Source organism: Zalophus californianus, chromosome 8, assembly GCF_009762305.2.
Source record: "Zalophus californianus isolate mZalCal1 chromosome 8, mZalCal1.pri.v2, whole genome shotgun sequence".
Taxonomy (NCBI): domain Eukaryota; kingdom Metazoa; phylum Chordata; class Mammalia; order Carnivora; family Otariidae; genus Zalophus; species Zalophus californianus.
This window is the reverse complement of record NC_045602.1, coordinates 21,303,795-21,586,860: the sequence shown is the minus strand read 5'-3', so window position 1 is coordinate 21,586,860 and position 283,066 is coordinate 21,303,795. Positions and strand designations below refer to the sequence as shown.

General features: G+C 42.4%; 7 protein-coding genes and 1 pseudogene across 9 annotated transcripts; 5 read left to right on the top strand and 3 right to left on the bottom strand.

Moving 5' to 3' along the window:
• Positions 1-27,527: 27,527 nt before the first annotated feature.
• ADGRF3 (adhesion G protein-coupled receptor F3) lies at positions 27,528-36,034 on the top strand. The gene is given in 15 exon segments (XM_035729010.1): positions 27,528-27,611; positions 28,583-28,643; positions 29,071-29,214; positions 29,682-29,855; positions 30,345-30,560; positions 30,563-30,589; positions 31,158-31,367; positions 31,867-32,010; positions 32,184-32,380; positions 32,786-32,965; positions 33,915-34,659; positions 34,662-34,996; positions 34,998-35,297; positions 35,769-35,810; positions 35,897-36,034. Coding segments are annotated over 15 exon segments (2,997 nt in total).
• A 7,446-nt stretch (positions 36,035-43,480) lies between these two features.
• On the top strand, positions 43,481-44,174 carry LOC113938561 (annotated as a pseudogene).
• Positions 44,175-55,713: 11,539 nt separating this feature from the next.
• Positions 55,714-92,413, bottom strand: HADHB (hydroxyacyl-CoA dehydrogenase trifunctional multienzyme complex subunit beta). Its single transcript, XM_035728735.1, is given in 21 exon segments — positions 55,714-56,264; positions 58,200-58,368; positions 58,776-58,824; positions 58,827-58,848; positions 59,164-59,251; positions 60,318-60,365; positions 60,443-60,522; positions 62,761-62,801; positions 62,804-62,881; positions 63,552-63,584; positions 63,587-63,673; positions 63,676-63,730; positions 64,062-64,101; positions 64,103-64,247; positions 65,777-65,864; positions 69,822-69,921; positions 75,104-75,148; positions 77,740-77,839; positions 85,177-85,221; positions 85,325-85,396; positions 92,273-92,413. Coding segments are annotated over 20 exon segments (1,413 nt in total). The 5' UTR covers positions 85,389-85,396; positions 92,273-92,413; the 3' UTR covers positions 55,714-56,228.
• Positions 92,414-92,506: 93 nt separating this feature from the next.
• Positions 92,507-143,394, top strand: HADHA (hydroxyacyl-CoA dehydrogenase trifunctional multienzyme complex subunit alpha). 2 transcript variants are annotated; one of them, XM_027624189.2, is made up of 20 exons: positions 92,507-92,732; positions 102,149-102,190; positions 102,286-102,356; positions 104,512-104,645; positions 106,626-106,764; positions 107,706-107,825; positions 112,293-112,395; positions 123,901-124,023; positions 124,499-124,617; positions 126,491-126,547; positions 128,165-128,274; positions 132,088-132,222; positions 134,196-134,367; positions 136,916-137,002; positions 139,760-139,900; positions 140,326-140,394; positions 141,153-141,348; positions 142,029-142,143; positions 142,692-142,837; positions 142,913-143,394. In XM_027624189.2, exons 1-20 carry the CDS (start codon positions 92,666-92,668, stop codon positions 143,056-143,058), a joined length of 2,292 nt encoding a protein of 763 aa, XP_027479990.1. In that variant the 5' UTR covers positions 92,507-92,665; the 3' UTR covers positions 143,059-143,394. The 2 variants fall into 2 exon arrangements, with proteins under 2 accessions (XP_027479990.1, XP_027479991.1); XM_027624190.2 differs by having other exon boundaries at positions 92,677-92,789.
• Positions 143,395-145,310: 1,916 nt separating this feature from the next.
• Positions 145,311-159,272, bottom strand: GAREM2 (GRB2 associated regulator of MAPK1 subtype 2). Of its 2 annotated transcripts, XM_027622284.1 has the most exons (6): positions 159,082-159,272; positions 156,047-156,187; positions 150,172-150,302; positions 148,467-149,495; positions 147,384-147,553; positions 145,311-146,869 (listed from the first exon to the last, which is right to left on the bottom strand). In XM_027622284.1, the coding sequence occupies exons 1-6, from the start codon at positions 159,191-159,193 to the stop codon at positions 145,858-145,860; spliced, it is 2,595 nt and encodes an 864-aa protein (XP_027478085.1). In that variant the 5' UTR covers positions 159,194-159,272; the 3' UTR covers positions 145,311-145,857. The 2 variants fall into 2 exon arrangements, with proteins under 2 accessions (XP_027478085.1, XP_027478086.1); XM_027622285.1 differs by lacking the exon at positions 156,047-156,187.
• LOC118357287 (basic proline-rich protein-like) lies at positions 159,192-160,684 on the top strand. The gene is made up of 3 exons (XM_035729009.1): positions 159,192-159,897; positions 160,045-160,246; positions 160,474-160,684. The coding sequence occupies exons 1-3, from the start codon at positions 159,192-159,194 to the stop codon at positions 160,682-160,684; spliced, it is 1,119 nt and encodes a 372-aa protein (XP_035584902.1).
• A 23,701-nt stretch (positions 160,685-184,385) lies between these two features.
• On the bottom strand, positions 184,386-271,181 carry RAB10 (RAB10, member RAS oncogene family). The gene is made up of 6 exons (XM_027621579.2): positions 270,445-271,181; positions 213,393-213,453; positions 197,850-197,988; positions 191,976-192,065; positions 191,364-191,465; positions 184,386-186,909 (listed from the first exon to the last, which is right to left on the bottom strand). The coding sequence occupies exons 1-6, from the start codon at positions 270,569-270,571 to the stop codon at positions 186,826-186,828; spliced, it is 603 nt and encodes a 200-aa protein (XP_027477380.1). The 5' UTR covers positions 270,572-271,181; the 3' UTR covers positions 184,386-186,825.
• A 3,183-nt stretch (positions 271,182-274,364) lies between these two features.
• Positions 274,365-275,068, top strand: LOC113937717 (ATP synthase F(0) complex subunit C3, mitochondrial-like). The gene has a single exon (XM_035728899.1). It carries the CDS (start codon positions 274,486-274,488, stop codon positions 274,909-274,911), a length of 426 nt encoding a protein of 141 aa, XP_035584792.1. The 5' UTR covers positions 274,365-274,485; the 3' UTR covers positions 274,912-275,068.
• Positions 275,069-283,066: the final 7,998 nt, after the last annotated feature.

Sequence of the window (283,066 nt, the reverse complement as noted above, 5' to 3'; positions counted from 1 at the left end):
TAATATAACCTGGATAAAAAGGTGTTTTCATTCCTGGCATTCCCGTTTTGTTTAGTCTTAAGAGGATGTCAAGTAAATGGAGATATCTAAAAAATTGAAAGTTAAGGACTAATCTAGTTAAAAACTCCAATATAAGTTATTAAAACCATAAAAATGGTCAAGGTTTTCCAAGGAAGCTTATAAAATGATGATGGCTTGGTTTGCGTTTTAAAATAATAGTGATGCCTTATACTAATAATTAGTATACTAATATACTATACTAATACTAATACTTATGCCTAATACTCATACTATCACTCTCAAAGGAATTTGGCATCTCACTAGGTCATCTTACCAAGCCTGAGCCATGGGCCAAGTAGTTGTGCTAATTGTACAGAACAGAACAAGAGAAGGATTATATATCTTGCCCAAAAGTCAGCCAGTTTGTGGTAAAACTGGAATAAGAGCACATGTCATCAAACTTTTAAATAATTTTTAAACAATTCTTCCACTACACCTTGCTTCTATAAGTTACGATGGCAAGATGTTTATTTTTTTTAAGATTTTTTTATTTATTTGACAAAGAAGAGAGTACAAGCAGGGGGAGCAGCAGAGGGAGAGGGAGAAGCAGGCTCCCCACTGAGCAAGAAGCCCTTTGCAGGACTCAATCCCAGGACCTCAGGATCATGACCTAAGCAGAAGGCAGACACTTAACCAACTGAGCCACCTGGGTGCCCCGGTAAGATGTTTAAAAAAGGAAAATTCACAAGTCAGTTTTTAATCAAGGCTAGAGGTGGTGGGGGCTGACTAGGAAAGAACTGAACAGCCTCATTAAGTTGCTTATTTTTTCTTAAAGATGGAATTCCCTGGCTAGAATAAACCTTCTCTTAGGTTAGGGTTTCTCTGCCTGGGCTTTGCTGTATTTTATATTTTTTCAAACATAATCCTACTAGGTAAGAATGTGTAGAAACTCTATTTGGGTGGGTCATCAATCAAATTCTTTATCACAGAAAAGATCTTTGCATGGGGTGCCTGGGTGGCTAAGTTGGTTAAGCGACTGCCTTCGGCTCAGGTCATGATCCTGGAGTCCTGGGATCGAGTCCCACATCGGGCTCCCTGCTCAGCAGTGAGTCTTCTTCTCCCTCGGACCCTCCCCCCTCTCATGCTCTCTCTCTCTATCTCATTCTCTCTCTCAAATAAATAAATAAAATCTTTAAAAAAAAAAAAAAGGTCCTTGCAATATACTGAGATTCAGCATAAGCTAATGCTACTTTGTACCTCCTACTTTCCATGTCAGTGGAGGAGGGTAGTGTCTCTGGTATTCTGGGACTTGTCACCCCACCAGCCTCCCAATGGTTTTCTGGCCATTTTTGTTCCCTTAACCTTTGAACACAAACTCAGTCATGTCCGTAGTCATTCAAAACCCAGAGAATCAGTGTAAAGGTTCAGAGGGAAACGGGAGCCTACTGTGATATGAAGTAAGAGTCAAATGACAGGTCTAGTAATTTATTTAGACTCTCTGCATACATACCATTCTTGTTTTGGAGATGAGTTATTATTTCTCTTTTATAGCCATTATTCATAAGCATGACTGTTACACATAAAAGGAGAATTATTTTTAAAAACTGATCTCAGGGGCACCTGGGTGGGTCAGTCATTAGGCGTCTGCCTTCAGCTCAGGTCATGATCCCAGGGTCCTGGATTCAAGCCCTGCATCGGGATCCCTGCTCAGCGGGAAGCCTGCTTCTCCCTCTCCCACTCCCCCTGCTTGTGTTCCCTCTCTCGCTGTGTCTCTCTCTGTCAAATAAATAAATAAAATCTTTTTAAAAAACTTTATAAAAAATTTTATAAAAAAAAACTGATCTCAGACAGGGGTACCTAGCTGGCTCAGTCAATGGAGCATGCAACTCTTGATCTCAGGGTTGCGAGTTCAAGGCCCACATTGGGTGTAGAGATTACTTAAAAATAAAATCTAAAAAAAAAAAAAACCTTGGGCAAATTTTTTTTTTTAAGATTTTATTTATTTGTCAGCGTGAGAGCACAAGCAGGGAGAGTGGCAGGCAGAGGGAGAAGCAGGCTCCCCACTGAGCAAGGAGCCCAATGCAGGACTTGATCCCAAGACCCTGAGATCATGACCTGAGCTAAAGGCAGACACTTAACCAACTGAGCCACGCAGGCATCCCTCAGGCAAAATTTTATACTGGGCTTATTTTGAGCATTCTTGAAGTTCTGGTAGTGACCCAGGATCTGTATTTCCTGAGCAGAGAATTGATACCTCTCCAACACAAACATCCCTCTCCCCATTATTACTGCACTAGAATTGAAGCAGAACTCTAGGTGAACCAAATACAAATCATTCAGATGGGTAGCCATAGTGGCATCACCCCATCTCCTTATTCCTTATGCCTTTCTCCATATTCCTTTTTACCTCATCTAATGTCATGTCTGCAGATATAACCGAATGTAACCACTATTCTTTTTATTATTTCAATTTGAACATGGAGCCATACAAGACACCCCATTTTTTAAAGATTTTATTTTTATTTATTTGAGAGAGAGAGAAAGAGACAGAGCACGAGTGGAGGGGGAGGGGCCGAGAGAGAGAGAGAAGCAGACTCCCCGCTGAGAGGGAGCCCAATGCGGGGCTCAATCCCAGGACCCTGGGATCATTATCTGATCTGAAGGCAGACGTTTAACCGACTGAGCCACCCAGGTGCTCCTAGACACCCCATTTTTTTATTAACATATAATGTATTATTTGTTTCAGGGGTACAGGTCTGTGATTCATCAGTCTTACACAATTCACAGCGCTCACCATAGCACATACCCTCCCCAATGTCCATCACCCAGCCACCCCATTCCTCCCACCCCCCTGCACTCCAGCAACCCTCAGTTTGTTTCCTAAGATTAAGAGTCTCTTATGTTTGTGTCCCTCTCTGATTTCATCTTGTTTCATTTGTCCCTCCCTTCCCCTGTGATCCTCTATCTTGTTTCTCAAATTCCTCATATCAGTGAGATCATATGATAATTATCTTTCTCTGATTGACTTATTTCGCTTGGCATAATACCCTCTAGTTCCATCCAGCAAATGGCAAGATTTTGGGTTTTTCTGATGGCTGCATAATATTCCATTGTGTATATATACCACATCTTTGTCCATTCATCTGTTGATGGACATCTAGGCTTTTTCCACAGTTTGGCTATTGTGGACACTGCTGCTATAAACATTGGGGTGCACAATGCCCCTTTGGATCACTACATTCATATATTTGGGGTAAATACCCAGTAGTGCAATTGCTGGGTTGTAGAGGAGCTCTATTTTCAACTTTTTGAGGAACCTCCATACTGTTTTCCAGAGTGGCTGCACCAGCTTGCATTCCCACCAACAGTGTAAGAGGGTTCCCCTTTCCCCACATCCTCGCCAACATCTGTCGTTTCCTGAATGGTTAATTTTAGTCATTCTGACTGGTGTGAGGTGGTATCTCATTGAGGTTTTGATTTGTATTTCCCTGATGCTGAGTGATGTTGAGCACTTTTCCATGTGTCTGTTGGCCATTTGGATGTCTTCTTTGCAGAAATGTGTTTATGTCTTCTGCTCATTTCTTGATTGGATTAGTTGTTCTTTGGGTGTTGAGTTTGATAAGTTCTTTATAGATTTTGGATACTAGCCCTTTATCTGAGATGTCATTTGCAAATATCTTCTCCCATTCTGTCGGTTGTCTTTTGGTTGTCTTTTGGTTTTGTTGACTGTGTCCTTCGCTGTGCAAAAGCTTTTTATCTTGATGAAGTCCCAATAGTTCAGTTTTGCCCTTGCTTCCCTTGCCTTTGGCGATGTTTCTAGGAAGAAGTTGCTGCGGCTGAGGTCACAGAGGTTGTTGCCTGTGTTCTCCTCAAGGATTTTGACAGATTCCTGTCTCACCTTTAGGTCTTTCATCCATTTGAGTCTATTTTTGTGTGTGGTGTAAGGAAATGGTTCAATTTCATTATTCTGCATGTGGCTGTCCAATTTTCCCAACACCATTTGTTGAAGAGACTATCTTTTTTCCATTGGACATTCTTTCCTGCTTTGTCAAAGATAAGTTGACCATAGAGTTGAGGGTCCATTTCTGGGTTCTCTATTCTGTTCCATTGATCTATGTAGACACCCCATTTTTGAGTAAGGATTATTTTTGTCTTCATAAAACTTTGAGATCACTGGAGTTGAGATCAACAGTTATTTAGTTTTCGGTGGAAGAGAAAGGTACAAGCAGAAAAACCTAAGAAGAGCAAGAGAGTAGGAAATATTGCTGTGCTTCATTTTCCTGTAGGAATCCCCAAAAACCTGGGGCAAGGGTTCAGGCAATAGTTGCCAACATAGATGTCTACTACATAAGGCTTTGAGATCTTCCTTGATATACCCAAGGCTGCGCTGCCTACTGGACCAGAACTCTAGCAGAAACTGGCTCTACTTTCAGGAAACGAGACATACAAATATGAAACAATGTGTAGAAGTAGCTTCATTATCTCTTCATGTATCCTTGTTGAACTCTAGCCATGTGCCAAATACAGATACCATTATAGACCTTGGAGATACAAAATTGAATAAAACATGGACCCCAGGCAAGGAGTACATTATTACTTCATTCTGTGAATGACCAGTATTATCCAATGTCCTGGCTCTTCAAAGTTTCTCTCTTTCTTCCTTCCTCCCCTTACCAGCCCCCTTTTAAAAAGTTCACTGTTAAAAGTGTGAGATATTTCATCTTGGAAAGAGAATTGACTCAAGGATAAGAAATGAAGAGTTGGAATCAAAACAAAACTCTCTGAAGACTTTAAGATCTGACAGATACTAAATTAATATTTAGATAAATAATCTAGAAGATGAGATACAGAAATAGTTCTTCAAGTATACTAATGATACTTAGCCTTTCATTATGAAATGTCATACCAGTTGGCATGAGCTGCAAGAAAATAAAAGTTTTGGCAGATGTAAAAGTTATTTATTGCCACATAACAGATCATACAAAACTTAGTAGCTTAAAATAATATAATAATAGTGCTCATAATTCTGTAGGTCAGCAATTTGGGCTGGGTTTAGCTGGGCAGTCCTGCTAGTCTTGCTGGTCTTATTACTATTCCAAGACAGCATAAATGGAAACTACAAAGCCTTTCAAGACCTCGGCTCAGAAGTCACACAGTGTCACTTCTCTCTCATTGTCATGGACAAAGCAAATCAGCAGGCCAGCCCAGATTCATGGGAAGGAAAATAGGTTCACCTCTTAATGGATGGAATGGCAAAGTCACCTGGCAATGGAGCCTGCATGGAAGGATGGGAAGACATTATTATAACCAACTTTGCAAACACTCTACTGCCTCATATTAGCTACAACAGCTAAAAAAACAGGACAGGAAGTAAGCTTCATCTGAAAAAGATTTGGAAACCGCTGACCACTTGATTTCCCACTGTTTCTCTGTGCTTCCACAGCATCCTGTGCATACCTCTTTCTTCATACTTACCTGTTATGAAACTATCTATTTTCTTATCTGTCTTACTGGACTTGAAGTGCCTTGAGGGTAAGGACCACATCTGTAAAGCCCCAACCTGGCATAATGACTAGCACTCAGTAAGTCCTCAGTAAGTTCTTTTTTTCTTGGTAGTTTTATGGTTTTATTAACATAAATATGACAGGCACAAAAGCTATCTATTCATTTTCTTTGCTGCACAGCCTGGCATTGGGATTGATGACTCTGATGGCCAGTCGGGCTGCTCTTTCCACAATGGCTTTACGGTTCTTGGAGGAGACATTGTGAGCAATTCTGCACAGTATGATTTGTTGCACATCAGCAGCACTTCAAGCTCCTTGACCTTGTGGACTAAGAACTTCTGGAAGCCACTGGGCAGCATGTGCTTTGTTTTGGTGTTGCTCCCATACCAATGCTGGCATCAAGATCTGGCCCTCGAATCTTCTGTGCACCCTATTGTCAATGCCTCTGGGTTTCCACCAGTTGCACTTAATTTTTTTTAAGATTTTATTTATTTATTTGAGAGAGAGAGACAGAGATAGCAAGAGAACATGAGGAGGGAGGAGAGGGAGAAGCAGGCTCCCCAAGAGCAGGGAGCCCGACCCGGGGCTCAATCCCTGGACCTGAGCTGAAGGCAGGCTCTTAACCGACAGACTCTTAACCCCTGGTTGCACTTAATTTTGACATATTGGTCTGACTGGTGCCAGATGAACTTCTTGATCCTCCTTTTAACAATCTTGGGCTTCACTAGAAGTCTGAGGGCAGCCATGATGCTGAGTAGAAGACAGCTGCCACCTCTATAGGCAGTGAGTGGCAAGGAAGGGGGGGGCCTTAGTAAGTTTTCACTGAATTAAATTGGACTGTGAGGGAATAGAGAAATGTATGTTGCTGGCAGCAGCAGGTGCTATAATACTCTTCATATTCATTGCCCTAGTAATCCCACATTGGAAGAACATACTTCCGGGAAATAATCTGAAGGAAAAGAATCTTTATTGCTGGGGGTGGGGTGGGAGGGATGGGGTGGCTGGGTGATAGACATTGGGCAGGGTGTGTGCTACGGTGAGCGCTGTGAATTGTGCAAGACTGTTGAATCACAGTTCTGTACTTCTGAAACAAATAACGCAACATATTTTAAGAAAAAAGAAAAAGAAGAAGATAACAGAAGAGGAAGAAAAGGGGAGTATGTCAGAGGGGGAGACGAACCATGAGAGATGATGGACTCTGAAAAACAAACTGAGGGTTCTAGAGGGGAGGGGGGTAGGGGGATGGGTTAGCCTGGTGATGGGTATTGAGGAGGGCACGTTCTGCATGGAGCACTGGGTGTTATGAACAAACAATGAATCATGGAACACTGCACCAAAAACTAATGATGTAATATATGGTGATTAACATAACAATAAAAAAATTAAAAAAAAAAAGAAGATAGCAGGAGGGGAAGAATGAAGGGGGGTAAATCAGAGGGGGAGACGAGCCATGAGAGATGATGGACTCTGAAAAACAAACTGAGGGTTCTAGAGGGGAGACTCGTGGGGGGATGGGTTAGCCTGGTGATGGGTATTAAAGAGGGCACGTTCTGCATGGAGCACTGGGTGTTATGCACAAACAATGAATCATGGAACACTACATCAAAAACTAATGATATAATGTATGGTGATTAACATAACAATAAAAAAATTTTTAAAAAAAGATTTTCACATGAATAGGGGTCAGTAGTAAATCTTATATAAAGGCCATTTGGGGAGGAAGAAGGGCCAGCAGAAGCAGGAAGTCTTCCGGAAACCATTCATACCCCTTCAGAAATACATGCCTTTGGTTTTCTCCTTTCATCCCATTAACTCGTCAGGCTTCACTGATGGGATCCGGCTTTGATTATATCTGCATGGCTATTTTGTACATATCTGGACACCCCAGATAATGATAATAAAGAAGTTCACTCCAACTTGCCCAGTCCAGAAAAAAAAAAAAGATTAAAAAAATTATCTTTATTGCCAAGATTTAGAAAGAGCCATATTTACCATTGCAGAGGGAAAATGCAGACAATCAAAATGCCCAGCAAATTAAGGACCCAAACTATAAACTATGGTAAGTCAATGTGATAAAATATATAATCATTAAAAAGATAAGTGAGTGGGTGCAAAAAAAAAAAAAAAATAGAGGGAACTCCAGAAAATAACAAGTGTTGGCAAGGATGAGGAGAAATTGGAATTCCTGTGTGTTGTTGCTGGTGGAATTGCAAAATGATGCAGCACATATGGGAAAATCTTTGACAGTTCCCCAAAAAGTTAAACAGAGTTACCATATGACCCAGCAATACCACTCCTTGGTAAATACCCCAAAACCTGTACATAAATGTTCAGAGGAGCATTATTCATCATAGCCAAAAAATCAAAGCAAACTAAATGTCTATCAGCTGATGAATGGATAAACAAAACAAATGTGTATCCAAACAATGGGATATTATTCACCCATTAAAAGGAATGAGGGACTGATACATGCTACACATGGATGAACCTTTAAACATTATGCTAAGTGAAAGAGGCCAGGCACAAAAGACAATATGCTATATGGTTCCATTTGTATGAAATGTCCAGAATATATAAATCCATAGAGACAGAAAGTGGATTAGAAAGTGGATTAGTGATTGCCAGGGGATGAGGGTGAGGAGGATTGAGAGTAACTACTAAAGGGTATGGGTTTCTTTTAGGGTCATGAAAATGTTCTGAATTAGCTAGTGGTGATGGTTGCACACCCTTATGAATATACTAAAAACTATTGAAATGTACCCTTTAAAATTTTATGGTAAGTGAATTTTATCTCAATTTTAAAAAGTAAAATAACATTATATTCAAAAGAAAAGCACAAAAGAACACATACATATTTCCTACAACCAAAAGTGTATTGATGACCAGGGAAAGACAGAACAATATCATGAACTCAGTGTTTATAATTCATAGGCTTTTTATTATTTTAGGTAAGGTTGCTTCAAATTTGGTACTTTTTAAGACATATTTGCCAGAATATTATGCAGAACATATCTGCAAAGCTAAAACTGTAGAACTATAAAGTTCTGCAGTATAGTATAAAACTGTAAAGTTCTAACATTTTATAAAGTATGAAGGGACACATGTTAATAGGGTGCTTGTTTAAGATAACCTGTCTCTTATCAATGGAGAGATCTGTTGTAAGGATTTGATGTAAGGATCAGCAAATTTCTCATACTGGATTTCTCTTTCTGGTTAGGCAAAATAAGGATAAGAAAGGCCAAAAGGGACCATTTGAGAAGCAAGCCATTGAGGTAGCCACCAGCCAGTCCCCCTCTTAAATCAGTAGGTAGGTAATCAACAGAAAGAGAAATAACAGTTTCTCTAGAGAAATTTGAAATAAAGAATGAAGATATTAAAATGGATTCAAAAAGAGCCCAAATTCCTATAAAGGAATAAGGCTTGCAAATAAGGGAAATAGGTAAAAAGCCAAGGGGAGAATTAAGTAGGATAAAGCACTTTTAATCAGTAATTTTAAAAATCCCATCTTTGTACAGGCACAGCCTTAAAGCTTTATGAAGTGCTAGAAGTAAAGACTGTATTTTAGAAATGAAAGCCTAGATGTATATTAGAAGAAATAAGTCTCTCATAAAGAAGGTGTCTGTAGCTGGAGTCCTTGGCAGCCATGGCCGCCGTACCCCCAGCCCTGGAGAGGAATTGCTCTCAAAGGTACTGGGAAGACTGAGGAGGAGCTGGAAGAGGATGATAGGATCTAGATAAATCACCATAGGAGAGACCGTGGAGTCTGACAGAGATGTGCCCAGAGAGGGTTGGATCCACAGCCAAAGCTATTTTGGATCTCTCCTTCCCTGAGGCTCAAAAACTGTACACGGGGGCGCCTGGGTGGCTCAGTCATTAAGCGTCTGCCTTTGGCTCAGGTCATGATCCCAGGGGCCTGGGATCGAGCCCCACATCAGGCTCCCTGCTCAGAGGGAAGCCTGCTTCTCTCTCTCCCACTCCCCCTGCTGTGTTCTCTCGCTGTCTCTCTCTGTCAAATAAATAAAATCTTAAAAAAAAAAAACAAAAAACTGTGCAGGTTTTTCCAGGGCAGCCTTCCTTTATGACCCTGGCTCTTCCTGTGGTCTTCGAGACTGAAAAGCTGCAAATGCAGATCCTTCTAGGGCCCAACACAGGGCTGTCAGGGGGAATACCGGGGGCTCTACCTTCTTGTCCCGGACAGATCTAGATTATTACTGCGATAGCTGAGCTGTCTTGGTGGGAAAAATTTGAAATTCAGTACTAGTTGAATTGCTGATTCTTAGGACTACCTTTTTTTCCCAGATAATGTTATATATTAGTTTCAGGTGTACAACATACTGATTCAACAGTTATATGGATTATTTGGATTACTTTTATTTTTATTTAAAATGTTGACACGTTGATTCTATCTAAACCTGGTGAGGGGAACTCTCCTATTTTATCTCAGAGTCCCAACCTCATCTGTGCCCTTCATGCTGTTCTGACTTACATCTCTGTCCTGACTCTGATACCAGACTGCAGCAATGCAGACCATTACTCCAGCTCTGGCCATGCCACCCCTGCCACTAAACTGCTCCTAAACCAGAACATCCCCTCACTCTCCCACTGTGGGTTAGTTGCTGATGCCAATGGGAGGGATGTATCCTGACCATTAACAACTATTGGGGTTTTATTTTAGAATGGAGCCACGGGGAGGGACATGCCTGTCATGAAACCGAGCAAATGCATCAGAGTAACATGTGGCTGTAGCGCAGGGAAGCAACAGTGAACTGCTATGTGTTAGAGAGGAGGAGGGCCCACTGCAGCATCAACCACGAGATAGGACCAGTGGGGGGAGAGTAGGAGCTCATTTCCTCTGTGAATTTTGGCTGTTAGACCTCTGTGTGTATGTTTTTAAAAAATTTAAAATAATAGGGCGCCTGGGTGGCTCAGTTGGTTAAGCCACTGCCTTCGGCTCAGGTCATGATCCTGGAGTCCCGGGATCGAGTCCCGCATCGGGCTCCCTGTTCAGCAGGGAGTCTGCTTCTCCCTCTGACCCTCCCCCCACTCATGTGCTTTCTCTCTCTCATTCTTTCTCTCAAATAAATAAATAAAATCTTTAAAAAAAAATAAAATAAAAAATAAAAAATAAAAAATTTAAAATAATAGAAAAAAATCAGTGCTTTTTGTCTTTAAATATTAAAGAGTGTGGGGTGCCTGGCTGGCTCATTAAGAAGAGAATGGGACTCTTGATCTTGGGGTTATGAGTTTGAGCCCCACATCGGGCACAGAGATTACTTACATACATACATACATATATACATATTAAAGTGTGATAACTGGAAGAAAAAAAGGGGAGGGCATCTGTGTGTTTAGACTGTAAAAACATACTATATATTGGATCCACAAACTTATCTTTTAGCAGAGATAATCCAAGATGGAGGAGGAGTAGGAGACCTTAGTTTTGTTTGGTCCCAGGAATTCAGCTACATAGCTATCAAATCATTCTGAATACCTGCAAACTCAAGCAGAGGTCTAAGAAAAGAATAGCTGCAACTCTACAATAGAAAAGCGATCACTTTCTCCAAGAATAACAAGACAGAAAAACTCACCTCAAAAATGAGAACAAGAGGCAGTACTGACTGCCAGGGACCTAATCAGTATGGACATAAGTGAGATGTCGGAATTAGAATTCAGAATAATGATTATAAAGATGCTAGCTAGGCTTGAAAAAAAGCATAGAAGACACTAGAGAATCCCTTTCTGGAGAAATAAAAGAACTAAAATCTAACCAAGTTGAAATCAAAAAGGCTATTAATGAGATGCAATAAAAAAATGGAGGCTCTAAGTGCTAGGATAAATGAGGCAGAAGAGAGAATTAGTGATACAAAAGACAAAAAGATGGAGAATAAAAAGCTGAGAAAAAGAGAGATAAGTAACTACTGGATCATGAGGGGAGAATTCGAGAGATAAGTGATACCGTAAAGCAAAGCAATATAAGAGTAATTGGGATCCCAGAAAAAGAGGAAAGGTGGGGCAGAAGGATATTGGAGCAAATTATAGTGGAAAACTTCCCTAATCTGGGGAAGGAAGAAAGCATTCAAGTCCAGGAGGCACAGAGAAGCCCCCCTCAAAATCAACACCCTGAAATATAATAGTGAAACTTGCAAATCTCAGACAAAAAGAGAAAAACCTGAAAGCAGCTCGAGACAAGAGGTCTGTAACCTACAAGGGTAGAAACATTAGATTGACAGCAGACCTATCCACAGAGACCTGGCCAGCCAGAAAGGACTGGCATGATATATTCAGGGTGCTAAATGAAAAAAATATGCAGCCAAGAATACTTTATCAAGCAAGGATGTCACTTAAAATAGGAGAGATAAAGCTTCCAGGACAAGCAGAAACAAAGAATTTGTGATCACTAAACCAGCCCTGCAAGAAATATTAAAGGAGATCCTTTAAGTGAAGAGAGAGCCCAAAAGTAACATAGACCAGAAAGGAACAGAGAAATATACAGAAACGGTAACTTTACAGGCAATACATTGGCACTAAATACATATCTTTCAGTAGTTACTCTGAACGTAAATGGGCTAAATGCCCTAATCAAAAGACACAGGGTATCAGATTGGATAAAAAAGCAAGACCCGTCGATACGCTGTCTGCGAGAGACTCATTTTAGACCCAAAGACACCTCCAGATTTAAAGCGAGGGGATGGAAAACCATCTATTATGCTAATGGACGTCAAAAGAAAGCTGGGGTAACAATCCTTACATCAGACAATTTAGATTTTTAAACCAAAGACTGTAATAAAAGATGAGGAAGGACACTATATCATAATTAAAAGGTCTATCCAACAAAAAGATCTAACACTTGTAAATATTTATGCCCCTAACATGGGAACAGCCAATTATGTAAGCCAATTAATAACAAAATCAAAGAAACACATTGATAATAATGCAATAATAGTAGGAGACTTTAACACTCCACTCACTGCAATAGACAGATCATCTAAGCAGAAGATCAACAAGGAAATAGGGCTTTGAATGACACACTGGACCAGATGGACTTCACAGATATATTCAGGACATTCCACCCCAAAGCAACAGAATGCACCAGGAGCACGTGGAACATTCTCCAGACTAGATCACATCCTGGGTCACAAATCAAGTCTCAACTTGTACCAAAAGATTGGGATCATTCTCTGTATATTTTCAGACCACAGTGTTTTGAAACTGGAACTCAGTCACAAGAAGAAACTTGGAAAGAACTCAAATATTTGGAGGCTAAAGAGCATCCTACTAAAGAATGAATGGGTCAACCAGGAAATTAAAGAAGAGTAAAAAAAAATCATGGAAACAAATGAAAATGAAAACACAACTGTTCAAAACCTTTGGGATGCAGCAAAGGCAGTCCTAAGAGGGAAGTAGATATCAGTACAAGCCTTTCTCAAGAAACAAGAAAAGTCTCAAATACACAACCTAACCATACACCTAAAGAAGCTGGAGAAAGAACAGCAAATAAGGCCTAAACCAAGCAGGAGAAGAGAAATAATGAAGATTAGAGCAGAAATCAATGAAATAGAAACCAAAAGAACAGTAGAACAGACTAATGTAACTAGGATCTGGTTCTTTGAAAGAATTAATAAGATTGATAACCCCCTGGCCTAATTTACCAAAAAGAAAAGAGAAACGACCCAAATAAAGAAAATCATGAATGAAAGAGGAGAGATCACAACCACATCAAAGATAAACAAACAATTACAAGAACATATTATGAGTAACTAGATCCCAACAAATTAGGCAATCTGGAAGAAATGGATGCATTCCTAGAGATGTATAAACTACCAAAACTGAGCCAGGAAGAAATAGAAAACCTGAACGGGCCATAACCAGCAAGGAAATTTAAGCAGTAATCAAAAATCTCCCAAGAAACAAGAGTCCAGGGCTGGATGGCTTCCCAGGGGAATTCTTCCAAACATTTTTTTTTAAGATTTTATTTATTTATTTGAGAGAGAGAGAGAATGAGAGAGAGAGAAAGAGCACAAGACGGGGGAGGGTCAGAGGGAGAAGCAGACTCCCTGCTAAGCAGGTAGCCTGATGCGGGACTTGATCCTGGGTTTCCCAGGATCATGACCTGAGCTGAAGGCAGTCGCTTAACCAACTGAGCCACCAGGCACTCTCTTCCAAAACATTTAGAGAAGAATTAGTACCTATTCTTCTGAAGCTGTTTCCAAAAAATCAAGATGGAAGGAAAACTTCTCAACTCTTTCTATGAGGCCAGCATTACCTTGATCCCAAAACCAAAGGCCCCACCAAAAAGGAGAATTACAGACCAAGATCCCTGATGAACATGGATGCAAAAATTCTCACCAAAATACTAGCCAATAGGATCCAACAGTACATTAAAAGGATTATTCACCATGACCAAGGGAGATTTATTCCTTGGCTGCAAGTTTGGTTCAGCATCCACAAATCAATCAATGTGATACACTACATTAATAAAAGAAAGGACAAGAACCATATGATCTTCTCAATAGATGCAGAAAAAGCATTTGACAAAATACAGCATCCTTTCTTGATTAAAACTCTTCACAGTGGGGCGCCTGGGTGGCTCAGATGGTTAAACATCTGCCTTCGGCTCAGGTCATGATCCCAGGGTCCTGGGATCAAGTCCCGCATCGGGCTCCCTGCTCCTTGGGAGCCTGCTTCTCCCTCTGCTTCTCTCTCTCTCTCTCTCTCTCCCCCTCTGTCTCTCATGAATAAATAAATAAAATCTTTAAAAAAAAACTCTTCACAGTGTAGGGATAGAGAGAATATACCTCAATATCATAAAAGCTATATACAAAAATGCCACTGCGAATATCATTCTCAATGGGGAAAAACTGAGAGTATTCCACCTAAGGTCAGGATGTCCACTATCATCACTGTTGTTCAACATAGTACTAGAAGTCCTAGCCTCAGCAATCAGACAACAAAAAGAAATAAAAGGCATCCAAATCAATAAAGAAGTCAAACTCTCACTCTTTGCAGATGACATGATACTGTATGCGGAAAACCCAAAAGACTCCACCCCAAAATTGCTAGAACTCATACTGGAATTCAGCAAAGTGGCAGGATACAAAATCAGTGCACAGAAATCAGTTGCATTTCTATACACTAACAATGAGACAGAAGAAAGAGAAATTAAGAAGTCGATCCCATTTACAATTGCACACAAAACCATAAGATACTTAGGAATAAACCTAATCAAAGAGGCAAAGGATCTGTACTCAGAAAACTATAGGACATTTGTGAAAGAAATTGAAGAAGACACAAAGAAAAGGAAAAACGTTCCATGCTCATGGATTGGAAGAACAAATATTGTAAAAATGTCTGTGCTACTTAGAGCAAATCTACACATTCAGTGCAATCCCTATCAAAATACCATCAACTATTTTCACAGGGCTGGAACAAATAATCCTAAAAGTTGTTTGGAACCAGAAAAGACCCCGAACAGCCAAAGGAATGTTGAAAAAGAAAACCAAAGCTGGTGACATCACAATCCCGGACTTCAAGCTCTATTACAAAGCTGTCATCATCAAGACAGTATGGTACTGGCACAAAAACAGACACATCGATCAGTGGGACAGAATAGGGAACCCAGAAATGGACCCTCAACTCTATAGTCAACTCATCTTCGACAAAGCAGGAAAGAATGTCCAATGGGAAAAAGACAGTCTCTTCAACCAATGGAGTTGGGAAAATTGGACAGCCACATGCAGAAGAATGAAACTGGACCATTTTCTTACACCACACACAAAAATAGACTCAAAATGGATGAAAGACCTAAATGTGAGACAGGAGTCCATCAAAATCCTAGAGGAGAACACAGGCAGCAACCTCTGTGACCTCGGCTGCAGCAACTTCTTGCTAGACACATGTCCAAAGGCAAGGGAAACAAAGGCAAAAATGAACTATTGGGACTTCATCAAGATAAAAAGCTTTTGTACAGCAAAGGAAATAGTCGACAAAACCAAAAGACAGCTGACAGAATGGGAGAAGATATTGCAAATGACATCTCAGATAAAGGGCTAGTATCCAAAACCTATAAAGAACTTATTAAACTCAACACCCAAAGAACAAATAATCCAATCAAGAAATGGGCAGAAGACATGAACAGACATTTCTGTAAAGAAGACATCCAAATGGCCAACAGACACATGAAAAAGTGCTCAACGTCACTCGGCATCAGGGAAATACAAATCAAAAAACCACAACGAGATACCACCTCACACCTGTCAGAATGGCTAAAATTAACCACTCAGGAAACGACAGATGTTGTTGAGGATGCAGAGAAAGGGGAACCCTCTTACACTGTTGGTGGGAATGCAAGCTGATGCAGCCACTCTGGAAAACAGTATGGAGGTTCCTCAAAAAGTTGAAAATAGAGCTCCCTGTGACCCAGCAATTGCACTACTAGGGATTTATCCCAAAAATACGAATGTAGTGATCCAAAGGGGTACCTGTACCCCAATGTTTATAGCAGCAATAGCCAAACTATGGAAAGAGCCTAGATGTCCATTAACAGATGAATGGATAAAGATGTGGTGTATATATACAATGAAATATTACTCAGCCATCAAAAAAATGAAATCTTGGGGGTGCCTGGGTGGCTCAGATGGTTGAGTGTCTGCCTTTGGCTCAGGTCATGATCCCAAGGGCCTGGGATCGAGCCCCACATCGGGCTTCCTGCTCTGCAGGGGGTCTGCTTCTCCCCCTCCCTCTGCTTCTCCCCCTGCTCATGCTCTCTCTCTCTATATATATATATCTCTGTGTCTCGAATGAATAAATTAAAAAAAAATGAAATCTTGCCATTTGCAGCAACATGGATGGTACTAGAGGGTATTGTGCTAAGGGAAATAAGTCAATCAGAGAAAGACAATTATCATATGATCTCACTCATATGTGGAATTTAAGAAACAAGGCAGAGGATCATAGGGGAAGAGAGGAAAAAATAAAACAAGATGAAATCAGAGAGGGAGACAAACCATAAGTGACTCTTAATCATAGGAAACAAACTGAGGGTGCTGGAGGGGGGTGGGAGATTGGGGTAACTGGGTGATGGACATTAAGGAGGGAACATAATGTAATGAGCACTGAGTATTATTTAAGACTGATGAATCACTGACCTCTACCTCTGATACTAATAATACATTATATGTTAATTAATTGAATTTAAATAAAAAATAATTTTTTAAAAAGAAAGAAAAAATAAAACAATAGCCAAAAGAAGTTCTCTAAACAAAAGGAAAATGATAAAAGAGAGAGCCTTGAATCATCAAGAAAGAAAAAAGAACATGGCAAGCAAAAATATGGGTAAATACAATAGGCGTTTGTCTGAGTTTTCTCCCATCCAAGTACTGACCAGGCCCGACCCTGCTTAGCTTCCGAGATCAGACGAGATTGGGCCACGTTCAGGGTGGTATGGCCGTCGACTACCTGAGTTTTCTAAATTATATTTGCTGGTTTTAAAAAAGTATAACACTGGTGTGGTTTTAAATGTATGCAGAAGAAATATTTAAGACAACTATATTATAAAAGGGGGAGGGAAATGAGATACAAAAGAAGTTAAGAGTTCTACACTTTGCTCAGAATGGTAAAATATGTATACCAGTAGAAATCTCAATCGAGGGACATTCTACAAAATACCAGTCTACAGGAGCCTAAGGAAACATGATGGCTCAAGGTATTGTGATTTCTGGATGAGATCCTGAAATAGAAAAAAGACATTAGATTTTTAAAAACTGAGGAATCTGAATAAAGTACAGACTTCAGTTTAAAATAATGTATATTAGTTCATTAATTGTGGCAGATTTACCATACTAACGTTTATAATAGGGGTATGAATATATGAAAACTCTCTCCTATCTTTGCAATTTCTCTGTAAATGTATAACTATTCCAAAATTAAAAGTTTCCTTTAAAGAATTGCTACACCATAAAAAAAACCTTATCTTTTAGCAGAAAAAGCATAAGGATGAATCAAATAATCTTTTTTTTTTTTTTTAAGGAGCCCAGCATGAAGCCCAGTTAGGAGCCTGAACTCATGACCCCTAGACCAAGACCCTGAGATCAAGACCTGAGCTGAGATCAAGAGTCAGACGCTTAACCAACTCAGCCACCCAGGCGCCCCCAAATATTCTCTTAACAGTCAAACCCAGGAAGGTTTCCTCGTCTCTCTTCATCATCATCATCATCACCATCATCCATTTTAACTCTAACATCTAGAAAGTAATATCCTTGTGATCTGTGCAGCACCACGAATTAACAGATGTTAATCTGGTGCCACGCGTGTTTCAGGACTTTTCTTTCTTTCTGTTTCAGCTGAAGCTCCAGATCTTTACAATCTCCTTCCCTTTTATCCCCAGAGGTAACCACTATCTTGAGGTTGTTTATCATTCCTATTCATATTCTATACTTTCATTACATATGTTCACATCCAGATTCAATACAGCATTCTTCTGGCCCTACCTGTGTGTATGTGTGTGTACTTAGTGGTATCCCACTGTTCCTAACCATTTACAACATTTTTTAGACTTAACATTGTATTGAGGTTGATCCACATCCACACACATAGATCTAGTTCATTCATTTTCATTTCTGCTTGGTTATCAAGTATGGTGGGGGCGCCTGGGTGGCTCAGTCAGTTAAGCATCTGGCTTTGGCTCAGGTCATGATCCCGGGGTCCCTGGGACGGAGTCCGCATTGGGCTCCCTGCTCAGCACGGAGTCTGCTTCTCCCTCTCCCTCTCCCCCTTCCTCATGCTTGTGCGTGCGCTCTCTTTCTCTCTCTCAAGTAATCTTTTAAAAAAATAAATAAAAAATAGAGTATGGTGGTACATTGTAAAATTATAATTTGTTTATTCATTCTACCATTTGTGTATGGTAGGTTATTTCCACTTCTTGGGCCATTCTTTAATAAACTTCCTTTCTAAAATTTGTTTAAAATTCACAGTCTCAAGAGAAAACAATCTGAGAACTACATTAAGTAAAAAACAACTTATCTGTTTATCTGTGTGTGAGAGAGCAACATGAAAGTTGTGGTCATTTCATTTTTAAAAACAAGAACAGGAAACATAATACTTTTAAAGTAAATAACTCAAAAGCAAAGTATACAGTTCGGTTCGTTTCATGACCAGAAAAAGAGCCATAAGTACTTTCAGTTTCTAAATTACACATTGTCTTTAATTATTTTAATTTTTTTCAACAAGCCTGCATTGCTCTAACAAACCAAAATCAAAGTTGCTTTTTTAAATAAATTGTTTATTTTCTTGCCTTTATATTTTTAATATAAGTATACCATTGTTGCACTAACACAGTGGAATTGTAATTGAATGCAAACTCCTATTTGGTGGGATTTATTCTTTAGGTGTGAGATAAAGGTTCAAACTAATTCTGCCCCATATTGGAGACAGCATGGTACTCACCCTCATTTTTATTTGACCTGAGTATTGTGTGATCAGTTCACTTCCTATTGGCAACTGTGACCCATCAGATGGCCTCTACCCATCTCATTACATCAGTTAGACTTGAGGAGGTTGGATTTTATCCTGTAAAGGATGTTTTAGTTTAAAGATTTTATTTATTTAACAGAGAGAGCACAAGCAAGGGGGAGTGGCAGAGGGAGAGGGAGAAGCAGACTCCCTGCTCAGCAGGGAGCCCGACATGGGGCTCAAACCCAGGACTCTGGGATCATGACCTAAGCCAACGGCAGATAGATGCTTAACTGACTGAGCCACCCAGGTGCCCCCATAAAAGATGTTTTGAAGCGTTCTAAGAATACTTAGCTCTTCAGGGCACCTGGGGGGCTCAGTCATTAAGCGAATGCCTTCGGCTCAGGTCATGATCCCAGGGTCCTGGGATCAAGCCCCGCTTCGGGCTCCTTGCTCAGGGGGAAGCCTGCTTCTCCCTCTCCCACTCCCCCTGCTTGTGTTCTCTCTTTCGTTGTGTCTCTCTCTGTCAAATAAATAAATAAAATGTTTTTTAAAAAAAGAATACTTAGCTCTTCTATAATGCATTTAGAGAAGGATTTAGAAACACATATAATAATGGTGACTATAAGAGTGCCATCCATCTGCTACAAAGAAAACAATGTTTTTAAGGGAATGGATGTGATTGCCATTCTGTAATTCATTTAGAGAATTTTTTTAAAACAAATGTAATAAAGGGGCGCCTGGGTGGCTCAGTCGGTTAAGCATCTGACTCTTGATTTTGTCTCAGGTCACGATCTCAGGTTTGTGAGATTGAGCCCCACATGGGGCTCCACACTAAACATGGAACCTGCTTAAGACTCTCTCTCTCCCTCTGCCCCTACCGCCCTCTAAAAAAAAAAAAAAAAAAAGTAATATAGTTATAAGAGCTATGTGCATGCTCCTTTGAGAAGAGTGTGTTATTTAAGGAAATCTGCGTCATACGCCTTCTGTAAAGCACTTAAAAATGTGTTTAAAACACATGCAATAGAGAGATGTATAAGTGTGCTATATGCCTGCTACCTTGATAAAGTATTATTCTAGAGTAATTTGAATAACTTGAGAGAGAAAGAGCTCAGGAAGACGACCCCATTGAGTCTTAGGAACTCCTGGGATCATCTCCCAGTTGTGCATGCCTGACTCCGACCCTAAATAGCATACCATACACTTAGAACTACTGTGAGACAGACCATCACCAGGGCCCGTACTGGCCACTGGGGGGCATATATGCAGCAGATCTGAATAGCACTGCAAAGGCATTTGGAAAGGGAACTGATGTTAAAAATACAATGCACAGTAGGTTGGTCAAATCTCATGACCTGAACCAAACTGGGTCAATCCCTACTAACACAAAAATATCAACATTTTCCATAGGATTTAAACAACATAATATCAAATGTCCAGATACGATCCAAAATTACTTGGCATATAAAAAAATAGGAAATCTCAACTCACATGGGAAGAAAACAATCAACAGACAGCAATGCTGAAACGACACAGACGTTGGAATTATCAAAAAAAAAAAGATATTAAAGCAATTATAATAAAAGTGTCATAAGTATGAATATTCTTGAAATGAATGAGAAGATGAAGTCTCAGTGAAGAAACAGAAAATAGAAATATCCAAATGGTAATAACAGGAATCAAAAATTTTTTAAATTGCTTCATGGATTCTATTTGTTTCATATTGCTTCTATAACAAATTACTACAAATATAGTGATTTGAAACAAAACAAATGTCATATCCTACAGTCATGAGGATCAGACATCTGAAGTGAATCTTAACAGGGTTAAAATCAAGATGTCAGCAGGACTGCATTTTTTTTTGGAGGCTCCAGAGAAGAATCCATTTCCTTGCCTCTTCCAGCTTCTAGAGGCTGCCTTCATTCTTTGGCTCATGGTCCCTTTCTCCACCTTCAAAGCACATCATCCCAACCTCTGCTTCTGTTACAGATCTTCTTTTTTGTCCTTCACAGTCCTGTCTTCCTTTTATAATGATGCTTGTGATTACATTGGGCCCACCTAGGATAATCTTCCTATCTCAAGATTCTTAACTTAATCACATCTGTTACAACAGAGAGAGAAAAAGAAATTGAAAAACTGAACAAAGCTACAGGGGTCTATGAAAAAAATAATACAGGGGGAAAAAAGTCTAATATTTGTCATTAGAGTCCAAGAAAGAGAGGAGAAAGAATGTGGTGCAGAAAAAATATTTGAAGAAATAATGGCTGAAATGCTCAAATTTGATGGGCTACCTAAAGCTACATATGCAAAAAGTTCAGTGAATCCAAAACAGGATAAGCCTTAAAAAAAACAAAACAAAACAAAACAAAACAAAAAAACAGCCTAGCCACGTCATAAGTTTCAAGACAAAGGAAAAAAACTTGAAAGCAGCCATAGAAATGATACATTACTTACAAGGGAAGAGTAACTATGGATTTTGCATTAGAAACCATGAGGGCCAGAAGAAAATGGAACAAAATTTTAAAGTACAGTTGATCCTTGAACAATTTGAGAGTTAAGGGTGCTAAGCCCAGCACAGTCAAAAATCTGTGTATATCTTTTGACTCCCTAAAAACTTAACTGCTAATGGCTTACTGTTGGCCAGAAGCCTTACTGATAACATAAGAAGTTAATATATATTTTGTGTGTTCTATATATTATATACTGCATTCTTATAATAAAGTAACTTAGAGAAAACAAAATGTTAAGAAAATCATAAGGAAGAGGGTGGAGGGGGATGCGCAAAAAAGGTGAAGGAGAGTGGAAGGTACAGGCTTCCAGGGACGGAATGAAGAGGTCACAGGAATGAAAGGTACAGCATAGGGAATACAGGCAATGGTATTGTATAGCATGGTGTGGTGCCAGATGGTGGCTGCACTTGCAGTGAGCATGGCATAAGGTATAGAGCTGTTGAACCACTCTGTTGTACACCTGAAACTAACATAACATCATGTGTCAACTACTCCAAAGAAAGAAGAAAGAAAATCAGAAAGAAGAGAAAATGCATTTATAGCCCTGTACTGCATTTATCGAAACAGATCGCATGTAAGTGGACCCACGCAGTTCAAACCCATGTTGTTCAAGGGTCAGCTGTGCCACACGATCATGTAATTCAACTCCTTCATTGTAGTGATGTGAAAAGCGAGGTCTCTAGAAAGATGAAGTGACTATCTTGAATCACATGGTTCTTTAATCCTGTAACTTAATATGATAACCACTTTTCCACCATCACAGCTTCCTTGGCTTTTCTGAGCATGTGTCCATACACATTCCTCTAGCTGCAAATAACAGAAACCTGCTCTAACTAGCTCAAGCAAGGAGGGGTCCCCTAAAAGAAGTTGGGGTCCCTGATGGAACTCAAGATCAGGAGTGCAAAGGAGCATCAAGAACAAACTAAAGTTGAAACAATGGACTCTCTTCTTGTTCTTTCTGTTTCTGTCCACACCTTAGCCTCCCTCTTCCTTTGAGTGCAGACCATTTCCCCAGTCCACAAGACCAAAACCAGTAGCTGCTGAGATTTACTTGTTGCGGGTCCAAGCTCAGGCCCTCACTAGGTCCCGGCTCTCAGAATATCTCGGAAGAGAGAAATGTTCCAACGTGGCATTAGATGTGTCCCCACTGACTGTAGTCAGGGAGCCGCAGCATGACTGTATAAAGTGACTACTTCCATGGTAAACCTGGGATGATGGGTGGAGGGTAATTCTAGGAAGTGAGTCAGAAAGTGGAATGGATGTGGTTAACAATAGGCTTCCAGAACAAGTACCTACTATTTTTTGCTCTTTGCACACATTCCCCTAAGGCTTGTAGCAAGGTATTGAAACAGATTGTCTAGGTTTACCGATTTTATAAAATCTACTCATTTGTATATTTTGTCATTAGTTAAATGAAGTTTTCCAGTTTTCTCTTTCACTAGAATACTGAAATAAATCTTGTTATAATCTTGCATGGTGTTGGCATGGAACGTTTCCTCTTTTCTTTTCATGTTTCCACCAAGGGAAGGGAAATTCTCCTCCCCAGAAGGATATATAGTCTTTGTTCCCTCTTCCTCTCCCCCAAGCAAAAAGTGATTTCACTGCTTGGTAAGACATGCAGAATAAGCTCTGCATGCTCCCTCTTTGGGAATGGCCAGTCCTCCAGACTCATTCTGAGCAACCCTGTCCCCACAAGGGAGACCCGGAGATGCCTGGCTATGTCAGGGACTAGCTAGGTAAATTCAGTTGAGAGAGGATGGATTGGGAAGTGCATCTGGCTGAGACCCAAACCATCTTCTCTCAGTCAGTTCTTCCAGTAAGGAAGCTGCTCTTGATCCCCAGCTGTCTGATTCCCGTGTCTGCTTCTGCATTAGTTGCCCTTTTTCAAACCTTACCACACAGTTGTCTGCTCATAGAAAAAAGAATTGTTCTTCTTTCGTCGAGTTATATTACCGTCTTGCAGCCTTTTGTGATTTGTATAAGACAGTTCATATTTTTCCTTGTAGATACCAGCTTTGTTCCCAATGGTCACATTTGCTGAATTAAGGACATCTAGATAAGTAAGGTATCCATGAGCTGACTGAAAGAACTGCCTGATTCTTATGCACATGCTCTCTATACTCCCCCCTGTTTTTATATTATATTCGTTTCCTCTCCTCCTTAGGAAAAGAAGCCTTTATGAAGAACTATCTTCTTTGTAGGATCAAATGCTATCTCATACTATCTTTAGTGCATTTTTGTGACTAGAAGTTCCTATGATTCTATATTTAAATTGATCAGTCTTAATTCCCTTTGTCTAAATTCCTTAGATTCAAAGTCAGAAGACCTGGCTTTAAAACTTTGGTTCTGCCATCCACTAGCTGTGTGATCTCCTGGCTCCTTTTCCTCTTCTATAAAGTGAGAGAGCTGGAGTAGATGGAGTAGATAATATTGAGGTAGAGAAACTGAAAAGGCTCCAATTCTGCTGTTTTCCTGCGAGGACCTATTTACTCACATTCTGTATTTCACCTGGCATCTGAGTAAAATCCAGAGAAGCTACATTCCCAATCCAAGGGGAAAGCAAGAGAGTTAACCATTCTCCAAGTTTCATCCTCGGCCCCCAAACACGTGACAATAGCTAAGAAGAGCCGGATCCCAAACATGTTCTAGGACATTCGCTTCAAACAAACCTCAGCTGATGCTGACATCAATGCTCCCTACCTTCAACAGTTTATGAAATAACGCCTATAATTCACCAGTCACTCACCTTTGGTCGGACCCTACCCTGGATTCCTGAAGGAACACATACCCAGAACCCCTTTCCAATGTAAACCCCTAACACCCAGCAACAAGGCTAACTCTCCTTTCCTTTCCGAGTCTCCCGGACACTAGGTCTGCTTTTCTCTGTCACTCACGCTATTCAGTGAACTCTGTTTTCACTTCCTTCTCGCTCTCGTTTGACTTCTATCTTGTGCAAAGCCAAGGAGCCTCTTGGCTGGGCCTGTGGGCCCCCCCCCCACCCCGGATCCTCGGACCCAGCCTGGCTGCTTCAGTATCTCAGTTAAGGTCCCTTCCCAATCTAACAACCTATCATTTAATATTTCCAATAATGTCGTGCCATGTCAGGTGGAAAGAGAAAAGAAGTTAGGATTCATATGGGATAAAGGTCTAAGCTACATTTATTCTTTAGTAATCTATTAGTAGTTTACATAGTAACGGAGGTAAAACCTCCTAAAATAACCTGTTTGGATACAGATAAGAGAAACCCAGATTACAAACCTTTGTTATCAAAGACCCTGCTGAATGGCCTGGAGGGCTCAAAGCACAAAGGAATGGAAAGGAAATTTCTTTTGCCCAGGGTGCAACCTAGGAGCCCAGAGAAACGGCCAGCAGGGGTAGAAACTTACTGGTTTCCAAATATCATTAGGTATATAGGACAGAGACCAATAGCCTTACGGTTGACCTTCCACTTGGGAGTAGGTAGGTGGTAGCAATTAAGTACCTGTTTGCCTGAACCCCACCCTAACCCAGAGACCTGATTCAGCCTCCGGGTGCTTCCTGGCAACCGGGGACACCTGGGCAAACCTGAAGGACTCTGAGCCTTGTTGGTCTACAAGGAAGGAGTTGAGACTATAAGATTATTTTTTTAGAGATCTATTTATCCATTTGAGAGAGAGAGAGTGGGTGCACGCAAACAGGGGGGTGGGAAGGGACAGAAGGAGAGGGAGAGAATCTCAAGCGGACTCCCCACTGAGCTGGGACCTCCCCCCTCCCCAGATCACGACTAAGATGAAATCAAGAGTAGGTCACTTGAGCCCCTGAGCCCCCCGGGCACAGCAAGATCTGGTATTTTTGTTAGGACTTTTTTTCCATTATGGAATATAAAATTGAAAAGCAGAACATAGAAAAACATGCCAAATCCTACCATTTAGTTACAACCACTGTTAATGTCTTGTTGTGCTTCTTTTTTCTTTTTCTTTCTTTTTTTTTTTTTTTTAAGTAGGCCCCGCACTGTTCGTGGAGCCCCACGCTGGCCCAAACTCACAACCCTGAGACCAAGAGCTGAGCTGAGATCAAGCATCAGATGCTTAACCAACTGAGCCACCCAGGCGCCCCTTGGTGTGTGTCATTTATCCACTGACCCATTTAGAACAAGTATCACTTAAGGCCCCCGGTGCACGGTGTGAAGCCCTGAGGAATCCTGAGGTAAAGTCAACGGACACTTCCTAGAGCCTGTAGCATTTCCTTCTGATCTTTTCTCGGTGTTTTTTTTGTACTGGCAAAAATGTTTGAAACTTCTCTCAAATTACAGAAACAGTTCCACCTCTCTCTTCTGTCGTCCCTGCTCCTTGACAGACCCTGTCGAGCATCGTCCAGGACAACCTTATGCTTGGACTGATGCACTCTGGTGACTGTGGCAGATGCTGGTGGTGGCCCATATCCCCCTGGACCCTCTGAGACCGTCTGCAGCTGCGGTGGGCAAGTCCCACAATGCTTATGGCCACCCCCTTCACGTTCTCAAACCTGATTCTTTACCATTCTCAAATCGATTATTAACAAAGTCTTTGTTCCCATGCATGTCACTGCTCTGTGTGTCAGCTGTACCTCGGCAGCCGTCCTAGCAAGGGGACAGTCGAAGAGGTGGTGGAAGTAGAACTGTACTGCGGCTAGATTTTACCATAGGTATTGCGTGTGCGTGTGCGTGTGCGTGCTCATGTGCATGTGCACACGTGCATGCTTACGCACCTGCGTGTGTGCATCTGTAAATCCATTCTTCCTTTTCTTAATTAGGAAAATACATGCCTATGTTTAGAAAAAATATATATCAAACAGACGCATCTGCACCCTTAACCCCCTTCCCCAGAAGCAACAGTTGCCAACGTTCTTGATGTGTTTTTCCAGAAGTATTCTAGGTATAAAAAGCACAGATATTGAATATAGATCCCCTTTTTTATGTAAAAGGCAGCATAATACACACTTTACACCTCACCATATATATTGGGATTCACCCCCAAATAGAGTTACCTCACTTTTTTTCCACAACAATGTTCAGTTGTTTGGAAATACCCCTTTTGAATGGACATTTTGGTTGTTTAACTCATTTGCTGTTACAAACAACTCTGCCTTGAACATCCGTATGCACACATTTTTGTATACATGTGTCACTACACTTTTGTCAACACTGAATATAATCAATGTCTTTTGATAATTAGTAGGTGACAGAGTATTTTCTTATTTCATTTTTTAAATTTTTTCTTTTTTTGTTTTATTTTTGTCTGTTTTTTCTTTTTTCCAGTTTTATTTTTTCAAAGTGGATTTTTTATATGTTTATCAAACTATTAATAATTCTTTTTCAGTAAACTGACTCTATTTTTTGCCCATTTTCCATCTTACTAATGTAAGATAAAAAACTCTTTTGTTAAGGTTGGCCCCTTATTCAATCATCGTGCTACCAAACATGTTGTCTTTTGCCTTTTTACCCTAATGTGCTTTTCATCCCCAATTTAAAACTTTTTAGACAGCCTAATTTATTTTCTTTCTGGCTTTCTGGGTTTCGTGTCTTGTCTGGAAAAACCATCCTCACTTCAAAACTATTTTGTGAAGTTACTTAGTAATTTCTCCCAGCATTTTTCCAGGTTCTTAGTTAAATTTAAGAGTCTGGAAATTATTTTAGGCTAGAAATCCGCCCTAATGTTTGTCCTTTCTACGTTGGCTCTGAGATCAATGATCCAGCTTCCCAGAAGTTTCAGAACAATCCAGATTTCCCAGATCCCTGGCTTATTGGCATATTGCTGGTTGTGACCTAGGACCCCCAAGCCCTCTCCTGTGCACCGAGTTCTTGGTTTAGAACCCAGGGGGAACCTGAGCAGACCATTGTCACTGGGGCACATGGGTTCCAGGTGGCCCCACTGGGACCTGGATGCCCATGTGACTCGGTCACAAACTGCAGCACTTCCTCTGTAAATTCGGCTGGCTCCCGTCCCCTCTTCCCTCCCAACCCAGCTGTGCTGAGCCTTGCCAACTCTTCTCTGAGGAAATTTGCATCAGGCAGCAGCTGGAGGATTCTTGAGGACTGCTTCACTGAGCCATGGTCTGTTCCGCTGCCTCCGTGGTACTCCTGGCCATGACTCTCCCCCTGGTGAGGTCACCAGTTGCTCAAGCATCTCAACCTGTGAGTAAGCCTGGGGCAAGTACCCAGGGAAGGTCTACAGAGCTGACATAGGGGCTTATCAGCGTGAGAGGCAGCAAGGTGTGGATGAAGGGACAGGTGGAGGCGCAAGGGCTGGAGGGAGAGGAAGTCATGTAAAAAAGAGAGGCCAGTTTGTTATAAAATCTCTGATAGGTCAGTCTTATTTTCCAGGGTGTGGGATAGCTTTTCTTTCTTTGAGTCACTGTGAACTCCAGTGATGCCAGCTACATTTTGGATAAAGATTCTCCCAGTCAAGCTTATAATTTAAAAATGGAAAGAAAAGAAAAATTTTCCAGCATAGAGGACAGGAGAGAATCTGAAGAAAGACAGCAAAGTCAAGGTTAGCACTTTTTTATCTCTGTTTTCCCCCAAGAAGACATCTCTGTATCCGTACCCATATCTATTATCTGTATCTGTTTTGAGATAGTACCCACATTCACATACAATTTTGAAAGAAGGAGGAGTTGGTGAGGAAATAATTTACAGGAACCAGAGTCTAAGGGAAGATGCTGCCTTAGGCTCACCCTTGTGGCAGTTCCTATGAAAAGAACAGAATTCCCCAAGCCTCTGGGCCCCAGCCGGCTCGGTCTGGCCCTCCCCACTGGTGTTCCAGACACAGCCATTTCAATTAGCCTAGAGGCCCAGGGACAGGTAAATTCAGGAAGGAATTAAGCAAAGCATGTTGACTCTCCAGGGTGTGCCTGGTTCCCGGGTTCGGGTGGGATTTGCAGGCCTTGGCAGAGTCCTTGGGGCTGCATCCCGGGTGCCTCCTACCGGAAGCCTGCTTTCCTCTCCTGATGTGCCTGCTTGCTTCTGGCTAGGCAAAAAGAAGAGCTTCAAAGAGATGGAGTCATGCCAAATTACTCAGGCTAGCCCGAGCCCCCTGGGGAAGAAGGTGCCTCTGGAAGAAACCTGGGGTCAGCATCCTCTCAGAGGTCTCTCCTCTGTTCCAGGCACAGAGTCAGGCTGGAGGGGAATCGGGGCAGCAATTGGACCAAAGGAGTGGAGAAGGGGGTGAGTGGATGGAGTGGACGGGAGGAAGAAGGAGGGAGGAGTGGGAGGGCAAGGGGGGAGGTCAGGGAGCAGGGAATGAGGCTGAAGAGGACGCATGGAAGACTGGATCCATGGCTGGTCACAGTCCAGGTCCACAGTCCACCTGGTCAGGTCCAGAGGCCAGTTCTCTAGCTGTGAGGCCTTGAGAAAATCATTCATCTTGGAGAGCCTCATCTATAAAATGAGGGGAGGGTGACATGGAGCTGTATGTGAATGCAACGTTGCGAATGAGGGGTTATGGCCCTCTCGAGTCTTGTCAGCTCCTAGCTGGGCTGTGGGAGGTGGGATCTGCCCAGGGTCCAGTGACCAGCCAGGTGTGGGAGGCAGAAGGAGACCAGCCCGTGGCCTTGCCACCTCTCCTCTACAGCTACCCCCTCTGCTCCTGTAGAATCCGTCCTGGCCTCGGTCTATGTACAGCTGGACTTGCCAAATCAAACCTGGCCACTGGCACTCTCCAGGACCCTGACTCACCCCCTTGCCTCGGCTTCTTCTTTCCCAAGAACTCTCACTGGCCTCAGCCTCAACAGGTAGGGTGGATTCTACGGAGCCCTCCCTCTCAATGGCCCTTCCACCGCTTGTGGGGGACAGGGGGCTGAGAGAGAAGGGGGCACGGGCTTCCCAGCCAGCTCGCCTAGACCGCTGCCAGCCCCTCCCATTTCCTGGAGGGTCTCCATGGCCTAGCTCCTTCCTCGCCTCCCCACCAGACAGACCCTTCCCTTCCTGTTCCATGTCCCCAACTTCTAAACTTCGGCAGAAGCCCAAGACGCAGACGGTCGTGGGCTGGGACTTCTCCGCCCGCCCCCGGGGCCCCACCCCTGATGACTTTGCCCAGCCAGACCTCTGCTGCTTTGAACCCTGAGTGAGGAGGCAGTCCCTGATGGCTGAGGCTCTGGTGACTTTGGGATGGCTCCAGACAGCCAGCCCTAGAGCTGCTCAGGCATCAGAGGACTGGCTCTCTCATACGGCCTGCCCACATCTTGTCCCCGCCCTCTGCCGCAGAGTGTAACCTCCACGGCGATGGGCAGACCTATTGTGCTTGCCTGTCTGGGTGCCAGTGGAACACCAGCATCTGCTCCCGTCACCCTCACTGCGAGCCCGCCCACAGCCACAGGGCCTGTGGCTGTCTGGTCCTCGGCCCCGCTGAAGCCGGCTCCTGCCAGTTGCTGCCACCTGGTAAGGAGATTTGGGAACTTGGAAACCAGTGGGACCCTGGGAAAGAAAGCCTGTGTTTTCTCCTCTCTGAGTCCTGTGTTTCGGCCAGCTGGCCCAAGCCCAGGAGCTCCGCTGGTGGGAGAATCGCCAGTTATCCTGGTGGGTCACAGCCTCGAGCTTGGGACTGAGTAGTGAGGCTAATGAACAACAGGGCTCCTGAGACATATGGACAAGGACAGAAAGGGCTAGAGTGACTGCTGTTGACCCTAGAGGGCCAGGAAGGGGCTCCAGCAGCCCCAGGTCCCCTGTGGGAGGGGAAATCGTGGGCCCCAAGACTTCCCTGTTTGGTTCCCAATGACAGGGTCCTCGGCTGGACTACAGCAGCCACTCTCATCCAGGGACAAAACAAAACAGTACTGGGGGCAGTGGGGAGGGAGTGACGAGGAACGGGCTTCCAAAGATGGGGAAGGAGTTGGCTTAACCGCAGAGGGCCACAATTCCTGCTCCAAGGGGCGCCTGCCTTCTGCCTCCCCGCAGTCCCCGGAAGGCTGAGCCCGACCTCCTGGGTGCGGACGCCTGGCGCCACTCTGAATCTGACCTTCATCAAGAGCCGTGAGACCACCAACCCGAAATGGTTCCTGCGGCCCGTGGGCAGTCCCACACCCATCCTCCTGCAGCCAGGGACACATGTGTCCCTGGCCTCTAGCCCAGGCCAGGCTGTCCTCAGCTCCCCAACGTCTCCCATGGATGGGCAGGTAGCCAGCCTGCCCTTCCTTTCATCTCTCTCCTCCGCCGCCTTGCCCCTCTCTTTGTCCTTCCCTTCCCCTGCTTCCCTCACCTTCCTCCTCCTCTCTCTCTTCTCCTTCCTGCTTTTCTCTCCCCTTCCTGTCCTTTTGCATCTTTCCATGTATTCATTCTGGGGAAACAAAGGCTAAGGAGCCCACTGATGTGAACAATTTTAACAGGAGAATGCTGAAGGTGGCGTGTCAATTTCAGCAGAGAACAGACATTGTGTTTTGCTTCAAGATATTGCAGTGGCATCAGGTGGTTCGGGAAGGGCATCCCCTTGCAGGAAAAAGGTTCACCTTGGAATCCATGGCTCCGGGCTACTAAAAAAAAAAAAAAAAAAAAAATGTCAGGAGCCTCTTCTCCAGGCCTCTTCCTCCTAGAAATCCTTTCGGGGGCAGGGACCTTTGTTGCTGGGCTTAAGGAGAGGCCGGACCAGGAAGGCAGACCTCAGGTGTGGCTTTAGAAGCAGCAGAGCTTCTGTGGCACAGGTGGGGGCCGGAGGAGCTGGGAGGTGCAGCAGGTGTGTATCTGCAGGTGAGTACACGGGCTGCTTTGAGGCTCAGGGATTCAGATGGGAGCTGTCCCAGGTGGTGAAGGTGCCCCTGCAGGCAACAGATGTGGCTCGGCTTCCAGACCAGTTCTCCATTTCCTGTGCCACCTGCCCTGGCTTCCAGCTGACCTGCTGCATCCCCAGCACGCACCTGGCCTACACAGCTTCCTGGAGTCCCAGGGAGGGCAGCAAAGGTACAGAGGGGCTGTCGGGGCCAGGGGACAGGCAGCAGCTGGTCTCCAGGCAGCTGGCTCTCCAGCTCGCAGGAAGCAGAGGCTGCAGTTCAACCTGGGAGTTCTGGGTCCAAGTCCAACCCTGTTTTTACCCCACAAGCATCCTAATTGTATTGATACAGCAAAAACCACATAAATGTAGATATCTGTTTGCAAAATGTTTTCACACAATCTTAATAAAAATGCAATATACTCTGTGAAGTTCGTTTGGTGATAGTCCCCATTCTACAAATGAGGAACCTGGCTTCAAGTCCTGGGGCTAGTTAGAGACCCCCAGGTGCCCCTCACCAAAATCCAAGCCCTGCCTTCATAGTTTGATGCTCTCGTACCACTCAGGTCTTCCGCACTGCATCATCTGCTTCTGAAGTTGCTAGAAAGACTGAAAGGACATCTCTGGGCCTGCTGGCTTCCAGGTCTGTTCCAAGCCCAGTAACTGTTCCCTCTCTCATGTTATCTTCAGCCTCCTTAGTCAACAAGCCAGGGTCCCGGTGCTTTGTGCTGGCCGTTCAGCAATGCCCTGTCGCTGACACCACATACACTTGTGAGCTGCAGAGCCCAGGACTGACCCCTCTCAGGGTCCCCATCTCTGTCACCATCATCCAGGGTATGTGGGACTTGGGGTCCAGCCGGTTGACCTCTCACTGCTTGCCCTGCGTGCTCCTTAACGTTTCCCTGCACTGGGCCCCACAGCCCGTCTCCAGAGCCTGAACAGGTTTTTGCCCCAGAAAGGCTGGGGCTAGACTGTGTTTGCTGAGCCTCCCTGATATCATTCTTCAGATGGAGACACCACCTGCCCTGAGGACTTCTCAGCTGTTGCCTGGAATGTCACCAAGGCTGGCCACGTGGCACAGGCCCCATGTCTGGTGAACAAGACAGGCATAGTAAAGCCGACCTGTGGGCCTGATGGGATTTGGGAGCCCATTCACAGCAGCTGCACAGACACAGAGCTCCTGGCCTTGCATCACAGAGCCCGGGTAAAGCTTCAGGCCCTGCTGCCCACATGCCTCACCCTCCATGACCTACCCTTTTCTCACTCGGGACCTAGCTTTAGAAGCCTTTCCCCCTGAGGCCCGGCCTGAAGGTCATTCAACCTTCTCTGAACTGGAGCCCAGCAGAGCCAGGGAGTGAGGCAGGGGCCAGAGAGTGCCCAGCATTCTCATTGTGGGGAGCGTGCTATTCTCCAAACTTAATCCCACCAAATGTCTGTTCCACTAACATGGGTGTCAGTTCCTTCCATGCGGCTCACTCGATCTTTGCTTCCTGTTCCCTTGGGACTGGTACGGGGATGGGGAGGAAAGAGCTGGATGGGGGAGGAATGGCCCCTCCCTCGTGAGGACTTGCCCACCCGACTCCCCAATTCCTGCTGTCTTGTGTCTCAGCTGCTACGGGCAGGCCAGGGCTGGCCTGCTGGGGAGGTGCCACAGATCCTGGCACAGCTGTCAGAGCACGTGATGGCGGTGAGCTCGCCCTCTGACTTATTGGCACTGCTGGGCACCATATCATTCCTGGCCAAGGTGGTGGTGGATGCTAGAATACAGCTCACCTGCAGGGCCCTGGAGGTGAGCTCTCTGAGCCATGGCAGGGGCCAGCTGGGTAGTAGGGGCTTGAAGCTCTTTACCTCTGGGCACTTCTGTCCCCCTGACATCATCATGGACTGTCCGCCAGCAGACCTTTGTAGAGTCTGAGTGTCTGCTTCCCTGGTCCGTCTCTCCTCTTGGACACCAGTCTCAAGGCCATGAAATGTGGAGAAGGTCTGATGCTGATAACACACGGGAGGTCAGGAAAGGCAGGAAGGAGTGTGAAGATATGAGTTCAGAGGCATTCATGCACATGCAGATGCGTGCATATGATGTGAAGCCCCCCCCACCCCCTGAAACACACACACACACACACACACACACACACACACACACACACACACACACGATACCTACATGGAGATACTCAAACACTCTTGGCTTGGCTGGACTCACCTAAACCAGCTCTCGATATGGGCAACAGTTAGTGACCAATAAGAGGCATCCAAAAGAATAACCAGGGGCAATGACACAACACACTTCCTATCTGGGAATGTATATCACATGTGGGTGGATGGACGTGCATGTGGCCTTCTACTTCAGAACATCATGCCCTCTACCACTGGGTACCATTCTTAGCTTTACAGACCTGTAGGGGTCAAGGAATTGGAAAGGGGCCCCTTAGGGCCTGGGTGGCCCGAGGAATGGAGGGGAGAGAAAGACTGTCAGATGGAGAGGCTGGATTGCATCAGGAGACCACATACTTGAAGCCACCCCAGTGGTGAGCTGAACAGCTCCCCATTCTTCCCATATAGAAACTCTTCCTTCACAGGTCTGTCTTCCTCTTCCCCTTTCTCTCCACCTTTGGGTCTTCTGCTGGACTAGGAAAGGTGGGTTTGGAGCCTAGAGTTCCCTGTGCCCCTGGCCCTGCTATGGGCTGTAGCAGCCAGGGCTCATCTCTCTGTTGGGATCTCTCTGTTGGGCATCACAGGCTCTCCTGAAAACCACAGACAAGGTCCTAGACATGGACACCGGCTCTCTGTGGGCCCCACCCCAGGCCCAGAAGCCCTCAGCAGGCTCAGATCTCCTGCTGGCTGTGGAGACCCTAGCACACAGCCTATGCCCACAGGATCACCCCTTCTCCTTCAGCTTACATAACGTGCAGCTGCAGACCCAGCTCCTTGGTCCTGCGTTTCCTGCTGACTACAGAGCCTCCTTCTCCACTCAGCCCCCATTGCAGGCATGCATTCCTAGGTGCTCACTGGCCCCACTGGGCCATAATGGAACGAACTTCAATGTTACTAGCATGCTACTGCGGAAACTGGACCATCTTCTGCCCTCAAACTATGGCCAAGGGTTGGGGGACTCCTTCTATGCCACTCCTGGGCTGGTCCTCTCTATCTCCATCATGGCAGGTGGCCAGGCCTTCAACCAGGGAGAAGTCATCATGGACTTCAGGGACACAGCTAGCACTCCCCACTGTGTCTTCTGGGACCACAATCTCTTCCAGGGCAAGGGGGGTTGGTCAGATGAAGGGTGCCAGGTGCAGACCGCTCACACCAGCCCCACTACTCAGTGTATCGGTCGGCACCTCACTGCCTTCTCCATCCTCATGTCCCGAAATACTCTTCCAGAAAACCCCACCCTGGAGCTGCTGAGTCAGGTGGGCTTGGGGGCCTCCATCCTGGCCCTGCTTGTGTGCCTGGGCATGTACAGGCTGGCGTGGAGAGTCGTGTACCGAACAAAGTTGCCTACTTATGCCACATGGCCCTGCTCAACATGGTGATCTGCCTTTTGGCTGCGGACACCTGCTTCCTGGGAGCCCTACTGCTTCCTCTGGGATCCCAAAGCCCACTCTGCCTGGCTGCTGCCTTCCTCTGTCACTTCCTCTACCTGCCCACCTTTTCCTGGATGCTGGCTCAGGCCCTGATGTTGGCGCACCAGCCGCTGTTCGTCTTCCATCAGCTGTCCAAGTGCCGAGTACTCTCCCTGATGGTGGTCCTTGGCTATATATGCCCAATGGGGTTTGCAGGTGCTGCCCTGGGCCTCTACCTACCCCGAGGGCAATACCTGGGGGGAGGGGGCATGCTGGTTGAATGGGAAGGGAGGGGCATTCTACACCTTCGTGGGGCGAGTGCTGGCTATTGTGGGCATGAATGGGCTGGTACTAGCCATGGCTGTGCTGAAGCTCCTGAGACCTTCACTGTCAGAGGGGCCCCAGGTGGAGAAGCACCATGCCCTTCTGGGGGTGACCAAAGACCTGCTCATTCTCACCCCCATCTTTGGCCTCACCTGGGGGCTGGGCCAGGCCACTCTGCTGGAGGAAGTCTCCATAGTTCCTCACTACATCTTCACGATTCTCAACACCACCCAGGTGGGTGACAGTGTGGTGGCTGAGCTTTTTGCCCTTTTAGATGGTTTAAGTCACTGCCAGTCCCCTCTCAAGGAGGTATCATGGTGGAGCAGAAGAAACAGTCTCAGGAATTTTAGAAGACTTAGGTTTGGATCCCATTTCCTCCACTGACTAGCTGGAGAACTTTGGACAAACCTCTGTGAGCTTTGGTTTTCTTATCTGTAAAATAGTATCTGGTTTTGCCAGAGAAGTCAGGGAATTGTCAGTACTCAAAACTTTGATATCCATCCTTTGTAACCAAAGCAGTAAGAGAAGTACCTGAAATGGATTCTATGCACCAAATGATGCGAATATGCAGAAAACTCTAGATGGGAAGCCTCGGGACATGAATTAGACAGGAAGACAGAAGCTAAAAGAAAAGGAGAGGGAAAAGAGTTTACTTCCGTGGATTCCTTCCTCCTTGACGAACTTATCCCCATATCCCTCTTTTAGGGTGTCTTCATCTTACTGTTTGGTTGCCTCACAGACAAGAAGGTGAGTCTGCCCACCTAACCCATCTGACTTGCGGTGCCCAGGCCAGGACTCGGGCTGGCATAACCAGGGCATTACATCTCCTGCAGATGCGAGAGGATTTACTCAAACGCTTCTGCCGCACCCAACACTCCAACTCCACCATCTCCCTGGTGAGTTGCCGGCTTCAAATCCTCAGTTCTCCCGCTGAGAGCAGGTTAGAAGCAGCTGTTCCACGGCCTTCCTAAGAGGCACCAGCTAGAAGCCGAGAGGAGGTTGGGATTGTGTCTTAGAACGAGCATGTTTCAGGTTCAAACTCCCCAACAATGGAGACAGGAGCCCCGTCAGAGCAGTCGGGAGTCAGCTTCCTGGGCTCCTGATTCCAACCCGGGCTCCTGGGGACTCTCTGTCCCTGGTTTCTCCATTTGAAAGTCTGCCTCCAGTTACTGTATGAAGGGAGTAGGCAGGATCGGTAAGCATGGGAGTCAGCGTAGCCGAGAGCAGAGTTCCTAGGACTACTGTGGCCCCGGCAGGAGGGCAGGTGAGGACGTGAAGATGGGTACAACCTCATCAAAGGAGACTTGATGATAATAATAATAATCACCCTGCAGCTGGGCCTTTCTGCCCCTTCCTAGGCTACATATGAAACCTACATCCCAGAACACAGCAATGGAAGAAGTGAAGATGCCAGGTGGGAAACAAGCCTTCCTGGGAGCGGTGTGAGCGGCACGGAGTCTTCACTCCAAGTGTAGCAAAGGGCTTCCTGGCGCAGAAGGCTCCTCTTCTTATAACTGTCCCAGCCCAAGGGTTGGAAAACAGACTTTTCCAGCATAGACATTTCTGGATGGGATGGGGAAGGTGGAGGCCTCAGAGAGCAGATGGCATAGCATCTTCTATTGCTTTCACAGAAAGCTGGAGGGACTTTTACTACCACCAACCCTTGATTCGGTTCACTCAGAAAATTCCTTTTTTTGCACTGTCAAATATTTAATTATCCTGAAAAACCTTTGCTTGGAAGGAATTGCTGTTGGTGGGCTTGGTATCCAGAGGGGAGGGCAGCCTTGCAAGTTCTCCTTCACCAGTCCAGAGCTTCAGGGCGAGCCCTTTTATGGGGAAGGCAGAAGCTTTGAGTGAACCACATACGAGCTCATGTTGCTCCTCCTCTAAGGGAGTCGAGGGAATGTGCCTGAATCCACGAGGATGGGTCCTGGCCCAATGCTCTGAGCCCTTCTGCCCTCCCAGAGCTCAGCCATTGGTAAAGACAGGCTAATGTTTCCACTAGTCACGTTCCTTTCTCTTGCAGGTCACCTGTCCCCACTAAACTATTCAAGCAAAAATAGCATGAAAAACTAGCCAAAACTACCTAAGGAATAAGTCTGCCTCTGCTGTAAACATAATCAACAGATATTAAAGCTCAAAATGATTGCAATTACTCATTTTGCAAGTCTCAACCAGTTTTTGACTAATCTATAGTTCATGTTACAGATATATTCGATAAAAATTGTTTTATCTTTAATTATTCAATGATTTCCTTTCTGATTATTTCTTCTCTATAGCTAGGAAGAGAAAGGATGGCTTAATAACAGGAACTCTGATCTTCCCAAACATTAAAGGTGAAGGGCAGATTTTGGTTCTTTTCTCTTCAAAGTTTAGGAAAAGGTGAAGCTAATAGGTCCATTTTTTAACTTTCACAACAATATCAATATAAATGTAAGTTTCGTAGACGTATGCATGTATACACCAAGTCACTGATCTGAGCACCTTTGTAAGAATGCATTAACAACTTTAAAGTACAGAGTAAGTTACCACAGACTGCCAAGGATTAAAGCGACAACATGACAAACACTGACATTTAAAAGTGACAGGCTCAGGGTGCCTGGGTGGTTCAGTCGGTTGACCCTTGGTTTTCGGCTCAGGTCATAGTCTTGGTGTTCTGGGATCCCCGGTGCCAGGCTCCACACGCAGCGTGGAGTCTCCCTGGGAATCTTTCCCTCTCCTTCACCCTCCCTCTCTGCTCCTTCCCACCCCTGGCATGCACACGCTCTCTCTCTCTCTCTCTCAAATAATAAATAAAATATGTTTTTAAATTATATTTTAAAAAAGTGACAGGCTCAAGGTAAGACTAGATATGGAGAAGAAATATTTAAGAAAAGTCTTGAGAGGACACAAGGATGTCTAGCTGAATTAACTCAAGGAATCCACAAGATGATGACAGGGTTCTGAAAATTTTTCAACTGGAGAAATGAAAAGAATCCTCATGAATGAGTCTTTGTTTGTTAAAAAATTCATGGCTATTTTTATAAAATGCAAAGGGAACATTTTCTGTTGAAATGCAAATGGATATGCTGTTGAAAACGTTTTTCTTACAAACATGGATCCGTATGAATATTTTCATTGTATATAAACCGGTGCAAATATTTCTCTAAATGAATTCCATCATTTTTTTCAAAGAGAAGATACCAACTCAGCAGGGCGACTGCAACATTTCTATGCCCCAGACCTGCCTCAGCCCCTAAGGGAGGCGGGAGGCAGGGAGCCACTGAAACAGCCAGGCCTCTGCCTGCAGGTTTCCCTGGCAACAGAGTCCTGTCTCAATCGCCCTTGCACTTCATTAATACTTACAGTCTTAATTTTTTTTCAATTATAAAATTATTTTTGAATATTTCAACTAATATACATTCACTTTAAAAGCAGCAGAGACTTTCTGAGCGTGCTTCTGTTGAAATCTATGTCTTCATTCTCTTTCTCAAATGATGGCACATACTGCATGCTCTGCGCCTAAAAACACACTTTAGAATCGATCAGTGAAATGACATGAAGCCTTTGTTCATTTGACCCTCACATAAAAAAGGACTGAAAAGAAGGTTCTGGAGGTAAACATCAGAAAGTGAGGCTTAGCAGCAATTCCATTTCTAAAAAGATGACTTAAAGAAGTAAGTAGAGGGTTCCCTGGGCGGCTCATTCGGTTGAGCGTCCGACTCTTGGTTTTGGCTGACGTCATGATTGAGGTCTGCGTTGGGCTCCGCACTCAGTGTGGAGTCTGCTTGAGATTCTCTCCCTTTCCCTCTGCCCCTGCCCCCCCGACCTGTGTGTGAGCTTTCTCAAATAAAATAAAATCTAAAAAAAAAAAAAAAGACAAGTGAGCAGACAAATGTACAAAAGATGTGTATTCTAGGTGTTTATATCCTTAAAAAAGAGGCACTTAGTAAAACAAATTAGGACATTATCTAACAAAGGAATGCTATATGGTCATTACAAATAATGATGTATAGGGGTGCCTGGGTGGCTCAGTCTGATAAGCATCTGCCTTTGGCTCAGGTCATGGTACCCGGGGTCCTGGGATCGAGCCCCATGTTGGGCTCCCCGCTCAGTGGGGAGTCTGCTTCTCCCTCCCCCCCCTCCCTGCTTGTGCTCTCTCTCTCTCTCACACTTGCTCTCTCTCAAGTAAATAAAATCTAAAACAAAATGATGATGTATAGCTAAACCTACTGATACAGGAAAATGTTTACGCTATACAGCTAAGTAAGACAAAAGGGTTCCAGAACAGCATTATACTAGCCAATTCTGGTCCATACCAAAACTGGGTCCATTTGTGTCCATACAAATATGTGTGCACTGAGAAGGAGAGACACCAAAATATTAACAGTGGGTATCTCTACTGGATTTTTCATTTTTTCTTACTCTATAAATATTATTTGAATTATTTTTTTACAATGAGCATGAATTTTTATGTTAGAAAAAAGTGATTTTGAAAAAGTTCTTCTGAACATTTTGCATATTTAAAAATAGAAACTTGACAAGCAAAGTAACACACAGCATCCCCTGGAATTTAGATTTGTATGGAAGGGTGGACTACATTAGGGGTTCCTGAGAAAGCTTTGAACCACCTCTTTGGAGTTCTGTTTTGGGAATCAATTCTGTCTGATCACTGACAGTCCCTTGAGTGTGGAGGGGGAAAGGGGCTCCTAGTTGAGGGCAGCCAGAAACATTGCCAACATATCCAAATGCTTTGTCTCTTTCACAATAATGCATTCCTTTTCAGAACAGAATTTTTACTCAGTATGTTTGTCATTCCACCCCCCCCACATTCTCCCATTTCCTCTCCATCAGTGATCCCTCTTCATTGAAAAAGATCAGAGTCCCAGATAAACCACAGCGGACATAGACAGAGGACCTCCAAGTCACCCATTAAATCTCAGAGGAAGACCGGGAGACCTGCTGCTGCTTTTCGCTCCTCAAGAGAGACTGGAATTGAAGAGGCCTGGAGAAAATAAACATACACGAGAAGGGATGCGGGAGAAGCTAGGCTGAGAATTAGGATTCTCCTTTCTGGAAAGATGGATGTAAAGGGGGCAAGAATTTTTGTTTTGCTGGTTGCTGTAGCTTCAGATCTAAAATATGCTTGACACGTAGCAGGCACTCAGTATTTACTGAACGAATGAACTATACAGACCACAGGAAGAACGTGGACTTTTACTCAGAATCAGAGCCCCCGAGACAAACAGTTGGAGGGGGGCGCGGAGTGCGGAAGCACACTTCTGAAGTTTGAATGAAAGATGAAGGCACATAAAGGCCCCACTCCAAAATGGTTATTTAGTGGAGTAGAGGGCATAATTAAAGTATTATATGAAAAGAGAGGTACTTAAGTTGGGATCTTTAAGAATAGCATAACGAGTTTGAGATATCTGAGAACAAACGGCGATGTCTACTTTAGATGGAGGCACCTATAACCACAACAGCCAAGGGTGGTCTTTTGTAGCAGTGATGCTACTGAAAACAGCTCAGCTTTCTCTGACATGCAGAGAATGTTTAGAAATAGCATATAACCTCCATAAAGTTGGGTGAACCCATGACTCAACTGCAGAACTAGAACTTTAGCAACACCACTGAAGCCCTCTCCAACCCAATCCCACTGCCTCCTGCCCAGGGGTGACCTCTGCTTTGAACGTTTTTGATATAGCATTTAAAAACATTTTTGTATGGTGAAACACATGAAATTTACCATTTTAACCATTTTAAGTGTACAGGTCAGTAGTGATAAGTACATACACAATATTGTTCAACCAATCTCCAGAATTCATCTTTCAAAACTGAAACTCTGTACCTATTAACTCCCCACTCCCCTTACTCCAATCCCTGATAACCGTCATTCTACTTTCTGTCTCCATGAATGTGACGATTTTGTATACCTTATACAATTAGAACTATACAGTATTCCTCCTTTTGTGACTGGTTTATTTCACTTAGCATACTGTCCTCAAGGTTCATCCATGTTGTAGGGTGTGACAGGATTTGTAAGGCTGCACAGTATCCTACTGTGTGTATACACACATTCAGTCGCCAGTGGTCATTTGGGGTGCTTTTCCTATTGGCTATTATGAATAATGCTGCTATGAATGTGGGTGTACAAATCTGAGACACTGCTTTCAATTCTTTTGGGTGTATACCTAGACATAGAGTTGCTGGATCATGTAGTAATTCCATTTTTAACTTTTTGAGGAACAGTCATACTGGTTTCCACAGCGGCTGCACCATTTTATATTCCCACCAGCAGTGTACAAGGGCTCCGGTTTCTCCACCATGTGCTATTTTCTGTTTTGTTTTTGTTTTTGTTTTGATGGTGGACATCCTAATGGATGTGAGGTGGTAGAGCAATGTAGTTTTGATTTGCATTTCCCTAACGACTAGTGATGTTGAACATCTTTTCACATGCTTATTGGTCATCTGTAAAACTTTTTTAGAGAAATGCCTATTTAAATTCTTTGCCTATTTTTAAACTGGGTTGCTTCTTGCTTGTTGAGTTGTAAGAGTTCTTTAAATGTTCTGGATATTAACAGATATATGATTTGCAGGTATTTTCTCCCATTGGTTGCCCTTTCACTATGTCCTCTGATGCACAGAAGTTTTTTATTTTGATGAAGTCCAATCTATTTTGTTGTTGTCACCAGTGCTTTTGGTGTTCTAACCAAGAAAGAATTGCCAAATCCACTGTCATGTAGCTTTTACCATTTTCTTCTAAGAGGTTTATCATTTTAGCTCTTGTGTTTAGGTCTTTGATCCACTGTGAGTTAATTTTTTTGACTTTTTTTTTAAATTTGGTTATTGTTATGTTAATCACCATATGTTACATCATTAGTTTTGGATGTAGTGTTCCACGATTCATTGTTTGTGCATAACACCCAGTGATCCACGCAGAACGTGCCCTCTTTAATACCCATCACCAGGCTAACCCATCCCCCCAACCCCCTCCCCTCTAGAAACCTCAGTTTGTTTTTCAGAGTCCATCGTCTCTGATGGTTGGTCTCCCCCTCCGATGTCCCCCCTTCATTCTTCCCCTCCTGCTATCTTCCTCTTTTTTTTTTCTTAACATATATTGCATTATTTGTTTCAGAGGTACAGAACTGTGATTCAACGGTCTTGCACAATTCACAGCACTCGCCATAGCACATACCCTCCCCAATGTCTTTCACCCAGCCACCCCATCCCTCCCACCCCCCACCACTCTAGCAACCCTCAGTTTGTTTCCTGAGATTAAGAATTCCTCATATCAGTGAGGTCATATGATACATGTCTTTCTCTAATTGACTTATTTCACTCAGCATAACACCCTCCAGTTCCAGCCACGTCGTTGCAAATGGCAAGATCTCATTCCTTTTGATGGCTGCATAATATTCCATTGTGTATATATACCACATTTTCTTTATCCATTCATCTGTCGATGGACATCTTGGCTCTTTCCACAGTTTGGTTATTGTAGACATGGCTGCTATAAACATTGGGGAGCACGTACCCCTTCGGATCCCTACATTTGTATCTTTGTGGTAAATACCCAGTAGTGCAATTGCTGGATCGTATAGTAGCTCTATTTTCAACTGTTTGAGGAACCTCCATACTGTTTTCCACAGTGGTTGCACCAACTTGCATTCCCACCAACAGTGTAGGAGGGTTCCTCTTTCTCCGCATCCCCGCCAAAATCTGCTGTTTCCTGACTTGTTAATTTTAGCCATTCTGACTGGTGTGAGGTGGTATCTCATTGAGGTTTTGATTTGGATTTCCCTGATGCCGAGCGTTGTTGAGCCCTTTTCATGTGTCTGTTGGCCATTTGGATGTCTTCTTTGGAAAAATGTCTGTTCATGTCTTCTGCCCATTTCTTGATTGGATTATTTGTTCTTTGGGTGTTGAGTTTGATAAGTTCTTTATAGATTTTGGATACTAGCCCTTTATCTGATATGTCATTTGCAAATATTTTCTCCCATTCTGTCAGTTGTCTTCACTGTGAGTTAATTTTTATATATAGTGTAAGATAAGGGTCCAACTACATTCTTTTACCTGTGGCCCTTCCATTTTCCCAACACCATTTGCTGACAAGACTGTCCTTTCTCAATTAAATGGTCTTAGCACTCTTGCCAAAAATCATGGGACCACATAGTGAAGATTTATTTCTGGGCTTTAAAACAAACTATTATCTCCAAGAGGTTCTCCTTGGGTCAGTGATGGGGCTGAGCCCCACTGACCCCTCCAGCCACACTTCCACTGACTATCTCTACTGGGTTCTGTATCTGTTCACTGAAGAAGCTGAACGGGCAAGAGGAATCTCTTCTCTTGGGTGCGTAGGTCCCTGTGAGCAAAGGCTTTGAGTCCTCACGCCACAGCTGACAGCTGACAGGGACCGAGACCAGAGTATTCCTTCAGAAATGAGTTGCACAACTGAGAAGTCACTTGCTGATGCTAATGCTCTTGTTGAAAGATGAAGAGATCATGACGATGCAACAGAAACTCTGACTGACCACACCACAGCTCCCAATGAGTAGAAGCAACAAAGCAGTATCAGGAAGGAATTCAACTTAACGACGTGGCAGGACATTGGCCACAGTCCACATTAGTTATGGGAATCCAGCAAGAAAACAGACAAATCAGAGAAGTGCAACAAGAGAACAAAGAATTGTATATATCCCTGGAAGAACATCAGTCTGCCTTGGAACTTATAATGAGCAAGTATCAGGAGAGAACGTTTAGACAATGGATAGCTAATCAGATGAAGTTAGAAGAGCAGACATAGTATCACAACATCTCCAAAGAATTCGTCCTTAATGCTTCTAAACATGGACTGGAGATGAGGCACTTGGAAACAAATCAGAATGAATTATAAGCACATGTTGGACAGAGACCTGAAATGGCAGCAGGAATGAGGAAAGCCATTGAAATTGATGAGCGACAGGGTTGCAAGGAACAGGAACGAATATTTCAACTTGAACAAGAAAACAAAGGCTTGAGAGAGATCCTTTAACTCGAGAACCATCTTTGAACCTTAGGAAAGATGAGGTGTCTGAAAGGTTATCTTTGTCAGCATTAGTGACCAATAGTGACCTGAGTCTGAAGGGCAGCTGAGGAGCCTATAAGTCTGTGAGCTTCTTACAAGCCTCCAAATGGTCACTGGGACTGGCTTCCTAAAGAGAATGAGTTAACAGAAAAATCGGTCTCAAGCTACCCTTTGCTTTATCTTTTTGTCTATAGTACATACAGTGCACTGCCAATGACATTCCTGAAATAGCAACAAAAAACTGCAATTACTGGTCATAGACTTTATTCCAAAATGTAATTGAAAAACAGAAACTTTGCTAATTGGTGAACAAACTAAGTTTTCAGAGTAAAAAAATAAAAATAAAAAAAAAGTTTTCGGAGTGACTGCTGATCCTGTCAAAAGCTTCCAGGAGTGCTGTTAGCATTCTGGATGATATTTGGATAAACATGAATATTCCCAATAAATGTTCGGGAATTCACAGAATTATCCAAATGTTATCATTTTATTTTATATCCAAATTTTGAAATACACATTTTGCCATGGTTTTGTGAACAGCAGACTTTCATACTAAATTTTATACTCTCCATGTTTGGTGACAGTTTAATAGCTTATGGGATGCCTGCGTGGCTCAGTTGGCTAAACGTCCACCTGCAGCTCAAGTCATGATCCCAGGGTCCTGGGATGGAGCCCCGCATCAGGCTCCCTGCTCAGTGGGAAGCCAGATTCTCCTTCTTCTTCTGCCTGCTGCTCCCCCTGCTTGTACACTGTCAAATAAATACATAAAATATTTAATAAATAAATAGCTTCTGTACTAGGAGACTTCAACTTTAAAGACTGCTCATCTAACTGCCCATTCATGTAAATTTTTGTCAAAGATAATTTGGTCTGTAAGGCTGTAGGAATGTTTCATATGCACCATAAACAAGAGGTAATTTAATTTTAGTGGGTTTATCATAATTAAAATACTCAGCTAATAATTGTCCCTAAGTTGCCAAAGAAATTAAGTATCATTTCAAGAATGAAAGAAAGAACACTTAATTTCTAGGAAAGATCTTTAAGAGACATATTAGAATGTTAAAATACTCCTTTGAAAGATTAAGTTTTGATTCTAAATCAGTAATGAAGATGAGATCTTTCTCTTCTCTGGTTGATCTTTAAGGATATTATGTAGCTCATTTAGCTAACAAAGTTGAAATGTTTGATATGGCAAGCTAGGTATGGTAATTTGGGAATTGGTAATTTTAATTTGGGAATTCCTCTGCCTCATAAAACCCCCCTTTTTTTTTTTAATTATTGGGGGTGGGAATGCCTGGGTGGCTCAGCCGGTGGTGCATATGACTCTTGATCTTAGGGTCGTGAGTTTGAGCCCCACATTGGGGGTGGGGTTTACTTAAAAATAATCTTTAAAAATATGTATCTGGGGCACCTGGGTGGCTCAGTCAGTTAAGCGACTGCCTTCAGCTCAGGTCATGATCCCAGGGTCCTGGGATTGAGCCCCACATAGGGCTCTCTGCTCAGCAGGGGAGTCTGCTTCTCCCCCTCCCCTGCTCATGCTCTCTCTCTTGTTCACTCTCTCTCCTTCAAATAAATAAATAAAATCTTTAAAAATAAATAGATAATAAAAATATGTATTAAAAAAGTATTCCTAAGAGATAAAGTAAATTAAATTTTCAAAAACATTTTTTCCCTCCCTCCCTCCCTTCCTTCCTTCTTTCCTTCCTTCCTTCCTTCCTTTTTTCCTCATAATGTATTATTTGTTTCAGGGGTACACATCTGTGATTCATCAGTCTTATAAAATACCCAGTGATCATTACAACACATACCCTCCCCAATGTCCGTCACCCAGTTATCCCATCCCCCCACCTACCTCCCCTCCAGCAACCCTCAGTTTGTTTCCTAAAGTTAAGAGTCTCATGGTTTGTCTCCCTCTCTGATTTCGTCTTGTTTCATTTCTTCCTGTCTTCCCCTATGATCCTCTGCCTTGTTTCTTGAATTCCACATATCAGTGAGCTCATATAATTGTCATTCTGATTCACTTATTTCACTTAGCATAATACCCTCCAATTCCATCCACATCATTGCAAATGGCAAGATTTATTTTTTTAATGGCTGAGTAATATTCCATTGTAAATACACCACATCTTCTTTATCCATTCATCTGTCAATGGACATCTAGGCTCTTTCCATAGTTTGGCTATTGTGGACACTGCTGCTATAAACACTGAGGTGCAGGTGCCCCTTTGGATCCCTACATTTGTATCTTTGGAGTAAATTCCTAGTAGTGCAATTGCTGGGTCATAGGGTAACTCTATTTTCAACTTTTTGAGGACCCTCCATACTGTTTTCCAGAGTGGCTGCACCAGCTTGCATTCCCACCAACAGTGTAAGAGGGTTCCCCTTTCTCTGCATCCTCACCAATATCTGTCGTTTCCTGAGTGGTTAATTTTAGCCATTCCTGACAGGTGTGACATGGCATCTTGTTGTGGTTTTGATTTGTATTTCCCTGATGCTGAGTGACGTTGAGCACTTTTCCATGTGTCTGTTGGCCATTTGGATGTCTTCTTTGCAGAAATGTCTGCTCATGTTTTCTGCCCATTTCTTGATTGGATTATTTGTTCTTTGGGTGTTGAGTTTAATAAGTTCTTTATAGATTTTGGATACTGGCCCTTTATCTGAGATGTCATTTGCAATATCTTCTCCAATTCTGCCAACTGTCTTTAGTTTTGTCGACTATTTCCTTTGCTGTACAAAAGGTTTTTATCTTGATGAGGTCCCAATAGTTCATTTTTGCCTTTGTTTCCCTTGCCTTTGGACACGTGTCTAGCAAGAAGTTGCTGCAGCCGAGGTCACAGAGGTTGCTGCCTGTGTTCTCCTCTAGGATTTTGATGGATTTCTGTCTCACATTTAGGTCTTTCATCCATTTTGAGTCTATTTTTGTGTGTGGTGTAAGAAAATGGTCCAGTTTCATTCTTCTGCATGTGGCTGTCCAATTTTCCCAACACCATTGGTTGAAGAGACTGTCTTTTTCCCACTGGACATTCTTTCCTGCTTTGTCCGAGTGAGTTGACCATAGAGTTGAGGGTCCATTTCTGGGTTCCCTATTCTGTCCCACTGATCGATGTGTCTGTTTTTGTGCCAGTACCATACTGTCTTGATGATGACAGCTTTGTAATAGAGCTTGAAGTCCGGGATTGTGATGCCACCAGCTTTGGTTTCCTTTTTCAACATTCCTTTGGCTGTTCGGGGTCTTTTCTGGTTCCAAACAACTTTTAGGATTATTTGTTCCAGCTCTGTGAAAATAGTTGATGGTATTTTGATAGGGATTGCACTGAATGTGTAGATTGCTCTAAGTAGCATTGACATTTTCACAATATTTTTTCTTCCAATCTCCATGAGCATGGAACGTTTTTCCTTTTCTTTGTGTCTTCTTCAATTTCTTTCACGAGTGTTCTATAGTTTTTTGAGTACAGATCCTTTGCCTCTTTGATTAGGTTTATTCCTAAGTATCTTATGGTTTCGGGTGCAATTGTAAATAGGATCGACTTCTTAATTTCTCTTTCTTCTGTCTCATTGTTAGTGTATAGAAATGCAACTGATTTCTGTGCACTGATTTTGTATCCTGCCACTTTGCTGAATTCCAGTATGAGTTCTAGCAATTTTGGGGTGGAGTCTTTCGGGTTTTCCGCATAGAGTATCATGTCATCTGCAAAGAGTGAGAGTTTGACTTCTTTATTGATTTGGATGCCTTTTATTTCTTTTTGTTGTCTGATTGCTGAGGCTAGGACTTCTAGTACTATGTTGAACATCCGTGGTGAGAGTGGACATCCCTGCTGTGTTCCTGACCTTAGGGAGAAAGCTATCAGCTTTTCCCCATTGAGAATATTTACTGTGGGCTTTTCATATAAGGCTTTTATGATACTGAGGTATGTTCCCTCTATCCCTACACTGTGAAGAGTTTTAATCAAAAAAGATGCTGTACTTTGTCACATGCTTTTTCTGCATCTATTAAGAGGATCATACGGTTCTTGTCCTTTCTTTTATTAATGTGATATAGCATGTTGATTGATTTGTGGATATTGAACTACCCTTGCAGCCAAGGAATAAATCACACTTGGTCATAAAGGAATAATCCTTTTAATGTACTGTTGGATCCTACTGGGTAGTATTTTGGTGAGTATTTGGTGAGCTAGTATTTGGTGAGAATTTTTGCATACATGTTCATCAGGGATATTGGTCTGTAATTCTTCTTTTTGGTGGGGTCTTTGTCTGGTTTGGGGATCAAGGTAATGCTGGCCTCATAGAAAGAGTTGAGATTTTCTTGATTTTTCTGGGCCATGATCCTGGAGTCCAAGGATTAAGTCTTGCATCGGGCTACCTGCTCAGCAGGGAGTCTGCTTCCCCCTCTGGCCCTCCCCCGTCTCATGCTCTCTCTCTCTCATTCTCTCTCTCAAACAAATAAAATCTTAAAAAAAAAAAAAAGTTTGAAAGAATTCCCCTGGGAAGCCAACCAGCCCTGGACTCTTGTTTCTTGGGAGATTTTTTATTACTGCTTCAATTTTCTTGCTGGTTGTGGTCTGTTCAGGTTTTCTATTTCTTCCCGGCTGTTTTGGTAGTTTATACGTCTCTAGGAATGCATCCATTTCTTCCAGATTGCCTAATTTTTTGGCATATAGTTAATCATAATATGTTCTTTAAAAAAGAAAAGATTTTATTTATTTATTTCACAGAGAGAGACACAGCAAGAGAGGGAACACAAGCAGGGGGAGTGGGAGAGGGAGAAGCAGGCTTCCCACAGAGCTGGGAGCCCGATGCGGGGCTGGATCCCAGGACCCTGGGATCATGACCTGAGCTGAAGGTAGACGCTTAAAGACTGAGCCACCCAGGTGCCCCTCATAATATGTTCTTATAATTGTATTTCTCTGGTGTTGGTTGTGATCTCTCCTCTTTCATTCATGATTTTATTTATTTGGGTTTATGAATCTTATTAATCCTTTCAAAGAACCAGATCCTAGTTACATTAGTCTGTTCTACTGTTCTTTTGGTTTCTATTTCATTGATTTCTGCTCTCATCTTCATTATTCCTCTTCTCCTGCTTGGTTTAGGCCTTATTTGCTGTTCTTTCTCCAGCTTCTTTAGGTGTACAGTTAGAGTGTGTATTTGAGACCTTTCTTGTTTCTTGAGAAAGGCTCGTACTGATATCTACTGCCCTCTTAGGACTGCCTTTGCTGCATCCCAAAGGTTTTGAACAGTTGTGTTTTCATTTTCATTTGTTTCCAGGAATTTTTTTTTTACTCTTCTTTAATTTCCTGGTTGACCCATTCATTCTTTAGTAGGATGCTCTTAGCCTCCAAATATTTGAGTTCTTTCCAAGTTTCTTCTTGTGATTGAGTTCCAGTTTCAAAACATTGTGGTCTGAAAACATACAGGGAATGATCCCAATCTTTTGGTACTGGTTGAGACTTGATTTGTGACCCAGGATGTGATCAACTCTGGAGAATATTCCACGTGCACTCGAGAAGAATGTGCATTCTGTTGCTTTGGGATGGAATGTCCTGAATATATCTATGAAGTCTATCTGGTCCAGTGTGTCATTCAAAGCCCTTATTTCCTTATTGGTCTTCTGCTTAGATGATCTGTCCATTGCAGTGAGGGGGGTGTTAAAGTGCCCTACTATTATTGTATTATTATTGATGTGTTTCTTTGATTTTATAATTGGCTTACATAATTGGCTGCTCCCATGTTAGGGGCATAAATATTTACAAGTGTTAGATCTTCTTGTTGGATAGACCCTTTAATTATGATATAGTGTCCCTCCTCATCTTTTATTATAGTCTTTGGTTTAAAATCTAAATTGTCTGATGAAAAGATTGCTACCCCGTCTTTCTTTTGACGTCCCTTAGTATGATAAATGGTTTTCCACCCCCTCACTTTAAATCTGGAGGTGTCTTTGGGTCTAAAATGTGTCTCTCGCAGACAGCATATTGACGGGTCTTGCTTTTTTATCCAATCTGATACCCTGTGTCTTTTGATTGGAGCATTTAGCCCATTTACATTCAGAGTGACTACTGAAATATATGAATTTAGTGCCATTGTATTGCCTGTAAAGTCACTGTTTCTGTATATTTTTCTGTTCCTTTCTGGTCTATATTACTTTTGGGCTCTCTCTTCACTTAAAGGATCCCCTTTAATATTTCTTGCAGGACTGGTTTAGTGATCACAAATTCTTTGTTTCTGTTTGTCCTGGAAGCTTTTTATCTCTCCTACTTTGAGTGACATCCTTGCTGGATAAAAAGTATTCTTACTGCATATTTTTCTCATTTAGCACCCTGAATATATCATGCCAGTCCTTTCTGGCCAGCCAGGTCTCTGTGGATAGGTCTGCTGTCAATCTAATGTTTCTACCCTTGTAGGTTACAGACCTCTTGTCCCGAGCTGCTTTCAGGTTTTTCTCTTTTTGTCTGAGATTTTCAAGGCTCACTATTATATGTCAGGGTGTTGACCTATTTTTACTGATTTTGAGGGGGGTTCTCTGTGCCTCCTGGACTTTGATGTCTGTTTCCTTTCCCAGATTAGGAAAGTTCTCCACTATAATTTGCTCCAATATACCTTCTGCCCTCTCTCTCATTCCCCTTCTTCTGGAATCCCAATTATTCTAATATTGTTTTGCTTTATGGTATCACTTATCTCTCAAATTCTCCTCTCGTGATCCAGTAGTTGTTTATCTCTCTTTCTCAGCTTCTTTATTCTCCATCTTTTGTCTTCTATATCACTAACTCTCTCTTCTGCCTTATTTTATCCTAGCAGTTAGAGCCTCCATTTTTTATTGCACTTCATTAGTAGCCTTTTTGATTTCAACTAGGTTAGATCTTAGTTCTTTTATTTCTCCAGAAAGGGATTCTCTAGTGTCTTCTATGCTTTTTTCAAGCCCAGCTAGTATCTTTATAATTGTTATTCTCAACTCTAGTTCCAACATCTTACTAATGTCCATATTGATTAAGTCCCTGGCAGTCAGTACTGCTTCTTGTTCTCTTTTTTGAGGTGAGTTTTTCCATCTTGTCATTCTGTCCAGAGAAGAATAGATGAACGAGAGAACAAAATATTAAAACGGCAATGACTCCAGAGAAGTATACACTAAAGAAATCAGAAGAGGCCTGAAACTGGGAGTGGGGGGCAGAAAATAATCAGAAAGGTGAGCAGAATAAAGCAATACACTAGATTCTGTGTCTCTAGAAAACTAGATCCCAAAATTGTAAAGAAAGAAAAACTTATATATGTACAAAGACAGAATTAAATACAATGAAAGGATAGAATGTAAATGTAAAAATGGAAATCAAAAGACAAGAGAAAAAGAAAAGAGAAAGAAAACAACAGCAACAACAAAAGGAAGGGATATAAACAGGTGAACAGAACAGAGCAATACACTATCTCCTGAGTGTATTTTGGTCAGTTTGTTAGAGGAACCTATATCTGAAAATTGTAAAGAAAGAAAATATTATATATACCATTGAAAGGATATAATGTAACTATAAAGATGAAAATTTTAAAAAGACTTTAACAAAACAAAAAAAACGCAAAAATAAACAAACAAACAAAAAGAGAGAATATGATCAGGCAGGTGAATAGAACAGAGCCATACACTACATTTTGGGTGTATTTGGTCTTCAGAAGAAACTGCATCCCAAAATTTTAAGGAAAGAAAAACACATATATATGCAAAAATAAGATTAAATACAATGAAAGGATGGAATGTTTCTGTAAAAATGAAAATTGAAACAGATTTTTTTAAATCTATTTCAGCTGGTTGAAAAAGGAGAGAAGAAAAAATTTAAAAGAAAATTTTAAAAATTTAAGTTGAAAGACTAAAGAATAATGGGGGGAAAGCCATGGATTCTATGTGCAGTATTCCCCTAGCGCTGGAGTTCTCCTGTTCTCCTTGATCGGTAAACTTGGTCTTGGCTGGCTGTTCTTGCTGATCTTCTGGGGGAGGGGCCTGTTGCCGTGGTTCCCAAATGTCTTTGCCGGAGGCGGAATTGCCCCGCCCTTGCCTGTCCAGGCTAAGCAATCTGCTCAGGTTTGCTCTCGGGAGCTTTTGTTCCCTGCAAGCTTTCCATACAGGGTTGGAGGAGGACAGTGAAAATGGCGGCCTCCCACTCTCTGCCCGGAGGAGCCAGAACTCGGGGCCCCGCTCCTCAGTGCACCCCCAGAGAAAAGCAGTCAGTCACTCCCGTGTCCCCGGTCTCCAGCCGCACTCCGTGCTCACCCGGCCTGTGACCGAGCGTTTCTATGTCTGGCACCCGACTCGGTGTGGAGTCTCCAAACCCAGCAGATCCCTGCAGTGTGCTCCCGCGCCACTCCTCCCGGGGGAGGAAGGGAGTCTCCCCGGATCTGCCGCTTGTTGGGTCCCTGCTGGAGGAGCAGTGGCCCGACTGGGCCGCGGATCACAGTTTATGGCCACCCCGAGCTGAGAGCCCGCGCCTCGGCTCCGTCTCTGCAGCCGGCTTCCCCCCTCTGATACCTGGGAGCTCTGCCGCACTCAGGCTCCCCCGGTCTTTCTGTGACCCCGAGGGTCCTGAGACCACACTGTCCCGCGAGGGTTTCGCCCCCCGCTTAGCCACTGGAGCGACGTCCCTCAGCGGAGCCGACTTCTAAAATGTCCGATTTTGTGCTCCGCGGCTCTAGCACTTGCCAGAAGCGGCCAACAGAGGCCACCTCCCCCGCCGTCTATCTTCCCGAATATCGCCTCGGATTCACTTCTCCGCACGTCCTACCTTCCAGTAAGTGGTTGCTTCTCTATTCAGAGAGTTGTTGCTACTCTCTTGTTCGGTCTCCTGTTGAGTTCGTAGGTGTTCAGAATGGTTCGATCCCTATCCAGCTGAATTCCTGAGACCAGACGAAATCCAGGTCTCCTCCGCCGCCGCCATCTTGGACTCCTCCCTACCCTGTGAGATTTTCCTTACAACCTCTCAAATGGGAGAGTGTGGGGGGGAGGAAATCTACTGATTTATAAGTATTCGTTTTATTTTTTACAATATAACCGATATGTGAATTTTTAACAGCCACCAGAAATAGAAATGTACCTTAACATCAACTAAAATCTAAATTTTTCTTATTTTGTAATTTTAGGATAAAAGGACAAAAGAAAAAGGGAAAAACGAACCCTACTATCTCCAGATCTTACCAGCTTTCCACTAATGTCCCTTTTCTGTTTCAGAGTCTAATCCAGGACACCGTATTACATTTAGTTGTCATAGCTCCTTAGCTTCCTCTGGTCTGAGTTTCTCATGACCTTATTTTTTTCATGACCTTGAGTTTTGAACACGGTCAAGTAGTTACTAGAACGTCCCTGGATTTGTGTTTGTCTTACGTTTTCTCATGATTCAACTGGCTTATGGGCATTTGGAAAGAATACCACTGAAGTGAAGTGCCCCTGTGGTTACATCGTGCCAGGCGGTTCTGTGTTATCCATCCATACCACAGCACTGATGAGGTTAACCTGGGTCACTGGGTTAAACTAGTGTTTGCCAGGTTTGTCCACTGGAATGTCGCCTTGTTTTTTCCCTTTTCATAGTATATTTGCTGGAGTTGAGACACTAAGTCCAGCCCACACTCAAGTGAGGAGGGACATGCTCCACTTCCTGGGTCATGGAGTCTACATATATTATTTGGAATTCTTCTGTATGAAAGATTTTCCTTTTCTCTTCCCTTAACTGTTTTAGGAATATTTTTATCTCATATGTAGGCATCCTACAAATATACTTAGTTTTGCTTGTTTCTGAACCTTTCCTGTCAATGAACATTTGTTATTACAATATTTTGCTATTAAAGAGCAATGGTAGGGGCGCCTGGGTGGCACAGTCAGCTAAGCGGCCAATTCTTGGTCTTGGCTCAGGTCGTGATCTCAGGGTCATGAGATCAAGCCCTGTATCTGGCTCACACTCAGCGCAGAGTCCGCTTGAGTTTCTCTCTCTCCCTAAAATAGATAAATCAATCTTAAAAAAAAAAAAAAGCCACGGTGCAACGAACACTCTTGTACATGTCTCCCGGTACTTGTGTGCTTGGTCATAGACCGTGTCATTTTCAAATGTACCAGATAATGCCAGACTGTTTTCCAAAGTGGTTGCATCAATCTGTATTCTCGCCAGCAATGTATAATAGTTCCTATTGGTCCACATCCTTAGCGACACATGGTATTGAGTCTCGTTCATTTCTCCAGGTGGGTATAAAATATTCTCATTATGATCCTAATTTTTCTTTACTAATCAGCCTCTTTTCATGTTTATTCTCCATTTCTCCATTTTCTAAAAAGTGCTTAATACCTTTTGCCCCCTTTTTTTACTGAGTTATCTTCCTATTGATGTATAAATTCTTTATATATATCCTGGATCCTTTGAAAGATACATCTACATCATATAGAAAGACACAGATATATCTTTATGAGACAGATACATATCTCCTTTGTAAGATGTATCTTTATTTTTGCCTTTTATGGCTTGTCTTTCAACTCTACCAAAAGTTCTTATTTCAACATAAACAAATCTATAGATCAGTTCCTTTATGATTAGAACTTTAAATATCTTAAGAAACCTCCCTCTCTCCCCAACCTGTCATAGTGGTATTTTTCTTAAAGTATTTTTTCTAAAAATTTTATTTTTTTCTAAAATTTTAAGAAAGTTTTTTACCTTTCATATTTATCTAGGGTTGAATTTTGTGATATCTATGTAAATATATTGGTTTTGAGTATTAAAAACTCCCATTATGGGTGCCTGGGTGGCTCAGTTGGTTGGGAGACTGCCTTCGGCTCGGGTCATGATCCTGGAGTCCCAGGATCGAGTCCCGCGTCGGGCTCCCTGCTCAGCGGGGAGTCTGCTTCTCCCTCTGACCCTCTTCCCTCTTGTGCTCTCATTCTCTCTCTCTCAAATAAATAAATAAAATCTTAAAAAAAAAAACTCCCATTATGTTGAAATTACCAATGAAATCATGGGGAAATGATGCTGGGAGTCTCAAATACCTGTTAAGTGGTTAGTACTACTTCCTCCTTTGCCCAATCTGTCCTGATTGCCAGTGACCTTCACAGATGTGAGCAACATCCACAGAAATAATCACAACTGAGAGACCTGAGCTTCTTCAAAGCACTAGCATATATTTAGTGCATAATAAAAAGTTTTTATTATGTTGATCAAAATTTTAAAATTTCTCAGGGTGCCTGGGTGGCTCAGTCGTTAAGTGTCTGCCTTTCCCAGGGTCCTGGGATCGAGCCCCGCATCAGGCTCCCTGCTCAGTGGAGAGCCTGCTTCTCTCTCCCCCACTCCCCCTGCCTGTGTTCCCTCTCTAGCTGTGTCTCTCTCTGCCAAATAAATAAAAATAGAATCTTTAAAAAAATTTTTTTAACTTCTTTACACTTCACTTAAATCCCGGCAAAGAGACATCTACAAACAGTGAAATAAATTTTATTTCCATGGGGCAATGGGGGAAAAAGGTGTTATTCTAAAGTAGGACCCTCTTTATATTCCTAGCAGCCTCACGGTTGACTAAGATGGTGAGAAGTTACAAATGAGTAAAGGCAAATCTGCCCCCAAGCCAGGAGAACCACCCTTTACCTCCAGTAAAAAAAACCAAGGCAAACCGTTCGATACTTTCTCATTTATTAAGGTTCATAGGGCACTTATACATCTAAACATTTATTGTAAGTTGCCAAGAACATTTAAACTCTGAATTATCTTTCCATAATTAAGTTTCTTTAGGCACATTGGTTTGTATTTTATAGAAAACACTTGTCTTTAGGTCACAAACAGGAAAGAGTGTAATTTGCAAATGTTATAAAGATGACTCCAAATCTCAGCAAACCTCTTTCCCAAGTTGCAACTCTTAGTATTTAATGAAAACAGAGACCAAAAACAATTGCTTAAACATTATCACTGTGATTCTGGTGACTAAGAAATCCCTGAAAGAGCAGTAAGCCACGATTTCTGGAAAGCTCAGAGCACTAGCAAGGTTTCATTGCGAAGTATTTGACAGAAGGCCACGGGTCGTGTTTTCCTAAGAGGAGCTAGGAACTAAGGATGTCATTTAGTAATGCATTGGAATGGCATTGCCTAGTGCGAGTGTTGCACAGAAACTCCAGGTCACCTCTTCATCATCTATTATTTTGGATATGCTTCCACAATCATAGCATGGCCCTGTAAGGGGGGGAGGGAAATGAGTTCAATTAGAGCAATGGAAGGTGAAGAATCCAGCCAGTCCCCAGGCAAAAGAGAGCAATGGGAAAAGAAGAGGCTATGGAGTTTGATCCTGGCTCCACCTTTCAAACACTGCGCGATCTTATACGTGTCTGGGGGAGTGCTACTCCTGGCATCTAGTGGAGAGAGATCACGCTAAACATCCTACAACACAGGGCACCTGGCTGGCTCAGTCGGTTGAGTGTCTGACCCTTGATTTCGGCTCAGGTCATGATCTCAAGGTGGTGAGATGGAGCCCCATGTCGGGCTCCACACTTGGTGGGGTGTCTGCTTCTCACTCTCTCCCTCTGCCCCTCTCCCGGCTTGAGCTGGCTCTCTAAAAATCAATCAGTAAATTTAAAAACAAACACAAAAAACAACAAAAAATACCATCCTACAACACAGACTACAACCCCCTCACCACAAAGAATTATCTGGCCCAAAATGTTAATAGAGCCAAAGCTGAGAAACCCTAGTCTAGATCCAAAATGCCGGATTCCTTCTTTAATCTCCTAGTCGTGTTTGTAATCAGGCATTTGGCTCTTGATGAAACAATGCCAAGTTCAATCTACTTTCTAAGGTACGTTTCTTCTAAAAGAAAGGTACTGGGTGGTATTCTTCACAAAAGCATCCAGGGTTGTGTTATACTCTGTGTGCTAGATGAACTATCAGGGAACACACACTCAAAACCACAGGACACTAACCCTCATGGACCACTCGCTCTGCACAGTACTGTGCACTGGTTATCTCCCTCAGTTAAGCCTGGCACAGAAAGACAGGAGGGAGGGCTCCAGTCCTATGGTTTTCTGTGGCTGAAGTTACAGACTGAAAAATGCTTTTCATCATGAAGTCCAAAATGTTCCAACCTACAAATAACTGATCTCTTTATTTCTTCAAAGTTTCTGAGGCAAGCCAAAAATAAAGGTTTTTAAGTGTTAAGATGTTTAAACTTTTACATATCTTATTCATCTTGACTAGCAACAGAAAGTTTCTGTAATCTGGAAGAAAACCAGATCTGTTTCCATCAGGGTTAGGAAAAAAAAAACAAAACCATTATAATTAGCCCTCCTTCTGGATTTTATTCCCAGAGTGAAACGGCTGTAGCCGGTAGTAAGCTGTGCCTGTAGTGCAAGTAAGGCCAACAAAAGAAATCCAGAGAATACAAATTTCCCCCAATAAACAGCATTAAGTTATCCAGAAGTAAATAAATTCTCCCAATTACCGTATAGTTCAGTTTTCAAAAAAGATCATTTACTTCTTGGAGAGATTTACAGATAAGGTCTCATGGTGACTAGATAAATGAGTAAATTTTATTAGTAAAGAGGAAAATATATCAAAATGTTAATAATGATAGTGTCTGCTGAGGGGATTATAGGTGACTCTTAATTCTTTTCTATATACTTTTTGTACTTTCTATGATGATGTATTCCTTTTAAAAATAAAAATAAAGGGGCACCTGGGTGGCTTAGTCGGTTAAGCATCCAACTCGTGATTTTGGCTCAGGGCATGATCTCACGGTCATGAGATCGAGCCCCATGTCAGGCTCGGCTCCACACTGGGCGCAGAGTCTGCTTCCAATTCTCTCTCCCTCTGCTCCTCCACACCCCCTCCCGCTCTCTCTCTCTCAAATAAATAACATCTTAAATAATATAAAACATTATCTTAGGAATAGAAGTAGCTTGGGTTTAAAAACCATCTTCTTTCCAAAATATTATCAGAATTAAAGTTGTACTCTCTTCCCCTCAAAATAGGCTGCTTTTTTCCTAGTTGTCTGTCATCAGAAATATTGCTCTAAGGATGTTGCAAAGTTAACTAAATGAAACATGCTTGGATGAGCTTGTTTTGTTTCCAAGAAAATGACCTTCCAGAAGCATCTATGAAGCAGCTACGCCATACCTGCCCGCCGGCGGCACAGGCAGCCACTAAGCCGTACTGGCCTCCCTCCTTCCGCAATCTGTTGGCAGCCGCCATGACCAACCGGCAGCCAGTAGCTCCAAACGGGTGTCCCAGGGACAGCGATCCACCCCAGTTGTTGAACTTCTCCAGGGGAGGTGACCCAACCTGGCTCCCACAAAACAGACACAAATATAATTGTGAGTTAACTTCAGAATCAGGCCAGGCTCTTACCAACAGGAAGGTAACAGAGACTGAGAACATGACTAACTTAAGACCCATCACATATTATTTTACTATAAGGGAAGAAATTCTAGGTCAATTCTGAAAGCCATGGACCATCTATTTTTCATCTAACACCGGAACTGGAAGAAACAAAAGACAACCTAGAATTTTATTTTCATTTTTTCTAAAGATTTCCAAGAACTATTTTTCTCAACTAAGAAATAAACATATTTAATGAAATAGAAAATTCTTCATAAGAAGGAGCAGCTTTCCCCTTCATGTTTTTATTAGCAGCCAACTAAACTCCAAATAGGGTAGTGCTTTGGAAATTCAAACATACTTTTAATCACTTACCTTGGTTTTTCTACCATGTAGTTTTGTGCAAACCAATCAGAATCCATGCTTTAAAATTAGCCAAAATCTGACCCTACAAGGGTAAAGGACCTTGTTATTAATGTCCCTTGCCATTAAAGCTGAGCAAACTTTAAATTGGTTTTTAGTAAAATTTTCCTAAGGCAACATTTTGCTACTTTTCAAGGGCCTCTAAGAGATTGCCTCAAAAGGTATGTTTCAAACCATACCCCTGGATTCCTTCCCCTTATGCCTCTTCCAACAGTGTAGGTCAGTACTTCAAATATAAAGCTCTCCTCGTGTTTTGTCACATCATGAGCCACACCTGGATCTCCCACACAGACTACATTTTTTATGGTTACAATCCTTTGATATGTATTAAGTGACTTACTGAGAATGCTTCATGAAATTCAAAAGCATCAATATCATTCATTGTTAATCCTGCCTTTTCCAGAACTTTTGGAGTAGCATATGTTGGTCTAAAAAGAAAAAATAAGTAATATGTTAAGGATTTAATTTTTAACCTAAGAACTCCTTATTCCCCAAGCTGAGTTTTACGTAAGGTATAATGTCCTCCACTCATTCACTGGTTCTACTGGACAAATATTAAGTGTGGGGGATATAACAGTGAATTTAAACAGACATAGCCTCTGCCCTTACAAAGTCTATGTTCTAGAGTCAGAGATACAGTTAATAAACTATGAAAGAGAAGGATAAACAATGTGAAGAACCAGAAAAACACACAGTGCAAAGGGCGGAGGCCAGGGAGGGGAGAGCCACAAGGGAGGGGGATACAATCTAAGTATTAGGAGGCTCTTATAAAAGGCTATTACGAAGACTGTAGCAACAGGAAGCAATGCTTATGAAATCTTAATGAAAAAAAGAATACAAGACTATATATATATAAGTAGAAATGTGTAAGAAAAAATAAAAAAGAATCCAAAACTGTAAAATGATATACCAACATAAAGGATTATTTTTAAGAATCCAACACACACACACCAAAAAAAGAATCCAACACACGAAACAATTATGAACTCAGAACTCAATGTACTTTATTTTCTTTTAATTACTTTATTTTATTTAAATTTTGTTAGTTAACATAGAGTGCAATATTGGTTTCTGGAGTAGAATTCACTGTTTCATCACTTACATACAACCCCTGGTGCTCATCACAAGTGCCCTCACTAATCCCCATCGCCTATCTAGCCCATCCCCTACCCACCTCCCTCCCAGCAACCCTCAGTTTGTTCTCTACCAGAACTTAAGGGGCGCCTGGGTGGCTCAGTCGTTAAGCGTCTGCCTTTGGCTCAGGTCATAGTCCCAGGGTCCTGGGATCGAGCCCTGCATCGGGCTCCCTGCTCAGCGGGAAGCCTGCTTCTCCCTCTCCCACTCCCCCTGCTTGTGTTCCCTTTCTCACTGTCTCTCTGCCAAATAAATAAAATCTTAAAAAAAAAAAAAACTTAATGTACTTTAAAATCTATATAATAAATGTGGGTAATCAAATACTTTGATTATAGCCCAAGGATATACAGTGCTACCTACCCAAGTAAAAGTTGATCTTTTGGATCCTGAGACACATAGACAAAATCCCTAGGTGAAAAACAGAGGGGTTAGCTCCAGTAATAAAATAGAGAAACTGAGGCAATATATTTGAACATGTACCTTACCTCAAATATGCCTTCGGCTTATAACCCATGGCCAGAGCTTTTTCTTCTGCCATAATCAGCATTGCAGATGCACCATCAGTCTGAAATGTTAAGAACAATAATGTTAAATTCTTCCGCTTTTCTGGAAGTCTCTGTACAACCATCTTCTATGTAGTGTTCCTGAATTTCCCAACTAATTACACTTATACAGAGACTTTATGTAACAAATGTTTTTTCATTTTATCCATCATTATTCACAATTCAAACACACACTGACCCATCTTTCAAGGAAGAGGGTAGAAGAACCTGTTCAAAAGAACCACAATTATCAAAATGGACAAAGAGAATAGGTTACTTTAGAAATATGTATTCATAATACACTTAAGCCAAAAGATTTTTTGCTTTTGGCACAGAATATAAGAACCTTTATGAATTAAAACAATCTCTCATTTACTTACTTATTTTTACATTTTTATGGACTGTTCCTGAGCTGCCTCCTGCCTGTGGAAGGAAAACACAGGCTTCGAGGTGATATGGAAGAAGAAACAGATAGGCAGCTGAGAACATCAGAACCATGGTCTTTCCCTTCTTGGACACACCCCATATGGTTTTTCCCAACTGACAATCAAGAAGTTCAGAGATAAAGAGCTACCACTGAAAAAAAGCCCTTTACCATGACTTCAAAAGAAACAGCTCAAAAAAAAAAAAAAAATCCAAAATTCACTACTTGAGAGTTTGTAACATCAAAACAATTTCTACCACATTCTATATTTTTATAACTTAGTAACCCTGAAGAGACTAAGGAGCTACCACCAACAGAGGGGCCATTACAATAAATGGTTTATGGACATTACATTAATATAATGCGCCACTGTGCAAAGCTGCCGTGAATGTGGTGCATTAACACATTTCCCAAAACCCATGTATCTGTGATGTGCTGCCTCTGATGATTGGTTTCTGACTTTCAGTGAATAAACCTGCACCTTTAGCACACCCCAGAAATAATCAAGGGCATTCAGATCCCGCAAGAGTAGAGCTCACCTCATATGGCCCTATCATGCAGTTTGGTTTTGGAAATGATTATCTAACCAGCCCTTCGCCACTCAGGCTTAATGGGGTGGTTCACCATCCTGCTGGAACCACTCCAGGCACCCTTCCCCTAGCCCAAGAGTGGGCATTAAGGAGTCATTTAACAAAGTCAAATATGTCAACATATGCCCATGTTTCCAGACTTCGTGTCCAGGTAGGGAAGATATACTGTAAAAGAAACACTGGGCAGCTGGACTATATCTAAAGACTGTACCCCAAGGTGGTAGAAGAGAAACCACATCCTATGAGCAGAAACAGAATCCATAGGGATGTATAATCAAGGAGGAGCCAAAAAACCAAGGATATGAAGCTATATGCTGATAAGCAAAACAACAACGATGACAAAAAATGAGGGTAGATCTATGTATTCCGTATGTTTATAGGAAAATGCTTATAGAAACTGCTTACAGGAAAACAACTTGGGAGCCAGTAGAAGCATCATTTTCTTTTTTTTTTTTAAAGATTTGATTGAGAGAGTGAGCACACACGTGTGCAAGCACAGGGGGGAGGGGGCAGGAGAGGAAGAGAGAGAATCTCAGGCAGACTCTGTGATAAGCACAGAGCCTCACGCAGGACTCGATCCCATGACCAAGATCAGGACCGGAGCTGAAAACCAAGAGTCGGGTGCTTAACCAACCGTGCCACCGAGGTGCCTGAAAGCATCATTTTCTAACAATCAGAGCTAGAAGAGGTATCTTGTCCCTCTCTCTGCCTACTTCGCACGTCTTATACAATTCCTCAAATTCATATCCTATGTTCTAGCCAAGCTTTTCCCAAAAGAAACCCTTGCTCTCATACCTCCTTGCCATTCCCTTTGCCTAGAATGCATTTAATGAATTCTGGAATTGGCTTGTACCCTCCCTTCAAGATTTGCTGCTCAAACGCCACCTCCTCTGAGGGGCCTCTCGGACCCCTCCTTTGTGTGTGTCTTCTCTGTCAGTCTGCTCACAGCCACCACTGCACCTTCTCACATGCGTTAGGATCACCGGCCTTTCTAACCCTACCGCCTGGCTAACCAGAGTCTTCTGACTGGTTTAATGCTGAATGGTGGCTGGATCAGGTGACTCCAAGGGCCTAAAAACTAGGATTCTAGTTTTGTTTAATGATTCCATTTTAATATTTTTATAATGATTAACTGTATTTTTATGCCTCTATTCATGACACATGCAAAAAGAGCAACTTTAGGTTTCTCTATTGAGAGGCCAGAACTATGAAAGGCACAACTGAACACATATAGCACACACACTTACCAGGAAAGAAGAATTTGCAGCTGTCACCGTGCCATAGGGCTGATGAATGCAGGTCTTAGCTTGGCCATCTGCTCCAGAGAGGAAGGACGAATGCCATTATCCTTGGTAACTGTATCTTTTCCTATAAAAACATGAGTTTTAACTCTAAGGGAACTATGAGTTTTATATATCTTCGCTAGAGAAGTATGTTCTTAAAATTGTGACAAGTGAAAATGTAAACCACACTTATTTACTAAAAAGAAAGTCTGTTACAATCACGATACTATCAAATTAAAACTATATATATATTTTTTTTAGATTTTATTCTTTTTAAGGAATGTCTACGCACAACAAGGGACTCGAACCTACAGCCCCTAGATTAAGAGTCACATGCTCTACCGACTGAGCCAGGCAGGCGCCCCTACACTATACTCTTAAGACATCTGGGAAATAATCTAAATGGTCTAAAAAAGGACACCCTACTTCCTTAAGATATTCATTCACATTTGGCTATTTTATACAGAAATCATATGAATGAAGAGTTTTTAAAACAGGCATATACATAAGAACTAAAATACAGCAGGGAGACCTAAAAGCAGACTCTTAGAAAAACTTCTCTTTCTGAAATGTTGACCTACTGTTACAACATAAATTGAAACTTGAGTCCATGTTTGGGAGTGACTATTCTGGAAACAGAACCAACGTACTTATTGAAAGTCATTTGGGGCTTTTGGAGTTTTAGAAGCAACTCAGAACTCCCTAACAAGTGGCATGAAGCATTCTCCTTTACAAAGTTGAGCAAACCATTTTACCTGGTACTTTGAAGGGTACAACATCAGAAGGAGTCCTTCATCCTGTGCCTTCTTGGCCAGGCTATGTGAACGCAGCGCATACTCATCCTGGTCCAATCGAGAAACAGCGAAGGCAGCGGCAGCCGGTCTGCAGAGTGGCCCATGGTCTCACTGGTGGAGAACTCAGCCACTGCAGGGAGCTGGGGAAAGGAGCCATATAGGATTAGGTATGCTGTCAACAGGTGTTATACCACACCTCAGGTTATCTGGAAAGTCAATCAACACCAAGATGGGAGAAAGCTTTTTGTGAGCAGGGCATCTTCAAGGAGGGCTCACAAATTCAAACTTTCTAACCACAATCTTTCTTTTTTTTCATCTTGAGTAGAAAACCTGCCTTTCCCTTAATTAACAGAATCTACAACTGCTAGAGCATAAACTGACCCGGTGCTGTCTTACCTAATTCTAAATCTTTGCAGTGGGGTGCTTTGGAAAAACACAGGTCTTTAATATAATTAGAGTTCACAATCTTACCTCAGGTGATAGGAAATTCAATCTGAATTCGAGATTAAGACAATCGCTGACCCAGAGTCTTGGCCTTATTGAGCTCAAGCATCATTTTCCTCATTTTCCTTGAATGACGAATAGGGACATCAGACATTAACTCTACACCACCTGCCACGACCACATCATATTGCCCAGAAGCGATCAAGCCAATACCTACAGGGCACAGGTGACACATATATGAACATCTTTCACAGAAATTAACAGACCACTGATAATTTAAACTTCTTCATTAAAAAACTGTATCACAGTTACCAGCATTATGTAACATCTGTAATTAAGCTTTTCATCTTTTCTTTTTTAAAAGATTTTAGTTATTTTAGAGAGAGAGTGAGCGAGCGCAAGCAGGGGAGGAGAAGAGGAGGCAGGAGAGAGAGAGAGAATCTCCAGCAGACTCCCTGCTGAGCACAGAGCCTGTCATGGGGCTCGATCCCACAACCCGAAGATCATGACCTGAGCCAAAACAAGAGTCAGAAGCTTAACCGACTGAGCTACCCAGGAGCCCTGCTTCTCATCTTTTCAAAAGGATTAAGATAATTTTTTTCAATGAGCAAAACTATATTCAATGCACTAGAGAAACACAAGTTTCATTCAGGCCATACGGACACGAGCTTCTGGAAATACCCATTGGAACAACTCTCAAACATATATTCTATACTAGAACATTCTCAAGATTTTATAAACTCCCAGCTTCAGTTTTCAGAAAAAACTTTTCTCCTACAATGGGAATTTCTGCTATAAGCTTGAGAAAGTCTGCCTTTTGAAGATGGAAGGCAGCCCCCCCTTCATCTTTACGGCCATTGGCAAGTACTCTGTTGCTCTATCTAGAAGTTGTCACATGCTTCATAGAATAGTGAATGCCCCCAATCACTGCTTTTTGGCATCATTCTCTGCCACTCATGAGGTAGGCTGCCCAAGCTGGCCTTCATGTTAAGAGAGCACACGATCATGACCTCTTTAAAGTTTCCTGAATTTTCACAATAAGGACCGATGCTACAAAATGTCCCACAATTTGCTAAGGTCTCTTAGGGACATTTGTAACTAATTATAAAAATGCCACGGGTGTGGGGAGAAAGTAGAAGAGCGAGCAGTATTACAGCAGTGATTTATCACTAGGGCCACAATCTTCACGGGGCAGTATCACATTAGCATCACCTAACTTTAAAACCTAGGAGGTTATAAATTATTCATGCCTCCAATTCAGAAGTACCCTCCTAGAGACAAACTTCTAGCTGATAATCCCTGCCATGGCCAGCCACATTACTGATGGAGAAACTATATGAATGGCTGTGTCCCTCAGGTATGCAGAGAAAGAAAAAGGTTGAGAACTACTGACAAAAAATCAAAAATGGTAAATGTGACCTTATTTTTTAAAAGAGACACAAATTTAGAGATCTTTGCCAATCATTTATTTCTGTTAAGAGTACTTTTTTGTGGGGCACCTGGGTGGCGCAGTCACTTAGGTGTCCGACTCTTGGGTTTCAGCTCAGGTCGTGATCTCCGGGTCTTGAGATCAGGCCTGGCGTCAGGCTCCGTGCTCAGCATGCAGTCTGCTTGAGACTCACTCTCCCTCTCACTCTGCCCCTACCCACCACGTGCTCTCTCTCTCTCTAAAATCAATCAATCAATCTTAAAAAACAATCAAGGAGAATTAACATGTACCTTCTGTTGCTAAGTAAACATACCTGTGGTCATGGCTTGGTTGGCAGAGATGCAGGCCATGGTGACAGTGTGAGCAGGAGTCCTGTCAGAGAAGCCAGCTCCGAGGGCAGCCTTCAGGAAATACATGAATGAAATGGTCACTTGTAAAGGAAGTACTACCTGGAAATGATGCTTTGAGCACCACTTCTCTCTGTGGTGAATCAGGAAACCGTTTGAAGTTAATATTCTAGAGTAATATTTAGAATAAAATTAAGCCCATCACAGAAATGGCTTACTCATTTTTCATCTAGCCATTAACTGACAAACACTCTGCAAAATTCTTGATAGCCAGTGTCTAGTGTGGTAAATGGGCTACAACACCCTTCTATGTCACCTAATTTCTTAGCCAAGCTTTGCTCCAAGCCTTCAAGAATATCAACATATAATTTGATTTTAATTTTTCAAATAAAGTAAATCGGTTAAATACAGTTGACAGAGGAATGATGAAACATATCGTGGAGTAGGATCCTCATGATCTCTGTTCCTAGTCGAAAGGCTTAGTGGCAAAGCACAGGCCGTCAAACCAGAAAGTGATTTCTAAAGAACTGACCACTCATAAGCAGAATTCCCACTCAGATCCCTCCCTGCCCTCTGCTCATTCCTCTCACTGCCAGCTGGTCTCTCTTCGCGACCGTCTCATACTTTACTCCGCACACGGTAGAGCCAACACAAACGCAAACTGGAAATCTTGCCAATACACAGGAGTTCAAGTTGATGAAGAAACTGTGCACAACTGCCTATGCCCCAAGCGAGCCTCTGACAAATAAGAGTGAGTTCAGGTGAACAACTGGAAAAAGAGAAAACTGTCCAGGATGATGACCTAACAGGTGCTTCAGAAAAGAATAATTTGATGGGTCTTGACAGACACTGAGGGGCTCCATTAACCTTGCAAAATGGCCTCCAGCACGATGGCACAGTAAGAGTCGTACATGAAATGAAGACATCGATTACTTCATTGTACTATTAATTGGGGAAATTATGCTGCTAAAAAAAAATCAATGTCTGATTCCCTTTTTGCATATAAGGAAATAATGCATAGATACGATAATAAAATATTTTTATAATATTAAAGTTACACTTTAAAAATAATGCTCTCACTGTTCCCCCCCGCCAACCACCACCGCCACTATTTACCATGAGATTCGGGTTCCCATTAGAGGAATTCTTTTTTAGTGGCCCTTTTCTGAAACTATTTATCCTCAGAATACAAGATCTCCTGTAACTTGATAAAATAAACATGTTTCTAAAGTCTAGATTAAGGAGGCTCCGTATTTCTTTTTTTTAAAAAAAGATTTTATTTATTTGAGAGAGAGACAGAGAGAGCACACGCAGGGGGAGGGGCAGAGGGAGAGGGAGAAGCAGGCTTCCCATTGAGCAGGGAGCCCGATGCGGGGCCTGATCCCAGGACCCTGAGATCATGACCTGAGCCGAAGGCAGACGCTTAACCAACTGAGGCACCCAGGCGCCCTAGGCTCCATGTTTCTTCACTGATTTTTACTATTATACTTACACACCCTATATACCATCATCTGTAGAAAGACAAGTGTGTCATAGGAGTGTATATACAACATAACCTTATTCTGGTCTTTCTAGGTAGGCTCGATACTAAGTGCTCCACCTACTTTGCCGGAAACTACACTCTGGCAATGGCACGTCAGCCTCTCAATGTAGACCATATTCAAAAGGAACAAAGCAGGAAATCTCCAGGGGGCAGAGGAGGAGAACACACCAGTGGGGCAAGTGGAAAGGGCACTGAGGTCGTTATGGCCTAATCCTCACAAGGTCCTTTCTAGCGTGTGTTACACCCTTGGCCCCAGCTGGCTCTCAGGACTGAAAGAGCCTTAAATAGAAGTGGTTTCTGGTGAACCTTGTCCACATGCTTCTATTTAAAGCTTGAACAGCTCTCAAGGTAAGCCTAGGCTCTGGATAGTACACTAAGGAAAAAGGAGGAAGATGCCTCTTCGTTAAGTAGGAGAGCAGACAAATAAACAGGTCTTTTAGTAAAGTCAGGTTCATGGGAACTTGGCATCAGAACCTTTAGGATTTCCTTGAACATTATTAATACAGACAACAGGTCCTTAAAAAGTTCTCTGGCAGGGGTGCCTGGGTGGCTCAGTCATTAAGCACCTGCCTTCGGCTCGGGTCATGATCCCAGGGTCCTGGGATCGAGCCCTGCATCGGGCTCCCTGCTCAGCGGGAAGCCTGCTTCTCTCTCTCCCACTCCCCCTGCTTGTGTTCCCTCTCTCTCTCTCTCTCTCTCTCTGTCCAATAAATAAATAAAATCTTAAAAAAAAAAATTTCTCTAGCTGGTGGTCACATTAGCTTTTAGGTTACAACTGTAGAGAGACCTCTTCATAACATACCCCCCAACACCACCTTTCCCTGCAGCCACTATAAAAATTACCCAGACTGCAATGCAACTGCTATTAGTATAGGGCAGGGAGAGGAAAGATACCACTGGTCAGTTAATAGCTGAGATGCGCGTACAGATAGAACATTTTCAGACAAAATTTAGGGAAAAACATTATGGCTTTAAGTATTAGAATAGAAATACTGAGAAAATTGAAACACTCGGTATTTTTTTTTTTAAGATTTATTTATTTACTTGTTTCAGAGAGTGAGCGAGCACAAGCAGGGGGAGCAGCAGAGGGAGAAGCAGGCTTCCCGCTGAGCAGGGAGCCCGATGCAGGGCTCGATCCCAGGACCCTGGAGCAGGACCTGAGCCGAAGACAGATTCTTAACAGACTGAGCCACCCAGGCGCCCCTCGGTATTTACTTTTTACTTTTTAAGTGCTCTTATAAAAGCCTTTTTTTTTTCAAAATATAAAAGTTGAAAATGTATTGTGAACAGCTTGGTGCAGTCATAAAATTGTCATATTTGACACAGTTAGAAATGTGAAAGCCCAAGAAAAACCAAAAAAATCAGGACGGGGAGAAAAAAAACCCTTTCTGTTCTTAATTCTTTCCTGCCTCCCTAACATTATACAGTTGATTCTGTGGGCTTAAGGAATGCCAGGCCTTCAGAAATGTTAACATTTACTGCCAGGTAAAAATGTGAGGCAGAACCACCACTTTCAGTTCTGCTCATTTTCCCTCCTCCTAACTGACAGTGATAGAAATCGTTGCCCCTACAACTATACTAAACACAGTAATATGGCAGGCACAAAACTAGAAATAAAGAAAATGCTTAGCACACTGAAATGTGCATTGGAGTCAACTTTATCCAAATAATCACTTTCAAATTGAAACAAAGCCCAGAAGATGTGTTTGGACTGTTCACTATGAAATGCCTGTATGATTCGTCACAGAAATTTCAAGGTCTGTTATTATCTTGGTTGCCACCAATAAACAGTACCGGGAGCTATGCCAACTAGGGTAAAAGTAAACTCCTGTGAAATCGTTTAAAAAAAACACCCGATGTTTCATCTAGTCAATGGGAATAAATGACTAAGCAAGGCTACCTCCGACAAAAACCATGTTACGAAATAAGTTCTTTGCACAATGCTGAAATTTTAAGTTAATTAGTAGCCACGATAACATTACTAAAAGTCACATTAGCCATACTTTGTCATAATCTCTATTATCCTAAGAAACAGAACAAACGAACATATATCCCAAAGCAGCTCAAATAATCGACTTGATTTATAGTATAGGATAAAATTTATTGATTTGTAAGTTATTGATTTGTAACTTTCTTAAATATTAAATAACATTCGTTATTCAAATTGTAAAATCACATTTGAAGTCAAATATAGCTTTAATGAGGGGTGCCTGGGTGGCTCAGTCAGTTAAGCATCTGCCTTCGGCTCAGGTCATGATCTCAGGATCCTGGGATCGAGCCCCACGTCAGGCACCCTGCTCAGCACCCCCTCCGTCTGCCCCTCTCCCTCCCCCCGCCAATCAATCAATAAATATTTAAAATATATATATAGCTTTAATGAATTTTACTAATTTTATAAAGCAATTCTTGAAATTCAAGTTGATTCTCTTATCAATCTCTTTGAACAACATAAAGTTTGTTTTACTCACCTCTCTAGCCACATTGCTAGTTTTCACTTCCTGTATAACTGTGCCAAAGATGATATAATCAACAACATCCTTTGGGACATTGGTCCGATGCAGCAAACCCCTGAGAGCATAAGTCCAAAGCAAAAATACATTTCACACACCAAGATAGTGCCATAGGTCATCAGATAAAACACTGTACTTCTTTTAAAAGGTTAACTTTGAATTTAAAAGAGCAGAGACTGTATCTTTTCCTTAATTCAACAAGCATGTGGCACCTTATCAAAGAAGAAATGAATGAATAAGTGATTTAAAAAGTCAACATTTAGGGGCACCATGGTGGCTCAGTCGGTTGCAAGTCCACTCTTGATTCTGGCTCAGGTCATGACCTCAGGGTCGTGAAATCGAGCATCGGGCTCTACGATCACCATGGAGTCCGCTTGGGATTCTTTCTCTCCCTCTGCTTCTGCCCCTACCCCTGCTCACGCACATGGGCACTCTCGTTCTCAAAATAAATAAATAAAATCTTTTAAAAAATAAATAAATAAGTAAAAAGTCGACATGTGATGTTTAACTAGTAATGAGAAGTTAAATAGGAAGAATCAAAAATAATTTGGAAAAAGATACATAAACATAGTAATGTTAGCAGGAACCTAAGTTTCAATCAAAAGAGAAAAGAGAGATATAAAATCAAAGAGTTGAAGTAAAATACCAGGTATATTAAATTTAAATTTGGAATATCAATATAAACACAGGATTTACGCGTGCGTGCATGTGTGTGTATACACACTTGTCTAGCTCTGCCCACCAATAGAAACTAAAAGCAATAACACTCCAGTCTCCAGTAAGAATAGAATGAGCACATCTTGAACTCAGACTTCGTGGTTTTTTTGGTGCTAAATGGTGGTTTTATTAAAGTACTGGGACAGTGCCCGTGGGCAGAAAGTAGTGGCTGCACTGGAGTAGTGCGGGGTGGCTGATTATTTACTTGGGAGTTGGGGAGGTAAGGAAAAAGGGAGGTTTCAAAAGAATTTTCATATGCTAAAGAGGACCTAACAAGATATCAGAGGCCTTGCCATTGTCAAAAGTTGTTTTCCCCTCTAGCAAGGCATTAACATTAAGCTAGTTGGGAGACTCCTGGAAGAAGGTCACACATGTCCCACCCAGGACTGGGGGGGAGCGGGGGTAGGGGGTTTGCAGGGTGTCAGCTTAATGCTTTGTCTTCAGCTAGCCTTCTGCTCCCTCATCATTTCCCCCCTGAACAATTTTGACTCTTAAATCTTTAAGGTTGTTGAAAGTGTGACGTTTCATCTTCTGTAACTTCTTCCTCCTGAATAGGGGCATAGAGATGTCCCTACCTATGGGTCAATACTGGTCAGTTGGGGAACATATAGGGGAGTTATGGAAGGGGAGGCAGCTGAATGCAACGTGGGCAACATACATGAACCTCCTTGAGTAGAAGGGATCATCTGTCAGCTGAAGTTAAGGCAGTGAAGGAGTCTAGACACTAGGGAGGGAGACACCGGGAAAGACAAAAAAGGTTAATAATGAGAAAAAGAAGCCTGATAAAAACGCCCACTGATAGTTGACCATAATTTTCCTCCAGTCCAGGAGTTTAAGGCAATCACTAAAGGAAAGGGAGATCATTTAAAACACCAATTTGAGTATTCATTTTAGTTAGAAACCCAGAAATATTTGTGGTAATCCGGAATGTATACACAGCATTCTGTTTTTATGATAGCACAAGTTCTAACTTGTGCAACAGTGAAAACATCTAATGCTATTCTATTTTGTAAAATTGCTTCACGCATTTGTATTACTTTAGTATTTAATAGAGAAATGCTATTTTCAGTTCAGACTTGGTTTCTAAATGCTATTTCCCATTAAAGGAATCACCTATTTATTTAGATTTTATTTTTAAGTAATCTCTCCACCCAACATGGGTCTCGAACTAACAACCTCAAGATCAGGAGTCACATTTTCTACCAACTGAGCCAGCCAGGCAACCCAGGAAACAGTTTAAAAAAAAAAAAAAAAAAAAAAAAAATGACTGAGGCCAGATCTAAGGCAAGGCAAGTACGAAGTGAACCTCACTGATGTTTTTTGTGTCCCAAAAATAAGACAGCACTCAAAAACTAATGGGATAGATATCAAAAACAGGAACATACACATTTGTCAAAACTCATCAAACTACACACTTAAATCTGTGCATTTTATTATATGCAAATTATACCTCAGAAAATAATAATATGCTAAAAAACAAAAAGGACATAACAACTTGGGGGTGCCTGGTTGGCTCAGTTGGTAGATAATGCGACTCTTGATATCAGGGTCCTGAGTTCAAACCCCACACTGGGTGTAGAGCTTACTTAAAAAAAAGAAACAACTTGAAGTAGCTCCAACAGATAAAATGTGTGAGCTTCAAAAACAATAATGACTAAGCTTAGCTATAATAAAATAAGTAAAATGGGGCACTTGATTGGTTCTGTTGGTGGAGCATGCAACTCTTGATCTCGGGGTTGTGAGTTTGAGACCCATGCTCGTAGAGATACTTAAAAATAAAATCTTAAAAAACAAACAAACAAACAACACAAAAATTCACGTCTTCATCACTAAGAAAGAAAAGAAAAAAGAAAAGGCTGCTCTTTATAGAAAAATACCAGCCAGGGGTACCTGGTTGGCTCAGTTGGTTGAGCGTCTGCCTTTGGCTCAGGTCATGATCTCAGGGTCCTGGGACTGAGACCCATGTCAGGTTCTCTGCTCAGCAGGGAGTCTGCTTCCCCCTTTCCTCTGTCCCTCCCCCTGCCCGCTCACTCTCTTTCTCAAATAAATAAATAAAATCTTTAAAAAAAATACTAGCCAATAAATATAGGAGGAGTTAACAGAATTAGAAAAATCACAAAGTTGTAACTTCTAATGTAATAACTGACCCAGGCAAAAACATCAGTGAATGCTAAAACCACTTGGTAAAAGATTGTTGGGGAACATGGTGCTACCATATCACTTTACAGATTACTTATTAATTGCAAAAAAAAAAATGTACCTTTATAACCAAAAGACTGGCAGTCTGACCACCATGACTGAGTGGTTAGATTTAGCACCATGTATCATGTGCCTCCTGACATGACAGAACACCATGTGCTTTACCCATAAAGCATTCTTACCAAAATATGTTTAACCTGAATCTAATCAACTCTCTAGAACTAATTTCCAGTTTACAGGAAATTCAAAAGGGAAGTTAAATTATCACCAAGAAGAAATATCCAGAATACGGGACATTCTTATGGGACAGGTGGCCTGGAGTTTTCAAAAAGTCATTGTCAGGTGGGCTGGGGAAGAGGTGGGGGGGGGAGCTGAAAGAAAACATTCTAAATCAAAGAGACTAAAGAGTCGTATCCATTTGTAATGTGAACCTCGACTGGGTCGTGATGGGGGGAAAAAAACTACTGAAAGAAAAGACATTCTTGGAACAATTAGGGGGGATCTGGCTATGAACTGAACATCAGAAGTAATGGAATCATCATTACTGTTTTAGCCACAGTAATGACATCCCAGATAGCAGAGAAGATCCTTATTCTTTTCTTTTTTTTTTTTTTGAAGATTTATTTATTTATTTGACAGACAGAGACACAGCAAGAGAGGGAACACAAGCAGGGGGAGTGGGAGAGGGAGAAGCAGGCTTCCCGCGGAGCAGGGAGCCCGATGCGGGGCTCGATCCCAGGACCCTGGGACCATGACCTGAGCTGAAGGCAGACACTTAACGACTGAGCCCCCAGGCGCCCCAAGAAGATCCTTATTCTTAGGAAATAAACACTGAAGTATTTCAGGCTGAAGTTTCAAGATGTCTGCAACTTACTGTCAAATGCTTCAAACCACACAGATACAACAAATATGGCAAAACGGTTAACAATGATTAAATCTCAGTAGTAGGTATTTAGGTTTTCACTGTATTATTCTTTCAATTTTATTGTACATTTGACAAGTTTTTAAAACAAAAAGTTGTGGAAAAACTTGCAAAGCACCAGTCTGGGATCATAATCAGAAATACGAAAACAACCTGGCTTTAGGGAAAAGATAATTTTTATTTATTTTTTTGAATAGGCTCCACACCCAATATGGGGCTTGGACTCACAACCCTGAGATCAAAAGTTGCATGTTCCACCAACTGAGCCAGCCAGGAGCCCTGATACTTTTTATTTTTGATATGCTATACTTGAAGTGTCTAAGAAAAGAGGTCAAATGCAGAGACTTGGGGAGTCCTCCACATAAAAAATTAAATATTAAGTAGATGAGATTTTTTTTAAGGAAAAGCATGCATACAAAGAAATGCAATGCTGTAATAATTAAAATTTGCCAAATAATTTTGAGAAAGAGGAAGAGATTCAGTTTTTTAAAAAGTAGAGAAGAGTCATTCAGAAAAGGGAAGGAAAATCATAAAGACATAATATGAAGAAATCAAAGGAAGATAGGGTCAAGTACAGCTGAAAGGTCAATGCTAGAAAGGTCAACCCATGCCAGGGAAAAGATTCGTGCATTTAGTGACCACAAAGCCGTTTCGAAGAGAAGTTTCCAAAGTACGGTTACCAAAGAAATGTAGGAATGGAAGTAATTATTATGAGATTAAGGAGATGGTTAGAAGAAAAGAGAAGCAATTGCTGCTTTCCTAAAGTCTGGCAGGAAGAGAAGAAAAAAAACCAGATGAGCAGAAAGGTCAACTGAAAGGTTTTTTTCAAACTAAAAAAGACCTGTGGCTGGCTGAAGAGACAGAGGCAAGGCATCAATAAAAAATGAAGGAGATAATGCTTTACATGCTATTCTCACCGCAGAAACAGCCACATATTATGACTCTCCTCAAATTACTCATCCATCTCAATCTCATGTAACCACATCTAATTTTATATTCTTACTTGCTTTACACATGAATCTTCGGGTCTCATTCTAGGCTTCTTTCTAGATAAATATTAACAGTCTAAAACAATCATCAGCTATATATATTATATTTACTCTGATCAGTCATACTGGCTACCTAGTACAGCATTCCTTAAAGAACACTGTCATGCCAAGAGACTGTCAAGCCCGCAAAATAAACATTTCTGACACCTACCAGCTGCTTGCTTGTACTGCACCTATGGCCGAAAGGAAACATAAATAAATCTTGAAAAGGCCAGTAAGTATTTGTTTCTTACCACACAAAAGCTAACATATCCTAGATATGGAAATTCTATTAAACATGTTGTTTCACATGTAAAAAGTAGAGAAAGTGCTTTTAATGAACTAAGAACTAAAATAAAACCGCATTTACTTACGAAAGTGCTGCTCTAGCCAAATCATGTGGCATCAGGTCCTTATACCTGGGGAAAGAAAATAAACAACTTGAACTAAAAGCCTAGAAGTTTAATAAAAACTGTTTTCATTCTATTTGAAATCCGTAGAGATAACATCTAACACATGCTGCCACAAAATGCACTTCATTTTGCTATCAAAGGCAGTCCATCATTTCAAATGAATCAACGGTGTGACTACTATTTGTCATCCTTAACAATCTGGCAGGCCTTAACTCCTACTGAGCTAAGAATCTAAGAAAGATGTGGCCCAGTATCTTACTGTTCAGCACGACATTATGTTACATACTCTTTAAAAATAAACTCCACCTTTTAAGTTCTCTTTAATTTTTAAAATATATTATTTATTTTGTAATGCCCAAAGGGACATGCAGGATATATTAGACGTTTTAGGAAACTTTCTGAAGTAATTTGAGATTTACAACAGAATTGGAAAGATAGAACCAGACCTCCTGAATACCCTCTGCCTGGCTTCCCCTAATGCTAATATCTTATGGCACTATGATGCACTAGTCCACACTAAGAAATCAGCACTGGCACAATTCTATTCACTAAGCTGCTAACTTTATCTGGGTCTCACCAGTTTTTCTATGAATTCCCTCTTAATGGTCTGTTCCAAGACCAAATCCATGCATTTAGTGGCCAGGCCTCTGTTTCCTCCAATCTGTGACAGTTTCTTAGCCTTTTCTTGTCTTTTGTAACCTTAACAATTGAAGACTAGGGTCATGGGTTTGGGGGAAGAATACCACAGAGGTGAAGTGCCCTTCTCATTGCTTCATATCAGAATGCACATGACAGCAGCATGACATTACTAGTGATGTTACACTGATCGCTTGGTTAAAGCAGAGTCTGCCAGTTTTCTCCACTATCGTCCCCTTTCTGTACTCAACTTGAGTAGTCACCAGTCCTGCCCTCACTCAAGGGGAGGATAATTAAGCTCCACTTCTTAGTGGAAGGAATAACAAAGGATTTGTGGACATATGTTAAAAGCATCACAGTAATTAGTAAATATTTGGGGGGAGAGAGTTTTGAGGCTACACAAATATCTTGTTTCTCAACATTTCTCAACCACTAATTTTAGCATTCATTCATAGACCTTGCTTGCAGCAATTACTACCGTGGTGTTCTAATGGTGATTTATTTTCCTCGTTTCTTCTACATTTATTAGCTGAAATTCTTTGGTAAAGATGATGTGTCCGTTCTCTCTCTCGTATCTATTCAATCATTTATTTATATCAGATTGGACTCATACAAGTATTTCTTCTTTGGGTTATGATGTAACACTCTGTAACCACCGCTTACAGCATTACTTCTATAAGAAAATGCTCTCTAGATTCTATACCAGATGTTTTAAAAGAACATTTGTGTATGTGTGTGTACATGTATATGCATGTATCTTCCACAATGGCACTATACACACTGCTCTGCACCATGCTCTTTACTCTTAACAATCTTCAAGATCTTTCTATATTAGTACATAATGACAGGGCTCACTATTTTTAGCAGATGCCTAACATTCCCCAGTGCATTTTTAAGTTCGTGACTGCTTGTTCAAAATGCAAACATCAAAACAACCTGAACAGAATAGAACTACTGTTTCATTTAGTTTGAACCTAGTTACCAAAGTCTATTATCAGCTTTTGGACAGACTGGGCCTCACTTGGGGACAGAAAAGGAGAAGAAAAGTCTATGGAGAACAGCATTTCGGTTCTGGAAAATTTTTGTATGCATCTAGGATCATCTGGTTCCATTTACTTGGGGTTGTGTCATGCTGGGATTTGGACCAGCCTATCAACAGCAATTCTGATAATTTCCAGGAAGCCAGAGCAATGAATTAAAGGCCCTTGTAAATACCTGTGGGCCCACTGACTCAGTATTCAAACTTCTGAAGAAGCACAGAAACAATGTACGTATCTCCAGACAAGGAAAGCATATCTCTGCTGGAACCAAGGTATCTAGACACACACTAGATTTTCAAAATAGGGCTGGTTCAATCTGAAACTACACTAGGCTTGTTCATGAGAAAAGATGAAAAACAAATTTTGCCATATTATTTTACCACTGGCTTGACTTATTCTATATTAATTTCATAAAAATGTCATCCGTACATTAGTCCACTAACAATAGTATTACCTACTAGGTTACATTTACAAAGACCACCTTTCTTTTTTTTGAGACAGAGAGAGAGAGAGAGAATGCACGCACACCCAAGCAGGGAGAAGGGTCAGAGAGAGGGAGAAGCAGACTCTCTGCCGAGCAGGGAGCCCAATGCGGGGCTTGATCCCAGGACCCTGAGATCATGACCTGAGCCAAAGGCAGATGCTTAACCACCTGAGCCACCCAAGCGCCCCTACAAAGACCACTTTTGAAAGTATCTTAAAAGAAGAAGCAAATAAAGTACATGGGGGTGATGGATGTGTTAATTAATCCAATTGCAGTAATTATTTCACAATGAATACTTGTATTAAATCATCACGGTTATAAAAACTAAAAAATCATGTTGTACAACCTAAATATATACAATTTTTATTTGCCAATCATACCTGAATAAAGCTGGGGGAAAAAAAGAAAAAAAGAAGAGCCAATCATTTCATACTTACGAAGTGCCTGACTGCAAAAACGGAATGCGAACACCATCCACCACCACGATATTCCTTATGTTGGGTTTCGCTAAGGTTTTCTTTGATTTGTTCTGGGCAGCTTTAAGATAAAGTTCAAAGAACTGTTAATTCAAATATATGAAGTCAGATGACTTTTTACATTTTTAAAGACAGACATTCTAAGCAGAATTACCTCATTCAAGGCCAAGAAGCATTTGCCATTTACCAAACCACTTCAATTAAAAAACAAACAAAAATGCTAAGAAATGGACTAGGATTTACAAGTTTCCAAACAATATTTAAGGTAAATACAGAGATTATACCCTAATGATGAGGGTGTTCATGCTATTAAGAAAACGGTTTCTTTTCATCAAATGTTTGACAATCTATCACATTGAAAACAATATGATACACATCTGTCCTTAATATTAGAAGTCAAAGGGCACCTGGCTGGCTCGGTCAGCAGAGCATGCGAATCTTGATCTCTGGGTTATAACTTCGAACCCCAGGTTGGGTGTAGAGAATACTTAAAAAAATAAAAATCTGGGGCACCTGGGTGGTTCAGTCGATTAAGCTTCTGCCTTCGGCTCAGGTCATGATCCCAGGAGCCCCACATCCTGCTCCCTCCTCAGTGGGGAGCCTGCTTCTCCCTCTCCCTCTGCTGCTCCCCCTGCTTGTGCATGTGCGCTTGCTCGCGCACACGCGCACGCACTCTCTCTCTCTCTCTCTCTCTCTCTCTCGAGCACGCGCGCTCTCTCACTCTGTCAAATAGATAAACAAAATCTTTAAAAAATAAATCTTAAAAAAAGAAAAAGAAATCCCAATAGCTGGTATTTACTCTTCACACAGCTTAGTATTCTCGCCTTATTACGTAGAAACAAAGGCCATCTGGTTGGTGACTCTTGCTATTCTGCAAAAACCTAGAATGCTTCCTGATTCTGTTTGGCTCAATTTGTCTACTTTCTAACATGAAAAGAGCAACCTTTGTGCCAGTATAGGACTGGCACAAAAATAGACTCAGCTCAATGGAACAGAATAGAGAGCTCAGAAATAAACCCACATTTATATGGTCAATTAATCTATGACAACAGAGGCAAGAATATACAACGGGGAAAAATCTTCTCTTCAACAAATGGTGCTGGGAAAACTGGACAGTTAAATGTAAAAGAATGAAACAGGACCACTTTCTTCCAGCATACACAAAAATAAACTCAAAATGGGCTGTAAGATCTAAATGTGAGACCTGAAACCATAAAGCTCCTAGAAGATAGCAAAGGCAGTCATTTCTCTAACATTAGCTACACCAGGATCTTTCTAGATATGCCTCCCGAGGCAAGGGAAACAAAAGCAAAAATAAACTAATGGGGCTACATCAAAATAAAAAGCTTTTACACAGCAAAGGAAACCATCAACAAAACAAAAAAGGCAGGGGCTTGGTTTTAGCTCAGGTCATGATCCTGGGGTCGTGAGATTGAGCCCAAAGTTGGGCTCCTCCCGTTCAGTGTGGAGTCGGCTTCAGATTGTCTTTCCCTCTCCCTTTGCCCCTTCCCTCTACTTACACTCTCTCTCAAAAAAAAAAAAAAAAAAAAAAAAAAAGCAAAATATATAAAGAACTTATACAACTCAACACCAAAAAACCCCCAAATAATTTGATTAAAAATGGGCAGAGAACCTGAACATTTTTCCAAAGAAGACATACAAATGGCCAATAGACACATGAAGAGATGCCTAACACCACTGATCAACAGGCAAATGCAAATCAAAACTACAATGTGATTTCACCTTATACCAATAAGAATGGCTAAAATCGAAAAGATAAGAAATAATAAGTATTGAAAAGGATGTGGAGAAAAAGGAGCCTTTATGCACTGTTGGGGGAAATGCAAATTGGTGCAGCCACTGTGGAGGACAGTATGGAGGTTCCTCAAAAAATTAAAAAACAGAAAATACCATAACAATCTAGTAATTCCACTACTGGATATTTACCCAAAGAATATGAAAATACTAATTCAAATAGATAACATGCACCCCTATGCTCATTGTAGCAGTGTTTACAATAGCCAAGATATGGAAGCAACCCAAGTGCCCACCCATAGATGAATGAATAGAGATGTGTGTATTCACACACACACACACACACACACACACAATGGAGTATTAAAAAAATGAGATCTTGGCATCTGCAACATGAACCTAGAGGGTATAATACTAAGTGAAATAAGTCAGAGAAAGACAAATACCATGTGATTTCACTCATATGTGGAATTTAAGAAACAAAACAAATGAACAACGAAAAAAAAAGAGACAAGAAAACCCAGACTCTTAAAGAGAACAAACTAGTGGTTGCCAAGGGGATATGGGGCGGGGTGAAACAGGTGAAAGGGATTAAGAGTACACTTATCTTGATGAGCACTCAGTAATGTACAGAACTGTTGAATCATTACATTGTACATCTGAAACTAATAACACTGTGTGTTAATTATACTTCAATAAAAAAAGAACAAACTTTCTCAATTTTTTAATTTAAAAAACATGAATATATGCTTGTGGCAAAAAAAAAATACTAAAACATGGAGAGTAAAAACTAAAGTTCTCTCTTGATGTCCTCCCCTGCCATATTATTTCCTTTGGGTTAGATACTGTTAATTTGGTGTATATACTTTCAAACTTTTTTCTTTTAATGCAGGTACATGCACAACTTGTGTATACTTTTCTGACCTTACCACACCTACTAGTATCATAAAGAACTATTTATGATAAATATCCCCAATTGACTTGAAGAAAGTAACAGTCAAAGGTAGGTGTCATAGATGAATGGATAAAGAAGATGTGGTATATATACACAATGGAATATTATGCAGCCATCAAAAGGAATGAGATCTTGCCATTTGCAACGACGTGGATGGAACTGGAGGGTGTTATGCTGAGTGAAATAAGTCAATCAGACAAAGACATGTATCATATGACCTCACTGATATGAGGAATTCTTAATCTCAGGAACAAACTGAGGGTTGCTGGAGTGGTCGGGGGTGGGAGGGATGGGGTGGCTGGGTGATAGACACTGGGGAAGATATGTGCTACAGTGAGCGCTGTGAATTGTGTAAGACTGTTGAATCACAGATCTGAAACAAATAACGCAACATTTTAAGAAAAAAGAAAAAGAAGAAGATAGCAGGAGAGGAAGAATGAAGGGGAGTAAGTCAGAGGGGGAGACGAACCAGGAGAGATGATGGACTCTGAAAAACAAACTGAGGTTTCTAGAGGGGAGGAGGGTGGGGGGATGGGTTAGCCTGGTGATGGGTATTAAAGACGGCACGTTCTGCATGGAGCACTGGGTGTTATGAACAAACAATGAATCATGGAACACTACACCAAAACAAATTATGTAATATATGATTAACATAACAATAAAAAATTTAAAAAGATGTGGTATATATACACAATGGAATATTATGCAGCCATCAAAAGGAATGAGATCTTGCCATTTGCAACGACGTGGATGGAACTGGAGGGTGTTATGCTGAGTGAAATGTCAATCAGAGAAAGACATGTATCATATGACCTCACTGATATGAGGAATTCTTAATCTCAGGAAACAAACTTAGGGTTGCTGGAGTGGGAGGGATGGGGTGGCTGGGTGATAGACATTGGGTAGGGTATGTGCTATGGTGAGTGCTGTGAACTGTGCAAGACTGTTGAATCACAGATCTGTACCTCTGAAACAAATAATGCAATATATGTTAAGAAAAAAAAAGAAGAAGACAACAGGAGGGGAAGAATGAAGGGGGGAAATCAGAGGGGGAGACGAACCAGGAGACTATGGACTCTGAAAAACAAACTGAGGGTTCTAGAGGGGAGGGGGGTGGGAGGATGGGTTAGCCTGGGGATGGGTATTAAAGAGGGCACGTTCTGCATGGAGCACTGGGTGTTATGCACAAACAATGAATCATGGAACACTACATCACAAACTAATGATGTAATATATGGTGATTAACATAACAATAAAAAAAAAAAAAAAAAGACAGGAGTCATGACAAAATGGGATACAAAGATTTCCCTGGCAGCTGTAATGGAGATGTTCTGGTGAAGAACATAAAGGCTCAGGAGGATAAGCAAGGAGGCTGTGGCAAACCCAAGCATGTGGTGCTAAAAGCCAGGATAAAGGTAGCATCAATGTGTGAATGGAAAGGAGCGGACCAATACAAGGGATTTTATAAAGGAAGACGCGGTACCCTGGTGACCAACCAGATATGGAAAGGAAGAAAAACAAGATTATAAAGGCAGCTTTAGAGATTAAGAAAACCTAACCATTCTACACAGAGTAAGAACTAGTCTGGGAAGAAAGAGGACTTCACTTACAAACATGCTAACTTTGAAGTGACGGAGAGATACCCAGGTAGGTATGTCCATTGGACAGGTAAAGCTCTGAAGAGAAGGGAGGTACAGACAAGGGAGCGAGGAGATAGTTGCAGTTTAGAATGAAGAAGAAAAACAGAGATTTTATAGTGCCCGCTCACCCACTGCCCCCGCTAAAGGCAGCGGCCCTGCTCAGAGTCCCTGCCAAAGGGGCAGCCACAGACACCACGTCCCTAAGCCCACAGCCAAAGCTCATCAGATTCTAGGTACATACTGGACCACAAAAGTCAACCCATAGCATGGCCAACCAGTAACCCATGTCATCTACCTATACGTGATACGCTCTGCCAGTGGGATTCTCTGTCTTAGGAATCTACACAAAGCAGCATCAAGAAAAACGCTAATGAGCTGAAGCTGAAAGGATGCCATGAGGAAAAACCAGGGTACTGGTAAACTAAGGTTACTTGTAAGCCAGTTATGGGGCAGCAAAAAGCTTGAGTGCACAAAGCGGCCAGCAGAAAGAGTGAAGGACATAGAGAGAGAAGCAGCAAAGCCAGGAAAGCGACATACTATCTGCCCACGAGAAAGACAAGAGTAGCCGGCCCCTAGGGCTGCTTGGTTCCTAACGCCTCCCCAGCTGTGGTACACTCCAGCCCTCTCATCCTCCACATGAGTGGGTTCACTGCTCACAATTCAAGACACTTGGCTTTAATTCCAGAGGCAGAGAGAATATGCAGGCCAGGAGGTAAACCTGAGGGGAGAGAACAGTGCATGACAGCAAAAGAAGGAGGGTATCAAGGAGCACAAGGTGGTGAAATGCTTCAATCCTCACAGAGAATGAGGATGCAAAGAGGCCACGGAATTAAAAGATTCTGCAGATTACTCGTGACTGACCTTGGAGGGAATAAAGCAGTAAGGGGAAGTCAGATAACATGCCATCATGTCATTCCACTGACCTCATTTCCCTTTTATACACTTACAGATAAAATTCAAATTCCTGACTCTTCTAATGAATTCCCTGCTTACTAGGCTCCACCTTAACCATCCCAAAGAATTTCCCCCTTCTCAACATGTAATAAGATGAGCAAGCCCCCAGCCCCTCACACTGCTCATCTGCTCATTTCAACGTCGCTGCCTTTTTCATGTACCCTCCCATCTGAGGGGCCTCTTCTGCCAACCTAATTCTTACTCATCCTGCAAGGCCTAGTTCACATCCCAGCTCCTAGTAAAGGCTTCTCTGATAACTCTGGTTACCTGTAGCTCCCGCCTCTGAACTTCTGTGGCAACCTCTGGGGCAAAAATTGGCTATTCTAAACAATTTAGCATATTATAAAGTAATTAAATTAATGCTACAAGCCACATTTAAAAATAATATTTGTTAAACAATTTAGCATATCATAAAGTAATTAAACTAATGCTACAAGCCACATTTAAAAATAATATTCATTATTCATTATGTACTGATCAGTCACCCAAAGGACTCTCATTCTGTTTCTTGTGCACACTGGCTCCTACCCACATCAGAATTTTCTCCAAGGCTCCTTTTTATGTATTCCACAGCATATGGGCACCCAATAGCAATGTATTGTAAGAATCTGAGTTGGGAGTTAAAATATCTGGGTTCTAGTCCCTGCTCTGCCAAAACTTTATTATTTGCTGGACTAGATGACCTCCTCCCAACTCCAAAACCTAGGATTCTATGGCTGATACACATTCTGTATTTTACACATACAATTAAGAGTCAAAGCAGATAAAATATGTGTCATGTATTCTCCCAGTGGGGGTATATGTGTTTGTGTGTGTACATAGATATATAATTAATAGAGATATAACCACTGAATCAGTCAAAATTTCCATCAGACACTTAAGTCCATCTAAAGACTGAAACATCAATAAATTCTGTATTCCTCTAAATCCTTTATCCTAAGAGTTCTGTCAAGCAGGGACATTCACATGAGCTTCAAGAGAAATATGTTACAAAATTACTGCAACCTAAAACCTGTTCAGCATAAGCCTGCTCCCTCTCCACCAATCAGTTGGTCACGTTCTTATCACATGCTTTCTTGTACATGATCTTCAGCAGTGCCAACACAATTCACTGTTAGACACCAGGGATGTAAAAAGGCTCCAGTCTCACAAGGGCTTGCAATATAGTTGAGACAGAAACAGAAAAACAGTTAAAGAATGGTATAAAGGAAAATGCTCTAAGTGCCAGATAAATGCTTTCCCTCTGTTGGTATTCAGTTTGACCTCCCAGTTGTCAAGAATCAGGTCCATTTGTGTGACTGCAAAGCAAAAGCATGCAGGCAAACATTTGAATCAGGGAAAAGGTAAATGAGACAAAAAGGAATTATTCTTCATGAAGCTAAGACAAATCCATTTTCTAGCTAGAATTTAGAGGCTAGAAGAAATATAATTGTTACATGACAACATGAAACTAAGCTAGGTGGAATTAGGCAATAGACCTCTGACAATCTATGTAAAATATAAAAATATCATCTTACACTCATATTGGGTTTAGTTTTCAAAGTACTTTGAGATATCTTCATAACTTGAGGCTAACAAGCCTTAGAATTATTATTCTTTTTTAGACAAGAAATTAAAGCACAGGGAAGTAAAGTGACCAAGTGAGCCGAAGGCAGAGGCTTAACTGACAGAGCCACCCAGGTGTTCCCAACAACATTCTTTTATTTACTAGTTCCCCAGTCACCCATGTTTCAGGAATGGGTCCTCTTGTATATGTTCATTAACAGAGAAGGCTATCAGTGATTACAAATTTAAAAATCTGACTTTGCCTCAAGAATGTCTGTACGGTCATCTCCTGGCCTGACAGACGAGTAAACTGACCAGCAGGGTTCATGGACCCGCCATGACTCCAGCAGCAGCCTCCTGTCAACCCTACAACCATGCAACATCATGACTGGTTACGCCCCATATTGTTTTAATTTGAAGGCAATAATGATGTTCCTGTTGCTCATAAAAAAGGAAGACTTTGCAAATTAGTCTTGGTTTTTATTCAGAATTCACAGATCTAGAATCCAACATTTAAACCAGAAATGTTTATTTTATAAATTACTGTACCTGGGGCAGCTCGTAGCTGGGAGGAACAGCTCAGAGGTCTTAGAGCTAGAAGATAAAATAAATTGTTTACAAAAAGCAGTACAACTCAATGCCTGTGTAAGATGCTTATAAATCTAAATTTCATCTTAAAAAAAGAAATTAAACTTACATTGGAGGGCCCATTTTGATGTATTGGGAAGATTTTTAAACGTGTAAGTCAAGATGGAAGTCATTCTGAAATCTGAAAAGAGAACAAAAATATATCCTGGTTTATTTGAACAATTTGTGGCTTAATAGTCTATGATCTCTGATAATCTTATCCATGGTAACTATAAAGTACTGTAAAATTTAATGTATTACCAACTATCCTTCCTCTAATAATATTCTCAGAGCTACACTGACATGGCTTTCATAGCATGCAAATGACAATTTTAAGCATTATCATTACACTCTTTATAAAAGATGAGAAAACTGAAGCATACAGGGATTGAGTGACTTGCCCAAAGAGCCACAGCTAATAAGAGGCAGAGAGTTGGGATCTGAAGCCAGGCAGTCTAGCTCCAGAGTTTATGTCCTTCTCTAGGGCCAAAGGAGTCGAGAGGTTGCTGGACATGACCATGAAGCCACCAATGTTAATTTGCTGACTTTGAAAGCTGTATTGTGATTAGTGCCTTGTGCATGTTCATATGTGGGTGAACTACAGTAGAGCATTCAGGGGTGGTGTAGTGTCCTGTTAGCAACTTACTTCCAAATGCTCTAAGAAAAAAATGTTTGTGTATTGCACTTGCTATTTTTTTTTTTTTTAAGATTTTATTTAAGAGAGAGAAAGGGTGTGAGCTGAAGGGAGAGGGAGTGGGAGAGAAAATCTGAAACAGACTCTGCACTGAGCACAGAGCCTGATGGGGGGCTCAATCTCACAATCCCAAGATCATGACCTGAGCTGAAACCAAGAGTTGGTTGCTTAACTGATTGAGCCACCCAGGCCCCCCTCACTTGCTACTTTCTAAAAAGTTTGCTACTCTTTCAAAATAATTTAAAAAATATTCAAACCCTACATATTAAAAAAGATTTAAAATATATTAGCTGCTCCCCTAAATTCTTAAAAAATTCCTACAGATCAGTAAGAAAAAAAATGGGCAAAGGACATGAACACACCATTCATAGAAATGGAAATAACATATGGCTCTTAGATATATGAAAAGAAGTTCAATCGCATTCCTAAAAGAAATGTAAATAGAAACCACACACAGAGATACAATATTTGACCCCTGACACTGGCAAAGACTGGAAGGTTTGACATATTCTGTGTGCTAGGAGTATGCACAAAGATACTGCTGCTGAGAGGCCAACCTGGGGCAATCCCTATGGAGGGCAATTTGCCAATTAACTGTCAAAACTGTAACTGCATTGATCCAGCAATTCCACTTCTACTTCCAGGATGTTACTAACGCACATGGGACATGCATGTCACCACTGTTTGTAAAATACCAGAAGAACCAAAAATAGGGAATTGATTAAGTAAACCACACTACAACCACCCAAAGAAGTATTATGCAGCTATGAAAGATAGGAAATGGTTATATACCAATATGGGACCACTGTTAACCTGTATTAAGTGAAAAAAGCTAGGTGTAAAATTGTGTACAGCTACTACTGTTCATGTCAAAAAGAAGAAAAATGATATATATATTTCCTTGTATCTATATAAAATATCCCTGAGGTAGAAATAAGACATTAAAAAGAAAGGAAACTGAGTAACTAGAGGACGGGGTGTAAGGAAGACTGGTCATTGTCCATCTTTTATAGTTTCTCAATATTGAGATACGTTTTTAACTTTAAAAAAAAAAAAGGTAAGAATAAGCTGGTGAAATTTGCCTATGAAGGCGGTGGTAGCCAGCCTCCAAGATGGCTCCCAATAATCTCCACCTTTATTTATTTATATTTATACCCTTGTATAGTCACCCCCAACAATGTGCCACAGTTAGTCTGTGTAAACAAAAGAATAGGGGTGCCTGGGTGGCTCAGCTGGTTAAGCGTCTGCCTTCGGCTCAGGTCATGGTCTCAGGGTCCTGTGATCAAGCCCCACACTGGGCTGTCTGCTCAGCGGGAGTCTGCTTTTCCCTCTCACTCTCCCTCTGTGCATGCTCTCTCTTCTCACTCAAATAAATAAAATCTTAAAAAAAAAAAAAAGAATATATCAGAAGTGATGGTATGTCACTTCTGAGATTAAGGTATAAGGAATAATACTGCAGCTTTGCTCTTGTTCTTTCTCTCCAATCACGCACTCATTCTGGGGGAAGCCAGCTGGCACATCTTGAACAGCCCTATGAAGTGACTCACATGGTGAGGAACTACCACCTCATGCTAACAGTCACCTGAACTTGGAAGTGGATCCTCAAGCACAGGCAAGGTCTCAGATGATGACTGCCCTGGCCAACATTCTGACTGCAACCTTATGAGAAATAAAGTCAGAACAACCCAGCTAAGTCACCCCCAGAAGCTGAATGATATAATACATTTTTGTTTTGATCTGCTAAATTTTGGGGTAATTTGTTACACAAATATAACAGATAATATAAAAGCCTTAAAAAGATAGATAATATAAGGGGCGCCTGGGTGGCTCAGTGGGTTGGGCGTCTGCTTTCGGTTCAGTTCGTGATCTCAGGGTCATGGGATCAAGCTCCACCTCAGCTCTCTGCTCAGCAGGGAGTTGCTTCTCCCTCTCACTCTCTCCCAAAAAAATGAATGGAATCTTAAAAAAAAAATAGGTAATATAAAAGCCTTGTTTAACTTCTCTTGGGTCTTTACAGACTGAAAAGAGGATGCCCTATGACTTCAAAAAAAAAAAAAAATCACATTTTTCCAAATATGTGGTTTGAAAAGAGATGAAGGAATCCAAACTCTAGGCTCACCAGCCTAGGGATATTCAAAAGACTCTAGCCAGGGAGACACAAACAGGCCCATGAGATAAGCACCCCTGTTTGCAGAAGCTACACATGATGCCACACCAGTCTTAGATACAAATTCCCTTAAGTAAGGGAGCCTGGGTGGCATAGTCTGTTAAGCATCTGACTCTTGGTTTTGGCTCCAGTCATGATCTCAGGGTCCTGAGACAGGATGGACTCCACACTCAGGGTGGAGTCTGCTTAGGACTCTCTCTCTGCCCCTTCCACTGTCCCTCTCTCTAAAATAAATAAATCTTAAAAAAAAAAATTCTCTCCCTCTGTTTCAAAAAAAAAGATAACATTTCAAATAAGTGGGGAAAAAGATGAATTATTCACTGAATTTGTTGGGGAAATGGCTAATCATCTGGAAAAAACTTTAGGGTCCATAACTCATACAGGTACAAATCAATTCAGATGTGATTAATCTATTTATATATATATAGATTCAGAGAGAATATTTGTAACACATAAAACAAAGGGTTAATATCCATAACCCATAAAGAACTATTACAAATTAGAGAAAAAAGAGAATCTATAATGGAATCTGTGGTTTTCCACCCAAATATCCATTTGACTCCATTATGCAATTACCATATGTAGTTTACAGGGACTGAATCCAGCCCAACTCCAGGGTTTTAAACCAATCAGAATAATTTCATTCTCTTGCCAAGATCATTGGTTCAGGTAACCAAGGCCCTAAAACAATGGTGAATGATACTGACTTGATTTAGGATAATAATTTAGTCAGTCTTACATTCCAGTCAGTATTCTGCCTGGAATTCTGGAACATAAATCTTTCCTTCTGAGGCTTGGCACAGCTACCACAGTTTGCAAACATGAAAAAAAAAGCTAGCCTAAGAACAGAGCTGATCGATCCCAAAAGAGGACAGAGCCGAGAATTTCCGAAAAGGAAACCAGAGCCCTAATTGAATCATATCCAAAACCCATCCTCCCTTTGTGCTTTCCAGTTGTTAGACAATAAACCCCTTGAATAAGACAATTTGAGTTGAATTTTGTTATCTGCAGCTGAAAGGTTCCTTACTGATACATGACTAAAGGAAAAAAGCAAAAGAGTAATTCACAGAAATAAAAATGTCAAACAAAATTTTAAATGTTCAACCTAACAATAAAAACATTTTTAAATTAAACATGGTATCATTGTGGGGTTGTAAAATTGGCAAAAAATTAACACTGTTAACACATAATTCTAGTAAGAATGGATTTAGGCACTTCCATATACAGTTGATAAAAGCATAAACTGCTAAGGTTTTGGAAGGCAATTTTTAATTATCTAACAAAATTTAAATTGTGAATTTCTAAGCCCAATAATTCCTATAATTGTTCTTTAACCTATAGAAATACTCAAGATGTACGTGTAGCATACATAGATCTCTGGCCTATAGAAATATTCAAGATGTTCACTGTAGCACACTGGACACTGGAACTAATCTAAATGCCCATCGGTAGGAAATAAATATTGTACAAACATACCATGGAACACTGCAGCAGTTTGGAAAGAAAAATAAAAAACATGATATACATGTATATACTAACACAGAAAGATGTCCACAATATATATTAAATGAAAAAAGAAACTGCAGAACAATATGTACAATAAGACACCATTTTTATGACAGAAAGAAAAACAAAGTCCATAAAGCTAAGAGTCTATATATGGAAGGAATAAAGAGCTTTCATTTTATATTCTTCTATCTTCTCAAAAAAATTTTGTAGATTTTATTTATTTGACAGAGAGAGACACAGCGAGAGCGGGAACACAAGCAAGCCTCCCACTGAGCAAGGAGCCCAACGCGGGGCTCAATCCCAGGACTCTGGGATTATAACCTGAGCCGAAGGCAGACGCTTAACTGCTGAGCCACCCAGGAGCCCCGAACATTTTATTTTTCATGCACAGTATAACTCTAGTTTCATTTAAAATCTACATATATTAATATTTAAATATATAAGAATATACAAGTGCATAAAAAATGTCCAGAAAAATACAGTTTTGGTTTATGTTGTTTTTTTAAGCAAAATGTTAATAGTAGTTATCTCTGGGTGGTGGAACTACAGGTGTATTTATTTTCTCTGTAGTTTCTGAAAATTAATATTATTAGTTCAATAATTGATTAAAAATACGTTTCAAAAGAAAGACTAAGCAAACTACCCTATGGGAGGGTTGACCTTTATTGTTATTTGCTCTAAGCTTTAGGAAATAGACCTTTTTGACTCAAGGATTTAAGAAGCATGGAAACTGGAGCAGAGTAGGCTGGAGTTGGCTGTGGAACTATGGAAAGATGCATAAAGTTGCGGGCACCTGGGAGTAAGGGAAAGGAAGAAGGGGCTGGGCAAGTAATGAAAGCAAAAGGGAGGGGCACCTGGGTGGCTCAGTTAAGCGTCTGCCTTAGGTTCAGGTCATGATCCCAGGAGCTCCCCATGGAGACTGCTTTCTCCCTCTCCCTCTGCCCCCATGCTCACGTTCTCTCTCTCTCATAAATAAAGTCTGCTTCTCCCTCTGACCCTCCCCCCTCTCATGCTCTCTCTCTCTTTCTCTCTCTCAAATAGATGGAATCTTTAAAAAAAAAACAAAACAAAATGGAGTGGCTTAACAGCTCACTGTTAGCACTATCATTAAGACACAGTATGATGAAAGGGCACAGAGTCTAAAACCAGACTGTCTAAATCCAAATCCTGGCTCCACCCTAGTTTTATGACCTTAAGCAAGTTAATCTTTTTGCCTAAGATGTAGATAATTCATCTGTAAAATGTAGATAATCCCAGTACCTACCTCATAAAATTGCTGTGAGGAATAACTAAATTAATACACACAAAGCACTTAGAACAGTGCCTGATATATAGCAAGGATCATACATGTTTGCTGTATCAATATTACTGGGTAGTGGTATAAATGTACCTAGTTCCCCTCTCTGTAAGCCACAGTAAGAAGCATAACATTTCTGCCCTGATGGAGCTTATGATTTCATTGAGAGTACAAGGAACAAAAAAGTGAGCCAAAAGAGGATGGCCTTTAGCTAACAAGAGTTTTTTTCACTTTTAGGGGCGCCTGGGTGGCTCAGTCGTTAAGCAGCTGCCTTTGGCTAAGGTCCTGATCCCAGGGTCCTGGGATGGAGCCTCCCATGGGGCTCCCTGCTCCACGGGCAGCCTGCTTCTCCCTCTCCCACTCCCCCCGCTTGTTTCTTCTCTCACTGTGTCTCTCTCTGCCAAATAAATTTTTTTTAAAAAAGAGTTTTTACACTTTTAAAGAGTTGTAGAAAACAAAACAAAAAATATATGAGATCAATATGGGTTTTTACTGTGGCCCTTAACAAAAAAATTTACTACCCCTTATCTAAATAATAAGCACTTAACAGAATTATATGCATAAGAGAGCCTGAAGGCAGAAGACAAGCTTTTAACTGTAAAAACCTTATGAGTTGGGAGGGCCTCTGGAGATCAAGAATCCTTTTTGCAAATTAACGTTATTTCGTTTGGAATCAATCGCATTATTCAAGGACTTGAACCCATCTTTCCAACACAAAACCAGCTATTATGCAATGCAGAGCTCGTGATTACAAGTTAATAGACGTAGGCTCTAGTCCTATTTCCACCACCTGTGGCCACAGATAAGCCCACTCACGCTGATTCATGGGCTTCACCTATAAAGTGAAAGGGATGAACGACCAGATGATCGGCAGATCCCTTCCAGATTAAAAAATCCTCGGGAACATTAAGTCTCCAAGTATCTCGACTCCTCCCACACGCCAGGCCCGAAAGGGTCACGTGACCGAGTCCCAGCCCGGTAGCAGGAATGGGGTCATCCCAACTTCCCACACAAGCAAAACGGGTGAAACAAAAATACACGGGGCAATACAGCCTAGCGCTTTATGCCGACACACACACAAGCAAACAGTTCGTTAACTTGAGGTGATAAATTAAAAGACACGGTGAGACTGCTGCTCAGAGCTACACACATAAGGTTTGTCCATGTTACCACTCTAAGTGCATTGGTCCTGGAGACCCTGTCCGACGGGGCCTCTTCCCGCTCCCTGGAACTCCACTCCCCGGGGGGAAGGGAGGTGGCCGCGGGCACTGGCGCAGGAGATCGGAAAGGAACTGCGGCTGTCGCTGCGGGGAAAGGCCAGACGGAAAGCCAAACGCACGCTCCATCTCACCTTAGCTCTGTTCTCTCGAACTCCCGCGGCGGACACGGAAGGTTTGGACTCAAGCGCCGGGACTAGACGTGACAAGGAGCGGGTCCTGCGCCAAAGGACCCCTTTCACTCCCGCCCCCGAACTCCGCAGGCTGCCCACGGGCCGCCTGCCTGGAAAACCAGGCACTTCGCCTCCTCCTCTATGGGCCTCCTTTCGTTCAACGGAGAAAGCGACCTCTTGGCCCCGTTATCCGGAAGCGAACGGCAGGGCAAGGAGGCAGCGGCAACTCGGCACCGGGAGTTTTAGTCAGGCAATACGTCGGGCGCCTAACTGGGGGCAAGGCTGAGGCAGAAAAGTCCTCCGCTTGGCAGCCCTCATCGGAGCGCTTTGCACTTTCGTCCTTTTCAGCTCAAGATGGTGGCTTCCCGGGCGATAGGGAGTCTCAGTCGCGCCACTGCCTCCAGGATGCTCCGCTGCCCAGGTGAGGCCTGGCTGGGAGCGCCCCGCAGCCCCAGGCAGAACTTTTGCGAAGCCTGAGGTAACCCCGGAGCCGCGTCTCCCTTTCCCTGTCGCTTCCCCGCCCCGCTGGAAAACTCAGCCCTTAATGGGGGAAAGGATGCGCCCCTTGGACCCAGTCTCCTGTGTCCTTGCGCAGACCGACACTTCCTCTCTCACTGCTCCGGAGTCCTGCAGCGATTTTAGGCTCCTTAACCCTTAACCTTTCTGAGGCCTGTTCACCGGGTCTAGCACCTTCCGCAAGTCTTCTCGTCGCACTTCTGGCATCACGTTTCTCTTACTTTCTTCTGTGATGGCTTCGGTCCTGTCCCTACTAGATCAGGAGTTCAGAAGGACTGGGACACTCCAGTCTTTCCCATCTTTGTGGCTCCACAGCACCTTACTCGTAACAAGAGCTGTCTTGAAAGCTTCTTAGGTGGAATGAACCAGCCTTGCGAATTACTGCTGCTCCCAGTTCCTTTCCCTCAAAACCATTTTTGTAACCTGTTAACCACATTTCAATAAGGAGCTCGACTGTTGCAGTTCCAGTGATCCCAGTGTGAATGTATAGTATGTTAAATTTCAAGGGGAAGTTCTGCAACCTGCTAGAAGAATTTTTTTTTTTTTAAATACACAAATACCGCTTGTCTTGTCTGTGGACACACTGGGGGCAGGGTGATAGAAAAAAAGACAAGCAAATACCTGTACCTTAAGGGATAAAATGTTAAATAATTTTAAAAACTAATTTTGTTTCTGACGGTACCCGGTTAAGTTTGCATTAGCTGTTAAGTGGGTGATTATGCATTTTCCTCCCATCTCAAACCTGTAAGGTGAAATGTCACGTTTTATTGCATGTTACACTTAATACCGGCTGCTAATTAGAATTTTAATTTGTAATATGTCTTTCTCCTGAAAGAGAGAGCTGGTAGCTGGAGTCTGCTTTAAGGGATTAATTTTGGATTTAGACTTTTTCTGAATCTCGACCAATGTCTTTAGTTTCCACGGGACTGCGGTGTGTGTGTATACCAATCATAATATTACAAAAAATTGAAATGTAAAGACTGGGGAAGGGTTAAGAAAAAAATCACCCGTTCACTTACTAGTCACATATAGTAACTGTTAGCAGTTGGTCAATTCACCTTATGGTTTTGTTTTCTGTTTTCCACATTTATGGTTTAAGGCTTTATAAAAATCAAATATATATATTTGAACTTTCCTATGCATTGGTTTTAAGGTACTTCTTACGGATTAGCAGCTGGTTTAACGCTGAGCTGGTAGTCAGGTCATGTGGTTTGTGGTCACTAGCTGTGTAACTTTGGACAAATACCTTAGTCTAACCTTTATTTTCCTCATCTGTAAAATGAATGAGACTTTGGATTTTTCTTAGATACAAGAAATAGCCTGAAAGAGCAATTCAAAGCATTAAATTTGGGGTCTGACTTTGGGGCTTGAATCTGGCTCCACTTTTTACTCTTCAGTGACCTTGGACAATTAATTTCTTCTGTTTTCTCCTTTGTGAAATAGCTTTGTGAACTTCAAAGCAGTTATCCTAAGTTTAAAGCAATTTGTTATGGACTAAATGCTCAGTACATGCTGCTATTAACTCTTTCCAGCCCTGAAGAACTGATTCTATATATCTGAGAATTTTTAAAATAATTTTTACATTTTATATGTGTAATAACAAGCTTAGCTTTTCTATATTTTTCATATAGAAATATATATACATGTAAATGTATATATATTGCACCGTTTTCACCAATAAGAAAATATGGTTTATAGTTATTGTCCCTTGGAATAACAGTTTATGAATTTTGAAAACATGTTTAGAAAGTGAATTCAAAATTACCTGCACACCTGGATTGCCATTTAGATTCAACATGTTGGTCTTTCACCCTGAAAGTCTGGGTGAAGGCCAATGTTTAATGAGATTATGACATTTACTGGTGGATGGGTAAATTTTCTTGAAACTTGTTATCTTCAAAGTTCAAACCCATTCCTCCCCCACAAATGCTATAATTCTGAATATGACTTTCAAATGACAGTCACAACTTGGCCAAGATATCTTGTTTAATTACCACTCCTAAATCTAAATTTCTAATATGTAAGTGGTAAAATAATTTCACAGGAAATGAATTAGAGGCAAATACCGTAGTAAGTGATATATACTTAAGTTTGACTCACTTCCTTAATCCTATCTCTTCCCCCAAAGTTGGATATTGAGAAAAATTGTTGATTGTTACAACCAAAGTAACATTTTCATATTTGAAATTTGTGTCAGCATAATCTAGCTCTCTCCACTGTTACAGGTTTTGTAAGTATCTTCTTGAGTTAAATTATCAAGATGATTAAGAAGTAGGACAAAGGTTTCTCTCTTTTGCTGGCACAGTTGATCTAGGCTAAAGTTCACCTAGCTGCTCTGAACTAGACTGTCCAGATTGTGGGTAAGGCTAGATTTCTAAAGCAAAGCTACCTTGTAGCTACCAACTTGATTTAGTTGACTGTGGTTTGAATTCATTTCAAGATGTGTTTGGACACTTACTGATTTTCTCTTCTTGTTTTTTTTGTCTCTGTTGATTTAGAGGAAGTTTTGTGTATGTGAATATGGGTGTGTTTGTGCATCAAAGGTAGATTAGTGGTAGAAATTTAAAATGGTTTGAACCCTAACCTAACAAACACCAACCTGCTGTCTCAAATAGTAGCCCTCGCACCTGCTGTTTTCTTTTTCACCTAGCACTTACCTCCTAACATACTTTTTTACATATTTATGTTTCTTGTTTTTTTGGCTGTCTTTCCACCCCATCCCTCCCACCCTGCATTTCCAGTCAGTCCATCCCCACTCTCATCCACTTTACCCTGTTCTAGCTAGAATTGCTTATTCCCTGCTTCCACTCCCACTGGAATTTCCACTTTACAGGCAAACTCCTTTTTATGCCAGGCCTGTTTTCACCTCTTCAAGTATCTCTACTGAGTAGAAACTGATTCTTCCTACGATATACGTATCATCCCCTGCTGCTGTAAAATAAGCTACACAGAGACAGGGATTTTGTCTTTTTGTTCACTCCCAAGTGCCTAGAACAGTGCATGACACATGGTAGGTGATTTGTTGTTGAATGAAGGACTGTGAGATGATGTTGGAAGAGCTTACGCTTTAGTTGGGGGAAACACCTGCTATAGATGCAGTGATTAGAGAACAATAGTAAATAATAAAAATCAAAAGGGATTTTGAAGTGAAGGGAAAGATCATTGTAGATGGAATCTCGTGATAAGGCCTTGTAGAAAAGGTTGGAGCCATGATACAACGATAAAGAAGAGTGATAAATACAGATGATTCAAATTTTAAATGATGGTAAAGCAGAAAAGGGAAGTATATCATTAGAGAGGTAGAGGCATGGGGATTGAGGAGATGGCTGACTTCCCCTATCTTAATTTACTTGTGTGTAGCATTATGACTTTTGGATACTTTTATAATCATTACATCACTTTTATTTCTGTCTTTGTATTTCTGACTTGTTCATGGTTATACAGCTAGTAAATGATAAACGTGATGGTTGAACCTAAGTCTTTTGACTCTCAGGTCCTTTGTCTGCACTCAAGAGGGCTGATTTGGATTGCTTAAAGAAAAAAATGCAGGGCGCCTGGGTGGCTCAGTCGTTAAGCGTCTGCCTTCGGCTCAGGTTGGGATCGAGTCCCACATCAGGTTGGGATCGAGTCCCACATCGGGCTCCCTGCTCAGCGGGAAGCCTGCTTCTCCCTCTCCCACTCCCCCTGCTTGTGTTCCTGCTCTCGCTGTCTCTCTCTCTGTGTCAAATAAATAAAATCTTTAAAAAAGAAAAAAATGCAGACAGAACCAGAGATCACCTCACTCTGGTGCTTGTGTCATCTACACAGTTTTCTTTTAATATGTTGCTTGCCTTTCAAACCAGTGTAAAGCTGCTATTTTCTGTGACTTCTCTTCCCCTCCCTTAAGGAACTGCAGGATAGGGGCGCCTGGCTGGCTCAGTCGAAGAGCATGAGACTCTTGATCTCAGGGTTTTAAGTTCCAGCCCCACGTTGGGTGTAGAGATTACTTAAATAAAACTTAAAAATACAGGGGCGCCTGAGTGACTCAGTTGGTTAAGCGTCCAGCACAATTTCGGCTCAGGTCATGATCTCAGGGTGATGAGATCCAGCCCTGCATCAGGCTCCATGCTCAGTGGGGAATCTACTTGAGATTATTTCTCTCCCTCTGCTCCCCCGCCCCCCGGCCCCATGCGCACTTTCTCTCTCTCTCAAATAAATAAAACTTTAGGATAAAAGGAAAGAAGGAGGAAGCAAAAGCCTTGGCTACTGCTGATGGTCCCTCTCCGAATCCACAGCACCATCAGTGGGTTCTCCAAATCAGTGGCTGCCACATGCCCACTTGCTGTCTGCTTCAGTTTCCTTTTTAAAAAATATGGACTCTTCCACTTGGGAAGATCCACACGTGCAGTCTCCCTTGGGTTCAGCTGCCTCTGCCTTTTGTAACTCCTATATCTGTATAAGCCCCAGCTGACCAGCGTTGACCCATAGGTAGGGACATCTCTATGCCCCTATTCAGCAGGAAGAAGTTACAAGATGAGACCTTCCACCCTCAGCAACCTTAAAAGATTTAGGGGTCAAAATTGTTCAGGGGGGAATGATGTGGGAAACAAAGGCAGAAGAGAAACTATTAAATTTCCTTACTACCTACAGCCCATTGACAAGCCCTGGAAACAGGCAGAGTGAGATTCCTCTAGGGACTCAACTGCCTCAGTGTTAATACTTTGCTAAGGGCAAAAGACAATCCTACCTGACCTCCCCTCCCCAGGATCCTGTAAGTCTACTTTAACATATAAAAATTCCTTTGGAAACTTCCTTTAGCTCTACTCCCCAAGATACATGTTAGCGATCCTCCCCCAAGCATATGACCCACCAACATACATCTGAAGGGTCTCATGACTGAGTTTCTACTAAATAGTAAAAATGACCTTTCCCATCAATAGCTAGCCCCCTCAGGATCCTGGAAACCTTGTTTCCAAAATACCTGGGAGGCTTGCACTATCCTTAACCCCTCCCAACCTGAAAGTATATAACGGGCCGCTCCTCATAACCCCAGTGCAGCTCCTTCTGCCCACGGGTCCTGTCCCCGGGCTTTAAATAAAACCACCTTTTTGCACCAAAAAAAAAAAAAAGGACTCTGAGGCCCAGCCCCCTTGAATTCTGATTCTGTGGTTCTAGATTGTATGTTGCCCAGACATTTGTGAGTGTATTTGAGCCTCCACCACTGATTTTAACGCCTGAGCTAGTTCTGGAATCACTTCTCAATACTGCTATGGGAATCCCAGTCCGGCTGGATATGTTGGATAGTCTTTTGGGTCCTGCTTTGGCCACGTGTAATAGTTCCCTATCCAGAAGGGTCCGTGCCTCCTGGTCAGATATAGACCATCATCAACTTAGAAATGGGTATGGTGCTAAGGTCTGTTTCTAAATCACATAGAGAGTATTTTTGATAGAATTGATGTTTATACTACCATGACATAAAATGGCCAACGTGGTTTAATTTTATTGTCCATTACCTTTGACTATCACTGCATGCTAAGGCAGTCCAAGACTCTTGTTTGACATCCCTCAGTTCTGAGCCACATTAAGGTGTTGGGGCTTTGGTGAGTGAGAGACTAGGCAGAAAGAGAGACAGGTGGTCATAGGCTGGTGGAAAGGTTTAGCTGCTGAGAGCTTGCTAGGGATTTTAACCCTTTTTTTTTTAATAGCATTTCTGAATTAGGCAGGCACACCACTCTTAAATTATCTTGTGGATTCCAAGACCATATGCAGCTCCAGTGTAGTCCAAATGCAGTATATTTCAATGAAAATTAGATATAAACAAGTTTTAATACTAATAATTAAGAATGAAATAATGGTGGAATATTATTCAACCATAAAGAATGAAATTTTGCCACTTACAACACCATGAATAAAGCTAGAGCATATAATGCTAAGCAAAATAAGTCAGAGAAAGACAAATACCATACGAACTCATTCATGTGTGGAATTTAAGAAACAACAAACGAGCAAAGGGGAAAAAAGAGAAACCAAGAAGCGGACTCTTAACGATAGAGAACAAACTGATGGTTACCAAAGGGGACGTGGGAGGGAGGGATGGGTGAAAGAGGTGATGGGGATTAAAGAGTACACTTATCATGATGGAAAATAAAATAAAATAATAAAAGGAAAGAAATTAAATTTGCTAATATTTAGTATATGAATTGCTAGAGGTACATGTACATCATTTATTTAAAAAGGAATAAAATAACAAATACTGAGGGAAAGCTAATACAAGTAGAGGAGATAATGAAGGAACCACTGGATATTATTAAAGCACTAATTCCTGGGTTCATGTGTACCACTATTACATTCCCTAATTATTAAGGGATGATTTGGTTTTATTTTTACTGCTAAAGAAAAAGAAAACTTTTTTCTAAGATATTGGACAAGGTTTGGAAGATGTGGGTAGGGAGGAGTAAGGAATTAAAGAGGTGTGTAGGAGGGGCACCTGGCTGGCTCAGTATGTAGAACATGCAGTTCTTGATCTCTGGGTCATGAGTTCAAGCCCCATGTTGGGCATGGAGCCTACTTTAAAAAAAAATTGTAAAAAGAAAGATATACATAGGAGATAGGGTTTGAAGTGAACCATGAATATGAAAGACAAAGGAAGGTGCCTGGGTGGCTCAATTGGTTGGGCAACTGCCTTCGGCTCAGGTCATGATCCTGGAGTCCCGGGATCGAGTCCCACGTCGGGCTCCCTGCTCAGCGGGAAGTCTGCCTCTCCCTCTGACCCTCCCCCCTCTCATGCTCTCTCTCTCATTCTCTCTCTCAAATAAATAAATAAAATCTTAAAAAAAAAAAAAGACGAAGAAAGAGCAGGGTGTTGGGACGCCTGGGTGGCTTTGTCGGTTAAGCGTCTGCCTTTGGCTCATGATCCCAGTGTCCTGGGATCGAGTCCCGTGTTGGGCTCCCTGCTCAGTGGGGAGCCTGCCTCACCCTCTGCCTGCCGTTCACCCTGCTTGTGCTCTCTCTCTTGCTCTCTGACAAGTAAGTAAATAAAATCTTAAAAGGAAAGAGCAGGGTGTTTTTAAAGAAGATTGGAAGTTGTAACTAAGGGATGTCCACCCTGTGCTGGCCTCCAGAATAACTTTGTTACTACCTAGAGCCAGATGTTTGGATTAGAGCAAGGCAAAGGTTACCCTTTAGTGGTAGAAAGGACGTGGAGTAATTCCCAGAACAAACTTTGAATTTTTGCGTAGGAATTTCCCAATGTTCCCTACCTTCTAGCCATAGTCCAAATTGAAAGACTCTCTGTGGGACTTCTCTTATGATGACTTGCGCTCAAGATATCATCTCATCATTATTATGCAGGAGAGCCTCAAGGAGTGAAGTGATTAGGAAGGAGGGAGAAGTGTAGCTGGTCTTTGTCATCCCCAGAGTAGGAGTATTCTTGGTGAGTGCAGTAGAGACCTGTTCAGTTAGAAATTCTTAAAATAGTGTGTGACTGGACTATTCCATAAATGGCCACTAGTGCCTGTTGATTTCACCCTTTTTTTAAGTCTTTGTTTGAATTTGAATTAACATACTGTGTAGTATTAGTTTCAGGTATACAATATAGTGATTCAGCACTTCCATACAACACCTGGTGCTCATCACAAATGCACTCCTTAATCCCCATCACCTGTTTAACCCATTCCCCCCACACCTCCCTTCTGGTAACCATCAGTTTGTTCTCTATAGTTAAGAGTCTGTTTCTTGGGCGCCTGGGTGGCTCAGTCGGTTAAGCGGCTGCCTTCGGCTCAGGTCATGATCCCAGGGTCCTGGGATCGGGCCCCGCATCGGGCTCCTTGCTCCGCGGGAAGCCTGCTTCTCCCTCTCCCACTCCCCCTGCTTGTGTTCCTGCTCTCGCTGTGTCTCTCTGTCAAATAAATAAATAAATAAATCTTTAAAAAAAAAAAAAAGAGTCTGTTTCTTGGTTTGCTTCTCTTTTTTTCCTCTTTGTTTTACTTCTTAAATTCTACATATGAGTGAAATCATGTGGTATTTGTCTTTCTCTGACTTACTTAGCATCATACTCTCTAGCTCCATCCATGAGGTTGCAAATGGCAAGAATTCATTCTTTATGGCTAAGTAATATTCCATTCTAAATTATTTTACTTTTTTTTTAAGATTTTATTTATTTGACTGAGAGAGCAAGAGAGCACAAGTAGGGGGAACAGTAGAGGGAGAGGGAGAAGCAGGCTCCCCGCCAAGCAGGGAGCCCGATGCGGGGCTCGATCCCAGGACCCTAGGATCATGACCTGAGCCGAAGGTAGACGCTTAACCATCTGAGCCACCCAGGCGCCCCTAAATTATTTTACTTTTGATAACACTGGAAAGTCCATCTCTCCATAAAAATACAAGAGGATGTGACTAGAGAACATGGTTGAGATATATTTGTAATACATTTGGGACTGACATTATGGATCACTTTGTAGATTACTCATTTCCTAGTGTGTTCATTTCCTATTGCTGCTGTAACAAATTTCCACAAATTCAGTGTCTGAAACAATACAAATTTATTATCTTACAGTTATGGATGTCAGAAATGAGTCTCACTGAGCTAAAATCAAAAGTGGTGGCAGGGCTGTGTTCACTCTGGGTGCTGTAAGGGAGAATTCATTTCCTTGCCTTTTCTAGCTTTGAAGGCTGAGGCTGCCTGCTTTTCTTGACTTCTTGAAAGCCAACAAAATGGGGCTAAGTCCTTATGCCGCCATCCCTCTGGTCCTCCTTGACTCTCTCTTTGGGCCCACCTGGATAATCCAGGCTACACTCTCTTTCTCTCTCTTTCTGTTTAGGTCAGCTAATTAGCAACCTTAATTCCCTTAGCCATATAACCTTACCTATTCACAGTTTCTGGAGACCTGGACATCTTTGAGGGGGCAGTTCTTCCACCTATCACATCTACTGTTTAAATAATCTTATAGGGGCGCCTGGGTGGCTCAGTCATTAAGCATCTGCCTTCAGCTCAGGTCATGATCCCAGGATCCTGGGATCGAGCCCCGCATCAGGCTCCCTGCTCCACAGGAGGCCTGCTTCTCCCTCCCCCACTCCCCCGCTTGTGTTCCCTCTCTCACTGTGTCTCTCTCTGTCAAATAAAATCTTTAAAAAAAAATAAAAATTAAAAATTAAAAAAATAATCTTATAAGCTGATCATTAAAATGAAAAAGATATGGTGGTAGTCACAATAATGGCCTAGAATACATTATTCTCATTTTGGGTTTTTTGCTGTTGTTGTTATAAATTCCAGCTTTGTTATATTTAGCAAGTACTACAGCAGTTAAGTTTACAAAGTAATTAATTTTGAATACCTTTTTCTTGTAGGTTATATTTGCCGCAACTTTTCAGCATCCTCTGCTTTGCAAAGTAAGTTTAATTTCTTCAGTGTAAACGCTTACACTGCTTTTTAGATTTGTTTAGCAATAAACATGTTTATAAATAAATTATCTTTCTCTTTTTAGCCAGAACCCATATTAACTATGGAGTCAACGGGGATGTGGCTGTTGTTCGAATTAACTCACCCAATTCAAAGGTACCTAATTTAACTTGCAGTCTGTTTCTGCTGATACATTCATGAATCCAGTGCTGAATGGGAGGGAAAGAAATCCACCAATCTGGTAGTAATCTTATATGAATTTGTTTAACAAATTGCTGAAGGAATACAGCTTTCCGGAGCAGAGGTCCTTGTTTAAGAATTCATTCTAGCTGACGTTAGGTGTCAGATTAACATCGAGGATTAATGAAATTAGCCTTTTATTATTGTGTAGCATGCTGAGGTGACTTACTAGATAAGAACCAAAGTACAAGCCTGGTTTTATAAGAGTCAAAACTCACCTATTCATCTTAACTACCAGGTTGTTACACATGCTTTCTTCATTACCTACCTGACGTAGTCATTATTCATAGAAAATTGGCTGGGTTAAATGTGGTTGTTAAGATTCCTGAGGAACTTGAATGAATGATTCATTAGTTCACATATTGAAAGTCAAGTTCTGTTCCAAGTGTAGCCCCATTTGTTTTTGGCAGCTTCAACAAATCATACGGCATTAATCCAGTCTTTGCCAAGAAGACCTTTTTTGCAGGAGCTCATGCTTTTCCCCCCATATAAAATTGGTGTTGGGGCACCTGGGTGGCTTAGTCGGTTAAGTGTCTGACTTGATCTCAGCTCAGGTCTGGATCTCAGGGTTGTGAGTTCAAGCCCCACATTGGACTCCACGCTGGGTGTGGAGCCTACTTAAAAAAACAAATAAAAATAAAATTGGTGTCAAGTTTTCATATTTCAGAAATCTTGTTACTAGAGGCCTAGATAGAATAGAGGGACATAGGTGGAAGCAATTAACAACTATCACAAATTAAGGAAAATAAGAACCGGTCCCCCCTCACTAGGATGAATTTTGGTACCCACTGACCAATGATTCAAACTTAAGATATTTTTTCAGAATTTTCTAAGTTGAGCATTTTTTCTGAACACAGAATCAACACGTGCCTACTATAGTGGGAAGTTTGAAAGCTATACAGAAGAAAATAACAAGTCATTTGTACTACAAACCCAAACGCAAACACTTTTAATATATATATTTTTTAAGATTTTATTTATTAGAGAGCGAGCACGCACAAGTAGGCAGAGCAGTGTCAGGCAGAGGGAGAAGCAGGCTCTCCGCTGAGCAAGGAGCCCGAAAGGGGACTCGATCCCAGAACCCCGGGATCATGACCTGAGCCAAAGGCAGACACTTAACAGACTGAGCTACCCAGGCATCCCAGACAAGAATATTTCTTAAAATTGCTTTCAGTTATCTACACTTCACAGAGATTTAACGTAATTCCAAAGATACAAAAAAAGATACAGAAGGGTGTGCTATAGATAATGCAGTTTCTCTGAAAAACAAAATTTCCCCTATATAAATAATGTTATAGGTGGAAGTTGTCCCCTTAAAATTCATATGTTGAGGGGCGCCTGGGTGGCTCAGTTGGTTAAGCGACTGCCTTCGGCTCAGGTCATGATCCTGGAGTCCCGGGATCGAGTCCTGCATCAGGCTCCCTGCTCAGTGAGGAGCCTGCTTCTCCCTCTAGCCCTCCCCCCTCTCATGTACTCTCTCTCATTCTTGCTCTCTCAAATAAATAAATAAATCTTTAAAAAAAAAATTCATATGTTGAAGCTCTAAGCCCCAAAGTGATGGTATTTGGAGGTGGGACTTAGGGAGTTAATTAGGTTTAGATGTGGTCATGGGGGTGGAGCCCTCATGAAGAGATTAGTATCTTGTGTGTGCCAGTGGGTTTTTTTATATATATATTTAAATTCAGTTAATTAACTTATAGTTAATTATTAGTTTCAGAGGTAGAGGTCAGTGATTCATAAGTCTTAATATAACACCCAGTGCTCATTATATCACATGCCCTCCTTAATGTCCATTAATGTCAAGAAATGGACAGAAGACATGAACAGACATTTCTTCAAAAAATGAGTAGACCTAGACCTATTTTTAAAGGGAGGGTGCTTATAGTTGGCTAAAGCTCAAGAGAAAGCTCCTGGGTTTAGGGTTTGTCCCCCTACCCCCCTTCTTTCTTCTAACTGTATATTTCTGTTGGATAAACAAATTTCCTGCAGTCAAAATAGCATTTCATGATGATTTGCACATCTCGTACTTCAGATTTAAAGCCTTAAATTTATATGTATTTCCCTTTGGCAGGTAAACACGCTAAATAAAGAACTGCAGTCAGAGTTCGTGGAAGTAATGAATGAAATCTGGGCTAGTGATCAAATCAGAAGTGCTGTCCTTATCTCATCGAAGCCTGGCTGCTTTATTGCAGGTGCTGACCTCACGTAAGTTTTCAAAAATCAGTCACCTTTCATCTTGGCTAATAGTATGTTTCTTAGGCCTAATCATTCCTTCTCTTAAAAGAAAGTAGAAGTAAATGCTCTGAAAGGTTTCTTTTTTTTAAGTTATTTTCACAAGTGTAATAAAATTGGTAGAAGAGGGGCTTGTTACTTAAACCACCTAAGACTAACCTTCCCTTGTAGAAGTCACAAGCAATTCTAAGACTATTTGAGTAGAATAAAAAACACTATAAAATTAAACTAACAGTGAGTGCCCCCCCTTTTTTTTAACCCAACAGACCAAAAAATATTTTAAAAGTTTGAAAATGCCATGTTAGCAAGGACTTGGAGAAATAAGAAGGTTAATATGTTACTAGTAGGAATGCCAATTGCTACAGCGACTTTGGAAAATATTTTGGCAGCCTTTAGTAAAATTGGAAAATGCATGTATCATATAATTCAGGGATACCTCGTCTAGCTATATATACATGTATATATATACATGTATATATATGCTAAAGAAATCCCACCCTTTGTTTTTAAGGATGCATGTATAAGGATGTTCAGCCCTGTGTAGTTTAAAATAATGAAGAATTTGAAGCAATTAAATGTCAGTCATTAGGGAAATGGAAAAGTAAACTGTGGAACTTTCATGTGATAAAATACTACAAAACAGTTCAAAGGAATTAACTAGATCCACAACATAATGTTAGAGCTCAAAAACATAATGTTAAGTTTAAAAAAAAAAAAGCAAGTTGTAGAACATTCTGTACAGTATGTAGTTTATGTAAACATTTTTAAATCCTAGTGAAATGCCTCTTTCTTATTTATAGATACAAATATGCAGTTGCTCTAGAAGGATACACTACAAATATTTGAGAATGGTTGCTTCAGGGTAAATGAGGTGGCTGGTAGGACTCTATGAGGTTGTCAAAGGGAACTTTAGTGATGCAGCTAATATTTTCTTTTTTTAAATGGTAGGATTTATACGTATATAACTTGTTTACAGTTCTTTAAAGCATTTATAAGGAGGTGAAATGCTATCATAGTGTAAGTTTAATGGGCTAAAATGTTAACGGTTGTTAATTCTGTCAAAATACGAGTATTTGTTATATTATTCTTTTCCTTTAGGCAATGATAGCCAGCATTATAGGCTTAGTAATTTGTACTTAAGGTGTTTGTATAGTTTTAAACCTTGCTCCACATTGTGTACTCTTTTTTGCTTATGAATAGTGATTAGGAATTTATAAATATTTAATGTTTATTTTTTTAGAAAAAACGAAATTATCTGTATCAAGTGCTTTTTCTTCTAGCTCAGTTATTTGAGCCTAGTGAGACACTGATGTACCTGGCAATAGCTTCCTATAACCAGAGGAAAATACTTGCAGCTTCTATGAGGCTAGCTGAGCAACTCCCAGTATGTAAAATGCCAAAAACTAGTTATTTTTGGTCAAAGGTACAAAATCCACAGCTTGAATGTGTTCAAGAACAAAGTAGCAAATGAAACAAACTGAAACTAAAGGACATTAAGTACAACATTATTGAGTGGATCTTTTATACTCATTGGGAGATCTATAAACAACTTGAAAGCTTTTTTTTTTACTGTTATTTTGATTGCTGTTCAATCTGGGAGTTACTTGATAGTGAACATGGTTAATGTGATAGTGAAAATATTTACCCAAAGATGATTTTATCATGTACAGAGAGCTTTGTAAGCTAATGGGTTTTTATAGAAAATAAAATTACACGTTTTGTTTCATGTTCTCTGGATCCAGAAATCTAACACTCTTTATGGAGAGATGATGTTGTTGATATTAGTTCTGTCTGAGGCAAAACCATTCTTAAACTTCTGAGTATTTGAAGATTCACTATCAAATATTGGTAGATGGTAGGGTAAGGATATAGTGGGTGAGGTATTGAACAAAGTAGGGGATAATTTCATCTTTGTTTTTTATTTTCTCTTCTCTGCTTTCATGTTTACTACAGCATGTTAGCCTCTTGCAAGACCCCTGAAGAGGTAACACAAATATCACAGGAAGGACAGAGAATGTTTGAGAAACTTGAGAAGTCCACAAAGCCTATTGTGGCTGCCATCAGTGGAGCCTGCTTAGGAGGAGGACTTGAGGTATAGACTTCTTCCAAAGTCATTGAGACACTATCCAGCATATTGATGGGAATTACAGGCTGCAAACCCGTAGACTATGGTTTTGCTTGCAAAAAGTTCTTGGAAGAGAATCAGATTTCTTTTTGGTTGTCAAACTTCTGGATAGATTTCAATCCTTATTTCATGGCACAGAGCAAGTAAACCAAAGTGGGATGTTTTCATTTTTATAAATTGAGAAGATTTGAACTCGATCTCCAAGGTCTCCTTCGATTCCAAAAACCTGGTTCAAGTTTACAGGGCAAAGATTCAGAAGTGCGATCCATGCTCTTGAGCTACTTAAGTCTGGATGATATGCATTTAAGTGCTTTGTGAGCAGTAAAGATAGTGAATAATGCAAGATTTGAGAGAAGAGATGCTTATTAGACTGGAGCATGTAGGAAAGGAGAGGGGAAAATAAGATAGCATTTAATGAGCATTTATCACATGCTGAGCTCTATGCTAGACACTTTCACATATATTAATTAAGGGAACCCATGCCTGATGCTAAAAGATTGGCAGAAATTGATTAATCAGAAAATAGTGGGGAAAAAATCATTTCACATATGGCATGGTATGGAGCAGACAAGGGTAAGCAAAGCCTATTAGATCACCGTAAGTAGGCCTGCTTGATTGAAAAGGAGGGTCTCTGTAGGGTACAGGACTTCTTAACTTGGCGTGTAATATACAATGGTGTGTGCATTTTTCTATTTCAAGCTTCCATAGCTTTCAGCAGATTTTTAAGGAGATCCAGAACCCCAAAAAGGTTAATTAGAGGGAAAGTGTGAAATACAGCTGGAAAGGTAAATTGTAGAAAGCATCAAATACATTCCTGCTTTACAAGTAATCTTTAGACCCTCACATATCTTAAGATATTATAAGGTTACATTTCCTAACATTCTGGTTTTCTTTTCATTTGTTTGAAGCTTGCCATTTCCTGCCAATATAGAATAGCAACTAAAGATAGAAAAACAGTATTAGGTACCCCTGAAGTCTTGCTGGGCGTCTTACCAGGAGCAGGAGGCACACAAAGGCTGCCCAGAATGGTGAGTTTAAGCCCCCTGTGACCTTTACAACCTCAGTACCTATAGGCCCCTTTACTTCTTTTTTGTTTTTGTTTTTTTTTCCTTGCAGTCTTTGGTTTATTTAGGTTTGTATCGGGGAAAAAAAGCACAAACAGTTTATTTTTAGAGCAAAGATTAAGAGTTAAGTTGTAGTGATGAAGGGCGCTCCTCTTACAATATTTAAAATGTCTTAAAATTTCAAATGATGGAGAGAGTTGGATAGGAAAGGTAAGTATGCTAAAATTGTCATCCTGTGTAAGAGGAGATAATTGTATTCAAGTTCACAGGGATAACAAATCTCTTCTTCATATATTCTCTAGTTTTGGCTATCATACAATTTTCTAGACTAAGTTGCTATCTTGTGAACACATGAAAATACATAGTATAGGGGCACCTGGGTGGCTCAGTCTTGTTAAGCGTCTGCCTTCTGCTCGGGTCATGATCCCGGGGTCCTGGGATCGAGCCCCGCATCATGCTCCCTGCTCGGTGGGGGAAGCCTGCTTTTCCTTCTCCCACTCCCCCTGCTTGTGTTCCTGCTCTCACTATCTGCTGTCTCTCTCTCTGTCGAATAAATAAATAAAATCTTTTAAAAAAAAAAAGAAAGAAAATACATAGTATAGAATTGGAGATTCAAATAGAACACAGACCTATTTGTTATGCAAGAGAAATGTAACCTTATTTAAATTATGCTCATCTTTACTGAAGACAGAGTTCTTTTAAGACATCTGACTCCAGGGTGCCTGGGTGGCTCAGTTAAAGCGTCTGCCTTCAGCTCAGGTTCATGATCCCGGCGTCCTGGAATCGACCCCGCATCGGGCTCCCTGCTCAGCAGGAAGCCTGCTTCTCCCTCTCCCACTCCCCCTGCTTGTGTTCCCTCTCTCACTGTGTCTCTCTCTGTCAAATAAATAAATAAAATCTTAAAAAGACATCTGATTCCATCTTATCTTAGATCTTTAGTCTACTAAAACTGTCTTGGGTACTTAACATCATAAAAATATGAATTGCTCTTGTAATTATTTTTTCTTTTTTTTTTAAGGGCATGAGCTGGGGGGAGGAGGCAGGAGGAGAGAGAGAAGCAGACTCCCTGCTGAGCAGGAAGACAAACGCAGGGCTCCATCCCAGGACCCTGAGATCATGGCCTGAGCCGAAGGCAGACGCCTAACCAAATGAGCCACCCAGGCGCCCCATGCTCTTGTAATTCTTTATACAATCACAGGAACATTAAGAGTTGAATCAGTATTTCTTTCCTTTTTTTTTTAAGATTTTATTTATTTGACAGAGAGATAGCGAGAGCAGGAACACAAGCAGGGGGAGTGGGAGAGGGAGAAGCAAGCTTCCCACAGAGCAGGGAGCCCAACGTGGAACTCGATCCCAGGACCCCGGGATAATGACCTGAGCCGAAGGCAGACACTTAACGACTGAGCCACCCAGGCACCCTAAGAGTTGAATCAGTATTTCACATAAGATGTTTTCCAGGGAGCAGGAACTGAAAAGTCAGTGTGGGAAATGATCCTCACATTGTATTAAAAGACACAATGACTTTACTTTTCTACAGAAGAGAAAAAAATGTAAATGCAATGTTGTTTTTTTTTATTATTTAAATTCAATTAATTAATGTATGATGTATTACTAGTTTCAAAGGTAGAGTTCCGTGGTAATCAGTCTTACATAACACCCAGTGCTCATTACATCACATGCCCCTTTAGATCTATTTCCTCTGATACAAAAGGCATAATATGGGTATTCATTGTAGAATTTAGAAACAAGATAAAATATGGGTATATAGGATCAGTAATAAATTTTATTACTGGTGTTTATTTTCTTAATTCCACATTTTTTAATTCATTGATCAAAATTAATTTTTTAAAGATTTTATTTCTTTATGTAAAGAGAGAGCATATGCATGAGCAGGGGGGAGGGGCAGAGGAAGAAGGAGAGAGAGAATCTCAGGCAGACTCCATGCTGAGCAGAGCCCGATTCCTCGACCCTGGGATCATGACCTGAGCTGAAATCAAGAGTTGGATGCTTAACCGACTGAGCCACCCAGGCACCCCAAGTCCTTGATCAAAATTACTGATCAAGGTCCTTTATTAATCCCTGAAGAAGTATAAAGGTAAATAAGGTACATGTTTGCCTTTCTGGAACTTACAGTTTATTTTTTTAACGATTTTATTTTTAAGTAATCTATAACACCCAGCGTTGGGCTTGAACTTATAACCCTAAGATCAAGAGTTGCATGCATTACCAACTGAACCAGTCAGGTGCCCCTTGAACTTAGGGTTTAATTTGTTCCTTCTGTGCACAGTACCATCTTACCAGTTTTTCAAATCCATGGATCATATTTCATGATAAACATAAGAGGCAGATCTTTCTCCTTTTTGGATGATCTCATTGCTGTATTCTGTAGAACCAAAAGAGGCCAATTAGGCCTTTGAATTCATGAGGAGAGGAGAACAGTCAGACCTGGAGGCTGCAGAGCAGTCTTAATACTCCACTAAACCGTGTAGCTTCAGGCACTATTGATTCCTCAGTGAAAACAAGGCTCAGCAGAAATACTCTTTGAAGGGAAGTTGATACAAGCTGGGCACAGAAAAATAGGAAGATTTATGGTGTTAGTTTTCTGATAATAAATAGTGTGCATTCCTTCATAGAAATTGTCAAGAGGATTTATTGAAAGAATAAATAAGCCTATATGGGTGTAGAAAATATTGCTGGGTTTCTTTCATTGTTTTGTATTAGTTGGTATTTAAATGTTGCTAGAAACCATTCTTCTAGCGCCTACATAAGAAGCTCTGTCTTAGTTCTGTTTTTTTAATTAATTTATTTATTTGACAGAGAGAGACAGCGAGAGCAGGAACACAAGCAGGGGGGAGTGGGAGAGGGAGAAGCAGGCTTCCTGCCAAACAGGGAGCCAGATGTGGGGCTCCATCCCAGGACCCCGGGATCATGACCTGAGCTGAAGACAGATGTTTAATGACTGAGCCACCCAGGCTCCCCAAGCTGAGTTCCATTTTTAAGCCTAAAATTCTTTTTAAAAACATTGTTGGGCACCTGGGTGGCTGAGTCAGTTAAGTGTCTGGCTCCTCAGGTCATGGTCTCAGGGTCCTCAGATCGAGGCCCACCGCTCCCCTACTCCCGCCCCCCCGAGGCTCTCCCTATCTCTCAAATAAAGAAATCTTTTTTAAAAATTAAAAATAAATTGCTCTTTGTGCGCAGGTCTGGTTGCCTCGGGCTGTGGGAATGCTGTGTTGCCCGTGGGGGCTCCTGCGGCTCCCTCCCCTACACCAGGGGAGGCCCCGGCGTCCTGCGCTGTCTTTGCACAGCTTCCTGCGTGTAGGCCCCTGGTCCTTGCAGGCTGGTCCGCAGCGCCTCGAGGGTGTCTTAAGAGCCCGCCGGTGTGTAACGCACGATTATTCTGGAAGCCTAGCTAGGCACCGATCTGGTAGCTGAAGGGCTGAAGTTTGGAATTCGCCCTCTGGGAGAGATACTGTGGAGAGATATCTGTGATGCCTAGGTAATGGCTCCTGCCACTTGAACCTATAGGCTGTGATAAGTGAAGAGCTGCGTCCTTTCTCCCTGCCTACTATGGGTTTTATTAATGCAGAGGATATCTCCTGTCTGGTGTTGGGCAGATCCTAGGAGCTTCCTTCTAGCTTTCCTGCATTAACCTGTGAGCAGCTGTCAACTTACTGAAGGAGAGAAACTGCCCAGAAATTTTGAGATGCTTAAGTATTTTTAGATCAATTAGACTTCTTTAGCATAAATACTTGTTTTTATCAAAAGGATTCCAGTAAAATATTTTAAAGCAAAAAAAAAAAATTAAAAATAAATTGGGGCACCTGAGTGGCTCAGTCAGTTAAGTGTCTGCCTTCGGCTTGGGTCATGATCCTGGCGTCCTGGGATCGAGCCCCGCATCGGGCTCCGTGCTCACCAGGAAGCCTGCTTCTCCCTCTCCCTCTGCCTGCCTGTCTGCCTACTTGTGATCTCTCTCTGTCAAATAAATAAAATCTTAAAAAGAAATTTTTTTAAATAAATAAATAAAGACATTGTCAAAACTATCAGGTTTCTCAGTCTCCACTAGCTCCACTAAAGGAATTTTAAGTATTATTTAAATGATAATATATAAATGCACAGCTTTAGGAAACATGAAATTATTTCTGTACCTTATCAATTCCATAAGACAGAAATCTTACATATTGAATTAAAAGAAGAGATACAAACATTTTTGCTTCAACTGGAAGTGTGTAATCCCAAAAGTTACCTAAATGTGTATCAGTGTGTAAAACTTAACTGATTGATAAATAGCATAAAAATCTGGTTTGACTTTCCTCATTTAAATATTTTTCTCAGTTGAATGATTTGTAAACTGTAAACTGCAATTGTTTTGTAAACTGTAATTGTCACTCTGATATTTTTACCCCTGTACTCTGATCCTTGCTTGCTTGTTAGGTGGGTGTACCTGCTGCTTTTGACATGATGCTGACTGGTAGAAACATTCGTGCAGACAGAGCAAAGAAAATGGGACTGGTTGACCAATTGGTGGAACCCCTGGGTAAGCGGTAGCATGCCTCAGAATTAGGCCTTATGAAGTTATTTTTTTAAAAGTTAATATCTTAAATATTGGTTAGAATGAAATTCAGACTCTCAAGAAATGAGTCATTCTGAAGAGTGAAGTTTTCTGAATATAGCTAATACTAAATCATTTCTAACATTAATCACCCCAATTTCTATTCTATTTTGTAAATTGGACGTCAAGAGTACAGAATTGTATCAAGTCCTTATTTTTGGTTCTTAAATTATCTATGTTGTTATTCATGATAACCCTCCTTCAGTTTTTTTGTGTCTGTTTTAATAATACAATAAACATGTATGAAACAACCTGAGAATGTTAACAATAGTTGACATCTACTGATGTGCTGCTTCCCTCCATACAACTTCTTTGCCTCCCCTCACCCAAGGAAATCACTATTCCAGATTATGTGTTCATCACCCTCTTGCATTTCTTAAAAATCAGCATTATTGAGGTATTATGTGATAACAAACTTACCAATTTTTTAAATTTTTTTATTGTTCTGTTAATCCCCATACATTACATCATTAGTTTTGGATGTAGTGTTCCATGATTCATTGTTTGTGCATAACACCCAGTGCTCCATGCAGAACGTGCCCTCTTTAATACCCATCCCCAGGCTAACCCATCCCCCCACCCCCCTCCCCTCTAGAACCCTCAGTTTGTTTTTCAGAGTCCATCGTCTCTCATGGTTCGTCTCCCGCTCCGATTTCCCCCCTTCATTCTTCCCCTCCTGCTATCTTCTTCTTCTTTTTTTTTTCTTAACATATATTGCATTATTTGTTTCAGAGGTACAGATAAATTTACCAATTTTTAATGTAGATTTTGAGTTTTGACAAATCTATGTAGCTATGTAAGCACCACCACAATCATAATAGAACATTTTTAGTATATAGCTTTTTGTGTCTTTGATTTAGCGTAATGATTTTGAGATTCATCCATGTTGTTGCATATATTAACAGTTTGTCCCTTCTTAATGCTGAGTGTTATTCCATCGTATAGATACAACATAATTTGTTTATCCATTCACCAAATGGTGGAAATTTGAGTTGTTTCCAGTTTGGGGCTATTCAGAATAAAGCTGCTGTGAACGTTCATCCACAAGTCTTTATGTGGACATATATTTCATTTTTCTTAGACAAATAACCAAAGAGTACATTGGCTGGATCATATGATAGATTTGTGTGTAGCTTTTAAGAAACTGTCAAACTGTTTTCTCAAAGTGGTTATACCATTTTGCATTCCCACCAGCAGTGTATGAGAGTTCTAGTTACCAGCTGCTTTGCATGGTCAAGTCTTTTTAATTTTAGACCTTCTAATAGAAGTGTAGTAATATCTCATTGTGGTTTTAATTTATATTTCCCTAATGACCAGAGATACTGAGTTTCTTTCATGTGTTGATTTGCCTTCTGTATATCTTCTGGTAAAGTGTCTATTCAGATGTTTGGCCCATTGTTTGATTGAGTTTTTCTTAATGAGTTTTCAGAGTTCTTTATATCAGAATACAAGTCTTTTGTGAGATTTGTGATTTGCGGATATTTTCTTCCTGTCTGTGGCTTGTCTTTTCATTATCTAAATGCAGAAATTCTTAATTTTGATGAAGTCCATTGTATCAGGATCTTCTTTTATGGGTCATGCTGTTGTTGTATCTAAGAAATCTTTTCTTAGCAAGACTGCAAAGATTTTTCTCCTATATTTTCTTCTGGAAATTTTGTGGTTTAGCTCTTCCATTTTTGTCTGTGATCCATTTCAAGTTAACTTTTGTACGTGGTATGAGGTAGATGGAGTTTTGTTTTGTTTTGTTTTGTTTGGGTTTTTTTGCAAATGAATATCCAATGTCCTAGCACAGTTTGTTGAAAAGCCTCTTCTTTCCCCATTGAACTACCTTGACAGCTTGGTCAAAAATCAGTTGATTCTGTATATTTGAGTCTATATCCGGATTTTCTATCTCCAGTTATCCATATATCTTTACTTAAGCCAATGTCATACTGTCTTGATTATTGTGTTTTAGTAAATCTTGAAATCAGGTAATATGACCCCTTTTATTTTGGTTCTCTTTCAAAATTTATTTTGCCTATACTGGTTTATTTGCATTTACATAGAAATTTTATAATCATCTCATCCATAACTACAAAAATACATGCTAGGATTCTGATTGGAATTACACTGAATCAATGTATCAGTTCGGGGAGAATTGACATATTTAACATTGAGTCTTTTCATCATGATAGGGTATAACTCTGTTTATTTAGGTCATCTTTAATTTCTCTCTGCAGTGTTTTATACTTTTCTTTGAATATATCTTGCACACAATTTGTTAAATTTATACCTTTTACTACATGCTTTTGGGACATAATGCCTTTTTAACTTTAATTTCTCATTATTAAATATATATGTATACACACACACAATTGATTTTTGTACATGGACCTTGTATTCTGTGGCTTTGCTAAATTTATTCTAGTAACTTTTTCTACAGATTTCTAAGGAGTTTTTATATAAATAGTAATGTCTATAAATAAGACATTTTGGCTTTTTCCTTTCCCATCTCGTTGGCATTTATTTATTTTTTTTCTTGACTTTCTACAATGGCTAAGATCTTTATTTTTTTTTTTAAGAATTTTTTATTTATTCATTTGAGACAGAGAGAGAGAGAGAGTAGGAGCAGTGGGGAGAGGAAGGGGCTTGCTGAGCAGGGAGCCCGACGTGGGGTTCGATCCCAGGACCTGGAGATCATGACCTGAGCTGAAGGCAGATGCTTAACCATCTGAGCCACCCAGGCGCCCCTAAGATCTTTAATACAACATTGGATAGAGGTGGTGAAAGCAGATAATTGTTAACTTGTTCCCCATCTTAGGGGAAGAGCATTTACTCTGATGCTATAGGGTGTATGGTGTTAGCTGTAGCTTTTTTATATATGCCCTTATCAGATTGCAGACATTTCTTTTTATCTATAGTTTGCTGAAAATAGATGTTGAATTTTGTCAAATGTTCTTTCTGCATCTAATGAAGTGATTGTATGATTTTTGTCTTTCTTAGTCTATTAGTAGTATCAGTTACATTGAGTTTTGTCTATTGAACCAGACTTGCATTCCAGGAATAAACTCCACTTGGTCATAATATATTATCCTTTGTAAAAATTGACTGGATCAGCTAAAATTTTGTAAAGGAACTTTATGTCTGGTCATGAGAGATAATGGTCTCAGGGATAATTTTCTTGTGATACCTTTGCTTGGTGTTGGTATCAGAATAATGCTGGCTTCATGAAATGAATTGTAAAGGCTTTTCGGGGGTTTTTTTTTGTTGTTTTTTTTTTCTATTTTCTGGAAGATTGTGTATAGAATTGGTATTATTTCCTCTTTAAATACTTGATAGAATTCACCAGTGAAGTCATATATGGACTTTTCTTTGTTGGGAAGGTTTTTATATATGAATTCAATCTCCTTCATAGATACAGGGCTATTCAGGTTCTCCATTTTTTTGAGCAAGCTTATAGTAATTTGTTTCTCAAAGATTTTGTCCGTTTTATTTAACTTGCTAAATTTGTTACAATAAAGTTCATAATACAATTTCATTAGTATTTTTTCACTATCTTTATACTCTGTAAAGGTGTATATCATTTATACTCTTTCATTCCTGATATTGATAATTTGTGTCGTCTTTATTTTTTCCCTGATGAGTCTGGCTAGAAATTTGTCAAGAACCAGCTTTTAGGGGCGCCTGGGTAGCTCAGTCGTTAGGCGTCTGCCTTCGGCTCAGGTCATGGTCCCAGGGTCCTGGGATCGAGCCCCGCATTGGGCTCCCTGCTCAGTGGGAGGCCTGCTTCTCCCTCTCCCACTCCCTCTGCTTATGTTCCCTCTCTCGCTGTGTCTCTCTCTGTCAAGTAAATAAATCTTAAAAAAAAAAAAAAAACCAACTTTTAGTTTCATTGATTTTCCTCTATTGTTTGTTTGCTGTTTATTGATTTCAGTTATTCCTTATTTCTGCTTGCTTTTGGGTTCAATTTGTTCTTTTTCTAGTTTCTCAAGGTAGAAACTTAGATCATTGATTTTAAGGTTTTTTTTCCTAACATTAGCATTTAAAGCTCTCAATTTCTCTCACCACTGCTTTATGTGCATACTTTAATATTATGTTTTCACTTACATGAAGGTCGGAATATTTTCAGATTTCCCATGATTTTTTCTTTGACCCATGTGTAATTTAGGAGTGTGTTATTTAATTTATAAATACTTGCAAATGTTTCAAAATCTTTGTTACTGATTTCCAGTTTAATGTTGTGATCAGAGTACGGTTGATCCTTATTTGCAAGCTCCTTATTTGCGAATTCACCTACTCACTAAAATTTGTTATGACCCCAAAAATTATACGTATGATGCTTTTGCAGTCATTAATATTCATGTACAGAGTCGTGAAAAATTCACATTTCCCAGTGCACATGTTCCAGCTGAGGTCAAACAAGGCAACATTCTGCCTTCTTGTTTCCGCTCTCATAGAGCCAACAAGTACCCTTTTCATGGTCTATTTAGTGCCATATTCTCCTCATTTTTTGTGCTTTTTGGTTGTGATTTCACTGTTTAAAATGGTAAAAGCTAGGAGTGGAAAAGTACTGAGTCAGAGTAGGAGAAGTGTCTTTAAGGTTTCTCTTTCTTCCCCCAATAAGGAGGCCTCATTAGAGGCACCTGAGTTAGACCTTGGTGGGAGGTCCCCAAAAGACAGGAGTGAGGCACCCGGGGTAAGAATGCACATACGTGTAAGAGCATAGTGGCAAGGGGTACCTGGTTACTTACTGCAGCTCCTGTTAACCGTCTGTGACGCCTTGGCTGTGCACCAAGTCTGCTGTGGGAAGGGCAGCTTTTCCTGTGAGGCCTGCTGGGTAAGAGCCTTTCTAATTACCTGTGATTGGGCCTGAAAAATGACCGATAGGTTTTTGGCCAGGGGCTGGGCTCCTCAGTTTCTACAAACAGTCATGTGGCCATAGCTGTACCTATTTCTGCCTCCCATTCCATGTTCCTTTTGCCCCCCAGGAAGTACCTCAGCTGGTCATGGTTCTTCTCTTAGTGGGGTGACCTTCATTCCTAGAAGGTCTGGGCCACTATCAGTCTTGCATGAATTGAGTTGTTGTAGTTTTCCATTAACTAATTACAGGCCCTAGTAGCACTAAGGGGACCCCCTAAGAGATCTGTTGTAAGACATACTCTTCCTGACTCCCATTGTGTAGTAGCGGCCCAACACCCCTTTAGTCCTGGAAAGGGATTTTGGCGCTTTCAGATGTTTCCTGCATATCCTACAGAACTATCTACAGACCAGGCCTGAGTTTTCTCTTCCCCAATCATCTGGTCATAAGGAACTCCCCATGAGGCAATAGGGGCAAACTGGGACAGAGAAGGAGGAGTAAGGAAAGTTTGGTCACTTTCTCATATAACTTGTGCCTTTAAGGTCTCCTCAAGCCCTTTCTCACATATACCAATTCCACTTGGTCGTGGAGTGGACTGCTGTTACAATGAACTTTATGGTTTAGTGGGCCAAACAATGTCCCCTTCCTGACGGGCAGCTCAGGTCACATGGTAATCTGATGGCCCATGGTTAATTAAACGTTGAGGCCCTACCAAGGCCCACTAGCAAGCCAAAAGCTGTTTCTCAGTAGGAGAGTAATTATTCACAGAGAATGGTAGGGCTTTGTTCCAAATTTCTAAGTGTCTGTACCATGATTTGCCTATCGGGTCCTCTCAAGGACTCCAGACAACATCTCAGTCTACCACTGACACTTCATGCACCATCAGATCTGAACATAAGATCCAAATAGCTTTTCTTCCTGGACCCCACTCAAAACTAGCAGCCTTAGAGTTACTCAGTAAAGGGGCTAGAGTAGCACACCCAAATGAAATGTTGCCTCCAAAATCCAAAGAGGCCCACCAAGTGTTGGGCCTATTTTTCTGTGGCAGGAGGCGCCAGATGCAACAACTTACCCTTCATCTTGGAAGGGATGTCAACATGTGCCACACCACTGGACCCTTAGAAATCTCACTAAAATGCATATGTCTAGAGTAGTTGGTACTTCCTGTTTACCAGATTCATTCAGGGTAATATCATCAATGTAACAAACCAGCATGGTACCTTTTGGAAGGGAAAGACCATCAAGGTCCCTGTGGACTAAATTATGACATGGCTGGAGAGTTGATACTCCTCTGAGGTTACATTGACAGCTGAAAGCAAACTGCTTCAGGTAGTCCTTACTAAGAGCTGTTGAGGAAAAAAGCATTTTCTAGATCAGTACGTGCATAACAGGAGAAAGAAGATACGTTAATTTGTTCAAGCAATGAAACCATATCTGGAACACCAACAGAAATTGCACTTACTACCTGATTAAGTTCAAGTCCACTGCTGTTCTACAAAGATCCATCTATTTTTATGCACAAACCAAAATAGGCAAGTTGAATGAGTGGAAATCACCGTCTTTCAAATCCCTGATGGTGGCACTGATCTCTGCAATTCCTCCAGGAATGCGGCATTACTTTCGGTTTACTGTTCTTCTGAGTAGAGGCAGTTCTAATGGCTTACATTTGGCCTTTCCCATTTTAATAGCCCTCACTTCACAGGTCAAGGAGCTAATAAGGGGATATTGCTATTTGCTGAGTATGTGTATTCCAATTATGCATTCTGGAAATAACCACAGGATGGGTTCAGGGAACTCGTAGGCCCTCTAACCCTTCCAGATTGGCTGAGCAGGTCCAATCCAACATGATACATACATGTTAACATTGAAATTTCCTTAAATTCTCATTAACTTCCTCTACTGCATACCAACACAGTTCTGGCATTTCAACTTTATTTAACACTGCTTGTTTTCTGTTTGTCCTCGCTGGTCTTTGTTCCTTTTTTCTTCCTCTTTTCCTTTGGATTAGTCATTTCTTACCCTCACTATTGGGCTTTTACTTTGCTTTACCCTGGGGCGCCTGGGTGGCTCAGTCGTTAAGCGTCTGCCTTTGGCTCAGGTGCTGAGCCCAGGGTCCTGGGATCGAGTCCCGCATAAGGCTCCATGCTCGGCGGGGAGCCTGCTTCTCCCTCTCTGCGTGCCACTCCCCCTGCTTGTGCTCACTCTCTGTCAAATAAATAAAAAAATAATAAATAAAAATATTTTACTTTGCTTTACCCTTTTAGAGGTTGCTGTAAGGTTTATAGTGTACATCTTTAACATATGATCTATCTGGAAATGATGTATCATTTTACATATAGGGTAAGAACCTTAAAAGAGTATACAGTTCACCCTTGCACAACATAGGTTTGTGCAGGTTCACTTATATGCAGATTTTTATACAGTGCTGTAAATGTATTTTCCTTATTTCTTTTAAAGATTTTATGTATTTATTTGAGAGAGAGAGTACAAGCAGGACAAGGGGCAGAGGCAGAAGGCATAACAGGCCCTCTGCTGAGCAGGGAGCCCAGCCAGTGGGGGGCTTAATCTCAGGACCCTGGGATCATGACCTGAACCAAAGGCAGACACTTAACTGACTGAGCCACCCAGGTGCTCCTCCTTATTTGCTTAATAACATTTTTTTCCTTAGCTTATTTTATTGTAAGAATACAGTATATAATACATATACAAAATATGTGCTAATCAACTATGTTATTGGTCAATAGTAGGCTATTAGTAGTTAAGTTTTGGGGTAATCAAAAATTATACACAAATTTTCTACTGCAAATGGCATCAACATCTCTAACCCCTGCGTTAAGAGTCAACTGTACTTTTATTTTTCCCCATTCATTGTGCTATTGCTGTTAAACATTTTATTTCTAAATATAGTCTACATTCCTCAGCATATTGCTATTTTTGTTTTAAACAGCTATCTTTAAAGAGATTAAAAATGAGAAAGTCTTTTATGTTTACCTACATATTTGTCATTTTGGGTGCTCTTTCTTTGTATAGCTCCAAGTTCCCATCTGGTTTGATTTTCCTCCAACCTGAAGAACTTTATTGACATATTCTGTAGCATAGGTCTGCTGGCAATTAATCTTCCCACCTTTTGATTTGTTTGACAAAGTCTTTATTTTCCATTTTATTTTTCAGAGATATTCTTGATGGCTATAGAATTCCAGGTTTCTAGTATTTTCCTTGTGGTACTTTATAGATGTCCACCTTATGTTGTGGCTTGCATAATTTCTGATAGAAAGTCTGTTCTTATTTTATCTTTGTTCTTCTGTGTGTAATGTGTCTTCCCCTCACCCCCCACCTCCCCAGCTGCTCTCAGATCTTCCCTTTATTACTGGTCTTAGTCATTTCTTTATGACATGCCTTGGTTTGTTGTGGGTGCTGTTGTTTTTTAATGTTCATTGGGCATGGGATTCATTGAGTTTCTTGGATAGTGGACTTGTAGTTTTTATAAAAATTGGCAACTTTTTGGCCATTTCTTCCAATATTTTCCCATCTCCCTGACCCCTTTTCTGGGGCTCCAACTTCACATATGTTAGATTACTTGATATTTTCCCAAAATGGAGTAATTTTTCTTTTTCAGTTGGTATATTTTCTATTGCCACATATTTAAGTTTCCTGATCTTCTCTTCTTTGGTGTATAATCTACTATTAATCCAATCCTGTGTATTTTTCGTTTCAGGTGTTGATTTTTTTTCATATCTAGAAGTAACATTTGATTCACTTTTATGTATTCAATTTCTCTTATGTTTCTGTTTTCCTCTGCCTTGAATGTATGGCATGAATTTACAATAGCCTTTTTAACCTTGTGTCTGCTAATTCTGTCTTCATTTCTGCATCTGTTTCTATCAGTCAATTTGCCTCTTGTCTTTAGGCCATTTTTTTCTTGCTTCTTTTCATGCCTTTATGAAAAGAAGCCTTGGGTAGTTTCATCTCAAGCGTGTGGAAAACAGTTTCAAGGGGGTTTCAGGGGGTCCTCTGTAGATCTCTGGAGCTCTCCATTTGTGGAGTGACTACCCTCCAGCATTCTACTTCACAAGTTCCAGTGGCATTGGCCTCCCTACAGGCACATTGTGACTTTTGTGGGCCCTATGCACTTTCACCATTCAGAAATTGGGAGCTCAGTTCTTTCTCATCCCCTTTCACATACTTCCACAATACGGCACATGTCTTAAGGGAGAGAGTGGTTACCTATTTGTTTTAGCCTCCTCCCACTATCGGGATTTTGTTTCCTACATACCACAGGACTGCACAAGATTGCCTCTTTAACCCCAGCCACCACCTCCTCCAGGCTTTTGATTGAGAGCCTCATAAATGTCTGCTTTCACAACCCTGTAAAAATAGCTTTTGGATTTTTGGAACCTCGCTCTTTAGTTTCTTGTCTCAAGGAAGTTCAGTATAGAGCAGATGCCTTAAGTAGAAAATGAGTTGCATATTTTTGGCATGTTCCTTTCTCTATAGAAGTACTTTATGTGCTAAACATCATGACACTGTGAGCCTTTCTGCCCGTGGACGCCGCAGAGTAAGCATCGTTTAAGTCTCCCCTCCCACCGCCGTCATGTCTAAGTCAGAGTCTCCCAAAGAGCCTGAACAGCTGCGGAAGCTCTTCATCGGAGGTTTGAGCTTTGAAACAACCGATGAGAGTCTGAGGAGCCATTTTGAGCAATGGGGAACGCTTACGGACTGTGTGGTAATGAGAGATCCAAACACCAAGCGCTCCAGAGGCTTTGGGTTTGTCACGTATGCCACTGTGGAGGAGGTGGATGCAGCCATGAACGCAAGGCCACACAAGGTGGATGGAAGAGTTGTGGAACCAAAGAGGGCTGTCTCAAGAGAAGATTCTCAAAGACCTGGTGCCCACTTAACTGTGAAAAAGATTTTTGTTGGTGGCATTAAAGAAGACACTGAAGAACATCACCTAAGAGATTATTTTGAACAGTATGGGAAAATTGAAGTGATCGAGATCATGACTGACCGAGGCAGTGGCAAAAAGAGAGGTTTTGCTTTTGTAACATTTGATGACCATGACTCTGTAGACAAGATTGTCATTCAAAAATACCATACTGTGAATGGCCACAACTGTGAAGTAAGGAAAGCCCTATCTAAGCAAGAGATGGCTAGTGCTTCATCCAGCCAAAGAGGTCGAAGTGGTTCTGGAAACTTTGGTGGTGGTCATGGAGGTGGTTTTGGTGGGAATGACAACTTTGGTCGTGGAGGGAACTTCGGTGGTCGAGGTGGCTCTGGTGGCGGTCGAGGTGGTGGTGGCTATGGTGGCAGTGGGGATGGCTATAATGGATTTGGTAATGACGGAAGCAACTTCGGAGGTGGCGGAAGCTATAATGACTTTGGCAATTACAACAATCAATCCTCAAATTTTGGACCCATGAAAGGAGGAAATTTTGGAGGCAGAAGCTCTGGCCCCTAGGGTGGTGGAGGCCAATACTTTGCCAAACCACGAAACCAAGGTGGCTATGGTGGTTCCAGCAGCAGCAGTAGCTATGGCAGCGGCAGAAGGTTTTAATTACTGCCAGGAAACAAAGCTAAGCAGGAGAGGAGAGCCAGAGAAGTGACAGGGAAGCTACAGGTTACAACAGATTTGTGAACTCAGCCAAGCACAGTGGTGGCAGGGCCTAGCTGCTACAAAGAAGACATGTTTTAGACAATACTCATGTGTATGGGCAAAAAACTCGAGGACTGTATTTGTGACTAATTGTATAACAGGTTATTTTAGTTTCTGTTCTGTGGAAAGTGTAAAGCATTCCAACAAAGGGTTTTAATGTAGATTTTTTTTTTTTTTGCACCCATGCTGTTGATTGCTAAATGTAATAGTCTGATCATGACGCTGAATAAATGTGTCTTTTTTTAAAAAAAAAAAAAATAAAAAAAAAAAAAATAAAAAAAAAAAAATAAAAAAAAAAAAAAATAAACATCATGACACTGTGAGAGATTGCCCTCTAGCTTTTCGACCCAGCCCTTCCAACCCCTTGTACCACCTTAGAATTCCATGAATGTTCCATGGGAAAGACTAGCTTTGCATTTGGTTTCTTCTAGCTTCTTATCTATTGTATGTGACCTCCAAAACTGATCATTTCACTTGCCCCCAGGAACATCCTTCTGCTTGGGCCAAGTATTCTAATCTTCAGCCCATGCCCAAAAGCAGTACTTACCCTCAGAAAAGAAAGTATCCAGCAATCATCAGTTCACCTGAGACAGGCTCTTCCCTCCCTGGCATCTTAGTTCATATGGTCCTCATTGTTTCTACCACTCTCTCATAGCTTTACAAATGTGTGATTTTACAAATTATTCATTTTTGTCCACAGTTTTGCCACAAGAATACAGGCTTCATGAGACATTCTACATCCTACTCAGAAACAGAAGCCAGACTAATAGGACTTAAGACCTTGTTTTCTCTCTAGAGCACATTGTTGCACCTTTGCTCAGTGTCACTTCTCTTCTTTGAGTCCATAGTTCTTGACTTGCTAGCTGCCAGTCTCTAGTCCAACCTGGAAAGCTGTGCGGAAAGTGATTTACACTCCAGTCTGTTGTGTTCATTTTTACAGGACCAGGATTAAAACCTCCAGAGGAGCGGACGATTGAATACTTAGAAGAAGTTGCAGTCACTTTTGCCAAAGGACTATCTGATAAGAAAATCTCTATAAAGAGAGACAAGGGATTAGTAGAAAGTGAGTGTCGTTATTAAAGAACAAAAGCAAAGGTTCTCTCCAGAGCGTTTAATTTTATTTGCTGTAAAATAAGAAATGGGAAAGAGGTAAGTGCATTATTTGCTGTAAGCATAGAATCATCCTTAAGGAGTACAACAACTCTGTTCTAGGATCAAGTCCTAAACCTTACACTGGTTGGTTATAGCCATTTTTTTTTACTTATTATTTTGGAAAATTTGAAGCATTAATACAAAAGTAGAATAGTATAATAGTGTAGTAGACACCTATGCACCCAACACGCAGCTTTAGCATTTATCAACTAATTAAACCATGTGTATAGAAGTGCTTAGGTTGCAGTTTGGATTTTGTGTATCATAGTAAAGAAAAGTTCTTTCAGATAGCTACAATTACTGCATTTTTATGGAGTTTGCAGAACAAACTAACAAGGGAGGCTAGGCTTTTTCCAGGAAGTACCTAAAAGCGTTTTCTTTTACAGAATTGATATCATATGCCATGAGTATTCCATTTGTCAGGCAACAGATTTACAAAAAGGTGGAAGAAAAAGTACGAAAACAGACCAAAGGCCTTTATCCTGCACCTCTGAAAATAATTGATGTGAGTCTTCACCCCCTATTCCCACATTTCTCATGTTTCCTCCCTTTGTATAGAGCAGTATTCTTTATTACCTTTCTGAATCATATCTGCTGGTACTAAAGTTCTTAGTTCTGTTGTTACAGTACTCACTAAAAATAAAGCAAGCTATGGGGGCTTATAAAATGATATTTGGGGAATAATGAGTGCCGGGCATAATGAGTTTCAAACTACCAGTTACAAACTTGGAAAAAAACTATGTTCTATCAGTATAACAAGGCCAGTAAAATGTTGGGCATTAATTAAGAGGTAGTTGAAACAAAATTGATGGCCTTAGTTGAAACCATTGTCAGTACCTAAAATGTCTCATTGACTTCCCCATTGCCAGAATTATAAGAAAGGTGTAATGATCTGGAGAAGTTCTGAAAAAGATCAAGGAGGATAAATAAAATGATCACAGGGTTAAGAACTTCTGTCTAAAGGTAGACTTTAAAACTTAGGAACTCTTCAGTCTGGAAAGTCTCAGATCAAGAGAGCATATAATCTAAGACTTCGAATATGGAAAATAAATCAGCCAACAAATATATTTTGAGGAAAAGACACCAAAATGCATAAAACAGGACATTTGATTCCCTTCCCTCACCTGTCTCCCAGTGTGGGCTGGGGAGATTAGACATGGATCTGTAGTGAGACAGGTAACTAGTGTTAGACTCCAGCGTGGGACCACTGCCAGATAATTGGGACAGAGGAAGATTGCTAAATGCGCAGGGGAGGGAGCAGTCACTGTAAGCCAGAGAAATTAGGAAGAGCCTCATAGTTTGACCTGAGCCCTGGAAAGTGGGTAGAGAATAGATGAAGAGAAAGTAAATGCCCAGGTCAGATGGGCATTTTGAGCAAAGCTGCAGAAGCTGGAGAGCATGAGGGTCTTCAAGGAACATTTAATGAGACCAGATTTTGTAGGCTAGTGAAACGTGTACAAAAAGGCAGAATGAGCCTAGAGTTTAGAAGACTGACAATAATGAATTTGGAAATTTGACTTTTGTTCTGTATAGATCATAGAGAATGGTTTAGAGGAGAGACAAAGTAGATACTTGAAGTCGGAAGCTATTTTGGTAATTCAGACCTGACGTTTGAGTAAGACCCCGAGATAGGATAGTAAAAAGGTGAAGGTAGTAGGAGACTCGCCAAAGGGAAGAGATTGTGAGCTAAGTTTTAGAGAAGTGCTGAGTTTAGATGTTTCAGGAAATTCAAGCAACAGGAGTTTAGACAAACGACAAGAATGTAGATCTGTTTGTGTGTGTTTTAATCAGTTTTGTCATTCCCATAAATGATGGTGACTGAGTACAGGGTCACTTCATCTTTTATACTTGCCATTGTACTTAGGCTAGGACTTCCCTCAAATGATAAGTTGAATTTGTAGAGTTCATGAGTAACGTGACAGAGTAGATGATGGGCCTGAGGGAGAAAGGGGCTGAGAGTGGAGCTCTAGGGATGTGCCTGCATTAGGAGAACAGGAGAGAAGCTGGAAGAGCCATTTCAGCAGGAGGGAGGGTAATTAAGAGGGACGGGGAAAACCTCTTCTTGGACTTGGGCAGCACCAACGTCCACTCTCTTTGACGGGATAGTGGTCTAGAGGTATAAGGAGTAAGAGTTTGAGCCGTGGGACCCCTCTCTTCTTTTCCCACTCCCTTTCATTTCCTTTCTTTAGCAATGGCCTTGGAGATGGAGAATGAAGTCAGTCTTAAGCAGCTACTCGGTCTTCTCATCTTTCTTATTCCACTTCTAGACTTTTGACTTTACTGTTTGAAGACTGACGGACTAGCAGTTTTATTCAGTGTTAGTCCACCTCTCACCAGTCCCTGGCAACAGTGAACAAGTGCTTTATGTGTTTTTTTAGGTGGTAAAGACTGGAATTGAGCAAGGGAATGATGCTGGTTATCTCTCTGAATCTAAGGTAAAGTTCTTTCCTTTCCATGTATTATTATTGGATTCAAGAAAATCAAGATCTAAAACTCTGTGTAAAGCTAAAACAAGAAAAAGTACCCAAAGCCTACCCAAAATGTTTTCCTTCTAGTGATTATCATTTCTTAGGGTTAATCTCAGTGAGTGGATGTTAAGAACACCTTAGTGGTCCCAACTATTTGAACGTGCTCTCAGTAATGAGGGTTTAACTAGGGAGAGCAGGGCCAGAGTTCTAATCCTTTCAAAATGAATCACTGGGATGTTTATGTTCTGGAGTTGGGCTAGTTTTGTTGTGATAAAATGAATATATTGATAGAAAAATAGGTTTCTTGGTCGTTAGGGCCTAGCAATAAGACTTTGAAGGCCAGCCTTTCTTTGGTGAATTAGAGAATGGAAGGAAATGTGGTATAGCCACTAAAAGGACACAGAGGGGCGTATGAACCAGCCTCACCTCTTCCCACTTTTCCAACCAGTTGGTGCTATTGCGGATTTAAGCAGTTTGGGTTGTTTTTAAATTTTAAGCAATCATTGAAGAATGACTGCTTGTCGATAATAAGACAAAAGGTATCTCAAGAGCTCAGGACAAGTTCCAGAAAAAAAACATTTCTTGTACTGGGTTGCTTATTGCTGTGCACTCTGCTTTAGTCTTTAACCTCCTGTCCAGCTACACGTGTACATATGTAATTGAAGCACAGGTTTCACAAATCAGTTATTGTCCTCACTGTGTATGTTGTACTTGGTATTTCCTATCTGTTTTACTTATCACAACCCACTGAACTCAGGATGCCTGATGGATCCCTACCCACGGTTGGAAAATCACTGGGTTACTGAATAGAATCCACTTATCAAGATTAGTAGAACATTGTTTCATGTTCGATTAGGACATGAAAGCAACTTTATTAGGAGGATTCTTCCTTTGAAGTGCTATTTGTAACCATGTAACCATACCAGTAAATTCTAGCAGTAGTGATGATGATGATGATGATGATGATAGCTGACGTTGAGACCCTAGTCATTTTACTAGCTTTCTCATCTAATTCCAACAAAACTGTAAAATAAGCATGGTTTGTCCCATTTTAAGGATGAAGAAAGCTTGACAACTGGGAAATGGCAGAGCCAGGATTCAAACCCCGTTCTGTCAAACCCAGACTCTAAATCTCAGGTTCTTAACTAACCTGAGACTTGCTCTCTGTAAGCATTAGGGTACTTTTCAAAGCGGCAGGTATGGTGCAGGGAGCCTGCTTTAGCGAAAGAGAACCAGAGTTGGGAGTCCTACCCCCGGGGTGCGAGTTCCATTTCTGCCACTTGAGGTGTTGTGGTGACTTAATTTCTCTGGGCCTCCTCTTCCCAGTCTTCAAAGTGAGAGGGTTGATTGAGAGGACTGTGGCCCTGGCACTCTGGTTCCATGGAAAAGGTGAGTCGCTGCCACCACTGGTGGGGAGAATCTGAGAGCTCAGATGTATCCAGACCCTTTGAAAGCGGTAGCAGGAAAGTACTGCGGGCAAGGAACGCCCGGGGCTCCGTGTCTCTGCAGGGAAACCCGACTGAAGGAACCTCCATCCCTGAGACTCTGAAATGCTACCCTTTCTTCTTCTCCTTTACTTTTCAGAAATTTGGAGAGCTTGCAATGACCAAAGAATCAAAGGCCTTGATGGGACTTTATCATGGGCAGGTCCTGTGTAAGAAGAATAAATTTGGAGCTCCGCAGAAGGAAGTGAAGTAAGTTAAACTCCACCTAGGGAGCCCTTGTAGGTTTCACTACAGAGCTGAATTCATACCTTCTGTCTTGCCTACTCCTGTTCTGTCCTGAGCACATTAGATCCCTTTCTCTACTAAGAACGTTTTGGCTTTCAAAGTTCTGCCTGTGCTGAGTTTTCTCCAGACCTCTGTAATGGCTCCTACAGAGACTTTCTTGTCTTGCTATTGATGTCCCCTAGAAATCTGGCTTATGTCCCCTATTCCCAAACCAAACACACATACTAGGCACTGTTTAATGATCTTGTGTCTCCCTATGACTTAAGATACCATCTCTGGGAACTCACACTTCTTCCTCCTTAAAAAAATAAAGTCTTACTCTGACTGTTGAAGACTTGTCCTTCTGGCTTACAGCCTGAACACATGAGATTCTACTTGCCTGTCTGTTCTTTTCAACAAGCCTTTCAATGCTATGCTGCCCAAAAGCTCTTCAGCATTTTAAATTTCATAATGCCCCTAAATTCACCTTCTAGCTCAGTGGTTCTCAGCCTGGGCCTTGTCTCCCCTCCCCCGGCCCCAGGGATCATTTGATAATGTCTGGAAACATGTTTGGTTGTCACAGGTTCTTCTGGCATCTAGTGAGCAGAGGTTAGGGGTGCTGCTAAACATCCTACAGTACGTGGGACAGGCCTGAGAATTACAATCAAATCCAAAATGTCAGTAATGCCAAGGTTGAGACACACTGCTCTATCTGAATTACTGTGAGGGCTTTCAGAGCAGCTAAGGTTACTACCTTCTCCATCCCCTTCACCTTTAATGAGATTACAATCCAAAATAGAAGTAAAACAGGTCAGAAATTTGGGTGAGACAGATACGATGCTAGCCCAAAGGGCTGATTTCCAAATAGACTATGAACTACAACTGTCACCGCTTCTCCAGCACACATGGTGATAAGGGGCGATCAGTACCCATCTGTGGTGCTTGCTCCACCCAGTGTGGAGAGTATCTTGCATTCGGTGCATTCACTTCCACGCTGCAGTAGAATAAGATGGCCACCTAAGTCGGCATCTCTGCATACGTTCTACAAAAATCAGTCATGAGCAAGGACAACAAAGCCACCCATTCCCCATGCATGGCATAAATAGAAGGCAGATACGCCGCTAACTTCTAATTATGTAAGAGGCAAACTTTATAATAACAGGAAGGAAAAGGAAGCAGAGAAAAATATTGAATCCTGCAAAATTACAAAACTAAAATAACAAATTAAAATAACAAAATTAAAACACACACCAACTTCTACCTCCTCCCCACCCTACTCCTTTACCCCCATCCCTCCACCTACCAAAAAAATGCCATCAATTAAAGAGACTACACTTTGCAGCTGAAGAGAGTCCTCTTAAATTACAAAACCTAATGAGCCACTCCAGACTCCTACTCCTGTCTGCATATACCTCTTCGTGTCGTATGCAACTAGCATATAATGCCATTTGGGGAGGGTGTTGTTATACCAAATACATAAAAAAGACAGGCAACATCCACATGAGTCTCATATAAGAAGAAATAAGAAAATTATAATCAAAATACTTAAGTTTAAGAAAATTCTCCCCTGGGACGCCTGAGGGGCTTAGTCGTTAAGGTCGTGATTCCAGGGTCCTGGGATCGAGCCCCGCATCGGGCTCCTTGCTCCGCGGAAAGTCTGCTTCTCCCTCTCCTGCTCCCCCTGCTTGTGTTCCCGCTCTCGCAGCCTCTCTCTCTTTCTTTCTCAAATAAATAAAATCTTTAAAAAAAAAAGAAAGAAAATTCTCCCCTCCCCAAAACAGCCACAATACAGAAGAAAACTGTAACATAACACTTCTAAACTTGAATGAAATATCCTTAAATAAGCATTTGCAGATAAGAAAGAATCACCTTGAATCAGAAATTCAGAAACTCAGAACTAAATGGACAGGAAAACGGTAATGTAAGAGTTGGCCTCACTTGGGAAGTAAATGGAGGAAAAAGGAGATGAGGAATTAATTATAGGGTACCCAAGGCAGGACAGGTTGAACAGAAGATTTACTAAAGAACCTTGAAGAATTGGGGCGCCTGGCTGGCTCAGTAGGAAGAGCGTGCGACTCTTGATCTCGGGGTCGTGAGCTTGAGCCCCATGTTGGGGGCACAGATTGCTGAAAGAAAGAAAGAAAAAGAACCTTGAAGAAAGGGTACCCTTTTTCCTGCTTTCCCCACTGTCAGTGATGCCTCTGCTCTCTCCACTTCTGTCTCGGCTCTTTCCCCTCGGATCATCATTTGAATTCCTTATCTGGTTTCACTTTTTTTCTTTTTTTTAAGATTTTATTTATTTGAGAGAGAATGGGAGTGAGAAAACAAACGGTGGGGAGCGGCAGAGGGGGAGAGAGAGGCAGACCCCCCGCGGAGCAGGGAGCCCGATGCATAGCTCGGTCCCAGGACCTAGAGATCATGATCGGAGCTGAAGGCAGCTGCTTAACCGACTGAGCCACCCAGGTGCCCCAATAAATAAATCTTTAAAAAAACCCACTAACCATATAAATGCATGTGTTACTACAAAGCTACATTTGAAAGATACCTCTAGGACGTGAAATTAGGTTTCCTTTTCAGGTCATAAACATGATTTTTGAACATTATAATCAGAATTGTTAGGAATGAAACTTTATCCTAGTATTAAGTCTAATTTAGGTCTACATAGTGCTGTAAACTTAGGCTTCTTTTATGAAGGAAGATACTCTGGAAAAATTTTTTTAGTTATTTACTATGGGAGTATGGCATATTGCTCCAGAACTATGGAAAACTAAAAAGAATAATCAGACAGACATGATCTCTGGCCCACAAAATACTTAGAATTTAACTGAGGAGACAAAAATAATGTACATGAAGCCATTCCAGAATACCGTGGGGCAAGCCGGATGGTCCTGACGAGTTCAAGAGAAGTTGGGGGTGGAAAAGGCAGGAATGTGCACGTATGAAGGTATTTGTGGGGAAGGGGAGGTAAGGTCTGGAAGCAAAGAAACCATCCAGGAGAATTTTGATCTAATCCAAGTAAGGAATAATAATAATGGCACAAATTCAGGAGAAATGAAAGCTTAAAGGAAAATGGTAAATCGCCAACAGATAAGTAGTCAGAAGAAGAGAGATTAGTCTTTGAGCATGTCACTGCAAATTGCCTTTTGTTTGGAAACCAGAAATACTCATGCTGACTTCAACATAAACCAGGTTGTTTTGTTTTCAGTGATCTCAAGACATGATTGGAGATTAATATAATTCTGTCTTCTTGTGTAGGCCAGTTCTTTCAGACCTAATGGATTTTTGTATTTAACTTTGAAACACTCTCTCCCTCCGCCCTGTTCTCTCTCTCTCTCTTAATTAATTAAAAGGGGGCGTCTGGGTCGCTCAGTCAGTTAAGCATCCAGCTGTTGGTCTCAGCTCAGGTTATGATCTCAGGGTCCTGGCATCCAGCCGGGTGTTGGGCTCTGAGCTAGGCATGGAGCCCGCTTGAGATTCTCCCACCCCCACACTGTTCGAGTGCTCACATGCTCTCTCTCTTAAAAAATTAAATAAATTTGAAAATCAATTTTTAAAAATAAAAATTATTTAAATTTTTTATAGATTAAAATTATTTAAAATACCTTACTTATAGAAAAAATCTTTAAATAGGTTTTTATAGATAAAATCTATTTATAAATACAGATTTTTATAGATAAAAATTATTTAAAATACTTTATTATTGTGCCTGCTTTCATTGGTTTATTGAATAACTTAGGTGATCTGCCCCTTCTACTGAAATGATTAGTCTACCAAAAGTCATTCATGCTTTCCTTCTAGGCACCTAGCCATTCTTGGTGCAGGGCTGATGGGAGCTGGCATTGCCCAGGTGTCTGTGGATAAAGGCCTGAAGACCATACTTAAAGATGCTACACTAGCCGGGCTGGGCCGAGGACAGCAACAGGTGTTCAAAGGGTAAGCCAGCTCTCTGCCTCTGTCAGCAGAATGCTGTTTGTTTTTTGCCATTACACGTTCCTTTTTCCTGAACGTGGTGAGTACTGGATGCTCCGTAGTTAAGCTCTTTCCTTTGATTTTTAGAAACACTAATTCCTTTCGGTTCATTTTATTGCACATATTATAAACCGTTAACATCATTGGAATCAGTAATGTCTGACTGCAGAAGAGAAAACCATCAGATATTTTTTAAATGCCATTTATTTCATGCTTTGGTATCAAGACTAGAAATTCTCATGTTTGTGGAAAATGAGGATGTGAGGAAACGTGCCATAATGACACACTGAAGGTGGGGCTGGGATCAAAACTCTGGAACCTCCTATTTCTTGGCTGGCGTTACCGTAGAGAAGCAGGAAACAGATTTGGTTCCATAATGCCTGAGGCTTTACCGACTGTCTCCATCTTACCTCTGAATTAATAAAAGGTGAGTATTACTCTCCCTCCTGCCCACCTACCCCCTCCCTCCTCCTGCACGCTGCCTGTTTTGCAGAGAGGGAGAAACTGAGCAGCTGCTTGGCCAGACTAGAAATTGGTTTCAGCTCTTTAGCACTCTGTGCTTAAGACTAAGGTCCTCAAAAACAGCTTCTGGTAACTGGAAACTGGCAACAGTTTCATTAGGCCTTAGAGCAACTAATAGCATTCTGAACTCTGACGAGCATCTTGTTTGCTAACTGCTGACATGGTTGTCAGAAACCAAGAGATTTGAACCCATGCTTTTAAGACTTTGCTTGTCCATTACACTGGGGCACAGAACTGAGCTGAAACCAATTTCTAGTCTGGCCAAGCAGCTGCTCAGTTTCTCCCCCTCTGCAAAACAGGCAGCGTGCAGGAGGAGGGAGGGGGTAGGTGGGCAGGAGGGAGAGTAATACTCACCTTTTATTAATTCAGAGGTAAGATGGAGACAGTCGGTAAAGCCTCAGACATTATGGAACCAAATCTGTTTCCTGCTTCTCTACGGTAACGCCAGCCAAGAAATAGGAGGTTCCAGAGTTTTGATCCCAGCCCCACCTTCAGTGTGTCATTATGGCACGTTTCCTCACATCCTCATTTTCCACAAAGTCGTGCTGTTTCAGTGCTCCATAACAATACGGCAGTGAGATGGAAACCACCAAAATCCACAAACATGAGAATTTCTAGTCTTGATACCAAAGCATGAAATAAATTTACCTTGTGGCTTTAATTTTCCTTTTGGTTAAGGAAATTAGTAAACAGGATTTAGCTCTATTCACTCAGAGGAAAATTCTAGGTCAGTTATTCTGCAAGTGTGGTCAGATTATAACCTAAGAGAGCCTGTTTTTCTTGGCAGTGAAAAGTAATCAGTTAAATGTCTGAGTAGCAGGAATCCTTTTTATCTCCCTATGGGAAGGAAGAAACCTTGAGTTAATATTTTATGTAATCAATATAATATGGTACTTAACTATGTGCTGACTGGGAAGTAGATTAAGAGTATAAGAAATAATGCTTGGTCTCTCTTTTCCAGAAGATTACAGTTACAGAATAACAAAATGATGTGTAATCAGGTATAAGTCCATGTGGTCTAGGACACATGTTGGGTGTTTCCTCTGTTATAGGTAGAGAGTTACCAGAGGTTCTTCTTTGTTTTGCCATTCCAGTATTTGTGTTTACTCCTCTTGGCAAATTTAAATGTTTTATGAGTGTTAGAGTTTATTTAAGTTTCACATTTAGAGGCATCTTACAGGAGAAAGAATGTGGACTTGGGGGCCAACCTGCCTTTGGCCTTGTACCTAGCCATTTGACCATGAGTCCCTCTGAGCCTATTTGAGCAACTCTTCTATCTCAAAATGGGAGTAATAGAAGTGCCTCAGAGAGTTGGTAAAAAAAAAAAAAAAAAAAAGCAGTGTCTGGCCCATGGATGCTCAATAAATGTTAAGTTTCCTATTCTTTCCTTCTGACTAGGACTGTGTTTTTTCTAGATTGAATGATAAAGTGAAGAAGAAAGCTCTAACATCATTTGAAAGGGACTCCATTTTCAGCAACTTGACTGGGCAGCTCGATTACAAAGGTTTTGAAAAGGCTGACATGGTGATTGAAGCTGTTTTTGAGGACCTTAGTCTTAAGCACAGAGTGCTAAAGGAAGTAGAAGCGGTAAGTAAGAGGCCTATTGTACTTGAATCGTAGCCTAGTGCGTGGAGGACACAGAGCTAGGTTTTAAAAAAGGAAACTCATGGTTCTTTTTATAGGGTTATTCATGTCCATACTTGGGAGTTTTTATGTGAACCCATGTACAGTATGTAGGTTACAAAGGTCAAATCTGAGTCCTGAGGTAAGAAAGTCAAGTAACACAGGGTTCATTAGCATTCTGTGGGAGTTCAATCACCCAGACATATAGTAGCCTCATGGAGTCTAGCCAGCTGTCTTAGCATTTTGGGTTAGCTACAAGCCATAACTAAACTTCTTCAGGTCTAGCCAGCACAGGAAGTAGGGGAGAAATTCTCTCTCCAGGCAGGTTTCAGTGCTTACTTTGTGGAAATGCTGCTTTGGTCTTGATCTTGAGCACTCTACATGCTATGAACAAAACAAGTACCTGTCGTGGGTGGTATAAAGAAAGAGCCCAGAGGAGAACAAAAGACAGTAGTCACTAAGGTACAAGATAGAAAGAACCAGCACCTGGAGCAGCACCTACAGTTAAACAGAATGTGGGCTTAGTAGATTGTGTACACGAAATGGCACTGGCTCAACAGCTCTCCAGGTGTCCTGAGTAGTGGCCATACTCTTACAGTGGCCTCTGTGTGAGGGCGGTCCCTGCTCTACCACACACTCAACCTACGGAGGGCTGAGGCCCTAAAGACAAGCAACTCTGTTTGGGACAGTTCCGCTTTGGAATCCGTGCATTGGAAAATCTTTGCTTTTGACAAAGGGTCATGTAGATTCAGCTAAGGGGGAAAGTTCAGAAGAGCTGCCTGGATTTGTATTCCATCTGTGCTAAGTGGCATTTCGGCACAGAGAGGTGGGTGGTGTTCCCAGGACTTTGAGGGCACCGCTGAGCCAGTGGCAGGCAGATCCTTGGGGAGCTGCAAAAACAGACACAGGCAGCATGGGGAGAAGAGCATTGACCATCTGACTAGGTGATGGTCTTTGCTTGTGGAAAGTCTGGGTTTGGGACTCCCAGCACGGACAGGGGTGTGTTAGCTTTAGCAGTTGGGAAGCTGGTGATCAAGGGAAAGAGAAAGAGGGATCAGATCGAGAGAAGTGCAGACTCGGAGCAAACTCTACAGCGTTGACCTCTGGCTTCTAAGAGGGCAAAAAAAAAAAAAAAACAAGGCTTCTTAAGGGCTGGCCTGGAGCTCAGAGTGTCATTCCTGCTTTCCATTGGTAAAAGCAAGTCATGAGATTCAGGAGGGCAGAAATAGAGTCTACCTCTGGATGGGATGAGAGCCCCACATGAATTAGAAGGGGAGGAATTGGTGCCAGGTGTCTTTGGAGACGTTGGCCTGCTCTTCATAGAGAATGTCCCCACCAGCGTGAGACGCCATGCCGCTCAGACGCGCCACTTGAGACTTTCACTTCCCTGCAGTCGTGCTCTGCTTTCAACTCACACTTCTGATTAAAATCCTGGGGGCCTTACACAAGCTTTAACTGCCAAGCCAGGTTTTGTTCAACAGGTGCCTCTCTCGCTTTTTCCCGTTTTTTTTTTTTTTTAAGATTTTATTTATTTATTGGACAGAGAGAGACACAGAGAGAGAGGAAACACAAGCAGGGGGTAGTGGGAGAGGGGGAAGCAGGCTTCCCGCGGAGCAGGGAGCCCGATATGAGGCTCGATCCCAGGACCCTGGGATCATGACCTGAGCTGAAGGCAGACGCTTAACGACTGAGCCACCCAAGCGCCCCCCCCGTTTTTCTTTTTAAAAAAATCTTAATGTGGTATTTTACCTTTGTCCCCATTATAATTGATGTTACTTTACACTTAGCTTTTCAGTGTGTTGCATATATCTTGAACCTTGATTCCCAGCTCCCATGTTAGGATTTTGCCTGTCCCAGGGTGCACAAATTTGACAGGTGTGCCTTCCACGTTTTTTATGCACACAGCTGAATAAAAACATGAATAACTTGGGATCATGAACAGAATGCTGAGACAGTCTACATTAGAGACTGTTCTCCAGGATGATAAAGATAACAGTTAATAGGATTTGTGTGCCGTAGATTAATTACAGCGGTGCACGGTTTTCTAATAGCACCCTGTATAAAATGAGCTAGGCAGGCATGCTATGGCTTGTTCTTATAAAGGTAAAGGGGGGGGGAGGGGGGATCGTCAGCTTTCGGATTTGAGGGCAGATCCAAACAAGAAGAGGGATTGGTACGCATGCTGGATCTTGAAATGAATGAGATTTGACTCAAGGTTATCTTTCCAGTATTTATCTGAGGTGTCTTATGTACCTAACTGTTGAGATGCAGTCTCCAGGTTAGGACACTGAGCCAGAACTAGAAGAAGGCTGAATGGGAAAAAGAACAAGGCCAACACACTCCCCATCACAGGAGCCCTGGGAGGTTGGAAATGTCGGCCGGATAGTACTACTGTCTGAGCAGTTGGCGGGGGAAGCGGGGCCAGGCCCAGGTTTCATGGTTCAGCTCTGCTTCGGACTCCAGTCATCTCCCAGGCCTCCGTGACACATTCTTCAATGCTTTTCCTCTGCAGCTGATTCCGGATCACTGTGTCTTTGCCAGTAACACATCTGCTCTCCCAATCAGTGAAATTGCTGCTGTCAGCAAAAGACCCGAGAAGGTAAATTCTGAACAGGGGAAAGACCCTGAAGTGTTTTCCTGCCGTGGGCTCCCTGAGGAAGGCTTAGAGCATGAGAAGGGCCTGGTGTGGATTGTGAGGTGGAGGGGGTGATGATGTCTTCCCCAAAACTGGGCACAGAGAAGCTAGTAAGACCGTGACCATTGTGAGATGCTGGGATAAGTGAAGTACAACCAAAATATACTTTTACAGGTGATTTGCATCCCTAACAGCTCTTATTTTTTTAGGTTCAGACTATAAAACCTACCTTTATTACAATTAGGTATTTAAAGGTAGGCCCAAGGGGCACCTGGCTCGCCCAGTTGGTAGAGCATGTGACTCTTGATCTTGGGGTTGTGAATTTGAGCGCCATGTTGGGTGTAGAGATTACTTTCAAAAAATAAAATCTTTAAAAACATTTTTAATTTTAAAAAATAAAGACAGGCCCTTAAAATAAGAGGGGCACTCCAAAATATCACTTCAGTTACAGAGCACACACTGGTGACAATCTAAGACAGGTTTGCTTCCAATTCCATGTCCAGGAATAGATCAGGATGGGTGGTGAGGTGTGTCCACCTGTGGGTTCACTTAGAACTGCTAACCCAGGATATGAAAGGGCAGAAGCACTTTCAGTGAGTATTTGGAATGATGCCTGGAAGTTTATCTTTGGGCTTCTGCTGTCTACCAGGGTAACCCAGGGAAAGTGAAATCACTCAAGGAGAAATAAAACACCTCACCTCTCTGAAGGATAGCAATTAGCCTCAGCTAACCAGAGCCAGCCAAAAGTAGGAAGGAAATATAAGAGACCTTTAAGCCGCTGAAATTGTTAAGACAGAGTCCTTGTATTGAAAACACAAAAGTCTATTTATTCCTATTCTAATAGCTTGTGAATGCAAGTTAAGCTTGTTTCCTAGCACACCGTAGATCGGAAGCGATACAGGGCCTGACAGGCAGGTTCAGGGACGGCAGGAAGAGGTCACGGGGAGAAGTGTGACACTGAGGGAAGACACAAAAACAGTATAAAGGCAGGTTGACAGTCTGGCCATGTCGCATCACTCGGCACCTCGGCAGCATTTAAGTCAGTGAAGGAGAATCTTTGATGCTAACTTCTCATTTTCCCAGTGGAGTGGAAAAAGCGTTATGTTTTGCAGTCCTGGCCTCCAAGTATCTTGGATAGCTTTTGTCCCCTGCTTCCCCTATGTTATATAAAATTAAGGCCACAGGGGCACAGGGAGGGTGACCAGCCATCTGTTTATCCAGGACAAGTTGGTCACCTTTGGCACAGCTTTCTTGAGTAATGTAAATAGATTTGCTTGGGGTAGTGATCACATGAGTGTATATACAATTGTCAAAACTCATCGAAATGAACACTTTAAGTTCTGTGCATTTTATTGTATATAAGTTGTATGTCATAAAGGCTAATTCCTTCTGCTCAGAAGTACTGAGTCTGAATCAGGTCCTGTCTTTTTAAATAGTTTAGACATAAGTTAAGGAACAGTTTAGGGTTTAGAAGCAACTTTTGGATTGGTAAGTTTATGGAACATTTAAGTGACCTGTGCGTTACATAATGGAGAGTAGGCAGGCTTTGGAGACAGGCCAGCTGTGATGGAATCCCACTGCCGTTCACTAACTGACCCTGTGCTACCAATTTTAACTCCCTGATGACGTTTTTCATCTAGATAGACTGACTAGTTCACAGAGTGATGGACTAAATGTAAGGAATAAATGGCAAAGGTATTAAAGAACAGTGGATAGCCAGCAGTCAATAAATGGTAGATATCATTAGTTATATCTTAAGCTAAAACGAGGGTAGGGGGAGCAAAACTAAGTTTTATGATTAAATTATTCTCTCCCACAGCAATGCAGTTGGGAGACTAATTGTTAGCTTAAGGAGGAGGTTCTGAACTTCAGCATGTATCAGAATTACCTGGAAGGCTTCTTAAACACAGAACTGGGCCCTGCCCCTAGTCTTTCATTCAGTAGATCTGGGTCTGGGGTGGGCCTGAGAATTTTAGGTCTAAATTTCCCAGGTGATGCTAATGTTGCTGGTCGAGTTACTTCACTTTGAGAATCATTGGTTTAATGAATCTTCGGGTGCATTTGAATGTTTTTGTGGGTTTTTTTAAGATTTATTTATTTGAAAGAGAGTGCAGGGGTGGGGGAGAGGAGCAGAGGGAGAGAGGGAATCTCAGACTCCCCGTTGAGCGCAGACCCTGACACAGGGCTTGATCTCATGACCCCAAGACCATGACCTGAGCCGAAATCAGGAGTTGGATTTTCAACCGACTGAGCCAGGTGTCCCTGAATGTTGATAAATCTTATTTAAACCCAGTATCCTGGTAGTGAGACCCATCTGTGTAAAATCCAGATACATCTGACAGTCGAGCACATTGATGGATTCTTCTGCCTGTCTCTGCCTCCCCCACCTCAAAAAAAGTGGACCCTCTAAACCATCAGTATCAGTAATACAAGTGGGACTTTCATTCATTCTTCCCTGATAAATTTAATTTGGCCAGTAGCTGTGATTTTGGCACTAATTGTTGGTAGGATCTGTTTCCCTAGAAGCAGATGGATTCCGTAGAAGATGATTCCAGTGAGCCCTCTGAAACATACTGAACTTTTTTTCAAAGAACCACAGAGCCAGACCACTCAGACGGATCTCCCTTGCTTTCCTAGCAAAAAAAAAAAAAAAAAAAATGAGTGCTCTCCAGTTCCTCCTCTGCGTTCTTAGATCTTTTGGCTTTGTACTCCCCTTGCCAGGTGATTGGCATGCACTACTTCTCTCCTGTGGACAAGATGCAGCTGCTGGAGATCATCACAACCGAGAAAACGTCTAAGGACACAACCGCTTCGGCGGTAGCCGTCGGGCTCAAGCAGGGGAAGGTCATCATTGTGGTTAAGGTAAGGAGCTGTGTGACAGAGCGGCAGATGGGGCAAAGTTCTGTTAAGATTCCTTATACCTTCAGGCTTGTTTATAACTATTCTGGGGGCAAATAGGTCACCTTTTGATAGGATTTCCCCTTAGTTGTGTGCAGTGTGGACAGTGGTGTGGACCGTGCTGCTGAGTCAGGATCTGAGAGGGGCGTGTCTGGGACGTGGCACGTTCTCCCAGCCATCCCAGACTGTGAAACCCTGTGCTGTGCCGTTTGGTTCAAGCCGTGCTGCCTTGGCTCTGGCTTCCCTCACGATATAATTTTAACGATTCTGTTTGCGGATATAAATTGCCTTGAATTTTGGAATGACACGTGGGGAAGAGAGCCTGCTTTCAGCCTCACGTCGTACCTACAGCGGAGGGGCCAGTGAGCTCACATTCTCTCCCTTGGCAGGATGGACCTGGCTTCTACACCACCAGGTGTCTCGCACCCATGATGTCTGAAGTCCTCAGGATCCTCCAGGTCAGTACTGCTCTCGGAATGTTGGAGGCATCTTCCACTCTTTAAACCAGTCCTCCAGACTGGTAGTCAAGATGAGGAACAGGCTTCCTTCTAATACACTTAAGTCCAGGTTCTTCTCCAAGAAGGCTCTTTTGTGCCCAGTCCTTCCACACTGTGGTGGGAAATCATGGGCTTTGCTACCCTACAATGGGCAGAACTTTAGCTTTGCTCCCTTACCCCCCCCCCCCCCCCGCTCCACTAGGACCAAATGCCTCCTAATGTGCTCTTCTACACACCTGCCTCCCCCACTTTGAGGTGGGAGCTATCCGCAACAGACAGGCCCACTTGGGCTGGTTGGTGCTGGAGCAGCTTCTGCACACACCCGTCGGGTGGCACCTCCTCAGACCCAGGCTCGGGGGGGCTCTGCCACACTGCTCTGTGAAGCGGTCTCTTCTCTGTTGTGGGAAACTTCGCCCTGTCTGCCATGGAATCTCATTACTACATTCAAGAAGGAAATGAGTAATGTGTTCATCTCTAAATGAAGTTGTTCAGTCCTAAACCTGTGGATTAGGGAAGGCTCAGACTTTCCCCCTGGTGGCTCCCAAACCTCCTTTGCTTTCCCTGAGTGGGACAGCCCCAGTCCTGGGCCTGGGCAGGTGGCACCCAGGAGAGAAGTGGGTGGTGGACCGGCCCTGTTTCAGAGGGCCAGCATGGAGAGCCCTTGTGGGAGGGTCTGGAATGCCTTCCTCCCCTAAGATCCCTGCTTACCTCCCGTTCAGGAAGGAGTTGAGCCTAAGAAGCTGGATTCCCTTACCACAAACTTTGGCTTTCCTGTGGGTGCTGCCACACTGGTGGATGAAGTGGGTGTGGATGTAGCAAAACACGTAGCGGAAGATCTGGGCAAAGCCTTTGGGGAGCGGTTTGGAGGTGGAAGCCTAGAACTGCTGAAGCAGATGGTGTCCAGGGGCTTCCTGGGTGAGTAGCCTCAGAGAAACATAAGTAACCCCATAAGAACAAAGTTTCCTGAGACACACAGTTACAGAAGGCCCATGTGGGAGAGTGCTTCCTAAACACAGAGCCCACTATCATGGGGAATGTTTTAAATGATTTCATGACAACCTGTTAGGCAGAACCCTGGCCTGAGGCTCTGCCATTGCCCAGGGTATGCAAGCCAGGCATTTTCATCTGGCCCAAGGCCTCTAACACATCTGTGATCCTGCAGGAGCAAATTCGGCACCCAGACTTTACCATGCTGCCTGGCCACCTATGTGGAGAAAGTAAGGCCTCTGAACACAGAGAATATGGTTGAGGCCCACCAGAGGTGGCTTTCTCTCTCGGCGAAGGAGCAGCAGAATCAACCCCAGGACCAGGGCATATACTAGGTCCTGGTGTTGCATATCTGGACATTAAAGCTCACCCAGATGGCCTTTCCCATCCACATACACAGATTTTCAAGCCCCAAGAAACACAAGATCATTTTTCCTTCTTTGCCAACTCTGCAGACAAATACACACTAAATTTCTAGGGTTAGCTAGACAGACACATTCAGGAATACAGTTTGAGAGGCTGGGGCTTTACAGCAGATAAGAAGAGAAGAGAATTCGCAGGCCCAGTCTCTGAGATTTGGTAATTCTCCCTTTTCTGGCTTCTTTTAGGTCGCAAGTCTGGGAAGGGCTTTTATATCTACCAGGAGGGTGTGAAGAATAAGAATGTGAATTCTGACATGGACGGTATTTTGGCAAGTCTGAAGGTGCCCCCAAAGTCTGACGTGTGAGTTAACTTTAGTAGCTGAAGGTGTGGAAAGCTGTTTCTCTTCAGCCCAGAGCTTCTCAGCCCTCTTCCATCTTCCCTGTGATAATCCCCTTACCTGACCAGAATACTTTTGCCCTTCCACATGCCATCTCGTGTTCTGCCCGGCATCAGGGTAAGGACTGTAGCTGAGCCTTGGGAAGACCCCTGCTCCAGCCTCTCCTCGGAAGGTCTGGCGAGCACCTAGAAAAACTGTCATCCTAGGCCCCTTCACCCCCACCCCAAACCCTCTTTATCATTCGTAACTGACAGCTGATGGTGGCAAGAGATTCCGGCTAGTCTGCCCAGCCCTGCAGAGTGGGCGCCAGTCTCTGGTTAGTTAGGGCAGGAAGCTCTGAGCCATCTTTCGAGGAGCAAGGCTGGCCTCCCAGTGGCCCCTTCTCTACACAGTGCAAGTTCTGTGCGGGCTGGCCCTCAGAGCAGCGGCAGCACCAGCCCTCATCCATCCCCGCATCTGCATCCTGGCTCTGTGACATGTCAGCTACCCGAATGTGTCTCCCTGTTGGCAGCTCCTCTGACGAAGACATCCAGTACCGCCTGCTGACCAGATTCGTGAATGAGGCCGTCCTATGCCTGCAGGAAGGGATCTTGGCCACACCAGCAGAGGGAGACATCGGAGCTGTCTTCGGGCTCGGCTTTCCCCCATGTCTTGGAGGTTGGTCTTGCAAGTTGGGAAGGTAGCTTGTTTTATCCCAGAGCTCGTTTTGTCATCTCCTGTTCTTCCTTCCAGGGCCCTTCCGCTTCGTGGATCTGCACGGTGCTCAAAAGGTAGTGGACCGGCTCAGGAAGTATGAGGCCGTCTACGGAAAACAGTTCACCCCGTGCCAACTGCTCATCGACCACGCTAACAGCCCGAACAGGAAGTTCTGCCAGTGAGCAGGCCCCCGCCCAGCCAGCGGCACTGGTTCTCTGGCAGAGGGGCATCTAGACGTGTCAGAGGAACCAGAAGGCAAACAAACTCTGGCACTGGGTGTGCACCCTGACTAAAGTGCCTTCAGTTAGGACAGTCTCTCCCTCCTGGTGGAGTCTGGCTGTGAATGAGTTTGCACTTCATTTTAGGAGGAACCCATAAGTCCTGACACCCTGAGTGCCGGTGTCTCCAGAGCCATCTTGCTGCCTGCTCCACCAGGGCCGGTGGTGGCGAGTGGTGGCCCGGGCAGTTCTGCACCCAGCCACGTACGTGATAACAATAAAAACCAAACTCTAACAGCCTCTCTGCCTGCCTGCTCCTTTTTCTTCTGTCTTTGCCCTCCTGCTTTAAACCCCTCCCTTCAAGGAGCCAGAATAAAGCCTTGGGCTTTTGGGCTGTGAATGTGTTGGGAGAGTTCTAGGCAGCACCTCGAGAGAGACTGTGACGATAAAGGGGGACTTGACGTGCTAAAGCCTTCGAAATCTGGTCGTATTGACACACTCTGGCAGGCTTCTGCTTGCCATGGGGGAGAGGCCTGACTGGCCAGAGCAGGTCAAGTGCCACAGGCTTGGAGGCCAGGTTTTAAGAGACTTCTTTCCCCAGACTAATGCCTTGTAGCACAATGGCACCCAGTTCTTTTTATGATGGGACCCACATGTTCTCAGGATGTTAACATTGGAGTGAAGCAGAGGAGAGAATATTTTCCTGGTCAATAGATCCTGTCTTGGCTGCCCCAGAGCATGGAAGGATGGATGGATCATCAGAGACCCCGCAGTAAGCCATTCAAGGAATGCTGAGCCAACCCACCGGCGCCACGGCGCTCCAGAGCCTCCTGTACGCCCTCCCAGTGCCCTCGGGGCTGGAGAGTCCCTCCGCTCCTATCCTGGTAGCAGCAACTCCCAGTATGTGTGAACAACCTCGGGGCTCCTGCCCGGGTTGGCGGAGGGGCCCACACTGCACGTGTGCAGAACCATAAGTTCCCGCAGGCAGAGTGCGTCGCGCTGGCTCCCTGCATTACTCACGGTTGCTGCAAAGCCAGACTCTAAAACCAAAGCATCTGTGCACTGGGATTTTCAGATGACCCCAGTAGAAAGTAGAGAACAGATCTCACCAGAGCCAGGAACGGGCTTCTAAATGGGGGCTTTGGGAGAGCCTCAGGCAGGCATTTGGTCAGTGCAGGAACTTAAACGGCCCTGGCTGGTGACATGGAGCTTTCTACTCAGCAGCACTAGAAGGTAGGAATTAGGGCGAAACGGTGGTGGGAGTTGGAAGGTTCTTGTAGGGTAGGGGCTGAGGAGGGGCTTTCAGAAGGGAACCCAGGAGTGGGCCGCAGGCACACCCCATTCCAAAGTCCTCCCCTTCCCCGGAGGCCTACACCTTGTACCTGTCAGGCCCCAGGGCCCTCCAGAGGAAGAGTATCGATGCCCAGAGTCGCACCCCCACTACTGTTCAGTGCTCTAGCATTTATTTCACGCATCCTTGAGGATTCAGAGAGTGATCGTCAAGGAAACCCAATGCTTCAGCCTCACAGTGTGTGTGCTCGACTTCCTGACTCCCCTTCCCCTGAAGCCGGAGGCATCTGCTCGGGGTTCGAGCACCAGCATGGCTTCACTACACTTAAGAGAAAAACAGAGGAAATAAATATCTAGGTAGGCTAGGTAAGGCGGAAGAGAAGGCTGGTTGGTCTGGGGCCTTGCTGCCAGTGGCATGAGGGGAGCTGGTGCGGCTCCAGGCAGGTGGGTGGTTGGCCACAGTGGCCAGCCTGCTCCAGGTGCCCACCAGCCAGGCCCCGGAGACCTGACAGGAGGCGTACGAACACGCGCAGGAGGCCTGAGCTCCAGGAGCCGGGAGAAAGCCCGTCTTCCCAAACCACGGTGCTTTCTCTTTCCCACCCAACCCACCTGTGCCGGTGGCAGAAAACCAGAGAAGGCCAGCATGTGTTTGCCAGAATCCAGTGAAGGGGGCAGGAGACGGGCGGAAGTGAGTGAAGGCCACTTGCCTCCAGAATCCAGGAGCAGCTGACCGCAATCTACCTGCTCTTCCACGGAGTGAGGATCTTCTCAGACCGGAGCCCACCCGGCAGGACAGGAGGCAGAAGCCCGGGCACTGGCGACGGCAGGGGAACATCCGCCTCCCTAACTAGACGAGCAGGGCAGCAGCAGAGCTGGGCTTCCCGCCGCCCCCCCCCCCCCCCCCCCCCCCCCGCCGAAGTCCTCACCCACCAACCCGGCTTGTCCTTGAGCAGCCCGGCCAGGGCCCGAATTCATAGAAGGGGAAAGGAAGGGCCTCCCAGACATACAGAAACGGCCCCCAGACTCTGGGGCAGCTAAGGCCAAAAGCCCACAGAGCACAAGAGGAGGGCGGGGGCACTTGGGGAGTTTGTGCTTAAATTACGGACCTTCTTCCCTTGTCTCTAACCGGAACCTACAAGCTTGAGAAGTGCCAGATGTCTGTGAAGCTCTGCATCAGGACGGGATGATGAACACCCCCTCCCCCACAGTGGGAATCACAGTAACGTGTCCCCAGGTCCAGGTGCGCACTGGTGCCTCCAGCGCCCTCCCCACTCACTTGGCACAGATGCCAGACGTCCCCATTTCCAAGTGTGTCTCCCCTGGATTCACTCGGAGGGGCTGCCTGGCTGCCTCAGTCTGGGCACAGATTCTCACTCTGGGCGCGCTGCCCCCCCCCCGCCCCAGCAGACCCGGGGGCTAACCCCCGCGGCCTCCGCGTCAGCATTCCCGCTGTGCAGCTACAAGCTGGGAACCTCAGATCTTGGGCCGCCAGCCTTTGATGAACTGCATGATCTTCTTGACCTGCAGCTTGGTGAGGTGGAAGTCATCCGCCAGGATGTCCTCACTGAGTTGCACAAAGATGCTGCCGTCAATGCGTTCTCGGGCAAAGCAGCTCACCACATCCTCTGAGAGCCCGATGAAACGCAGACTTCGAGAGACTTCTTCCAGGGAGAGCGCAGACAGGTCAGCAGGGGGCTGCCAGGAGGAGGCATCCCGGCCTCCCCAGCCTGCCGCCCCCTCCCGGGGACTGGCAGGAGGCCCTTCCAAGCGCCCTTGGGTGAGAAGGAGCCGTGCTCCGCCTGCCTCGGGCCCCTGCAGGGCCACCGGTGACAGAGGGGTGGGGACCTGCCGCAGCACCAAACCTTCCGGTTCAAAGGCCTTGGGTCCAAGTGGCGAGAGGCAGGGTGCCCCCACAGCTCTGGGCTCCTGACAGCGGAGCAGCTCGGGCTCTGGAGAACTGCCCTGGCCCAGCTCAAAGGGATCAAAGGGCTCCAGGGCTGGTTCCCGCCACTCAGAGGGGGGGGAGGAGGAGGTGGGACACGAGGCGGGCGCAGCTGAGTAGGGCTGGCCTGCTGAGCCCGGGCCTGGAGGAAAAGCAGGGCTGGAGGTAGCCAGGGGACCCGAGCTGGTGGTGGGCCCAGAAGAGGAGGCCGCTGAAGGGCCGGAGGCGTAGGCAGGCCCCGAAAAGGGGTTGAGAGCTCCGAATGGAGCAAAGCGTTTCTGGGGGTGAGAGGGCTTGAATAGAGGCGGGCAGCTGTGGTAGGCCTTGACGGGGGTGTCCGCTCCCAAGAGGGAGGTGGCCCGACCGCTCAGGGGCTCTGCAAGGGCCCGGGCGGCCTGGCTGGGCTGCGTGGTCGAGGGCAGGGGTCCCGGGGGTGGGCGGCTGGAGGACTCGCCCGCCTTGCAGTCTCCCCAGGTGCATGGGTAGCAATAAAGGGAGTAGGCGTCCGGTGACGGAGAGCCACTGCCACTGCGAGACCCTGTCCTGTGGGCAGAGACACACACACGGAAGGGTCAGCCAGTGCAAGAGGGAAACGCCACAGGCTCACATGCAGGACACAGCAAACCGCTCTGCCAGGCCAGAGACGGCCACTGGGACCTCAGCACTACCCGCTCGCACCCCAGCCCCCAAGGCCCAAGACCCCCTGGGACTGCCCTGGTCTGTCTTCCAGCCTTTCCCACCCCAGGAAAAATTAAACTTAACTGCATTACATAAAAATTTTAATAGAGCAAGGAACAGTCCATCCTGCGGCCCATCCCAGCCTGAAGGGAACCTGAGCAGTGTTCCCATCCAATCGTCAGCACTTAGGAACAAGGTGGACCAGGAAGGTGGAAAGCAAAGCCGTGGGCCCCAGCCCCCCGCACCCTCGAGAACCTGCCCGCTCTGCACCACAGGCCTGGACTCTTCCTCTCCCTCAGCACCGGCCCCCCTCTCCCCGCCCTTCCCCTCCTCAGTCCCCCGCAGGAGGACCCAGCACCAAGAGCAGGCAGGGGCTCACCCGTCCTGAAGGCCAGACGAGTAGTAGGGGAGGCTGGAGCTAGGTGAGCGGCCGGGCTGCAGCTTGGGGAAGCGTGGGGGCACCGGGGGGCTGCCCGAGAGCCGGCCGCTGCCATTGCCACCCCGGGGAGGCACGGGGGGGGCATTGAGCAGGCGGCACTCCTCCTTCACCTGCAAGCAGAGCGCCATGACTCCACGCCCTGTCCCCAAGCAGTGGACACTCCGGACCTTCCCTTTCCCAAGCAGCTGGGCAAGGAGGGTGTCTGGGCCTGACGCTTTGCCTTACCTCCAACTACTCACCCACCCCACCCCTTCTAGTCTCTCCAGCCACTCTGAGAGCCCACATACACCATCTCCCACGGCCCTGGAAATCCGTCATGAAGGTAAGAGAATACAGAAGTAGACTCAAATAGATAGTCAACCTAGTCCCTCCTCAAGGAAAAGGAAAGTGGTGTGACAGGGAGAAAAAGGGAAGGACAAGTATCTGCCATCTGGATCCCTTCTTCATAGGTCGAATACTCAGAGTGGACTCCCTGGGATATTAAAAGCTAGAGTCTATTTCTGTGGACAAGTATGGTTGGGAAATTCTGTGTTAGGTATAAATAGGGTTCCTTAGGGCAGGACTTCTCAGAGCTTTTAATAAACCAAAGTTCTATGGCTCCGAAGTGAGGAGGGGGTGAGCTAGGAATCCTCCACTACATTTTTCTAAACTTACTCCATCATGGGACCTTCTTTTCACGGGACAACTTAAAGGGCTCCTGTGGGGCCTTCAGGGCTCATCCCAAATTCTCTCAAGCTGGAGACCTACTAGCATCTTTGTCTCCAAAACTCCTAGCACCACTGTCTCTAGTATCCCTCACTACAAATACGCTCCTGTGTCGTCTTTCCCCTTGTTCTCCCCTTCCCCCGCCCCCCCCCGCCCCCCCGTCCCCCCCCCCCCGCCCCAGTCCCACACTCCAGGGGCTGGAGCCCGGGGCTCAGGAGAACTGGCATCTGGCTGGCCACCTCCCTCCCTGGAGTAGAGAGAGCCCCCAGCTCGGCTCCCTGCCTCCCCACCCTTCCCACCTCCGTCGCAGCCACCCACCGCCTCGGACTTGGGAGGGACAGGAGGCGGTGGGGCTTCAGGCTCCAGGCGGGGCGGCCCAGCGGCCCCGAAGGAGATGAGGTCGGGCCCGGGCGGCGGCTGAGCCCGGCCCTCGGCGAGGCCGTCGGCCGCCTGGTGCGTCCACAGCTCCTCGTAGGGGATCTCGGCGGGCGGCGCGGCGGGCTCGGGGGCGCCGGCCCAGTCCGGGCTCACGTACTCCTGGTCGCCGTCGCCGGGTGGGCCGGGGGCGCGGGGGGGGGCGCGCGGGGGCGCGGGCAGGCAGAGGCGCGCGCGGCGCGGGCTGGCGCAGTCGTCGGCCAGCTCGGCGGGGGCCTCGCGCACGGCCGTGGAGTACTCGTCGGGGTCGAAGCGCTCGCGGCAGTAGGAGGCGCTATCGCGCACCAGGCGCTCCACGCGCGGGTCCCCGGCCAAAAGGCCCTGCGGCAGCGCGAAACGCGGCGTGTCGGTGAGCAGCAGAAAGTGCAGCGGCGCCGGGCCCTCGCGGCGCAGCGCCAGCCCCAGCACCACGGTCTTGGAGATGATGCTGACCAGCTTGTAGCAGTGGCCCTCCCGCACCGGGTGCAGGTCGTAGGGGTTGCGCGGCGGCCGGCTGGGCACCAGCACGTTCACCGGGAGCCGCACACGCTCGATGATGGCGCGCACCGTGTGCTCGCCCTCCTGCATCTGCAGCTCCAGCGGGCTGCGCGTGCTGAAGCGGCCCTGGCACTGGAAGGGCAGGCTCAGGCTCTCGTTGGTGCGGTGGTTCATGCAGATGAGGCAGGGCATCTTGCCTTTGATGGGCCTGCCACCGCCGCCGCTCGCGGCCCCCGCGCCCCCGGGTCCGCCGCCGCCCACCCCGGCCAGCGCCCCGGCCCGGCCCAGCTTGCGCAGCAGCGTGGTGAAGCGCGAGCGCTCCTTGGTGGTCTTAGCGCACAGGATCTCCGCCTGGCCCATGAGAGTGAGCTCGTCGCCCGCGTGCAGCGTGAAGTTGTACACCTCGCTGTCCTCGCTGAATTCGCCCGACACCACCTGCGGAGTCCCAGAAACACGGCGAGGCCTTAGCCAGAGCCCCAGGGAAAGCCGCCCTTTGAGGCTCCCGGGGTGGGGGGGGGGTTGTTCCCTGGGCTGAAACCCGATCGAGGCCACTGGACTGGGGGGTCGGGGACCCACCTTCCCTCCTGGAGAGGCCACATGGCAGCTGTGCAACCTTAAATGAGCCTACTCTGGGGCCTAGCTGCCTCATGTAATAACTCTTACTTGGAAGAAGTGCTGTATGTACAGCGACCTACTTTGAAAATACCCAATAAATGACAATTTTATTATCGTTATCTTTACAATTTGGGCAGGAATAATGCTCCACCCACTCAACAAGGCTACTGTGCAGAGAAATGAATTGATGGATAAGGGTTTGTAAATAGTAAAGAGCGATCTGTACACAAGTGGGGCCTGTTGGTATTGTGTACCAACCCTACACCAGCTGACGCTAGGACAGGCTGCCCTGAAGGCCTCCAAGTCAGGGTACGATGTTCCACACTTACTCCTGCCTCACCACCTTTCCAGAAAGTTCTGCAGGCCAGTGGGTCATACACCTAGCTCTTCTGATATGGCCCAATCGTGCCAAATGCCGTCGAGCTGCTGCCAGGAGCCACACTGACAACCCTCTAACCAGCGATGGGGCATCCTGCCTGGTGTGGCAAGGACTAACCTTGACACTGAAGGTGATGGCTTCCATCACAAAGATGCGGTCAGGGAAGACGCTGGCCACCTCCTCCACGCTGCTGAAGTACCTCACTGGCTCCTGCACATCCCGGGCCTGCTCCAGGAGCTTGAACTTCCCTACAAAGGAGAAACACAGGCTGCTAGGGCAGGCCTGCCTGCTAGTCCCTGCTTCCTGCTACCCTCACCTCAGCCAGGCCTGCTGGAACTCCGGCAGGCAGAAAGGCAGGTTTGCCCCCACAGGAGGTGGAAGGGGCTGGTCAGCTGGCTCAAGGGCAAAGGTGAGCACAGACCAAGCACGGAGAGCTTGTGGGTGGGTGAGGAGGTTAGCAGCTGCCTGCCCAGAGAAATCCAAGTGCAAAGAGGCAGCTGAACATTTGCACACAGAGCTGGCCTCTAACCAAGCATCAGTGCGGCACAGGAGATGCAGGCTCCTAGCTTTGTCCCAGCCCCACTCTGACTTGCTGTGACCCTAGACAAGTCCTTTCCCCTCTCTGGGTCCTCATCTGAGGGTGCTGGAGCAGGGGCCTTGGGGCCCTGTCTGGATCTGGCATTCAACGCGTCGACCTTGGGTGGCTGATCCATACCGATGCACTGGACAGGCCGGGGGCTCAGCCCTAGGCCTCGGAGGCCCCAGGAGAGCTGCTCAGACTCCAGCTTTGTTCCCAGACCCTGCCTGGCCCAACATCCAGCTGCACCGTCCCAGAGACCTCTGACCAGAGCCCAGCAAAATCCCTCAGAGGCGGCCTTCCAAGCCTGCTGTCTAGGGCTGTTTTGGCTGGCTCAGCAGATACCCCCAGCAGACACGGACTTTCAAAGAAGGAGGCTAATCCATGAAGCTGACACCCTTGTGTAAACGGTCTTACCTCACTGGCCACACACGTGTAATGTGCCCACCTACAAGAGCACAAAGACAGGCTGCGAAAATCCCAGACATCTGGACGGATACCCCTTCTCAGGCCTTCCACGGACAGAGGGGAATCTTAGGTGAGAGGACAACAGGCCAGGACGAGACAAGGGGGCTCCTTAGCTTCCACAGCCTTCCTGGCGGTTGCTGCAGTCATGGTCCACGCATTTATTCCTTCCACAGTTATGGAGCACCCTGTGTGTGCCAGATGTTGGGCTAGACCTGACAGAGGGTGCAAACCCAGGGACTCGGACAGAGTGGGTGTGACGGTGAGCACCTAGTACTGGCAGGTGGGGACCCGGGACTGAGAGCCAGAGGACCGCGGAGTGAGTGGGAACCTGCCTGGCAGCCTGACGGGGTCCTGAGAATAAGAAGAGTTTTACGGAACAGACCGTCCCACATGGAAGAACTGGTGCGAACCAGAGTCAGGAGAGCAGAGTGCCAGCCCCGGGCCCGATAGGGGAGGGCCTGTGCCCAGGACCTGAGGAAGGGGACGATAGCTGGGCAAGTAGCATTCGGGTGATGAAAGGCTCTGAACGCCAGACTAAGGCAGAAGGATTCTACTCAGGAAGAAATGAGCGTTCGGCTTTTTTCTCCTAAGTTCAATCCCAATGAGATCAAAGTCTTATACCTGAAAGCTGGGGCCACATCTGCTGAGCCTCCAAGATTGGCCCCCTGGGTCTGTCTCCAAACAAGGTGAGTGAGGACATCGCCCGGACCAGTGGTGATTGCAAGGGTCTGAGGTGGACAGTGACACTGACCATTCAAGACAGGCCCAGATTGAACTGGTACCTTCTGCCCTCTGCTCTGATCATCAAAGCCCTCAATGAACCGCCAAGAGACAGAAAGAAGCAGAAAGACCTGAATCACAGTGGAAACATCACTTTTCAGGAGCTTGTCAACACTGCCCCACAGAAGTGGCACGCATCGTTAGCTAGAGAACTCTCTGGAACCATTCAAGAGATCCTGGGGACTGCCCAGTCTGTAGGCTGCAAGGTTGATGGCTGTCACCTTCGTGACCTCATAGACAGCATCAACAGTGGTGCAGCAGAATGCCCCACTAGTTAAGAACCAAAAAGGAAAGTATTTCAATAAAGGGTCATCTGACCCGCCCCGCCAAAAAAAAAAAAAAAAAAAGAAAGAGAAAATAAAAAGAAATGAAAGCAATTGCAGTGTGTTTTGAGCAAGGAAATGCCAAGATCCAAGTTGAGCTCTGTAAAGAAAGTGGGGGCGGGCGGCCGGCCGGTCAGGTCAATCGGCCAGGGACTGTTCTGCAGCAGAGCCGGGACGGTGGCTGGGGGAAGAGCGAAATCGAGCAGACCAAGGGGTACGTGGAGGGAAGACTGGGGTGGCAGATGAGGAGCAGGCAGGGGAGGAGAGGACTCGGGCCACCAGCCCCGGCAGGAATAGAGCTGGCAAAACAGACTCTTTATGCTAGACAACAAACTGAGCGTTGCTAGAGGGAGGTGGGCAGGGGGTGGGCCACATGGGTGATGGGGATTAAGGAGGGCACTTGTGATGAGCACCAGGGGGTATATGTAAGTGATGAATCCCACACCTGAAATCAGTATTACACTGTACGTTAACTGGGATTTAAATAAAAACTTGAAACTACAAGAAAGAAAAAAAGGAGACCAAAAAAAAAAAAAAAAAAATGGAGCTGGCAAAGCTGCTAAGCGAAACTGGGGACCCGGAAGTAACATGCTGTGGGGCTGGAGCCAGTCCTGAGGAGGCCAACTGAGGGGGTGGGAGGCCAGGAGGGGGTGCTCCTGGGGGGTGAGCACTCGGGGGCAGGGCTCGGGGATGCCTAGTCAGAAGTTCAGACTGAAGGTCACCCACCCACAGGTGGAGTCTTCCTTAGGGCAGGGAAGACGGCTCAAGGAAAGAAGAACAGAAGATCTTAACGCTCTGGGAACCGTCTTCCCAGAAAAATGCCCACAGCGAACTCCTGGCATGAACACAAACACCATTTTGTATACAGTGTGGGGGGTCCTGGATTCCCCAAAACCCAGCCAGAATCCCAGACTGAGGACCCCCCACCGGGCCTCCCCAGGGCTGGGTAGGAAGCACGAAGGGCCAAGGACAGAGTCCGTGAGCATCTAGAAGCAGGAAAGAAGCGAGATCGGAGAAAGAGAAGGGCAAGTGCCCCGGAGAAAGCTGGGGAGGAGTCCTGCCCCCACCACTCTGAGACCCTTTAAGATGTGCCTCAGCCCTTGAGGGCAGCAGGGATGCCGCGGGGAGGGGCCCGGCAGGGAACAGCCGTCTGGGGGTCGGGTGGCAGGACCTGCACCTCGGCTACCTTCCCACCGGGAGCGCTGCCCCTCCCTCACCCGGTGTCCAACCGCCCCCAAACCCCCCCCCCACCCCAAGCAGCCATGCGGGGCGAAAGGCCCGCCGCCCCCTGTGGGGAGAGCCGGAGCCAAGTCACGGCTGCAGCCGGGGCAGGATGTGGCCCGGGGATCGATGTAACCATGGTAGCCAGCACCACCCCCTCGGCCGCAGCCTGAGCCCAGCACCGGTCATTACTGCAGGAGGAAGGAAGGAAGGGAGCCCTCCCGGGAGTGAGGCGCTAGCCCCTGGAAGCCTTTACTCCCCCCTGCAGCTTCTTCTCCTGCCTTCGCCCGGTCTGAGACCCCCGCAGGCCCAGGGACCTGCCCACACCCCCCCCCCAGCCTGCCCCTGCTCCCTGCCCTCCCCTCCTAGAACACATGTGTGCTGCCTGGCGTCCCGTCCAGCCCAAAGCAGCCCTGCTTCTCTCCCCCTCCTCCCAGCAGCCGACCCCGGCAGCCGTTCCCTCAAGAATGATGGGTAAATGTGCACACTTGGGGGCAGACAGACCCGGTTGTATCCCATTTCTGGCACCAACCAGCAGTGTGACCTTAGGCAAACTACTCTCTGTAGGCTTCAGTTTTCCCATCTGTGAAATGGAAGCATACGGCCTAATGCCCGGAGTGCCATGCGCCGCTGACTAGAGCCACCCGGCCCCGCACTCAGGGCGGTGCGGGCTGCCTCAGAGCAGCCAGGTTCCCCCGGGCTCCCCGGGTGCGGGGCTGCGCTCCCCTCCCCCGCGGCCCTCCGGGTCCGCAGCCACTGCCCCCGCCCACTCCATTATTAATTCATTAGGAGGAACTGGGCTGTGCACTCAGCTTCCTCCTTACCCCGCCCCTCCTACTCCTGAGGGGCCTGGCCTCCCCTCCCCCACCGAGCCACCCACTGGAAAGACGCTGATGGGGATGCGCCTCTCCTACAGGCCAGCTGTCACCTCATGACTACACCATCCACATGCACTCAGGGGCACCAAAAGACATAGGGGAAGGGCTAGAAGCCTCCCGCTCTCACTCTTCCCTAGGAGGTTCCGTGCCTTGGTTTCCCGGATTCTTAATCACACAACCGAAATAGGAGAGTAAAGTCACACTTCTGTCAGTGAGGGCTTTTTCCAATTTTTGCTTTTTTATCCCAAGAAGACGACCTGGGACCTCTTCCTGGACGAACACCAGATAGACACCCAGCCTGGGAAGTTTCTAGCTTCTAAGCAGCCTTTCTCAAGGGCTCAGGGCTCAGGACAGAACCGCAGGTCAGAAAGACACCTGAGAGAGTTTTCTCATCTTTTAAATGGGTGTGAGGGCTATGGGGGTCCCAACTTCGCAGGGTCGTTGTAGAGAGCAGAAGCCTTTGTCTTAGTCCTGCCCCCCTGGTTCAGGAAGGGCTGCGGGTGAGGGGCAAGCTACTGGAGCTCCTGGGGCCTCACTTTGTGAGTTAAATGGACTTAATAAGACTTTCTCACAGGGTGGCCGTGGGGATAAAATGATGAAATGCTCAGCTCAGTGTCTGGAAGGCAGCCATGGGTTTAACACATAGGAGCTGTGTGATCGTGGGCTCACATGGGGGCTTCACTGGGATGGAGCCACCAGATTCCCATCCTTCCCACCCAGGTGACGACGACCCTGCATTGCTGGTGTGGTGCAAGCAAGCACAAGCCCAGGAGTCGGGTCACCAGGGTTCTAGCCCATACTCTGCTGCTCACCAGCCGTGTGACCCTGGGCAAGTCCCTTCCCTCTTAAACCCTCTGTTTTATCATGTGTAAAATACAAGGGCTGTACTTTCCCTCTCCAGCAGCAGAATCCTTTCTTCAAACAAAATCTGATGTGGATCAACATCATATATATAAAAGATAAAAGTAGTTCATTAGCGTAATCTTATTTAAAAGTCTAAAACGTTAACATTCACTTATAAAGTCAATCAGTGAAAACGAATTTAACACAAAAACTGGGAAGAACAGGATTACAGTGGGCAGAGGCAGCCAGATACTCAGCCCAAGCATCCCTTTGCTTCTGAAGGGCTTCGGTTGCCCGCCACTGAGAAGATCCTGGCCATGTTCTTCTTGAGGGTCTGTACCAAGGAGGCTTAATGAGGCAGCTCACGGTACATACCCCAGGTCTCTCGCTGGGGTTAAGCTTTGACTCGTAGCAATTTGAGAGTGTGGATATTTTTTTAAAAAATCAGTTGTTTAAAATCTATTAAAGGGCGCCTGGGTGGCTCAGTTGGTTAAGCGACTGCCTTCGGCTCAGGTCATGATCCTGGAGTCCCGGGATCGAGTCCCACATCGGGCTCCCTGCTCAGCAGGGAGTCTGCTTCTCCCTCTGACCCTCTTTCCTCTCGTGCTCTCTATCTCTCATTCTCTCTCAAATAAATAAATAAAATCTTTAAAAAAAATAAAATAAAATCTATTAAAAGACAGTGTGAATCAAAGGTTTTCAACAAGAAAACCAGGACTCCCCAGAACAGTATGAAAACCACTGGACCCTAACCCTAACCGCCCCCTGCCCACCAGGCCCTGGGCTCAGCCCTGTGGCTCCAAGGAAAGGGTGGTCACCGACAGCTTCTCCCAAGCCCCACCCCCTACCCTCCTGCCTCCACCCCCAGTGGCTCAAGGTCATCTGTTCCTGGCTGGGCACACCTGGGTACTGCAGGGGGATGTCAATCTTGGGTCCGATGACGTAGTGGCCCTCCTCCAGGGTATGGGCGGTCACTGTTGTCCACTGGCGGCAGGAGTGAATGAGCAGGATGTCTCTCTCACTGACACCCTCAGCATACTCCCCTGGGAGGCGAAGGGCGGAAGAGGAAGGAAAGGTAAAGCGAACATCAGGAGGGGGCAGAGAGTAGGGAGGCTGACTACTTCTCTAAGACCCTGACTAGGGACAGCTCCCCATGAGCCTGTCCGGGTCAGCAAGGCTCAGGGGATAAGCAGTTTGCCAGCTGTGGCCTCAGGGCTGTGAGTCATGCCCCGTCTCCCAGGGCCCAGGTTCCTGCCCCTGACAGGGCCCCAGCAAACCAGCCCAGCCGTAGTCCTGAGTTCTTCACCTGCTGTCCCGGGGCCAGGGCTGCGCGGGGGGGCCCCGGGGGGGGGCAGGGGGAGGAGCACCTCCCAGCAGATTCGCCAGCCCTGCCCTCCAGGAGCGCTTAGACCCATGGGGAGGTGGAAGAAATGTGAACCGAGGAAACAGACCGCCTTTGACGTTGAGTGGAGGGTGTCTGGGCACTCCCAGAGGGGAGCAGCAAACTAGCCGGGGGTGGGGTGAGCAGCAGACCCTAGAGCTGGCCCGCAGGACCACCAGCAGGGTTCTCAGCCCCCAAGTCAGTGCCTGAGCCAGGCAAGGAGGCCTGTCTCAGCCCTATCTGTGTTGGAGGCACAGATAGGGCTGAGACAGGGCTGTCCGTTGTGGGTCCCAGCTGAGAGCTCCCCCCAGCACCATACATCACTCGAGTCAGAAGAAGAACAGGGCTTGGAGGAGCTGATTCCTGCCTCTCTCACTCACGGGCAGCCCTTTTACACGCATTGCCCCAGGAGACTCCTACATTCAGGGGACTGCAAAGGAGAGGGAGGAAAGTCTCAGATACCCCCTACCCCCTTGCAGAGAGGCTGTTTCTTGGCCCTCCCTTTGTCAGCCCTTCACCCTCCCAGTCTCTGGAACACAGTGATGAGGTGGGGGGGGGGCTTCTGGGGGGGCCTAGTTCTGGGGGAAGCTGCACTGGGGCAGAGGTGTTGGGAGGGGCCTGGGCCCAGGAGGCTCCAATCCCAGCAACGGTTTCCAGGGGAGCCGGTGGAGCGGCCTCCTGGCTGCAGCTGGTGGGCAGGGGGGGTGGGGGACGCCTCCTTCCCAGCCCTCTCAGACACAACTGACTAAATTGCTGCCACCCAACCAAATGGGAAGTGGTTTATCCTGATGCCTGAGGGCCCCATGAAGTGTGTGGGGAGGATGTGTTCAGGTGCTTGGGGGCGGGCCTGGCTCCCACTGTGTTGGAGGGGTCTGAACCTTCCTCCTCCACCCCTCCCCTCCTGGGGCAGAGAAAGCTCTCCTAAGCCCCGGCCCACCCTTCCACAGGGACACGGGCCACTGCCACACAGGGTACACACCAAGAGCCATGGTCCCAACCGTTGAGCCAGCACAGCCACCTGGCCCAGTGAGACAGGAGCTGGTCACCCCACTGACACAACTCAGTCGCACAGCCCCACTAAGGGGCCTCTCCCAAACACAGAGGCATACAATGACCTTTAAGACTTCAAGACACACTTTGTTCACATAGTCACAGTCATGGTGACCAGAGCCACAGCTTCCATGGTCACAGCTAGACCATCACCAGTTGTCCATGCATTCATCCACTGGGTCAGTAAGTCCATAATCTTTATTAAGCAGTATATGTCCCTTCAAGGAGGATGCAGCCCAGAGTTAAGACAATAAGCTATTACAATGGGTGCACAGGACTCAAGTCAGGGGTGCCAGAGGGGTCATGGGAGTCCAAAAGAGGCCTGCCCAGACTGGGGAGCTTAGAAAGGACCCCCAGGAGGGAGAGATGCCCAAGGGAATGTGTGGGAAGTGGCCAGGCAGAACCCAGGACCCGCTCAGCCCGTTCACAGGCAGACACATACAGCCTTGATCCTGACACGGAACGGTCTCGGGATCACACGCCCACGACCCGGAGAACGAGACGCTGGGCGGCTGAGCCCCTCTGTCCGACGGCCCGGGCACGGACGCCGCCACGCAGTGCGCTCGCGAAACGCACTGAGACTCACGGTGCCCACTCGTCGCCGCCGCGGGTCGGAGGAGGGGCCGCGGGCCCCAAGGAGAGGAGAGTAGCCTGTGGCCGCGGGCCCCATTAGCATTCAGGGAAGCGAGTGTGCCAACGCGGGCCAAACCCCTATTCTTCTCACACACAAAACCCCCGGCCTGGCTGCCAGCCCCGGCTCCCGCCCCTCCTCCAGCCGAGCAGCTCCCCTTCCTCCAAACGGTCCCCTCACTCCGTGCAGCCTCCAGGCGTCCCCTTTCGGGCCCCCATGCACAGTCCCATCGGCAGAGCACCCGGGCCCCTGGGAAGTGGGACAAGATGTGGGGGAGGGCCGGGGACTTGGGGGCACGCCCGGCGGGAGGGCCAATCATTCGGGTCTCTCCCCGAGGTGGCCTGCCCGCCTGGGGCCGCAGACTGCTCCCCAGGACGCGACAGGAAGGTGCAAGAAGGGTCCCAAGAAGGGCCAAGCAGGGCTGGGGGGCGGCGGCGGTGGGAAGACAGAGTCGGAGGCCCAAGGGATGAGGGAGGATCGAGGTGAGAGGCGGGAGACAAAGGGACGGAGGGGGCGCGGCCCGGGCGGGGGTCTGAGGGCGGCAGGGAAAGGGATGCACGACGGGGCGGGCGCGGGGCCTCCGCCGCGCTCCGGGTTCTAGCTGGCAGAGGAAAACTCTGTCCCGGCCGGGCCTCAGTGCCTGTCCCGGATTTCTGTCCCGGTGCCCGTGCGCAGGATCCAGGAGGCGGCAGACCCTCGGCTCTCGGGCCCCGGGTCTCCAGGGAAGGCGCACCGGGAGCTGCGCAGGACCGGCGCCGGGAGCGGAAGGGCAGAGGCCACATCCTCACGCCCCCCGCCCCACTCCCCCAGCACCTGCCCCGAGAGTCCCCGATTTCCCCGCGGACCCCCCGCCGCCCTCCCCCGCACCCCGGTACCTGGCCCGAGGCAGGCGAGCGTGGGCAGGCGGCAGCGGCTGACGATGAGGTCGAGCGGGAAGGCGCCCATGCTCCAGCGCAGGCCGGCCAGCCCGGCCGCCAGCTTCTCCATGGCATGGGCGCCCCCGACGGCCAGTCCCGCGTGGCCCGGGCTCCCGCGCCCGCCGCCACCTCCTGGGGCCGCCGCGGCGCTCCCCGCCTGGCCGCCCGGCCGGGGCTGCGGGAGTCACGTGGCCGGCCTCCCCGCGGGGCGCCGGCCCCCGCCCCCGGCCCTCGCCCCACCCCCCCGCCCGCGCCCGCAGCCGCCGCCAAGTCCCGCCTCTCCGCCCCGCGGGGCGCGCCGGCCCCCCCTCCCCGTGCGTCCAGGTGACAGCCCAGGACCGAGGACCCCGGGCGGGCGCCTGGAACGAAAAGGAAGACGCGCGGCGGCACCTCCGGGTCGGGGGCAGAGGGCAGCCTCCTCTACCCCGCCAAGTGCGTCTGGGCCCCCTTTCCCCGCCGGGAGCGGCGCCTCTCCTCGCCCCCTTGTGCCGCCGCCCACCCCACCCCCGGTCGGCTCCGCTTCCCGAAGCTCCGGCCCAGAATTCGGCCGCTGCGGTCGCGGCTGCCATGGCATCTATCACCTCCAGCTTCACACAGCGCAGCGAGGCCGCCTCACTAACCCCATTTTACCGATGAGCAAACTGAGGCTCAGAGAGGTCAAGTGGCAGCTCGGCTTGGGTCCTGGTTTGACTTCAAAACCTACTGCCTTCCCCGATACTCGGCCCCCCAACTCCGAGCCCCCACTAAGAGCACTTGCCAAGCTCCCAGCGCCCTGTAACCGATTTTCACGGGTCCTTTGGGCCGGATAGCTCCAGCACACACAGCGCGCCACGCACAACTGCTCTGACTGAGGGTCAAGCAGGTGACTGGTGGTGGAGTCTCCTCTCTCAGGCGGATTGTCCCGTCTCTCCTTCCCTTAAGTTGCTCTTCCTTTTCTGCTGTCCACACCTCCTCCTTCCAACCCCTCGTGGCTCCAGTGCAGGACCTCTCCCCTTGGGAAGCCCTTCCAGAAGCTGCGGTGGCTTCAGCAGGGGACGCAGTGCCAGAGGACCCCCTTAGCCCTCGATGTGTCTGCGGTGCCTTCTGCAGGTGCAGGCCTGCCGAGGGGCCTGGGCTGCCAAAAGTAGGCCTTAGCCCCAGCTGGTCCTTAAAGGGCTCCATGGACTCTAGTCCTCAGCCTCCCAACCCAGGGAGGCCCCCACACAGGTGCATGCAAACCCTCTCTTCGAGGGGACTGACCTCCCACATCGTGTGACCTGAGCCCCATGAGCAGTAGCACCAGAGAAGATGAACACAACTTCACAGTGGGAAGACATTTCTGATCCCTTGTCCCATCTCCATCTTTTACAGAGGAAGCAAGGGCGACTCTGAGAGCAGGAATGCCTTGCTCCAAGATAACAAAACAGGAAAGCAGAGGAGGCAGGCCTCCACCGGTGCTGACTCCATAACCAGGCCCGCGGGGCCCCCAGCCCAGCCGAGGCTGCCTCCCTCCACGTCCACTGCCCCGAGGCTGAGCGGCTGGCCCTCGGGCTCGCTCTTCCTTCAGCCACCACAGCTGTGACTTGGGCTAACCCGGATGGTCTGTGGGGTGGGGGTAGCACTCTCCTGGGGAAGTGGGCAAGAAGAAGGGAGAGCAAGGGGGAAAATGCAGGCGTCTAAGGCAGGCGTGGAGGGTCAGAGGTGGGAGACTGAGGAGGCCGAAAGAAGCAAGTGGGTGAAAGGAGCCTGACTTAGTCACTTTTCTTTCCCTGCCCTGTGGGCGCTCTTGAGTAGGGTGACCACAGCTTTTGTCATCCAAACGAGGACATTTCGGAGTGAAGGAGGTGCCAGGTGGAACAATAGGCATAAACCAGGCTCTAGGACAGCGGGTGTAAACCAGGACTGGGCCATGTGGTCGGTCACCCCGTCTCTGAAGGATGCCTCTGAGCCGTGCCTACCGACCGTGGCTTCTCATGCTCGGCGGGGGCTCGCCCCGACTCACCCCGGCTCTAGGCCTCAGTTTCCAGCTCTGCGCCTCCACCCCCAGAAGCGGCATCCACAGGCCTTACGTTTCAACAGTCACGCTTGTGTTTGCTCTTCTCTTACCTTCTATCCCAGCTAACTATTGCCTGGTGCCCCAACCTGGAAATCTGAACCCTTACTTACATCCACCTGGTCACCAAGTCCTGGTGATTCTGCTTCTAGCGCGCGTCCTGTGGAGAGGGCTGGAGAGCCCTGCTTGTCCCAGGCTGACTTCCGTTCCCCCTCCAGCCTTCTCTCCTTGAGGCCACCCTTCGTAGTTCCTGCCAAAAGCCCTGCATACAGCTCTGAATGGGGGTTGAGTCAGAGACCACACAGGTGTGAGACATCAGGTGGAACCACCTAACCGGCTGGACCCACTTCCTAACAGTTGTAGAGTTCCAGAACCTCTCCAGGGCTTTTTAACGCTTGGCAAAGCTCAGGGACCGGACACACAAGTGCCCCAGTACAGAGATCCCTGGATTTGCTTGGGTTTCTGGAAGATGGTGGGCAAGACGGAGAGCCAGGAAGCGAGGTGAGGTAGGAAGATGGGTCAGTAGAAAAGCCAGACTGAGCAGCTGGATCTGGAAGTGAGAGAGCCGGGGGCCTGCGTGGTGTATGAGGCCGTGCCTGAGCTTCTCCCCACCCTGGGAGAGTGTGGGTCTGGCCGGGAGGTAGAGGCCTGGGCTGGGTCACTGGGATCCCAGCTGCTCTGCTGACAGGGTTGGTGGTGACACGTGGAAGGTGGCTTCCTACTGGTGGAGGGGAGGACACGTGAGAGGTGAGTGGTGTGGAGGAGAGGGCGGGGGGCGGGGGGCGGAGCCCGGGCAGAGGCCCACTTTTGGCCCAGCGGCCAGGGGTTAGCCGAGTGGGCAGAAGGTCAGTGGAGTAAAAAGATGGCAAAAGGGGCCGGCACTGGCCAGGGTTGCGTGGAAACAGCCCCAGCCTACCCCATCTGGGGGACAGATAGCCTTCTCTGAGTCCATGAACTATAGGAGGCCAGAGAACATTTGGGTAAGCACCTCTGAGAATTCTAGGAAATACTGTATCCAACTTTTTATTCTAGAAAATTTGAAATGTACATAAAAGTAGAGGTGATAGTCTTATGAATCCTCCATGTATTTCTGTGCACTTGTTTACTCCCCCCTCTTAATTTTTTTAAAAAGTTTATTGAGATATAAGTCACATACTATGCAATTCATCCATTTAAGGTTATACACCGTTTTTATTTTTTTTAAGATTTTTTATTTTTTAACAGAGAGAGAGACAGCGAGAGAGGGAACACAAGCAGGGGGAGAGGGAGAGGGAGAAGCAGGCTTCCTGCGGAGCAGGGAGCCCGATGTGGGGCTCGATCCCAGGACCCTGGGATCATGACCTGAGCCGAAGGCAGACACTCAACGACTGAGCCACCCAGGCGCCCCTGAAGTTATACAATGTTTTTAGCGTATTCATCATATTTTGCCACCATCACCATGATTTTGCCATAAATATTATTTGTATCTGGACCAGGCAGCTGTACTGTCATTAGGCGTTTCTAAGGCAAAGGTACCATGGAATACCACACACCCATTAGAAATAATGCTTACAGGGCGCCTGGGTGGCTCAGTCGGTTAAGCGACTGCCTTCGGCTCAGGTCATGACCCTGGAGTCCGTGGATCGAGTCCCACATCGGGCTCCCCGCTCAGCGGGGAGTCTGCTTCTCCCTCTGACTCTCCTCCCTCTCGTGCTCTCTATCTCTCATTCTCTCTCTCAAATAAATAAATAAAATCTTAAAAAAAATAATGCTTACAAAAAAATCGTAATGATTTGGGGAAATCCTCATTGTAAAAGGTTAATGTAAAAAGGTCAGGATAGCATTTCATGAATAAATGCACTATAAAAAAGAAACAACCAAAGGGAACATGCTCTAATTTTTTAAGATTTTATTTATTTATTTTTGAGAGAGAGAGAGAGAGAGAGCGGCATTGCCCATGATCGGAGAGGAGGGGCAGACGGAGAAGCTGACTCCCCACTGAGCAGGTAACCCAATGAGGGCTGGGCTCAGTGAGGGGCTGGATGCGGGGCTCATTTCGGGTCTCGATGCAGGGCTGGATGCAGGGCTGGATGCAGGGCTGGATGTGGCCCTTGATCCCAGGATCATGACCTGAGCTGAAGGCAGACACTTCACCAACTGAGCCACCAGGTGCCCTGCTCTAATATTGAAAGTGTGTCTGGGTCATGGAATAAGTGATATTGTTTCTCTAATTTTAAAATATTATCCAAAGTTTTATATAGTGAAGAGGCATTTACTTGGTAATTAGGAGCCAGTTTAAACTTTACAAATGAGGGTGTAGGACCTGATGGTATCTGAGGCCCTGCCTGCCTCAAAGTTTCTTGTGTTTGAATGTTCTCCCCACAGGCATCCCGCTGCCCACCAGAGGGAGGAGTGGGGCCCCCCAGCCAGGCCCCTCCGGGTGAGGGTGGGTGAAGGCCTGCCTGCCGGGAGAGAGGGTTCTGGGCACAGCAGGTCCTCCACAGCTGGACACAGCCAGCTTGCCCCCTTACAGGCACCCAGGGAGATCACCATCCTGTGCCTCATTCAACATCAATTTTCTTTGATTAAAAAAATTCTTTCCAAAAAATAAAGATATTCTTTCATTACCACTTTATTACAAATTTAGGCATTTATTACTTGCACTAAACACATAACTTTTCGACAATTTATTTGGAATTGTCTTTCATTTCACTCACAATCACTAAGTAATTTCCATGGACATATAGTTCCAACATTTTGTTCAACCTCTGCTTACTATTCTCCTTCAGATTGTCTTTTGCAATATTAAGAATCAGACAACTTATATGTAAACTAATTAGAATTTAAGTAAAAACTTGAAACAAAAAAACAAAGAAGTAGACAGTATTGTCACTTTTTTTTTTAAGATTTTATTTATTTATTTGAGAGCACAAACAGGGGGAGTGGCAGGCAGAGGGAGAGGGAGAAGCAGGCTCTCCGCTGAGCAGGGAGCCCGATGTGGGGCTCGATCCCAGGACCGCAGGATCATGACCCAAGCTGAAGGCAGTCGCTTAACCAACTGAGCCACCCAGGTGCCCCGACAGTGAGGTCACTTTTAAAGAGTCATAAAAAAAATTAAAATAAAATAAAAATAACGAGTCATACATAAAATAATGAAATTAAGAGGAAAATAACAGGCCCTTTACATTTACCCACTGATGGTCTTTATTCCTCTCTGAGGACCTAAGTTTCCATCTGGTATTATATCCCTTCAGCCTGTAGGACTTTCTTTAGCAATTATTGTAGTGAGAATCTGCTGGTGGTGAATTTTCTTTTATCTGAGAATCCCTATTTTACTTTAATTCTTGAAGGGTGTTTTCAGTGGCTATAGAATTCTTAGTTGATACCTTTTTTTTCCCAGCCTTTAAAGAGATCCTTTTACTTTTTTTTTTTTTTAAGATTTTATTTATTTATTTGACAGAGAGAGACACAGCCAGAGAGGGAACACAAGCAGGGGGAGTGGCAGAGGGAGAAGCAGGCTTCCCGCCGAGCAGGGAGCCTGATGCGGGGCTCGATCCCAGGACCCTGGGATCACGACCTTCGCCGAAGGCGGACGCTGAACGACCGAGCCACCCAGGCGTCCCTACTTTTTTTTTTTTTTCAAGATTTTATTTATTTATTTGAGAGAGAGAGAGCACGAGAGGGGGAGGGTCAGAGGGAGAAGCAGACTCCCGGCTGAGCAGGGAGCCTGATGCGGGACTCGATCCCGGGACTCCAGGATCATAACCTGAGCTGAAGCTAGTCGCTTAACCAACTGAGCCACCCAGGTGCCCGAGATCCTTTTACTTTTATTTGGTATTTATAGTCCACTCTCTAGGGGCTTACTTTAGCTATTTTTATGTGTGTATGTTAAATCCAGAGTTTTGTTTTTGGCTTTTTTTTCTGAGTAAAATTGCTCTGGCAGCACCTTACTCAACCATTACCAGAAGCGGATGTGTCACAACTTTATTTTCCAATTAGGCTTTTTCTTTTGAAAAAAGTGAAACCTATAGGAAAGTTGCAAGAATATTACAACAAATTTCCATATGTCCTTTACCTAGATTCACAATATAATACCTATTATTCTTTTTTTCTGAACCATTTGAAAGTTAGTTCCAGACATCATGCCACTTTTGCCCATAAATCCTTCATTGTGTGTTTCCTAAGAACTAGGACATTCTCTTACACAGCTAGAATTCAATTCTTAAATTCAGGAAATTTAATATTAATACTAATATTCAGTTCATATTTAATTTTTATTATCCCAGTATTGTCCTTTATACTTTATAGAGTTGTGGGTTTTTTTCCAAGATTAATCTAGGATCTAGGATCATGCATTGCATTTAGTCGTTATGTCTCTGGTCGAATCTAGAACAGTTTCTCAGCCTTTGTTGAACTTTTAAGAAATTGACAATTTTGAAGATACAGACCATTTGCTCTGTAGAATGATCAGTTTTGGCTGACGCATCACTGTCAGGAAGACTCAACACATCACATCAGGAGACAGGTGATGCCCGTTTGTCCCATTTTTTGTGATGTCGACTTGGATCACTCGGTTAAGGGGGTGCCCGCCAGGTGTCCCCACGGTAAAGGCACTTTTTTCCCCCTTTGTGATTAATAAAGAATTAGTGGGAAGATGTTTGGCTGCGTAAGCATCCTGTTCCCAACACACTTGCATCCCATGATAGCATCCATTGCTGATTCCTACCTGAGTCAATTATTACTGTGATGGTTGCCAAATGGTGATTTTTCTACCTCTGTCATTTCCACACATATCAGTCAGCATTCTGCTGTAGAGAGGTGCTTGCCCTCCCCCTCCCTTAATTGATTAACAATTCACAAATTCTTCTAAGTTTTTCATTCATTGTGACACTCACATTGTCCTGTATTTGACCAATGGGAGCAACTTTCAGCTAGTTCCTCTGTTCCACTGTCGGGATTCCAGAGTTCTTTGGAATTTTTCTAACTTTCTGAAACAATAGGATGTTCCAGGGTCATTCTGCATAGTCCCTGCCCAGCCCAAGAATGGAATCAGCCATTTCTTCAAGGACTACTGTTTCCTTATAGTGTTTTGTCAACTGTACTCCAGGCAGCTTTATCTGTTGGGTCTGGGTGAGAGATGCTCATTAGAGTTAAGAACAAATAAGAAGCTCGTGTTGTCATCTGAGGGAAATGTGTCTACAGTCCGGTCTACCTGCTGCATATCTCTGTGGATGGAACACCATAGTCACTGCCCTCTCTGCTGGCAGGCTGCATAGGCCAAAGAACAATCTGGAAGTCTTTCTTATTGCTGATGTTTGGAGCGCCATATGTCACCATGTGTTCTTATAAAAAGCTGAGCCATGTTGGAGGAGCAGGGGACTCTTGATGATGAGTTTGAGCCCCATGTTGGGTGTACAGATTACTTAAATAAATAAAACTTTAAAAAAAAATTTTAAAAACTGAGCCGTTAATAAGGACACTTAAAAACTGAGTTTAATTTGTTGACTCTCAGCCCTCATTCAAGTCAGGGTGTAACACTGTGGTAGTTTCATTTTTATATGTCCTCTACAGTTAAGAATAGTTCACTTAAGATCTTCCTTCTTATTTCTGTGGTGTGAATTACGGAATCACTTAGAACACAGAAAGATGTAAAAGAACCACAATTTGATTTGCTTTTGCAATTTACCGAATGTAGCTTGTTATTGCAAAAGAAAATGTGGAGGGGCACCTGGCTGGCTCAGTTGGTAGAGCATGTGACTCTTGATCCCAAGGTTGTGAGTTCAAGCCCCACAGTGGACATAGAGCTCACTAATAAATAAATAAATAAATAAATAAATAAATAGGAAAAAAAGAGAAAATGTGGAAAGGAGACTCTTCAAGGGAATTTCTTGGCATGTTTCTATTTTATCATAAAAAAGAGAGTACTGTAAGGATAAAGAGGAATGGGGGCCTAATCCTTATCTATAGGTTGTTCCTGAAATGCTCCTTCCTAAAAATAGCTCATGAGATATTTACTTCAAGAAGCTAGAACTTTAAGTTTCGGTCAATAGTGCTGAACACAGTAAATCAAACTATACCTCTTATAAATTGTGTATTTTTTAAAAAGAGATATTATTTATTTATTTGTCAGAGAGAGAGAGTGTGTACAAGCAGGGGGAGTGGCAGACAGAGGGAGAAGCAGGCTCCCCACTGAGCAAGGAGCCCTTAGTGGGACTTGATCCCAGGATTCTGGGATCATGACCTGAGCCGAAGGCAGATACTTAACCAACTGAGCCACCCAGGCGTCCCAAATAATACATGTTTATCCAAAACAAAATGTTTTGACTCTAAATAGTATTTTAAGCTTAAAAAAGTAAAAAATGATCAACATGTTTCATTATTTTCCTTATCCCCTATATTTTGTAAAATTTCTTCTAATTAAGCTTCACCCTCACTAAGACTTTTTTTTCTTTTAAGTAAGCTCTTCACCCAGCATGGGGCTTGAACTCACCACCCCGAGTCTGCCCTCTACCAACTGAGCCAGTGCCCCCCACTAAGGCGTTCTTAAATCTGAAGCTGCATTATCCTTTTCATCTCTTGCTTTTAAATGTTTTCACTTTCACAACATGACAAGTTTCAGAATCCTTTAAAAATGACTTTATTCAAATTGTTTTCTAAAAGTGAGATTTTGTATTATTTGTCTTTCATACCATCCAGAACCACATTTGCCTGAATAGACATTTTGGATGGACTCAGTGTCATTTGGGCCCAAGTGACAGCAAATGATGAAGCAAAACTGTAGAAATTGTCCAACATCTTTTGTGTGAATCAAGTTGATGATCTGCTGAGGATCTAACAGCTTTGCCTTTGTCTGCTGAGACAGATTGTCCAATAATTCTACTGAAATTCCCATCTGAGCAATAAGACAACTAAATCGATGGAAGAGAACAGAGAGCCAGAAATAGACATATACAAATAGAGTCAGCTGATCTTTGACAAAGAGCAAAGGCAATTCAATGGTGAAAGAAAGAATAGTCTTTGCAACAAATGGTGCTGGAAAACAGGACATCCACATGCAAAAAAAGAAAGGAAAAAAAACGGAATCTAGGGGGCACCTGGCTGGCTCAGTCAGTAGAGCATGTGACTCTTCATCTCGGGGTTGTAGGTTCGAGCCCCACATTGGGTATAGAGATCGCCTTAAAAAAATAAAATCTTTAAAAAAAAAGAATCTAGACATAGACCTTACATCCTCACAAAAATTAATTCAAAATGGATTTTAGATCTAAATGTAAAATATAAAACTATAGAATTCATAGACGTTAACACAGGAGAAAACATAAATGACCTTGGGTTGGGTGATGACTTTTTAGATACAACACCAAAACAGCATTCATGAAAGAAAAATCGGACTTCGATAAAATTACAAACGTCTGCTCTACCAATCTGAGTAGCAGACGGAGCCTGGACAATATTCATGGCTACCAGGAAGTGTCAGCTTCCTTCCTTCCTTCCTTCCTTCCTTCCTTCCTTCCTTCCTTCCTTCCTTCCTTCCTTCCTTCCTCCCTCCCTCCCTCCCTCCCTCCCTCCCTCCCTCCCTCCCTCCCTCCCTCCTTCCCTCCTTCCTTCCTTCCTTCCTTCCTTCCTTCCTTCCTTCCTTCCTTCCTTCCTTCCTCCCTCCCTCCCTCCCTCCCTCCCTCCCTCCCTCCCTTCCTTCCCTCCTTCCCTCCTTCCCTCCTTCCTTCCTTCCATTTTGAAGAAGGCAACAAATTCTAGGAGATAATATATTGGCTTATATCTGAATCAGGACAGGAAAAGGAGAGCTTCCCCCATTTTTGTAGGAAATGAAATTATTCCCATCACAAAAAAAAGCACAACATGGCTGTTGTTTTATAACCAGGAAAGCCAACCACAAATCTACCCTTACCCCTGCTTTGCCCCTGTTTGCACCAGGCTTCTGGTCACCTGGCAACAGGGAGGGAAGGCAGCAACTGAGAGCCCTGAGCTTACTGATCTAGTCAAGCCAAGAAGTTTCCAGAACTTGTGGGACAGCTCCCACCCGGTCACCTACAAAAGTGACTGAACAGCCGTCTTGGTAAGTCGAACTGATCCTTTATGTCGTGCTCCTGGCCTCACAAGTAGATTCGATGCAAAAACTCAAAACTCACTGTGAAACCATTGGCTGTTACATGGAACATGAGAATTTCGAAGTTTTTAGCAAATTACATATTTCAACTTATTTATAAGCAGACTTCTGAGGAAAGCATTTAATTTACTAATGAACCACTGATAAAATTAAATATGACATAATGCTATCGTTAAAAACTATGGTAACAAAAATTGTAATATATACCATACAATTTACCATTTTAAAGACTTTTACCATTTTGTTTTTGGGGCGCCTGGGTGGCTCAGTCGGTTAAGCATCTGCCTTCAGCTCAGGTCACGATCCCAGGGTCCGCATCGGGCTCCCTGCTCCGCGGGGGGCCTGCCTCTCCCCCTCCCCGCCCCTCCCCCACCCCCTTGCCCCCAGCCCCACCCCCTCCCCCTGCCCCCAGCCCCACCCCCGCCCCTCCCCCGCCCCCAGCCCCACCCCTCCCCCGCCCCCGCCCCCAGCCCCACTCCCATTCCTGCTCCCACTTGTGCTCTATCTCTTTCTCTCTCAAATAAGTAAATAAAATCTTTTTTTTTAATTTGCTTTTAAGTAATCTCTCTACCCAACGTGGGGCTCAAACTCACAACCCCAAGATCAAGAGTCATACCCTCCACTGAGTCAGCCAGGCGCCCCTAAAATTTATCATTTTAAAGTGGACAATTCGGTGGTATTAAGTACATTCACAACACTGTGAAACCGTCACCATTATCTAGTTCCAGAACATTCTCATCACGCCAAGAGGAAGCTCCACACCCTTTAAGCAGTCACTCCCCAGGCCCTCTCTTCCCCAGCCCTGGCACCGACCAATCTACTCTCTGTCTCTAGGATTTTTCTGTTCTGACCATATCGTATAAATGAATCATACTCTATGTGATCTTTTGTGTCTGGCTTCCCTCACTTACCACAGTGTTTTCTAGGTTCATCCCTTTTGCAGCATGTGTCAACACTTCATTTTTAAGGCTGAATAATATTCCAATGTATAGACGTAGCCCATTTTGTCTATCTGTTCTTCAGGTGATGGACATTTGGGTTGTTTCTACTTTTTGACTATTATGAGCAGGGCTGCTTTGGCCATTCCGGAACACACTTTTTGTTTGAACACCTGTTTTCAATTAGTTTGGTTACATACTGAAGAGTGGATTTGCTGGGTCATATGGTAATTCTGTGTTCAGCAACCACCAAACTGGTTTCCACAGTGGCTGCACCATTTGACATTCCCACCAGCAGTGAATGTGGGTTCCAATTTCTCCACTTGACCGACACTTGTCTTGTGATGGGTTTTTTTGTTTTTGTTATAATCATTCTAATGCGTGTGAAGTGGTATCTCATTGTAATTTTTAAAAGAGAAGATACTTTTTATTTTTTTAAGATTTTATTTACTTATTTGAGAGAGGGTGAGCGAGAGAGTACAAGTGGGGGATAGGGGAGGCAGAGGGAGAAGCAGACTCCCCGCTAAGCAGGGAGCCCGATGCGGGGCTCGATCCCAGGACCCTGGGATCATGACCTGAGCTAAAGGCAAACCCTTAACTGCCTGAGCCATCCAGGCATCCCCAGAAGATGCTTTTTATGATTTCAATCTTTTCAAATTTCTTCAGACTTGTTTAATATATATAATGCTGTTTTATAAATAACACGAGTGTATTCTATTTGCTTTTTTATTTGAATACTTATTACACTATTATGGGAAATTAAATATTAATAAAAATCAGTTTTGAATAAAGGAATTGTAAACTAATCAATTGTATAAATTTACCTCTGTGTGATGCAAACTCCCATTTTTATAATATCATAGTATATACACTTCTTATATTATTTCCTAAGGTACTGCTTTATTTTCACTACAAAAATCAAGGAGTGAAAATAGCCCTTCATCAGGGCATGGACATCAGAGGGAGGTAAACACCCGGGTCTGGGAGTCAGACCCACCCAGGATTGAACCAGTTTTTCTCCCTGCTAGCTGTGTGATCAGGGCAAGTTACGTAACTTTGCTGAGCTTGTATTTATTCATGTGCCAAATGGGGATGAGAATACGTAAGTCAAGGAGTATGTCTCCTAAGTCAGGATTAGTTGAAGTCAGATAAGAAAAAGGTGGGTTGCTGAGCAGGGAATTCTGCATTTGGAGCGGGGAGACAAGCATCTTTGGGGGCACCAATCCCTCCATGACCCTGAGAAAATGCCTCCAGAATGTCTGCTTTGCTTTTCCCTTTCCTCACTGAGAAGTTCCCAGCAGGAAGTGAGGGTAAGAGATGGGATTCATTCATTCAAGAGGCACTTACTGAGCTCCCTCTGTGTGCCAGGGGCCACTCTAGGTGCCGGGAGACACAGCAGCAAATAGGAGAGACAGAGCCCCTGTCTACACGGAGCTTCTATCCCAGTGGGGACACAGGCAGTCACCTACTAAACCTGGAGATTTTAATATGGCAGATGGTGGGAAGAACTGGATGAAAAAAGAAAGCAAGGGGAAAGGACAGGGAATCCAGGGAGGCGGTGGCATGGCTCCTATCCTATGTGGAGCGGCCAGGGAGGGCCTGAGTGATCAGGGGACACCTGGGCAGAGACCAGAAGGAAGCGGCAGTGTGAGTGGTTCTGATATAGGGAGGATGCGGATTTCCAACAGAAGGAACAGCCAATGCAAAAGTCCTAAGGCACAGTGCGGTTTGTTAGGGGTCAGAATGGGAAGGGGGGCAATGGGTGACATTTTAAGGACCTCTGAGTGTTTTCGGAAGAACCATGCATGACCCGATCTAAACGTTCTCAGAGGTCGCTCTGTGTGCTGGGTCGAGAAGAGCCCGTGGGCAAGGGAGGAAGCGGACCCGTTGGGCCTTTCCCATTCTCACTTCTGGAACTACACAGAGCTGTCCTGGTGAGATGCGGTGGGGTCTGCGGATATTTTGGAGGTAAATTTACTGACAGATTGCTGTGAGCTCGGAGAGAAAGAGGGACTCAGGGATGCTTAGACCCACCGTGAGGACTGTGCTGCCTATTTTCTTGGGGGGGCGGGGGGGGCGGGGGGAAGCATCAGGCAAGGAAATCTGTGTGTCTTAGGCCAGTTACCCGGAGGGTGGCTGAGCAGGCAGCTGCCTGAGCCCGGAGTTGTGGGGATGCTCCCCTGGGAGTCTTCAGGGCATATGGAGTGTCTAAAGCCAGGCGCTTGCAGGACGTTCCCTGGGGCCATGGGTGTAGATGAAGACAAGTGCTCTGAGCACTGAGTTCTGAGCCACTCTGACACTTAGAGGTCAGGAAGATGAAGAGACACCAGCAAGACTGAGGAGGAGGAGAAGGAGGGAGGGAGGGGGCAAGGGGTGTCCTGGACACCTGCTGAAGGAAGTGTTTCAGGAAGGAGGGAGATGGAGTCAACATCTCAAGAATTAGTGGCCACTCGACCTTGGCAAGAGCACTCCTGATGGGGGTGGAGGGGATGAGGCCCCGAGGGAATGCTCTAGAAGGGCTGGAGACCAGTACACACAGCTCTTTCAGGGAGTTCTGCATAAACTGGAGCAGGGAGATGGCGGGGAACTCGAGGGGGGCTGTGGAGCCTGGCATCAAGGGAGAGTGCTTTTATTTTTGCCAAGAATTAGAGATATTTAGGCATGTTTCAAGTGTGCCCCTACTCGTGTGTGAAACACTGTGCCGGCAGGAGAGATCTCTGTGCTAAATGGTTTGGAGCCACTTCTCTAGAAAACATTTTCTTTCTGAGTTCTCCAGTCAGTTTTCTCGACGCTGAACATTTGCCCAGAGTAACAGCTCCTTCTTTAATTACGGCAGCCAGCTGCAAAAGGGAAACTCCAGGGGCTGGGAATGTTGCCCCTCTGCTTTCTGCCTCTTACCGAGCGTGAGGACTAATCACCGCCCTGATGGGAAGGTTTAAGGTCACCACACGCCTGCATTTAATTCTGCTAGTTCTCAAGTAAGAGCTTCTCCCCGTTTGTGCTCTCTCTCTGACAAATAAATAAAATCTTTAAAAAAAAAAAAAAGAATGTCCTCTAATAGATTCCTGAGAAGGTGAGCAAGGGAAGAAAAAATTTACCTCTTTGTGTATCTGAAGAGATCATTTCCTATTTGCCGGAAAGTTGAATGAGTAGAGAACTCTACCTAGAACATCCCTTCCATTAAAAAATTGGAAGCTATTGCCCCGTTCTTTCCTAAATCTCCACATTACTTTAGGAAAATTTCTATCATTCAGGTTCTCAATTCTTTGTGGGTGACCTATTTCTCACCCTGGGATGCGTTTTCTTTTTTTCTCTTAATCTTTTCTTTTATCCTTGGGGTTCTGAAATGCCGTGATAACATTCCTTTGTGCAGTAATTTTTCGTTTTTTTGGGCTAGGCCCTTTCGATCTGGAGACTAATAACCCTCAGTTCTGGGCAGTTTTTTTGTCTTCTCTCTCCCAACAATCACCTTCGTTTTCCTCTTTTTTTTTTTTTTCCCTCCAAAGATTTTATTATTTATTTGAAAGAGACAGTGAGAGAGGGAACGCAAGCAGGGGAAGTGCAGAGGGAGAAGCAGGCTTCCCACGGAGCAGGGAGCCCGATGGGGCTCGATCCCAGGACCCTGGGACTGTGACCAGAGCCCAAGGCAGATGCTTAACGACTGAGCCACCCAGGCGCCCCCGTTTTCCTCTTTTCTTTTTCTGGACCTCTAATTAATCAGATTTTGGCTTTTGGATTGGCCCTCTGAATTCCTTACCATTCCTCTTTTCCATGTCCCTCTCTCCCCTCCACCTCTCTCTCTGCTGGTTTGTGTGTTTTATTTCTAGGAGATTTCCCTTACTTTCACCTTCTAATTCTACTCTTGAATCTTTTATTTCAGTTGACTGTTTTTAATGAATTCTATCTCGTTTTTTAAATAGCATCCTATTTTTTAAATTTTTAAAAAATATTTTATTTATTTATTTGAGAGAGAGCATGAACTGAGGGAAGCGCAGAAGGAGAGGGAGAAGCAGATGCCCCCTCAGCAGGGAGCCCGATGCAGGAATCGATCCCAGGACCCCAGGATCATGACCTGAGCCGAAGGCAGATGCTTAACCGACTGAGCACCCAGGTGTCCGCCCCCCTTTTATTTAAGTAGCCTCTACACCCACCGCCGGGATGGAACTCACAACCCCAAGATCAAGAGTTGTGTGCTCCACGGACGTAGCCAGTCAGCTGCCCCAGCATCCTATTCTCGCTTTATGGATTCAATATCATGTTATCCAAGAATATTCATTAAAGTGTGTTTGAGGTTTCTCTTTGGTTTTTGCAGTTTTTTTATTTTTTCGTTTTTTTTTTTATTCTCTTTTATGTCACCATGCAGACCTGAATATCTGATTGAATGCAAATATCTGTTCAGTCTGGGTATGTGGATTTTTATTGTCTATGCTTTTCATATGTTTGAATGATCTCATACATGTTTTAGGTAGATTAGGGACTTTACATATATTCGTCTGCCTTGGTGACTGGACCGTTCAGCTCAGCACAATCCGCAGGGAGCTGACCTTTTAGTTGGTGTACCTCCAAGTGACACCATTTGTCAGTCTTTTCTCTTGAGCCAGGTTTTCCAGAGACTTTCCTAATCTTCTGCCTGGGTACCTACATCTGGCTGCCAAAGCTGGGGGAAGGGAGGGGAGAAGGCAGGAAAGAGTCTGAGGAGCCCATCATTTAAGATGCAGCTGTTGAGGGCGCCTGGGTGGCTCAGTGGGTTAAGCGACTGCCTTCAGCTCAGGTCATGATCCTGGAGTCCCGGGATCGAGTCCCACGTCGGGCTCCCTGCTCAGCGGGAAGCCTGCTTCTCCCTCTGACCCTCTTCCCTCTCGTGCTCTCTATCTCTCATTCTCTCTCTCTCAAACAAATAAATAAATAAAATCTTAAAAAAAAAAAAGATGCAGCTGTTGGGGCGCCTGGGGGGCTCAGTCGGTTAAACGTCTGCCTTCAGCTCAGGTCATGATCCCAGGGTCCTGGGATTGAGCCCCACATCGGGCTCCTGGTTCAGCGGAGAGCCTGCTTCTCCCTCTCTCTCTGCCTCTCCCCCTGCTCATCCTCTATCTCTATGTCTCAAATGAATAAATAAAATCTTAAAAAAAGAAATAAGATGCAGCTGTTCACTGAACCCGCTACTTTTGATCCTGTGCCTGATCCCCACCTTTCCCTCCGTCCACCTGGTGCCCTGGAGTCTGGAGCCACTCTCGTTCCATTTCTGTGGGTGGCTCAGTCAGTTAAGCGACTGCGTTTGGCTCAGGTCATGATCCCGGGGTCCTGGGATCGAGCCCCATGTTGGGCTCCCTTGCTCAGCGGGGAGTCTGCTTCTCCCTGTCCCTCTGCCCCTCCCCCTGCTTGTGCTCGCTTGTGCTCTCCCTCTCAAATAAATAAATAAAATCTTAAAAAAAAGATCATAAACCTTCAGAAGGGGTGGCAGCAACTCCTGGCTGCGAGGGGTGATCAGGGACCCCCGGGGCTCCCATTATTTCCTACAGAGACTTCCTACCGGTCCCATGTTCATCTACTGCCTTATGCCTGACATCTCAGTGGTACCCGGCACTCCTAAATCCTGGATCTCTTGGATTCAGGGCAAACCTGCTCACTTTTTATTGGCGTTCCTCTCAGAAAACAGGGAGGTTGTAACTTCTGCTCTAGGACATTTAGCTTTGGCTGTTCCCCATCTCCCGTTTTTAAAAGATTTAAGTTCAATATTTGCATAAATAAACCTTTTAATTCTCACACATTGCTTGCCTTTTAACTTTTTTGTTTTTTGGTATAGTTGACACAAAATGTTACATCAGTTTCAGATGGACAACATGGTGATTCGGTAAGTGTTATGTTGTGCCCCCCACAGGTGGGTAGCTACCGTCCGGTACCAGGAACACCGTTATGGCATCTTTGACTATGTTCCCTACACTGTGCCCTTTATTCCCGTAACTTATCATTCCGTAACTGGAAGCCTGGCTCTCCCACTTAATTTTGTGTGGCTATGTTTACCAAACTCCTACAGGATGGGATCTCAGACTGAAGGGCTCTGGGGGAGTTTCTTGTGACATAATGAAGACATGCAGTTCCCAGAAATGGTCACAAGGTGGCTCAGTGACTCTATATTTAATTTAAAGTTACTTTCTCCCTACTACTGGGCCAACCCACAAGAGTTAAAAGTATTGAATCTTGGTTAATCCAGCAGAGGGGAACCAGCATCATAGGGTATTTATGCTGGGCTGAGGCTCGGCGTGCTTTCTAGTCCACCTGCTTCTAGAGACAAGGGAATGGAGAGCCATTCGGGAGTCACCCAATCTGTCTTCTATCTGGAGGGGCTCAGTGGGAACAGGTCCTAGGCTTGAATTTTAAAATTCTTTTAAAGTCATATTCAAAGCTGCCTTCAAATTGTAATACAATGTGAGTGCGTGAAGGTGGCAGGGGGCACGAGGAGGCCAGTGCAGCCCCTGCTGAATGAGGTGGTGTGAAAGAAACAGAAGATAAGTCACTGGGTCACTTACCACATGTCCTGAACTCTTGCCTCGTGGCACTAAGCGCTGTGAAGACACAAAGGGGTCAAGACAGGGTCCCTGCCCTCCAGAGTTTACAACCTGGTAAGATGAGCCAACAGAAGACACTTAACTGCATCCAAGGAAGTCTGCCATAAATGCCCAGCAGAAACATAGATCAAAAGTGCTCTGCTCAGTGTGGGGATGCGGGAGTCACTTCCCTGCTCCGGAGTGGAATGCCCCTGTGGGGGATGGGGCTGGCCTTGGAAGAACTTAGTCTAAGTCAACCCTTCTCAAATTGGAATACGTGCAGTAAGCATCGCCTAGGGCTTTTGTTTAAAGGTAGATTCAAATTCAGCTGGGCTGTGCGTGTGTGCTGAGTCTGCATTTCTAACAAGCTCCCAGGTGATTCCAGTGTGGCTTATCAGAACCAGTAGCAAAGGTGTAGCCACTGGTTCATCAACAAAAAAACCACTCACACTCCAGTCTCACCTGAAAGATACTGTGTTAATTGGGCTGGGTGCAACCTTGGTGTTGGTATTTTTAAAAGCGCTTCCCAGGTGATTCTAACGCACGGGAAGGTTCGAACATCACTGACGTGGGGAACATGTGTCACTCCACCCAGCACCTGAACCCCCACCTAGAGTCAGAGCGCACCCCAGACTATGGAAGCTGCACGCAAGACTCTTTCCCCCACTTCCCTAGCATCTGGGGCTCGAGCGTGCACTTTGGGCTTCACCAACCAACTTAACCATCTCAGACTTCGCACGCAGCAAAAGCTACTGAAAGTCGAGGCTGCTCAGTACCGACCTTAGCAAGGATTTTGGCCTTGGTGGCAGCTCTACTGTTCCCAGAGGCGGCAGTGACCATTCCTGGGGCATGATGTCCAGCTGCAGTCAGGCCTCAGCTGACCAATTCTGCTAAAGCCTGATTTTGAGCAGTGGTCTTGGCCGCACAGCCTCTGAAACTGGTCCTATGGTCCTGGAGATTGTGAGCTATCCAATATAGTAAACCCACACAGAGTCCTTTATGATTAAATATAATACATCCTTTAAAACCCTGTAACACAAATGTGTAGAATAATGAATTGTTTTGTTTGTTTTTTAAGATTTTATTTGACAGAGGGAGACACAGCGAGAGAGGGAACACAAGCAGGGGGAGTGGGAGAGGGAGAAGCAGGCCCCCCGCCGAGCAGGGAGCCCGATGCGGGGCTCGATCCCAGGACCCTGGGATCATGACCTGAGCTGAAGGCAGACGCTCAACGACTGAGCCACCTGGGCGCCCCAGATTAATGAATTGTCATAAAGGCAAACACCCTTGTAAACATCCAGGCAGAGTAGAGTTTGTTATCCCTGAAACCCTCCATGTGTCTGTTAGCATTTTTAAAAAGATTTATTTATTTATTTTGGGGGGGATGCAGAGAGAGAGGGATTGACATAATTTTTTTTGTTTTTTTTTTAAGATTTCATTTATTTATTTGACAGAAAGAGACAGCGAGAGAGAGAACACAAGCAGGGGGAGTGGGAGAGGGAGAAGCAGACTCCCCGCGGAGCAGGGAGCCCAATGTGGTACTCGATCCCAGGACCTTGGGATCATGACCTGAGCCGAAGGCAGACGCTCAACGACTGAGCCACCCAGGTGCCCCCAGAATCTTTTTTTTTTTTTTAAGATTTTATTTGTCAGAGAGAGAGCACAAGCTAGGGGAGCGGCAGGCAGAGGGAGAAGCAGGCTCCCTGCTGAGCAAGGACTGGATCCCAGGACCCTGGGATCATGACTGGAGCCAAAAGCAGATGCTTATCTGACTGAGCCACCCAGGCGTCCCGAGAGACAGGTTCTTGAAGCAGACTCCGTGCTGAGCCCGGAGCCAGATGCAGTGCTCGAGCCCATGACCAGGAGATCATGACCTGAGCAGAAACCAAGAGTCAGACGCTTAACCGACTGAGCCACCCAGGTGTCCCAACCCCCTACCATTTATAACTCCTTCTTCCCTAAGAATATCCCTATCCTGATTTTTAGAGTAATCATTTCCTTCATTTTCTTTATATTACCTCTGTAGTTCCCTAAATACACTGTAGCTTTGCCTTTTTTTTTCTTTTCAGTCTTTGATTCATTTATAATCGCTCACTCTCCCTCCATTGAAATTTAATTGTTGAAGAGACTGGATCAGTTGTCCTGTAACATTTACCAATCTGGATTTTGTTGATTGATGTAGTTATGTTCCTCTGTCCTCAGATTTCCTATAAATTGGTAGTTGGATCTAGGCCAAAACTTTGACCTGACTGATGTTTGAGATTTTTTTTGGCGTGGCCTCGTCGCAGGAAGCATTGTGTTAGTGGTCAGAGGTACATCGGTGTTTGGCTCTATTTCGTTGGATCTCCCTTTGTGATGTTAGCTTTTGATCATTCCTAGATCCATTAATTCATTAGCAGTTACAAAACAGTTATATTCTATCATTTCTTCTTTCTTCCTCTGGTGGAATACTTCTCTATAGACTCACTTCACCTTACTATTTATTGGGAAGAAAAACTTTCTCTGTCCTCCTAGGTGCAGTGTTTGGAAGCTTGCAAATTAAACTGACAAAAGACAGATTAGTAAGAGAAAAGCAGATTTTTATCCACTATGTATCTGTGCGTTCACAGAAGAATGTGTCTCTTCTAATTTGGGGCTTATACGCCACCTTAACAGGGGGTAGGGAAGGGCAGAGAGGCACTTCCTACACGGGGAGGGGGAGAAAGGGCACTTACATGACTTTTTGGAGAGATAAATAGACCCTTAGGAGGACAGGAGGTCAAACAGTCCAGTCCTGTGACCATGTGTTTGGGTGTGGTACAAATCTCTCCAAGAGCTTAGAGTCGCTCCTTAGTGACAAGTGAGTTTTTTGGGAAGCTATGCTTTTAAGCGAGTAAGGGATTTCAGAAATTCAGAAACCTTCAGTTCAAAAACAAAATCATTTTTATGCCCCAGTGGCTTATTCTGGCCCCCTTCACTGCTCAGTCACCCAGTGGTATATCTGTAGAGGGAAGTCAAGGTAAGTTCTTGATTCTTTTATTTACCAGGGAGGGTGTGGTGGGGAGCTATTTCCCCAGCAACTTCCGAGAGTGACCCATTAGGGGGGTGCGTGCACCTGCAACTGTGTATCCCATCATTATGGATCCACAGATTTATAAATATTTGATGTGTTCAAAGTGTCCTCTCTCTGGCCAGAGTGAGCCTCTTCAAGTTGGCTCCCAAGCCCTACTGACACGTCCTTAGATTTTCAGGACTTCTCTGTCTGATGTGACAAACATGGACTCTGCCATTTCTTCACGAAGCTCTGGTTTCTTTTAGTGGGAAAAAGCAACTTCTTAGGGCAAGGCACTCCCTTGCTGTTGGAACACGCAAACCCCTTTGAATGTCCTCCGCAGCTCTAATGTTGGCTTGCGGTGTGTTTTCAAGTACTTGCTGGTTATTTTGGAGTTCTTCAATCCACCAGATGGCCCATTTCCTCCCTACGCTTTCTTCCTCACAGACACTATTATGCAGTTCCTGTTTCTATCAGAAGTTTGCCCCAACCTGCTTGTGTCTGGAAGTGTGTGTGTGGGGGTACCTTGTCAACTGCTTTTGCTGCATACACTGTTCATGGGTTTTCCCATCCTACTTGCTGTGTTTTTATGGAGGGATTTGTAGAAAATGAAAAATCAGGCCACTGCCACCACCTTCGTATAAAAATGCAACTTTAGGGGCGCCTGGGTGGCTCAGCCAGTTCAGTGTCTGACTCGATTTCGGCTCAGGTCATGATCTCAGCATTGTGAGACTGAGCCCCGCACTGGGTTCCACCCTCAGCGGGGAGTCTGCTTGAGATTCTTTCTCTCCTTCACCCTCTTCTCCTCCTCCCCACCCCCACCCCTGCTCTCACATACTCTCGCTCTAAAAATAAATCTTTTTTAAAAATGCAACTTTAACACCCTTTTAAGAAATGTCTTCCACTGTTTAAATAAAGCAAAGTTGGTTTTTACTATTTGCAGCTGGGAACTGCACAGAGGGGTATTAAGCCAAGGGATGGTAGACGCAATTTGTTGCCTGACCTGTTTTGAGGCCTACAAAGAGCTAAGTAAATTTGTGTAGCACTTCGGCTGACAGTTAAGGCTGTAACATGGATTGGGGCCTGGAGAACGTCCTCAACCATTGGACCAGGTCAACTCACTGTTTTATTTCCCTGGAAGCTTGGACGATGACAAACTATGGTCAAAGCATGACACGTCCCTGCTGTAGGCAACGGGCCACTGTACATTCTCGAGCAGGCCAGTGGGGTGCTCAGAAGACAAACACTGAGTGTGCAAGAGGGACAAGGGGTGTGAGGGGGAGAGCAATACTAGGTGGCGAGTTAGGAAAGTAATGTCCTGGTCTACAAAGAGAGGGCCAAGTATCGAAACGAGAGTGGTGGGAATGCCAAGGGGAAGACAGGTTACAACGGAGGAAAACTGAACAGTACTAAGTGACCATGAGGGGAAGAGTCATCATTGGGTGAGGTCTCGAAGTTGGGTGACTAGAAACAAGAAGAGTAATGTCACCTCCCACAGGAGTGACCTAGCGGTGAAACTGGAAAAGTGACCCCTATCCTAGGAATTTACTCTTCACATAATTCTCTTCAAACATTTATTTCCAAGGTAACACGTAAGTGGCCTGTGTTAAGAGGGATGGGATGAGGGCCTCGCCCTGCTCGGGGGCTCTCCCAGCCGCAGGGATGTGGGAGGTGCCCCAGCGAAGGGCACAGCGTAGAAGGACTTCAGAGCCGGCTGGCTCATCCCAGAGCGCGGGCCTGGAGAAAGCGCCTCAGCCTCACAGGTAGTCCACTGTGGCATCTGCCTTCAAAACCTGCCAGACCCGTGGCTTCTGTAATTGCCCACGTGACACTTAGGAGGCTTTAAGCACTTTAGGAGGGGCCCGGGTGAACGGCCTCTCCTATGAGTCCGATCATTTTCAAAGCCATATCCACTCTGACCCCTGCACATCTGGTCTAAAGTCAATGGACCTTTTCCACTTACCACTAAAACCCTACACCTCAAGCACTCACGGGAAAGCTCAATCTTGGACTGACTACACTCTAGCTCCAGTCAAGACGAGCTGCGATCATTTCAGAATCAAATGAGAATGGTAATTACCCTTTCTTGAAGAAGCAAATAAACTCTGTCTATATAGCAAGTCATATCACCAGAAAGCTACAAGTCTACACTCATTACTTCAGCTCCCTGCAGAAATGTCACCATGGGTTTTCAATGTACTTTTCTGTTTTACAGAAATTAGCAAAAACGATAGAGCAAAATGACAAGCAAATTTATTCATTTTATGAACTTGCATTGGAGACCTTTTCACTTTGAAAGTCAATAAACCTTATTGGTAGAAATTTCTGAATTTTGTACTAGATATTTTTTCTTAGCAACCGTTCTTTTTAAGATGCAACAGGACAACACCTCTCTTTATCTTGGTGCTGGAAATCTCAGATCTAAATTCAGTGTCCCAGAAAAGCTTGAAGCCCTCAATGCCCCCATAGGACCCTTAATCTTGCATCAAGTTATACTGTACTAGTCATTTATTACAAACTATCTCAAATCCACCTAGGAATTTGGCATAAACTATACCCAACTGCCTTCTTTCCCCTCTCCTGTATTGAGTTTTTTCATCATTACTTGTGGTAGTGATTAATAACACAGGTACCCCTCAAAGTCTAGCCTTAGAAAGCCAATTAAGAGAAATGTGAAAAGCAACTACCTTATTGTTTACTTTCAGCCAAAAGATGGTTTGGAGTAGGAGGAAAGAAAATTGGCAGGGTGCAGGGGGTGGGGGTGGAATATGGATTTAAACTATTAGTTAACTGGGCCAAGTACTTTCAAGGGCATGACTGTTAGAAGGGGCCAATGTTAGCCTCAATGGTTACATTGGTTAGTGGTTACATTAACTAGGTAAGACTACACTCCAGAATTCTTTGTTAGCTCTGGCACAGAGCCCGTATTACCCCTATTAAAATCATAACCAAACCATAAGCCCTTATCCTGAGAAACTGTGATAAGGTGAAGGTGAAAACAATGAGTACTGGCGTCAGGCTTGGTTTCAAAAAATCCAACTCCAGCACCAATGGGATGTGCAATCTTAGGCAAAATAATCTGAGACCGTTATTTTGTAAATAAATGGTATTTTGGATACCATCTCACCAGGTCGTTGGAGACAAAACCCAAAGAACACAGAACAGTGCCACAAGTAACTAGGAGGATCCCTAGGAGGCAAAAAATATTCTTTCCCTTTCACACATTTGAACTTAAAACCCTGGGTTGCCCTCTGCCATCATTTTAGCCTGGTCCTATTCAAATTTCAATTAACCTACTAACTTCCTATGTGATCAATCTCCAGAACCTTCCAGCTTCTTCCTCTTCCAACACATCTAGACTTGTTTTCCTCACACACGCACTGCGCTCACCACTCTTGAGGACTCACCAGGATTCCCCGTTGCCTATCGTTGTCCAGCTGCTGGACTTCTGGTTTCTCACATAAGCAAAGCCTGTTTCGAATTTACCTGTGGTCCCCCTTCTTACCCTCCCCCTCAGCGTTAGCCAATCAGTCTACTTACCTAAGAACCAATTCATGTCCCTATTCCCTCAAAAAGCCAACTATTCCCATCAACGGAACTTGCTCTTAACTATTAATACAGTACTTAAAATCTGAATCACATCTAGTTGGATCTCTTTAAGAGTAAGCTCTACGCCCAATGCAGGGCTTAAACTAATCATGACCCTGAGATCAAGAGTTGCATGTTCTACTGACTGAGACAGCCAGGCACCCCTTGTTGGCTCTTATAAACACTTAGCTAATGATTGCTTTTGCTTTCTAAACTAGATCCCAAATTTAAGGGCAGAGACCACGTTCTATTTTCCTATATCAGTCTCAAAAGGAAAATCATGGGCCTCACCCTAAACACACAAAACAGAAAAAGTTGGAGAGTGAATGGGGAAGCCCCTCTGTCAAATAAATCAATCTTTAAAAATAAAAACACTCCAGGTGATTCCTATCAACACTGCAGGATGAGAAAACTTCTACACATTATCCTTCCCGCAGAGATAATCTTGTCAACAAATATTTCTCTCTGTTGACTAATAATGCCCTACTATGGGATTAACCTTTTCTTTATATAAAACAAAGCTGTCAGGGCACCTGGGTGGCTCAGTCGGTTAATTATCTGCCTTCAGCTCAGGTCATGATCCCGGGGTCCTGGGATGGAGCCCCACATCACATAAGCTGCCACTTATGGTTCACAAAAAAAGTAGGAAATACTTTTTTCAGATAAGAGGAGAGTCACTGCTAAAACAAGCATTCGCCCTCCAGGCTGAAAGCCTACCTTGGCGCCCCTGGGTAATCAGCTGTGCTCAGCTGCAGTTGGCCTTTGGCACATTCTAGTGTTGTTGGCTGGGAAGTGACCAACTGTGGTGTCTCTTTTGACACTAGGATGATTTTGCAGAGATTTCCATTTTTTTATGTAGTTTCTTACCAAAGATAGTTCTTGAAATTGCTTTCTGGTTTCCCTAGGCTGAGAAAGTTATTTTCCTCCTATTTCTGCTCCTCTAATATTCAGTTTGCTATTTTGCATTGTCTTCAGAAGTAATCCTCCATCTTCAACTCCATAAATAAATGAAAACCAAGTCACACAGTTGCAAATCAAGTTTTGTTTTTATATGAACAGAAGTAGACCATCTAGAAATATTTCAGTTTATTTAAATTGTTAAGTAGAATATGAAACCGAATTTGTAGCTAGTACCAGAGAATGGACTTTACTGTTTGGTGTTTAATGAGAACAGCTTCTACACAGGATCCCAAGAGACTTACAGAAAAAGGGGCAAAGCCCTAATATTAAGCAAATAAAACTCATGTTTCAAACAGGTTATACAAAAATTGATTTATACTCCATTTCCCTTTTTTTTGATATTTAGAAAGTGCAGATTTAACAAAAGGTAGCCATATCCTTTCTATGTACAATGCCGATTATAATTATGCAAACAAAACTGTCAGTCTTTTACCCAAAAATCCCAGTGTTCAGCTCTCAAACCTTAAGTCACTGAATTGAATAAGGATTAAAGAGGGTTAAAAATAAAAAAGCTATTGCCACATTCCAGACGAAGGAAAGCAACACATACATTAAAATTAATCTAACAATAGTAAGTTTAACCTATAACTTTTTGAGAAGCTTAACATCATTTCATTATTATTTTTAGTGGAAAATTAGGGATTATTTGGCAATGCTGCTTTTACTAGTAAACAATGATAAAGTCAAGTGAAGGAAAAACCTAAGAACAACAACCAGTGAGGCATATAAAACTGTCTGAAAAATTCATGGATGTTTACAGCAGATACGTCCCTATGCTGTTGACGTGAGCCAAGAGGGCATTAAAATGCTATCCACGACACAAGAGAGACTTTTCAATGGAAGCTGCTGTCCTCAACTCAGCCTCTGCTAGAAATGAATCATGCTATTCACAATTATTTCAGCAAAGGTATCATCTGAGGATGCTAGCAGCATAGCAAACTGAACTTACCCTATCCTGGTGATAAGCAATGAAGCCAAACTAGAAAAATGAAGTGAAAACAGGACAGGGTTAGAGATAGCTGGAGATCTTATCTGTACATGAAAAGCCTTTTGTTGTTCTTTTCCCAAATCCATGGTAATACACATTTTCCAAAGGGATGTGAAGACAGGACTTAAAATTAATAATATTCTCAAGTATTTCTAATCTTAAGGTAAAGACAACTTAACACTGAAAAAGTGTTCTTCAAAGGCCAAATCTCAGTATATTTGGCAAACATGTTAATAAATTTCACTCCTCCTTCCCACCACTTAAAACAAAACCAAAACCAAAACCAACCAAACCTTTACTGGGCTACCAAACTGCGAGAGGAGTTGCCAGAACGGAGACTCAAACTTCGGTTACAAGATTTATTCTAGGAAAGTGAATAGGCTATACACCTAATTAGAAAGACAAACCACAACACCCTCCAAACACTAGTGCATGCAATTAACTCTTCCGGTCGTAAACTCGGTGGATAGAGAGGGAACAAAGGGGGAAGGAGAAGAGGAGCATGAAGTAAGAGAGCGAATGGAGGGATCTGGGGCAGAAGTTCTAGGAGGGAGAGAAAATGAGGGGAAGACATTTGATAGTAGTAGGCAGTTAGAATTTATCTTTCAGTTTACTTAGCAAGGTAAATCAGTACTTTATGTTAAACTTGAAAAACCTACTTAGTTTGCCCCTTTCATTTTTAAATAACTCATACCATTGGGTGGTGGGGGAAGGAGAAGCAAATAAAGCAGCATGCAGGAAGACAGACACAAGGAAAAAGTGGCCAAAGAGAAGAACTGGTGGCAGGAATAGTTTTAAATATCAAGGCCACTTAAAATAAGACTCAGCAAACCAAAGCTATCATTTCTGCATTACCCTTTGTCCTCAATTAACTACTTTGAAAATTACAGCCAAGCAAACCACAAACATTTTAATGGTTTATGTTTGGATGATATGTATGTCTCCTGCACATGCTTCCACCAAAACAAACAAACAAAAGGAAAAACCAAAGAGGTTCCTTTCCACATAAGGCACAGGACAAAATTAATCCCATTTACATATTCAAGGCGAAATGAGTGTTTTCCTGGCTTTTGTTTCTTTTGCTATCACATGTCTATAGATTATAGGGACTCAAGCACATTATCCATGACAGAAAATTCCACTGTTGTACAAAATAAAATTGTTAATTCTAACTTTTATTCTCATACAATTTGCAGAATAGAGTTGAAATGATTGCTATAGGTTTTAATGTTGATAAGAAGAACTGGGCTATAATACAACTGAAATGCAGTGGTGAGCTGAGCAAGTACATTTAAAAATGAAGTCACACACATGATTTTTCTATACATTTTCTTGTTTGAAGAAAATTATAAAGTCAGCAAGCAGTCACGGATGAAAGAACAAATAAAACAGGTGGGTTGGATAGTTAAGATGAGGAACAAAAATATCTGTTTAGAGTTAAAAATGGACAGAGTGGTTTATTTTGCAGCAAGAGGAGAGAACAGGGGGGCGGATGGCAACTGACGGAACATGAGGACGCTCAGCAGCATTTGCTCTTCCAGCCCGTCACGCCGCCTCCACTGCTGATATCTACATTTTCACTGTTGGGCTCTTTTACAGGGGTCTGGAACAAACACACAAGGGAAGTAACCCATGAAAAACAGTGCTATGGAGAAATCACGATTCCACAGAAATATTCTCATAAAGGTAACAAAATGTAACTCACATCACACGAGCTAAGGTTTTCTCTCCCATGCACAGTAAAGACTGGCAGCTTTGTTTTCGACCTACATTTTCCCTGCTTACTCCAAGCTGTGAAATGTCTAGAGGCCTCTAGGCATCTCTTTAATAAAGCTTCAAATTATCTTTTCCGCTCTCATTTGCACAGAGGTTTGCTAATAACTCTTAGCCCTGACCTCTGAGTAATCTAGTATTTACAATGTTGGGTCAAGTCTAACCTCAGAGAAGTGAAACAGCCCTTTCTGTCTAGTTACTTGCCTTTTGAGACTGAAGTTTGTAATGCTCTACCACAGATTTAAAAAGGCAAGCTCAACAATGATATGCTAACATTAAGTAGGAAGAAAAAGGGTAGGGCAGAATGCCAAGTTGTGTAATTCATGTTAAAAATGGACATAGAAAAAAATCAAAAGGAGAGACACCAAATGTTAACAGTAGAAAACCCTTAGGTGGTGGGTTTATGAGTGATTTTATTTTCTTCTATGAATAATCCTGTATTTCCCCAATAACCTAAATATTACTTTTAAATCAAAAGAATATATTTTCAATGGATAGCCTACATGGTATGTATGAAAGGAACATTTTTTTGAAACTGCTTACATACAGTATACAAATCTTAATTGTGCTTGACAGATTTTTAGTATATAAAGTAAAGCTATCAGATCAAAACAGACTATAATACCCCCAGAAAGCTCCCGTGTCCCTTTCCAGCCGGCACTGTCGTCCTAAAGGTAACCAGTACTCTCATTTCTGTCACCAGAAATTAATTTTTTTTCTGCTCTTGACCTTCAAATACCTGGAACCACGTTTTATGTATTCTTTCCTGTATGATACCCTTTACTTAGTATCAGTCTGTGAAATTTATCCAGGCTGTTAACAGTAGGTCATCCTGAATGAAATTTTAAAAGCTAGGATGTAACTGGGAACATATTCTTGCATGGAAACAAGAAAAAGTCATGTAGCCCAAGAGAAGCCCTACTTAACTCATATGGAGGTGAAATTTCGACTTGCACTTTGAGCTCACCTACCTACTCTCCACTGCCTTATGGGTATGTTAAAGCTACAAGTTTTGCATTAAAAAAATCTCTGCGTTTTCCTGAACAACCAACTTTATTCCTATTGCAGATCTTGAGAAAAATGACAGAAGAGAAAGCCCCTCAGCATCTATCTCACAGCAAAAGAATATGGTTACACAGGAAATATTCTTTCTCTGGTAACTTCCAGGTGTGGGTCAGTTAAAAGTACATGGATGTTTAAAAAAAAAAAAAAAAAACAGGGAGGTCACTATATTCATTCACTTAACACCTCACTACTCCCAGTCTATCCTTTTACAATTTAACTTAGATCCTTGAAAGAGACTCTCTGAAAAAAGGAAATATCCCATGCAGAGTAAAACATTTTAAAGCCAAAAGTATTAATCAAGTTTATTAAATACAACTTTAAGCTATTCCTAGCCAAGAATAAGAAAAGGGCCAATAACTAAAAAAGTGAGCAAAGGAGTAAAACAAGTTTACAGAAAAGGGAATATAAAAGTGATTCTTAAAACTATCTTTAAAAATGCTCACCATACTCGTAAGAGAGCTGCAAATTAAATTTTTTTTTCTTTTTAACCTGTCAGGTTGGGAAAGATCTGAATGTCTTAGAATCCATTATGTGGGCCAGAGTGTGAGGAAACAGACATTCTCATCCATTGCTAGTAGGAGAGGGGACAACCCTCATGCGCCAGCACGTGGCAACATGTATCAGAATCATAAAAATGTACATATATGCTCTTTGGCCACTTCTAGGAATCTGTCCTTCATATACTTGCACATAATCATATGCTTGCAAAATGATTTAAATATAAGATTATTCACTGCAATACGATTTATGAGATCATAAGGCTGAAAATCACCTGCATGTCCCTCACTGAGAAAACTTGTTTAATTATGACATATCCACTCAAAGGAGTAGCAATTATTTAAAGAGTGGAATTATTTTACTTATTTTAAGTGCCAAACAGAATACAGCATGTTGCCTTATCTGTGTAAAAAAATAGGGGGTGGGAATAAGAATATATATTCATATTTACTCATATATTAATAATTAAGAGGTTAATTACACTGGTTACCTACGGGGGAGGAATGAGAGGTGGGAGAATGCGGTGGGAAACTTCTCTGCACTTGCACTCTATTTTAAATGTTTGAACCATGAGAATGAATTACCTATTCAAATAATTAAGTTAAAAATGTTTCAAATTGCTTTCATTCTAAAGTTAATTTTCCTTTTACTAACTCTGGAGAGAAATCATGGCACAGAAAGCTGCTAGTCAGGAAGCACTCCTGTATTTCACATACTCCAATGTAAAGCAAGTTTATGTTTGATGTTTTAACTCCTAACTTTACCACATCAAAAAGCATATGTATGTGTATGAGAAAAAAAATGGGACCTCACATTGGGGTGTGCCTACATAGGGAAGACTCCAGACTGAGATCTTTATTGGCATACCCATACTTTGTAACCTTTCATATAACAAGGAAGATCTATCATACTGGGACACAGGTTGTAAGACTACATAAGCATTATTTAAAAAAAAAAAATGCCAAGATTATAGTGAGAAAATCAAGGGACACAGTATGGACAGAAAAAAATCAAAAACAATGGAGAAAACCAAAAAATCCAGAAAGAGAAAGAACACAAGAGACAAGAGTATTTCAACAAGTGTTATGGTAAATTCTGTGGGTACCGAATAATTTTTCACTGTGACCTACGAAACTGAAATGCAAAGTAGTCCACTAATTAAAAGAGGATTTTTCTATTCCTGTTATTTCATTTAATTAAAAACATGAACATTTTTCCTTGTCCATCTAGTACTTTATTTTTCTATTCTTCTATTTTTATTTCTCACAGGAATATTTTCAAATATAAAAATTCCTCAAGGAATTCACAGGGTTTTACCTTTACATACTGTGAAAGAATATTTTAAAATTTTTAAGTTGTTTTTATAACTTTAAAAAGATACACTAAATTTTCTAAACAAAACTATATAAATGTAAGAGTCATTGCATAATTCTGTTCTATGTCTCCTTCCCCTTACCACTGTCACCCACTTGGAATACTCACTATTTAAGTTTGGTATAGATCCTTCCAGATCTTTATTTGCTAAACATAACCAAACATATGTGTGCACATGCATATGCATGTGTGTTTGGCATCATACATAATTTTTTAAAAAATAAGATCATACTACATGTATTATATCCTAACTTGCTTTTTATTACTCGATACATTATAGATACCAGGCAGAGGTGGAAGGACACAACTTTTACAGTCACTGTGAATAGCAATATAACTGATAACTTTTTGCTGGTTTGAACACACAATTATAGTTAATGGACAACTACACTTCACTATAAAAAATTAAGTTGTTTGATTTCTCTCAAATTTCACCCGATTTATATTTGAGACGCCATCTCTATTATAGCTTATGTTTTATAGATACATGTACCTTTTAATTTGGGGATTGGTTTTTGAAAAAATACTGTTATTTCAATTATAAAAATACAAAGGTTACCAGAAGCAATTAAATTTTCTCCTATACAATGCCTGCTTCTCCTTTAGGAGTTGTATCAGATTTTTCCTGTTTTTATGTGCATTTAAATGTATCATATACACTGAACACACAACTGAGGATTCAGAACCAAATCTGCATACTATAGTCATTTGAGGAAACCTATGAGAATCAGATTTCCCAATTTTACTACAAGTTACTCATTGGTAAGTATGGGGATTCACAAATTAAACCCAGAAAACTAACCCTGAAGTAAAATGAATTCCCTGGGATATTTCAGCAATTTTTAAAATATCACAGATTGAAATGACTGGCTAAATGAAATATAGGGATGGATTTATTCACTATATAACATATACATGCTCTTTACGGGCACATCTGAGAAATGACTATATAGATAGAAGAAAGTGATTCTGTAGCAGTAACTATTATCTTAAATTTTAAAACATTACCTATGGAAATGCAAAGAATGTGTAAGAGAAGTGAGTCCAAAAGTAAACAGAAGAGCCACAAGACCACAGACCAGACAAAAAGCTGAAAAAAGGAGCATGACACTGGGGACTTGAGAGTCAGTGTGGAAGCTCAGAAGAGTGTTACCGTGACCAGATGCTACAGATCTCTAATGGCTCACTGCTCCCCCCAGTTCCTACTTCACTTTAGAGGGTTAGATACTGGTGATAGGTAAACATTTAGGAACAATACCACCAAAATCTAATTTCTGTATGTTAATCCAGTACTTCAAAAAAGAACTGTGACACTGGGCACCTTGGGAAGTAAAAATAGGATCTTACCTTTCGAAGGATATCTTCAGCTAATGTGAGGAAAGCCTTTTCGATGTTTATATTTGCTTTTGCACTAGTCTCAAAAAATCTAATACCATGCTCCCTTGCAATCTAAAATAGAAGCAAAATGTCATCACAAAATTATCAAGCATAGAGTGCCAACTGTTGACTTTAGCACCCTGTAAGAAATAATATTATTCTAAAGGAAGCAGTCCCTACTAGGTTATATAAAGCGAAGTACTCCAATGGGTCACGATTCAAATGGTTAAGTTCTTTCAAAAATAAGTAAACAAAAATAATAAAAATCCTCTCCTCACTTCATGAGTTTACTTCAAATACTCTAAAAGTGAGGTACTTAAAGTCTTAAGTTAAAAAACTGAGGATCACTGATCTGTATTTTTCCCTCTTTGTAGTTTAAATACAGTTGAAAATACTACCAAAGGTTTGATTCTCCCACACCTGTTAGATATACACTGAAAACATTCACTCAAATGATAAACTGTTTCCCACAGCATTTATAAAACAATGTGAATAGTTCAGCACAGTCCATTACCACTACCAAATGCAATACCATCTTCACAAAGAAAGGGCAGCATATTAGTTTCATTCATAGCTTTTTACCTGTTCTCCTTTTCCTTTAGGTACAACTCTTTTATCGTCCATATCACATTTGTTTCCTAGTAACATTCTTTCCACATCTTCATTGGCATGCTACAATGGAATGAAGATTTAATTTACATACTACCATGACTTATAGCTTAATATTCTCTAAAGATGACTTTATTTTTCTCAATTTTCAGTGTCATTTTAATAATCTGGAAGTTTTAAAGCAATCACCCTGAAATCACCCCATGCTAAAAGCCCATACAAATTCGTAAATTACTTAGAAAAGGAAACATAATTCCTAAGACATGATGCTGTCAAACATTATTTTACCCCAACAGGAGGCTGTCTAGTTTCTAGATATACTCTCACCAAAACTGAAGATACAGGCAAAAGAACTGAAATGAAATCTCTTATGCATAATCTAAATCCAAGCTGGATCATGATTTTAGATAATGAGTATTACCCTGTAGAAGCCTTAATTAAAAATTCTACAGAGCTCTTAAAATCTCCAAAAGCTACACTGCTAGGGCACAAGAAGAAATCATGCAGAAAAATAAGTTAAAAACAAATGTTTGCTCCACTGAAATCCTAACAATATCATTTGCACAAATAGAAAAATCCATCCCTGAAATTCATATGTAACCTTGAGGGACTCTGAACAGCCAAAATAATCTTGAAAAAGAAGTGCAAAGCTGGAAGATTCATACTTACTCCCTGATTTCAAAACTTACTACAAAGCTACAATAATCAGGAGTGTGCTACTGGCATAAAGATATGTACATGAATAAACAGGATACAGAGCCAAGAGAACTAATTCCTTGCATGCATGATCAAATGATTTTCAACAAGAGTGCCAAGCCCATTCAATGGAATAGTCTTTTCAAAAAATGGTCTTGGGCATACCAGATCTCAAAACGCGAAAGAATGAAGCTGGACCCCTAACTTACACCATAAACAAAAATGAACTCAAAGTGGATCAAAGGCCTAAATGTAAGACCTAAAACTATAAAATTCAGGGGATGCCTGGATGGCTCAGTTGTCGGGCGTCTGCCTTCGGCCCGGGTCATGGCCCCCGCCCGCATCAGGCTCCCTACTCAGTGGGAAGCCTGCTTCTCCCTCTCCCACTCTCCCTGCTTGTGTTCCCTCTCTCGCTGTCTCTGTCAAATAAATAAATAAAATCTTAAAAAAAAAAAAAAACTGTAAAATTCAGAAAGAAAATATAGGAGAAAAATTTTATGACACTGGATTTGGCAATGGTGTCTTGGATATGACACCAAAAGTACAGGCAACAAAAGAAAAAATAGGCAAATTATACTTCATCAAAATTAAAAACTTTTATGTGTCAAAGGTCACTATCAGAGTGAAAAGACAACCATCCCCTGGAGTAAGAAAAATATTTGCAAATCATCTATCTTTGGCCCAACACTCCTTTCCCTGAATATATCTACAGCCAAGGTAGTTAAGTTCTCTAGATAACGAAAGTACTTTGAGATTTAATTTGTCTTAAATTTGAATCGATTACATTCTTTCCACCAACCCTATCCTTTCCTGGGTAACTTTTACTCATTTCTTCAGATCTCAGCTTAAATGTCATTCCTCATATCAAAGCCTGTTTGACTATTCTGGGTCCTGTGCCGGCATACCATATGAATTTTAAGATCAGCCTGTCAATTTTTGCCAACGCCCCACCCCACCCCCCAAGACAGCAGCTGGGATTTTGATAGGATTACACTGAATCTGCACATCACTTTAGCTAGTGCCGCCATCTTAACAGTATGAAATCTTCCAATTCATGAACATGGGGTGTCTTTCCAATTACAAAGATCTTTCATTTAACATTTTATGGTTATCAGTATGTAAGTTTGTACATCTTTGGTTAAATTTTTCATAACTAGTTTTTCTTTTTGATGCTACTGTAAATGAAATTATATTCTTAATTTCATTTTTGGATTATTCACTGCTAGGGTATAGAAATACAATTGATTTTTGTATACTGATCTTGTATCCTCCAAGCATACTGAACTTGTTCATCCGTTCTAACAGTTTTATTTTTTGGTGTATGTTCCTTAGGATTTTCTCCCTTTCCCTTTCCTTTCTTCCTTTCCCTCCCTTTCCTTTTTTTTTTAAAGATCTATTTATTTGACGGGATGCCTGGGTGGCTCAGTCGGTTAAGCATCTACCTTCAGCTCAGGTCATAATCCCAGGGTCCTCGGATCAAGCCCCACACTGGGGTCCCAGGTCAGTAGGGAACCTGCTTCTCCCTCTGCCTGCTACTCCCCCTGCTTACGCTCTCTTAAAAAAAAAAAAAAAAAAAAAAAAGATTTTATTTGAGAGAGAAAGGGAGAGAGGGAGCACACAAGCAGGGGGAGGAATTGGGGGGCAGGGGAAAGCTGGATCCCAATGGTGCAGGAACCCAATGTGGGGCTCGATCCCAGGACCCTGTGATCATGACCTGAACCGTAGGCAGAGGATTAACTGACTGAGCCACCCAGGCACCCCTCCTTAGGATTTTCCATATACAAAATCTAATTATTTACATACAGTTTTCCCTCCCAATATGGGTTTCCCCCTTTCCTTCTCTCCCTAATTGCCCTGGCTAGAACCTCCACTACAATCCTGAACAGTAATGGCACACTTCTCATTTTCTTGATTGTAAGGACAGGTATGTTGTTAGCTGTGGGATTTTCACAGATGTCCTTTACTAGGCTAAGGATGTTCTATTTCTAGTTTTCTGAGTGTTTTTATCATGAAAGGTGTTGGATTTTGTCAATTTTTTTTTTCTGTGTCTATTGGCATGATCATATGCTTTTTGTCTTTTATCAACACGGTGTATTACACGGGGCACTTGGGTGGCTCAGTGGGTTAAGCGTCTGCCTTCGGCTCAGGCCATGATCCCAGGGTCCTGCGATCAAGCCCCGCGTCGGGCTCCCTGCTCAGCGGGGAGCCTGCTTCTCCCACTTTCTCTGTCTGCTGCTCTGCCTGCTTGTGCTCGTACGCGCTCTGTCAGATAAATAAATAAATAAAATCTTTAATTAAAAAAAAAAAAAAGATGGTGTATTACGAGGACACCTGGGTGGCTCAGTCAGTTAAGTGTCTGCCTTTGACTCAGGTTGTGATCTCGGGGTCCTAGGATTGAGCCCCAAGTTGGGCTCCCTGCTCAGCAAGGAGTCTGCTTCTCCCTCTCCCTCTGTCCCTCCCCACTGCTCATTCCCTCTCTCTCTCAAATAAATAAAATCTTAAAAAAAAACAAAACAAAAAGACAGTGTATCAGACTGATTTGACTTCTTATATTGAACCACCCTTGCATTCCTAGGTAAATTCCTCTTGACCATGATATATAATCCTTTTAAAATGTTGCTGGATCAATTCAGCTTTTTTTCAGTTAAAGCTTTAATTTCTTCAACAAAGTGAAAATTAGGCAACACCAATCTCTTATATGTCAGAAAAACAGATTTTCTTTTCAATGGCTGAGTTTCATGTATCTTAATTCTCATGTTGGGAAACTGAAACCACCCGGCCTAGGAAGTGCATAAGGCTGTGATATAAATTAAAAAACGTATTTGACCTCAGTGCCCTGGCACAGAACTCCTAATTTCCTGAGTGACAGAGTGTCTTCTGTTGTTCTTAACAGGGCCCTTTCTACCTACCTAAGTTTATGCTAATGAAGAACTAGGGCAGAGGGGTGGCCTACAGAGCTTCACAATGGAAGCTGGTCACTAGAGGAACCAAACATATGATTAAAGAATTGGAACTTTCAAGGGGCACCTGGGTGGCTCAGTCCATTAAGGGTCTGCCTTCAGCTCAGGTCACGATCTCCAGGTCCTAGGATCAAGCCCAGCATCAGGCTCCCTGCTCAGCGGGGAGTCTGCTTCTCCCTCTCCCTGCTCATGCTCTCTCTCTCTCCCTCCTCGCAAATAAAAAAATAAAAATAAAAAAAGATTTGGAACTTTCAGCCACTCCCCTACATCCCATGAGGTGAAGGGGGCTAGAGATTAAGTTTAATCACCAGAGGCCAATGATTTAACTAACCATACCTATGCAGTAAAACCTGAATCAAAATTCTGAAACAATAAAGTGAGGGGACCTCTTCCAGGTTGGTGGTGAACACATCAAAATGCCCAGAGGGTGGCATGTCCAGATGGCATGGGAGCTCTCTGTTCCCCAACCCCCATACCTTGCCTGTACGTCTCTTCCATTTAGCTGTTCCTGCACTATATCCTTTATAATAAAATTATAAATGTAAATAAAAACACTTTCCTGAATTCTAGGAGTCATTCTAGCCAACTATTGAACCCGAAAGTGGGTCCTGGGAACCCCCAAAATGTGTAGCCAAGTCAGAGAGAAGCATGGGTAGCTGAGGGGACCCAGGACTTAACATCTGAAGGAAGGGTAGTCCTTAAACTTGGGGAATCTGACCCTAAGGCTGGGCAGTTAGCATCAGAATAGGACTGAATTGTAGGATATCCAGTTCACGTCACAGATTTTGGAAAGCTGTTGGAAAAACAATGCACAGTCTCTTTATCAATTGCTCCTACTGTATATGCTACTTGGCTAAATCATAAAATAAAGGCTAAGAAAATCCAAAATGGAGCCTTTTTTGTTTCAAAAATCTGTGTATTGTTGGGGCGCCTGGGTGGCTCAGTCGTTAAGCATCTGCCTTCGGCTCAGGTCGTGATCCCTGCTCAGCGGGAAGCCTGTTTCTCCTTTCCCCACTTCCCCTGCTTGTGTTCCCTCTCTGTGTCTCCCTCTGTCAAATAAATAAATAAAATCTTAAAAAAAAAAAATCTGTGTATCATTAACTGATTATTAAATACTAACAGGCATCTCTGAAGATTTTTTTTAAAAGATTTTATTTATTTGACAGAGAGAGAGAGAGAAAGAGAGGGAGTACAAGCAGGCAGAGTGAGAGGGAAAAGCAGGCCTCCTGCTGAGCAGGGAGCCCGATGAAGGGCTCGATCCCAAGATCCTGGGATCATGACCTGAGCCGAAGGCAGACACTTAACCGACTGAGCCACCCGGGTACCCCTTCTCTTTGAAGATTTATTGCAGCGATGGAAAAGGTAGTAATGAGTTGTCAGGATTGCTACCACTGAGATATCATCATGCATCTAATACTGGCTTAACACTTGGTCTTCTAGCCAAAAGTGCTTTAAGGGGTTAGCCTTAAGGAAATCCAAAGCCCAGAAGGCTGCAATAAGACATGAAAAATAATTTCAACAAGAAGCTACCTATACTGCAGAACAGAAACAAACTGGCTTTGACACATATTTTACCTTATAAAAATTGACATCTTCACATGCAATGATATGGCACTATTTTCTTGGTTAGGTTTTTACCGCATTACTACTCTGTATCTTTCAAAATGTCTAGAAATGATCTGACATTTCTGTTGTTTTAAATTATTACTGAAAAATTTAGTAATTCATTCATTCAATAAAAATTCACTGAGAAAGAATTCATTTAGGGGCGCCTGGGTGGCTCAGTCATTAAGCGTCTGCCTTCGGCTCAGGTCATGATCCCAGGGTTCTGGGATCGAGTCCCACATCGGGCCCCTGCGCCGCGGGAAGTCTGCTTCTCCCTCTCCCACTCCCCCTGCTTGTGTTTAGAGAAAGGTGTGTAAAACCACTGGTAGCTTCTACATGGGACCATCTTATAAGATGGCTGTATATAAAGTTTTTGGGTAAGTTAGTAATTGCCTTGGATGGGGTTCTAGATAGACTTACCCAAATATTTAAGGGAAAGGTAGATAAAATATAACATTAACCTTTAAGAAATAGAAATAACTCAATAATAATAATAGTACATTATATCTTAAACATCATTTAGAACTATTTATTCTTAACACAAAAATGGTCTTTATAAAGGGTTTATACAATTTCTAGGTCTTACCTCATCTATGTTTCTAAGCCATTTGCTGATGTTTTCAAAACTTTTACCATTGGTGATGTCATATACTAGCATGATACCCATTGCCCCTCTGTAGTAGGAGGTTGTGATGGTGTGAAATCGTTCCTGGCCTGCCGTATCCCTGAAATAAACAGCAATAATCTGTATTGAGCATTTTGATATTATGACATTCGAGATAAAGGGCAAAACAGTAGAATGGTTTGGTAAGATTAACATTAAATCCACTATACACTACAAAGCAAAACAGTACCACCACTCATTTAATTCTTAAATGGAAAATAATTATGGTTTATTCATAAGAATATATATATGTGTGCGTGTGTGTAACTTTTTTTAGTCAAAGGAAATTCATGACCTACCTATAGTGGATGAAAATATGCAAGGGAAACCCACAGAAAAATGACACATAAAACTCTTGGAAGTTATTTTAAAATGAACACCAGAAAGTGTGATAAAAACTCCTGAAATTCCATTTTATTCAGTGATCTAGTTCCATAACATAACACAAAAGCATGTGGAATATTTAGAACATTAAAGGATTAAACCGTAGTACAGCCACATTTACCTTTAGGATCATTTACAAAATGCTGTAAAGATAACCTCATTTTTAAGTAACAAGATGGAAATATGTAAATAGTGTTTTTCAATTCCTTCATGCCAAAGATCTAAGACATATATTTTGCTCCTGTAATTTCCCCCTCTTGTTTGTATCACCAATTTCTTCCTTTTATGGATCATTCTCATCAGCATACATACATGTTTCAGTATCCCCTTTTCTAAAAAAGCAAAATTAAAACAAAAACCCCACTCTCAACCCTACACCCCTCCAAGTAACATCACATTTCTCTGTTCCCCTCCCCAGCAAACTTTCTTTTTTAACTTTTATTTTAAAATAATTATAGCCTCAGAGGAAGTTACAAAAATAGGACAAAGAAGTCTTGGGTATCCTTTACCCAGTTCCCCCCAATGGTAATACCTTACACCATAGTACAAAAGCAAAACCAGGAAATCTACATTGGTACAATCAAAAAACCTTATTTAATGTCTACTTTTCTTTTTTAACATACACTCGTATGTGTGTGTGGGCACACAGGCATGCATGTACGTAGTTCTCTGCAATTTTATCAGATGTATAGATTTGTGTTATCACCACCACAAACACTGACAGAAAACTATTGCATCACCCCTCTATCTCCTTTAGTCCCTACATCCTGGCCAATAATGTGTTGTCCATATCTATGATTTTGTCATCTCCAGAATGCTATATAAATGGAATCACACTATATACAACCTTTCAAAACGGTCGTCTTTCACTTTTTTCACCATGATCTCCTTGAGATCCATCCAAGTTGTTGCATGTAATACTAGTCTGTTCCATTTTTCTGCTGAATAGTATTCCATTGTATGGACATACCACAATTTGTTTAATTACTCACCCCTGGAAGGACACTGGGTTGTTTCCAGTTTTGGGCCATTAAAAATAAAGCGGCTATGAATAATTATGTACAAGTTCCTGTGGGTACAGAAGTTTTCATTTCTTTGGGATGAATACCCAGGAATGTTACTGCTAAGCCATATGATATGTTTACATTTATAAGAAACTACGAAACTTTTCTAGAGTGGCTGTACCACTTTACATTCCAACTAGCAAGGTAACAGATCCAGTTTCCCTGCATCCATTAGCATTTGGTGTTGTCACTATTTTTTATTTTAATCAAATAAATAAGGCATGTAGTGATATCTCATCATCATTTAAATTTGTATTTCTCTATGGCTAATGATGGTAAACATTTTCTCATGTAATTATTTGCCATCCATATAGCCTCTCTGGTGAAATGGCTGTTCTTTTCTGTCCATTTTCTAATTGGATTGTTTGCTGTCTTTTTTTTTTTTAAACACTGCTGCGTGTTGAGAGTTTTGTACCTAGTTTTTTAATTTCTTGACAGGGTCTTCTGTGGAGTGAAAGTTTTAAATACTGAAATCCAAATTACTGATTTTTAAAGAATCTTTTATGTATCATGGTTTTAGTGTTATACCTAAGAACTCTTCAACCAGTCTTAGGTCCCAAAGATTTTCTATATTTTCTTCTAAAAGTCTATGGTTTTATATTTTATATTTAAACTGATGATACAGGGGCACATGGGTGGCTCAGTTGGTTAAGCATCTGCCTTCGGCTCAGGTCATGATCCCAGGGTCTTGGGATCAAGCCCCATGTCGGGCGCCCTGCTCAGCATGAAGCCCGCTTCTCCCTCTCCCTCTGCCCGCCACTCCCCCTACTTGTGCTTTCTCTATCTAGATAGATAGATAGATAGATGATACATTTTGAGTTAATTTTTGTACATGTGTGAATTTTAAGTAGAGGTTCATGTTTTTACTTATGGATGTCCAACTACTCTAGCACCATTTGTTGAAAATGTTGAGGAAATAGCCCTTCTTCATTGAATTGCTTTTGCACCTGTGACAAAAAAAAATCAACCATGACCCAGTCTATTTCTGGGTTTTTCTTTTTGTTCCAATGACCTATGTGTCTATGCCTCCCCCAATACCATATTGTCTTGATTACTGTAGCTAAATAAAGTCTTAAAACCAGATAGATGCCTCCCATTTACTTTTGCCAGAGTTGTTTTAGCTGATCTAGCATTGGCATATAAGTTGTTTTTATGTGGGCTCCATGTCTGGTGTGGAGCCCAGTGTGGGGCTTGAACTCACAATCCTCATATCAAGACCCAGCTGAGATCAAGGGTCAGATGCCTAACTGACTGAGACACCCAGGCAACCCTCCGTATAAATTTTAAAACCAGTCTATATCTACAAAAAAATCTCCCCAGCAAACTTCTTTAAAGAATTCTCTAATTTCTGTCTTCCCACATTCATTTCTCAACCAATTCTAATGACTACTGCTACTACTATTCTACCAAACTGCTCTTCTTCAAAGGGTCTCCAAAAACCTCTGCTAGCTAAATCCAGGATTTAGTTCCTTTTTATATATTTTAATCATTCATCAGGATGCCATAAATTTGACCACATTCTCTTCTCGAAACATTTTATTCTCATGGCTTTTCTGACACCACATGTTTCTGCTCTTAGTTCTACACACTAACTGCTCATTCTCAGTAACTTTTGCTGGCATTCTAACATTCAGAGATATAGGGGCTCACATTCTCTATATAAAAGCCAGAGTGATCTTCTTAAAATATGTGTCTGAGCATACCATTTTTGCTTAAAACTCCAATAGCTTCAATGGGGAAAGAGTAAGTTTTTCAACAAATGGTGCTAAAACAACGTTATCTCCATGCAAAAGAATGAAGTTGGACCCCTACCTCATACCATATATAAAAATTAATTCGGGGCACCTGGGTGGCTCAGTCGTTAATCAAATGCCTTCGGCTCAAGTCATGATCCCTGGGGTCCTGGGATCGAGCCCTGCATCGGGCTCCCTGCTCAGTGGGAAGCCAGCTTCTCACTCTCCCACTCCCCCTGCTTGTGTTCCCTCTCTCACTGTGTCTCTCTCTGTCAAAGAAATAAATAAAATCTTAAAAATTCATTCAAAACAGATCTGACCTGAATATAAGAGCTAAAGCTATAAAACTCTTAGAAGAAAATATGAGAAGGATGTTCAACATCATTAGTCATTAGGGAACTGTTAATCAAAATCACTTCATACACCCTAGGATGGCTATAATCAAAAAAGCAAACAATAAAGGATGTAGAGAAATTGAAACCCTCATACCTTGTTGGTATAAATGTAAACTGATGCTGCCACTGTGGAAAATAGTCTGGCAGTTCCTCAAAATGTTAAACATACAGCTACCATATGATCCTGCAATTCTACTTCTTGGTATATAACCAAGAGAAATGAAAACATATGCCCACACAAAGACTCATACATGAATGTTCATAACAACATTATTCATAATAGCCAAAAAGTAGAAACAACCTAAATGCCCATCAACTGATGAATGGATAAATAAAATGTGGTATAGTCATATAATGGAATATTATTCAACGATAAAACAGACTGAAGTACTGGTATCTGCTACAACATGGGTGAGCCTTGATAACGTTACGTTAAGTGAGAGAAATCAGACACAAAGATTAAATAATGTATGATTCCATTTATATGAAATGTCCAGAATAGGAAAATCTACATAGGCAGAAAGTATATTAGTGGCTGCCTTGGCTAAGGGGTTTGTCAGGATGGGGAGTGGCTGCTAAAGAGTACAGTTTCAAAAAAAAGAGTATGGAGTTTCTTTTGCGGAATATAAACATGTTCTAAAATTGTGATAATGGTGAATATATATACCTTATAAATACACTAAAAATTAGTTTTATACTTAAATGGGTGAATTATGGTATATGAATTATGTCTCATCTCAATAAAGTCATCACAAAACAAACAGCAAGGATTACTAGGCTTAAAAAACACAATTTCCAGGGAGGGGGGTGGGGGGATGGGTTAACCTAGTGATGGGTATTAAAGAGGCACGTTCTGCATGGAGCACTGGGTGTTATACGAAAACAATGAATCATGGAACACTACACATCAAAAACTAACGATGTAATGTATGGTGATTAACAGAAAAAAAAATTTCCAATTCGTTATAACCAGAACCAATTCCAAAATCCTTATGTTGAGGTTTACAAGTGTTACAGGACTTGTTCTTTTCTCCAGTCCCCCAAATTTTGAGGCATTCCTTTCCCTGACAACTAGAGTCACATGTTGTAGTTGTTTTTTTAATGTCCCCAAATTCACAAGCTTGTTTTCGCTTGACAGCCTCTACACTAGCTGTTCCTACAGCCTGCCTATACATGATTGGCTCCTCATGTTCCCATTTTAACCATCACCTTAACAATGAAGACTTCTCTGACCACCCAATTTAAATAGTCATCCAGTCTCTCTTCATTCTGTATCCCTGCTTAACTTCTCTGTATAACAATTACAGATTTATTTACTGTTTGTCTCCATGCCCTCTAAAATTAAAGTTCCATCAGAGATCTGTCTTGTTCATTGCAGAATCCATTCTATCTACAAGGCGAATAAGCATTCAAATGTTAATGTCAGAATATTACCTTGCAGATTCTGTATTCTTTTACATATCAAGCTGCTCCAATTCAGTTACATGACCCTTAAAAATGTATTTTAAAAATAATGCTTATATGCCTAAAAATATATGTAGCCAGAAATAAGAGAACTACCCGTACATCACTATTCCTTATATTCAATCCTGGTGTACAATTACCATGTTCATACATCTGCCCTCTATCCGTCTGTTCATACATCTGCCCTCTATCCATCTATCCATCAATTCAAATAGTGTGCTAGGCATTATACAAGAACACACACAGAACATGGGTTTGGAGTCAGATCCAAGTTTATCCTCAGATTCCAATCCTTCCAGGTGGGTGACCTTAAAGGTATGTAACCTCTCTGAATCTTGGTTTTTTTCATTCACAGCTAGAAGAAATAACTAAAGTAAAATTCCATAATTTATTTGTGTGTGTTATAAATAAGCCGAAAGCAATCTGTAGTATAAAAATATGCAAAGATGCAATAATGTCATTTTGAGATTCAAAATTTGTTTTCAATTTGTCCTAAGTCAAAACCATCTCTGCAGATGCTCTTATAAGTTGGTACCTGTCTGTGTTTAAGCTGTTCTCAAAGCTGTTTCACAAGGAAATCCCTGCTTTGCCTGAAGCCTATTTCTGAATAAATGTAAAATAAAATGATTTTTTATTTAGCCAAGATGATCTGGCTGGATTTTTCAACTTTTGTAAGAGAATTTCAGCCCTGTCACTTGCCCATCTCATCTCAAAGTATATGGATCTGCCCTTTAAAATAATGTAAAATACCATTTATTCATTCTGCAAGTATTTATTGAACAAATAGTACATTCCAGACACTATTCTAGGCACCAGACAGAAAGCTGTAAACAGAAAAAATCTCCTGCCTTAATCATGTTTTATATCTTACTGGGGGTAGACAACAACCAAATAAATCATCATTTCTAAACTATACATCTTCAGAGGGTGAAAAGTACCAAGAACACAAGAAGTTAAAGAAACTAGGGGCTGATGTTGGGGATGGTGCAAGCAAGGAAAATTTTAAACAGGGTGGTGAGGGAAGGCCTCAGTGAGAAGGGAAAGGGAGTAAGGAAGTATCTGGGGGTAACAATTTTCCAATAAGAGGGAAGTATAAGTATAAAAGTATAAAGTATAAAAACAAGTATAAAGGTCCTGACCCATGGTTGAGGAATAATAAGGTGGTCAGGAGGATTTCAGCGCTTCCTGAATGAAATGAGAAGTCTATTGAAGGGTTTTACAAAAAGAACTTAGCCTGGGTTTAAAAAGCATCAGTCTATTTACTGTGTTGAAAATGGGTGTGTGTGGAGAAGCAGAATTAGGAGGTATTGCAATACCAAAAACTGCCAACAGAACTGTCATTTTAAGAAAAACCATCTAAGAGGGCGCCTGGGTGGCTCAGTTGGTTAAGCATCTGCCTTCAGCTCAGGTCATGATCCCAGGGACCTAGGACTCAGTCCTAGGTCCCTGGTTAGCAGGGAGTCTGCTTCATCCTCTGACCGTCCCCCCTTCTCAAGCTCTCTGTCATATATAAATAAATTTTTACAAAAAGAAAAAGAAAAACCATGTAAGAGACATGCTATCAGTTCTTCCAGATTGTATCTTTAAATCAAGTTAGATCAGTAAAGGCTACACACACAGGCACACATACATATTTCTATCTGTATATTTACTTACATTCTTACACCACAATTTTTATATCATTACCTTTAATATGTTAATTGATTAAAAATCACAAGAAGGAGCTTTATGAAAATGTATTGTATTTGTTATGATCTGTTTTCTCCACCATTCTTTACATCATTTTTTTTTTTAAGATTTTATTTATTTATTTGAGAGAGAGAGAATGAGAGCCAGAGAGCACGAGAGGGAAGAGGGTCAGAGGGAGAAGCAGACTCCCCGCTGAGCAGGGAGCCCGATGCGGGACTCGATCCCGGGACTCCAGGATCATGACCTGAGCCGAAGGCAGTTGCCCAACCAACCGAGCCACCCAGGCGCCCTCTTTACATCATTTCTAAAAAGAGTAATGTAATCTATTGTGGGTATCCCTCCTTCTTGGTTCTTTTTATACCTTGGCCCCCAAAGAAATTTCTAGGTTAAGTTTTACAAATTAAGCATAGCAAGTAAGTTGTCCTTCAGAGATAGTGTATTTACATCTTCCATTTTCCTCAATTCCAAATTCTTGTTTTATCTTTTATTAATCTTCTCTAGTCACAAGGTACCTGTAATCACATGTAATTTATGATTTCATGAAAGAACAACAAAAATTTTGTCTCATCAGTTGAAATAGTTTAGTTCTTTTCTAAATTGGTAAAAAGTATAAATCAACTAATAATTCTATACCCTTAGAGAGGGGTTAAAGTTTCCTGGCTAAAATCCAGGATGGAAATGTACTTACTCAAGACAGAGTATATAGCACCTGGGCTTCCAGAAGTGCCTATTGGTTATAGTGTAGGAGGCATAAAATTTGTACTTTATTTTTTGTCATGAGCAGTAACAATTTAAAGAGATCTTCCACAGCACTTACCTATGAACCACCACCCCCAACACTGTCTAGCTATGATATGCTTTCTTCTTTCCCATTCATTCACATTATAAAATTAGCAAATTATATGCCCATTTCAGTGTCAAATCTATGACTAAATTCTCTACCAACAAAGAATACACTGCAAAAGAAACTAGTTAAATCTAAATCAACAGCACTCAGGTTTTATAATACTGGTTAGATATGAAATGTCAATATAAAACATACTGAACTATTAATGGCCCCTCTGAAAGGAAGGTAATCACTATTTAGAGTTAAGTTTCTGTTTTGATTCATGACATTCTACTCCATCTGTTCTTTTAGTCTCTTCCACTTCCAAAATCTCTTACACCCAACTACCTTCCTTCTTCTTACATGCTTTCCCTGCTAAGTTTTTTAAAGGCTTTCTACATCCCATTTTCATTTGCACGTCATACATTTATGCCTTCCAACATGACTGTATCCACCCCCCAAAATGATCTGGCTGCTCGACTCCTTGATCTCAAATTACCCTTTTCCTGAGTCCTACGTAGATACTTAAATCAGCCCCTACCAATTGTTAAGGCAATCAACCATTTATTTCGAACCAGAAACAGAGTTCTTGCTCAATACCTCTAAGCTAATTGATGATCTTTTGCCCAGGGCTAAAAATAGCCACAGCTGCTTATTCATTGCCCCAATTATTTTTAGGTTTGCATGCACATATACACCCAAGATTAAAGAGAGCGGGTTGACCCCAATAACTCCAAAAATATCTGAAGAGCAATTAAACACTATATGTACTCACAATATATTTCTATGTACCATAATACAAGTTTTAAGCCTGTTTCAAAATCATTCAACTTGGTTTTCCTTTCCTATAATTTTTTTCTTCTCAGCCTATGTTTAAGGTTTCTGAAATTACAACTCAGTGGCAATAGAACTTTCCTTACATAAAATAATAGACACACAGCTAAGAGAATGTTGTGAAATCCTATTTTTTCCCCACTGACATATTATAAAAGGAGTGATATGTTCCTAGGAACTAAAATAGCTTATTTCCTTACTTGTTAGTCCCACATGCAGGGTGAAGGAAGCTGTGTGCCCTGGCTGCTATTATGACAGCTATTTTTAGTCTGGGCACTGACAGCACCAGAACAGTCCAGAGACAACATCAATCTGCTCTACAAAGCAGAGACCCCAAATTTCTTAACTTTGTGTTTTTGGTAACATAATGAAGTTATTTCTTACTTTATAAATTAGGATGTCAAATTTTGCCCCGAGGTGGGTTTTTTGGGTTTTTTTTTTAAGATTTTAAGTAATCTCTACACCCAACGTGGGGCTCGAACTTATAACATGGAGATCAAGAGTCAAACACTCCACTGAACTGAGCCAGTCAGGGGCCCCACAATGAGTTTTATTTTATTTTTTTAACAGTTGTAGCTCTATGGTTTTTTGCTTTGTTTTGTTTTGCTTTTATTTTGTTATGTTAATCCCATACATTACATCATTAGTTTTGATGTAGTGTTCCATGCTTTATCGTTTGCATATAACACCCAGTGCTCCATGCAGTACGTGCCCTCTTTAATACCCATCACCAGGCTAACCCATCCCCCCACCCCCTCCCCTCTAGAACCCTGTTTGTTTCTCAGAGTCCATAGCCTCTCATGGTTTGTCTCCCCCCTCCGATTCCCCCCCTTTTTTTCCCTACCCTTTTTTTTTTTAACATATAATGTATTATTTGTTTCAGAGCTACAGGTCTGTGATTCAACAGTCTCACACAATTCACAGCGCTCACCACAGCACATACCCTCCCCAATGTCTATCACCCAGCCACCCCATCCCTCCCACCCCCCACCACTCCAGCAACCCTCAGTTTGTTTCCTGAGATTAAGAATTCCTCATCAGTGAACTGAGTTTTATTTTAACAAGACCCTGATTTCCTCATAGATATGCAATTTCGCTACTTCAAAGTATCATTTAACTACGCTTATCTTTAAAAAAAAAAAAAAAGCAGTCTGAAACCCTCTCTTGCAAAGCTTATATTCCAGTGGAGAAAGGAACAAGCAAATAAATAAATAAATATATAATCCCAAACTGTGTAAAGAGCATGGAGTGATGAAGAATGGGGTAAGGGGAAGGGAAAACATCACGTAGATAGGATGATGAGGGAGATCCCTGATATTTATGGTGAGAAGTATAAACAGAAATCAAACAAGGTCATTTAGCCAACAAATATTTACTGAGCATCTGTATCTGCCAAGTTCTGTTCTAGGTGGTCATGATAATAACCAATATCAGACAGGATCCCCAGCCTAGGAAGGGGAGGAATAACGCACACTTTTAAAAAAATATGGTAACTTTATTTTTTTTTAAGTGTATTTATTTAACAGAGATAGAAAGAGCAAGTGTGTGAACAGGGGGAGGGGCAGAGGGAGAGACGAGGGAGCCTGATGTGGGGCTCAATCCCTCAACCCTGAGATCACAACCTGAGCAGAAATCAAGAGTCGGACATTCAACCAACTGAGCCACCCAGGAGCCCCCAAAATATGGTACTTTAGATACTAAAAAATACTATGATAAAGATCAACTAGAATAAACGTGACAGCGCCTGAAGGACTGGGCTGCTTTAGCTTGAAATCATGCAAGGCCTCCCTCAGAGGATAATGTGGAATTAAGATCTGAATGAAAAGGCAGCAGGACAAAGATCTGATGAGTAGCATTCCAAGCAGAATAACAGCTGAAGTACAAAGGCCCTGAGATGGGAACATGCTTGGCATGCTCAAGGGAGAGAAAATGGCCACAACGACTGGAGCAAAACTGGTGAGAGAGGAGGTGAGAAGGGACAGTAGCCACGACCTGACATTTTCAAATTTTATTTCTGATGAAATGGGAAGCTTCTGGAATGAAGTGGTACTTCAGAATGTTCAGTCTAGCCACAGTTGGGGTTGAGGGGAATGGGGGTGTCTGAGGGAGGTCTATGGAGCATGTACAGAGGTCCCAAATTGGAAAAGAGCTTGCCATGTTCATGTTCCTCAGCTGCACGAGACCACAAAATGAGATTGAGGCCACTCTGTTAACTGGGGTAAGGAATCTGGATTTGAAATTTGGACTTTCATTTGAAATGCAATGGAACTCAAATGGTTATATAAATGGGGAAGGAATGACAAAATGATCTATGCCTGATTTGTATTTGAAAAAAAGATTGCTCAGGCTGTTATGTGGGAAAAGGCAGAAAGGAAGAAGGCAAAAGGGAAAATAAGGACCTGTTAGGATATTAAGAGCCTACCTACTGGCTCAAAGAAGCAGTACTGGTGGCTTGGACTGGGGGGGTAACAAAGGAGATGGCAAATTGTATATGGATTCTAGAAATATAAGATTGAATCAACAGGGCTTACCGAAGAGGATGTTGGGATTAAGGGAATGGGAAGAATCGAAGATGACTCCCCAAGAATCTGGCACCTTATGTAGGTAAATGGTTAATTCCTCTACAATGTAACACTATTGATTTCTGGTTGACTGTACTGATGTTAAATTTGCTGCTGGCTGAGGCACTTGGGTAGCACAGCTGGTTAAGCGGCTGTCTTTGGCTCAGGCAGGTCATGGCCCTAGGGCCCTGGGATCGAGACCCATGTCAGGCTCCCTGGTCAGTGGGGAGTCTCCTTCTCCCGCTGCTTGTGCTCTCTTGCTCAGGCTCTCTCCCTCTCTCTCAAATAAATAAATAAGATCTCTAAAAAAAAAAAAATTGCTGCTGGTAGAAGATACAGATGCCAACAGTAACAAACATTTCTGACCACCATCCCTTAAAAACAAAAACAAAACAAAACAAAAAAAAACAAGAAAAGGCAAACTTGAAGTAACTCACTATGGCTTTTTTCCTGGAAGGACCCACAACACTACAGAAAATGTAGATAGATACTGTGATGGAAACTTGTAGAGATCTGGGATTTTAAAAGCCACAGCTGCTTCTCTATCAGCCAAACAAGCTAATTTTAGGCCTACACACATTTGCCTTGGCCAGAGTGAGACCCATCGCCACCCTTATGCAACAGCCTACAAGACCCCTGGGAAAAAGAAAGACGTGAAGATCATTCAAGTAAAGAAAAATGACACAAAGCTTTAGCACAGACTTTAGAAAAGTTTCTCAAATCAATATTCAATCACAGAACAGAATTTTTCATGCTGAAACAAGAATCTGAATATATTCATTCAAATTAGACATAAAAAAAATCACTGTGCTTTTTTGTAGCAATTGGAAGCAAAACATTTAATGTTGAGTAAGGATAGCATTTTGAATTTATGAGTAATGGGTTTTTCATGCTAAAAGCCTTCTTCAATTATTGTGGCATATTCCAGATCTCTTAACTTGGAACTGCATGGTTTCCTTCTCCCTGGACTGTTAGCATGCGAACTTTCAAAAGCGAAGAAAGAAAATCAGCTAGCACAATGCTAACCTCTTAAAAACTATCAATCACAAATTTTCACCACTCATTCCTAATCTTTATAGGAAAATGGATATTTCAAATTAAAAGCAGTTTTATATATGAAAACGTACACTAAAAAATTTCTTTCTAAAGAGTTTTTACCCAAAAGAGGTAAAAATCAAACAATTCTAAATTAGAGATGTTACCATTTCTATGCTATACTTGAGATTTAGAAGTACAGTAGAAATCTTTTCTAGATAATCTTGAAGACCACACTGGAGGACTTACTGTTACAAAAGAACATCTTTTGGGAAGGCTCTCTTTTTCAAAAACAAGTGTTAGTTTTTATTGTTTACTTCTAGAAGCTACAGAAACTAAAATGAGAGGGAGAAAAAAATACTTAAAGCCACAGGACAAGGAACAAAAGGGAAAGTTTGCGGGGCGCTTGAGTGGCTCAGTGGTTAAGTGTCCAACTCTTGATTTTGGCTCAGGTCATGATCTCAGGATTGTGAGATCAGGCCCCAGGTCCAGCTCACATACTGGGCATGGAGCCTGCTTAAGATTTTCTCTCTCCCTCTCCCTCTGTCCCGCTACCCGTCTCTAAAAAAAAAAAAAAAAAGGCGGGGGCAAGTTTGTGGAAAAACAGGACAGATTTAGTAGGGCAAAGGTTTTATGTGTTATATAAAGAAAACTCTAACTTAAAAAATAGTTTTTTGTGCTTTTGTTTCTGTTGTATACACTCACATATAAATGTACATATATACTGAGTCACAGAGTCACAATGTAAAATGTGACTCTTACCATTCAAAAAAGCCTGAACATTATTAGTTTAAAGTGTGCACCGAGAGGATGCAGTTGAGAGGAAAGAATCAGTGTGGCAGAGCCTAAGAGGGGCCTGGAACACAGACTAACCCGTAGGGCCAACGCTGGGATAAGGCATGGGGCTAAAAAAGGGCAGGGGGGAGAGTTGGTTGAAATTCAGAATAAATAATTGACATACATTCCCTTGAGATCAGCTTTAATTATAATGAAACAGAAGTTAGGCACAGTTCATTTGCTGAGTTATTCCCCAGTTAAAGTAAGGAAAAATCAATGATCATCAAGTGGACTGTGCTTCAAGGGGAATCATTAAATTTAGGAAATACTTTAAAATGTCTACATTTTAAATTTGTATTAAATTTTAAAGATGTTATAAAGATTATACCTCTAATTACATGGTCAGGTAATGACATTCTGGTTAAACATATCCTACTCTTCTAATTATCAGCTCCCTTTGGCACCTGGGTGGCTCAGTCGGTGAAGCACCCAACTCTTAGTTTCAACTCAGATCATAATCTCAGGGTTGAGAGACTGAGCCCCAATCTGGGCACAGAGCCTGCTTAAGATTCTCTCTCTCGGAGCTCCTGGGTGGCTCAGTCGGTTAAGCATCTGCCTTTGGCTCAGGTCATGATCCCAGGGTCCTGGAGATCAAGTGGGGAGTCCGCTTCTCCCTCTCCCTCTGACCCTCCTCCCTGCTTATGCTCACTCTCTCAAGTAAATAAATAAAATCTTAAAAAAAAAAAGATTCTCTCCCTCTGCCCCTCCCCAACCCCCTGCTCACTTGTGTTCTAATAATATAAATATTAATAGTATAAATAATAATAATAATTATTATTATTTGCAGCTCCCTTTCAAAGGGAATACCTAACTTTTTGAAACTGTCTTTGGATTCCGGGACACTGTTCTCCCCTAATTCTCTAAATCTCCTCTGCAATCTCCTCTGCTAACTTCTGGCTCTGCTCATATCCTAAAATAAAATGTTATTATTCTTAGGGTTCTAACCTCTTAATGGGAGATAACCAAATAATAATAGCTATGATTTATTAAACACTAATCATGTATCAGACACTGCTCTTAGTGCTTTACATGTACCACTCATTCTCATAACCATTCTATGTCAGGTCCTTTTATAGTGAAACCCAAGATAACAATGAATTCAAATTTAGCACAATTACTGATTGGTAATAAAGAAATGACAGCACTGGAAAGAGCAGGAAAATCAACTATCAAACTGCACTGTTCATAGGAAGCAGTATAGTAATGAACAGTGTTACTCTCAACTCTACAATCTGAGCATGTAATGCATCCCTGCTCTACCATTTACATGCCAAAGACCTTAGTTATTTCAAAATGCATCCATTTCATTATCTATAAAACAGGGATAATCCAAGAGAAAGGAAAATATATACCTACACAAAGATTTATAGCAGCTTTATGGTGAATAACCAAGCTGTGATGTATCTTAACAATGGAATACTACTCAGCAATAAAAAGTAATGAACTTGATACACACAAAAATCAGTGACAATTTTCAAAATAATTACACTGAAAGAAGCCAGACCCTCCCCCCCAAAAAAGAAGACACTATATGATTGTATTTATATACAGTACTAGAAAATGGAAACTAGTCTACAGTGACAGAAAGCAGAAGAATGGTTGCTTGGGGACCAGGAAAAGGAAGGAAGGAAGGAAGGAAGGAAGGAAGGAAGGAAGGAAGGAAGGAAGGAAGGAAGGAAGGAAGGAAGGAAGGAAGGAAGGAAGAGAGGGAGGGAGGGAGGGAGGGAGGGAGGGAGGAGAGATTACAAAGAGGCTTCAAGGATGAATACGTTCACTATCTTGATTGTGGTGATGGTTTCACAGGTTTATACATATATATGTCAAAACTCACCAAATTGTATACTTTAAATACATACACAGTTATTGTACGTCAGTTATACCTCAACAAGGCTGTTAACATATCCCACGGGGTCATTTTGAGTATTTAATAGGTTAATATATATATATAAAACAATATTTACTATAAAATACTGCTATTCTAATTTTAAAGTCTATGATTCATACTTGAATACAAATTTAAAGAATTTCATTTTACTTCTATGGGGCAAATCCTATATAAACTAATAAAAATAATGCCTATAAAAAGTTATAAACACATTAAAGGAAACAAGTATTTTAGCTTAAGACTCTCAAAGCAATAAACTTTTTATATTGAGTGTTTGTAAAGTACAGTGCTAAAGGCTCTACAGAGATTATTTCATGTAATCCTTAGAACAATCTTTTGGGATAAGTGGTATTATCTGTATTTTACATATGAAGATACAGCCTCACAGTGGGTTATGTAGCTTGCTCAAGTTCATAAAGTAAGTGGAAAAGGTAAAACACTCAGCCACATCTCATGGACTGAAAATAGATAAAGTCCATGTCAATGTGTATTCATTTATTTTTAAAGTAATCTCTCCACCCAACATGGGGCTTGAGCTCACAACCCAGAGACCAAGAGTTACATGTTCTACCAACTGAGCTGTCAGGTGCTCTATGTCCATAATTTTTTTTTCTTCACTGAAAGAAGGTGACTTGACTGCTGGCTTTACAAAGGAAAGTCTCACAGAATCTAAACTGGTAACAAGGAAGGATTTCACTGCCAAACCTTCAGGAGCTTGACAATCTACTATATAAAGTAGGTAAATCAACATCACTTACCATATCTGTAGTTTGATCTTCTTCCCTTGCAATTCAACTGTTTTGATCTTAAAGTCTATTCCTACAACACAGAAAAAAAAAGGTAAATTGTATCTATGGCTCTGAACTTAGCTCTCCTAAAATTAACTGGAGTAAAAATAAAAACACCATTTTAAAATCTGTGTTTGTTTGGCTCGATAATCACTAGGTATGCAAATTCTGAGCAAATTATTCAATTTTAAACTCAAGTAATAGAAGATCCAAACATGGCAGAAGAAACAGCTATATAGAAGAGTTTTTACAATTAGGAAACGGAAAGGTAAACTTTAAAATGTCTAAATTTTTTTTAAAGTAGGCTCCATACCCAATGTGGGGCTTGAAATCATGAACCCAAGATCAGGAGTCGCATGCTCTACCAACTGAGCCAGCGAGGTGCCCCTAAAATATCGAACATTTTAATGCAGAAGAATAAAAATGTTTCCTAGTAGGAAAAAAAATATAGCCTTTACTAGCTTGCAAAGTAAAAAGACTCCAGGGATAAAGAGGGTTCTTTCTTTTTTTCTTTCTTTCTTAAGATTTTATTTATTTGAGAGAGAGCGAGAGAGAGAGCGCGCGCACACACACTCGCAAGGGGGGGCGGGGGGGGGGAGAAGAGGGAGAAGCAAACACCCTGCTGGGCAGGGAGCTCAACAAGGAACTTGATCCCAAGACCTGAGCGGAAGACAGATGTTTAACTGACTGAGCCACCCGGGCGCCCAAGAAGGTCATTTCATGATGATAAAAGGGTGAATTCATTAAGAAGGCATAAAAATACTAAATGTTTATTCATCTAATAACACAGAGCTTCAAAAGACATGAAACCAAAGTACTGTAACCAACCAAAATCTTCAGCTTGGGTTGAGTTTCCCATACCCAAATCAAAAGAAAAAAAAAGGCAATGTGCCTGGCATTTATAAACCTCAGACTTTATCTATAGCCCATATTTTTGTTTCTCCAGGAATTACTGAGAAAATCATCCTACAGTGACCTAGTTGTCAAGACCAACTCTGAACAAGACTAACAATTCCAATTAGGCATACAATTTGTTAATTAATCTTAATGACAAACCTGACAACCAACACTATTTCAGAAAACGTCCCTGAAGGGAGGTGAAATTAGGACACGGTCTGAAAGTTCCACACCTTTTGAGATAAGAAACCAGGTACAACTGGAAAATAAGATTTTAGGCTGTTTTAAGCTAACTACCTCCAACCTAGACTCTTGAGTTTCTCTCTCAATCAATGTTGTCTATCCTCAAACTAATTAGCAGTGGTTAAAGCAGTTCTTCATTCTTTTCCGCACAAAAACTCTCCTTGTCTACCTCGGCCATTCATTCTTCAATCTTCATTACTGGTTTCTCCTTATCTCTCTGAAATTTTCCAAAACTTGGAGTGAACTTTTCTAAAATTTCAGTCATTCCCTTGGTGATTTGCCCTAATTTCACAGCTTTAAATTCCACAAACACACCGATAACTCTCAGATTTATATCAAAGCCCAGACCACTCTCTTGAACTCCGAACCTGAGATAACCATTTATTGTCTATCTGTAAATCCCACGTTTCACAAAGACAGAAGCAAAAGTTCTTAAAATGGTTCATAAGGTCCTACCCAATCTGCCCACCTCCCCATTTTCCACCCTGTCCTCATAATTCTCTGTATCTTTCTCTGATCTAGCTAAGTGTATCAGCCTGTTTATCATTCCACACACAGGTCAGGAAGATTCCCACCTCAAGGCCTTTGCACATAATTGTTCTCCCAACTCGGAATACCTCTTCTCCATCCATTACGGCTCCCTCCCCTCACTATCCTTTCCTAAGTGACAACATTTCCCCATGTCCCCCACCCCATGTCCATTGTCTGTTAATAATCCCTACCTTCTTCCTTACTTTTCATCTTTAACATCCCTCAAATATACTTTATACATTTACTTGTTCCTGTTATTGTCTGTCTCCCTAAGCCAAAATATAAGATCCAAGGGTAAGAATTTTTATCTGTTTAATTCAGTTAAATTCCCAGCACCTACAGCTATGCCTGACATAAAAGCAGACATTCAAAAAGTATTTGAATAAACAGATAAATGATGTTTTCTAGAGAAAGTGAAATGGTACCTGAGAAAAGATATATAGATATTTCACCCTTAGGCTGAAACTAACACAGCATCCACCATCATATTTTTAGAGCCTCAGGCCAAAGTATGAACAACAAAAGTTCCAATGAGATACCAAAACCGAAACAAACCAAAAAAGAGAACCTGAAGGAAAAAGGGGCAATGCAGAGAAAGAGAAAAGACAGCTCCTTTTATCTTCTCAAAACAAGATAGGGAAAAAAGAGAGAGAAAGGAAGGAAAATCAACCTGAACCAGAAAACTCTTGGAAATTAAAAAAAGGGGGGATTAATATATTCAACAGAAAGACTGTAAAAGAAAATTGAGATCTCCCAGAAAATATAACAAAATGACAAAGAATGGAATTTATGTGATATTTAACAGGTTAGAAAATCAAACTGGGAAGTCCGACATCTAACTAACAGAAGTTAAAGAAAGAACAGAGAAAACGACATGTAGAAAATAATAATTTATAAACTGTACAAGAAATCTGCACAGCAAGGGAAACAATCAATAAGGCAACCTACAGAAAAGGAAACGATATTTGCAAATGAAAAAACTGATAAAGGGTTAGTATCCTAAATAAAGAACTTATAAAATTCAATCCCCAAAAAACTAATAATCCCATTAAAAAATGGGCAGAAGACATGAATACATATTTTTCCAAAGAAGACATACAGATGGCCAACAGACACATGAAAAGATCATGAAAACATCACCTATCATCAGGGAAACACAAATCAAAACTACGAAGAGATTATCACCTTACACATGTCAGAATGGCTAAAATCAACAACACAAGAAACAACAGGTGTTGGCTAGGATGTGGAGAAGGGGGAACCCTCTTGCACTGCAGGTAGGAATGTAAACTGGTGCACCCACTCTGGAAAACAATTTGGAGGTTCCTCAAAATTTACAGAATTACCCTACGATCCAGCAATTGCACTACTAGGTATTTACCCAAAAAAAATACAAAAATACTAATTCACAGGGATACTGCACCCCGATGTTTATAGCAGCATTATCTACAATAGCCAAATTATGGAAACAGCCCAAGTGTCCATTGATTCATGAATGCATAAAGAAGATAAGGGAGCCTGAGTGGCTCAGTCAGCTAAGCGTCTGCCTTCGGCTCAGGTCATGATCCCAGGGTCCTAGGATCGAGCCCCATGCTCCCTCTCCCTCTGGCCTTCAACCCCACTCACACTCTTGCGCTCTCTTATAAATAAATAAAATCTAAAAAAAAAAAAAGACACCCCCATTTCTCAGCCATAAAAAAAGAATGAAATCTTGCTACCACACAGATGGAGTTAGAGAGTATTATTAAGCAAAAGAAGTTGGTCAAAGATAAATACCATATGATTTCATTCATATGTGGAATTAAGAAACAAAGCAAATAAGCAAAGGGAAAAAAATAAAAGGAGAGAGAGAGGCAAACCAAGAAACAAAGCTCTTAACTACAGAGAACAAACCAATGGTTACCAGAAGGGAGGTGGGTGGGGAGGGATGGGTTAAATAGGTGATGAGGATTAAAGAGTGCACTTGTGATGAGCACCCGGTGTTATGGAAGTGCGGAATCACTATACTGTACACCTGAAACTAATATTATACTGCATGTTAACCGGAATTTAAATTAAAACTTTAAAAAAATTGTGCAAGAAAACAGAACCAAAGGAATCTATTTTAGACTGACTCACCAAATGCCTAGCATAATGAATAAAATAAGGTCTATACCTCATAGTAGTAGCACCAGGAAATTTCAAGACAGCAGGAATAAAGATATTACAAAAGCTTGCAGAAACAAACTAGGCTCCATATTAAAAATCAAAAGTGACCACTCTGAACTTGTACTTTTCAACAGCAAAACTAGAATACAGTAAGATCATGTTTTGGGTTTGGTTTTTTTTTTTAAAGATTTTATTTATTTGACAGAGAGCTTGAAAGAGGACAAGCAGGGGAAGCAGCAGAAGGAGGGAAAGAGACAGGGCTGACACAGGGCTCAATCCCAGGACTCTGGGATCATGATCCAAACTGAAGGCAGACACTTAACTGATTGAGCCACCCAAGTGGCTTTAAAAAATATTTTCAACCTGGGGCACCTGGCTGGCTCAGCCAGTAGAGAGCATGCGACTCAATCTCACGGACATGAGTTTACCACACTGAGTGTAGTGCTTACTTAAAAAAAAAAAAAAAAAAAAAAAAAAAAATTTTTTTTCAACCCATATCCAGCCCCAAATCAAATGAAGGTAAAATAAATGCGTTTCTAGACATGAAAAAATCTCAAAATAGCTCCCATGCATCTTTTCTAAGACAACTACCAGGAGACTGCTTTGCCAAAAACAAGAAGAAATCCAGCCAAGAGTGAGGTAAATGGCAGCTCAAACTGGCTAGAGAGCAACCAGTTCAGAAGCGAATGAAAACAGAAAAGGACAGAACAAAATGAGAGGAAAGTTCCAAGAAGTATGCCTACTAAGAGAGGGAGGGGAAGAAATGGTATTAATGTAATTTGTATGAAAAACAGAAATTCAGGGGCGCCTGGGTGGCTCAGTCAGTTAAGCATCTGCCTTTGGCTCACGTCATGATCCCGGGGTCCTGGGATGGAGTCCCGCATCCGGCTCCCTGCTCTGCAAGGAGCCTGCTTCTCCCTCTGCCTGTCTCTCATGAATAAATAAATAAAATCTTAAAAAAAAAAAAGAAAAACAGAAATTCAGAGGATTTGGCAATTCTGTTGCAGAGTTTGGGATAAAGTATGAATAGTGTCTTGAAATCTAAGTGAATGTAACAATGAAGGAACGGTAAATTACAATAAAAAGAGAAAGTCATCCAAGAAAGGAAAAGTGATTACAGTATGCTACTTGGTTTAACAGCTAATAAAAACGTGTTATAACTATTTGAGAAGATGAAGAGAGAGGCACCATGAGTGTCCAGCGTTACCAGAGTAATCGATTCTTATTTCCCGTTAACAACAAGAGAGAATTTCTGAAGTTAAGTTTTTGGGGTTTGTTTTAAGTTAAAAGCTATGACTAAGGAATATGGTGTTGAGGAATAGAGAAAAAGGCCAGAAAATGTTTGGAAAAGGAACCACAAAGGTAGGCACAGGGCAAAGATCTGTTGTTGCTGCTGTCCTCATAGGCCTTGAAATACTATGTGACTTCTGAAATTCTGGTCTATTTCATTAACAGAAATAAAAATTGGGTTAACAAAGGAGGAGTTATGTTTACAAATATGTTCTCTCCACTATTTAAACACTTCAATTTGATCATATTTTAGCATGGCCCTAAGCCACCCCTGCAGTCTCATTCCCCCTCCAGTCTTCCTCTTGTAACTTCAAACACAACTTCTGCAGCTGTGTGCTTTTTCCAAGTAAATACCTTTGTCACTCCAGCATGTACTTTCTACATTCCCCAAAACACACACACCTAAGTATGGGAAAAGTTATACTTAAGATTCAGTAGAAAAGGGGTGGGGGGATGGGTTAGCCTGGTGGTGGGTATTAAAGAGGGCACGTATTGAATGGAGCACTGGGTGTTCTATGCAAACAATGAATCATGGAACACTACAGCAAAAACTAATGATGTAACGTATGGTGACTAACATAACATAATAAAATAAAATTTTAAAAAAGAGTAGAAAAGCTTTTGATAAAATTTAGGAATTAGAGCAAAATCAACAGCTCAACTGCCAAGAGAAGCTAGGAAAATCTATCACCCTTTAAGATTCTGCCAGGAGAAATAATGAGATTCTCCTGCAACACTATCATTTCCTAAATTACCACAGACTACAGCAATCATAGGGTTTGCTCCAACCAGTGATTCTCTTTTAGGTTTTGCTTATTTAAAAACACTCTAAAGGAAATCTCTATTTTTTACAGATTCCTGGGACTCAGCTCACACGAATATTTCAATTTACTGCAATCTAACTTTTACCAATTTTCAGCTGCTCAGGAAAGTAAGAAACAATATCAGCCAAAATACCTGTCTTAATAATGTTGCAGAAGCACCATCCAGTGGCAAGAGGAGTAACTGCAACTTCTTGCCGCTATATCAGTTTAGCTTCTGATGACACACCAACACATAGGCAGAAATATAATAAACTCCAGACAGCCAAAGTTTAACAACTCATAGGTAAATAATATCTGCGACTTTTAACAAGTGAAAATAAAGTATTTTGACCACATCAGGAAAGGAAATAAGAATCCTATACCCACAATCCTTTGAATGCAGCTTTGTCTGGAATTTAAGAAACATTCTAATCCTAGCTCTAGCTGTCATAATAGCACAAATTTTGAAAAGACCACTTTTCAATACAGACACTTAGTTTCTTTATCTAGATGCAGATGTGAAAATGCAGAATGCAAAAGCTTCCTGTGAAGATTCTTTCATGTAACAGTAACAGCTTACTAAACACTGAGAATTTACAATGTGCTTGGCACTGTTTTAAGCAGATTAATGCATTAAATCCTCAGAACAATCCTAACCCATACTTTTATTTCCATTCTACAAATGAAAAATAAAATAAAAACCAATAGCAGAAGGGAAAAAAAAGCAATAATACTAATATTTACTGGATAACGACTAAGTGTTCTAAGCATTTCACATATACTATCTCATTTAATATCCAAAAATATCCTCTGCAAAAGTACTAATAGCCCTCTTTACAGAAGAGGAAATTTTTATTTTTTTTATTTTAAATTTTAGTTAACATACAGTGCAATATCGGTTTCAGGAGTAGAATTCGGTGGTTCATCACTTACATACAACACCCAGTGATCATCACAAGTGCCCTCTTTAATACCCATCACCCATCTGGCCGATCCCCCACCTCCTTCCCTCCATCGACTCTCAGTTTGTTCTCTCTTATGGTTTGTTTCTCTCTCCTTTTTTTCTTTCCCCCGTTCTCATACATTCATCTGTTTTCTTTCTTAAATTCCACATGAGTGAGATCATATGGTATTTGTCTTTCTCTGACTTACTTCACTCAGCATAATACACTCTAGCTCTATCCACATCGCTGCAAATGGCAAGATTTCATTCTTTTTGATGGCTGAGTAATATCCCACTGTGTGTGTGTGTGTGTGTGTGTGTGTGCACAAAGACAGGCACACATACCACATCTTCTTTATCCATTCATCAGTTGATGGACATTTGGGCTCTCTCCACAGTTTGGCTATTAATAATGCTGCTTTATTATAAACACTGGGGTGCAGGTACCCCTTCAAATCTGTATTTTTGTATCCTTTGGGTAAATACCTAGTGGTGCAATTGCTGGATCATAGTGTAGTTTTATTTTTAATGTTCTGAGAAACCTCCATACCTTTCTCCAGAGTGGCTGCGCCAGTTTGCATTCCCACCAACAGTGCAAGACGGTTCCCCTTTCCAGAAGAGGAAACTTTAATTTACCCAAGGTCAGAGAACTAACAGGTAGCAGAACCAGAAATCAATTCCATGTGTTTTTTCAGACCATACAAGCTCTTAACTTACATTAAGTTCCTAACTCCATTTTTTAAATTTATTTTTATTATTTTTGAGAGAGAGAACACATGGGTGAGCAGGGGTGGGGGGAGGGGAGGAGAGAGATAATCTTAATTAAGCAGGCTCCACATCCAGCGTGGAGCCCAATGCGAGGTTCGATCTCACAACCCAGAGATCACGACCTAGGCCAAAAGCAAGAATTGGACGCTTAACTGAGTCACCCAGGTGCCCCCATAACTCCATTTTTTATTTACCTATTTTCTATCGAGGTAAAATTCACATAAGATGCACCATTTTAAAATGAACAATTTAGTACATTCAAATGTTGTGCTACCAGCACCTCTATCTAGTTCCAAAATGTTTTCATCACTTCAAAAGGAAATCCCATACCCACGAAGCAGCTGCTTCCCATTATCCCCTCCCATGACTGCCTGGAAACCATGTCTGCATTCTGTCTCTATAGATTTACCTATTCTGGATATTTTATATAAGTAGAAGCACACAACATGTGACCTTCTGTCTCTGGCTTCTTTCACTTAGCATAATGTTTTCAAAGCCTATCCATATTGTAGCATTTATCATACTTCATTCTTTTATGAATGAAAATTCCCTATGTATATACACCATAATTTGTTTATCCACTTATTTTTTTAAGATTTTATTTATTCTCATGCACAAGAGAGAGAGAACAAGCAGGAGTGGGGTGGGGAGCAGCAGAGGGAGAAGCAGACTCCCCGATGAACAGGGAGCCCCATGCGGGACTCGATCCCAGGACCCTGGGGTCATGACCTGAGCTAAAGGAAGCTGCCCAACTGACTGAGCCACCCAGGCGCCCCATCCACTTCTTTCTTGATGAAAATTTGGGATGTTTCCAACTTTTGGCTTTTGTGAATAGCATTGCTATGAACACACACATACATGTATTTACGTGAGCACGTTTTTCAATTCTTTGGGGAATACAAAGAATAGAATTGCTGGGTCATATGGTCAAATTTAAACATAATTTTATGTTTAACTGCTTCAGGAACCACTGTTTTCCACATCAGCTACACCATTTTACATTCCCACTAGCAACATATGAGGGTTCAATTTTCTGCATCCTTGCCAATGTTTATTATTTTCCTTTTAAAATTTTAAGTCATCATAGTGGCTGGGTATGAAGTAGTACCTCATTGTGGTTTTGATTTGTGTTTCCCAAAGGACTAATGATGTTGAGCATCAATTCATCTGCTTCTTGGCCATCTGTATATCTTCTTTGAAGAAATGGGTATTCAAGTCCTTTGCCCATTTTTTAATCAAGCTTTTTGTTGTTGAGTTGTAGGATTATTTTTACATTTTGGGTACCAGACCCTTATCAGATATATGATTTGCAAATATTTCCTACATTCTGTAGGCTGTCTTTTCACTTTAATTTCCATTGACACTATAAAAGCTTTTAATTTTGATGAAGTCCAATTAAATTATCTATTTTTTTTTACTTTGTTGCATGCTATATAACTTCATTGATTTTAATTTTTGAAATGCATGAGATAGGAGAAGTTCCTGGGAATTAAAAAACTACTGATGGGGTGCCTGGGTAGCTCAGTCATTAAGCGTCTGCCTTCGGCTCAGGTCATAATCCCAGGGTCCTGGGATCGAGCCCTGCATCGGGCTCCCTACTCGGCGAGAGGCCTGCTTCTCCCTCTCCCACTCCCCCTGCTTGTGTTCCCTCTCTTACTGTCTCTCTGTCAAATAAATAAATAAAATCTTTAAAAAAAAAAAAATTACTGACAGGAAATTTACACTTGAGAGAGAGGAAACAGTAAAATTTTTAAAAACTGTTTCTAAGATTTATTTATTTGTGGGGCGCCTGGATGGCTCAGTTGGTTAAGTGTCTGCCTTCGGCTAGGTCATGATTCCAGGGTCCTGGGATCTAGCCCCACGTCAGGCTCCCTGCTCAGCAGAGAGTCGGCTTCTCCCTCACCCTCTGCGGCCCCCCCCGCCGACTTGCGCTTTCTCTCTCAAATAAGTAAAATCTTTTTAAGATTTTATTTATGGGGCGCCTGGATGGCTCAGTCGTTAAGTGTCTGCCTTCGGCTCAGGTCATGATCCCAGGGTCCTGGGATTGAGCCCCGCATCGGGCTCCCTGCTCAGAGGGGACCCTCTCCCACTCCCCCTGCTTGTGTTCCCTCTCTCCCTCTGTCAAAAAAAAAAAAGATTTTATTTATTTATTTGACAGAGAGAGATAAAGAGCACAAGCAGGGGGAGCTGCAAGCAGAAGGAGAGGGAGAGAAGCAGGCTCCCCTAGGAGCAGGGAGCCGGATGTGGGGCTCAAACCTAGGACCCCCCAGATCGTGACCTGAGCCCAAGGCAGCCGCTTCACCGACTGAGCTACCGAGGTGCCCCTCAAATAAATGAAATCTTTAAAAAAATTTTTTTTAAAGATTTATTTGAGAAACAGTGTGCACACACAAGGTGGGGAGGGGGAGAGAAGGAGAGAGAGTCTTAAGCAGACCCTGCACTGAGCACACAGCCCGACATGGGCCTTGATCTCAAGACCCTGAGAGATCACGACCTGAGCCAAAACTAAGAGCCGAATGCTTAACCGACCGTGCCACCCAGGCACCACAATAAAATAAGATTTTTAATGTTAGTAATCACAAATGCTATCAACAGGAATGGGGAGAGGGCTATTTTATACAAGAAAATCAGGGAATGCTTTACTGAAAGACCTTTGAGCAAAGACCTCAAGGAGGTCTGGAAACAAAGCCATGTGACTATCTAAGGAGAATGTTCCAGGCAGAAACACTAAAAGCAAAGGATCTGAAGTAAAAATATGCTTGGTGTGCTCAAGAAACAGGCAGGGTTTGAATATAGTGATATAAGCCTTTTTTTTTTTTTAAAGATTTTTATTTGAAAGAGAGAGAATGAGAGGGAGAGAGCACACATGAGAGGGGGGAGGGTCAGAGGGAGAAGCAGATGTGGGGCTTGATCCCGGGACTCCAGGATCATGACCTGAGCTGAAGGCAGTCGTTTAACCAACTGAGCCACCCAGGCGCCCCTGATATAAGCCTTCTAAACCATGAACATGGTAAAGTTCTCCATTTATTTGGATCTTCTTTAAGTTCTCTCAACAGTATTTTGTAGTCTTCAGTGCCCATGTCTTACACATTATTTTGTTAAATTTATTCCTATTTCATTTTTAGGATGCTATTATAAATAATACTTTTAAAGGTTTCATTTTCCAATTGTTTGTTGCTAAATGCAGAATACAACTTATTTTTGTATATGGACCTTATCCTGCAACTTTACTACAGTCACTTCTTAATTCTAGCTGCTCTTTTTCTGGGAGGGGTGGCGGGGGTGGTGCTTAGGGTTTTCTATGAATGTAATCATAATCAGTCTACAGAAAGGTACTTTTCTATGATCTTCCTTTTGAACCTCTGATTTATTTCTTTCTCTTGCCTTACTGTTACCAGCTTGGACCTCTAATAAAATGTTGTTTTGTACTTGATCCTTAAGAGAAAGCTTAGACTTGAAAGCCTCACCATTAAAGTATCATGTTAACTGTACATCATTTAGTAGGTTGAGGAAATGTCCTTCTAGTCCTAGTTTGCTGAAGTATCATGATGCAAATAAGGCTGCATTTTGTCAAACGCTTTTTCTTTTTTTTTTTTCTTTTTTTTTTTTTTTTTAAGATTTTATTTATTTATTTGAGAAGGAGAGAATGAGAGACAGAGAGCACAAGAGGGAAGAGGGTCAGAGGGAGAAGCAGACTCCCTGCCGAGCAGGGAGCCCGATGCGGGACTCGATCCCGGGACTCCAGGATCATGACCTGAGCCGAAGGCAGTCGCTTAACCAACTGAGCCACCCAGGCGCCCTGTCAAACGCTTTTTCTATACCTACTAAGATGATCATGACTTTTCTTCTTTATCCCATTAAGTCAGCTAATTAAAATTGATTTTGAATGTGAAATCAACATTGGATTCTGGAAATAAAACCTACTTGGTCACGATGTATTATTCTAAGTTCCCAGAATTGCTTTGCAATTATTTAGATAAGGATTCATATGTACATGCTCATGAAGGACATGTCAATGTTCATTAGAGATATCTTTGGTTTTAGTATCTAGGATAAGGCTGGTCAAATAAATGATTTGAAAAGTGTGCCCTCCTCCGCTATCTACTAAAATAGAATTTTCTTCCTTAAACATCTGATAAAACTCACCAATGAAGCCATCTGGGTCTTAAAGTTTCTTTCAAAAAAACTTAAATTAAGATTCTATTTCTTTAATATAGGTCTATTTACTCTATCAATCACTACAGAGGAATGGTGAATATACAACTATAACTGTGTATTTCTATTTCTCCTTCCAATTCTGTTGATTTTTGCTTCAAGTATTTTGAAACCTTGTTATTAGGCATATAAATATGATAAACTGACACCTGTATCATTACAAAAATAACTTCTCTTTATTCCTGGAAGTATATCCCTTGCTGTGAAATCTACTTTGTCTAATGTTAATACAGCTACTTGAGCTTTTTTTTATAATTAGTAGCTTATTAGATAGTCCTAACATATTTTTAGTGGTTGCACTAGAGTTTATAATATACATTTTTAACTGAGCACAATTCACCTTCAAACAGCATTATACCATTTCTCCTATTAATATAAGAACCTTATAGCAGTAAACTCCCACTTTCTGCCTCCCGTTATTGGGCTATTTTTTTCACTTTTTACTTCTACTTGTACTTCTGAATTTTACTTGTAAATTGTCTTTGAAATAAATTTAAATCTGAGAAAAAAGTATTTTATATTTCCCCACATTTCTTATCCTCTCCATTCCTCTGTATATATCTGAGTTTCCACCTAGAATGACTTTCTTCAGCCTCAAAAACTTCCTTTAACATTTTTAATAGTGCAAGATGGTCGGCAAGAAATTCTCTCAGCTTTTGTCTGGAAAATGTCTTTATTTTGCCTTCATTTTTGAAAGTTTTTTTTCTTTTTTAAGATTTTATTTATTTTTTGACAGAGAGAGACACAGCGAGAGAGGGAACACAAGCAGGGGGAATGGGAGAGGGAGAAGCAGGCTCCCCGCTGAGCAGGGAGCCCAATGTGGGGCTCGATCCCAGAACCCTGGGATCATGACCTGAGCCAAAGGCAGACATTTAACCGACTGAGCCACCCAGGCGCCCCTGAAAGGTATTTTTGTTAGTATTAAATTCCAACTTGATAGTATTCTGCCTTCGAACTGTTTTTTAATATTTTATTTTTAAATAATCTCTACACCCAAAGTGAGGCTTGAACTTACAACCCTGAGATCAACAGTCGCATGCCCGACTGACTGAGCCAGCTAGGCGCCCCTCCCTTCAGAACTTTAAAAGTCTTACTACTCCATTGTCTTCTGGCTTGCACTGCCTCCCACACACACACCCCTTTTGGTAGAAATGTAGATTTAAGAAATTTATTATTATTAAATCATATTAAAGTTGCAAAAACAGAGTCCACATATACCTTTCATTCAGCTTCTAATGTTAACACTTACATAACCATTTATCAGAAACAAGAAAGTAACGATGGTACAATGTTATTAACTACAGACCTAATCTACCAGTTTTTTCACTAATGTCTTTTTCTGTTTCAGGATCCAATCTAATTCCCACTGAAGGCAGTCGTTTAACCAACTGAGCATTTAGCTGACAAGCCTCCTGAAATCTGCATTTAGCTGACAAGCCTCCTGAAATCTGTAACAGTTACTCAGTATGTTCTTGTCTTGCATGACCTTGATAATTCTGAAGAATACTAGTCAGGTATTTTGTAGAATCTCCCTCCATTTGGGTTTGTCTGAGGTCTTCTCATAATTAGAGCAAAGCTTCACATTTTTTGGTAAGAACACCACAGATATCATATTTTCCCTTTCTTAGCTCATTATCAGGGAGTATACATTGCAAATATCTTATTGCTGTGACATTAACCTTGATAACTTGGTTATGGTGGTATCTACTATATATATATATATATATATATATACACACACACACACATACACATATATATACACACACACACACATCTCCACTATAAATTCACTATTTTTCCCTTTATAACTAATAAGATTTTTGGAGAAAATACTCTATTTTCTCCAAAGACTATGCAAATATCATGCTTCTCATCATACCTTCACCCACTGATTTTACCTTCCATCATTAATTTGTTCCTGTGACAACTGTTACTGTAAAATTTGCCTAATGGTAATCTTATGTTTCAGTCACTGCTTTACACTTAATAACTGGAATTCAATTATTTATTATTGCCAATATGGACTCACAGAAATCTTATTCTACTGCTTAAAATGCAGTACTATAATTATTTGATTACAGCTTTGGTCATTAGAAGCTCTTTCAGGTTGGCTCCTAGGTCCTTTTGACATGTCCCACCCTTTTCTAGCACTTCTTTGTTCTCTGGCACCAAAGATGTCCAGGATCATCTACTGCCCCTATCCCAGCTCTTTGCTCAAAGAGCACTGGTTCCTCTTAATGAAGAATTGTAGAGTCCAAGATCTGGGCACAAGGTATGCTCATTTCTACTGGGATGTAACTGCTTCCAGGTGTTCCCAGAGGACAGAGTGAGGAAATAATTATGTAAAATAACCCATGCATATACATACATCTACATTTCTGTAACTACCTGTATGTATAATATATATAAAACCATGAGTTAATATTGAGACCTCTGACACCTCCAATTCAACACCAAAACGTTCATTCTATACTTGTAACCTCTTCTTTTAACAATTAGATACCTGGCTGTCATTACCTAGTATATATTTACTTATATATTCAATCCCAGTATATACATAAAGTAGTTTATACATAAAGCAGTTTCAAACTTACTAATCCATACCCTTATGAGAAAGGGTAGATTTACTAACTAGAATACTTGTATATAGTTCTTTTTATCTTTAGTCTTACAGTATATCTAGTCAACATACTGTGGTTTTTTTGTTTTGTTTTGAGAGAGCAAGGGAGAGGGGTAGAGGAAGAGGGGGAGAGAAAGAATCTGAAGCAGGCTCCACACTGAGCACAGAGGCCAACGAGGAGCTCTATCTCACAACCCTGAGATAATGACCTGAACCAAAATCAAGAGTTGGACACAACCGACTAAGCCACCCAGACACACCACAAAATACTGTTTTCTAAAGTTACTTTATCCCCTTCCTCCCCCTCAGTGTGGTTATGTTATTCAATTGTAATAAAGTGACGTTCATTTGTTGGCTTACATTATTTTCCTGAAAAGTCAACAGCTGTTGCCCTCTGTATATATAAATGTGGTCTGTCTTTCCTCTAGCTTCTCTTAAGACTTCTCTTTATAACTGGTTTTCAGAAACTGGATTAGGCTGTGCCTTGGTATGACTCTTTTTGTTTATCCTATCTGGGTTCATTAAGTCTAAGGGGTTCATTAAGTCTATTATAGCTTTCATCATATCTGGAAATTTTTCAGCTATTATTTCTTCAAATACTTAGGCAACTGCAGCCCCTCCCCTGAATTCCAAATGCAAATGTATTAGACTATGTGATAATGTCCCACACATCACTGAGGCTTTTTTCCCCCAGCCTTTTTTCCCTTGTGCTTCATTTTATTTTTTTTTTAAATTTTATTTATTTATTAGAGAGAGAACAAGCACAAGCAGCGGGAGTGGCAGGCACAGGGAGAAGCAGGCTCCCTGCTGAGCAAGGAGCCCAATGCGGGACTCGATCCCAGGACCCTGGGACCACGACCCAAGCCGAAGGCAGATGCTTAACCGACTGAGCCACCCAGGCGTCCCCCTTGTGCTTCATTTTAGACAGTTTCTACTACCCATATTTTCTTCTGTATATCTAATCTGTTGTTAAGCCCCATCAACTGGATTTATCATTTCAGATACTGTATTTTTCAGTTCTAAAAGTTCCAATGGGTCTTTTTTACATCTTATGTTTCTTTCATCTTCATGCTTTCCTTTAACTGTTTCAACATATCTCTGTCTTCTAAAACTATCATGTCTGTCATTTCTGGGTCTGTTTCCATCAACTGATTTTTCTCCTGGTTAAGGATTACATTTTCTTATTTCTTCATATGTCTAATAATTTCAGATTAGGTGCATCTTACATATTTTTATTATATATCTTATATAATCTTATATATTTTGTTATATATATTTTGCATCTTATATATTTTGTTAATGTATAGATTTTTTTTTTAAGATCTATTTGTCAGAGAGTGAGCACAAGCAGGGGGAGCAGCAAGCAGGAGAAGCAGGCTACCCGCTGAGCAGGGAGACTGATGTGGGGCTCGATCCCAGCACCCTGGGATCATGACCTGAGCCGAAGGAAGACACTTTACTGACTGAGCCACCCAGGCATCCCTAATGAATAGTTTTAAATGTTGAGTTTTGTTCAGATGAGCAGCTAAATTAGTTGAAAATCAGCTTAATCCTTTAGAGATCTGTTTTTGAGCACAGCTGTTTGTTTGTTTGGTTTTGTTTTTTAAGATTTTATTTATTTGACAAAGAGAGACACAGCGAGAGAGGGAACACAAGCAGGGGGAGTGGGAGAGGGAGAAGCAGGCTTCCCGCTGAGCAGGGAACCCGATGCGGGGCTCGATCCCAGGACTTTGGGATCATGACCTGAGCCGAAGGCAGACGCTTAACGACTGAGCCACGCAGGCGCCCCACACAGTTTTGTTTTGTTTTTTTCTAAGATTTTATTTATCTGAGGGGCGCCTGGGTGGCTCAGTCGTTAAGCATCTGCCTTCAGCTCGCCTTCGGCTCAGGTCATGATCCCAGGGTCCTGGGGTCGAGCTCCACATCGGGCTCCCTGCTCCACAGGAAGCCTGCTTCTCCCTCTCCCACTCCCCCTGCTTGTGTTCCCACTTTCGCTGTGTCTCTCTCTGTTAAATAAATAAATAAAATCTTTAAAAAAAAAAAAAGATTTAATTTATTTGAGTGTGAGACAGAGCGTGCGCACAAGTAGGGGGAGGGGCAGAGGGAGAAGCCGACTCACCACTAAGCAAGGAGTCGGATGTGGAACTCGATCCCAGGTCTCCGGGATCATGACTTGAGCTGAAGGAAGACGCTTAACCAACTGAGCCACCCAGGCGCCCATTTCAGCACAGTTTTAAGGTGGGGCGAGAGCAGTCTTTTCTCCAGAATTACTTTAGCCCTACTCCTAATGAGTACCATTTCTGGGGTCTCCCCCAAATGGCCCTGATTGTCAGTGAGTTCTCTCTATTCATGGTGGTCAGAACTAGAATGTATCCCAACCCATTTTACGTCTCAATACTTCTACCAGCTAACTGGTAGTTGTTCTTCCCCTAATAGTTGTTTTCTGCCCAGCCATGGAGTCCCACACATCTTAGTATACAGGCAAAGATTCAAAGGGACTCCTTTCTGGATCTCACTGTCTGTATAAACCCATCTTCTTTATTTTTTATTTTTACAAGAGAAGTTTTAAAATAGGCTCCACGCCCAAAGTGGGGCTTAAACTCATAACCCTGAGATCAAGAGCTGCATGCTCCACCAACTGAGCCAGCCCAGAGCCCCCATAACTCCATCATCTATGATAAGCAATCCTGCAAATTCCAGCCTCCCTGGTCTCTCTCTACTCTGATTTCTATCACCTTGGCACAACAAGACTGCCTTGCCCTGCTTAGATCCTGCACTGGAATCCAGTTTCAGACAGAAAGCCAGGGTGATCGGGTTGGGTTCAATTTCTTTGTTTTCCTTCTCTCAAGGATTGCATTTCTGCCCCAGCTGTTACCAAATACTTAGAAACAGTTGTTTCATATGTTTTGTTCAGTTTTCTAGCAGTTTATAGCCAGAAGGCTATTCTGGTACCTGTTATAATGTCCAGAAGTTCTCAACAAGCTTTATTGTCTTTTAAAGATTAAGTAAATCCCTGATCTTTGTTGGAATATGTTTCAAATCATTTGAGAACCTAATGAAAATCATGGATCCTTTGCCCATACCCTTACACCAAATTGCACATATACAAAATTTGGAGTACAATTTCAGGGAGTTCATAGCCTCTGCCCAAGTCCCCCACCTTCTATGTAACCAGAGGGTTGTGGTCTACAGTATTAGCGCATTATCATTCTTTCAAAGCTTTACAGCCAATTTTTATTCACTGAAAACTTGCTAGGCTACAATTCAAGTATTTGAATCACAGAAGTTTTTTTTTTAATCAAAGAAGACACTTTAAAAGTTCAGAAATAATACAGCTATTATTGTTTCTTCATGTGTGACAGTATTTCTCACATATCTTCATGATGATATACTGGCAGTTCGATATTACAGACTAAAGAAACAAAGCTGAAGCAACCTGGATTTTGTACCAAATTAACTTTCTTTTGTTATATAATTATTAAAAAGCAAATTATTTTTTTACTATGCTGATCCAGCCACCAACAAGAGCAACACTGATACTGAATTATAAATATATAGACTTCATATACATATTCATTCTTCATCAACTGCTATTAAAAACTGGCATTCTCTTAGGTTACTAGTCCTACAGTAGCACAAGCCAGCTCTGTCAGGCCAGATGGATGTGAATAAACATCATCTCAGAATTCACCCTAATCCTATACATTCAGCAATAAATACCTGTTGATTTAAGTAATGGAAGGAAGTTGAGAAAGTAAAGACAGAAAGGTAAGGGAAAGGATAGCATATAAGAATGCTTAATATTTAATTATCAAAACTCAGTTGATCAGAACGTGAGGGTTTACTTCTGGACTCTCAATTCTATCCCACTGGTCTGTAATGTTTACCTTTACGCTAGAACCACACGGTCTTCATTTACAGTAGCTTTGCTTTAAGTGTTGAAATCAGGTAGTGTGTCTCCCAACATTGTGCTTCGTTTCAAGATTATTTTGGCTATTCTGGGTCCTCTGCATTTCTATATTAATCTTAGCCACCTGTCAACTTCTGCAAACAAGCTTGCTAGTATTTTGACAGGAAATGCACTGAATCTGTAGACCAATTTGGATAGTACTGCCACCTTACTATTGTCTTCTGATCCATGAACAATGGGTATCTTTCCATTTATTTAGATCTTCTTTAGTCTCTTTCAACAGTTTTCAGTGTACAAGTCCTGTACTTCTTTTGTTAAATTTGTTCCCAAATGATTCTTTTTGATGCTAGTATAAATAGAATGAATGTCTTAATATCATTTTTAGATATTTCATTACCAGCGTATAGAGACATATTCAATTTCTTTATATTGATCTTGTATTCTATTTAGACTTTTAAAAAGCAAAGTAGCTAAAGTACCTGTACATTATATTACATTAAAACTATATTACAGGGGCACCTGGGTGGCTCAGATGGTTAATTAAGCATCTGCCTCCGGCTCAGGTTGTGATCCCAGGGTCCTGGGATCGAGCCCCGCATCGGGCTCCCTGCTTGACGGGGAGCCTGATTCTCCCCCTCCCTCTGCTGTTCCCCCTACCTGTGCTCTCTTGCTCTCTCTGTCAAATAAATAAATAAAATCTTTAAAAATAAATAAAATTATATTACAAATAACAAAAGTCATTCTAACAAAAAATAACTTCATCCAACAAAAGCAGCTGATGTTACAAAGTAGTATATAATAAGGCCCAAGAACTTGGAGCCTGGGTGGCTCAGTCGTTAAGCATCTACCTTCGGCTCAGGTCATGATCCCAGGCTCCTGGGATCGAGTCTCACATCGGCTCCCTGCTCAGCGGGAACCCTGCCTCTCCCTCTCCCACTCCCCCGCTTGTGTTCTTGTTCTCTCTGCAAATAAATAAGTAAAATCTTAAAAAAAAAAAAAAAAGCCCAAGAATTGCCAAATCTATAGGTATAACTCAGGATGAAGAAAGTCTTATTTGTTATGCACTAATTTTAGAGACACTCCCCTAATTCATTAAGATTCTCAGAATATAGTTAAGAAAAGACAACTGGGAAATCTAATAAATTACACAATACCAGTTAATAGAGCATAAAAGAGAAGCAACACCTCAAAAACAGAAAATTAACATATTTGTCTATGCACAAAAGATGTATTATCTTTATTTACTCTGCCAGAATAAGTTATTTTCTTATTTGAAAATTTAAAATTTAATATATATATACACACACACATACACACACACACACACACACACACACACACACATATTTTTTTAAAGATTTTAAGTAATCTCTACACCCAATGTGGGGCTCGAACTCACAACCCGGAGATCAAGAGTCACATGGTCTACTGAGGGCCAGTCAGACACCCCTAATACCTATTCTGAATACCCATGGTAGCATTTTAAGTATTATCTGGTATTTTGCCTTTTACCACCTACCCAATTTGGCAAAAATGAAAAACAATAACCAATTTACACTTGTACCTTAACAAGATTTCTGAAAAATCAAAAGCTCTGAAAAAGTAAAACACAACCACACTTACTGCCTTAATTATTTTGAATTCAAAATTAGTATAGCAGAAGTTAATGAGCTCTGTGCTTTCACATAAGCCATAAGATTTATTTCACTGGAGTCATATATTTCCAAAAGTAGTTTTAAATTTGGCATGTGTAGTTAATTCCTCAAGTCCCTAATGAATTTCCTTCATTTCCTTTATTCCTAAGCTCTTTATAAGCTCCTTTGACACTTTTCTAAAAAAGGAAGGAGAGACTTTTTCATGTCAAAGAATTGAGCAAGTAAATTCTGTGATGAAACACTATTTTGCTGCTTTTGCTGTCACTTCCACTACCCAACACTTCGGAGGCACCTTCCAGAAGTTGTTCTCCAGAACATGGCAGTATCTTATTTTCTTAAACAGGTACCACAGCATCAAGAGTAACGCTGCCTCAAATATCTATCTCGATCCCTACACAAAGCTACTCCAATCGTATTTTTATGATCTATTAGGTTATAAATTACACCTCAACAAGCAAATACAAGTATGGTGTTGACAGTGAATTAAGAAAGGCTGTATGTAGCATAATGATTAAGAGTATACAGATAAACATGGTCTTCTGGCTCTGCCACATAGTAGCTATGTCACATTGGGTGAAACTTTAACCTTTCTAGACCTTTTCTTGTTGCCTCTCCATCTACAGTAGGAATAATTTCCATCTCCAAGATGTTGAAAGAATTAAGTAAGATCACATGCAGAAAGTCTAGGAGGGTACATAACAAGCTTTCAGTTAAGCTATTCTTAAGGTGGTCCTGACTATTCTAACTACTTAATTTCAGGCTTCTCCCAGTCTAATGTTTTGCCACTTGTGAGTCGAACTGTCTATGCTCTTTTTGGCCCGCCCTTATCTTACTCTTCTGACACAGCTCCTGGATCAAGCCCAAACTGTATCCCATGCAGCAGCATGACTGTTAGGTTAGTAACTCTTCTCAACTTTCCCAGCACTTGCTCACTTTATCTCCTAACCCTTTGCTTAAATTTCTACCTTCAATCCTTTTCTGTGGATATTTAAAACTTTTCACATATGAAAGGTTTTTCTGGATCGTTATAAAATGAGTTCATATATGATTTCCAAAGGCCACCAAATCTTCAGAATCTAGGACTTAATTAACTGTTTCAAATTTATTAATGAATAATGCTGATCTCCACATAGTATGACAACTTGTCATTTGGCCATTATACTCTCACATCAGAATAATACTTTGCAATGGCATTTATTCTGTATTAGATAAAACGTTACCACTTTAAATTCCTGCTAACTTACTTGACTACCTCCTCTCTTTCCCCTCTTACTTTCAGCTCAGGTTTTTGGTTTTTTTTTTTTTTAAGATTTTATTTATTTATTTGACAGAGAGAGGCACAGCGAGAGAGGGAACACAAGCAGGGGAGTGAGAGAGGGAGAAGCAGGCTTCCCGCTGAGCGGGGAGCCCAATGCAGGGCTCGATCCCAGGACTCTGGGATCGTGACCTGAGCTGAAGGCAGACGCTTAATAACTGAGCTACCCAGGCGCCCCTCAGCTCAGGTTTTAATGTTTTGGGTTTTTTTGGTCTTAAAAAAGAAAGGAAAAAAAAAAAAAAACCTGAGGTGCCTGGGTGGCACAATAGGTTAAGCGTCCGACTGTTAGTTTTGGCTAAGGTCGAGATCCGAGGGTCAAGAGATAGAGCCCCGTGTCAGGTTCTGTGCTCAGTGGGAAGTCTGTTTAAGTTTCTCTCTCTCCCTCTCCCTCTGCCCCTCCCCCGCCCACACTTGCACACGTGTGCACACACTCTCTCTCAAATAAACAAATCTTTAAAAAAAGGGGGGGGAGCACCTGGGTGGCTCAGTCGTTAAGCATCTGCCTTCAGCTCAGGTCATGATCCTAGGGTCCTGGGATCGAGCCCCGCATCGGGCTCCCTGCTCGGCGGGAGGCCTGCTTCTCCCTCTCCCACTCCCCCTGCTTGTGTTCCCTCTCTCTCTCTCTCTCTCTGTCAAATAAATAAATAAAATCTTTTTAAAATATAAATTTTTTTAAAAAAGCCTTTTAAACAGCCTCTTCCCAAGCTTATTTATGAGAGAGACAAAACATCTGCTTAAACAAGTTAAATCTGCACTGATCCATTTAGGACACCAGCCAAAGCACAAAACTATTTTATTCCATAGAGAAGTGGGAGGAGGTGGTGGGGAGGGTCTTCAAATGGGATCGGGCAATAAATGACTTAATGGAGGAAATGAGGACCATTTTCCCTACTGGAAAATGAAGGACAGTCTTTTGGCACTAAAGAATTTAGAAGACACTGGCTTGTTAAGAATGCCTGATTGGGGGGGGGGAGATACTAATAAAATTTGAGCATAATATTCTCTAATTTCTTACTAATATTCCAACCTTCAATTATTTCATCTTGACATTGTCTTCAATTCTCCAGGAAGGCTGTACTCTCATACTGTTTTATCTAACTGCTCTAAAATTTAGAACCAGGCGGCTCTCAAGAGCTCCAAATTAAGCTCAGTCTCTACTCTCAACAAATGAGAAAAGAACACCACTTCCTTTTCCTCCAACTTCTTATCCCTCTCTGAGGTCCCTGGCTTTTGTTACTGTTTTTGTTTTAACAAACATTTATATAGTGCTTACTATGTGCCGGATATGTTCCAAGCATTTTACAAACATTAACTCAGGGTTTTGGGGATGAGAAAATCAAAGGCACATGGAGGATAAGTAATTTACCCAAAGGTACATGGCTACTAAGTGGCAGGACTGGCATTTCAACTCCATCAGTTTGACTCCAAAGTCCATGGCTCTTAACTATGAATGCAATCTCTTCTAAGCTTAAAAAAAAAAGCCCGTAACTTACAAAATGCCCATGTAAGAAATTACAGCAAGCAAGAGTTCTTCCCTCCTTTATAATCCAAGCTTAGGTTTTATCCACAGATGCCGGATGAGAAAGAAAAAGGTGGAAAGATTTAAAGGAAGGGGCAGGGAGTCCTCAGGACCCAAAATAACACTACCAATGCTACCACAGTAGTATGTTATTTTGCACATCATTTAAGTCACTTTTCTTCCAAATGTCTCAATGTAATGTTGCTTCATTTTCTGCCAAAGGCCGTACTGCTGGTACGTTGCTCTTTCCCCATACATAGGAAACCATCTCTTCAACTGTGCTAATAACTACAAATACAATCCATATAAACCACTTAGTACAGTTCCGGGCATATAGTTAGCCTAAGAGTTAGATCATATTACTTTTATTATAAACAGAAAACTAAGGCCAAGAGATGAAATCATTTGCCTATTAAAAAAAAATTATTGTTGACAAAGCTAGTTTTCGGTCTCCAATAGAAGGTTCCATCTACTACCTACACTACCAAAAGATTACTACAGAACAGAACAAAGAAACAAAGTATTCCAGTATTCCAGTTTATAGCCTCTGGAACTTGTTTAAAAATCCAATGATTCAGGGTATCTGGGCAGCTAAATCTGTTAAGTGTCTGACTTTGGCTCAGGTCATGATCTCAGGATCAGCAGGGAGTCTGCTCCTCCCCCTGTTCATGCTCGCTAGCACACTCTCCCTCTCTCAGATAAAGTATAATCTTTTATTTTTTATTTATTTTTAGATTTTTATTTATTTCAGAGAGAGAGAGAGAGACAGCGACAGAGGGAACACAAGCAGGAGGTGTGGGGAAGGGGGAAGCAGGCTTCCCGCTGAGCAGGGAGCCTGATGTGGGGCTCGATCCCAGAACCCTGGGATCATGACCTGAGCCAAAGGCAGACACTTTAACAACTGAGCCACCCAGGCGCCCCTAAAGTAAAATCTTTAAAAAATAAATGAATAAATAAAAACTAAAATTCCAGTGATTCATTCAATTATTCAATGCTCAATCTCCCAACCATAACTTTCACCAAGTGCTCTTTCTTCTACTCTGTGCTACAAAATGATGATGGAAGGCACAAATCTAAGTTCAAACCCATTTCTAACTCCCATTGGTTTACATCAACCTCCCATTAGGGGCTCCTGGTTGGCTCAGTCAGTAGAGCATGCAACTCTTGATCTCCGGGTTCTAAGTTTAAGCCCCACGTTCGATTTAGAGATTACTTAAAAATAAAATCTTGGGGCGCCTGCGTGGCTCAGTTGGTTAAACAGCTGCCTTCGGCTCACATCATGATCCCAGGGTCCTGGGATCGAGCCCCGCATCCGACTCCTTGCTTAGCAGAGAGCCTGCTTCTCCCTCTCCCTTTGCCTGCCCACCGCTCCCCCTGCTTGTGCTCTCTGTCAAATAAATAAATAAAATCTTTTTTAAAAATAGATAAAAATAAAATAAAATCTTAAAACAAAACAAAACCTCCCATTAACTGGTTATGCACATTATCTTTCACTGCAAACCTAGAACAAATAAAGAATTGTTTTTCCAGTTGAGGGGTTCTAGACTGCTAAAAACAAAGCATTCTACTTATAAACGTTTAAAATTAATTCTATTCCTAAATCAAAGAGAAATTAACAATTGCTTTAGCGATACAGAAAGCATTAATTCCAGATAGCCTCAAAGGGTATTTTTTTTATATTTCATGAAACACCCCATCTGCAATCTACACAACCTGCTGCACTAAATGCTTCTACTTAGTGATTCCATAGCACCCCTACAGAAGTCTTCCTTATCTAGGGCGCCTGGGTGGCTCAGTTGGTTAAGCGACTGCCTTCGGCTCAGGTCATGATCCTGGAGTCCTGGGATTGAGTCCCACATCGGGCTCCCTGCTCAGCAGGGAGTCTGCTTCTCCCTCTGACCCTCCCCCCTCTCATGTGCTCTCTCTCTCATTCTCGCTCTCTCAAATAAAATCTCTAAAATAAATAAATAAATACATAAAATAAAAAAAGAAGTCTTCCTTATCTATACTCCCAAGTCACAAAAAAAGTTTGCAAAAAAAGTAGAAGTTATAACAACATGAAAATACTAATAGACACCAGCATCTATCCTTCACTGGATAGATGGACATTGTTAGAATGTCTCTTACCAGATGGTCCAATAACACAGTGTAAACTTAACTACAAAGAGACTGTGAATGCAGTGAAAAATGTTAGACTAGAACTGTTAAGCCTTTGACAAGTGAGGAATAGAGTTAACAGATGAACAGAAATAGTTAAGGATGACAGCACAAGTGGGTTTAAAATTTAAATTATATGAAAAGGACTAAAAGAGTCCCTTAAGGAAACAGGTAAGACTTTTGAATATATTTTTAATAACTTTTATGTTCATAATATGAAAGTCAAAAGATTAAAGATCTTACTTACACAATTTTGTCCGAAAAGGTATGCCAACCCTTCTCTCAGCACTAAATAGTAACCAAGAATTAAAATTATAATCCAATTCTGTCAAATACAAGATAAAACAAACTTGCTTTCATAAGTTTTAATTTCATTTCTGAAGTTCCCAATATTTTTGTTTCCCATTATTTGCTAGGAAAATTTGCTTACTGTTTTGAATGGACTTTTTTTTTTTTAAGATTTTATTTATTTATTTGAGAGAGAGAGAATGAGAGATAGAGAGCACGAGAGGAAAGAGGGTCAGAGGGAGAAGCAGACTCCCTGCTGAGCAGGGAGCCCGATGTGGGACTCGATCCCGGGCCTCCAGGATCATGACCTGAGCCGAAGGCAGTCGCCCAACCAACTGAGCCACCCAGGCGCCCTGAATGGACTCCTCTTAAAGTAACTTTTCTCAATACCATTGTTTCATACATTATTTTACCATTTCACTTTTCATTTTATGTCAGTTTCCTGTATTAGATTATAAACAGAATTAGGAGGGACTGTAGAAGCAATGAAAGAGGTACACCACCAGTTCTCAAACTTTTTTTTTTTTTTTAAAGATTTTATTTATTTATTTGAGAGAGAGAGAATGAGAGATAGAGAGCATGAGAGGGAAGAGGGTCAGAGGGAGAAGCAGACTCCCTGCTGAGCAGGGAGCCCGATGTGGGACTCGATCCCGGGACTCCAGGATCATGACCCGAGCCGAAGGCAGTCGCTTAACCAACTGAGCCACCTTGTTCTGAGGACTCATTTATGCTCCTAAAATTACTGAGGATCCCAAAAGTCTTTAGTTTATGTAGGTTATGTCAATTTATATTTACCATACTAGAAATTAAAACTAAGAAAACTTTTAACTATTAATGTATTTTAAAATAATAAACCCAGGGATGCCTGGGTGGCCCAGTCAGTTAAGTGTCTGCCTTCGGCTCGGGTCATGATCCTGGGGTCCTGAGGTCCTGGGATCAAGTCTCCAGTCAGGCTTCTTGCTCAGCGGACAGCCTGCTTCTCTCCCTCCCTCCGCCTGCTGCTCCCCCTGCTGTGCTCTCTCGCTCGCTCTCTCTCTGGCAAATAAATAAGTAAAATCTTTAAAAAATAATAATAAACCCATAAATAAAATTTTTATGAAAATAACTCTTTTCTAAAAACGAAAGTAAGCTTGGTGAGAAGAGTGGCATGATTTTATAGTTTTGGAACTTTAACGTCCAGCTTAATAGACAGCAAATGGATTTTCAATCTGCTTCTGCATTCAATCTGTTACAATATGCTGTTAGGCTTTCATATGAAGACTATGAAGTATATGAAGTCTAGTTGCATACAAATATACAGCTGAAAAAGGAATGTGTATTTTAAGAACATATTCAGATAATTCTAAATATTCTTCTTTGACGCTACATAACTCAACAAGTGGTACTTTCTCAAAAATTTGTTGCAATGTGGAATCTGAAACCATATCAACGAACTGTTCATATTCAACTGCATTAAATCCATCAGTTACCTTTATATTTTCAGTGGATCTTTTTATACATGCACAATTTTATAACATCACATATTGGTCATTTGGAAAATACGGGTTCACTAAGCTACACAGTTCTTCCAGATGTTTGACACATCTCAGTACACAATATGAAAAAAAAAATCATGTTTGTTAACATCACCGTGGACCTCAGCAGGACAATCTCTAAGTACTAGAAAACAGTCAAGCTCATGAAGGCAGACACAAGTTTTCCAAAATTCTAATTTTCAGGGGCGCCTGGGTGGCTCAGTCAGTTAGGCATCTGTCCAGCTCAGATCATGATCCCAGGGTCCTGGGATGAAGCCCCGCATGGAGCCTGCTTCTCTCTCTCTCTCTCTCTGCTGCTCCCCCTGCTTGTATGCTCTGTCAAAAAAATAAAATCTTTTTAATAAATAAATAAATAAAATTGCCACAATGGTCCACTGATTCCATCTAGAAAAATTACAGGTGTAATCATAAAAAAAAAAACCCCACAAAATTCTAATTTTCATTTAAAAGCATGAATTTTATCATCGGCAACAAATACTATCATTTCATTGAGAAAGCGTCTGCCAAATACTCAAGGTGGAATAACCATAGTGTGCCAGTTATTCTTTCAAGGATAAATGGTGTTCCATGAAAAAGGTGGCTAATTTGAACAATGTCACTGGTGCTTTTCCTTGAGACAACCATCACTGCTTCAGAATAAGGCAGAAGTATTTTACAGTTACTTCCCATTTTGTCACACAGAAAAAAAGATGGGTGCTGAGGGTCAAGTTATAGTAAAAATAAAAATTATTTCTGCTTCTTCGAGGAAATTAAGCTTTGTTTTTCTCCTGTGAATCCTTGGTGGTGAAGAAAACAATGACTAATTAGTCCAGCTTGATGCCACAGTCTTGGTTAATGGTAAAGCCAGCAATTTTACACACTATTGCTTCTGAACAGTTTAAGCATCAACATGGTGAAAAATGGGAAACATCTTAGAATTAATATGAAATAGTTTTGACCTTCTGGTCATAAAAGATCCTCATGTGGGATCTGTGGAGATCCAAATTTTGAGAATCCCAGAGGTAACACTAATATTTGTTGAGAATTTACATGTCATACCATGTATTAGATGCTTCCATTATGTATTTCATCTGCTCCTTCCAACAATCTTGAAAGAGTTTTTTTTAAACAGAGGAGGAAATTCCGGTGGAGTCAAAAAACAAATCCAACTGTTTCTAATCCCAAAGCTTCCCATCACCATATTTAAACCCAGACTCTGATATATTTGACATATTATCAAAGGCAGGTCATTAAATTCTGCTTCCTCATTTGTGAAATGATAATAACTACCTACTTTGCCCTCTTCACAGCATTGTGCAAGACTCGTAAGAAGGAAAGTAGTACTCTAAAATTTTTCCTAAACTATATTAAGTATTATGAAACAAACAAAAATCAACTCCAAGGGGAAAAAAAAATCTTTGAGATTCAAAAAAGATATAGTTACTTGATTGTAAAAACTTACATACCTGTTTTCAAACAGGTAAAAAAAAAAAAAGTATGTCACCACTGACGTATCTCAAGAAATCTACATCACCATCATCGATGCCCCAGGTCATCGTGACTTCATGAAGAACATGATCACAGGTACCTCACAGACTGACTGTGGCAAGTGGTGTAGGTGAGTTTGTGTCTGTTTTGCTCCAATCACAACTTCTTGATAAAATCTACTCTTTCCCATCATTTCCTATTGAGCTCTCCAGGCTATCCCTCTGAACAAGATCTAATTTCTGAATTTCCCAGAAGAACCAAAAGCAAGCCCTCTACTCTTTGTGGAAAAGCCAGGAAGCTAAACCCAGAAAAAGAGAAATAAGACACCAAGAAAACAAACTCCCATGAGAAAGCCAAGGATGCTTAACTTCAAACCCAAGGAACCTGATCCCTAAAACCAAGGAGCTCAAGTAGAATACTTATAGCTGTACACCCATTACAGCTCAATATAACAGTGCAGAATAAAGATAAATCTAAGGGGATGCCTGGGTGGCTCAGTTGGTTAAGCAGCTGCCTTCGGCTCAGGTCATGATCCCAAGGTCCCGGGATCAAGTCCCACATCGGGCTCCCCGCCCAGCAGGAAGCCTGCTTCTCCCTCTGCCTGCCACTCCTCCTGCTTGTGCTCTCTGAAAAATAAATAAATAAAATCTTTTAAAAAAAAAAAGATAAATCCAAGACTGACACACACAGAATTACACTGCCCCAAAACCAAAACGTTACCTTAAAACTATCTGACCCGTTGGAGATTTTTTAAATGCTTTGCTATTTAAAAAACATTAGTATCTTTGAGATATGCCTCAAAAAGTTTAAATTGTGCAGGCACCTGGGGGGCTCATTTGGTTAAGTGTCTGCCTTCGACTCAAGTTATGATCCCAGGGTCCTGGGATGGAGCCCCACATCGGGTTCCCTGCTCAGCTGGGGGAGCCCGGTTCTCCGCCTCCCTCTTCCCTGCTCATGCTCGCGATCTCTCTAATAAGTAAATAAAATCTTTTATTTTATTTATTTGAGAGAGAGAAAGAGAGAAAGAGCACGAGAGAGCAGAGGAAGAGGGAGAAGGAGGCTCCCCACTGAGCAGGACCCTGGGATCATGACCTGAGCCAAAGGCAGACACTTAACTGACTGAGCCACCCAGGCTCCCCAACAGATAAAATCTTTAAAAAAAAAAAAAAGTTTAAATTGTGGGAAAACATAAATCTATAAATCCTGAGGAACACTGCAATCCAGCATTATTCTTGGGACAGTTAAAATTTTTAAAGAATATATGAAATTACAGGGGCACCTGGATGGCTCAGTTGGGTAAGCATCCAACTCTTAATTTCAGTCCAGGTCATGATCTCAGAGTCGTGAGATCAAGACCCATGTCGGGCTCTGCACTGGGCATGGAGCCTGCTTAAGACTTTCTCTTAAAAAAAAAAAAAAATTAAATAGGGGCTCCTGGTTGGCACAGGTGGTTGAGCATCCGATTCTTGGTTCCTGCCCAGGTTGTGATCTCAAAGTCACTAGACTGAGCCCCACATGAGGCTCCACGCTCAGCATGGAGTATGCTTGACTACAGAAGCATGAAGAATTTAAAAATTCTTAAATTCAAACTGCCACTAAAACACAACGAAGTGTATCCGTTTTGTCTCCTAGCTCCCGTGTACCATATTCTCACTCCCCTAAATGAAGAATCTGCATGAACTAATACACTAACTGCTCTGCAAAAAACTTTTATTTAAAAAACAATTAAATAGGGGCGCCTGGGTGGCTCAGTCGTTAAGTGTCTGCCTTTGGTTCAGGTCATGATCCCAGGGTCCTGGGATCGAGCCCCGCATCAGGCTCCCTGCTCCGTGGGAAGCCTGCTTCTCACTCTCCCACTCCCCCTGCTTGTGTTCCCCCTCTCGCTCTCTCTGTCAAATAAATAAATAAAATCTTTAAAAAAATAAATTAAATTAAAAAAATAAAAAACAATAAATAAAACATCCATAAAACAACTTCTTTCCTCTGACTTCTACACAACAGATATGAGATATCATGAAGTTGGCTAAGCTGACTTTAATTAAGCCTTGCCCACATAGTCTAAGAAAATGACTCAGCAAGATTCAACCCATATGTTAACTATAGTTAAGCGATTAACACAATTAAGTTAAACACCTATTTCTCTAACATGCCCAATTTACAAATAAGAAAAGAGGCTCAGAGGTTAGATGACTTGCTCAAACTCACAAAGCAAATTGATGATTAGAACCTTGTTTCCTGGCTCAATATTCTAATACATTTGGCACTAAAAAGATAATTTCCAAAAATCAGATCATTCCAAAAAAAGAAATATTCTTTGTGTCATATCTATATATCTTTATTAGTCATGTCCCTTGTATTCCTCTGAAGAATGAGGGGTTTTTTTTAGTATGGCTGTATTTTTTAATAGAGTTTTCTATAGTCCCCTAAGTTGTATTTAAAAACTGATACACTGAAAATTGTTGACACTTTCATTTGGCATTTACCTGTATGCAAGATTTTATTTTCAATAACTGCAATTTGCCAAAAACTTCAAAACCTGAACTTTTTGGCATTTTAATTCATTGATTAAAAAAATGCAACCAAGAGGTGCCTGGCTGGCTCAGGGGAGCATGTGACTCTTGATCTCAGGGTGGTGAGTTCAAGCCCCAAGTTGGGCACAGAGCCTACCTTATATATATACATAAACACATAAATGCAACCAAAATTTCTAAGACTCATTTATAAAAAATTATTCAGTGCCACTGTAGGACACTCAGGTAGATTTATGAAGTAGTTCTTTAAAAGTTCAAACATTTCCAGGGCACCTGGGTGGCTCAGTCGTTAAAGCGTCTGCCTTCGGTTCGGGTCATGATCCCAGGGTCCTGGTATTGAGCCCCGGGCTCCCTGCTCGGCAGGAAGCCTGCTTCTCCCTCTCCCACTCCCCCTGCTTGTGTTCCCTCTCTCGATGTGTCTGTCTTTGTCAAATTAATTAATTAATTTAAAAGTTCAAACATTTCCAAAATATGAATGATGACATGTAACAGAGAGAAATCACATGTCGCCATTAATGTGTATGTTTACAGAAATCAGCGCAACAGCCTGATCGCAAATTGTATACTTCAGTCACTGTGTTTCTAAATTTTAACATCTAAATTGGGGCGCCTGGGTGGCTCAGTCGGTTAAGCGTCTGCCTTTTCAGTTCAGGTCATGATCTCCAGGTCCTGGGATCCTGGTATTGAGCCCCACATCAGGCTTCCTGCTCAGCAGGGAGTCGGCTTCTCTCTCTCTCCCCCTCTGCTCCTCCCCACTGCTCATTCTCTCTCTCAAATAAATTTTAAAAATATATATATATATATATAACGTTATCTTTCAAATGGTAGAATACTGTAGCCCTCCCGCTCTCCCCCCTACTTATTTTTGTGAATATAGCTGACATACTATGTGACATCAGTTTCAGGTATACAACATAAATTCAACAACTCTATACCTTATGCAATGCTCACCACAAGTAGAGCCACCATCTGTCACCAAACAATGCTATTACAATACCATTACCTATACTCCCTATCTTGTACAGCTTTTATTCCCATGAATTATTCATTACATAACTGGAAGTCTGCTATCGCCCACTCCCCTTAACCAATTTTGCTCACCTTCAAATCCCCAATTGTCGCCTTTTTGTATGCAGTTAGAACAATGTGTATTCCAGTCATTCCAAGTATATTTTTTGTTCTAAAGTACTTTTTAGTTTAATAGGAACATTTTTGCAATAACACTTTTACTCCACCCAAATTTGTATTCTCACCGTCACTGAAAGAAAAACCTTTCAGGGGTGCCTGGGTGGCTCAGATGGTTAAGCATCTGCCTTTGGCTCAGGTCATGATCCTGGAGTCCCTGGATCGAGTCCCGCATCGGGCTCCCTACTCAGTGGGGAGCCTGCTTCTCCCTCTCCCTCTACTGTTCCCTCCACTTGTGTTCTCTGGCTCTGTCAAATAAATAAATAAAATCTTAAAAAAAAAAAAAAAAACCTTTCCAATCGGGTTTATATAGATTGATAGAGACCTCACATAAACGAACTCACAAATAAGATGGAATGAGATTCCCCATTCTCCTCCTGCATCTGTCCCCTACCACTATTTCACTTAAAGATAGTTATCAGTTAGGGGTGCCTCAGGGGCACAGTGGGTTGAGCGTCTGACGGTTTCCGCTCAGGTCATAATCTCGGGGTCATGAGATTGAGCCCTGCATCAGGGTCTGTGCTCAGCAGCGGAGTTCACTTGAGATTCTCTCTCCCTCTCCCTTTGCCCCACCCCCCACTTTCTCTCTCTCTCCAAAAAAAAAAGAATTAAGGAGACATACATGGCAAATAAAAGACCCAGCTACATCTCTAAAACAGAATATTCACCTCTTATAAGACAAATCAGCAGCATGGATTCTGGAGCCAGTATGTCTGAGCTGAAACTCTCATATTCCACAAAAGGAAATCAACAGATAATGTCTAAAACTGATAAACAGCAATATATTATTTAGAAATATGATGGTAAATACAGGAGAATTAGCAAAAAGTCGAAATGGTTGTCATAGGGAAACAGGACTCAGTGGAAACAGTATTACAGGGAACTCCTATCCTTCATAGTCATACAGTACTGTTTAACTTTTTTTTTAAGATTTATTTATTTATCTGAGATAGATAGTGAGTGAGACAGCAGGAGCAGGGGAGCAGAGGGAGAGGGAGAAGCAGGCTCCCTGACGTGGGGCTCGATCCCAGGACCCTGGGATCATGACCTGAGCTGAAGGCAGACGCTTTACCACTGAGCCACCCAGGCACCCCGTTTAATTTTTTTTAAACTACAAATCATTATTATTTTGATTAAAAATTTTTTTTTAAAGATTTTATTTATTTATTTGAGAGAGAGAATGAGATAGAGAGAGAGAGAGAGACCATGAGAGGGGGGAGGGTCCAAGGGGGAAGCAGACTCACTGCTGAGCAGGGAGCCCGATGCGGGACTCGATCCCGGGACTCCAGGATCATGACCTGAGCCGAAGGCAGTCGCTTAACCAACTGAGCCACCCAGGCGCCCAAAATTTTTTGAAATTTGTTTAAAAAAAGAAAAGGCTGGAAAGACTAGATCAAGGAACCCTATTATGGCTGTGTATGGAGTTGGTTTTGTTTTTTTGTTTTTTTTTAATTTTATTTATTTATTTGACAGAGAGAGACACAGCGAGAAAGGAAACACAAGCAGAGGGAGTGTGAGAGGGAGAAGCAGGCTTCCCGCGGAGCAGGGAGCCTGATGCGGGGCTCGATCCCAGGACTCTGGGATCATGACCTGAGCCGAAGGCAGACGCTTAACGACTGAGCCACCCAGGCGCCCTGTTTTCTTTTTTCTTAAGTCAGGATAATGCTCATTTAATTATGTACCTGTTAACACAATTCTGGCTAATGAAAAGTGAAAGTAAGCTGGCCAAAGGACTCTGGTCAGAGTTTCTATGCTCTTAAAAGAAGATAAAAGGGAATGAGAGAAAGATAATTTTTTTTGAAACCCCAAATGTAATCACTGATTCATTCATGGATCAAACCACTGGGTAAAATGTTATTAGAGAATACAATAGTCACACAGCCTCAAAGCATCACCATACCTAAAATTACAAATGGGAAAAATACCTTAGCAATTTGGCAGATTATATCTTACACAAGGGCTCAAATTTATTATCTCCAATAATAGACAAAATGACATTATGCACACTTCCTGATGTGATGAGTTGAAAAAGACAAATCACCTAGTTAATATATGTGCCAAAAATAGTTTAATTTGAATCTATCGTGAAGAAGCAAATCCAAAATGTGGGGCATTCTATTAACAAAAAAGAATGTCAATATCATGGGGCGCCTGGGTGGCTCAGTTGTTAAGCGTCTGCCTTTGGCTCAGAGCATGATCCCAGGGTCCCCAGATCGAGCCCCGCCCCGCATTGGGCTCCCTGCTCCACAGGAAGCCTGCTTCTCCCCCCCCACTCCCCCTGCTTGTGTTCCCTCTCTGTCAAATAAATAAAATTTAAAAAAAAACCTAATCATTAAAAAAAAAAATGTCAATGTAATCATCTGTTTTGTTCTCAATTAAGGAAAGTAAAGAGACAGGACAACTAAATTCAATGCAATATCCTGAACTGGACTCTGGACACTTCCACTGCCAACTACCCTCCAAAAAAAAAAATCAAAGGAGTTGAGGAAGTTTAAATAAGGACTATAAAACATATAACTGACTAATATTAAATTTCTTGAGTGTAATTATAATATTGTAGTTATATAAGTTATATAAGAGAAGATTCTTGTTTTGAGCTGATATATACTGGAGTATTTGGGGATAAAGTGTCATATCTGCAGCTTACTTTCAAATTTTCAAATGGCCTAGCAAATAAAAGAAATACAGAATGTGTGAGTGCACAAACGCAGCAAAATATGCTATTAGAAAACCCACATGAAGGGTATATATGTGAAGAGTGGTACCATTCCTCCAAATTTTCAGTAGGTTTGAAAGTTTTCAAAATAAAAAGCCAGAAGGGAAAAGAGAGACACAAGGAAGAACTGGTCCTTTTTCTTCTGGATGACGTTATGTCTTAGTATGTCTGGAGCCCAAAATTGCTGCAGCTACCTCCACACGACGAGGAAAGCTAGCCAGGGAAACACTACTGACTGACTGAGTGGCAGGATGGAAAATAACTTGGGCTCTTGTTGAAATTGCTAAGCCACTTAGTAAATGGACCCTTGAAATGGCACAGCTTCAAGCTTATTGTTTAAGCTAGTCTGTGGGATTTCTCGGGAGGCAAGGGGTTGTCACTTCCTAATACACAAATGTATTGAAAAGAAGTACTGCCACCAAAAAGACATGGAGGCTGTAGAGCCAAGGACAGGCAGCAAGAAGAGAGGTACCACATTACTTAGCCTTTCTATGTTATACATTTTAATACTGTATTTTTAAAATAATAGGCATTACTTTTTAAAATTAAATTTTCAATGAATGTAATTCAAATAAAAACAAATGCACCTATTACTGGAAATCACCTTCCTGACCCAGGGGTAAGGGCACTGACTACAGTAATTTACCACAGAATAGGGGCGCCTGGGAGGCTCAGTCGGTTAAGCGACTGCCTTCGGCTCAGGTCAGGATCCTGGAGTCCAGGGATCGAGTCCCGCATCGGGCTCCCTGCTCGGCGGGGAGTCTACTTCTCCCTCTGACCCTCTTCCCTCTGGTGCTCTCTATCTCTCGTTCTCTCTCTCTCAAATAAATAAAATCTTTAAAAAAAAATTTACCACAGAATAAAAATATTCTAAACCAAAGAAAATGTCACATATAGAAACTCCAACTCCACCCCTTTTCTGAAAGCTCCTAGAACTATAAGCTGTTGGTGGTTAGAGCTTTAAGAGGTTTCAGTGGGTTCCATTTAAAGAGGTATGATGTCTATGTGAAGAAAGATGGCTGCTTAAAATTATCAACAGAAGAGATCAAGGATAAAAAAATTTTCAGCTAAATATCAGCTTTTTCAACCTAAAAATATGAATAGCACAAATTGTCTATAAACTATATCTAGTCTGTTTATAACCATCCCTAAATTACATATCCAAAGAAATCACTCATGTAAAAGATTTTTTTTTTAATTTTATTTATTTTACAGAGAGAGCATGCAAGCGGGGGGAGGGGCAGCGGGAGAAGAGGAGAATCTCAAGCAGCTTAGTCTACACTGAGCGCAGAGCCCGAGGCAGGGCTCAATCCCAGGACCTGAGTTGAAACCAAGAGTCAAATACTCAACCAAATGAGCCACCCTGGTACCCTGAGAGATAGTTTTCAATAAAGTCTTTTTAAGTCACAAAATGGTCCAGCCCTGTACTGTCTTATCATTCCATTTAATCCAATCAGGTTTACAAGGTAGGCATTATTAGCCCCTGTCTAAAAAGAGTCCAAAAGATTTTAAAAACCTGCCTGAAATTAAACAGAGGCAACAAAGATATTAATTAATCCATGTTCTTTTCATTACATGATCCCTCCCTCCCTTACCACTCTAGCCACTACTTCTTCATTTCGTTGCTGGATTCCTAACCTGTCTACACTTGAATGTTGGTATTCCTTGCAATTTCTAGAGGTCTTCTCTTCTTACTCCACCATGATTTCAACTGCTTTTATTTCTCCGGACCAGATTCCACTCCTTACTTCCCAGACATGATATACAAAATATCTACTGTCTACTAGATACCCTATAGGCATATAACCCAACTCAAAAACTTATCATGCCGACCTGCTCTTTCTCACATATTTCCTGTTAATGATACCAATTCACCCAACCAGTGGCAGCATCAGAAATACGTGGTACAGGGCATCTGGGTGGCTCAGCTGGTAAAGCATCCAACTCCTAATTTTGGCTCAGGTCATGATCTCAGGGTCACATCAGGCTCTGAGCTGGGCATAGAGCCTGGTTAAGATTCTCTCTCCCTCTCCCCACTGTGTACTCTCTCTCTCTCTTAAAAAAAAAAAAAAAAGTGGCACGGGGGCATCTGGCTGGCTCAGCCGGTGGAGCATGCAACTCTTGATCTCAGGGTTGTGGGTTTGAGACCCACATTGGGTTTAGAAATTACTTAAAAATTAAAAAAAAATAAATAAATACGGGGCACGGCTTTAACCCTGCCACTCACTACCCCATCTACAGGGTGAAGTATAAGTTCACTGCCAGATCATACAAAGCCCCTTCACAGCTGGCACCACATGTTTCTACACACCTGACACCCCAGACCCAAGATGCCAATAAATACAGGACGGACGGGCTGAATGTGATACATCTAATGGAACACTATGCAGCAGTTTAAAAAATGAAGAAACTAACAATGATGAGGAATGATCTCCAAGATACATTACAGGAGAAGGGGGGAAAATACAACTATTTCTGAGATGTATTTATTTAATAGTACAGTTGACCCCTGAACAACATGGGTTTGAACTGCACTGGTCCAAATACATGCAGATTTTTTTTTTTTTTAATAAATACATGCTGCAAGTGTATTTTCTCTTCCTTAGAATTTTCTCAGTAACATTTTCTTTCCTCTACCTTTCCTTATTGTAAGAATATAGTATGTAACGTATAACATAAAATTATGTGTTAATTAACTGTTTACATTATTAGTAAGGCTTCTAGTCAACAGTAGGCTATTAGCAGTTGAGTCTGGGGGGAGTCAAAAGTTATACACAGATTTTCAACAGCGCAGGGAGGTTGGCACCCCTACCCCCCACGTTGTTCAAGGGTCAACTCTACAACCTTGGTTCTCAAACTTTAGGCTGCATCAAATCATCTGAGATGGAACATGAGAACTTGCATTTCCAGCAAGTTTCCTGGTGATGCTGGTGCTGCTGTTAAGGGAACCACACTTTGGAACCTTTACAAACACTGCACATTTCAAAAAAAATCCATTTTTATCATCTTTAAAGAAAATCAACCCATCCCAGACTGTCCAAATTTTACAATGGTAAAGGAAGGCCAAATACTGCCTAAAAGCAAATCATCCACTGAAGCAGACTCATGGCAATTTTATGAGAAAATTTAACTGACAAATAGCAAGAAAGATGAGTCAAGCTATAATACTATTCCATCGTGCATGTCAAAATCTACAAAACAACATACAATCATGCAATACCAAGCAAGCACAGAATACCACTGCTTTCAGGAAGATGAGTTTTAGAGTAAAAGAGTCAAGGACAAATTAACAAAAAATTTATTTACTCTTGAAATTGTTAGCTATAATGTGTTCTTTAAAATTAATGTTTAAGACTTCCAATTCTTGGGGCGCCTGGGTGGCTCAGTCAGTTAAGTATCTGCCTTTGGCTCAGGTCATGATCCCAGCATCCTGGTATCGAGCCCCGCACTGGGCTCCATGCTCAGCAGGAGCCTGCTTCTCCCTCTCCCTCTGCCTGCCTGCCTACTTGTGATCTCTCTCTCTCTCTCTGTCAAATAAATAAATAAAATCTTTAAGAAAAGAAAAAACTTCCAATTCTTTCCTTGTAGCCACTCATTCCCATCAATCAACAAACTCACTTAACAGATAATAAAACAAACTATTTGAAAATACAGTTCCCTAAAAAATTCTCATTCAACTGAGCAGTTTTAAACTCAGTAATTTACTAAAATTCATTTAGATATCAGGAAAAAATGTTAGAAGAACCCCTTCAGCAGGAACGTTTTTATGGAGCTAAAGTATTCCAAGGGTAGACAGAATGTCAAGCATGGAGATGTCCCCAAGACCGAAGAAAATGTTGAAAGAGCAAACTGTGCCTAACCAGATCACTACTGGAGTTGGAAATCATCATTAAATAGGAAGTTCACAACCTAGGGCAAAGGGTAAGAGCATTCATATAAATATATTGCCTTGTCACCAACAACCCAATAAACAATGCCTGTAACATAGCATAACCTAAAAAATAGTGGAAATCAGCTCAAGAAAATATGTATTGGGCACTAAAGAAAGTTTAAAATGTCCTGTGTTAAAAAGAAAAAAAGTCCTGTTAAGTTGTGGCACCTAAACATAAAAACATCTTAATAAGGAAAAATTTTCGGAGCACCTGGGTAGCTCAGTCGTTAAGCATCTGCCTTTGGCTCCAATCATGATCCCAGGGTCCTGGGATCGAGCCCCACATCGGGCTCCCTGCTCAGCAGGAAGCGTGCTTCTCCCTCTCTCACTCCCCCTGCTTGTGTTCCCTCTCTGTCTCCCTCTCTCTGTCAAAATAAATAAAATATTTAAAAATAAATAAATAAGGAAAATTTTTCAGAAGATAAAGTGAGGGGAAGTCATAGTGTAAAACTTAGTTACACTGGAGTTTATCAGGTTAATACTGAATTTATTTTTATTCCCTTAAGTATGCATTAACTAATAGTAAGAAACAGCCTCAAAGTACAGTCCACATATTGCTTAATTTATAGTCACCTGTGTTATATAAGATATTACTATTTTAATATTTTTATTAGAATATTTTATTGTACAAAGAAATACAAACTATCAAATCCTCTCTGACTTATGATCCACAAGTCTACTATTCTTGAGGGAGGCATATAAAGATAAGAACACGGCTGACCTCCTAGAAATCCATCTTAAAGGTTAGGTATAAGCTAGTTTCACTAAGATGCTTTTTATGCCTCTGACATTCATTCACACATCTGTGCAGACCCTCTTTGAGTCCATTTAAAACAGAGAAATTATTTCTCTTAATGTATCATTCAATATGCCAAAAAATCCTTATATTTACCCCCCAAACTGCTTCACTCACATGTCAGAGGATAACCTTCCAACAAATCCTAGAACTTGAGAAGTAGTAAATAAAGTTTACCTTAGCCAGGCTCATAGTTTTCTCTTTGAATTATATGCACCCTCAGGCCTCACTTTTCCAATGCTCATCCCAATTTTTTTAATCTTTTTGAATGTAAGAAATGTTTTATTATTTTATGATAAATCATTTATTCAGCATCTTGTAGAAAAAATAGTCCACAAAAGTTAAACTCTGATTATATGTAACAAGGTACCAAAACTTAATCACTTTTTATGTCTGCAAAATATACCAAACTTTCTACCTTGACAGAAACTACTAAAGATAAAGAATTTCTTCTCACTGATAATCATCAGTTCACAAATCTGTAACTGTATGGTATAGTAATACAATCTTTAATCTTCATTTTAGTTTTCAGGTTTCCTCCCTAAATGTCTACTTGGTCTCATTTTTTCTGGCTAGACATGTTACCTGCATAACAGCAAAAAGTCTGCTGCTTCTTGGGGTGCCTGGGTGGCTCAGTTGTTAAGCGTCTGCCTTCGGCTCAGGTCACGGTCCCAGGGTCCTGGGATCAAGTTCCACATTGGGCTCCCTGCTCTGCAGGAAGCCTGCCTCTCCCTCTCCCACTCCCCCCTGCTTGTGTTCCCTCTTTCACTGTCTCTGTCAAATAAATAAATAAAATCTTAAAAAAAAAAAAAGTCTGCTGCTTCTTAATTGCTTTGGGCTTAATAAAATGGGGTTAAGAATCAAAGTCAGTAAGACACTGAGAAAACATCAAGTACTGCTGTGCTGGAAGACTAATCCCTAGATAAATGCAGTGTTACTAGTTGGTTGTTAAAATTCTCCATCTTAAAAGAACTCTACATCTTTCTAAAAGCAATTATGTAAAAAATTATGTAAAAAAATAAAATAGAAAAATAAGGAATCTTAAAAGGCATAAAGTTTATATTTCTCAAAACACAAAATGTCTTAGAAGAAGAACAAAGAAAAAAAACAGCAAAGGTACTGCAAATCAGATTCTAACTTCAGGTGCTGAGAAAGTAGTAGTTATTTTGGTACTTTTCAACCACTCCCTCCTCCATAGAGCCGAAACTCCACAAGAGCAGTCACCAAGTCTTTACCACTTACAACTACATCCCTGATACTCATACAAGATGCCTAACATATTTTGTAAAATCTCAATTTTTTTTAATAAACAGTAACTGTAGGGGCGCCTGGGTGGCTCAGTCGGTTAGGCGGCTGCCTTCGGCTCAGATCATGATCCCAGGGTCCTGGGATCGAGCCCCGCGTCCAGCTCCCTGCTCAGTGGGAGAGCCTGCTTCTCCCTCTCCCTCTGCCTGCCTCTCTGCCTACTTGTGCCCTCTCTCTCTCTGTCAAATAAATAAAATCTTAAAAAAATAAAATAAACAGTAACTGTAAAGGCTTATAGCTTAATTTCTTAGTTTTTGTTTTTTTGGCTTTTTTTTTTTAATGACTATGGGGGCGCCTGGGTGGCTCAGTCGGTTAAACGTCTGTCTTCAGCTGGGGTCATGATCCCAGGGTCCTGGGATCCAGCCCCGCATCATCACATCACTGCATCATCACATCATCCGGGCTCCTTGCTCAGTGGGGAGCCTGCTTCTTTCTCCCTCCCTCTGCCTGCTGCTCTCCCTGCTTGTGTTCTCGTGCTCTGTCAAAGAAATAATCTTTTTAAAAAATTTTTTAAATAAATAACTATGTTCCCCTTGAAATATGTATCTTTAAACTATTTTAAATCAGACACCACATCATACACAAAATAAACTCTCTTAAGAGACATAAAAGGAAATGTAGCAAAATACCGGCTACTGGCAAATCGGGGATTCACTGTAATAAATATCTTAATTTTTCTGTAGGTTTTCAATTTTTCAAAAGAAAAAAAGTTTTGGGGCACCTGTGTGGCTCAGTCAGTTAAGCATCTGCCTTCCGCTCAGCTCATGATCCCAGGGTCCTGGGATCAAGCCTCATGTTGGGCTCTCTGCTCAACGGGAGCCTGCTTCTCCCTCTCCCTGTCACTCCCCGTTTGTGCTCTCAAATAAATAAATAAAATCTTAAAAAAAAAAGTTTTTAAAACTCTTACTCACTTAGGCAAAGAGCTAATGTTTGAACAATTATTTTGATATTATATTTACCTTCTATAACACTCTTGCCCCTTTACTATGCTGAGAATATATCCCCACAAATACATCCAAAAAGATACTACTGGATTTTTTTTAAAAATTTGTATTTATCTGCTAACTTCTGATTTAAGGAAGGCAAAGGCATTTTTTAATAAGACTAAGAATATATAAAGAGATAGAATAACTTGATAATTATACTTTGTAAGGATAAATGTTTACCAGGAAGTCTCAAACCAGCTAAATCATGAGTGATATACTTTATCATTCAATGCCAAGTGCTATAATATATGGGACACACTGCAATCTTCTAACAGATTACGAATTTGCTGAATCATCTGTTGTTCAGTATTTTATAAAACAGTATACATCAAAAGAAGACTGAAATTATACACTCAGTCATACTTTGTTCAAAAAGCAAAAATACTTTTTCCCCCAAGTAAATCAACCAAGAATTATACATCTAAACTAAAACCGTTTCCTTTAAATAACACTGTTTCTGAACAGAACTAGTCTGATTCTCTACTACATTCATCTGATTATTCTAAGTAACAAAAACAAAAATATTTTGAGGATGGGCTGGATATTTAAAAAACAGTAGCAAAATATTATTCATCCTAACTCTACTGGATGTTCTGAGTTAAAAAGTAGAGTCAATATCATTTTGATTCAAAAATTACTTCAAATTCCAGGGGGCCTGGCTGGCTCAGCTGGAAGAGTATGCAACTCTTGATCTCAGGGTCATGAGTCTGAGCCCCACATGGGGGAGGGGGTAGCGATTACTTAAATAAAATTTTTTTTAATTACTTCAAGTTCCAGTTAAGGTAGTATAGAAAGATCTTTCTGACCCATTCTCTCCAAAATCACACCAAAACAGCAAGGAAAAAAAGAAATATTAAATAAAAAATAGACAGACAGACATCATAACTCTAATCTCGATACAAGAAGACAAAATCTTATGACCTCAGGGTCCACTGAAGACACTGAGGAGGAGCAAGCCAATTCATGTCTCTGAACCCTGGAAAGGTTTTTCAATAGAAGGTATCAGGCACCAGGCAGAAAAGGAAGGCCTGATTAAAGGTTTACATAAGGACACCCCCAAGAGACCAAGGCTCCATCTCACCTAACCAGATTTTACCACTCAAGGCTAAAGCAGGAATCTAAGGGTTTATTCTCTAGAAAATATAAAACAGACACACTTCGAATTCAAGAACAAGAGACTCAATGTAGTGTAGAAAGGACACAAAAAACAGGGAGATTAAAAAGCCCCACCCATGCTTACAGAGCTTGCAAACATCTTTTTAATGATCCATTCTTCATTCTTAATTATGAACATTCACCCTGAAATTACCAATCACTTAAGAAAGACCTCTAAGTACAGAATAAATCGGGGCACCTGGGTGGCTCAGTAGTTAAGCGTCTGCCTTAGGCTCTCAGGTCATGATCCCAGGGTCCTGGGATCGAGCCCCGCATCGGGCTCCCTGCTTCCTGCTTTGCAGGAAGTCTGCTTCTCCCTCTCCCACTCCCCCTGCTTGTGTTCCCTCTCTCACTCTCCCTCTCTGTCAAATAAATAAAATAAAATTTTAAATAAATAAATACAGAATAAATCTTGTGATCCCCCTTATTTGCTGCAAATACAAAATAAATAAAAAATAAAAAAATAAGGGCACCTGGGTGGCTCAGTAGGTTTAAGCATCTGCCTTCAGCTCAGGTCATAATCCTGAGGTTCTGGGATCGAGCCCCACATCAGGCTCCCTGCTCCCCCCTTTCCCTCTGACGCTTCCCCTGCCTGTGCTCACGCGCTCTCTTTCTCAAATAAATAAAATCTTTAAAAAAAATTAAATAAAAAAAATAAAATGCAGAATAAAACAAATGTGGGGACAGCACAGGAAGGAAAAAAACAGCCAAGAAGTAGAGGAAAATGTCAAAGCTATCTTCCAAGAAAAAAATACCGTATTTATGAAAAGAGAACACTTTAAAAGACAAATTTCAAGGGTAAACAAGAAAAAACTACTAGAGGGACGCCTGGGTGGCTCAGTCGATTAAGCGTCTGTCTTCGGCTCAGGTCGTGATCCCAGGGTCCTGGAATCGAGTCCCACATGGGGCTCCCTGCTCAGTGGGAAGCCTGCTTCTCCCTCTGCCCCTTCCCCTGCTTGTGTGTGCATACTCTCTCTGACAAATAAATATTAAAAAAAAGGAAAAACTACTAGAAATTTTAAAGTATGACAGCCGAAATAAAGCCTTCAATAGAAAAGTTAGAAGATCGAGGAAATCTTCCAGAAATTAAAACAAATGAACAAAGCTGGAAAATAGGACTACACAATCAATCCAGGAAGTCCAAAAACCAATTAAAACAGAAAAAAGGGAAGAAAATTATAGGGGGTAAAAATGCAAGAAAAACCCAGAAAGACCCACCAAATATTTAGAAAAATGGGTCCATTAAGAAAAGATCCCACCGGGGCGCCTGGGTGGCTCAGTTGGTTGAGCGACTGCCTTCGGCTCGGGTCATGATCCTGGAGTCCCGGGATCGGGTCCCGCATCGGGCTTCCTGCTCGGCGGGGAGTCTGCTTCTCCCTCTGACCCTCTTCCCTCTCGTGCTTTCTATCTCTCATTCTCTCTCTCTCAAATAAATAAATAAAATCTTTAAAAAAAAAAAAAAGAAAAGAAAAGATCCCACCCACTAAGATACATCATTTGTTACCAGAAATTCAAACATTTTTTAAACCCAAAAACTTCCAGAGACAAACTAGGCCACAAATAATGGATAAAGTATCAGAGTGGCACTGGACTTGCTAGCAACATCAGAAGTAACAAAACCACAGACTACTACTTTCAAAATCAAGAAAAATTATTTTCAACCTAGAATCCGAATCCCTGTCAACCTTCACTGAGTGAAAATAATTAAGACACTGTTGGGCGCCTGGGTGGCTCAGATGGTTAAGCGTCTGCCTTCGGCTCAGGTCATGATCCCAGGGTCCTGGGATCGAGTCCCGCATTGGGCTCCCTGCTCCTTGGGAGCCTGCTTCTCCCTCTGCTTCTCTCTCTCTCTCCTCATCTGTCTCTCATGAATAAATAACTAAAATCTTAAAAAAAAAAAAAAGAATACTTTAAAAAAAAAAAGAAAATAATTAAGACACTGTCAAATGTGGAAAGTCTCAAAAATTTCCTTTGCCATGCACCCCTTTTTCAAGAAGCTACTAAACCATGAAATGATCCAAGGCCATAAACCAAAAAGGAAAAAAAAAAAACAAAACAGTATTGCACAGAAGAGGAGGCTAAGGGAATTCCCAAGGCAATAGCTGTACAATAGGCCTAGTTAATGACCAATCCATTATTGAAGCAGGAAGGAGAAAAGATCTAGAAGAGATGTGTCCAGGAAGAAAAAAAAAAGAAATGATTGATGATGTGACTGTATAGATAATCATTCTGAGAGATTGTTGGAGAATGTAAGAGGACAATGGGTAAAAAAAGGAAATTAATCAAATAGAGAACTTTGAACTTCAGAGGAAAGGAGAGTCAAAAACTATCTGGCTTGACAAGGTATATTTACAAGGACATATTAATGGAACCACTAGAAACCAATTTAACAAAAAGGAGAAAGAGTGGGATGAGATTATGTTAAAATTCTCATTTAATATTAAATTAATGACTCAAGAGATGGCTATATAGGCCTATCATTCGAAAATAGGTATGCAGGGGCGCCTGACTGGCTCAGTCAGTAGAGTATGAGACTCTTGATCTTGGGGTCGTGAGTCCGAGCACCACACTGGCCGTAGAGCTTACTTAAATAATAATAATAATAATAATAATAATAATAATAATAATAATAATAAAATAAATATGAAAAAAAGAAAATGGAAGTAGGTAACAGAAGAGCCAGAGGATGCCTCTCAAGAGCAGGACCAGGCATGGAGAGGAATGGGACAAGAGATTCCTTTTTTTTGTTACTATAAATCTTTTATTTTTTTTAATCTTTTTTTTAAAGATTTTATTTATTTGAGAGAGAGAAAGAGAGCATGCAAGCACACGAATGCATCTGTGCACAAGCGGGGTGGGGGGAGGGCAGAGGAGGGAGAAGCAGGCTCCCTGCGGACAGGCACCTCAGTTACTATAAATCTTTTAGCAGTATTTTATTTCAAATATTATGTATCACTGATAAAAATTAATTTTAAAAACCTTTCAGAAAGCACAGTATAAACTGCTATTATAAAAGAGTCAATCAGGCACCTGGGTGGCTCAGTTGGTTAAGCATCTGACTTTGGCTCAGGTCATGGTCTCAGGGTCCTGGGATTGAGGCCCACACTGGGCTCCTTGCTCAGTGGGGAGCCTGCTTCTCCCTCTGCCTCTCCCCCTGCTCACGCATGTGCTCCTCCTTCTCTCTCAAATAAATAAAATCTTTTTAAAAAATGGAAGAAAAAAGGACTAAACAAAGTTCTTAGACACCAAAAGCATGATCCATAAAAAGAAAAATTAGACTTCATCAAAATTAAAACTGTTTGCTCTATAAGTGTCCACATGAAGAAGAGACAAGCTACAGACTAGGAGATATTTGCAAAGCACACATCCAACAAAGGACTAGCATCTAAAATACATAAGAACTCTCAAAACTCAACAGTAAAAACAATCCAAGAAAATGGGCAACTGACATGAACAGACATTTCATCAGAAGATATACAGATGGTAAATAAGGACACAAAAAGATTTTTGAACACCTCTGGCCAGCAGGGAAATGCAAATTAAAACCACAATGAGAGTATCACTACACATATACCAGAACAGCAAAACACAAAATAGTAACACCATCAAATGCTGGTAAGGATGCAGAGAAACTAGATCACTCACACAGTGCTGGTAGGAATGTAAAATAGTACAGCCTCTCTGGAAACATGAAATTATCATATGACCCACTAATTATACTATTGGGCATTTATCCCAGAGAAATGAAAACTTATGATCATATAAAAACCTATACACAAATATTCATAGCAGCTTTATTTATAACAGCCAAAAACTGGAATCAGCCATGATGTTCCTCAACAGGTGAATGGTTAAACAAACAGTGGTGAATGCATACCATGGAATACTACGCAATAAAAAAGAACTACTGGGGGCGCCTGGGTGGCTCAGATGGTTAAGCGTCTGCCTTCGGCTCAGGTCATGATCCCAGGGTCCTGGGATCGAGCCCCACATTGGGCTCCTGGCTCAGTGGGGAGCCTGCTTCTCCCTCTCCCTCTGCCTCCCCCTCCAACTCATGCTCTCTCTGTTTCAAATGAATAAATAAAATATAAAAATAAATAAATAAATAACATAAAAAGAACTACTGATATACACAACTTGGATGAATCTCCAGAGAATTATGATAAGTGAATAAAAGCCAATCCCAAAGGTTACATCCTATATGATTCCATTTATATAACATTTATGAAATGACAAACTTTATAAATGAAAAACAAATTTCTGGAGGAGCTAAATGGGGGTAGGAGTATAGTTAAAATAACACTAGGGATCCCTGCACCTTGGAACGGTTCATCATCTTGATAGTGGTGGTGACCACATTAACCTACACTAGATAAAACTAGAGAATTTAATACATACACACACAAATGAAAATAAAACTGGGAAATGAATAAGATTGGTGTACCATGCCAGATGTCAATGTCCTGGTTGTGATATACTACAGTATCAAAAAATGTTTTCATAGGGAGAAACTGGGTAAAGTGTACAAGGGATCCCTCTGTATTGTAACTGCATGTGAATCTACAATTGCCTTAATAAAAATCTCCATTAAGAAAAGTCTGCATAAGCATTGCTATTGATATGAAAGAAACAAATCAACAGAGTCCTTCTGTTCTGATTTTGATACGTTGTACTTTTTGGGTCTCCAGAATACTGGTTTTTCCATTTTCTAATGATTTACAACCTTGGATGCTCTGTTTCTGGGTCATACTGGAAACTCAGTGTTCCATCACCAGTTGCTGTTTACCTCAAAAAACAAATTATTTTTCATTTCTGGAAAGAAGGATAAACATCAAGTAATCACTTTTGCTTATAATCCAAAATATTGTTTTCAAAGAAATTTTTTCTCGTTTCAGATTTCCCTTCAGGCAAGTTTTCTTCACCAAAATTTTATTCTAACCATCTTTTCAAATTCTTTATCTTATAATCCAGATTTTAAAAACTTATTTCAGAGGTACCTGGCTCAGTAGGTAGAGCATGTGATTTTTTTTTTAATATTTTTTTTATCTATTTGACAGAGAGCACAAGCAGGCAGAGTAGCAGGTAGAAAGAGAAAGGGAGAAGCAGGCTCCCCGCTGAGCAAGGAGCCCAAACCCCCTGGGATCATGACCTGAGCGGAAGGCAGTCACTTAACCAACTGAGCCACCCAGGCGCCACTGAGCATGCGACTCTTGATTTCAGGATTGTAAATTCAAGCAATTGGGTGTAGAGATTACCTAAAAATAATATCTTAAATTTTTTTCTATTAATCCCCAATATTCATCTATTTGAAGGAAGTAAATCTATGACCTTTACAAGACTTTTATCAGTCTTTCGGGTTCAGAAAATGTTCTATTAACATGCTGTATAGCTTTAAATTGTTCATTTATGACCGAACCATCTCCATAAGCAATTTTCGCATGTAGATCTTAGTCACACAATTTATATTTTATGCTAAATAGCAGTTTCTAATTTGTAAATCAACACTCAAGCAGCTCTTACATTTCTCTATTAATCACAGCTCCTACCACAGCACTGACTGGGGAAACTATAGTACTGTTAAAACTTGACAGATTACCAGTATTTCTCCTATCATTCTTTCTTTTTTACAAATCAAACAGAGTATAAGTATTTCCTTTGCCACATCTCATACACCATGATTCTGGAAATGAAAGTGATTATCCCTAACATTTTGCGCTTAGCTCTGCTCTGTTATGCTCTAAGTTTGCAAAGGACAAGCAACCTGAACAAACTTTTTGATATTTCGTGCTGGTACTTGTTACTCTTCCTCACTCCTGCCAAAACAAAAACAAAAACAAAGCAGAAAACCACTGCAACTCCACTTTGCAAACAGAAATTGATGAGTAGGAAGAATTATCCATCATTAATTTTTTTTTCAAACAAAACAATGAAATTCTCTGAATGAGAAACATGGCCATAGATAGAACTGGATCTAGATTCTAGTCAAAACTTTCAGGGCGTGTAGGTGGTTCAGTCAGTTAAGTATCTGACCCTTGGTTTCAGCTCATGTCATGATCTTGTGGTAGTGAAATAGAGCCCTGCCCTGGGTGCCACACTCAGGGGTGAGAGTCTGCTTGTCCCTCTCCCTCTGCTCCTCCGCCCAAGCATTGCACATGCGTGCAGCTCTCTCTCTTAAAATAAATAAAATCTTTAAAAAAAAAAAACAAAACTCTTTCCCTAATTAGCCATACAATCTGTTGGAACTTCCTTCACCTCACCAGTCTGTTTCCTGACTCTTAAAATTAATTGGAGGGTTCTTTCCTGCATTAATATTTCATGATTCTAAGATTCCAAGGAGATCTACATAGATACACACAACAAAAAGGTAAACCTGTCTTCAGTATCTAGAAGTACAGACCAATGACACTAAAGTGTGGTAAAATACCATAAAGGATTCTCTTGACTCAATGACCACTGGTTAACAGTAACTATCACCTGGAACAGTGAGGGGCTGTCTGTGATCAAATGCTCTTACAGGGAACTGGGTCAAGTGTTGGGTAGTTCTGCTTGTTTTTTGGATTCTTAGTAAAATATACATAACATAAAATTTACTTTTAAATTATGGTAGAAATACACGTAAGACTTACCATGTTAACAAGTTTTAAGTGCATAATGCAGTAGCGTTAAATATATTCACACTGTTGTGCAACAGATCTCCAGTACTTTTTCATCTTACAAAACTGAAACTCTATACCCATTAAACAACTCCCTATTTCCCCATTCCCGCACTCCCTGGGGAACTATCACTTACTTTTCACCATTCTACTTTCTGTTTCTATGAATCTGAATTTAGATACCTCATGTAAGTGCAATCATAGAGTGAATATTTGCCTTTTTGTGCATTTTAACCATTTTTAAGCATACAATTCAGTGTCATTATATTCTAATTGTTATACAAGCACCACCACTATCCATCTCCCCAAGATGAAACTCTGTACCCATTAAGCAATAATTCCCCCATTAACTAAAAATCTGTACACATTAAGCAATAATTCCCCATTACCCAGTCCCCAGGCCCTGTTAACCACTATTCCACTTTCTCTATGAATCTGCCTATTCTAGGTACCTCATATAAATGATTTCACACAATATTTGTCCCTTTTTTTTGGTCTGGCTTGTTTCACTTAGCACAGTGTTTTCAAGGTCCAGCCATGTTGTAGCATATACCAGAATTTCATTCCTTTTTAAGGCTCAGTGATATTTCACTCTATGTATACAATACTACATTCATGTGGACATTTGGGTTGTTTCCACCCTTTGGCTATTATGAATAATGCCACTAAATAGATAATAATGCCGCTAAATAGATAATAGACAGTAAGTGAGGATGTGGAGAAATTGGAACACTGGTGCAGTGATAGTGGGAATGTAAAACAGTGCAGCCACTGTGGAAAATGTGGTAGTTTCTTAAAAATTTAAAAATAGAATTACCACATGATCCAGCAATTCCACTTCTGGGTCCGTACCCAAAGGAAACTGAAAGAAACTAAACAGGTAATGATGTAACAAAGTGCATGTGTGAGAAGTCAGTCATCCGAATGGGTGTGAGGTAACACCTCATAGTGGTTGTGACTGGCATTTCCCTAATGATTAGTGATGTTGAACACCTTTTCATGTGCTAACTGGCCATTTGTATATCTTCTTTGGGAAAGATGTCTGGATAGTTTTTAATCAATCCTAAAAATACCGTGTTCAAACGAATGATCCATTAGGCATTCTGGAATTCCTGTAGCATAAGCTGCTGAATGAAAACCACAGCAAAGTCTAGCCACATTTAATATGTCAGAGGTTTTTTTCATTTCTCTAAAAAGCAGCCTCCCCATATAAATGGGCTCAATTCAACTTCATCAACCAATTCTTAAAAGCAGGCTAGTGGAACCATCCTCCCCTTTCAAAGCTTAGCAAAATCACTCAGAAAGACAACAAAAGGGTGCATTCATAATACCTCTCCCAGGGGCAAGTCTTTACCAATTTAACTTCTTGCATGGAGCCCAGATGCTCCATTTCCCAATGAAAGAAATTCCCTATGGAAAAGGTAATAATAAGTCTAGGCATGGAGGGAGAGATTAACAACACCAAAAAGTAGCACATTCAGTAAGACAGTCCACTAAAAATTTCTGCCTTGAGACAAGTATATGTAACTACTGTACCACTAAAGGGTAATGTTTTCCTGACCTCATACTGCCAAGAGGGTTATAACCAAATCAACCACTAAAATTTGCTAGTCCAAAACCAGTAACTCTCTTCTAGCAAATACTTCTCAATCTTTGAATTTCCAAGGCCAGTTTTACCCTAAAATTGCTCTATTAGCCAAATAGCTAATATCTTTAGGCAAAGATCCCAATCTACTTCACATATACAATGCTCAGAAAGGAGGTAGAAAGGGAAATATTAAAATAAAACTGGTCCCTATTCTATATTAGAGGATCCTGACTCTGTATTACTTGTCTCTCTGCCTCTCTTCATTCATTCATTATCATGCACCCATTAAATGAAGAGACTCTTCTAGGTGCTTAGCATCTATCAGCAAAAACAAAAACAAAAACAAACAACCCACCTCTGCCCTTGTGTAGCTTATAGTCTAGTGCCCTTGGATTCTCTTTGATAATGTTGAGTGTGAAACATACCAGTAATTTATTTTTGCAACTCTATCTGCAATAAATCTGACCATAAATATCATACATAATTTCTGATGTAAATATGTGGGAATTAAAAGTACACAGAAAAATTTAAATACAGTAGTCTTTGAGTGTACTATAAGCACAATAAGCCTGTAAAAATTCTTCCAAGAATCGGGTGCCTGGGTGGCTCAGATGGTTAAGCGTCTGCCTTCAGCTCAGGTCAGGATCCCAGAGTCCTGGGATCGAGTCCCGCATCGGGGTCCCTGTTCCTTGGGAGCCTGCTTCTCCCTCTGCCTCTCTCTCTCTCATGAATAAATAAGTAAAAATCTTAAAAAAAAAAAAAAATTCTTCCAAGAATCAATGACCAATGAACAACTAAAATGATTCTGACTGAAATAATGAGGGCCTGCCTAATACTGACAGTTTGGCCCTTCTGAATACTTATTTCTATTTATTTCTGAATACTCACCTAGCCAGAGAACTACCTATCCAAACCTCAGGAGATTTTAACTATCAAGTAACAACTCAAATTTCACTATCATTATAATTAGAAAATGCTCCAGATTTTTTAAAAAGTCAAAGACAAAAAAAAATACCCTAGTCTACTGATAAAATTTAAAATTTTTTAAAAAGTAGTATACTTCCAAAGTCATTTCCAGGGCGCCTGGGTGGCTCAGATGGTTAAGCGTCTGCCTTCAGCTCAGGCCCTGATCCCAGGGTCCTGGGATCGAGTCCCACATCGGGCTCCCTGCTCCTTGGAAGCCTGCTTCTCCCTCTACCTCTCTCTCTTTCTCTCTCATGAATAAATAAATAAAATCTTTAAAAATAAAAAATAAAATAAAGTCATTTCTAGTCATCTGCACGTTAGCCAACTAGCTAGTTCAGACTGTTTAGACGTGCACTGTCCAATATGGTAGCCATCAGCCACATGTGACTATTGAGCACTTGAAATGTGCCCAGTCTAATTGAAATTCGCTTTAAGTATAACATATACACTGGGGAAAAAAATATAAAATGTCAACATTTTCTTAATTTTGATTATATAATAAAATAACATTTGGGAAAAAATAACATTTGGGATAAAAACGAGTTAAAATTTATCATTAAATTCTTCTTTGGGGGATCTAGGTGGCTCAGTAGGTTAAGTGTCTGACTCCTGATTTTAGCTCAGGGCATGATCTCAAGTCTGTGGATTGAGCCCCTGCTTGAGATTCTCTCCCTCTCTCTCTCTCTCTGCCCCTCCCCCTCCCCACACGGACACGCTCTAAAATAAGTAAATCTTTAAAAAAATAATAATAAAAAATAGGGGCACCTGGGTGGCTAAGTCGTTAAGCGTCTGCCTTCTGCTCAGGTCATGATCCCAGGGTCCCAGGATCATGTCCTGCATCGGGCTCCCTGCTCAGCAGAAAGCCTGCTTCTCCCTCTACCACTCTCCCTGCTTGTGTTCCCTCTCGTCTCTCTGTCAAATAAATAAATAAAATCTTTTTATAAATAAATAAGTAAATAAATAAATCTTTTACTTTTTTTAAGATTTATTTTCTCTGGGGCGCCTGGGTGGCCCAGTCAGTTGGGTATCTGCCTTCTGCTCAGGTCATGATCTCAGGGCCTGGGATCAAGCCCCCCATAAGGCTTCCTGCTCAGCAAGGAGTCGGCTTCTTCCTCTCCCTCTGCCCCCCCCACCTGTGCTCCCGCTCTCGCTCGCTCTCTCTCTCCCTCCCTCAAATAAATAAATAAAATCTAAAAAAAAAATTTATTTTTTTCTTAAAGATTTTATTTATTTTGGGCACCTGGGTGGCTCAGTCAGTTAAGCATCTGCCTTTGGCTCAGGTCATGATCCCAGGGTCCTGGGATCAAGCCCCTCATCAGGCTTCCTGCTCAGCAGGGAGTCGGCTTCTCCCTTTGCCCCCTCCCCTGCCACCCCCATCCTTACCCCCACTTATTCTCTACCCCCCCTCGCAAAAATAAATAAAATCTTAAAAAAGAAAAAAAGATTTTGAGAGAGAGCGTGCACAAACAAGAGAGCACAGGGGGAGGAGCAGAGGGAGAGAGAGAATCTCAAAATAAATTCCATGCTGAGCCCAGAGCCCAACACGGCCCAATCTCACAACCGACCTGAGCCAAAACCGAGTTAAAACACTTAAACGACTGAACCATCCAGGCACTCCAAGTTTTATTTATTTATTTATTTATTTATTTAGAGAGAGCACCCACGTGTGCGCGCACACACACAGGGGAATGGAGGCAGAGGGAGAGGATCTCAAGCTGACTCCCCGCTAAGCACAGAGTCCAAAGCAGGGCTCAATCTCACAACCCCAAGGTCATGACCTGAGCCAAAATCAAGAGTCAGATGCTCAACTAATTGAGCCACCCAGGCGCCTCATTCTTTTACTTCTTTTAATGTAAAAAATATTTTTTACCTTTTTTAATGCCAGAAAAATCCATGTGGCTGGCTCACATTATATTTGTTTTTTTTTTTAAAGATTTTATTCATTTATTTGACAGAAACACATGGAGAGCAGGAACACAAGCAGGGGGAGCGGGAGAGGGAGAAGCAGGCTTTCTGCTGAACAGGGAGCCCAATGCAGGGCTCAATCCCAGGATCCTGGGACCGTGACCCGAGCCAAAGGCAGACAGACGCTTAACTGAGCCACCCAGGCGCCCCACATTATATTTGTTTTAAACAGCACTGGTTTAAGACAACAGACTTCAAAACCTGCACACAGAATAATACATGCAATATACGTTGGAGCTATGTTCAGAATTTTACACTTATGTATTTATTCATTTCTCAGTTCACACTCTTCAACCTATCTTCTTTATCAAAATGCCATCAAATATTTTTATATCAAAATACGAAAGTTTCAGAGTCTAATGTGAAATTGTTCAGCAGAGCACTAACAAATATTTGAGTGACCACTGTACACAGGGCATTCAATCCATAACGTAACTTGTTCTGCTGCACTTCAACAGCCAAAGGGACACACATTCTATATCTAGCTAATATGCACTCTGCTCCTACGGTGTGCCTGGTATCATACTCGATGCTTTACTCTCACTGACCCATAAAATCCTCACAACTACTCTATGTAGTAGGTCCTATTTAAAGAAAAAACTGGGGGCGCCTGGGTGGCTCAGTCATTAAGCATCTGCCTTCGGCTGAGGTCATGATCCCAGGGTCCTGGGATCGAGCCCTGCATCGGGCTCCCTGCTCCGCGGGAAGCCTGCTTCTCCCTCTCCCACTCCCCCTGCTTGTGTTCCCTCTCTCGCTGTCTCTGTCAAATAAATAAAATCTTTAAAAAAAAAAAAGAAAAAGCTGAAGCACACAGAGGTTAAGTAACTTGCCAAAGCCCACAGCCTATGTAAGTAGGATTCCAGCCCAGCAGGATCAAACCAAAACCACTGCACATCTTCCCTAATAAAAGGACTACACAAGGGGTGCCTGGCTGGTTCAACTGGAAGAGCATGAGACTCTTGATCTCAGGATTTTGAGTTCAAGCCCCAGGATGGGTGTAAAGACTACTAAAAAAATAAATAAAACTTAAAAAAGAAGGACTATACAAGATTGTGTCATTATCTTACAGGATTGAGTTCTAGTTGTGGGTTATGTACCCATTACAAAAAAACTGGAATAGGTGGGGTGTAATGCGTTGCTTCCTACTCTCCACCACCCTTCTCAATGGCAGGTTAAAGCTGCCCACGTGAATTAAATCCTTGATCTTACTACAAGTTTATACTGTGCTCCCTTTTCCAGAATTTCTAGATCCTATGCCATCCCTCTGGTCCAACTCCTATGTCCTACAGGCTTCATTTCAGACATCATCTCCATGCAAGCCTACTCAAGACGCCCCATGATTTAGGCTAGTCACCCCTCCTTCCCTGTGCTCATCCCTACTGTAGCACTTCCCACACTCTGATTGTCCTCACTAGACTGCTCGAGGGGTCTACTGTGTTCACCACTCACCACTTATAGTACCTAAAACCGTGCCTAACATTAGGTGCTCAATAAATATTTGCTGAACTAACCACCCGACCCACCCAGCTACAGTTAAAAGTGAAATGTTAAAAGCAAACTTAGTGGTAGGAGGTGCTAATCCACAAGCAGAGAACAAGTTCTAAATTTCATGAACTTTATGACAGGTCAAAAGAATAATATCGTACACACGAAATAACGATTGCAAGGACTCCTACCCACCCCCAAAAAAGGAAGAGTAAAATTAAAATCTATTTTAAATGATCACTTGCCCAATTTAGTTTCAGCATAATTTGTAAGAATGAATTAAGTAGCTGACAAAAATTCTGACATGAGAAATCCAACTCAACCATTCCAGTAATGCCATAAACTGCAATCAGCTTAATTCTGACAATTCTCAGAGTTCCGAAAAGACTGCAGATGCTTTTTCAAATCGTCTCAAACATAAAACTAGTTACACTTATAATTGGGTTTCACTCCCCAATGCTCAGTGCTGGGCTCCAAATGACAGGAGCAACTACGTATTCTTTAAGACATTTATGGGGGGCAGGGGGACGGTTTTCACATACAATTCATTTAACAAAAGTGTTAATTCCACTAAATTTTCTAACCAGAGTCCGAAGGGACTTTCCTAAAGCCTTCCCTTTTCTTTTCCAAAATGGGAAACCAACTAAAAAGGTCAATCTTTAGTTCTTACTTCCACACTAAGTAATTCTGAAACATGAGGTGAAAGTACATGAGAAGTTCTAGAGCTAGGACTGGCCAAATGTTTTCCTGTGACTTAAACTGCAGCGTAGAGTCAAACAGAAGAGAGAGCTTCATTCTTTCGGATTTGAGGACAGAAACTGATCATCTCTTTTAGATTACTGCTTCTGTTGATGTCTGCAAAAGCACTGTGAGGCAAACATGCCACTGAGTCCCACCCCAAGCACGAAGAGCCTCCGATTGTTTGACACATCAATGGATTAGTCAACGCGGGGGAACTCACTTTTCCCCTCTAATTTGCTTTAATTATTCCTCACACAAACCCTCAGGTTTACTCTAAGTTATGACCATATGGAATCTTCTCTTTGCCCTGAAGTATAAATTCAGGCCTTTACCAAATGACTACTACGGCTTCAATCCAAACCACTAAAATAAATCCCTTACAAGTATCGTACATCTAGTAACGCCACACAAATATGGAAAAAGCCAGTCCCAGTCACTTAAAGAAACACCATTCCGGGACGTGGTTAATGCTGCATATTTTGCAACAGAGGCAATGAACGGAGTAGGAGACTTGAAAGCAAAAGACCAGATGGAAAGCATGGGAAGACCCCGCCCCAGTAAGCTCGATGTCGATTCAAACAGTAACTTGGATCTGTCGCCTGGAATCGGAATCACTGAAACAAAGGCGTTTATTCCGGGAAGCAAGATGTCTGGAGTAGAAGAAACGGTTTGCGGCTACCCAGACCGTACACCATCTTCCCGCAGGTCTTACCTATGGTGGAAATAAAGGTGGTATTGAAGGCATCATCCGAAAAGCGAAAAAGGACGCAGGTCTTCCCTACTCCCGAGTCTCCGATCAGGAGCAGCTTGAAAAGCAGGTCGTACGTCTTCTTCGCCATTGGGAGGAGCGGCTCAGGCTCTCGCCGCCGGCGGCCCCAAGGGATCGGTCCCTCTCACTACGGCCAACTCCTCACTTGGGCGTTCTCAGGCCGGAGTACCGGGGAAGCGTGGGAAAAACGAGGGCTCGAGAGGGCGCGGGCGACCTACGAACGGCCTCGTCGAGAAAGCCCCGACGGTGGCGGCGTCCGGTGCCTCCGAGGGCGGCGACCGCGGCTCCGCAGCCTCTCCCAGCCGCTCCGCCCGGTTCCGGGGAGTCGGTCGGGACAAAATGGCCTCCCCTCCCCCCTCAGAGCTGCTCGGCCGGGACGCTCCCACGGACGAGCGAGCAAGCTCTGCCGTCGAGGAAGCGCGACGGACGTGAGGACAGTCTCTCTCCCGAGCAGAAACTCCGCGCCAGGACGCGGCGGTGGCAGCGAGGAAGGACCCCGAGCCAAAGAGCTCAGCTACATATCCACAGGAAGCCGAGCCGCCCCGGCCAGAGCCACCTTTTCCCCGTGCCCTCTCACGCCGGCGTGCGCGCTGCCTGAGACGCACGCAAGGACGTACGCCCGCCCTTCCCTCCCGCCCTCGCCCTGCGGATCGCCTCTGCGCACGCGCGCCGGCGGGTGTAAGGGTATGCGGGGGCGGAGAGTGGCGCGCCGGATCTCCGAGCCCCAGTCTCAGGCCCCGCGGAGAAGAGAGAGGGGAGGGGCGAGAGAGGGCGAGGCCGCGGGCGCGCTCCCTGCGGCCGTCTGATAGGGTGCGCAGCGTTACGAGCACGCCCCGCGGGGAGGCGCTGTCTGGTGACTGCGCAGGCGCGGCACGCTGGAGTAGCCCCTTGGAAACCCCCCCTTCGTCCTGGGGTCGCCTTCTCGGCTACGCTGAGGATGCTCTCGGTTGTGTTTGTCGCGTTTGTCGAGCTGAAGGTCTTGGAGCAGTGACTGGCTTGGATGACCGTGTGTTCCTGTATAGCTGTAGTTCGTAAACGCGAGAAAAAGTGGCGCCCTGGGTCATTAATAGGTTCTTTGCTAAAAGGAGACGCATCCCGGAGTGCCCTCCCTCGTGGCTAATCGTGACAGGAGAAACACTAGAGCTCCATCCTGGTTTTACTTAAGGAGCGAGAGTTGACGTTCCAGAGAGCAGGAGTTTGACATGGAAAAACTGGCCGGGCTGCTCAAGTTGGGATGATGTAATCCGCCTTTCAGGGCGAGGAGAGCAAGGTTGAGGAACACCTGGGCGCAGGGAGAACCTCCCGGCAAAGTGGGAGCTTCTACGACGAGAACACACTGCAGGACTTGCGGTCCTTTTGGAATACGGGAGAGCCCAGAGCTCCATACAGAAGAAGCAGGGCCCCTCCCTGCCGCCAAAATCGAACCACCGGTGTCCAAAATTGAAGGATAGTGAAGCCAACCCCAACCCTACGCTGCCTCTTCCTTGCACTTTTCTTTTCATATGCCTTACGTCCTTCCTTCTGTCTCTCCCCATCAGTCTTTAGGCTTCCCTCTTCCTCTTCTTCTTCTCTGTAGTTTAGTCATCCTCCTGCCCTCCCATTCTGTTTGTTTCACCGGGCAAAGCACACCTAGGATGTCATGGCTGGAAAGTTGAACCTGGTAGGCTGGTTAAACCTAACACAGGAGAAAACCCTGAGCCATCTGGAAACAGGGATTGAGAGGGAAGTAAAAACTACATTCTTACACCCTGCCACCACCCCCAAAATGTTTGTGTATGTAATATGTGATTAAAATAGGTCTTTGGGGGCGCCTGGGTGGCTCAGTCCTTAAGCGTCTGCCTTTGGCTCAGGTCATGATCCCAGGATCCTGGGATCGAGCCCCGCATCGGGCTCCCTGCTCCGTGGGAAGCCTGCCTCTCCCTCTCCCACTCCCCCTGCTTGTGTTCCCTCTCTCGCTGTCTCTCTCTTTCTGTCAAATAAATAAATAAAATCTTAAAAGAAAAAATAGGTCTTTGAGGGGCGCCTGGGTGGCTCAGATGGTTAAGCGTCTGCTGATCCCACGGTCCTGGGATTGAGCCCCATATCGGGCTCCTGGCTCAGCGGGGAGCCTGCTTCTCCCTCTCCCTCTGCCTCTACCCCTGCTCATGTTCTCTCTCTGTATCTCTGTCTCAAATGAATAAATAAAAAATTTTTTAAAATGAAATAAATAGGGCGCCTGAGTGGCTCAGTTGGTTAAGCGACTGCCTTTGGCTCAGGTCATGATCCTGGAGTCCCGGGATCGAGTCCCACATCGGGCTCCCTGCTCAGCAGGGATTCTCTTCCTTCTCTGATTCTCTTCCTTCTTGTGCTCTCTATCTCTCATTCTCTCTCTCTCAAATAAATAAATAAAATCTTTAAAAAAATGAAATATAAAATAGGTCTTTGAGGCGGTTAGGGTAATCATATTTCAGGCTCCCATTTTTTAAAGGCATGGCTTGCATTCTTCCTCCCCAACCACCCCTAAAGCTTCCCTACTGAAAATGCTTGTCTTCTCTAATACATCTCGCCCTTCAGTTCGTTTCTATAATTGCTCTTGTCACTTAAAACTTATCCTCTAGTTGGGAGTGTCTTAAGATAATACCAACAATTTTAATATAGGGTAGCTAATCAAATCAAAATGAGCTATGGTCAGTGCTACACAGGTTTGTCATCAATTGCATTACATTGAGCACCTCAGGGAATCTTCAGTGTTAGCATGATTCTCCCTTTCAAAATAAGTTTGATTATGGGGTACCTGGGTGGCTCAGTCTTTAAGGGTCTGCCTTCAGCTCAGGCCATGATCCTAGAGTCCTGGGATCAAGCCACCATGGCTGCTTCTCCCTCTGCCCCTGCCCCTGCTTGTGCTCTCTTGCTCACTCAAATAAATAAATTTTTTTAAAAAATAACAAAAGAATAAGTTTGATTAACTCAAGCCCCGATATTGTAAAGCATTTTCAAATGTTATGATTTTTAAATGTAAGACGCCTAATTAAGGGGCACCTGGGTGGCTCAGTCGTTAAGCGTCTGCCTTCGGCTCAGGTCCTGATCCCAGGGTCCTGGGATCGAGCCCCATATCGGGCTCCCTGCTCCGCGGGAAGCCTGCTTCTCCCTCTCTCACGCCCCCTGCTTGTACTTCCTCTCTCGCTCTCTCTCTCTGTCAAATAAATAAATAAAAATCTTAAAAAAAAAAAGCCTAATTAATTCCACTACATAAATTTTGGGAATTAGGGCAGCTAAATATGGAAAATAAAAACTATGCTTTATCCCAGTTGTTTCGAGCAGTTCTATCAATTAGAGCCTTTCCTCCATGGGCTCAATATTCTGAAAACTTAGGAGTTAATTACACTTATTAACAAATTTTATTTATTATTGGGTCAGGATCATAGAATTTTAGAGCTTTCATATCTTTTTTTTTCTGAAGATTTACTTATTTGAGAGAGAGAAAGAGAGCACGTGGCAGGGTGGGAATCCCAAGCAGACTCTGTGCTGAGCTCAGAGCACAGCCCAACGAGGGGCTCGATCCCACAACCCTGAGATCATGACCTGACCCAAAACCAAGAGTCAGATGCCCAACCAGCTGTGCCACCCAGGTGCCCCAAGCTTTCATATCTTTAAATCATAATTCAACACCTGCACGTAATTTACAGGTAAGTCTAAGGCTTAGAGACGTTAGGGACTTGCCAGAGGTCACACTGTTAGTAGCAGAGCTAGCACTATGTGCAAGGGAAAAGGGAAGAAAACCTCAACAGGACATCACACTGCATGGAGGTGGGAATTGGGAGGCTCAGCCAGTACTTAATGTTTGGCTTCCCTAAAGTTAATTAAAAGTTTTGCCGGAGTGGCCACTCCTTCGACCTCTGCCGTCGTCGCTGCCGCCGCCACCTCCAGGGAACAAGGGAAGCGGGAGTGGAGCCCACGTCGGCCGTCACCCAGGTCCTCCAGCTGCCCTGCCCCGAAGAGTGTAAGATGTTCGCCTGCGCCAAGCTCGCCTGCACCCCCGCTTTGATCCAAGCTGGATCCAGAGTTGCCTACAGACCAGTTTCTGCATCAGTGTTATCTCGACCAGAGGCTAGGACTGGAGAGGGCTCTACGGTATTTAATGGGGCCCAGGATGGTGTGTCTCAACTAATCCAAGGGGAGTTTCAGACCAGTGCAATCAGCAGAGACATTGATACTGCTGCCAAATTTATTGGTGCAGGTGCTACAACAGTGGGAGTGGCTGGTTCTGGTGCTGGTATTGGAACAGTCTTTGGCAGCCTTATCATTGGTTATGCCAGAAACCCTTTGCTGAAGCAGCAGCTGTTCTCATATGCTATCCTGGGATTTGCCTTGTCTGAGGCTATGGGTCTCTTTTGTTTGATGGTGGCTTTCTTGATTTTGTTTGCCATGTAACAGAAATTACTGCTTGAAATGTTGGCATTCATATTAATTACGGATGTAATTCTGTGTATCTTACTGTGACTCCGAAAACTGTAGTATTGGTGTCATGGAAATGTACATTATTTCCAAGGTCATTTCATTAAAGATGAAAACTTTAAAAAAAAAAAAAGTTTTGCCGGAATAAGACCTCGACGAGCATCAAGCTGTATCTACCACTGAAGTTGGCTGGAATGATCAAAGCATGAAAGATCTCTGACTCTAGAAAAAAAAAAAAGAATAAAACGGGGGATTTATGTAGGCCTAAAAGGTAAACTTAGCACCATGAAGTAATATTTGATAGATGCTAAAACTTAGTGAAAGAAAATGCCAATTTAGTACTAGCTTAGGATTTACGCCATTTAAAACATTGCTCTGTAAAGACTCTAGTTCAAATATTTGCAAAGCCAAGAAAGAAAATAGGTATATTTATATATTCATATTATTAGTTAAGGAATTATTTGTATATTTTTCTAGAGAACACACAGCTGACTGAAGTCATGTTTCCAGTCTTCAGCTTCAACTTTCAGGACCTGCCTCAGGGCACCTGGCTGGCTTAGTCTGAGGAACGTGCGACTCTTTATCTTGGAGTCATGAGTTTGAGCTCCATGTTGAATGTAGGGATTACTTGAAAACATAAATACATAAACTTAAAAAAAAATCCCCGCTTCAAAAAATATTGACTCAGGTTCATCTTTACTCCTCTTCCTCCATGTGTTTTCCATTCTCTCTGCCTAATTTCTTCCTCTAATTTCTCCGCCCCTTGCTCTCTCTGTTCTCCTCAAAAATGAGAGTTCTTCCCTTGAATGGCAGTCCCACTGCTATGTCATCACCTTGCTGTCAAACCTACCACTCCAACCTCAGGGATTTTGCCCATTTGCTACTGCCTATCTCTCCTCTGTTCACATTCCCAATCTCCAGCAGGGACATCCCTGAGGAAGGTCTGTGTTAGACATTCCTGATGCTGAGTACCAATTGCCCAGAGGCTGCGGCTGTTCTTATCACCATCACCTGCCAATATTCTGCCCTGCCTACATATCTTGACTTAGTCCTATCTCATGTTAGAGAATGATTGCCCCATGAGCCTTCCCCAGCCCTTTGGATGTGTTTGTTCTAATATTCTCCAGGGATACCTCAGTTCTGAAATACGGGGCTCCTGAGCTGGCACTTAAGGGCAAGCCCTAGCCAGTGAGTTCTATTTCCCCATCCTAGCTTCCACAGACTCGTCTCCAGACGAACTGAACTAGTCATCTTTTCTGCAGTTACTATGCATCTTCTTGATTTCATGCTTAGTTTAATGTGGTTCTCTCCATGTGAAATGCACCCTCTCCTCAACTCCCCCCCATATCTCTTCAGCATTCAGCTTAAATATCCTCACCATACTGAAGATATTTAAGTTCTAAGTTTAGAAACTTAGAACTGCACATAAGCAAAACAAAAAATATTAATTATCAAAAATTCTACCTCCAGGGGTGCCTGGCTGGCTCAGTTCATAGAACATGCGAATAGTGGAATAAATACAGTGGAATAAACACTAAACTAGGAGTCAGATAATGTAGACTCAGGGATAGCTCAGCTACTGACTAGCTCTGTCAGCTCACTGGCTAGGGCTTGCCCTAAGTCTTCCCCAACACTTGCTGGAAGGAACTTGTTTGTCTTTTGAACTCCCATAGCACTTTTATTCTTTTTTCTATTTTATTTGCCAGGGGGGGGGGAAGAGAAGGAACACAAGCAGGGGGAGCGGCAGGCAGAGGGAGAAGCAGGCTTCCTGCTGAGCAAGGAGCCCGATGCAGGACTCGATCCCAGGACCCTGGGATCATGACCTGAGCCAAAGGCAGACACTTGACCCACTGAGCCACCCAGGTGTCCCTCCCATAGCACTTTTAAAAATCAACTGTTTCCCCTTTCTTATTTCACAATAACACATATTTATTTTTAGAAACTTAGAACTGTACATAAGCAAAACAAAAAATACTAATTATCAAAAATTCTACCTCCAGGGGTGCCTGGCTGGCTCAGTTCATAGTACATGCGACTCTTGATCTCAGGGTTGTGAGTTTGAGCCCCATGTAGGGCATAGACTTACTTAAAAGGAAAAAAATCTGGGTGCTTGGCTGGTTCAGTCAGTAGAGCATGCGACCCTTGATTTCAGGATTGTTAAGTTCAAGTCCCACGTTGGGTATGGAGATTACTTAAAAATAAAAATCTTTCTGGGGTGCCTGGGTGGCTCAGTCGGTTAAGCGTCTGCCTTCGGCTCAGGGCATGATCCCAGGGTCCTGGGATCGAGTCCCGCATCGGGCTCCCTGCTCACTGAGGAGCCTGCTTCTCCCTCCCCCTCTGCCTGCCGCTCCCCCTGCTTCTGCTCTCTCTCTCTCTTTCTCTCTGTCAAATAAATAATAAATAAATAAATAAAAATCTTTCAAATAGAAAAAAATCTACCCCCAGAGATGACCATTATTAGGACTTTGGTGAATAACCATGTCTCCTCCCCGTAGCTCTTTATTTAAACATTTCTTATGATACATTTTCCACATTTTATAGAGGTATTTATGTACATATCTTATTTTCTCCAATTAAACTCTCCTTGAGAGATGTGACTATTATATACATCACTTTGCACAGAGTCTTAAATATATCAGAAAGTCAAAACATGTTTATTGAAGGAAAAAGAAAATGAAATTCAGAGGTTCACTTTTTTCCCCTAGAAAACAATACTCATTTGGAGAAATTTTCAGTGTTGGGGAAAGAATTGAAAACTTAAAAGAAGTAAATGCAAATATAATACCTTTGCAGCAGGTTTTATTAATTTTAGAAACTACGTGGAGAACTCATCTAACTCCAGTATAGAATTTATTTCCGTAAACAAGAAATACTATTAAGGCTAATAGAGCAACTGTCATGTGGACAGTGGAATAAACACTAAACTTGGAGTCAGATAATGTAGACTCAGGGACAGCTCAGCTCCTGACTAGCTCTGTGACAATGGATTCATTTAACCTCATGCCTATTTTCCCCATATGTCAAAAGGGTGTGGTACTTCATAAGACTGTTTCAAAAGTTAAATAAAAGGATGCAAATAAATGTACTTTGTATAGTATAAAACACCATGTAAATATAAGTTATTACTATTATTCATAAGAAGTAAGTGTGATGAATTACACCATAAGGAAAAAGAAAGAAAAATTACAATGGAACTTAGAATACTTAGAAATGATCAAAGCAATAAGCTATCATGGAAGAAATATGGTGTTAAAAGAAATTGAACTAAGAACAGAAAAGGTCAGAAGAGGGAGAAATGAAGGATTAAAATTGGGAGAAGCAAGAATCAAAACTGACTTGAGTTGCAAAGTTTTAATGATATCATCAAAAGGAATAATGGGACAAGAAAGAAAGAAGGAAGAAGGAAAGGAAGGAAAAGAAATAAAGAGAAAGGGAGAAAGAAAAGGGAGGGAGGAAGGAAGAAGGAAGGAGGGAGGGAGGGAGAAGGGAAGGAAGGAAAGAAAAAGAAAGAAAGAAAGAAAGAAAGAAAGAAAGAAAGAAAATTTAATGGCTGAAGGCAGCAGATTCCCCCCTCCCTCCATCCCAGCTTAAAAAAAAAAACCACACCATCAACTCCAGGAGGTGAACCCAAAACAATCCATGTTGGAACAACTGGTCCAGCACTGTGATTTAAAAAAATGGACCTTGAGTTGGCTAGATCTAAGGTTCTACATCTGTCCCTTTTTTAAAAAGAGACCTTGAGTAAGTTACCATCTCTAAACCTGTTTTCTCATCTGTAAAGTGAGAATAAGATAGAAACTACCATAAGGGGACGCCTGGGTGGCTCCATCGGTTAAGCATCTGCCTTTGGCTCAGGTCATGATCCCAGGGTCCTGGGATCAAGTCCCGCATTGGGGGGGGGGGTCCTTGCTCAGCAGGGAGCCTGCTTCTCCCTCTGCTGCTCTTCCTGCTTGTGCTCTCTCTCGCTATGTCAAATAAATAAATAAAATCTTTAAAAAAAGAAACTACCATAAGGTTGTGTGAGGATTAAATGGGGTGCAGTGTTCGGTTTTCATTTAAGCCTCAGCAGTGTTATTACCACAAGAACTGAGAAAACTTTTTCCACTTGAGGATCATTGGCTTGTAGAAAAATGCAAACCTAGAGAGACATAAATCTTAACAAATCACATATTTTGAGACATGAAACCCGTTCTGTTAATCGATGGGGACATCCTAGAAGGGAAGGGACTTCCCCTAAATCCATCTTTGCAACTTTATGCCTCTTCTAAAGTGATTATGGATCCAGTCGGAACCCTAACCAGTCTAGGGGTTGTATATTCACATATAAAAATGTAAATATGTAAGTTAACCTTTTTTTGATGTTTAAAGAAAAACAAAAAAATCATCCAAGGCAAACGATGATTTTCAAATAATTGGCTATCCAACTAGGTACTAAAGTAATAACTGCTCAATTCACACTACTTAGAAAATGAGAGCAGCAAGAAATAAACATAGTGGTTCTCTTTTAACATGAAGACATACAGAGTAACCCCCTGGATGGATCAATGCAAAACAGGGCTATAAGGCACACATCATCTATCACAGGAACTAGAATTTTTATAACAGCAAAAGTCAGGGCTCTGAAGAGCAAAGAAGGCTTCAGATAAATTGAGAGAGAGACAGGAAGGGAGGGCACAGGGTATGACAACTTGACCTGCATAAAATGGTGGAAAAACTCATAGAAGCATCAAAAGTCAGAAGAGAACAGAGTTAGAGAGAAAAGGCACTTTCGAGAGGCAGAGCCAGGGCACTTGAATGCTTTAACCCTTTTCTAAGCCAAAACATGTGAAGCTACACTTGTGACTTACAAATTCATAGACTCATGGCATGATCCGATGGAGTCACAGTGATCTGATTTTGAATCCCTGTTCTATCTCATTTAGCTGGGTCATCTTAGACAATTACTAATCATCCTGAACTTCAGTTTCTTCATCTGGATAGTGGGGTTATCAGAGGCCAAACCAAGCTATTGTGAAGATTAAAATAATCCATGTAAAGAACCTGGCAGTGGGACTAGCAGTCCCTTAAACATTGATTCTCTTCCCCCTGAAAGATGTAAACCATCTAAGGAAACACTGTTGTATCTTCTATAATACTTAAACCGGTGTCTTGTATGTACTAAGGGCTCAATACACAGAAATGAGATTGAATCACATTTGCATTAGAGGAAATCTTAAAAAGGATCTAAACTAATTTCCTGCTCCATGCAACAATGCCCTAAGCAACCAATGGCCTGTCCAGTGTCTGAATACTCCCAGTGAGTTTGCTGATGCCAAAAGGACCAATTCCAGTACTGGGTATTTCTGACAGAAAAGTGTTCCACATACTGAGTCTAAGTGTGTTTCCCTGAAACATCATCCATTTGTTTTAATTCTGTGCTCTGGAGCAACACAGAATGAACTTTTCCTCCCATTCACATGACAGCTCTTCAACTATGTGAAGATAGCATTGGTATTTTCCTTTAAGCTGCTCCAAGCTAACTCTCTTTGGTAAGATGACTCTCGGATAACTATCAGCCCTACCATTTTGGTTTGCATACGTCCCTCCAGTGGAATGTGGCACCCATAACTGAACGTTATTTGAGTCGAGGATCTAACTCTATGGAAATGCCCAGATCAGGCTACCACTGGCAGGTTATAGGAATCAGGGTCAATTGGGATACTCCCTAAGACTGAGGTGATTTGGTACTTGATTGAGAAGAAACCCCCTTCCATATGAACCTGGCCTTGTAACCATTCTTTAAGTCACTAAAGCTATTCAATAAATTATGATAAAAATCACCTCTTACATATGCAAACTTAAAAAGGAGAGAAATGGTAATTCACAGGAATATAAGAAGAATGTATGAAGAAATGTTCAAATTCACTTGTAATCAGAGAAGTTCAAACAAGATAGTATTTTCTGCCAATCAGAATGACAAAAAATTAAACAGATGGATAATGCCAAGTGTTGGTGAGGATACGGAGGGACAAGAACTCTTGTGCATAGCTGGTGGGAGTGCAGTCTGGTCCAGCCATTCTGGAAAGCAATGAGGCAATATATAATAAATGATGTACATGCCTATGATACCAATAATACTACTCCTGGGTGTGTTCATGAGAAATCCTCACATAGGTTCATCATGGCTTTCTTTGTGGCTGCTAGACAGAATCAATCTAAGCATCTGTTACTAGAGGAATGAGTAAATAAAATGTGGAGGATGCATATTGAGTTAGTCCAGATCACAAAGGGTCGGCCTGGGAATGAAAATTGGCCAATATTGGGTGCCTGGGTAACTCAGTTGGCCAAACATCTGCCTTCAGCTCAGGTCATGATCCCAGGGTCCTGGAATTGAGCCCCATGTCGTTGGGCTCCCTGGTCAGCGGGGAGCCTGCTTCTCCCTCTTCCTCTGCCCTTCCCCTGGCTTGTGCTCTCTCTCACTCACACTCTCTCTCTCGAATAAATAAATATTTTTTTAAAAAATTGGCTAATATTGGGGTGCCTGAGTGGCTTAGTCAGTTAAGCATCTGACTCTTGATTTTGACTCAGGTGATGATCTCAGTGTTGTGGGATCGAGCCTCCCATTGGGCTCCGTGCCCAGCATGGATCTGCTTGTACCTCTCCCTCTGCTTCTCTCCGTGCTCACTTGCTAATGCACGCTCTCTTTCAAATAAATAAATAAAATCTTAAAAAAAAGAACAGAAAATTGGCTAACATGACAACTCAGACCCAAGGCTACATTGTTATCACTTTAGTTTGCTAATACACTAGCAACCAAGTAAAGCAAAGAACAAGGCCATACACATGCCCAAATTCTCATGATCAGTGCAGGCCATGTAGAGGGAGAAAGATGGGTCTAATGAGTTCAGAGTCGGGACTAAGTTTTTATAGGATTAGGTTTGGTGAGAGGCTGGGCCAGCATTCAAGGGCCTATCATTTACCATGTAAGAAAATTCTTCCTCTTGTACTATTGGGCCAATAGCAGGCCTGTGCATGGCCTACCCCACACGCTATAAAATACTGTGTAGCAATATTAAGCTAGTAACAAGCTGCATGTTCACCAACTGGAACAAAGGAAACAAAATGATATACAGTACAATGCCATTCCTGTAAATTAAAAACATACAAAACGATATTGCATGAGGTTTCACACATATTTAATAATGTACATCAAACACATTACAGAGGGAACCTGTGGAAAGGGAGAGCAATGAGAGGGGCTGAGGGAAAAATATGAAATAAAATAAAATGAGAAGGACCTTGCACAGATTAAAAATGTCAGTCGTCAGTGTGCAGATAAGTGAGGAAGGTGGTTAACTCAGTACTCGGCCTCCCAGATCTAAATTTTTACTTTTATTTATTTATTTTTAGAGAGCGGGGAGCAAAGGAAGAGGGAAATAGAGAACCAGATCTAAATTTTTAAACAAAACAGAAGTGAGGAGGGGATTCAGTTGTACCTGGAGATAGGGGCACCTGGGTAGCTCTGCGGGTTAAGCATCTGCCTTCGGCTCAGGTCATGATACCAGGGTCCTGGGATCGAGCCCCTCATCAGGCTCCCCACTCAGCAGGGAACCTGCTTCGTCTTCTGCCCCTCCCCCTGCTTGTGCTCACATGCTTGCACATGCTCTCTCTCTCTCAAATAAATAAATAAATAAAATCTTTTATTTTTATTTTTTTTAAGGTTTTATTTATTTATTTAAGAGAGAGAGAACACGAGAGGGAAGAGGGTCAGAGGGAGAAGCCGACTCCCTGCTGAGCAGGGAGCCCGATGTGGGACTCGATCCCGGGACTCCAGGATCATGACCTGAGCCGAAGGCAGTCGCTCAACCGACTGAGCCACCCAGGTGCCCAATGAATAAAATCTTTTAAAAAATTGTACCTGGAGATAGAGGAAATCAATACTGATACTCCTCGTAGATATGAGTGATAGCAAAGTGAGAAAAAAAAAAAAACTCTACTTGGTTTGGCTTGAAAAAAAGAATAGATTCTGGCTGTTTGTTTTTATGCCTAATTACCTTGTAACATAACAATAGTTATGCAAATTTTAAAATTTGTGACAGATTTATTTGATCACATTGATTGATTACAGAAGCTCAGACTTCATGGAATTGTC

Bases quoted from the DNA above. Each gene is read 5' to 3' on its own strand.
- HADHA (XM_027624189.2), top strand. From the start codon at position 92,666: ATGGTGGCTTCCCGGGCGATAGGGAGTCTCAGTCGCGCCACTGCCTCC. The intron at 124,618-126,490 runs GTGAGTCTTCAC...GTGTTTTTTTAG, and splicing joins CACCTCTGAAAATAATTGAT to GTGGTAAAGACTGGAATTGA. The intron at 132,223-134,195 runs GTAAGCCAGCTC...TGTTTTTTCTAG, and splicing joins CAGCAACAGGTGTTCAAAGG to ATTGAATGATAAAGTGAAGA.
- LOC118357287 (XM_035729009.1), top strand. From the start codon at position 159,192: ATGGCATGGGCGCCCCCGACGGCCAGTCCCGCGTGGCCCGGGCTCCCG. The intron at 159,898-160,044 runs GTAACCGATTTT...CCTTCCCTTAAG, and splicing joins TGCCAAGCTCCCAGCGCCCT to TTGCTCTTCCTTTTCTGCTG. The intron at 160,247-160,473 runs GTAGGCCTTAGC...CATCTTTTACAG, and splicing joins AGGGGCCTGGGCTGCCAAAA to AGGAAGCAAGGGCGACTCTG.
- GAREM2 (XM_027622284.1), bottom strand. From the start codon at position 159,193: ATGGAGAAGCTGGCGGCCGGGCTGGCCGGCCTGCGCTGGAGCATGGGC. The intron at 156,188-159,081 runs GTACCGGGGTGC...TTCGCCTCCCAG, and splicing joins GCTCGCCTGCCTCGGGCCAG to GGGAGTATGCTGAGGGTGTC. The intron at 147,554-148,466 runs GTGGGTGGCTGC...CTCTGCTTGCAG, and splicing joins TCCCTCCCAAGTCCGAGGCG to GTGAAGGAGGAGTGCCGCCT.
- RAB10 (XM_027621579.2), bottom strand. From the start codon at position 270,571: ATGGCGAAGAAGACGTACGACCTGCTTTTCAAGCTGCTCCTGATCGGA. The intron at 197,989-213,392 runs GTAAGTGATGTT...TGTTTATTTCAG, and splicing joins AAGATCAAACTACAGATATG to GGATACGGCAGGCCAGGAAC. The intron at 192,066-197,849 runs GTAAGACCTAGA...ATTCCATTGTAG, and splicing joins GGCTTAGAAACATAGATGAG to CATGCCAATGAAGATGTGGA.
- LOC113937717 (XM_035728899.1), top strand. From the start codon at position 274,486: ATGTTCGCCTGCGCCAAGCTCGCCTGCACCCCCGCTTTGATCCAAGCT.